The sequence below is a fragment of the Podarcis bocagei genome (assembly GCF_964188305.1).
Source record: "Podarcis bocagei genome assembly, chromosome: Z".
NCBI lineage: Eukaryota > Metazoa > Chordata > Lepidosauria > Squamata > Lacertidae > Podarcis > Podarcis bocagei.
The window spans coordinates 49,854,781-50,127,874 of record NC_138140.1 but is presented as its reverse complement, the minus strand read 5'-3'; the positions used below and the strand labels follow the sequence as shown (position 1 = coordinate 50,127,874).

The 273,094-nt window shown below is 46.4% G+C and overlaps 5 protein-coding genes and 1 long non-coding RNA gene across 23 annotated transcripts; 2 read left to right on the top strand and 4 right to left on the bottom strand.

Annotated features, from left to right (window-relative positions):
• The first annotated feature begins 3,980 nt into the window (after window positions 1-3,980).
• On the top strand, window positions 3,981-12,643 carry SNX12 (sorting nexin 12). The gene is made up of 4 exons (XM_081179996.1): window positions 3,981-4,269; window positions 9,312-9,407; window positions 9,598-9,722; window positions 10,875-12,643. The coding sequence occupies exons 1-4, from the start codon at window positions 4,105-4,107 to the stop codon at window positions 10,975-10,977; spliced, it is 489 nt and encodes a 162-aa protein (XP_081036122.1). The 5' UTR covers window positions 3,981-4,104; the 3' UTR covers window positions 10,978-12,643.
• Window positions 12,644-34,783: 22,140 nt separating this feature from the next.
• On the bottom strand, window positions 34,784-36,606 carry LOC308579440. Its single transcript, XR_014004479.1, has 2 exons — window positions 36,059-36,606; window positions 34,784-35,162 (listed from the first exon to the last, which is right to left on the bottom strand). It is a non-coding gene; the product is annotated as an uncharacterized lncRNA (long non-coding RNA).
• Window positions 36,607-46,247: 9,641 nt separating this feature from the next.
• Window positions 46,248-81,794, bottom strand: SLC7A3 (solute carrier family 7 member 3). Of its 2 annotated transcripts, XM_081180463.1 has the most exons (13): window positions 81,672-81,739; window positions 77,351-77,416; window positions 61,416-61,825; window positions 60,387-60,545; window positions 59,578-59,755; window positions 58,800-58,912; window positions 57,716-57,938; window positions 55,200-55,339; window positions 54,609-54,711; window positions 54,259-54,470; window positions 48,815-48,981; window positions 47,031-47,139; window positions 46,248-46,895 (listed from the first exon to the last, which is right to left on the bottom strand). In XM_081180463.1, the coding sequence occupies exons 3-13, from the start codon at window positions 61,783-61,785 to the stop codon at window positions 46,765-46,767; spliced, it is 1,905 nt and encodes a 634-aa protein (XP_081036589.1). In that variant the 5' UTR covers window positions 61,786-61,825; window positions 77,351-77,416; window positions 81,672-81,739; the 3' UTR covers window positions 46,248-46,764. The 2 variants fall into 2 exon arrangements, with proteins under 2 accessions (XP_081036589.1, XP_081036588.1); XM_081180462.1 differs by lacking the exon at window positions 77,351-77,416 and having other exon boundaries at window positions 81,672-81,794.
• Window positions 81,795-89,944: 8,150 nt separating this feature from the next.
• LOC308579432 (nuclear cap-binding protein subunit 2-like) lies at window positions 89,945-97,029 on the bottom strand. 2 transcript variants are annotated; one of them, XM_081180563.1, is made up of 4 exons: window positions 96,818-97,029; window positions 93,932-94,113; window positions 92,392-92,518; window positions 89,945-90,115 (listed from the first exon to the last, which is right to left on the bottom strand). In XM_081180563.1, exons 1-4 carry the CDS (start codon window positions 96,902-96,904, stop codon window positions 90,017-90,019), a joined length of 495 nt encoding a protein of 164 aa, XP_081036689.1. In that variant the 5' UTR covers window positions 96,905-97,029; the 3' UTR covers window positions 89,945-90,016. The 2 variants fall into 2 exon arrangements, with proteins under 2 accessions (XP_081036689.1, XP_081036688.1); XM_081180562.1 differs by having other exon boundaries at window positions 92,392-92,530; window positions 96,818-97,012.
• A 107-nt stretch (window positions 97,030-97,136) lies between these two features.
• TEX11 (testis expressed 11) lies at window positions 97,137-140,471 on the top strand. Of its 4 annotated transcripts, XM_081180405.1 has the most exons (30): window positions 97,152-97,258; window positions 99,718-99,772; window positions 100,564-100,673; window positions 103,417-103,501; window positions 104,547-104,626; window positions 108,430-108,510; window positions 108,615-108,734; window positions 108,996-109,076; window positions 109,236-109,321; window positions 111,081-111,138; window positions 111,259-111,354; window positions 113,097-113,178; window positions 113,675-113,753; window positions 114,260-114,411; window positions 115,269-115,354; window positions 116,491-116,628; window positions 119,258-119,360; window positions 121,355-121,470; window positions 125,422-125,507; window positions 129,771-129,824; window positions 131,352-131,392; window positions 131,564-131,650; window positions 132,417-132,487; window positions 135,723-135,833; window positions 136,344-136,416; window positions 137,623-137,772; window positions 138,299-138,404; window positions 139,028-139,148; window positions 139,580-139,753; window positions 140,124-140,471. In XM_081180405.1, the coding sequence occupies exons 1-30, from the start codon at window positions 97,241-97,243 to the stop codon at window positions 140,190-140,192; spliced, it is 2,769 nt and encodes a 922-aa protein (XP_081036531.1). In that variant the 5' UTR covers window positions 97,152-97,240; the 3' UTR covers window positions 140,193-140,471. The 4 variants fall into 4 exon arrangements, with proteins under 4 accessions (XP_081036532.1, XP_081036531.1, XP_081036533.1 ...); XM_081180406.1 differs by lacking the exon at window positions 108,430-108,510 and having other exon boundaries at window positions 97,137-97,259; window positions 99,716-99,772; XM_081180407.1 differs by lacking the exons at window positions 97,152-97,258; window positions 99,718-99,772; window positions 103,417-103,501.
• A 753-nt stretch (window positions 140,472-141,224) lies between these two features.
• On the bottom strand, window positions 141,225-265,282 carry DLG3 (discs large MAGUK scaffold protein 3). 13 transcript variants are annotated; one of them, XM_081180412.1, is made up of 24 exons: window positions 265,161-265,282; window positions 259,452-259,583; window positions 255,273-255,391; window positions 249,944-250,081; window positions 211,236-211,289; window positions 208,693-208,743; window positions 207,858-207,982; window positions 205,618-205,787; window positions 203,940-204,076; window positions 203,065-203,209; window positions 201,231-201,390; window positions 193,726-193,882; window positions 192,865-192,967; window positions 165,059-165,173; window positions 151,554-151,730; window positions 151,081-151,156; window positions 150,281-150,380; window positions 147,141-147,182; window positions 146,359-146,409; window positions 146,111-146,212; window positions 145,588-145,760; window positions 145,059-145,168; window positions 144,421-144,512; window positions 141,225-143,700 (listed from the first exon to the last, which is right to left on the bottom strand). In XM_081180412.1, the coding sequence occupies exons 1-24, from the start codon at window positions 265,174-265,176 to the stop codon at window positions 143,594-143,596; spliced, it is 2,652 nt and encodes an 883-aa protein (XP_081036538.1). In that variant the 5' UTR covers window positions 265,177-265,282; the 3' UTR covers window positions 141,225-143,593. The 13 variants fall into 13 exon arrangements, 12 of the variants coding, with proteins under 12 accessions (XP_081036538.1, XP_081036545.1, XP_081036548.1 ...); XM_081180419.1 differs by lacking the exon at window positions 150,281-150,380 and adding an exon at window positions 148,110-148,155; XM_081180422.1 differs by lacking the exon at window positions 145,059-145,168.
• Between the last annotated feature and the right edge of the window lie 7,812 nt (window positions 265,283-273,094).

Below are 273,094 nucleotides of genomic sequence, written 5' to 3'. Positions count from 1 at the left end.
AGGAGGCCCCTTTCCCCCTCACTGTGATACAATTCCTAGAGTGTTCTAAGATTCAGAATGTCCTAAAGACTGCTGATTCACCTGCTGAAAATACCTTTCTTGTGTTGGCACACACCACCTTTCCCTAGGGGGGGTACAAGGAGAAAGGCCTCTGATGATGAAAGTAGGGTCCAGGTGGGTTCATGTGGGGAGCTGCCCCAGAAATTACTCAAATGGGGCTTGAGCACAAGAGCATTCTCCCTGTTTGTGATTCCCAGCAACTGGTAATCAGAAGTATACTGCACAACACTGCTTCGATAGCTAATCTGTGTCCATTTTGTGTTTGCACAGATCTTTGTGGCTCAGGACCCCAATATCTCCTGGAATGTCTCTCCCAAAATGAAAGCTTCTGGCCACTTAGATCTTCATCTAAGCCCTTCTCCAGGTCCCTCCTTCGAGGGAGGCTCAGAAGATGGTGACAAAGGAGAAGGCCTTTCCACTGGCAACTTCTCATCTGTGGAGCCACATCTTCTGGCTGCAAATTTCGTACTTTTAACATTAAAGCTCTTTCACCTCCACCCCCCAGTTGTTGTGTCACTTGCAAATTATATAGAACACCACAGAAAGCCAAAACTATAGAAAGTTTGAAATCTAGTGTGCACACTAGCCAGTGTAATTATTTCATTCTAATTGTGAGCATCCATCTGCCTCGGGAGACAATGGAGGAGTGTGCTTTTGGGGCTGAAGTCAAATTGTTGGAAGGTTGCAGCGCCTGCTGTGGTTGTAGAGACTGGCATGGGAGAGACATGTTTTGTTGCAGCTGGGGCAGATGAAGGGATCCAATTGTGTTACTGCAGATGCATCATGGTGTTTCTGCACTTCTCCCAGAGGTCATTCATTCTTTGGTCACTGCTATGGTTACATAGCCTGTCTCCAAGCACTGTGGTCATCTGCAAGCGATTCCCACATAGCAGAGTTGATGTTGCCAGCCTTCATGTTTGCAGACATCTTTGTAACACAGAATTGGTCTACCAATGGGCCTGGTGCCTGAAGCCAGGTCACCGCAGAGCACCCCTTTGGGGATCCCGCAATCTTACAATTTTTGGATGGTGTGTGGGATCATGACCTTCTAATACAAATTATATTCTCATACAAATACAGGAAAAGCCCATTATGCATCCCTTATGAAAATAGCCCAACCTTGTTTACTGGGTACTGTCTACACATCTCTCCAGGGTATCTGGCTGGGGACATTCCCAACCTTACCTGGAGGTTTTGGGCATTGACTCTGGGGCCTTCTGCATGTGAAACAAGCACTTCACCACTGAGCTAATAACATAAGAAACTGCCACATACAGAGTCAGCCCACAGGCCCATCTGGCTCAACACTGTCTATATACTGACTAGTGCAAACTTTCCAGTGTTACAGTCAGGGGACATAAGCTACCTTCCCTGAAGATGTGGAGGACTGAACCTGGGGCCTTCTGCACAAATCACATGCTATACCAAGCTACAGCTACTGAATGCTTCTTGCACTGTGATATGCTGTTTTTATTGAAAAATATTTGGATAACAATGTATCACAAATATTTTTTTTTTGTTATTTAGTCATTTAGTTGTGTCTGACCCCATGAACCAGAGCACACCAGGCCTCCCGCAGTTTGGTCAGATTCATGTTTGTAGCTTCGAGAACACTGTCCAACCATTAAAACAAATCCAATATCCCCAAATCTTTCGTTAACTTGTTTCATCGACCTCCCCACACCTCCCTTTTTTGTATTCTACTTATTAATTATCTCAGCAAATCCTTTCCATCTTTCACTATATTCTGTCATTAAATTACCTTAATTTATTTTAACCTTATCTTACCATAAAAAGCCCTAAAGCTTAAAACTTATTTATACATAATTCCTTATAGCATTTCTACTAAAGCCAAATAGTTTCATTCCAGCATTTTTTCTAACACTCATTAATTTTACAATAATTCTCTAAATGAATTTTTAAACATCTTCTCATGTAGCTGTTCCAGTAAAGCGCTTGTATTGCAAAAAGCAAGCACTAAGGCTTCTTCTGGGCACATTCTTGTTCAAGGTCAATGTCTGGTTCCCACGATCTTTAATCTCTACAGCTGTAGAATTCCCCAGATCGACTCCAGCAACAGTTTCACAAGCTCCCTCTGGAGGAAACAATTTCTGTTTGTATCCGTCTTTTTGAAAGCAGATCCCGCAACAAAATTACTTTCGTTTTTCAGATATTTTGTTCCTTTTAAATGAAGGAAACATTGGAATCAATATGTTTCTCTTTTTTAACTATCTTTCAAAAAACGTTTTATTCACAATCAATGAACTTCCCCAAAGCGTCTGTCTCTGACACCCTGTTCCCAGGTTCAAGACGGTGGAAATTTATCTTTCCTTACTCTCTCTCCTGCAGGTTTAAACAATCTAAGATTTCCCCCCTCTTCTCCTGCTTCCTAGGGGGGGTTGGTAGTTTTAACTGATGGAAATTTAGTCCTTTACAAACGACTTTCCAGACTTTAGCTTGCAATGTCTATGCTTCAATCTATTTACAAAAGCGGAAGGCGGACTTCCTGTTTAGACCTTCCCACTTCGGTGCCAAATTAAGATGTTTCATAGTCCAATTTTCCATTCTACTCACGGGTACTTGTTTAGAGTCCAATTGTCCACAGGAAAAAGTCAGCGCTCTCCAGCAACAGCAATGCGGCTTCACTCTGTGAAAAGAGCAGTCGATTCGAAGCACCGCGCCGCTCACCCCACGTCACTCCGGATCCCTGAAACCGGGTTTCCACGCGAGTAGGGGAGGCACAAAAGGTGCCAGCCGAATCCCACGTCTGCAGGCTTCTCCCGCCTGTGGTTTTTAGTGGGTCTCCACCTCGCCGTGGCGGTCCAGACCCTAATTTCCACGAAGCGGATTCCTCCTGGTCAGAGGAAATCCGCCATTGCCGGAGGCGCTAACCCGGAAGTCCATCAGGGTCTTTTCCAGGGAGTCTTCTCTTCTCATGAGGTGGCCAAAGTATTGGAGCATCAGCTTCAGGACCTGTCCTTCCAGTGAGCACTCTGGGCTGATTTCCTTAAGAATGGATAGGTTTGATCTTCTTGCAGTCCATGGGACTCTCAAGAGTCTCCTCCAGCACTATAATTCAAAAGCATCAATTCTTCGGTGATCAGTCTTCTTTATGGTCCAGCTCTCACTTCCATACATCACTACTGGGAAAACCATAGCTTTTACTATACGGACCTTTGTTGGCAAGGTGATGTCTCTACTTTTTAATATGCTGTCTAGCTTTGTCATTGCTTTTCTCCCAAGAAGCAGGCGTGTTTTAATTTTGTGACTTCTGTCACCATCTGCAATAAATACTGTAAATCTAATGAAGAGCGGTGATAAAAACATAAGAAAGACCTGCTGCCACTGTAACCTGTTTTGTTTTATTCATATATGTGCTGCTGATACATTTGCAGTCGCGCAGCGTTTTGTAACGTTTGTTTGTGTTATGGATTTCGGACTGCGAGGCACTTTGAGTTCATCCGTAGCGGGTTTGGGGGCGTTAATACAAGTTAAAATGCATAATAATAATAACTGTGATCGAACCGGGGGCTAACAACAAAACGTTCCCCACCGGTTCCACCAGCAGCGCCAGCGCCGCATGCGCAGGGATGCAGCGCCCAGGAGCCTCCCCGCGCCATGGATGATTCTGCCAGTTATGCAAGGCACTTCACGGCGCAGAGCTCGGAGTAGGACACCTAGCGGCGGCCCCGCACCATAAACTGACCACTGCTGCGCCATACAGGTTCCAGGGCTCGGTAGCGCGCAGCCACGCGCCGAAGATAACTCATAAACTCCGCGGCTTAACTAATGTGCCCGTTATTGCTTATGCGCGTTGCGGGGCTGGCGCGGCTTGTCAGAGGGAGGAGGCGGGCCCCGGAACATGAATCCCCACCGGAGTTATGCAGGGCGGGCACGGCGCGGCGCCTCCCCACGCAGGTTCCGGGGCGGCGCCATGGTATTGCGGCGCCGCGGCTGTGAGGAGAAGCTGGCGGCAGCGGCGGCAGGGCGCGTTCCGCTGAGGCGGCTCTGACCACCAGAATCTCCCCTCCGTCCCTCTCCGCTATGTCCGAGGCGGCCGTGGCCGACACGCGGCGCCTCAACTCGAAGCCGCAGGACCTGACGGACGCCTACGGGCCGCCCAGCAACTTCCTGGAGATCGACATCTTCAACCCGCAGACCGTGGGCGTCGGGCGGGCCAGATACACCAGCTACGAGCTCCGCATGAGGGTGCGTAAGGGAGGGGGCGAGGGCGGGGTGAGGGAGGAGGGGGCGGGGCCTCGGGGGGGGTCTTCTAGTGGGCGGGGTGTCAGTGGGAGGGAACGGAATAGGGCGCCCTCGTGCCACGCCCAATACCTGCCTTATTTGAGGGGGGGGATTCCGACCCTCATTTCAATTCATGTAAAAAAATCATTTATATTTTTTTCTAATTACCCTGTTCCTGTAAGCAGGATAGGCAGGAATGTTATAGTTACATGGAGGCCATGGGGTAGGTGCAGTATAAAGGGGTGGTGCGGCATAGTGGTTAGATCGTTCTGTGGATAAAGAGGTGGCCCTGGGTTGGGAGAGGCTGCCCACTCTGTTACAAAGCACACATGGGCTTGCTCAAGCTGATCCCGCCTCACAGAATGTTGCAAGTAGTGAATGGGCTTGTAAGTCGGCGTGAATCTGCTAAGCCAGGGGTCGGCAACCTAAGGCCCATGGGCCGGTAGCAGCCCACAAGGCTTGTCTAACTGGCACATGGCGACCCCTGGCACCCCCCGCTCTTACCGGCGCACCGTGGGGATCGACATCCGGGTTGATGGCACCTGTGCGAATGTGCACAGGCACTCCTCCAACCCAGATGTGTGCCGAAAATAGTGTGTGCACATGCGTGCAGGATGAAGAAGTGCCTGTGCACGTGCACACACACTATTTCCGGCGCACTTCTGGATCAGAGGAGCGTTGAAAAATAGCGTGTGCGCACGGGCGCTCCTCTGACCCGGAAGAGCGCGCATGCACACATGCTCTGGCCCATCCTCTGACTGGCCCATCCTTTGATAAGGTTGCTGATCTCTCAGCTAAGCCTTTAGCACAGGCTTGGTTTCTTTTTTGATTTGGGGTAGTATCTGGTGCATCCTTGGTGCACACCTGCCTGATGTCACCATGGATCCCAATTGTGGCTGTGTGGGGCAGCCTTGGAGAAGAATCAACTTAAGCAGAGACTGAGCGGTGTGGGGGGTTAATGCTTTCCCCACCTTTCCCCTCCCTATGCCTTTATTTTATGTGCATTCCTAGATATGTGCTGAGAAGCCACACTGAGTTCAGGGAAACTTGCTCCCTGGTAATCAGGTAAAGCAGGGGCTCAAAAGCCAAGCCATTGACCTCCTGCCTTTGTAAATTTTGATACCTCTATGGTAGTTTTTAATATGTGAATGGTGCTACGTAACCCCTGGGTGGATCACACAGACCACCAGTTGGGAACCACTGATGTAATGGATTGCAACTATAACATTACATATGCAGAGAAAAGAAACACAAGGGTGCATCTGTAAGAGTGAAACCACATGCCCTCATCTGCCCCAGCTGCAACAAAACATGTCTCTCCCTTATCAGTCTCTGCAGCCACAGCAGGCGCTGTAACTCTCCCCGTGATTTACCCCCGATGATGCACTCTTCTATTGTCTCTCGAGACAGACAGAGGCCAACAACAATACAGTAGCCTACATCATGGTGTGGAACCTATGGACCCCCATATGTTGCTGCACTCCAACTTCTATCAATCCCAGCCAGCATGGCCATGGTCAGGGATAATGGGGTCCAACAAACACCTGGGAGGGCCACAGGTTCTTCATCCCTTTACAGTGAGATTAGCAAAGCATTTGTTGCTGCCCTTAGGATCTTACAATATAAAATACTAGTTGGATTGGAATAGGGGGGACCAGTCAACTCAGCATAACAAAAGTAATTTTAGTTACTGGTATGGAACAGATGACAATTCTGCAGAATGGGTATTTGTGACCTACATGTCCTTCTCAGGCAATTAGTTGCATTTTAAGTTCCTTCCCTAGAAAGGAGCTCTTGAAACACCCTCTTGACTAGTGGAAAGGATTTTTGAGTCTGCAAGGGGCAGGATTTTGCTGTATTGTAGAATAGCTAGAAGGGGTGAGTATCTAGAAGTGGTTGTCCTGGGCCTTGCCATTAAAGCAATTGTGCCACTGCACTATAATAGTGCCTGCTACCTAGCTGAAGCAGTTGCTTCTGAAGAGTAAAGGTAAAGGGACCCCTGACCATTAGGTCCAGTCACGGACAACTCTGGGGTTGCGGCGCTCATCTCGCTTTATTGGCCGAGGGAGCCGGTGTACAGCTTCCGGGTTATGTGGCCAGCATGACTAAGCCGCTTCTGGCAAACCAGAGCAGTGCACAGAAATGCCGTTTACCTTCCCACCGGAACGGTACCTATTTATCTACTTGCACTTTGTGCTTTTGAACTGCTACTGAAGAGTAGATTACTGCAATGTGCTCTACGTGGCGGTGCCCTTTAGGCCGAACTGAAAGCTGTAGCTTGTGCAGAATGCAGTGGCTTGACGCTCAGTGGGCCGAAATATTGCCATTTTATTATATTGTTGCTGAAATAATTGCAGTTAGACTGCAAGTTGGGCTAGTTTCGTGATGCTAGTTATAGTATAGAAAGTTCTACAGTTTGGGATCAAGATTACTAAAAGATTGTATCATCCCAACATACATACCCAACCAATCACTGTCCCATGTGAGAGAGCATCCTGCAGATATAGTTCTATCAGGAGGTCTATTCCACACAATGTTAGAATTGGGTCTAAGCTGTGGTAGTACCTACCCTTTTAAAACTCCCTCTAGTTGCATGTTGGACTGGTGTTTTCTCTGTTGCTTTTCACCTGCTAGAAGTATTCCTCTTGCAGCAAGCCTTCTAAGTAGCTTAGGGTTAGAGCTCAACCTTGAGCCTACCAAGTGGCGATGGCGACGGCGAAGAGGACCTTCTTCACCGCCTCTATTGCATCTGCAGAAAACAGCAACAGCAACAGGAGACTATTTCAGGTGCTTAGCAATCTATCGGAACCACCTTCATCACCGGGGCCGGGTAGGGACCCCAAGATCTCCTGCAATGCTTTTGCAAAGTTTTTGCAGATAAAGTCACTCAGATTCGGAAGAAGGTAGACTTCACTGTGGGAGCAGGGTTAGGGTGGAAGAGTGCTGGAGTCCTGTCTAGTCATGTTATATGGGATCAATTCCAATCTGTTACCTCCGAGGATGTGGACAGGCTGCTTGGACGAGTGAAACCAACCACCTGTCTCCTTGATCTTTGCCCATCCTGGCTAATAAAAGCAAGCCGGGAAGGACTAGGTGATGGGCTCTGCGGGGTGGTGAATGCTTCCCTCTCCAAGGGAGCCTTCCCTGGCCCCCTGAAAGAGGCGGTCATTAAACTGCTTCTTTAAAAAACACCTTTAGACCCAGCCAACATGGTCAACTATCGCCCAGTCTCAAATCTTCCATTCTTGGGCAAGGTGGTTGAGCGGGTGGTTGCTGAACAACTCCAAGCATGCCTGGAGGATTAAGACCATTTGGATCCCTTCCAATCGGGATTCAAGCCTCACCATGGGACTGAAACTGTCTTGGTCGTGCTGATCAATGATCTCTGGCGGGCTAGGAACAAAAGTGAGAGCTGTTTTCTAGTTCTGCTGGATCTCTCAGCGGCCTTTGATACCATCGACCATGACATCCTTCTGGACCGTCAGGAGGGGCTGGGAGCTGGGGGCACTGTTATACAGTGGTTCCGCTCCTTTCTCCTGGGCCGTATCCAGAAAGTGGTGTTGGGGGATGTGTTCAGACCCCTGGGCTCTCACTTGTGCCTCAGGGTTCCGTCCTCTCCTCCATGATTTTTAATATCTATATGAAGCCGCTGGGAAGGATTATCGGGGGTTTGGGCTGGGTGTTCATCAGTATGTAGATGATACCCAGCTCTACCTCTCTTTTAAATCAGAACCAGTGAAGGCGGTGAAGGTCCTGTGTGAGTGCCTGGAGGCAGTTGGAGGATGGATGGCAGCTAACAGATTGAGTTTGAATCCTGTCAAGACAGAAGTACTGTTTTGGGGGGATAGGGGGCAGGCAGGTGTGGGGGACTCCCTGTTCCTGAATGGGGTAACTGTGCCCCTGAAGGACCAGGTGTGCAGCCTGGGAGTCATTCTAGACTCACAGCTGTCCATGGAGGCGCAGGTCAATTCTGTATCCAGGTCTACCAGCCCCATCTGGTACACAGACTGTCTCGCCAGAGTGGTGCATGCTCTAGTTATCTCCCGCTTGGACTGCTGCAATGCGCTCTATGTGGGGCTACCTTTGAAGGTGACTTGGAAACTGCAATTAATCCAGAATGCGGGAGCTAGACTGATGACTGGGAGTGGCCGCCGGGACCATATAACACCAGTACTGAGAGACCTGCATTAGTTCCCGGTACGTTTCCGAGGATAATTCAAAGTGTTGGTGCTAAACGGCCTCGGTCCTGTACACCTGAAGGAGCGTCTCCACCCTGATCATTCAGCCCGGACACTAAGATCCAGCACTGAGGGCCTTCTGGTGGTTCCCTCACTGGAGAAGTAAGGTTACAGGGAACCAGGCAGAGGGCCTTCTCAGTAGTGACGTCTGCCCTGTGGAACGCCCTCCCATCCAGGAAATAAGCAACTATCCTACTTTTAAAAGATACCTGTTAATGCTGTATTGTGTTTTTAATATTCGATTGGGAGCCACCCAGAGTGGCTGGGTAAACCCAGCCAGATGGGCTGGGTATAAATAAATTATTATAAATTATTATTATAATGTCTATCTCAGTTGATACCTGTACAGTGGTACCTCTGGTTACATACGCTTCAGGTTACACACTCCGCTAACCCAGAAATAGTTCTTCAGGTTAAGAACTTTGCTTCAGGATAAGAACAGAAATTGTGTTCCGGTGGCACAGCAGCAGCAGGAGGCCCCATTAGCTAAAGTTTTGCTTCAGGTTAAGAACAGTTTCAGGTTAAGTACAGACCTCCAGAACGAATTAAGTACTTAACCCGAGGTACCACTGTATTTGATTTGAATTGATTTTATGTATCTGCAGTTGTTACATTAAACTGTTAGTTAAAACAATTGCACATTGTTTTGTGTTTTGCATAAGTTTTTGTTATATTGCAAATTGCTTTGGTATGCCTAATGGGGAATGATTCATAAATCAATAATAATAAAGCAGTTGTCAATTAGAATTTTATCTTGCCTCCTTTCAGACAAATCTGCCGATCTTCAAACTGAAAGAGTCCTGTGTGAGGCGACGGTATAGTGACTTTGAATGGCTGAAAAATGAGCTAGAGCGTGACAGTAAGGTGGGTACAGGAAATGAACATCCACTCTGTATGCATAATAAATAGATCAATAGATAACTTTCTTCTTCATTCCTGTGGCAGAGAGCTCTCCTACTCTTCCCTGTTGGATCTAGTGGTGACCCTAACAGATCAAGCAGCAGAAGGAGAGTGGTTCTGCTCCCCTCTTAAGTTATGCTCTCAATGTTTCTAGATTGTAGTGCCTCCACTGCCTGGCAAAGCCTTGAAGCGCCAGCTTCCTTTCCGAGGAGATGAGGGCATCTTTGAGGAGTCCTTCATAGAAGAAAGAAGACAGGGCTTAGAACAGTTCATAAACAAGTAAGAGTGACACCTGGGTCTTCAATACTTCGGGAAGTGAAAGACTCTGGGAGAGGAGGATGTGTCATTGCACAGTGTAGTGACTAGATTGCATATCGTGGTTGCCAGTAACTCTAGGCATCATCTTAAGCTTACCATTGGTCTTCTCTTCATGTGGTATCCTAAGAACTGTAGTTCTCTAAAGAGTGCTTTTATGATACTCTGCAGCAACTTAATGCTCTTCAGATGTTTTATACTACAATTTACCATCTGTCCCAGCCAGCAGGGCTGTAGGATGCTGGGCCTGCTGGGAGTGTGGCTGTGATGGCCAGGGCTGATGCAAGTTTTTGTCCAGAACATCTGGAGGGCACTGGGTTGGCAAAAGCTGCCTTAAGTGGTGAAGAGCCTGCAGTTATGCTGCCTCAAGTCTGTTAGAAATGCTAAAATGAGAAAGCTGGTTTATTGTTAAATTATTATTTTTTAAATTTATAGTCATGACAGAAACAGTTACTAGCCAGAGACTATCAACTTATATCTTCCCATTATCTGACTTTCTCCCAACCCCTTGTAATAAGGCTCCACCACTCTCCAGCTGCTTCTTTCAGGGAGGAAGTAGGGAGCCATGCCCACTTCCTAAACCACATACAGCCGTGATTCAGCAGCTGGGCCATTTCTGCCTGGTAAACTACTAGGATGAGCCCTATCACACAAACTTATCAGACTACAGTTCTGAAAATCTGCTTGTGGGGAAAGAGAGACATGATGGCTATTCTGATACAAAACCAAAATGTTTGTAGCACAGACAAAACTGAAGGGTCTACAATCCAGTTGTCAAGGAAACTACACTTCATACACAGAATCTGGCAGTTGTCTCTGGATGCTGAACTTTAGAAGCACAACCTTCTATATCCCTGTACAAATTCAGAGATGAAAAGCCCTCCTGGGCCTGTTTCTTGGGGAGGATGCATGCTGGGGGTGCTGAGTGCCTCCAAAGACTGGAGAGATGGGATTGGTGGCAAATGAAAATAACAGAGGCCAGCCAAAATAGATGGACAATGCTGCAAGTGTCCTGGGTGCTTGTGTGTGCTGCTGTTGCACAATATGATCTTTCCTTGCCTTGTACAGAATTGGGTAGCTGATTGCTAATCTAACACTTCTTCTTGTTCTTGGCAGAATTGCTGGACACCCGCTGGCACAGAACGAGCGCTGCTTACACATGTTCCTGCAGGAGGAGACTATCGATAGAAATTACATCCCAGGGAAAGTCCGTCAGTAGAGGAGTCTGGCATTCTCCATTTTCTCTCCCCATGCAAAAATGACATTTATTTTTACACTGCCCCTCTTCCGAACCAGCTTTTTTCTCTTTAAACCTCCTCACTTGTCTAGTGTGCCCACCACGCCATCCCACCCCATCCCACCCCTTGTTAGGCAGCAGCGTTGGGTTCTGTTGGTCTTTGGTCTCTGCATAAAAAGGTGAGAACCTGGGAAGAGCTTGTGCCTATTGGTGGATAGGTAAAGCTTGCTGAAAATGAACTGGAGACTAGTGTAAGGTATTGCAGCGTACATCAGAGCTGCTTTTCTTCCTTTGTGTAAGAATATGGAGGATTATCCAGCATGTGTAAGTGTGCTCCTTGCCACAGGTTTCCTAGGGAAGTCATGGTACTGAGGCTCCTTTTCTTGGCTACTGCAGAGATGTTTCAGGTTTTTTTTGTTAGCATCTGTGCCCATCACCCCAGAATGATTAAAAGTGGGAAGCAAAAAATGTTTTCCCCTTAGCTTGCTAGGAGGGTACTGTAGACCAAAAGCAGTTTGGAAGCTCCCTTTATTGAGCAGAAAGGCCTTCTGAGGGACTTCAAGTGACCCCTTCAGTATGCCTTGAGGTTTTAGCTGCTAATCCTACCCCAATAACCTTTGGGCTTTGTAGAGTTAGAGGCAGACTTGCAACCCAAAGAACAAGGCACCCTTTGGGAGCCACAACTTCTGGTAGCAGAATGGCTTCTTGAGAATGCATGGGCAAAGCAAACAGTGGCGTCTCAGAAGCAGGGTTCATGTTGAGGACTGGGCAGGAAAGGTTTGGTGGCTGGCTTTTGATGGTGAAACCTGTAGAGCAGTGTTTTCTCTGAGGATTGCACCTTGGCAAGTTTAAAGATGGAGCACGTGGAACCTAAACTAAGGGATGTTTCGCATGCCGCTTCTGTGTTCAGTGGATAGCTTCATCTGGCCTCTTGTCTGTGTCCATTTGGGGTTATGGTGCAAAGTTCCCTACTGTTTGTTTAATATTTAATCTGTTGGGAGGTCTTGACCATGGTATCTGTACAGCCTCTTTGTTTGACCTGAACAAGAAACTTTGTGATCCCTCCAAAACTCTGGCCTGCAAGAGGTGGGGGCAGGGAGAGAGTCGTATCAACCTAAGTAATAAAGTGACCGTAATCACAAAGTTCCCTGTTCTGAAGTTTGCACTATTTGGAGTGAGCAGTACAAGTGTGTCTTGGAGGGGAGAAAGAACTGGTATATACAATTCTGCATGTTTCAGGCAAGAGGTTGTGGATATACACCACCCACCTATGGGGTAACTGGATAGCAGAAAACTCTTCTCTGGGCTCCCAATGCAATGGCTATGCAGAAACTGTCACTGCACGGACCACTCTCATCTGCTGCTGGAGAGGTGCTAACATTCCTGTTGGAAGCGGCCTGCTGCTGCCTCGTGGATCTGCATTAGCTATGAGTTCTTCAAATTCCTTCCTTCATTTGGTGCACAAGTCTGGAGATCAGAGGCTCTTGCTGCTGTATGTGTGTGTTTTTGTGTGTGTGTCTATATTTATAGACACACACACATACATATCCATACTGATGTGGGGCTTGTAATTCAGCAAACTATGTCTTCAGTTTACTGTTTTATGTAATGTCCAAGACTTGTTCATATTAAACCACTGTGAAGCCAATATGTCTGTGTCCTCTATCAGTCACCGGCTTTTCTAAGTACTTTTGGGTAAAGCTTTGGAAAGGAGTCATTACTCTCTTACATGTCAAACGTGTCATTTGTGTGATGATTGAGTCTGAGGATTTATTGTTTATTTACACTTGGGTCTTCTCAGGCAGTAGTCTCTGGTGCCTCTTGGGACTCACAGCCAGCACAAGGCAGAGAGACCAGCAGGAGCAACAGGCAAAGGCAAGTGGTACTAGTTTGTCCCCCATCCTCCATGCTGAGTTCTACAAGGGCAACATTAAGCCGTGGTCTTCTGGGTTGTTGCCTCTGCACCACACTGGCTTTAAATGACATTCTTTTAGAATCATAGAATTGTAGAGTTGGAAGGGATCTTGAGGGTCATCTAGTCCAACCCCTTGCAGTGCAGAAATCTCAACATAGTATTCTGGGCACTGCATTTGGCTAGGTGTTGCTAGGAATTTTAACACTAAACTACAGTGCCTATAATTCTTTGGGGGAAAGAATTTGCTTTAAAGATATAGTGTGTATGTAACCTGAGAGTAAGATGAAGGGAGCTGACAGCAGCACCCCATGGGCTAGTGACAAGTAAAAAGGCTGGGTGGGTGGTGGACGGGGCACTGTCTGAAGTTGGTGGGGCAGTTACCCATTTGCCCAGCTGGGCTAGTCTCTGCTGCAGCCAAGCCTAGATCCATGGACACTGCAGCCATTTCCCCACATTTCTTCCAAGCTTTGCATAGATTTCCTAGCACTTTTCTCTCAGCTCCTTCAGCAGGCATTGCAACACACTTTGGCTTGCATGCACACTGTACCTTTAAAATACATTCAGAGTACACTTCCACCCTCAAAGAATTCTGGGCACTGCAGCTTGTTAAGGGTTGCTGGGAATTAATAATTCCAGCAGTGGTGAATTACAGTACCCAGAATTATTTGAGGGAGGGAATGTGTTTAAAATGTGCCTTAAAGGTATACTGTGTGCATGGCCTCTACTTTTTTGCATTCTGCCATTTGTCCAAGGAGCTTAAGGAGATGAACATGGTTCCCCCTGGTTGTATCCTCACAACTACCCTGTGAAGCAGGCTAAGCTGTTGGTAAGGTACTGGAGAGCAGCATCCCAGGAGCTGGCAGAGGCTGTGGAGGAGCAGTCAGCTAAGTTTGCAAAAAAGGCAGCTGAGACCTGTGCCAGCCTTGCCCTTGCTTTCTAATCGCCCCACCTGGAGAGCTGAGGTTTTGGAGGGCACACAGCCACTGTTTCTCTTCAGCAGGGCTCAAGGAAGTTGTAGAATGTCTACCCAACCATGGCTTCCTTGTGAACATGGAAGACTCGCACATGATGCCTTCTTAGAGGCTGCTGTATCTGGGGGCCATGCAAGACATGAGATTAGGCCTAGTCTCCCTGTCACAGGAGCGATTGCAAAAAATAAACAGAGGATCAAGCAGTCCTGAGGTCACCTTGTCCAGGTATTCAACATCTGACCCAACTGAAGGGGAGCATAGTCTCATGCATGGACATTGTACCATGGTCTCGTCATCACTCCTGCAGTGGCAGGTTCTTCTGTTCCAGGAAGAGATTACATATTGGTTGCATTGAAGAACAAGGCATTCTCCCATTACCAGGTAATCCCTCCAATGGTGGCTCTCTTCAGCCCTCCTACAGGGATGGCAGATGTGGGATCCATCCAGGGTCCTGATAACTGGGTGCCAGCCTACAGGGCATGGGAACCCACAAGGGGAGCTTCATGCCTTGGGGCTCTGGGCATAGGATGAAAGGATACAGAGTGTGAATCTGCTGGAACTGAGGGCAATCTGACTAGTTCTCTTGGCCTTCCACCATCACCTGGAAGGGATGGGTGTCCTGATACACGCAGGCAGTGTTTGTGCAAAAGCTCATATTTTTCATCAGGGCAGATCCCTGACACCACTGCAGGAGGCAACATGGTTGGAGAACCACCTCACATCTATCACTACAGAACACGTATTGGGTGTGTCCAGTATCAAGGTGGATTGGCTGAGTTGCCAGGACGTGTTCCAAGCAGAATGGAGTATTCTGCCCTTGGTGTTTGAACAGATAGTGGCACGCTTTGGTCAGCCCTGTGGGGACCTGTGTGCAACTGAGCAAAACAAGGTGAGCAGCTTCTTTTAAAGTTCCAGTGTCCAACAGCAAAAGGCATAGGCTCCCTCATGAGCACTTGTGACAAGGGTCTCTTGTATGCTTTCCCCTTAATGGTAGTGATTCAGCACACATTCCAGAAAGTAAGGCACTGGAGGGCAGAGATCATTCTCATAGCTTCCTTTTGGCCCAGGAAAGAGTGGTTATTGGGTTGCCTTGGGCTCTTCTAGGTTGGTCAGATATTCTCTTCCACTACAGCAAGTGGCTTACCAATGGGGTAGGGTCAGAAGCTATTCCCACACATCTGAATAGCTGACAAATCCCATCTGATGATCCCCTCTTCCCTACAGGAAAATGTGACATTGGACCTCCCGTGAAGGTCCCTTTTCTGCTGGGGATTGAGGGGATCCATCCTCCCTAGGCTAGTTTTGGCTATGGGGTGGGCAAATTGGTTCATATAATTTTTTTAAATTTATTTTTGGGTATTCTCTTTAATTGCATATATTCTTGTTCGGTGTTGAAATACTCCTAATTTCAGTTCAAATTTTTACTTTTATTTTTTACTGAACATTCCTCTTCCTCAAGGGTTGAAGTGCCCTGATCTACTGGCTCAAAGGATGGCTTTTGGGAGTGGTTGGGTGCAGGGATGCCAAAAAATGATGCCCCAAATGCCAAAATGAACAGTTCTAGTGCTTTATTAAAAGAAGGTGTAGATTTACAGCAAATCAGCCTGCCAGGATTCCCATCCTTTCCAGATGCAGGACATACAATGCAGCAAGGAGATGGCTTGTCTGTACCCACACAATTATACATATTTTAATCACAAAGCAGCATACATCAATATACCCTAAACCTCCCCTCACACCTGGCTGGTGAGGCCATAGGTGGCAACTGCCCAAAGTTTTTCCCCTCTCTGGGCCTAGAGCCCAGCATCCCAAGGTCCACAGATAAGCGCAGCATCAAAGCAAGCTTATTAGCATACATCAAACCAAAGAAACATATATGAGCTTAGTCACACCACAACTACCAATTAGTTTTGGGGTTATCTTGACCGCCAAGATAGCACCTGCAGACCTTCCAGGGAATATCTTCACCTTTGGCTCAACACATTAGGTTCTTGCATTTTTCTCATTTTTCTGGTGCTTTGTACCCATGGGATGCAATGCTTTCCCCTGAGATTAGCATTATTATTATTATATTTTATTCTGAGCTGGATTGCATTGTTAACTGGGGGTGCATTGCCCTCCCATTGTGAGGTTGTTGGCTGTTGGCAACTGCCTGTCTCAAGAGTGTGCCTCCAGGATTGAAGTCAGACCGCAGCATTTGCAGCACTGAAGTGACCTCCCTGGGGCTCAACTCTAAAGCAGTGAGCATGGAGGTCCTGGGCTGCCAGGCGACAAGACCTCCCTCTTGGCCTCACGGATGTGGTTCAAAGGAAAGCAGAGCAAGACATTTGGCACCGGCTTGGCTGCAGAAGTTGCTGGAAGGAGGTGTATAAGGTGCCACCCAATCATCTTAGGGTCTCCACTCCGGATTTGTGTAGGGTCCTGAAGCTTTTCTAACAAATGAGTATAGCCACAAGACAGTGAGGGCTTAGGATCTGAGTTTTCTTTCTCCTAGATGGGCTCTCTTGCCAGGTTGATGAGCCTCATCTGCCCTTCATTTCCCTCTGCAGCACATGCAGTTACCACCTTCTTAACCGTCAAACCCACAATTGGTCTTGTCTGCTCAATCCACTGGAGCCTGTCTTTGCATGCAACGGAAGTCCCTGAGGTACTGGACGGTAAGATCTGCCTAATTTGCATATTCCTGCCAATGGAGCAAGTGGGAACAACAACCCATCAAAGGGATCCCCTCCATCCTGTGCAGAAAATGAACCTTCACAGGAGATCCAATGTCACACTATCACCTCTCATTGATGGGCCTCTGACTGGGGAAAGCAGCCTACTACCTGAGACAGGAAGATGCCTACTGGTGGGAGCATGGACCAATCTGGAAGGGCATGTAGGGTCCAAAACCGAGGCTGCTGCAGAGGAACTTCCCCTAGAAATTGCCTCCATAGGAAGGAGTGGAAGAGTTCTCCCAAGATCTATGCAGAGACCATTACAGAGGCAAACCATCACCCAGTCTTGTAGGATGGAGAGGGTTAGTTTGCCATAGACCACAGCCTGATTCCTGCCCTGCAGTGCCATCTTAGCACCTGGCACTGTGATGCCCTGGACACGCCACCACCCTCCTCCACATCCACGTCCTATACCACAGCAACTTCACCGGGGAGTATGCAGCCATTGCATCCTTGCAGCCACCTCTCCATGTCAAGGGTGGGAGCCTGAAACCTTCTGGGCACTCCTCAGAAAGTCGCAGTGAGGGAGCCTTAGGAAAGCAGGCCTTCAGAAAGTATCCGCCATCTCCTGTTTGATTGTCTCTAACAGTTTCACCAGACTGTTGGGAAGAGTTTGGGGGCTCTGTGGAAGTGTTGCCAATACAGATTCAATAAACAGGTCTATTTGGTGCACTTTAGCTTCATATTCACTATTTTCCAGTTCTGTCCTTTTGTCCGCATCTGTTCCTGAAGTTCTTGGATTCATTATTCTTTCCTAATTTGGCTGCTTTGTGCAGGCTGAAGTACTGCATGTTTCTTAGAAGCTTCTGTTAAACTGCTTAGCTGCTCAGAAATACATTGTAGTTCTTCACAAATAAGCTCTTTCTCGATTTTCTCAACATCTTGTACTCTCTCCAAGGCCTCTCTCAACTTTTCAATTTGCCTCTCCTGACCTCCTATAATTGTTTTGCTTTCCTCTTTTGCAGCCAAAGCAAATTATACTTATATTATATGTCCTGCAGCTCACTTGTGAGCCCTTCTATGCACTCTGTTTTTTGGCTAGTTGACATCCTCATCCCCTGGATGTGGTTCATCAGGCCTGACACAACTTCCTTACCAGCAGCATTTGTTCAACTTAGTGAGCACATCTCCATTTCAATTTTTGCTCTCTCTTCATCTGTTTCCTCCAGTTTTGCTCTTGTGTCTTCTTGCTCATGGAATGCCTTCAAAGCTATTGTTCATTCTACCTCTTGAAGCATTTTCTGAAAGGCAGTCTCTTTGCTTCTATGGTCACTCAGGACTTTTTCTAACTCTTATTTAACTTTTAATAATAATAATAATAATAATAATAATAATAATAATAATAATAATAATAATTTTATTTATATCCCACCCTCCCCAGCCGAAGCCGGGCTCAGGGCGGCTAACAAGAATAAAACAGTACAAAAGTACAACACAAACAACACTCTAAAATCATTCATTATAAAATTAATTCAAATCAAGCCACTGGCAACCATTGGGCCAGAGCTCCACGAAGATTGCCGAGGACAGGAGTCAGGCTGTGCCCTGGCCAAAGGCCTGGTGGAACAGCTCTGTCTTGCAGGCCCTGCGGAAATATGTCAAGTCCCGCAGTATGTCTTCTTATGCTTTACCCATTGCAGCATGGATGAATTATATTGAAGTAATCACTTACAGTTTCTGGTGTTTGAAGGCTTTATTCAAGCAGGGATTTTAACAGGATGAGTAGAAATGAGAGAGAGAAAGTAGCCAGCATCTTGTCTGGAGAGAAGAGCGAACAGAATGGTTCAGCTTTTACAAACATTTATTTGCTTTTCTCCCAACAAGTTTTCATTCAGAATTTTCCTTCTCTTTCTCCTTTAACATCTGGATACTTTGTGGCACTGATATTTCTTCCTGTCTTTACTTGTCTTTACTTCTGTCTTTACTTCTTCAAGTTGGTTTTGTTGTTTTCCATTAATACCTGGATCTGGTTCATCATGTCTGATACAATTTCCTTATCAGCACAATTGTTTTCTGTAGAGAAGCAACAACTTCTTCAGAAGCGCTTAAATTTTGCTCCAGCTTCTTCTCACATCTTGATGCCATTTAAGAATACTGTTTCTCTAGGTCCACGATTTGAAGAATTTTCAGATGTTCCTTGGAATTATGCTCTTTATCTTCTTGCAATATCTGATTATGTTCTTTTTCACTTTCCAATATTCACAATACATCCCAAAGCTCAGTTTTTGGTGCTTCACATTCTTGCTTCTTATTGGTGAGCTGCTGTGTTAAGCTGATAAGTCTCAAATTTTAATATTTCCTTGAGAATGCCATAGTCATATTGCAGGTTTGTCTTTCTTTCAAGTATTTCATATTCAAACCTGACACCATCAAGTTGCAGTTGCACATTCATATGTCTGACAGAAAGTTCAGAAATTGCTTTTTCTTGGATTCTTCTGAAATTTTCTCCATTTTTACAGCAGACAGCTCTGTGTATGCAGGCTGAATAGCATGATGCCTTTATTAATGACCTCAGGAGAGCCACTTCTCTCTGTGGTGCAGAAGATTCAGGGTTACAACTCCAGGCTGCCTCCGCTCCTGGTGAATTTTCTTCCTTCCTTACTCACCTGACTTTTGAGGAAGAGCTTCGTGGGGATGTACTGATACCCTTAGTCAACTTTACCCCACAGTCTGAGGCTGAAAGTGAGAAGTCTTTCCAGCCAAGGGTGCTCCCTGAAATCATTTCAGGGGATTTCTTCCCTGTGGAGGGAGCTTTCTATTGCTGCTCCTACTGGGCTTCCCAACCAGGGTCTCCCTGTCAGAAGGAACCAGTCTGTAGGCAGAGCTGCTCAGGCTAAAGGCCAGGTACTGGCCAAGGTAAATGCAGAAAGAGAAGTGGGGAAAGGGCTTTGAGGCTGTAATGCCAGCCTTGAGTTTCACCAGCTGGTTGGACAACTGCTCCCACCCCCAAACCCTGGGCGTGCTGCCTGGGTCTGATGAGAATGGAGTCCAGGAACACCTGGAAAGTACCAGGTTGGGGAAGGATGTCATGAGGTGGAAGGCAGACAGCGAATCCCGGGGTCCGTCCTTCTCCTGTATGCCACATTTGCAGAAGGCAGCTTCTAGCTTAAGGCTCACCTGAGCCTCCATGCTTTAAACTGAGGAAGCAGCAGTGGCTCAACAGAACTCACAAGTTAAGAAGTTATAGTTATAGTCCCCATCCTATTCGGTTTGTGGGGAGAATAGTACAGTTTCCCTGTGGGTTGGCAGCCTGCAGCAGGGTGACATGTGGGCCCAGGAAAATGGCTTTGTTGGGGGAGCCTCAGAACTCGTCATATGCATGTTTGTTCCCTGCTACACCAAAGTGGGAACTGTTTTACAATTCAGGCTTGTGGCACACAGGTAGAGGTGAGTCCTTTGTGTCTTAAAATGCCTGGGAGAAGAGAGCAGTGGGTGGGGTCAGCTTCTCTTCCTTTTCAGTCTCCTCTGATATTTGGGCCATGTGACTTCCTGTCAAAGCAAAGGATTTGGCCAGGAGCAAAGAGTCTCCTAACCAACCCCTCATTAAATTTGGCAAAGTATTTTCAGGAATACGACTCACAGCTTTGGGCAGTGAATTGGCTTGGCTTATGGGTCCAAAGGTGACTACTGCATGGGATTGGTCTGCTTATGCTAATTTCTAATGGGTGCTTGTGCTAATTAGGTTGGGGTGTGCATCCTCTGGACCGCAAAATATCTGACTGGTCTTATATTCTTTTCCTGCAAGGCTGCAGTTAGGTTAGTGAGTGGCAGGCTATTGCCTCTCTGGTGTATCAGCAGTACTGTAGAGTTAGGTGCCTAAACTTGGTCAGATCGCAAATCCTGATAGTTGGGTCAGGATGCATATGGAATGGGTTGGGGAAAGAGGGAACTCATTTATAAACTCAAGAGCTGGTTGTATGTTGGGATAGGGGAGGAAGAGGGCTGGGTAGACTCTTACGGTTTGTGTAGCAGGCTGTGAGAGCTTTTGGCATTTTCCTCAACAGCTGTTACACTGCATGCTAGTATGAAGGTGGAAACCAGCAACTTTCCATTGTGTGTGGGGTGTTGACCACGACACTTTCATCAGGCTGTGGTCTGAATGGAGATACATTGCAGCCTTAGGACTCAACTTGATGCCTTTCCTAAATTGGTATTTGTGGTTTTTGCAGCTGGGAATAAGAAGAAAGCATTAGGTGAAAGATCCCACCAGAGGTCATCTCGGTCAGACAAAAGTAAGTGTGCAAGGAAAGCAGTCTCAGCAGTGGTAGTGGATCTTAACACTTCTCCTAGAAAGATAGGAAATAGGTGCTAGACTGAAGCTGTGTGCGTTTGGAAGAGGAACTATGTTGACCAGCCAGGGGAAACTGTAACTGCCTGGTGAGGCAGCTCTTTGGCTGCCTGGCCTTGTGTGGGATAGTTGAATTCGAGAGACAGGGCTTCCCCAAGCAGAATGCTGGCCATCCAGAGCCACAGCACAGATGCTCTTTTCCTGAGTTATAGCAGCTCTTTTGGCTGAGGTGTGGCATGCATGCTTGCCTAGAGAATTCAGGGATGGCCACTTCCAATCTACAGGAAGCCTTTTTTCTGCTGGAGAAACAGCTTGCACCAGCAGAGGGAGGCAGCACTCCACAGAAAAAAACTGTCATACAAGCCGTCCTCTACGGCTGAAAAACATGAGGTATCCTAGCACTGCATGACAGAGGGGGAAACTGCTTTGGCTGGGAGGGGACTGGAAGTGACCATATCATAGCTGTCAACTTTTCCCTTTTCTTGCGAGGAATCCTATTCAGAATAAGGAAATTTCCCTTTAAAAAAGGGAAACGTTGACAGCTATGGACCATATTCCAGATGAGGGGGAGAATAAAGCTCTAGGCTTTAGTTTTATGTTGGAATGGAGATGTAAAATAACTTGTTTTGTATTCATGTCAGGCCAAGACATCCACACTTGGAAGCTTGATGGTGGCTGAAGAGATCCCCAGTGGTTTTGGATCTGTTGCCAGCTGGGTGTGTGGAGGATTGATTTAATCAAGTCCACTTTAACTATTTAAATTGCCAAAAAAGAACCAATTTAAAACAGTGGCTTTTCTATTTCGCATAATCCAAAACTTTAGGTAGTGCAATTTATATAAGCAATTGCGAAACCCAGATTTCCATTTTGTGCTTCTATATTTGTTTGAGTGTTAGGTAAGACTGTTTACTTGAAAGCGACGTGTCCAGCAGTTCTCAGAATCAAGGCTGGTTACATTAACCGAGCAAAGCAGGGATTTGTCTCCATAACATGAAACTGAATGCCGTGTTGACAGTCTAAGTCAGGATGACTAACCCGGCAATACATACATATTTCATTAAATGGATTAATGAATAGTCATTGGTGGATGGGGTCAGGGCAACCTCTACTTTGCCTTGAAGCTCGCTCTGAGAGGCAGGGGGAATGGCTTCTCGCCAATGTCAGAAGCTTGTATGTTTCCTTTCTCTCCAGTCCTAGCAATTAGTTTAGACATTGTATTATGTTAAATTATATTTTCAAGAGTGGTTTTGTGGGAGGGAGAGATTTCAGTAAATGGAATTTGCAGAGCTATCTAAGTGAAAACTGAAGGACTCTGCTTTAGGCAACACATTTTACAGCCCTTGCCTGGACTGAGTCCAGCCCTGTGGCTCGTACAGGCAGGCACAATCCACTCTTTCGCAAGAGGCTATCGGTCAAGCTGACTTTTCCTGCTGTAATGGACATGTCACAATGTTTGTTACAGATATATTTCTATGTATTTTATTAGGTCATTTAAAAAGATTGGTAACATTCTGCGTATTTGTATTGAATAGAGATTACATTCTGTGAATGAGCACATTCCGTGAATAGGTCTCCTTAATCATTTGAATGAGACATAGCAGAAGGAACATCAGCAGGGCTTGACTTTAACTTGCTTCTAAGAATCCACTGTTTGCTTCCCCCCCATCATACTTCACCTTTTTATTGTAATCCTTGGCATAGCCACCCAGAGCAATATTCTTAGCATAAGTTTCTCTCTACCACCCCCACCACCCTGCACATGGAGGCACTTATCTTCCCAAGGTAAAATAGTATTTTACTACTGTGAAATTCAGTATAATTCTACAAAATTGTCCATAGGGATTCTTATGCCATCACATCAAGTGTTCCCATAGGTATGGACCTGCTTCTGTATGCTGGGTCTTCTACCTGTGAATTCTCTGCAGCTCTGAGAGAAAGATTTGAGTAAATTAAGCACAAGATGAGCACCAGGGCTGGGCGATATCTGGTTTTCAACTTCACGATATATCACGAGCTAAACATCATGATGTAATGACATATCATGAAGTCTGAAATAAGGATGGAGTTATGTAGAGGCATTGGCTAGCTTCACAGTTTTCCCCACATCATGGTTTTTGCAAACACACATATGGCCCCAAAAAAGTACTGTAGCAATTTTAAGATTCCACTGAGTAAAGTGAGGAAATTTTGTGCTAGCTGCTATCAAACTATTTGCTGCAAAACCTATGGCACAATTATTATATGGTGCACAACTAGTCCCCCTCTCTAATTTGGACCATTATGGAAAAATACAATCAGGATTCCTAAGGTCAATTCTCCAAATCCCTATAATGCAGCCCTGTGACTGGAGATGGGCTATATAGGACTGAAGCCAAGTGTGCCTATTTACTCTGTACACATGGCTAAGACTTAATAAGACCCCAACTGGGCTGCTCCCCTTGATACTGGTTGATAACTATCAAACAAAATGGTAGAAGAGCAGTTCAAGAAAACTGTTCTTTTACAGCCTTTCTCTTGAATATCTGGAAATGGGAAGGGCTAGAAATATAATCAAAGAACAAATATGGGACATAGAATTCCAAACTGAATTTACCCAATCTTCTAAAATCTATAAATCTCTACATGAACCCCAAAGATCCCATCCAGCAAATTACTTATGTGCGCTGGATAACTCTAAGCATCATTGGCCATTTTCTAGAGCCCGTTTTAATGCTCTCCCTTCAGCACTACTAGAGGACAGATATCATGACATCCCAGTTGAACAAAGATTATGTCCAGGCAACTCTAAAGAGATTTAATCCATTGGGCACATTCTTCTATATTGCCTGCTGTATCGTGATACCTAAAGAGAGCTAATTTTACCATTATTAAGAAAATTACCTGGCTGTTCAGAAGAAACATGTTAAATACCTTCTTGCCGATAAAGATCTGGATATCATCAAGCCTGTTGTGAAATTCTGTTTTATAGCAATGAGGACAAGATAGGATTGCTGGTGAATAAGTACTGATTTTAATCTCCGGAATAGAGATTTTAGCTGAATAAGTATTATTTTTAATGTAAATAAATTTATAGGAATTTTTAAATTATATCCACTTCTTTATACGGTTGTGGCATATTTTGTTTTTGTTAACTTTGCTGTCTGGTCTTTGACCTCAATAAAGATTGTTGATTGCAAACACATACACATCATGATTCGCAATATATTGCCAGGTCAAAAATTATGAAACCAATATCACAATATAGACTTCAAACTGGTGTTGGATTATATATTGATATATCGCCCAGCCCTAGTCAGGACTAGAGCTATTAACAGGTTTATGCAATACAATCTTTATATATCCCCTTCTACAGGCACATGCTGTGTTTGTGTATACACAAAAGAAAAGTGTAATTGTTGAGCTTTTGCTGGAATTCCAAGGATTATTTTTGCAGTCCAAAGAGGAGTAACCTGCTTCATATCAGAAGGCACCTGGCTTGTGCTTTAAATCATAGAATAATATAATTGTGAAGTTGGGCCACATGGGTCATCTAGTGCAGCCCCCTGAAATGCAGGACTTTTTTGGCCAAGGTGGTGCTTGAACCCACAACTCTGTGGTTAAGAGTCTCATGCTCAAGCAGGAGAAACCAGGCTGTCCCAGAAGATAAGGGAGCTGCTTCCATAGTTGTCAGTGTTGGTGTGCCTGCCTAATAATATAATATATATTTTGTTTTCAGTAACAAATCATCCATAGTTTGGTCTTCTGATAATTCTGCAGAAGGGCCAAAATGAAGTTGGAGAGCATCTGCCTCCCATAAGAAGGTCCCAACTTCAGGCCATGGTGCCCCAAGTTAGAGCTTTCATATCAGCTGCCAGTCATTATAGAAATATGTCCCTAGTACAGTATTTTTATTTGTGAGAGCTAGAAAGAGGAATGGGGCACAAACACAAGAGTACTGCCAATAGGGACTAAAATGAAACCTGAGCTTATTGCACCTTATGGGGGTAGGGGAAGAGGGTGAGCATGTGCCTTCCATTTGAAAAAAAAGAAATGCACCCCCAGCTTGGAGCCAGAGGCTCTTGATTAGCTTATTTTGCAGAGTGGGTTGACAGCAGATAAAGATCTGGCATCCATCTCACCAATGCCCTGGCCTTTTGCCAGCTGCTGGCATGAGCCTCTTGGCAGAAGCCAACTTCTAAGGGCCGTGGGGGAGCCAGGTCCCCCTAAAGTTGATGGGCATTCCCATTCAAATGGTGTGTGTGCACTGTGTCATGTGGGATGGGGCTTACGTAGGCCCTCGCAATATTTTATTCAAGGTGGCACCCCTGGGCTCCGGGCAACCACATCATATATGCTCAAGGGACCCTCTAAGCTGGGAGCTCTCTCTGGAGTTCGCCTCTTGCTTTCTTCCCAGCAGGATAAGGCTCCCTACTCTGGAAAGCAATACAGTGAAAGCTGAAGTTCACCAGGCGTCCTGAGTAGGGACCCCCTGTTGACAAGCTACCGCCTCCTTCTTCTTCTTCATCTGCCTGAGCCTTCCCTCTCCATCCTGATATCAGTCAAGAGCATGGTTGTGAGCTCCCAATTTATTTCTGGGGTAGTTCGCTAGCCAAACCCAGGTCCCGTCTTAATATCTGCCTTTGCTGCATTTGGTGATATGAGAGAACCTTCTGCACCCCCAAACAACCAGAGAGCTCCAGCAAGGCTTCTTAGGTTCTCGTAGGGAACTGGGTGCCCCTTTGCAGGGAAGAGGAGTGGAGAAAGAAAACAGCAGCAGATTTGCTGAAGATCTTCCTCCTCCCCAAAGCATCAGCAAATAAGGAAGGGAAGGGAAACTGCATCACTTTGCAAGTCTGTGTCACATTACAGTGGTGCCCCGCAAGACGAATGCCTCGCAAGACGAAAAACCTGCTAGACGAAAGGGTTTTCTGTTTTTGAGCTGCTTCGCAAGACGAATTTCCCTATGGGCTTGCTTCGCAAGACGAAAACGTCTTGCGAGTCTTGCGATTTTTTTCGCTCTCCCCCCCCTTTTCTACACCGCTAAGCCGCTAATAGCCTTTTAGCCGCTAAGCCTTTAATAGCCGCTAATCCGCTAAACTGCTAATAGCGCTAATCCGCTAAGCCGCTAATAGGGTTGCTTCGCAAGACGAAAAAACCGCTAGACGAAGAGACTCGCAGAACGGATTATTTTCGTCTTGCGAGGTACCACTGTATGCTCCTTTTCCCTGTCAAGATGGCCTTGGGGGCTTGAGCTCTGTTTGCTTTCACCCTGGCGAGAATTTCTATTAGCTTTCTGTTTTGCTGGTGGCAGCATAGGCTGAATTACTCCACAAGGCGTCACACTCTGCTCATCCAATAATCTCATTTAAACTAATTATCCCTGAAATAGGCCAAGTCATCTCCATGGGCTCCTGTGACAGACAGCAGTCTGGCAATGCAGTGCCTCAGAATTCCACCAGATGGCAGGAGCCTCTCTCTGATTGGCTACAACAAGCCGCGGGGGAGGGGGGAGAAGCCCTTTTGGAGGGAAAATAAAAGCCGTTTCTGAGGAGAATTTTTTGGACTGGACTAGGGAAGGGAAAGAGCTGGAGTGAGACAGGGTTTTGTTTGAGAGATAGAGCTAGATTTGAGGGGGGGGGGATAGGGATTAGGATAGGGTTTGTCTGAGAGAGTTGGTTCAAATTTGAGTTTAACACCTGCTCTGACTTGCAGGGTTTCCACCTGTCCTGTATGGCACAGAATTTGTTCATATTTCAATGTAAATTGCTCTATCTCGTATTGATACAGTTTTGTCCCATAACTTTAGGTCTTCTCTCTCTCTCTCTCTCTCTCTCTCTCTCTCTCTCTCTCTCTCTCTCTCTCTCTCTCTCTCTCTCTCTGTGTGTGTGTGTGTGAAGTCCTCTCCAAATTCATGTGTTTGAAAGGGTGTGTGAAAGGTCATGCATTTAAGCCAAGCACAGACAGATTTACAAACTCATGGAGTGTGTGTGTGTGTGTGTGTGTGTGTGTGTGTGTGTCACAACTTCCATAGGGGGCAGCCTGTGAAGCTGCAATAGATTGTAATGACTTGCTTTGAAGTCACTTCAGCAACAGATGAAAAAAGTAATCTTCCACCATCCGCACTGCACTATCCTGTATTGCCACAACAAAGGTGGCAACCCCACCTCTGAGGAGAATATCTATCGCTAGAGGAAGAAGCTTCATAGCTTAGATAGCATCTTGGGAGAGTATTCAGACAGGAATTGCCTGGAGGGCTGAGTCTGAGCCTGGGGAGGCAGGAGCTGGGGGAGCAGGGACTCCCTGGGGCTCATTGCAGTCAAGAGGGGGGGGTTCTTCTAGGAAAAGAAGCCTCCCAGGCCAGCAAAAAGGGTCTGTTATAGTAACTGGAATACCTCAGGAGTGGGAATGCTAAGAGGGGGTAACTGACAAAAGTGCCCTTCCCTCATGAAACAAAGAATTAAGCGGTGAAGGAAGCTGTGCTCTGCCAAAAGTATTAAACTATCTTAACTAAGTGAAGAAACAAGAGGGAAATAACAGAAACTGAGTCATGGGTGTAGCCAGGATTTTTTGGAGGGGCAGGACTTTTGTTGGGGGGGGGCAGAACTGAAGTGATTGGTCAGTTAGTTAAGTATTTCTACTGTTTTACTTGATCGGGGGCGGGGGGCAGCTGCCACGTTCCTCCCCTGGCTAGGCCCATGAACTGAGTTAAGCATTTTACCACCTATTCTAGAAACCTGAACACCTACTGTTATAAGAAAAATCTGCTCCTTTTCCCTTATGGGTACCCAAGAGCCCATATAGAGTCCTTATGTAGGTTTCCTATCGGTTGGAAAAAATAACAGAGGCCAACCAGATAATATTGAGAAGCAAAGCAGCTAGTAAGCCTGATCTTTATTCAACTGGGTGCTCACCCCCCCAAAAAAACATTGGTGTTCAAGCTATTATATAGATTTTGAGATTGCCACCCTGTAGCTCAAGACCACCCCCCAATACATTGTATCACTGAAGGGCAGTCTACAGCAGAAATCCTTTCTGCCAGATACCTGATAATGGTTGCTGATTGCATTTACATGGGCAGTCTGGTCATTCTTTTGTGATGGTAAATACTCAGTTCCTGAATCCAGGTCACAGGCTCACCCTGTTCATACACAGATACACCCTTAAGACAGGATTTGTGATCAAAGAGACAACAGGAGGTTTTCCCCTTTCCTTCCCCCTTGCAGAGAACTATTTGAGGTCAATTTGGGAGAGTAAAAATGGCTGCAGGATTGTTCTCCAGTTCTGTCTCAGGCACATGGTGTAGCAATCGCATGCGCTATCCGCCCCCCCCAACCAGTCCTCCAAGCTCCGGCACGACCTGGCAGAGAGGGGGGTAGGTGCACGAAGGGGTTGTGAGGCACAAGTCAAAACAGTAGTAAGCTGCCACCACCCCCTTATCCGGGTCAACCCCCGAAAGGAATCCAAGGAGGAGAACTCCCCTTCAATATTCACTGGGTTGCCCAACTCTGTGTCACTTTACCATGACGCAGACAGAAATCCAACAGGTAGTGTGTACCAAGTGGTCAGGCTCTGGTTTAGCTTCTCCGGAAAAAGGCACAAAATACAAAAGGCACAAGTCCTTTTCCAAATTTATTGAAAAAGCTACTCAAAGAATAAAAGCTTGCACATTTTTTAAAAGGTTACAAACAAGAAAATAAAAATGTTGCAAAATATCACTAACTAAAAACATACACACAAAGGATCAACAGTTCAAAACTTAGCAAAAAAAATCACAAAATCCGTTCTTCTGGTCAAACACCCACAGGTGAACACCAGGGCAAGGTGGTCTGCATGGCAAGATGACTTGCATGGCAAGATGGTCTGCAATTTGCATCTGAATTCTCCAAACCTTTATCCTTGAGAACCCCACGTGGAATACAGGTTTAGAAACCAATCATTTCTTTGGGTTAATTACCAATTTGCCAATGGCTGTATGATGAGACAATAACTCCTGATTGTCAGAAGACCCACACAACTGAACTTTGTTTGCAGGCACATACGCTAAACCCTATCTGTAGTACCTACCCCTTTACCCCAAATGATGAGACAAGAGACCAGAGTATGGGTTAAAATTGGCCACAACTTTATTGAGCTTCAGAAGTGGGAAACTTGGCATAGGCCTTGGCAGGTAACCCTCTCAGTCCGCCTGGCTGAGGATATGCAGGCAGATGAGGTCCAGTGAGAGGGGACTACAAAACGCAAACTTACACAGCATGCCCCTCTACCGACCTCATCCAGGGAGTCTGAACTACCGTATTTTTCGCTCTATAGGACGCACTGGACCATAGGACACACCTTGTTTTAGAGGGGGAGAACAAGAAAAGAAAACTTCTCCCCCTCTCTGCGCAGTGCCCCTTCGAAGCGGCAGGAGAAACGGAGCCCCTTCCATTTCTCCTGCCGCTTTGCTGAAGGGGCACTGCACAGAGAGGGGGAGAAGTTTTCTTTTCTTGTTCTCCCCCTCTAAAACAACAACAACAACAACAAGAGTTTGGACTTGATATCCCGCTTTATCACTACCCGAAGGAGTCTCAAAGCGGCTAACAATCTCCTTTCCCTTCCTCCCCCACAAGAAACACTCTGTGAGGTGAGTGGGGCTGAGAGACTTCACAGAAGTGTGACTGGCCCAAGGTCACCCAGCAGCTGCATGTGGAGGAGCGGGGACGCGAACCCGGTTTCCCAGATTACGAGTCTACCGCTCTTAACCACTGCACCACACTGGCTCTCAAGGTGTGCTCTGCACATTCAAGGAGCGTTCACCCGAAGCCTCCGGAGTGCACTGACCCCTCTCGCTCTCCAGGCTTCAGTGAAGGCAACCAGAAGCCTCAGGAGCGCGGCAGGAGTTCCTGCTGGGCTCCAGAGGCTTCGGGTTCCTTTCGACCTGTTCTTTGGGGCTGGTGGGGGGGGAGCGCTGCTCAAAGACCGCCAGCCTCAAAGACCAGGTCGGGGAGCAGCGCAAAGGCTGCGCACCACCTTCCCACTGCCCCCCGAGCTTGTGGGGCTGGCGGTGGGGGGAAGCACTGCTTTCTATGGTCATGAAGCAATGGGAGTGTTTAAATGATTACTTACAAAACCAGGGCTCGGCTACTAAAATCTGATTTTGTTTAGAGTAATCTGGTGAGTAATATAAAAAATACGAAGCGAGACATTAAGGAGACCCAAAGGAAAAATATGAAGAACAGAGGTTTTGACAAATGGACTACCAAAAACGTGTGAGGCAAACGGTGGAAGTCTTTTAAAAATATTTTAATTAAGATAGATAAGGATAAGATGAAAATACATAAATGAACATAAATATAGATTGGAAATGGCTGTGTATAGTGAATACCTATCTACTTTTAAAATTCTCATTCTTGATCTTAGAATCATAGAATCATAGAATCATAGAGTTGGAAGAGACCACAAGGGCCATCGAGTCCAACCCCCTGCCAAGCAGGAAACACCATCAGAGCACTCCTGACATATGGTTGTCAAGCCTCTGCTTAAAGACCTCCAAAGTAGGAGACTCCACCACACTCCTTGGCAGCAAATGCCACTGTCGAACAGCTCTTACTGTCAGGAAGTTCTTCCTAATGTTTAGGTGGAATCTTCTTTCTTGTAGTTTGGATCCATTGCTCCGTGTCCGCTTCTCTGGAGCAGCAGAAAACAACCTTTCTCCCTCCTCTATGTGACATCCTTTTATATATTTGAACATGGCTATCATATCACCCCTTAACCTCCTCTTCTCCAGGCTAAACATGCCCAGCTCCCTTAGCCGTTCCTCATAAGGCATCGTTTCCAGGCCTTTGACCATTTTGGTTGCCCTCCTCTGGACACGTTCCAGTTTGTCAGTGTCCTTCTTGAACTGTGGTGCCCAGAACTGGACACAGTACTCCAGGTGAGGTCTGACCAGAGCAGAATACAGTGGCACTATTACTTCCCTTGATTTAGATGCTATACTCCTATTGATGAGGCCCAGCATTGCATTGGCTTTTTTAGCTGCCGCGTCACACTGTTGGCTCATGTCAAGTTTGTGGTCAACCAAGACTCCTAGATACTTTTCACATGTACTGCTCTCAAACCAGGTGTCACCCATCTTGTATTTGTTCCTCTCATTTTTTTTGCCCAAGTGCAATACTTTACATTTCTCCCTGTTAAAATTCATCTTGTTTGTTTTTGCCCAGTTCTCTAATCTGTCAAGGTCGTTTTGAAGTGTGATCCTGTCCTCTGGGGTGTTAGCCACCCCTCCCAGTTTGGTGTCATCTGCAAATTTGATCAGGATGCCCTTGAGTCCATCATCCAAGTCGTTGATAAAGATGTTAAATAAGACCGGGCCCAAGACAGAACCCTGTGGCACCCCACTAGTCACTCTTCTCCAGGATGAAGAGGAACCATTGATGAGCACCCTTTGGGTTCGGTCAGTCAGCCAGTTACAAATCCACTGAGTGGTAGCATAGTCAAGACCACATTTTACCAGCTTCTTTACAAGAATATCATGGGGCACCTTGTCAAATGCCTTGCTGAAATCAAGGTAGTCTACATCCACTGTGTTCCCTTCATCTACCAAGCTTGTAATTCTGTCAAAAAACGAGATCAGGTTAGTCTGACATGACTTATTTTTCAGAAATCCATGCTGACTATTGGTGATCACAGCATTCCTTTCTAGGTGCTCACAGACTGTTTGCTTAATGATCTGCTCCAGAATCTTCCCTGCTATTGATGTCAGACTGACTGGGCGGTAATTATTTGGGTCCTCTCTTTTCCCCTTTTTGAAAATAGGGACAACATTTGCCCTCCTCCAGTCTGCCGGGACTTCGCCTGTTCTCCATGAATTCTCAAAGATGACTGCCAGTGATTCTGAGATCACATCTGCCAGTTCTTTTAATACTCTTGGATGCAGTTCATCTGGCCCTGGAGACTTGAATACATCTAACCTAGCCAGGTATTCTTGTACTATCTCCTTAGTTATTCTGGGCTGTGTTTCCTTTGCTGAATCATTTGCTCCAAATTCTTCAGGTCGGGCATTGTTTTCTTTATCGGAGAAGACTGAGGCACAGAAGGCATTGAGGAGTTCAGCCCTTTCTGTGTCCCCTGTTTGCATTTCACCATCTTCTCTTCTGAGTGACCCCACTGTTTCTTTGTTCTTCCTTTTGCTATGAACATACCCATAAAAGCCTTTTTTGTTGCTTTTAACCTCTCTAGCAAGCCTGAGTTCATTCTGTGCTTTAGCTTTTCTGACTTTGTGTCTACACATGCTGGCTATTTGTTTGAATTCCTCTTTGGTGGTTCCCCCCTTTTCCATTTTTTGTACACATCCTTTTTTAATCTTAACTCAGTTAAAAGTTCTTTAGATAGCCACCCTGGCTTCTTTAGGCACCTTCCATGTTTCCGTCTCATTGGTTTTGCCTGACGTTGTGCTTTTACTATCTCCCTCTTAACAAACTCCCAGCCATCATGAACTCCCTTTCCTTTTAGTATTACTGTCCATGGGATCTCACCCAGCACTTCCCTAAGTTTTATGAAGTCGGCTTTCTTAAAGTCAAGAAATTGAGTCCTAGTATGCTTGGCTGCTCCTTTCCGCTGTATAGTAAACTTCAGAAGAGCATGATCACTCGTGCCTAATGATCCTTCCACTTCTACCCCACTAACCAGGTCATCAGCATTGGTTGAGACCAGATCTAAAATGGCTGTTCCTCTTGTTGCTTCTCCCACTTTCTGGACAATGAAGTTGTCTGCAAGGCCAGTGAGGAATCTGTTTGACCTTATGCTCTTGGCTGAGTTTGACATCCAACAAATATCCGGGTAATTGAAGTCCCCCATTACTACTATCTCCCTTCCTTTTGCATGCTTGGCCATCTGTTCCAGGAAGGCATCATCTATGTCCTCCGTTTGGCTTGGGGATCTCTAGTAAACTCCCACAATGAGGTCTCTGTTATTCTTCTCTCCCTTAATTTTGACCCAAATGCTCTCACTTTGGTTTTGAGGTTCTAAATCTTGGATCTCTTCACAGGTATACACATCCCTGACATATAACGTCACTCCTCCTCCTTTCTTGTCTGGTCTGTTTCTCTGAAATAGATTGTATCCCCCCATTATTACATTCCAATCGTGGGACTTATCCCACCAGGTTTCAGTGATGCCTATTATGTCATATTTAGTTTGCTGTACCAAGAGCTCAAGCTCATCTTGTTTATTTCCCATGCTTTGCGCATTAGTGTACAGACATTGAAGTCCATTAATCATTCCCCCGTGTCTCTTATTTAAGGATTTTTTCCTCCCACCACTAGGTCTGCGTGCTGTTTGCTCCATTTGGTCTATGACATTTGGATGATCATCTTCATCAATTGATAGACTCCTACCTTCAGGAGCACTGTCTCCCTCCCCCACATTAGTCAGTTTAAAGCCCTCCTGATGAGGTTTCTGAGATTTTTGGCAAAAACATTTCTCCCAACCATTGTGAGGTGCAGCCCATCGCTTGCCAGAAGTCCATCTTCAAGAAACTGCAGTCCGTGATCTAAGAATCCAAACCGTTCCTGTTTACACCATTTGCGAAGCCAGCTGTTCACTTCCACTATTTTTCCCTCTCTCCCTGGGCCACGGCGTTCAACTGGGAGGACAGATGAGATGACAATTTGTGCATTTAAATTGCTTCAATTTCCTGCCCAGAACCTCGTAGTCTATTTTGATCTTCTGGAGGCTATTGCTTGCAGTGTCATTGGTTCCCACATGAACCAAGAGGAAGGGGTATTTGTCAGTGGGTTTTATGATTCCTTGCAGTCGTTCAGTTACATCTTGGATCTTAGCCCCGGGGAGACAGCACACTTCCCGAGACATCTTGTCAGGCCCACAAATCAGTGCTTCTGTTCCCCTCAGTAGGGAATCCCCTGTCACCACTACACGCCTCCTCTTAGGTTTGGTCGGGGGTTTTCCATGAGCTGTCCGTTCCAAGGTCGCCTGCACATTCCCTGAGGACTGACTTTGCTGCTCGTCTTCATATACCTGATCAACTGTAATGAGGGAGAGATCCTCAAATGGAGTCTGCTCTTCGTCTTCCATGCTAGGGGAGAGGACCTCAAAGCGATTGTGTATTTCTAAACAATCAGAGTGAACCCTGGGCCTCCTACTTCTTTGAGTCACGTTTCTCCATATATCTGGCTCCTGTGTTGGTGTACTAGCCTCCTTCTCAGGGGAGTCCCCTGTCTCCTCCTTGGTGGAGACGGTGTTCTCTGTTGCTTCCAAGAAGAGCTCCAGCTCTCTAATTCTTTGGAGCGTAGCTACACGTTCCTCCAGTTGCTGGACTTTGTCTTTTAAGAGGGCAATCAACATGCAATTGCTGCAGGTAAAGCTGCCTGCAACCTTTGGCAAGATGGCAAACATTGCACAGGAACCGCAGGCGACTGCAGCTGTTCCCTCCCCCTCCATCTTGAGAACGTGTTGTTGGGGGTGGCTACAGCGGTCCTCCATCATAAAAAGTGTGAAGACAGGACAAATAACTCCCCCCACAAAAAACCCTAGGTCTCCCCCAACAAACGTTTGAGACTAGCTCCCCTAAATCTAAAAGATGGATCTAACTGCGCGCGCTGCTAGGTGCGCGCCGCTGCCCTGCTACCTCTGATAAACTCCTCCCACAGCTAATCACCTTCCTCAACAGAAACCCTGCCCCTTCTGACCTTTGCACAGGGAGAACAGCTAATCAGCCACAAAGAAACACACACACACAAGAAAACCCTTTTTGCTCCTTCTTCAACTGCTGCCCTGCTAGCTCTCTTATTTCTTCCTTTTCTTTATCTTTATCTTCTTCTTGTTCTTTTCTTTTATATTTTACCTTTCATTTCTTTTCTTTATTGTGAATATTGCTTTGTAGAGATGTAAATACCGGTAATTGTAAATATGAGAAGAGGTAAAATGTTTTCTAATTTTTTATTGGTTACATGTATTTTCCTTTTTTTGTATATTTGTATTTTTTTCTAATTTGTCCTCAATAAAATAAATAAATAAATAAATAAAGCTCATCACGTGTCCATCTCCCCGTCCCACTTGGCGGCGTCAGGCAACTTCATGTTTTGTCACATGAAATCACGGAACATGGAGGCCTGCAGTAACCGGCCCAGCCTCTGGAAGTGCCGTGTATGGTAGGAGAGACTCCACAGCTGCTTTGATCCCTTCGTATTGCAAGAGGCTCTCTGGCGTCTCATGCTTGAGGAGGGTTTCCACCACTGCCTGAGCCTCGAGGTAGTTCCGCGAGTTTGTGTTCCACGTGATGGAAAACTTCAACACAGCCTCTGGAAGAAGGGGTTTGGGGAAGACACGTCAGGAAGGAGTGCAAGTTGCAGGCAGCGTGGCCACCTTGAACCAACACACCTCTCTTGCGAAGCGTGGCCAGGTCTGGGCACACATCTGACCTGTGCCTTTCTTCAAGGCAGGGAAGCAGATCCAACACCCCTCCCCACCTAGTAGAAACAATTAATGATGGGAGGGGTGACTGAGTTTATTCCAGACTACATGGCTTGCAGGAATGGGTTTTATAATATTTATAAAAGCACAACAACAACAACAATATGCATTATAATCTTTGCTCTAGTATTACAGAGCTGGTGGAGCTAATTTGAAGCTGTGTACACACTATACATTAAAAGCATTATCACTTCTCCCCTGTAAGAATCCTGGGAGCTGTAGATTACCCTTCTACCGCACAGGTACAATTTGTAGCACCCTTTACAAACTGCAATTTGTAACTCCCAGGAATTCTTTGGGAGAAATGTGCTTTTAATGCCTGTTTTTCCTGCAGCAGGCATGCTCAGCTACCCCTCTGGAAGCTCAATCCCACAGAAAGCTGTGACGGCCACCAACTTGGATGGTTTTATGCAGGAAAGGCTATCAATGGCCACTAGGCACGATGGCTATGCTCTACCTCCACAGTCAGCGGCAGTAACGTTTGTGAACAGTAGTTGCTGGAAGATGCAGGAAGGGAATACAGAATGCTCTTGTTTCCACAGGCCTCTGGTTGGCCACTGTGAGAACAGGATGCTGGACTAGACAGGCCAATGTGGCCTCATCCAGCAGGCACTTCTTATGTCCTTACGTGGTTCAAGGGTAGAGATTGTGAGAAGGCATCTTCCAAAGCCATCCCACCCCGCAAATAGCTTTGGAGCCTTCTTGCCTCTAGCCTAGCCCTCACCCCTTTTCCTGTTCCCGCTGGAGTCTTCTTTTGCTTGCCACGCCTGTGGGCTCTCTTCCGGCCAACGCTGCCAATGACAGATCTTAAAAACTTGGGGTCGGTGAGATTCGGCAATCGCAGCACCTTGCGTCTGCTGGACCTCCTGAGCAGAGCGGGTTGTGTCTTGCTCCTCGTGAAGTAGGGTGAAATGTGAGGAGTGTTGCAAGCCGGTGCAGAGGCAGAAGGTCTGGCCGAGATGGTGGAGCACGGCTTCTCTGTCAGGGGCTTCTTCCTAACCCAGTGGAACACCAGTATCATACGCCTCTTAGATGGGTTGGACATGCTGAAGAAGGTGCTGGTGGCCCAAAGTCCAGGGTGACTTCAAAGCGGAGGACGCAGCAGGCAGTTCCCTATCAATGGTGCCAAATCCAAGCAAATGTTAGCTCCAGTCCTGTTAAATCGATCCAGCAATTATGGACGTTAAATAAGGGATTAATTCCTCAGGCAGTAGGAAAAGACTTTCTGTGGCTTTTTAATAGATGGGAGCCCCCAACTACTGCCACTGTTGGCAGCCTGTTGCCCCTTGACTCTGTTTGAATGGGTTATGTCACAATGGTTCCTTCATCAGGTGTTTGTGAGCATGAAAATGCTGTTGGGAGTTTCAGCAGTGAAGGCTCAGGCATAACATACTGTTTGAAAGTCTGAACATTTCCTCTTCTTATACTTCTATCCCACCTTTCCTCCACAGAGCATACACACTTCAGCCTCCACCTTCTCCATTTTATCCTGACAGCAATATTGTGAGCTAGGGCCATAGCTCAGTGGTAGAACAACTGCTTAGCATGCAGAAGGCATCAGGTTCAGTCCCCAGCATCTCCTGGTGGGACTGGGAGCGCTCCCTCTGCGCTTCGGAGGCTTCGCGTTGCTATCGCTGAAGCCAAGGAGCCTGCATTCGCTCCATAGGACGCACACAAAATATGGTATATCCCAAACCCATGTAAGGGTGTTAAAGAATACAAGACTAGGACAGATAACATAGCATCCTGCCTAGAGTCAGGAGGCAATTTGATTTACACTTCTAAGACAGAGTGTTCTACAATTAAAGAGCCAGATACACATTCCCCAGGATTCCACAGTTTTTACTCTCCCACAATGCCTCACTCCTGCATGAACCAAAGTTTCAGCATACAAAGATTTCCCAACTTCACTACACATGGTTTATATACTTTTGTATCTGCTTGGTACATTTATGAACATTTATTTTATATCTTAGACTTTATAATTCTCATAACACCTACTGTACCTGAAGTGTACCAAGTGATTTTTTAGTAACTGAAGTGTAAGAAAACCTGTGCATATACAACTGTGTTTAAGCCTGTGATATCCTTTATAGAGTGGTTACATATGCTTCAGGTTACATCCACTTCAGGTTACAGACTCCACTAACCCAAAAATATTATCTCGGGTTAAGAACTTTGCTTCAGGATGAGAACAGAAATTGCGACGCCGCAGCGCAGCGGGAGGCCCCATTAGCTATAGTGGTGCTTCAGGTTAAAAACAGTTTCACGTTAAGAACGGACCTCCGGAACGAATTAAGTACTTAACCTGAGGTACCACTGTATTTAGTTTAGGTAATGTTAACTTCTTCCTGAAAGAACACATCTCCTGACCCAACTTTGTTTCACCAACCTCTTTTTTTGTGAATAAAACTTTTCTTGCTTGATCAACTCCTGTGCGAGACTTCTTGAGTAAGTTTCCCTCACCCCCACCCCCAAGATAGCCTATGGTAAATTGCAGAAATTCATTTAATTGGTGTACTGTGCGGTGGGTCCACTATATTTAATTGGGGGCAGTTAGCAGGGGTAAATCCACAACAGCTCCCTTTTAGCCTTGCAAGCTCACACCCCATCAACAACCCCACAAGGGGAATAGAGGCTCCTGTAAGAGAAGCAAGATCTCTGGCTCCCAATCTCCCTTTGACCCTACTTATGTTCCAGGTGCAGATACAGGCATCTGCCTGCAGATTAACGCGAGCCAGCCTGGGTCAGCCTATTAAGATGTTCCAGATGCCGTGGTGCCTTAGAGAACTCCAGTTTAGAGCTATACAGGCACGGAAATGGTGGATGAGAGCACTGCTAGGCCTTACAGAAGTTGAAGGAAGTTCCGTGTGAGGTGTTCCCAAAGTAAAGGAAGGATTGGACTCTGATAATAAAATACACACAGACTTCTTGAAAAAACAGCAATATCAAATTCAGTGTTAGGCAAATTAGAGTGCAGCCCCTCTAAAATCACTATTCTGTCAGCAGTGTCTGGGGGAAAATGGAGTTCTGTAGGTAAAATATGTATTAAGGAAAATCACGCGTACGAGTGCCCCAAAATTCTACTACTGCTGTAAAGTAAATTCATTAGGAATTTTAAGTTCAGGGAGGAAAGGAGAAGGAACAGTCTGCAATAAACGATGAAGAATGAGTCTCACTGTCTAAGGTGGAATCGGACCTGTATGCTATGTCTTAATTTTATAAACCACCATAGTGGCATGGTGCAGAGCTGCCACAGGAGACAGTGTGTTAAAAGCAACTGTCTTTGCTAATGTGGAAGACTGACAATCAGCTGGCACAACAGTCTTTGTTCTCCCATTTAACCCAGGCTGGAAGACCACCTGTCAGTGGCATTGCCTGTCTTTAGCAGGATGAACTGAAGGAGACAAAGCTGCTGCTAGAGGGGAGATTTGTGAGTCTCAGTGTCAATATTCTGGCAAGGCTTAATCATTTGAGCAATCTCTGTTTCTGGCTTCTGGTGCATCACTTTAAGAGCAGTCTTGCAATCAGCATTTTCATTTTCATAAGCCAATTGTTTCATTAAGACTTCAGAGGTTTCAAGGTTTGGAATTAAAGTACTGGCTCCTCTTAGCCCATCAAGAATGCAATGCAAGCCATTTTCTGTCACACTTCGCTTCAGTTATTTAAAAACTGCGAAGGGCAATGATTCATGGGCTCTCTGTTCCTGTGCATTCTGAACAACAGGACAGACTGCTAATAATGGTAAGGTATCAGCTATTTTTTCTTCACTGCTTCCTTCTGCCATATTTGGAATAATCAATGTTTGCACTGTGGTCTGAGCCCCTTGCGGAGGATTGCCCACTAAATAAGTAGGTGACATGCAATTTACATTCAACCCAGGCAATTTTTTGGCAAAGGAATGTGCCAATGGAATTACCTTTGGCATAACCTCAGAGGAGAGAGGCTGGAAATCTAGAGGCTGGGGGGGGGGGGGAAACAATATTATGGTATTTTTAAAGGCAGCTATGGGTTGCAACAATGTGGGAGCATTCACAGAGAGAGCTGGTGGTTGGAGCAAAGGGTTAGAGAGCTTTCCAACTGCATCTCTACACAAATGCCAGGTGTGCAAGACTTGTACAGATGCCTCAGAATGTCTATGGAGTGCATCTCCCAGCTCATTCCATTTCTTAAATGTCATAAGTACCCCCTCTGGAAACCGGAGGCACAGTCTAGCAATCTCTAACAACAAATTTTTCTACTAGGGATGCTAAATGCTTATCATGCCCAGCCTGAGCTAGCAAAAATAACAAATTATTCCTATGCTTTTCTTGCACATGTGAAAGCTTGCTTCCCATGATCTCACCTGAAGGGTAATAGACGCGTGTCTTTGGGGCTCATTCTGAGAGAATGAGATCCTAAGTTCGGGAATTGTTTTGCAGGAGATGATCCACCGCGACCGAGGGACAGCAGGTTGCTAGCTCCGAGGAGAGTCCAATCCTGGGGGCTTCCTTTTGCTGTGCCGCAGACGCTGAGGCTTTCTTTTAGCTTTGCCTCACATGCTGAGGTTTTCTTACAAGCCTCACACAGTTCCCTTTTAGATTTGCCTCACACACTGAAGTTTTCTTTTAGCTTTGCCTCACACGTGGCACCACTTGAGGCGTTCCCAAAGTAAAGGAAGGATTGGACTCTGATAATAAAATACACACAGAGGCTTGAACCAGCAAGACTCTGGGAAGAGTGCGTATAATAAAAATTCCTGTCCACCCTCCGGCCCAGGTCATTTTATTCACAAAAGAACTTTTTACCCAGTGTTCGTAAGAACCAATCAGATTTCCTCTGAGCATTTCAAAAAAACCCATGTGGGGACAAAGTTACACTACAAAACTAATTTAAGCATGCATACTTCTGGGGTAAATAAAACAGAACTAAAAAGGAAGAATGCATTCAGCAAACCCAGAGGTCATAAACAGCAATAAAGGAAGGAAGGATGGGTAGTATTTACCATCTCTTTGTGAACACTCTTCCTGGCCCTTAAGATCTATCTAAAAATTAACAAACTACATAACAAACTACATAAAAGAAGCTACCTTTGGCTACATTCGGCAGTACCGCATGCTGATAGAAACTGATAGAAACAGTGATTCTGGTAAAGCTAGGGATGGAGGAGTCTGTGTATTTACATACACAATGGTTGGTGCATTAACAGCAAAGTAGCTTCCATGTATTGCTCCACAGATCTAGAATTGATGGCAGTTACATGTCGGCCATTTTATCTGCCTAGAGAAGTGACTGTCATAATTATTATAGCTGTTTATATTCCACCTGATGCTAATGTCAGTGCGGCACTTTCTAAACTACCGTATTTTTCGCACCATAAGACGCACTTTTCCCCCTCCAAAAATGAAGGGGAAATCGGGGTGCGTCTTATGGGGCGAATGCCTACAAGCCTCGCGCGCCCGGCAGGAGGTCCCACCGGGTGCGCGAGGCTTGGGGCGGCAGCCTGTCGCCCGAAGCACGGGGAGCCCTCTGGAGGGCTCCCCCTGCTTCGGGCGAGTGTCTGCAAGCCTCGCGCACCCGGCAGGAGGTCCCGCCGGGTGCGCGAGGCTTGGGGCGGCAGCGGACTGCTTGCGCGCACCTAGAAGCTTGGGGCGGGCTGAGCTCAGCGCGCCCCAAGCTTCTGCATGCCGGCAAGCAGTCCGCTGCCGCCCCAAGCCTCCCGCACCCGGCGGGACCTCCTGCCGGGTGCGCGAGGCTTGCAGACACTCGCCCGAAGCAGGGGGAGCCCTCCAGAGGGCTCCCCGTGCTTCGGGCGACAGGCTGCCGCCCCAAGCCTCGCGCACCCGGTGGGACCTCCTGCCGGGTGCGCGAGGCTTGCAGACACTCGCCCGAAGCAGGGGGAGCCCTCCAGAGGGCTCCCCGTGCTTCGGGCGACAGGCTGCCGCCCCAAGCCTCGCGCACCCGGCGGGACCTCCTGCCGGGTGCGGGAGGCTTGGGGCGGCAGCGGACTGCTTGCTGGCATGCAGAAGCTTGGGGCGCGCTGAGCTCAGCCCGCCCCAAGCTTCTAGGTGCGCGCAAGCAGTCCGCTGCCGCCCCAAGCCTCCCGCACCCGGCGGGACCTCCTGCCGGGTGCGCGAGGCTTGCAGACACTCGCCCGAAGCAGGGGGAGCCCTCCAGAGGGCTCCCCCTGCTTCGGGCGACAGGCTGCCGCCCCAAGCCTCGCGCACCCGGCGGGACCTCCTGCCGGGTGCGCGAGGCTTGCAGACACTCGCCCGAAGCAGGGGGAGCCCTCCAGAGGGCTCCCCCTGCTTCGGGCGACAGGCTGCCGCCCCAAGCCTCGCGCACCCGGCGGGACCTCCTGCCGGGTGCGGGAAGCTTGGGGCGGCAGCGGACTGCTTGCCGGCATGCAGAAGCTTGGGGCGCGCTGAGCTCAGCCCGCCCCAAGCTTCTAGGTGCGCGCAAGCAGTCCGCTGCCGCCCCAAGCCTCCCGCACCCGGGGGGACCTCCTGCCGGGTGCGCGAGGCTTGCAGACACTCGCCCGAAGCAGGGGGAGCCCTCCAGAGGGCTCCCCGTGCTTCGGGCGACAGGCTGCCGCCCCAAGCCTCGCGCACTCGGTGGGACCTCCTGCCGGGTGCGCGAGGCTTGCAGACACTCGCCCGAAGCAGGGGGAGCCCTCCAGAGGGCTCCCCGTGCTTCGGGCGACAGGCTGCCGCCCCAAGCCTCGCGCACCCGGCGGGACCTCCTGCCGGGTGCGGGAGGCTTGGGGCGGCAGCGGACTGCTTGCCGGCATGCAGAAGCTTGGGGCGCGCTGAGCTCAGCCCGCCCCAAGCTTCTAGGTGCGCGCAAGCAGTCCGCTGCCGCCCCAAGCCTCGCGCACCCGGCGGGACCTCCTGCCGGGTGCGGGAGGCTTGGGGCGGCAGTGGACTGCTTGCCGGCATGCAGAAGCTTGGGGCGCGCTGACCTCAGCTTGCCCCAAGCTTCTGGATTAGCGCAGGGGTCCGCTAGCCCTGGGAGAGGCGCCCGGCTCTCCCACGCTAGCAGAGACCTTGCCGGCACGCAGAAGCTTGGGGCGCGCTGACCTCAGCTCGCCCCAAGCTTCTGGATTAGCGCAGGGGTCCGCTAGCCCTGGGAGAGGCGCCCGGCTCTCCCACGCTAGCAGAGACCTTGCCGGCACGCAGAAGCTTGGGGCGCGCTGAGCTCCGCACGCCCCAAGCTCCTGGTGTAGCGCAGCGCACCTGGGGGGGAAATAAAATTTTTTTCCTTTATTTCCCCCCCTAAAATCTAGGTGCGTCTTATGGGCCGGTGCGTCTTATGGTGCGAAAAATACGGTATATGACGTCATCTCCGAGCAGCAGCAAATCCACCCAGAGGGCGCCCTTGTTGTGGCAGGGGACTTCAGTCAAGCCTGCCTAAAGACGGTTTTTCCTAAGTTTGAACAGTTTGTGAAATTTCCCACTAGAGGACAGAATATTCTAGATCTCGCGTATTCCAGTTTGAAACAGGCATACAGGGCAATCCCCTTCCCCCACTTAGGCTCATCCAACCATTCTTCAGTTTTTCTATGTCCGAAGTACATCCCTCTCAGGAGAAGAATTCAGTCAGTTATAAAAACAGTTAGAATTTGGCCAGAGGGTGCTCTTAGTCAGCTCCAGGATTGTTTTGAGAGCACTGATTGGAGTGTGTTTGAACATCAAGATCTGCATAGATACACAGATGCCATACTCTCCTATATTAAAGTGTGCATCGATAATGTAACATCGCAGAGATGCATTCGACTCTATGGGAACAGGGTGCGGTTGGTTGGGTTTTATCTTCTAGGGATAATTTCCCTATCGAACTTTCACCTCTTCCCCATACCATTCTGACCCAAGAGTCCTGGCCCAGAGATGACTTGTTAGTGAGGAGATCTTGCCCCTCTATTGGGGAGGCTAGCATGGGATTCCCACTATTGAAGGGCTAGGGAAGAATGACGGTGGGGCTACATATCACTATCGGCGAAGGGTTTTGAGATGCAATGATGCTCGAACCCCTTCCAATCTACGCCCCATCCCAAGGGACGAGGGTAGGGCGAGCAGGGATTACCCACCTCCGTCATTGGTGTTGTGCAATTCCAGGTCCATAGGCAATAAAACCGCCACCATGTGTGACTTTTTTGTGTCGCAGGGGATTGACCTGGCTTGCGTGACAGAGACCTGGGGACGGGAAGGCGAAGTAATCTCCCTACATGAGATAACACCTCCAGGTTTCTCTGTCCTCCATCAATTGCGGACTGTGGGTCAGGGGGGAGGAGTAGCGTTGTTAATCGGGGAGGATTGCTTTTTCAGGTCTCTGCCACCACCGGCAATCTCCGGCATTGAATGTGTTGGTCTCGTGTGGGGCACCAAGGAGAACTTGGCTGTCTGGTTGGTGTACCGACCACCTAGCGCACCGGCAGCCACCCTGTCAGACCTGCTGGAGGTGGCGGCAGGCTGGGCCTTGGAGTTCCCAAACCTATTGGTTTTGGGAGACTTCAACGTCCATGCCGATGCCGCCCCCTCCTCACAGGCTCTGAACCTAGTGACTTTCATGGCAACACTGGGGCTCTCCCAGTTTGTTATGGGCCCGACCCATCAAGCAGGCCACACGCTGCATTTGATCTTTGGTGCTGGCATAGATGTGATCATACTCCCCCCTATCCAATTACCACCCAGTTTCAAATCTCCCATATCTGGGTAAGGTAATTGAGAGAGCAGTTGCTGAACAGCTTGGTAGGTTTCTGGAGGAAACATCGGCTTTAGAGCCATTTCAGTCTGGATTCCGTCCTGGTTTTGGGGCCAAGACGGCTCTGGTCGCCCTAACAGATGATCTCCGCAGAAAACTGGATCGAGGCGGGTCAGGACTGCTGATCCTTTTAGATTTGTCAGCAGCCTTTGACATGGTTGATCAAGATCTTTTGGACCACCGCCTCGCCGATGTGGGGATACAGGGCATAGCCCATGGCTGTGCTGTTTTGATCTCTGGTCGGGGACAGAGGGTGGCACTAGGGAGGGAGTTGTCGTCGCGCCATTCCTTGGTGTGTGGAGTGCCGCAGGGCGCAATCCTCTCCCCGATGCTTTTTAACATCTTTATGCGCCTCCTTGCCCAGATTATCCAGAGCTTTGGGCTGGGTTGTCATCAATATGCTGACGACACTCAGCTCTATCTGCTGATAGATGGCCATACCGACTCGATCCTGGACACACTGACCAGATGTTTGGAAGCTGTGGCTGGATGGTTTCGTGGGAACCAATTGAAACTAAATCCTTCAAAGACAGAGGTCCTCTGGCTGGGTTGGGATGGTATGGAGATGAAGGACTAACTCCCTTCTCTTGCGGGGGCCCGGTTAGTGCCATTGCCTTCCGTTAAGAGTTTGGGTGTAATCCTTGACACCTCCCTTTCCATGGAGGCGCAGGTTACAGCAACAGTCAAGGCAACATTTTTCCACCTTCACAGCATCAAGCAGTTGGTCCCTTACCTTTCCTGCCCCGACCTGGCCACAGTGATCCATGGAGGTCACCTCCAGGCTTGACTACTGTAATTCGCTCTACGTGGGGCTGCCCTTGAAGCTATCCCTGAAACTCCAGCAGGTACAGGATGCTGCAGCGAGGCTCCTCACAGGGTCTCTGCCATGGGAGCATATTCACCCAGTGCTTTTCCAGCTACACTGGCTCCCGGTGGAGTACAGGGTCAGATTTAAGGTGCTGGTTTTGACTTTTAAAGCCCTTCACGGCCTAGGACCCTCGTATTTACGGGACCGCCTCTCCCGGTATGCCCCACAGAGAGCCTCAAGGTCCATAAATAGCAACACTCTAGAGGGCCCTAAGTAAGTTAGATTAGCCTCAACCAGAGCCAGGACCTTTTCAACACTGACTCTGGCCTGGTGGAATGCTCTGTCTCTTGAGACCAGGGCCCTGTGGGATATGATCTCTTTCTGCAGGACCTGTAAGACAGAGTTGTTCCACCTGGCCTTTGGCTCAGAATCAGTTTGATTCCCTCCCCCTTTTTCTTTTTCCTTTCTCCTCCTATGAAGAGATTGCTCCCTAGTTGTTTTAATGTTGTATCTTAATCTTTTAACTTGTTTTTTTATCAACTTGCCCACAAAACGAAAGAGTCTACCTTGGTCCAGCTGACGGAGACGAAGGTACATGAAAGCAGGCCAAGCTACGCCACAGACCTGCACTAGTCTTCCATTCAGGCTCATCCTGAATCAGAGCACTTGCATCCTGATCCTTGCATTCGATTCAGCCTTTGAATCATTGGAATAGCTGGAGGGGGCAGGGGGAGCTGCTACCCCACAAAACAAGCTTGAAAGTGTTTGACAGTGCAAAGTGAGAGAGATTAGGAATCAGGCTTCATAAGGTGAACTTCAGTGCAGAAATGTTTCCCATCCTTATGACAAGTAGAATTATTCCAGCGCCCCCAATAAAATAGTAAATGCATATGGGTTGCAAAAATGTGAAAGTGCTGAGTGAAGAGCAGGGCCATTGCAGAAAAAGATTTCAATTATGCCTTGTTATTTGTAATCCCATGCAATGCACCATCATTTAAAAGTGCTATAGTATCAAGAAACAGGTCCTTGCCTCGTGCTGAAGAATGTTTGACTTGTGCTAGTGGAAGGGAGGGTGGTTTATTCTGCTTGTAAAGCAACACCAAGTTTGCTTTACCAGTGTGGCCTCTGGCTAAGAAGCAAGCCTGGGTAAAGCAGTTGGCAAAAGGAAAGATGTGCCTTTGCAGTGGAACAAAATCTATTCAAGTGCTTCTGTCGCACCATCACATTGGACTACTGAATGGCCCAAGACCAGATTGCCAGAAGCCCCAGAATAATTGTGTGTTTTATGGAGCCATGTATTTTAGCTTTTAGGTGTGTTGAAAGAGAGCTTAAGAAGAAAGTAAATTGACATGAAGTATGGCCAACATAACAAAAAAAACACATTTTAATTTCTTAAAAAATGGTCCTTTGGAGTTTTAATCGTACAAAACATCAATGTTTTGACGTTATACAAACAATGAACAGGACAGCAACAAATACTTATAGCTTCAGGGTCTAGAGACATGTTTTTGGACTGCAGACAAGCTGACACTTTCACAAACATCTACATGTGAGAAAGGCAACCTCTTGCCAACACGGCCCAAAGATAATAAACACAGACATGAAGGGAGGGGCAGCTTCTTTGCTTGAGGGTTGTCTTTCCCCCAAGAGCAGAAGAATCAGCTCTCCCTTGAGTCTGCCCCACTTCCTGCTGGTGCTTCCTCTCCCCACCTGCTCTATACAGGATGACACGGTTGACTTGGATATACTACAGCATGCTGGAGAGACCATTTGCCCCAGAGCTTGCCATCTGCTTGTCCTAGGGTGGCATAGGAGGCAGATAGAGCTCAAGGGGACCTGTGGTGGGTAGGAGGTGGGGACAAGGAAAGAACCAGATCCTCTTCTCAGATATCTCTATCTTGGCTCAGGTCGGAGGGTGCCCGCTGGAGAGGTTTGCTTGCCACTATCTGAGACTGTGGAGTGACTTGTCCTTGTACACTGTGGCGGATCCCATATCCAAAATAGATGGCAAAGCCTAGAAGAGAAATGGAGCCCAATGGTCACAAAGCATCCACAGCCAGCCTTCCCTAGCAACCAAGCAATGGACCACCAAGTGAGATTGGGACTGTTTCCTGTTATGGTAGCTTTCACAGACAGGGTGGCTCCTTACCTATTGCCATCCAGACAGCAAAACGGGCCCAGGTACCTGCATCCAGCTTCATCATGAGATAGATATTCACCAAGATACTGAAGAGGGGAAGCAGTGGCAGGCCAGGGACCTGTAAAAGACAAACAGGCCCAATGCAAGAGGATGCAAAACACCTTGCCTTTTGCGAAAAACTAGCTACCACCCACAATTTCCATTAGGATTAAAGCTTAGCCTGGTCTTCAATCGGGCCTTTCCAGGCAGTGGGGTGGGGGCCCTAAAAGCAGGGGCTGGTGAAGCACAGTCTTAGACCAACTCCTATATTGTGCCTCCAGTACAAATTTCCAGTCTCCAAGTAATTGTATTTAAGGGGAGGGGAGAAGCAGCATGGGGAAAGAATGGCTTTCTCAATATTTTCCAAAGATCCTTTTCCTGAAAATCCTTTCCTCCCATCAGTTCCATCATGTTCCTGAAATAGTGAGGCTGTGCAGAAGGGAGACTGTTGTCTTGCTCTTTTACAGAATGAAGCAGGAGGCTGGTGCTGCTTTTAAATTAACAGTGGCTGAGCACTCAACTGGAAGACTGCATCCAAGTAGATTGCATTGATGGGAGCTGTGGAAGTAGAAGAACGTTACTTGCAAAATTTCATTGGCATAGAGGGGGCAGGTTGTGATGCTAAGTCATGAGCGATATCATAGATACAGGTCAACAGGTACCTACAACAAGCAGCAGTTATCCCTAGGGATAGTTGCAGTTGCTGGGGTAGGTTGGGGAAATAATAGCTTTTTACACAATTGGAAGAAGAGGATTCTCATAACAGATGCTATTGCAGAAAGGGATGTCACTCAGTTCCCCTAGAGCAGATTGCCAATTCTTCATTTTCCCCTATACTACAGTACAATTGTGCCTTGTATGGGGTTTACGTTCTGGGGATGGCACATATCTGCAGAAACGCATACAGCTGAACTGCCCCTGCATGACCATCCTTATCTTCTAAACAAGACAGAGAGTTTTTAAAGCTCTGGGCTGCTCTCACAAGACCTCACTGGACCGTCCAAGTTCCCACGAGTTCTTTAAAGCATCCCAGAGCCTGGTGAGCAAGTCTGGGAGCTTAAAAGCTCTTTTTGCATCAGAAAGCCCAGTGCAAAGGAGCGTTTAAACTGTCCAACTTGTGTGAAATTAATTTGTGGACTTCAACCACACAAGGTTGAAATCACACAAGTTAATTGCATGTAAGATGCAAATGTACTGTACTTGGGAATCCCCCCCCACTTCCCCCCTCAGAGTTCAAGGTTTGAAGGGAACAAACAAAGGATCATCCAATGGATCTCTGGGACTGCCCTTCCATCTCCAGTAATTTAACAATGAACAGAAAGTCCTAGTCTATTCCTGCAGGCAGGAACATAACACTTCCTGAAGGAAGGGACATCTTGAGCCCTATCACCTTCCCCCTAACCCTAGCCAAAGGCCAGCAAGAACCAGAGGGGTCCTGTAAAGCAAGCTGAACTAAAGTCTTAAGTGCAGTGTAGTGGGCACAATACTCCCAAACCTTAGAGGGAGAGAGAGATGAACCATCAAGCAATCATGTCCAGGAGGGAAAGACGAAGTAAACACACACACACACACACACACACTACTTCTGAAATGGGAGAAAGATGTGATGGCTTATCTCTCCCCCAAAAGATCCAGCAATGGCAGAAGATTGTTTGGCAAGCGCTGATGTGCCAGCTTGAGGTAATCCAGCTCTGCCACATGCAAGTGCCCCAAAATCCCACAAGCAAAGGCAGCCCTTTGGCCAGAACTCTTACTTTGAAAGTGAGGCGTGTCTTGCTCTCTGGCTGTCTCCAGATGATGATGGTGCCAACGAGTGAAACAACCAGGAGAACCACACAGGCAACGACCCAGCCAATGCTGCATTGCATGAGAGCTGCCGACTGTTGTGCCAAGATGCCACAGAGAGTGGTGATCATCAGAGCTGCAAGACAAGAGCACCAAAAGCCAGATTTATAGAGCTGAAAACTGCCCCATCCTTCCACCTGAGAATCTTTTACCTCAAAGCAGAGACCTCTAGAAGCTGGACACCAACTCACATCAGCCCCAAATCGCATGGTTGGGGGCCAGAGAATATGGAAGGCTCATTCATTCATTCATTCAATTTGTAGCCCACCTTTCCTCCAAGGAGCTCAAGGTGGCACACATAGTTGTGCCCCCTCCATTTTACTCTCACCACAACCCAGGGCTGAGAGGCAGCGACTGGTCCCGGGTTACTGGGGAATCATAGAATCATAGAATCATAGAGTTGGAAGAGACCACAAGGGCCATCGAGTCCAACCCCCTGCCAAGCAGGAAACACCATCAGAGCACTCCTGATATATGGTTGTCAAGCCTCTGCTTAAAGACCTCCAAAGAAGGAGACTCCACCACACTCCTTGGCAGCAAATTCCACTGTCGAACAGCTCTTACTGTCAGGAAGTTCTTCCTAATGTTTAGGTGGAATCTTCTTTCTTGTAGTTTGGATCCATTGCTCCGTGTCCGCTTCTCTGGAGCAGCAGAAAACAACCTTTCTCCCTCCTCTATGTGACATCCTTTTATATATTTGAACATGGCTATCATATCACCCCTTAACCTCCTCTTCTCCAGGCTAAACATGCCCAGCTCCCTTAGCCGTTCCTCATAAGGCATCGTTTCCAGGCCTTTGACCATTTTGGTTGCCCTCCTCTGGACACGTTCCAGTTTGTCAGTGTCCTTCTTGAATTGTGGTGCCCAGAACTGGACACAGTACTCCAGGTGTGGTCTGACCAGAGCAGAATACAGTGGCACTATTACTTCGCTTGATCTAGATGCTATACGCCTATTGATGCAGCCCAGAATTGCATTGGCTTTTTTAGCTGCCGCGTCACACTGTTGGCTCATGTCAAGTTTGTGGTCAACCAAGACTCCTAGATCCTTTTCACATGTACTGCTCTCAAGCCAGGTGTCACCCATCTTGTATTTGTGCCTCTCATTTTTTTTGCCCAAGTGCAATACTTTACATTTCTCCCTGTTAAAATTCATCTTGTTTGTTTTGGCCCAGTTCTCTAATCTGTCAAGGTCGTTTTGAAGTGTGATCCTGTCCTCTGGGGTGTTAGCCACCCCTCCCAGTTTGGTGTCATCTGCAAATTTGATCAGGATGCCCTTGAGTCCATCATCCAAGTCGTTGATAAAGATGTTGAATAAGACCGGGCCCAAGACAGAACCCTGTGGCACCCCACTAGTCACTCTTCTCCAGAATGAAGAGGAACCATTGATGAGCACCCTTTGGGTTCGGTCAGTCAGCCAGTTACAAATCCACTGAGTGGTAGCATAGTCAAGACCGCATTTTACCAGCTTCTTTACAAGAATATCATGGGGCACCTTGTCAAATGCCTTGCTGAAATCAAGGTAGGCTATATCCACTGAGTTCCCTTCATCTACCAGGCTTGTAATTCTGTCAAAAAATGAGATCAGGTTAGTCTGACATGACTTATTTTTCAGAAATCCATGCTGACTATTGGTGATCACAGCATTCCTTTCTAGGTGCTCACAGACTGTTTGCTTAATGATCTGCTCCAGAATCTTCCCTGCTATTGATGTCAGACTGACTGGGCGGTAATTATTTGGGTCCTCTCTTTTCCCCTTTTTGAAAATAGGGACAACATTTGCCCTCCTCCAGTCTGCCGGGACTTTTCCTGTTCTCCAGGAATTCTCAAAGATGACTGCCAGTGGTTCTGAGATCACATCTGCCAGTTCTTTTAATACTCTTGGATGCCGTTCATCTGGCCCTGGAGACTTGAATACATCTAAACTAGCCAAATATTCTTGTACTGTCTCCTTAGTTATTCTGGGCTGTGTTTCCTCTGCTGAATCATTTGCTCCAAATTCTTCAGGTCGGGCATTGTTTTCTTTATCGGAGAAGACTGAGGCAAAGAAGGCATTGAGGAGTTCAGCCCTTTCTGTGTCCCCTGTTTGCATTTCACCATCTTCTCCTCTGAGTGACCCCACTGTTTCTTTGTTCTTCCTTTTGCTACGAACATACCCATAAAAGCCTTTTTTGTTGCTTTTAACCTCTCTAGCAAGCCTGAGTTCATTCTGTGCTTTAGCTTTTCTGACTTTGTGTCTACACGTGCTGGGTATTTGTTTGAATTCCTCTTTGGTGGTTTCCCCCCTTTTCCATTTTTTGTACACATCCTTTTTTAATCTTAATTCAGTTAAAAGTTCTTTAGATAGCCACCCTGGCTTCTTTAGGCACCTTCCATGTTTCCGTCTCATTGGTATTGCCTGATGTTGTGCTTTTACTATCTCCCTCTTAACAAACTCCCAGCCATCATTAACTCCCTTTCCTTTTAGTATTGCTGTCCATGGGATCTCACCCAGCACTTCCCTAAGTTTTATGAAGTCGGCTTTCTTAAAGTCAAGAAATTGAGTCCCAGTATGCTTGGGTGCTCCTTTCCGCTGTATAGTAAACTTCAGAAGAGCATGATCACTCGCGCCTGTCTGGTCTGTTTCTCTGAAATAAATTGTATCCCCCTATTATTACATTCCAATCGTGGGACTTATCCCACCAGGTTTCAGTGATGCCTATTATGTCATATTTAGTTTGCTGTACCAAGAGCTCAAGCTCATCTTGTTTATTTCCCATGCTTTGCGCATTAGTGTACAGACATTGAAGTCCATTAATCATTCCCCCGTGTCTCTTATTTAAGGATTTTTTCCTCCCACCACTAGGTCCGCGTGCTGTTTGCTCCATTTGGTCTATGACATTTGGATGATCATCTTCATTAATTGATAGACTCCTACCTTCAGGAGCACTGTCTCCCTCCCCCCCATTAGTCAGTTTAAAGCCCTCCTGATGAGGTTTCTGAGATTTTTGGCAAAAACATTTCTCCCAACCGTTGTGAGGTGCAGCCCATCACTTGCCAGAAGTCCATCTTCAAGAAACTGCAGTCCGTGATCTAAGAATCCAAACCGTTCCTGTTTACACCATTTGCGAAGCCAGCTGTTCACTTCCACTATTTTCCCCTCTCTCCCTGGGCCACATCGTTCAACTGGGAGGACAGACGAGATGACAATTTGTGCATTTAGTTGCTTCAATTTCCTGCCGAGAGCCTCGTAGTCTCTTTTGATCTTCTGGAGGCTATTGCTTGCAGTGTCATTGGTTCCCACATGAACCAAGAGGAAGGGGTATTTGTCAGTGGGTTTTATGATTCCTTGCAGTCGTTCAGTTACATCTTGGATCTTAGCCCCGGGGAGACAGCACACTTCCCGAGACATCTTGTCAGGCCCACAGATCACTGCTTCTGTTCCCCTCAGTAGGGAATCCCCTATCACCACTACACGCCTCCTCTTGGGTTTGGTCGGGGTTCTTCCGTGAGCTGTCTGTTCCAAGGTCGCCTGCACATTCCCTGAGGACTGACTTTGCTGCTCGTCTTCAAATACCTGATCGACTGTAATGAGGGAGAGATCCTCAAATGGAGTCTGCTCTTCGTCTTCCATGCTAGGGGAGAGGACCTCAAAGCGATTGTGTATTTCTAAACAATCAGAGTGAACCCTGGGCCTCCTACTTGAGTCACGTTTCTCCATATATCTGGCTCCTGTGTTGGTGAACTATCCTCCTTCTCAGGGGAGTCCCCTGTCTCCTCCTTGGTGGGGACGGTGTGCTCTGTTGCTTCCAAGAAGAGCTCCAGCTCTCTAATTCTTTGGAGCGTAGCTACACGTTCCTCCAGTTGCTGGACTTTGTCTTTTAAAAGGGCAATCAACATGCAATTGCTGCAGGTAAAGCTGCCTGCAACCTTTGGCAAGATGGCAAACATTGCGCAGGAATCGCAGGCGACTGCAGCTGTTCCCTCCCCTTCCATCTTGAGATCGTGTCGTTGGGGGTGGCTACAGAGGTCCTCCATCATAAAAAGCTTGAAGACTGGACAAATAACTTCCCCCACAAAAAAAAAAAACCACCTAGGTCTCCCCCAACAAACGTTTGAGACTAGTTCCCCTAAATCTAAAAGATGGGTATAACTGCGTGCGCTGCTAGGCGCGCGCCGCTGCCCTGAAAACTCTGATAAGCTCCTCCCACAGCTAATCCCCTGCCTCAACAGAAACCCTGCCCCCTCTGACCTTTACACAAGGAAAACAGCTAATCAGCCACAAGAAACACACACACACAAGAAAACCCTTTTTGCTCCTTCTTCAACTGCTGCCCTACAAACTCTGATAAGCTCCTCCCACAGCTAATCACCTTCCTCAACAGAAACCCTGCCCCCTCTGACCTTTGCACAGGGAAAACAGCTAATCAGCCACAAAGAACACACACACACAAGAAAACCCTTTTTGCTCCTTCTTCAACTGCTGCCCTGCACTCTGATAAGCTCCTCCCACAGCTAATCCCCTGCCTCAACAGAAACCCTGCCCCCTCTGACCTTTGCACAGGGAGAACAGCTAATCAGCCACAAAGAAACACACACACACACAAGAAAACCCTTTTTGCTCCTTCTTCAACTGCTGCCCTGCACTCTGATAAGCTCCTCCCACAGCTAATCACCTACCTCAACAGAAACCCTGCCCCCTCTGACCTTTGCACAGGGAGAACAGCTAATCAGCCACAAAGAAACACACACACACAAGAAAACCCTTTTTGCTCCTTCTTCAACTGCTGCCCTGGGATCTGGCCCCTGCTCTCCCTTGTCCTTGCCTAAACTCTAATCTACTGGTTCGCAAACCTTTTCCTCTGGGCCACAATTTCAGAATAAAAATTTGCTTGCATCACACTGAATTTTTTACTGATAAACTGGAAAACAAAAAGAAACAACTCCCAGCAGTACTTGATTTAGAACACAACTGCTTTATAATATGGGACATCCAGAAAGTAGAAAACAATTCAGCTACATAAGAACATATATCATTCCCAAAATATAATGTTGGTTGTCCTTGAATCTTCCCACCACACTTGCTATCCTCTCCTATCCCATCAGTGTGGCATACCACACCCTTTGAGAATCACGGCTCTAGCCACCAACAATAGGTGGGCCACAGGTTCCTCATTCCTCTTTTAACTGGAAATATCGGAGTCAGAACATGCAGCACTTACGCTTTGAGCTAACCCACCCACCCACATCCATCTCCACAGCCAAACCGGAGCTCTGCCTTGGGAAGCAGCAGGGGCTCAGCATCACCCCTGCGGTGCACTCCGGATTTGGCCATCCAGGTGCACAGTTTAGACCCCGCACATGCCAGCACTTACAGACAACTGTGCTGCTGATGTAGACAATGCGCCCTGAGATGGAAGTTGGAACATCTCCGGAAGGGCAGAAAAGGCGCCTCCAGGTGAACTTGTCTTTCAGGGCTACATGGCCATCACGGAGAGAGAGATTAATCACCACCTTCTCTTCTTCGCTTCCATTCATCTCAAGCATTTCCAAGTCTTTGGAGGGAGCGAACAGGTCAGGCTGGTATCTATCAGCAAAGGCAGAAGAGTTAAGTAAAAGGAAACTGTAATTCCCTGTCAGTCCTTCTGCAAAGGGGCATCCACCAGGCCTAGACATGGCTTGGAGAACTCTGTGTGGAGTGCTGCTCACTCCAAGAAGTACCCACCTGAGGATGAGAACACAAACAGCAACCAAGGAGTACGCCAGCAGAGTGCCAATGGACATGAGGTTAACCAGGTCCTTCAGCTCAAAGAGAAATGCCATTAGACCTGCAAGATAATAGCCCACATGACTCATGGGCTGGCTTACTTATTTATTTACTACATTTATATACCACCTTTATATTCCAAGGATCTCAAGGTGGTGTACATGGTTCATGCTTCCTCCCCATTTCATCCTCACAACAAACCTTTGAGGTAGATTAGGCTAAGAGATGTTGACTGGCTCAAGGTCACCCAGGGAGCTTCATGGCTGGATGGCGATTCTAACCCTGCTCTTCCAGGTCATAGTCCAACATTCTAAACATTACGCCACACTGGGTAGAATCATAGAGTTGTAAGGGACCCCAAGTGTCATGTAGTCCAATCCCCTGCACTGCAAGTATATCAACACTTAGTCCCCCATCCAACTTGAAACTATACTAGACTCTGCTTAGCTTTTCAAATTTGCTAGCAATTTATTGCTGCACCACTAGGAGTGGTAATGGTGATGGAAGTGTAGAGGGCGAATGGACAAAGACCCACTAAGATATCCATACCAGCAATGATGCCTGACACAACAGTAGCCACTAAGGGAGTCTTGGTTCGGCTGTGGACCCGGTACAGAAACCTGAAGAGTAGTCCATCTTCAGCCATGGCATAGATCACCCGTGGCATTGGGAATATGGAACCAAGCAAGCTGCATTGGGCAGGAAGAGACATAAAATCAAGACCTGGGCATATCTGAGAACTTCCATATGAAGAGAACGCAGATGGCCAACAGCTCATGAACGGAGCCTGTGGCCACCTTAGCACAAGTCACCCTCATGGTCTGCTTCTGGGTTCAAATCAAGTTGATGGCCTGACTTAAGGAGCCTGAAGCACAAGGTGTCCAAAACACTGTCTACTCCCACATCCACCATACCATCTTCCAGGATGGAGGCAGCTATGTCCCAAGCTTAGATAATGCATGGATTGGCTGGATGCAGAGTGGTGGGAGGCTCCAGCTGAGGTACACCCAACAGCGAGGCCAGAAACTGGTGGTGGGATGATGGTGCTGGCCAAAGGGAAAAGAGGGAGCAGACTGGCAGAAGGAGGTGTCAGAAGCTGAAGCGCTAACAGAGTTTAGTGAGCAGGAACAGGCAGGGGGCAGTTCAGACTCTGAGGTGGAAGTGGAAGCTAGAGGGAGCAGTCCTGCTGCGACCAGCTCCTCTACCCTCTGGTCTCCTAGAACACGCAATGAAATGAAGAGGGCAAAGCAGAGGAGGGGTGTGCACAGGTGCAGTTTCTGATTGCTTTGGAAAGAACCTGGAGAGGTGGAGCCTTAGGAAGTGTTGGAAGATGGTGGGGACCTTCAGTCCTTGCAACTGCCTTGTTGGAGCAAGACCTACCAAGACCTACCAGGATCACTAGGTCTGCACCGTTTTGGTTTCTTGAATAAAGAGTTCACTGACACTGTGTTTTGCTTTGATTGCTGACCTACGCTTGACAGGTAAGCAGCTACTGGGGCAAGGGCTTTCTCTGTAGTTGCGCCCATGCTCAGGGAACTCTATCCTGAGACACGTTTGCCTCACACTTTGGTACGACCCTTGAGGCTACTAGGCAAAGTGCGCCCACTTCACTTGAGTCTTTAATGGCATTTAATAGCCTTTTGACTCCTTGTGTTGCCTGCTTTAAAACCAGAGCTGGTCTTTTAAAGTATCACTGATGATTTGATTTATCTTATCTGCTCTTTTATTTGTTTTATAGATTACAGCTCTTTGGCATTTTCTCCACTGGGCAAGCTTTTGTTTGTTAGCTACTCTTCCAACAGTAGAATAGTAGGATTTAAATGCTGAAACCAACTAAACTAAGAGGAAAACTGTGGCAGATGAAGGGAATAGGGATGCCACAGAGTACACAATTTGCATGAAGAAGGTCCTGGGTTCAGTCTCTGGGCTCTTCAGGTAGGGCTAGCAAAGGCTATTATTTGCAGGTGAGGCAGTGGAAGTGCTGGACCATTGTCTTGCCTTGGTAACGGACTGGATGAGAGCCAATAAACTGAAGCTCAATCCAGATATGACTGAGATACTGTTAGTGGATAGTTCCCTAGACCAGATGGCTGGGATGCTGCCTGCTCTTGATGGGGTTACACTTCTTTTTAAGGAGTAGTTACACAGCTTGTGGGGTGCTTCTGGACCCATTGCTGTCCTTTGAGGCTCAGGTGGCCTTGGTGGTGTTGAGTGCCTTCCATCAGCTTCAGCTAGTGGCCCAGCTACACCCCTATCTGGACAAGGAGAGCCTAACTTCTGTTGTCTGTGCTCTGGTTACCTCTAAGTTAGATTACTGAAACGCATTGTATGCAGAGCTGAATCTGAAGATGGTTTGGAAATTCAGCTGGTGCAGAATTTGGTAGCCAGGATTGCTCACCAGGGAAAGATGATTTGAGTATATTATGCTGATCCTGGCCCAACTGCACTGGCTGCCAATTAACTTCTGGGCCCAATTCAAGTTTTGACCTGGAAAGTCTTAAATGACTCAGACTCGCAATACCTCAAGGACCGCCTCTCTTGTTACAAACCAAACCAGACCCTGAGAAGATCAGTTGATGCCTTTCCTCGTGTGCCTCTTCCACAAGAGGTCCAGAGGGTGGCAACTCAAGAATGGGCCTTTTCTGCAGTGGATCCCCACTTGTGGAATGCTCTCCCCAGGGAGGTTCAGCTGGCGCCTTCATTATACACCTTTAAGCGCCAGGCGAAAACGTTCCTCTTTAACCAGGGCTTTGGCTGATTGACATCTAATGCCCTTTTAAAATGTGTTGTGGGAGCGGGGATTCTTTGTTTGTTTGTTCTTATTTTTATTATGTATTTTTATGTCATGAACTGCCCTGAGATCTATGAATGAAGGGCAGTATACAAATTTAATTAATTCAATAATAATAATAATAATAATAATAATAATAATAATAATAATAATAATACTGGGTCCACATATGCAATACTATGAGGATCAGACACTGGAGCTAACACAGCTCTTCACGTTTCCTATGTAACAGCAGTAGAGAATTCAGTGCATGCTGCTTTTCCTTATCCCTTACCTGGTGGAGAGGGCACAGAGTGAGCCAATAGCTACGACGTAGCGGGCTGGCTCCCACCCCACAGCCTTGAAGGCATCAGGCAGGGGGCTCTCCTTGTTCACCAAGTAGTAAGGCACCATCAAGGTCAAGGAAGCAGAAACCCCAAAGTAAGCCACAAAGCAGATCAGGAGTGAGGCAATGATGCCGATGGGCATGGCGCGCTGAGGGTTCCGAGCTTCCTCACCTGGAGAAAGGGGTCGAGACAGAAGAAAACTATCAGCTTCAGTTTCTCTCACCTCTTAATCTTAAATTCAGTTTGTCCCATTTCCACATTATTTTGTGCTTGTTTCTTAAAGTCACCACGACATTTCTCATGCGCGTTCGTCCCCATATATATGTTTTTTGTGTGCACAGTTTTGCCCTGATGACTGCATCTCTGCAATTCCTCTTAATATGCACTCCCTCCCTTTTTTTTGCTGGAGAATTTTGCCACCAAAATTTAGAAAAGGCAGCTGTGTTTTGATTTATGTAACTTGTTTGAATGAGTTAGGCTCACATTAAAATGCAGACTGAACAGAACAACTCAGATGAGATTCCAGCAAATTCCTCTCTCATTTACTATACCCAAGACAGGCACAGCCTTGGACCCCCACCCTGCACACACAATTCACACCACACCACATTACTTAAAATATGTGTACAGTATCTGCACAGTGCAGGGGTTGTTTACTTGCCCTGCAAATCTACTACTCAGGCAAAGAACATCTCTAGGCAGGAGAACTATCTCATGTGAAGTGGGTCTTGGGAACTTCCAGGTAAGGCAGTGCACTGTTGCACGGAGTTGCATTGCTAATGACTTATTTCACCAGATCACAAGCAGAAACTTCCTGCTGAAAGCACAGTACGGAACAGCAGCTCAGCCTTGCCCTGGGAGAAGAGCAGAGATGCCAGAGGGCCCTGTTGATGCACGCAGCTCACCCCCAGTTGCTGAGCGTGACATTTCCCTCTCTCTTGATTGCACACCTGCCTGTGCTCCAGGGTATGTGGAAATACAGAAGGGAATTTCTCACCTATTCGCCACACCCCTCAAATGCAGATACTCTACCTGTGGTTGCAATGCAGTCAAATCCAACAAAGGCATAGAAGCACGTGGCAGCCCCAGAGAGGACCCCCTCGAAGCCAAAGGGAAAGAAGCCACCACTGCCAAAGCGCCCAATACTGCAAGAGAAAGAAAGATGTACTTCAGCAACATTCAAGGAAGCCAAAACGTAGGAGAACAACCTCCTGACGGGCCACTCAGGAATATGTATGCTTGATGAATTAAATCTCCCCCTAGAACAGCTGATCCATGAACCATGAGGGCCTCTCCAAACTGGCTCCTCTCTGCTGCTGCTTCCTTTCCTCTTCACCCCTGCTTTAGCCAGGGATGGACTTTGGTACTATGGTGCCCTGAGCTAGGCCAAAATTTGGTGCCCCCACTGTTGCACTGTTGGGTTTTAGGAAGAATGTGCAAGGGCTTTGACAGGATCCTAAAGCCTTCCTACCTCCTTCCCAAAGCTGGAAAAAGCACTAACTAGGCTAAGGGAAGGAGGAAGGAGGACTCTAGGACCCTGTCAGAGTCCTCAGGCCTCCTTCCTATAGTGGCACAAGTGCTTACTGGATGCCCTCTCCGCTTGGTGCCTGCTCAGTGCCCAGAGAGGTGAAACCATTCACATTGCCCTAAAACTATGTGCTGCACAGCACCATAATAAAAAACTGGGAGCCACCTGCACCCAGATACTATTCTCCACAGAGCAGGACAGGCTGTGCCTCCCATCCTAAACTTAACAGAAGCTTGGGGAGAAGGTCAGGCAGATGTTATGCAAGGGGAGAAGGGCCCTTACCTGCTTCCACCCTCGTGTTTCCATGTGTGGTTCTGATAATCTTCCTTGGATAAGGTCCAGTTCTTGACATCTCCCTTCACAAAGCCAGCAATGATGACAAAGCTCAGGACCAGTAAGTTGATAGCTGTGAAGATTTTGTTCACTAGGGCAGATTCACTCACACCAAACGACAGCAAACCTGAAAGAGAGTGACAGAAGAGGGCACAGATTTATGCCAAGTCTCTTGGGAGCAGGCCTCCAGGCTTGCTGGGTTAACGATTATGATCACCTTCACAACATGTTCTAGGGCAGTAGAACCTATTCATGGGGCTCCGAACTACAGCGCTCCATAAACAGTCTGTCATTGGTATATTTCAGGAGAACCCGGATTCCACCTCTGCATTGATTTAAGATCTGTTGAGGCTCTCTCCCTCTTTCATTCTTCTTTGGCGGTAAGACAAGTAAGCTACTTGAGGAGGGGGGCTGTAGCCTGGAAGATGGAGCAAGTTTGTTTTCTCCTGCTCTGGTGGATAGCACTTGAACCAATGGCTTCAAGTTACAAGAAAAGAGATTCTGACTAAACATCAGGAAGAACCTGACAGTGAGAGTTGTTCAACAGTGTAACAGACTCCCTTGGGAAGTGGTGAACTCTCCTTCCTTAGAAGTTTATAAGCAGTCGAGGTTGGATGGCCATCTGTCATGTGTGATCTAGTTGAGATTCCCACATTGCAGAGGGTTGAGCTAGATGGTCCCCATGCCCCCCCCCAACTCTACAATTCTATGATTATTGCCAGGGAAGAAGAGCCTTACTGCTGTAGAGATTGCCTCACCTGTAAGCAGCAAAACCAGAAAGAGAGCAAAGAAGTCAGGATATTTAGCCAGCACATTCTCCACATGCAGGGCAGTATGATTGTGGAAGAAATTAGAGATGTGGCCGCCAATGATGTTGTCAAAGGTTGAGCTCCAGGCACGAGCGACGCTTGCTGTCCCTGGAAACCAAAAGGAGAGCCCTTCATTAACAAACACAACCTCAGCCGCTTCCAGCCACATACAGAGTGAATGGGCACCACAGAGAGATGCCCGAGATGAATATGGGAGAACAACTCATATCATCAAGATGAGCCACTTGTTCCAGAAGAAAGCAAAATGCTACTTGTCCTCTCTGGATAGAAATCGTCTGGCCACTGTTATTCTTGTTTGGTAAACTTCAGATTAGACTACTACAATACACTGTATTGCAGGGCTGCCTTTGAAGAAAGTTAAGTTGGTTCAGGAGGCTGCTGATAGTAACTGTTGGCCAGGAAGCAATGCCAACTGAGAAGGTTCTCTACCAGGTGTCTCTATTAGGTAAGGTTAGATGGGTAGTGACCGGACAGTGGCTTTTTTTTAATTGACGCTTCATTTGAGAATCACCCTTCTCTGAGTAGTAAAGGAGCCACAACATCATTAAGGAGTCAAATTAAACCTCTGTTGTTTAGTAGTTTTAATTCTGTGCTGCTGTTTTGATATTAATTCCTTCTGAACTGTATCCCTCCTCTCTCTATTTTAGTAATTTTTAGTAAAATTCTTTTGGATATAGTTCAGTCGGGGGGAAACAGCCCCCAAAATATTTTAAATAAACTATGCATAAAATTATTTCTCAACCGTGACTGAACTGTTATGCTATTTGAATCTGTAAGTAATGAGTAATGTAAGTCTAGGTGGCCCCCTACTCCTGAGGGGTTTGGGCGCTGAGAAGGGTGCTTCTTTGATGCATTGCTGCAGGCAAACCTGTTTCTTTGCACCTGATCTCAGGGTGAAATCATTCTTGTCTACTCATTCAAAGCCACCTCCTTTACTCTGAGCCGAACGGCACATACCTATCATATAGGAGAGAATGAGGTTCCATCCTGTGGTGAAGGCCCAGATCTCCCCAACTGTGACATAGCTGTAGAGGTAGGCAGAGCCAGCCTTGGGCACTCGGGCTCCAAACTCTGCGTAGCACAGACCAGCTAACACTGATGAGACAGCCGCTATGAAGAAGCAGAGCACGATGGAAGGGCCTGCGTCATCCACGGCCACCTCCCCAGACAAAACGTAGACACCAGCCCCAAGGGTGCTGCCCACACCAAGAGCTATCAGGTCCAGGGTGGAGAGGCAACGAGCTAACTGGGACTCATCAGAGCTGAGGTCCACTGTGCGCTGCCGGATCAGCTTCTTCCCGAAGCTTGCCATGGTTTTCTCCAGCATTCTGGACAATTGTGTAAAATGTCCAATGCTTCCCAAGGATCTAAGAGAAGAGAATGTTGCAGTGTTAGAGCCAGCAATATGGGATGAACACCAGCAAGAATGTGGGTAAGGATTTTAAGATGTAACAGAACCATGCCAGTGATAATGCAAAAATGTGGCTGAGGAAGCTGGAGCCCTATACCACTTGGAATAAGGCAATTCCTTGTTCCCCAGCAGAACCCCATAATGGTGTTCCACTCCTCCTTCCCTTTGTGGCCAAGTTCAGCCATTCAGGGCCAGCACCTTGAGCATTTTTTAAAGCCAACCTATGTTTGTTTTAAGGCAGTGTTTATTTATTCATAAGCTGCAAGTAAGGCAGGAATTGTTACTGAAATAAAATAAAAATTGTTATGAGGGGCAGAAGCGAGCAATCAGGGAGTGCCAGTTCCAAAGCACAATTTTCATCCCGGATCCCCAGAATCTAAGTAACCTGTAACCCAAGGACAGTTGAGGAATTTTCACTGGCCCTTTTTCAAATCAAGTAGGTTAGACTGTGTGGGACACAGGTGGCACTGTGGGTTAAACCACAGAGCCTAGGACTTGCCAATCAGAAGGTTGGTGGTTTGAATCCCCACGACAGGGTGAGCTCCCGTTGCTTGGTCCCTGCTCCTGCTGACTTAGCAGTTCGAAAGGAGGTCAAAGTGCAAGTAGATAAATAGGTACCGCTCCGGCGGGAAGGTAAACGGCATTTCTGTGCGTTGCTCTGGTTCACCAGAAGCGGCATAGTCATGCTGGCCACATGACCCAGAAGCTGTACGCCAGCGCCCTCGGCCAATAAAGTGAGATGAGCGCTGCAACCCCAGAGTCATCCACCACTGGACCTAATGGTTAGATTAGACTGTAGCTTTCAAGTCTAGGGCAGCAGTGGCTAACTCTCAGTTCAGGGGCATGATCCAGCCCTCCAAGACCCTAGTGATTTTGGCATTAGCGTTAAACATGGGCCTTTAATTTATATGGGTCTACTCCAAGTAGGACTAACATTGGATGCAACCCCATTGGGTCTCAACCCAGAGTATTTAAGGTAAATGTTGCTGTTGGAAATGCCAGAGGCTAGCTTAGAAGCCAGAGGGATGGTGGTTACACATTAAATCCACATACCCTGCAGGTGTCCATGAAGGTTAGCAAAAGGCAGCTCTTGGGATTAATAGTGTTTACACAAGATAAAAAGGCAGGAAGATATCTTCAGCTATTAACCAAAGTTTAAACCAACTTTGGTTAACAGACAACATAACAAACTTTAGTCCAGAACATCCAGCTATGGGCCAGGCGGAATGAGACCTTGGGGTCAGTCTTAAGTCTGGCACATGATGCACAGAACAAAACTTGCACCCCACATTCCTGAATCTGCTGTTAAAAGTCCTGTGTAGATGCAAAAGACAGCATCTTTTTTTTAAAAAAAAAGAGCTCTCAAAATTTCACAAATAAATGAAGGCAACTTAACAAGTACTGAAATCACAAGGTGGTTTCAATCCCACCTAACCAAGCACAGAGGGGGAAATAGCTCCATGTCAATGGAGCTTGGGCTAAGACAGTGATCCCATGGAGGCAAGGAATGAAGTTGTAGATGATGCTTATGGATTGATTGATTGATTGATGGCAAATTTAGTAAGAGTGAAAAAGAAGAAAAGGTGTTGGCTGTCACTGACAAAAATAAATTCATTGATCCTGATGTAATTGAATAAATTAATGTAAGCAATATCAACGAAATAATAGTGACTTATATATACAGTACTTCTAACTTCGTATTAATTAATGTAACATTTTTATATCTACCTGTGCATTTTTGTAATATTTTGTTTAAGTTGTCTGTTGTTGCTTCAGTTTTCTGTACACCACTTAGAAATGTTTTTAACATATTAAGTGGGATAAGAAATTAAATAACCAATCAATCAGCCCATCTGTCCTATGTGGCACTTCTTGGTCTTCCCAGAATTGATGTAACCAAATCAGAAACAGTGTACGGAACTAAAAACACCAGCAGCATTCTGAACAGGGAGTTTCTGTATCAGATGCTTCTCTAGGACAGACAGACAGAGAACTTGAATTAAAGCTCTGGGGCACCCTCCATACTACAATTCCCACCACCCTCCATACTACAATTCCCATACTACAATGGGGCACCCTCCATACTGCAATTCCCCCCAGGAATCCAAAACAAAGAGACCCAGAAGAAATTGAAGGATACCAGCCAATCCTCTGCTTGCTCAACACAAACTAGGTTTTCCTTGTCTGTTTTTCAAAAGATAAAAAGGATTTCATCTGTGCTCTTTGTGAAAAGTTTGCACTAGGCTCAGACAAATCATAACAGTCTCATCGCAGGCAAACAGAAGAGTGGTTATTTTTACAAGGCTGGGCTAATGACATCCACACTGCCCGGTCTTAGTACCAGCACAAGTGAAACCCCCAATTCTCAACTCACTCCATTCCCACAAAGCATTTCCACTCCATTTCCCAGTGTTTCTGCCATGGAAATGCAGCACACCTAAGTTGATTTGCTGTAAAGATCCAAACTGTGCTCCTCTTCAAAGGCTTCCCTGCCTGCTTGCCCAACAGCAATTCTTACCTATCACAGGCTACCAAGCGAGGGGTGCACAGTCTTAACATTTGTAGGAACATCAAAGTATGAATATACACCAACTGCTTCAGTCCCAAATAACTACCTTTATAGCAAGGGAAACATCTTCCTGTAATCCTTCTAACAGCAAACTTGTGGGAGATTTGCAGTAAAAACAAAACCAAAAACTAACAATGCATATTCTTGTTCATGGGAGCCAGCTCCTAGGGTCCCTTAAGTACTCTCCCCAATAAAATATTGGAGGAGGCTGCCCCCCCTAAGTTGATGCACCACATCTTGTGATGGATTGTGTGGGGCGGGGCTTACCTCCCCCCCAATATTTTATTCAAGTTGGCACCCCTGTTCTTGTTAATTAGTAAGTCTAGGGGCTAATGACCACAGAGCTATAAATTTCTAGATAGGCAGACTCAAACCATAGGAATGCATTTAGTGGAGAGAGAGCTCTGTGTGGTGTCATTTCCCCTGCTTCCAGTGGCAGGAAGAAATGAGAAATAAAAAACCTTCTCCTTCCTGTCAGTAACTCTCTCTTTGATGGAAAGATGGATATCTCCTTCACCATGTCTTCGATGGAGGTGGATGTCTCCCTGAGTGTAGACTCTATTTTAGAATTCAACTATGCATTTTCTAACCTAGAATTATTTTTTCCTGCTGTTTGCTGAAAACAAGGGCAAGACCTTTAAAGAAATAAAAAATATCTTCAACTTACTTACTGTTTTGGTTCTTTGTTAAGCGGGAGAAGAAGGGGGAAGCCAGCTTACTGCGTTTGTTGGACTTGCTCAAAGCAAGGTTTTATAGCCTAATTCCTATGCTTTAAATTTTGCTGCCAATGGTGGGATTTCAAAACTCCATTCAACCCACACACGTGGGTACCTGGAGGGATAAATTGTAATTATGGTAATACCGTATTTTTCGCCCTATAAGACGCACTTTTTCCCCTCCAAAAATGAAGGGGAAATGTGGGTGCGTCTTATGGGGCGAATGCAGGCTTTCGCTGAAGCCTGGAGAGCGAGAGCGGTAGGTGCGCACCGACCCCTCTCGCTCTCCAGGCTTCGCGGACCTCTCCTCAAGCAGCGGGAACGTTCCCACTGCTTGGGGAGAGTTGCCGGCATCCCGAAGCCTGCAAGCGCTGATCCCAGCACGTGCAGGCTTCGCGGATCTCTCCCCAAGCAGCGGGAACGTTCCCACTGCTTGGGGAGAGTTGCAGGCATCCCGAAGCCTGCGCGCGCTGATCCCAGCACGCGCAGGCTTCACGGATCTCTCCCCAAGCAGCGGGAACGTTCCCACTGCTTGGGGAGAGTTGCAGGCATCCCGAAGCCTGCGCGCGCTGATCCCAGCACGCGCAGGCTTCGCGGATCTCTCCCCAAGCAGCGGGAACGTTCCCACTGCTTGGGGAGAGTTGCAGGCATCCCGAAGCCTGCGCGCGCTGATCCCAGCACGCGCAGGCTTCGCGGATCTCTCCCCAAGCAGCGGGAACGTTCCCACTGCTTGGGGAGAGTTGCAGGCATCCCGAAGCCTGCGCGCGCTGATCCCAGCACGCGCAGGCTTCGCGGATCTCTCCCCAAGCAGCGGGAACGTTCCCACTGCTTGGGGAGAGTTGCAGGCATCCCGAAGCCTGCGCGCGCTGATCCCAGCACGCGCAGGCTTCGCGGATCTCTCCCCAAGCAGCGGGAACGTTCCCACTGCTTGGGGAGAGTTGCAGGCATCCCGAAGCCTGCAAGCGCTGATCCCAGCACGTGCAGGCTTCGCGGATCTCTCCTCAAGCAGCAGGAACCACCGCTGGGCTCCCACGGCTTGCAGAGAGCTGCCTGTTTGGGGGCTGGGGTCGGGGGAAGCTCGGGCTGCCCCAGCCCCGCGCCTGGGGGGGAAATAATTTTTTCCCTTTATTTCCCCCCCCAAAAAACTAGGTGCGTCTTATGGGCCGGAGCGTCTTATGGGGCGCAAAATACGGTACATCCTCTCGTACCTATTAGAACCCATCCTGCAAAACTCAATAGGCTGAGTATAAACAGAAGAAAGAGGTAGGTCAGCAAGCCTCAAGGTATGTAGAGGTACAACACTTGGAAACAAAAGGGCCAACTCTCTACAACACCTGAAAGAGCCCAATGAGAATGAAGCATGTACAGTGTGGCTTCCAGGAGCAGTTAGAACACTGCGTATCAGTTGCAAATTAAGAATAGGAAAAGTAGGAGTGTGCAGGGGAGAAATGGAACTGGCTTGCTTGAACATAGTGCCAGCTCTGGATTTTGGAGACCCTTTAGGCAAGACACCCTTGACACCCCTCCCTCAATTGAGTTTACAACAATGCAGCAGGTCCAGGGTGCTCTTGCCAGTGGACCCCGTGCTGGGATGTGAGCCTCCAGTCTAGCAGATGCCTAACCATGCTGACATTTAACCAGCTCTGACCTAACGGCTTAGTGGGATGCAGCTCAGCAACATTTTGTTGCAGGTCCTGCTTGTTGTCTATAACCAGCCAACTGCAGAATTTCCATCATCTGTGCTGCCCCAAGGAATCAATAAAGATGCCATCTACCCAGCCTGTCTATCAAGCTGACTGATTACACTGTCGGGAGACAGAGCAAAGCAGAGGCCCTCTCGTTTCCTCTTTCTGCAGCATTGATCTATGAAGACTAATGACCATCTCCATCTGCTAGCAGACCATCTGCTTTGTTTGCTAACAGGGAAAAGCACTATTTATGAGCATCCTGGAGAACCCACAAGTGAAAGCATAGAAAAACCAGGATTTGGCAACATGTAACTAAAAGGAAAGTCCTGTGCCATTAACAGTTCTGTGGTTGGCAGAAGGAATCACAGGTGCAACACCAGCCAAAAACCAGCTATGAAAAAGATATTGGCAACAGTGAAGCCAGTACTAATATTTTTGGATCTATCTCTGGTTTATTTCCTTCCCATTCCTGCTCCTTTAGAGACACAGAAAATGTGCAAAATGTTTCCCAACCCAGAAATAGTTTTTTACATCAATGGAAGGAAACTGGCATGCAGAAGGTACAAAGAGAAGATCAACAAAGAGACGCCCTCTGCAGTTGGCCAGCTAACATCTCAGAACCCAGGAGCATCTTTTCAGAAGAAGAGGATTGGGGCCCCACAGAAAGCCCTAATACAGCTGTGGGTGTGAAGGAACCCACAACATGGTTGCTTCACTTCGGCCTCGTAGGAATCTCTCTGACCACATCCCAAGCCCTGCCTTGATGTGATTTGCCCCCCAGGCCTCAGGAGTAAAGGCTACAGTGGACTTGGTTGAAGGGCCTGGCTGCTGGATCTGCCCAGTGGGCCATCTAATCCAGCATCCGATTTTCAGAAAGGTCAACAAGATGCCTATGGGAAGCCCACAACTCCTTTATCCTCTGGAATGCTGGAGCCTCCATAGGAGCTGCCAGATGGCTCTGTCGCCAGAGGTCCCCTCATGAGGAATGGTCTACTCAGAAGAACAGAGGGGATCTAGCTGCAAACAAGACCCAACCCAAATCAAGACCTTGTTATACCAACCGCTCAATCTTCTCAGTGGAGTGGTTACGCTAAGTAATACGTTTGACTATTATTGAATTTGGAAGCTTATGTCTAAAGGCAATAGATAGAACAAACACCATTAGATGTACTGGTGGATAAGTGTTTAATGGTTCTAGTATTTATTTTAAAAACTAGTGAAAATTGTTTTAAACAAACAAACAAACAAACATTGACCCAGCAAATGAGCAGCAGGAAGAGGAGCTGGCTATGAGGATATATGTGTAACTGTCTGCTATGAACCCTTGGTGGGTTAACAATTCCCTGTTGAGTTCCTTAACATCCGGATCATGGCCACAGACAGCACCATTGGGGACTGCAGGGTTCTTCTGATGGAACCCAGAGTTTACCCTTTGAAGCCGAAATGTTAAGGAAGCATATTGTTAGCGTGGGAGTTGCAATAACATTGCTTTGGTCCTTTGTGTCACCCTCCTGGCTTCTGACAAACAGGAGGGGAAGTGTCACCTTGATGGATGTTCGCCATCAGCCAAAGGAACGCAAACTTCCATTTCCAGCAGAACGGAATAAAAATGGAAAAAGTTATGTGAGGAAACACATTTTTCAAGCCTGGGTCTGTTGTGGGAACAGTGCCCAGAAATGATCTCAGCAGGTGGAAGTATTAAGATTTTGCCCCCTGGCTACCAGCGACCGCTTCTTCCCACAAACCCAAGTGCCTGTTCAGCCAAGGCCAGAAATTACTGTGCATGGGGAGGGGACAAACACACACCAGGACAGCTTCGTCCTCCCATCCCCCTGCAACCAAGCCTAGCATAAACCTCCAGAATCACACACTCCAGTGCAACAGGAGACAGTCAAGTGCACACAGCTTACAAAAGCCAGCAGCTTTGGTTTGTTTTTCTTTACATAACCGTTTGACTTCACACACACTCAGCAGTTCCAGGCTGCCGTGATCATGGCACCATTTCTAGAAAGACAAAAGCAAACTTGCCTGCTGTGCTCTGGTCTAGGAATCCTACTACCCTAGAAACAGTCCAGTGCTGGTCAGCCAGGACCGGAGGCCACTACTTGCTGCTGTCATGAAGGATGGGAAGCTCTGCTTGACGGGGGGGGGGGGTCCAAGCAGGAGCTGACATGAGATGGCTGGACAACAACCAGACAAAACTGCCTAGCAGCATATTCCTCAATAGAGATGTGGGAACAGGCTGGCTAAGCTGCTTAGGAAGTCTTTTAGTGTTCCTACATAATTTTTAGGATTTGTTTTAATATTAAATAAACGTGGGGGTGGATTATTCTTTTTTTAAGGAAGCCTTTTAGTTTGATTGAGAAAAAGCAGTTGATAATGCAAAACTCACTGGCTAGGTATGGAGTTTGGTGGGCGTGGAAGGAGAGCAGAAGGCCACAGAAGACTGCTGAGGAGCAGCAAGCTACTGCCTCTGACAGCAAGATCTGTTCAACAGTGCAACAGACTCCCTCTGGAGGTTGTGGACTCTCCTTCCTTGGAGGCTTTTAAGCAGCTGGATGGCCCTCTGTCATGGGTGCTTTAGTGGAGATTCTTGCATTGCAGAGGGTTGGACTGGATGACCCTTGGAGGTATCTTGCAACTATTCAATCCTATTATTCTATTATTTTTATTTATTCAATTTATATACCACCCTTTATCAAAAGCTCCCAGGGTGCTGTACATCATTAAGAACACATTTTACAGAGCATAATAATTACATAATGCAAAGCATAATAATAAAATAGTCATACTAACAATCTCCTTCCCCGCCCCCCAACATTTAAGAGGCCATAAGTTATTTAATAGCCTAGGCTTGGGTAAAGAGGAACATTTTCACCTGCCATCTAAATACATGTAATGATGGTGCCAGGCAAGCCTCTCTGGGAAGAGCATTCCCCAGTCGGGGAGCCACTGCAGAAAAGGCCTGTTCTTGTGTTCTCTCCGAACCTCTCAGGGACATACAGAAGTGCCTCACATGACAAGTGCAAGGTTTGGGTCAGTTCATATGGAGAGACATCTCTAATTCATGGTGTTTCTAATTCAGTGGTTGTGCCTTGTGGATCCTTGGGGCAGGTGGAAGTGTGACAGAGAGCCCACTATGGATCGTTAGGGGGCCCTTCCCTACAAAGCAAAGGATTATAAACAACAAGCGTATTAAGAGTTAGCATCAAACCTTGGAGAGATGCAGCAGCCTGCTCACTTTAACCTGAATGGGCTTGCTACAGAAGACAGGGCGGGCTGCCATTTATCTCCCCACCTGCCCACAGCAAGCTGGGGTGGAAAGGACTCAACTGGAGGAGCATCTCAAGGGGCAAGTTCTCCAGGTTCAATCTGGTCCTTGTTGCAAAGCAGTAGCACAGAACTGGGCCAAGTCACCATCCAGAGAACGAGACCAAATGAAAATGAGGATGAAAGAAAGGGCTGTGAAGAAGAGAGTCGGAAAAGGGCAAAGATGGAAGAAAAGAGTCCTTAAGAAGTAGTGCCACTCATGAAAAGCAGCAACAGGAAATCATTCCATCTGCAGAATGCTCCACCTGCTTAGAAATTTCTGCCCGCAACACTTGGTTTCAAAGTGCAGCATCTTTAAGTCATATTTTGTGACCATATTGCAGCACCATCGTCTTCATTTCATTCACTGGTGAATTATTATTTTTTAATCACCACCTTTGCAAATTGCATTTCAATGCAAACTGCAATGGTGTGGGGGGAAACCAAATTATGTTTAATGGAGCAAAGTTAATAAGCTATCTTTCACAACATTTAACGTTTATACAAATAGCATACAGGCAGCCTATTGGCAAAACCTATTTGTTGTTTTGCAACTTTCCAACTAGTTGCAGGACCTTAGCAGAATACATGCAGAATCCACGGAAGCAATTGGTGACTTGGCTGCAGACAGAATAGACAAAGCAGGAACCAGGAACTTGTAGTTAGGTGTTTATTATATACAGTGGACTATTTACAGGAACAGAACATGGATCTTTTGCTAGCTCTCTCTGACACGACTCACAACTCCTACACTCACTGACACACTGAACCACTGAACTACCAGTTAGTAGGTCATTAATTATCACTCCCTTGAGAGAGCTTGACCAATCAGGGAGCGGTCTCCATGTCTCTGTTATCACCAGGCAGACTTACTCCTTCTGATTGCCTTCTGGCTGTCTGCCAAACCTTAATTGACTCTGTGTGAGTAGCTGCACGTACACAGTTTCCCAACACAGCCCCCAGTTTACGCGCATTCAATATGTGTGCGACTGTGTATATGTGCATCACACTGAACCCCAAAGTGACCTGTAGACATCATAAAAACATCACTGAAAAATCTCTAAAAAGGCAGAATGGGGGTGGAACAGGGTGTTTTCAGGCTTTTTCAATGGGTTTTGATTATATAAGATTTCATCGATGCATGCTGGATGTTGGATCCAAGACAACTCACAGTGCTCTCTCATCCAAAGGAGAAGTAAACCCAGGAGCTTTGCCTCATAACTTCCCACCACTTTGAAAACATTAAACTACCAGCCTCCTACCCAGAGAAGCCTTGCTCACGTCAAGGCACCACTGCAGCTTCTGTGATCATACAAGTTCTGGTTGAAGGGATGGAGTTGACAGAGCAGAACAAGAAAAGCTGCCAAAGCAAAATGCTGTCCCTCTGCAATCAGTGCCCAGAAGTGCCCTAGCTTATCTACGAGGATGGCAGTTGGGTTGGCAAAACACATAATTAAACGCTTCCTCCTCGGAAGAGCAACTGACCTCACATTTCACCGCCAGAGCAAGGAAGTTAATTGTGCCTTTCAATGCTCATCTGATCCTATTAATAGATAATAATTTTACTTGAGCAGAAGGAAGCACCAGAGAAGGTCATGGTTGCCTGGCCCCAGCTCCAGCTGAAAACTAGCGTAACCTAGGTTACTGCCGAAGAAAAGGAAGCCTGGGGTAAGAAAGCAAGAAAAGGCTGTGACTGGCAGGAGCCAGAAGCTGTGCCTCCCTTTCCCTGTTGGCATCAGATGCCCACTCTCTGGCTAATGTTAGGCTGCTCTGTTGGTCTAAATCTATTTCTGCGCTGTTATCACTTTAGATTGCTGGCAGATCCTCCCATATTTGAAGAAATCGCCTTATATCCTACTTTTCTATGTTCAGGGATTTTGATTTTTAATTTGGGTGGTGGTGACAGCACAGCACTCCACCCTGCAAGCCCATGCCCATGCACAGGGCAGCCTAGAAACAGGGTTGCCAAAATCTCCATACCAACTTAGATCTTTTCACTGGGCTACAAATAGGGAGCCATGCTCCAGAGAACAAGCTTGATTTAGTTCTGCAGCCAAAAAGCAAAGCTGCCAGCTACACAAACACAATATGCCATTCATATTCTGGGTTCTTCACAAAGCTATATGAAACATACAGATTGGATACCAGACCCATTCCTTAAGCAAAGCCTTTGCTGGCGGCTCTCTAGAATTACAGAAAGCTATTTGGAGGAAGTGGTCCTTGCATCATTACACACACACTAGATGACCACAACACATTCTATTCAAGTCTGCCTTGGACAGATGCTCTTTAAATCTACCTTGTGCAAAATACAGCTGCTCAGATGCTTGTTGGGCCACAACAGAACTAAAACTAGGACTATAACTCTCCTTGGCCCAGACTCTCCAAGTTTCCCTATTTTTCAGGGACAGTCCTGGATTTACAGAAGCTGCCCTGGTTTCTCATTGAATGTCTTGCTTTTCCTTAGGACGTCCCTATTTCAATTGGAGAAATGTTGGAGGGTATGGCTCAATTATGCACCTCCCAAGCCAAGGAGATAGATAAGTAACTATACAACTTTTAGAAGACATCTGAAGGCAGAGCTGTGTAGGGAAGGTTTTTTTAATGTTTAATGTTTTATGTTGTTATATGTGTTCGAAGCCTTCCAGAGTGGTTGGGGAAACCCAGCCAGATGGGCGAGGTATAACAATAACAATAACAACAACAACAACAACAACAACAACAACAACAGTTGTTGAATACAACAACAACAACAGTTGTTGAATAGGATGTCCTGATTTTCATCAGAGAAATGTTGGAGAGTATGTTAGCCCCAGCCACACCTGAAGTCCAAAACATCTGGAGGGCACCAGGCTGACAAAGACTGGACTAGCTATTCAAAGCACATAACACCTATTACACTGGCTTGCTGTTCATGTCCTGATTCTTGGCCCATTTTAAAGTGCTGGTGTTCACCTTTAAAGGCTTGAGTGGTTTGGGACCAGGTTATTTGGATACTCACACCAGTTCATGCCTTAAGGTTAACCTCAAAGGCCCTTCATGGGGGCCTGCCATGAAACTTGTGGCCACTAGACAGGTGCATATGGCTCTCCTTCACTAGCAAAGTATGCATGGCTTCTACGTTACAGTCAAACCTCGGTTGTTGAACGTAATCTGTTCCGGAAGAGTGTTCGACTTCCGAAATGTTCAACAACCGAGGCGTGGCTTCCAATTGGTTGCAAGAGCTTCTCACACTCAAGCGGAACTGTGTCGGACATTCAGGTTCCAAAAAACGTTTGAAAATCGGAAGATTTACTTCCAGGTTTTTGGCATTTGGGAGCCAAAACGCATGATAACGAAGGCGTTCAGAAACCAAGGTTTGACTCTAGTGACTTTTAAACAAGAGTCTGAACACTTCCTCCCTGCTAACACTGCTTTTTAATATGCAGTGTTCCTGTGTTGTTTTTAAGTGCTACTGTTTTACTGCCCCAATGCTTATACAATGTTTAATAATTATTTTTAATATTTCATAATTTTCTTGTTTCTACTTGTTAGTTGCTTTCAGACACCTTCGTGGAAAACCTGACAAATTATTAATAATGTAATAGCAATTATTTTTAGTTTTGGATTGTGGTTTTATTACAATCTATATGTCTTTGCTCTGCTATAAGCTGCATTGGGAGGATTTTGCCCAAATATTTTGAAATAAATGAAATATATAAAAATGTCCTCCCATTTCTTATTTTCCCTTTATATTGGTTGTTTCCCAGTATTTACATGTGGGATTTAAGGTTCGGGGAGCAAAAGCAGGCCAGAGGTAGGTAAGCCACCTGAGTGGCATGATGCTGTCAGAAAGACAGCATGGCAGGGGGTTGGACTCGATGGCCCTTGTGGTCTATTCCAACTCTATGATTCTATTCTATGATTCTACAAACCATCATTCCTTTAAAGAGAGACAGAGACAGAGGGAGAAATAGTTGGCAATTTTCACCTGAATGTGGGAGCTGCACTTTAATGAGCTATGGAGACAAAGACAATAATCTAGACTTTGGCAAGCAAACACGATTCATGGGTTATCGGTTAAGGGGTGTCTTGCGGGTACCAAGAATTAATGGTTTGTTTCAGAGTTTTCTTCCCAAATGCATTATCTTATAATCTCCTGAAGACAGGATGGGTTAAAATTAAAAGCTTAACTGAAAAGTTGGTTTATTGTGGAATTAGCATTTTCAGCTCTTAGATCTCCTTGTTTGTTCTACTGATCAGGAGGACTTTTGAGACCGTAACTCAGTCCTGTGCAATAAAAAGATGTGTTGATTAAAAAAAATAACACAGGTGCAATAATGAAAGTTGCAAAATACAAGAAACAGGTCTTGGTTGTTTGCTTGTTTTTCAGTCCCTCCCCCCCTTGCTCCTTTTCATTAAATCTGTTTGCTCCAGAGGGAAACGTAATTGCCAAGCCCAAGCAATGCCAGACCCCCTGAAGAGCTCCACCACCTGCTACTCCCATCGTGAGTCCCAACAGGGAGGCGCAGACACGGAGAGGTGGTCTCCTTATGATGGCTGCCGTTCATGAGGCGTAACTTATTAAGTAAACAACACACACCTTCAGAAGGACAAGCAGAGCTGGCTGTGGGAAGAGCAACACTGGAAATCGCCATGTTCAAGAGGAGCTGAGGCCTTGAAAGTGCCCTTGCTGCAGAGCTGGTGCCAGATCTCAGGGGCTCCTTGGCACAGTGCTGCCATTACAACTGCCACCCCAACATGGCCACCTCTATGCAATACCTCCCCCCACCCCACTGACTCTCCTGCCAGCCGCTCTCCACTGGGCAGCATTTCAGTGGCAATGCACTTTTGAATAAAAACCAAGCTTGGCTCCTCTCCATGGTGGTCACCATGCAATGCCAAAATCACCTAGCTATATAGGCAAAGGCATTGCATTTCAGGTCAGTAAAAGTGGTGGGCAGCCACTGCAGGGGAGAGCAGAGATTTGCTGCCATTGTCTATGGGCCACTGGAGGAAGGCTGAGAGAAGTGCGTGGGACCCTCCTGAACCCGTGGGGAGCTTGGCTTGCACCCACTGCAGCTGGCCACAGGTGTCAGGTCTGGCCCTCAATATGCCAATTGTCGCTTATTCCAGTCACCCTCCCAGGTTCCCACTCCTGGTGCCTTAGGCTTCCACCCTGCAAAGACTCTGAGAGAAGAGTATAGAACCTCAGGCCGATCTCTTCCCTGGAGAGCAGCAGTCTCTACCCTGCAGACAAGACCCTTCCTGCTGCTCTGGAAACTCTGTCGGAAACACCAGATAAAGAACAGCCCAGTAATAGCCTGTAGGATAGGCACAGCCACACTCCCCGTGACAGACTGGGGCATCACCCTGCCAATTCGCTGGTTCCCATTTTGGGCAGGAATGATTCACTGAGCAGTTACACTTTTACCGTGGCCTCTTTCTCAGTGAGAGATGGTCACAGAGGAAGAGTCATCAGAGCATGAACTGATGAGGGCAAAAGTCCTGGACAGTTACAAGGAGTTGCAGGAAGAGGCAGCCAACTGCATCAGCCAGTCACTGAAGATGAAAAGCAAGCCCTCTTCCTTCTGTTGCAGCTGCTCAACTCATTTAACTTTGCCTCGACAAGTCTGTGAAGGATTCTCTCTCTCTCTCTCTCTCTCTCTCTCTCTCTCTCTCACACACACACACACACACACGGCCCTCTGCATGGCTTATTAAGCTACAGGCTACACAACATTTGGAGGCAACTCAGGGCACGGAATGAAATGTGCGTTGGGTGGGTCCCAAGTCACGCAGGGCCACTGGCTGGTCCTAGCTGGTGTCATGTCTCTTGCAGAGAGATTAAGAGAGGTTGCTGGGTTTTCTTCTCCCACTCGCAGAACTTCCCTCCTTGGGAAAGGTCTGCAACTCAGAGGCAGAGCCATGTGTTTGGCATGGAAAAGGTCCTGGGATCAGCTGCCAGCATCACCAAGTGTGGCAAGGAGAAAATCCTCTGCCTGAAGCCTTGTAAAGACACTGCCAGTCAGTACAGACAACACCAAGTTAGGTGGAGCAATAACATAGGGCAGTTTCCCATGTTCGTAAAAGTGCATTCTCCTTGCCACTTGGCTTAGCAACCTAACTGATCCACACTCCAGCTCAGGAAGGCCATAAATGACACACAGTATGTTATAGACCCTAAGGAATGGATGAGAGAAAATCCTTGGCTCTCAAGCCTAACTAAAACCAAGTTTAAGCATGCACCACTGTGTTTCAAAAGATTGTAAATATGCCTCAATTTGACCAAACTGTGGGAGGCAGTGGAAAACAGGAGTGCCTGGCGTGCTCTGGTCCAGGGGGTCACAAAGAGTCGGACACGACTAAACAGCTAAACAAGAAGTGCCTCAAGGCAAAGAACTGCATTCACCCATTACCCCGCCCCTCAATTTGCTCTGTAGATCACAGATGTTGACTTTAACTTCCATAATTCCCAGCTCTTTGCTAGGTTAGCAGGGGGCTGATGGGAGCTGGAATTCAAGCCACCCATCATCCTCATGTTGAGGAAGGCAGAGAACATAGAGATGTTAAAAAACCCAAACCAGGAAGAGATTAGTCTACTAGCCTTCAAACTGGAGCAATTTCCAGAAGGGATTCCTTCCCACTAGGGCTCTATTTACTCAACCGCAGCTCTGAGGCATTTCAGAGCACTTTGCCCAACTCTCTGAAACCTCCAGGAGCTAATCTATAATGCGGTGCTAATGAGGTCTGCTTTAAAGTCAGCTGCTCCACAAGAAAGATCTGAAGCAGAGGACCAAAGAAAAGATCTAAACCACCCTTGTTCCCTTGCTAGAAGGAAGAAGAGTATCATCTGTACAACTGGCTCTTTCATCTCACAAGTTATTAAAAATCTGGGAGATGGTGCACTTAACACTCCAAGCACCCAAGACACAAACACACACCTGGCTGGGACTGCACACAATTTCCTGAAGTGTTCTTAGTGTCATTCAGAGGCTTACAAAAATTCCTGCTTGACTGAGTAGTAGGAGGGGTGTGTGTGTGTGTGTGTGTGTGTGTGTGTGTGTGTGTGTGTGTGAACACGGGCTCAGACTCCCCTCCTGCAACCAAGAAAGTGCTCAGCTCATCCCGATATTATCGGTGGAAGTCATGCAATAGGGATAAGAACAAACAGGAGAAACATTCGCAGAGCTGAATTGGGAGCAAAAGGAAGTACCCACCTGGCTGTTTTCAAAAGCTACTTGCTGCTCAGTTAATATCAAGCACTTCTTCCCCACAGATATATTCTAGGAAGAGAGGAAACAGCAAGGCAAGTCAGAAAGCAGCTGGGAGCAGGTCTGCTGTACTGTACTCTGATTCCTGGGCACAAATAGACTGAGGAATGCTGGGTACAGTTACAGTTCCTTTTCCCCTGCTTGCCAACTGACCCTCTTCTGCTCCCCACTACCACACTGCCGAGGAACATCGGAAGCTGCCTTATGTAGAGTCAGACCAACAGTCCATCTGGCTTGGAGCTATCTGCAGTGACAGCTCGCTGGGGTTTCAGAGCAGGCGCTCTCTCAGCTTTGCCTGGAGACTGGACCTTCTGCATGCGAGACAGATCCTTCGTCACCAAGCTATGGCAGGCACAGGCAGGAAGTAGCCCCCAGGGTGCAAACCTGAGCAGAAGTCATGCTCAAACACAGGGATGAAAGGGTTTTCCCCGCCCTTCCTTGATTTCAAAAGACCTAGGAGTTTTAAGTGCCACAGGTAACAATAGCAGGATAAACAGACGAGATGGGATCCTGTGGCTAGCACCACAAGCGCCCTTTAAACCTTCTCCAATGCCCCACTGAGCCACTCCTCATCCTGGAAGGCCCCTGACCTGTTCATGCATCCTGTTCTCAATATAGCCTCAGGATTGGGATCCGGCCTGCTACTTCCTAGCAAGGCCAAGTGTATCTAAGGAACACAGATATTAGCATTGCCTCCAGTAAGGGGGCAATTGTTTTTTGCAAAGGGATTTTGGAAGCTGCTACCCTCCAATGCAGAGACGGGAAAATGTGCTGCCCTTTGGATGGTGCTGGACCATGACTCCCACCATCCTTGAGCACTGGCCACACTGGCTGGGGCTGGCAGGAGCTGGAGTCCAGAAGTTGCTGGAGAGCATGCCTCTAGCACATTCAGTAAGCAGGATTTCACCAGAATCTAAGAGCAGCTTGCTGGATCAGGCTAACAGCTCTCTAAATCCAGCACTTTCCTCCTCTTGACTGACCAGATTACCCCAGGAAGCCCACAAACAGGACCTACATAAAAGCAATGGTGCTCGGAGGCATATTCCTTCAAGTGAGGAGTATTCTTAATGTTTTCCTCACAGTATAAAACTGCACCAGTTTTAAGAGGGCACGTTTCATACTGGGAGTTACCTGTGGATTAGAATAACAGGACTGTAGAATTGTAGAGCTGGAAGCAGGGCCGGATTTAGGTTTGATGAGGCCCTAAGCTACTGGAGGTAATGGGGCCCTTTATATGTCCAGCTGTCCTTTGTCAACAACAAATTGTCACTGTTTTTTGTGTTGAATAGTCATACCGCTTGTTATGTTTGCTTCAGGTTAAATATTTTCAGGTTGCGGAATGGATTACTTCTGGGTTTCGTCGCTCGCACATGCGCAGATGCTTAAAATGACGTCACGCACATGCACAGAAGTGGCAAATTGCGACCCGCAGACACAGGTTGCGTTCTGCTCAGGTTGCGAACAGGGCTCCTGTTCGCAACCAGAGGTACCACTGTATATGCTATATGGTAATTTATGGACCTAATAAGTATCTAAAGACATTTGCACATAACAAAATATGTATTTTATCAAAGTAATTGTTGACCTGAAATACAATTAAGAAGTATATTAATACAGTGGTACCTTGGTTTGCATACATTTTCGATTACAAACACGTCAAACCTGGAAGTGCATGTCCCAGTTTGCAACCTTTTTTAGGATTACAACCCTTTTTTTGGGGGGGGGATTGGCAAAAGTGTGCCTTGGGTTACAACCTGTTTTGGTTTACAAATGGACCTCCAAAATGGATTATGGTGGTAAACCAAAGTACCACTGTAGTGAAATACAATTAAGAAGGATGTTAATAGTGAAATAACTATTAAGCTCTAACTTAAAATTTTGTAAATGTACATCCAGTTTTTTTTCTTTTATTTTTTGGGGGGCCTCCAAGAGAGTGGGGCCCTAAGCTATTGCTTGTTTAGCTTATACATAAATCCGGCACTGGCTGGAAGGGACCCTGAAGAGCATCTAGTCCATGGGGAGGCAAACTAAGGCCCAATCGCCTTCTCAATCCGGCCTGCGGACAGTCGGGGAATCAGCGTGTTTTTACATGAGTAGAATGTGCCCTTTTATTTCAGATGCATCTCTGGGTTATTTGTGGGGCATAGGAATTTGTTCATTCCCCCCCCCCCAAAAAAAAATACAGTCCAGCCCCGCACAAGGTCTGAGGGACAGTGGACTGACCCCCTGCTGGAAAAGTTTGCTGATCTAGTCCAACCTTCTGCAATGCATTTGGGAACTGAACTTGCAACCTTGGCATTATCAGCACTGTGCTCTACCCACTGAGCTACAACAATCCAGAGGCAGTAAAGGGAGGCACTGTCTTCTCTTCTCTACGGAGACAGGACTCAGCCAAGCAACTGCTGCAGCCAGAAGCACCGAATAATGCCAGGGGCTGTTCCGGGCAGGGCTCAGTTCCCGCACCCACACTCTTTTTTAATTTAGCAGCTGAAAGTCAGAAATTGGACAAGGAATTTCCCACGGCCTGGACAGTCTGAATCAACACCCCACCCAAATCTGTAGTTTTTTGCTTTCTTGTTTTTCCTCAGCCGCCGCCCCCTCCTACTCTTTGCAATGAAGAGTTCTGGAGGATGTGACAGCCTGCCATTCTTTTATGACAACGTGGTTGGTTCCTCACAAAGGTGTTGTCCGGCTGTGCAGCCAGCAACGACTGAAGGGTCCATAGAGGCAAGCCAACGACCACTGGGCTTGCTTGCATTCTCTCCCCACCCCCGAGATCCACTAGGAGCTGTTCAACAGTGGAACGGTCTCCCTCAGGTAGGTTGTGGGCACTCCTTCTTTGGAGGTTTTAAGCAGAGGTTGGGTGGCCATCTGTCATGGATGCTGTAGCAGAGATTCTTGCATTGCACGGGGTTGGACTGGATGACCTTCAGGGTCCCTTCCAACTCTATGATTCTATCCTCTGGTCAACGGGCAGAGTCTTCCCAGTATTCTCTTTGTAGAGGCACAGAGGTAGAGTTTTAAGTGTAAAAGCAAGATATAGATAAGATAGCCAACAAGAAAATGTGCATGTATGAAATTAATGCAATGAAAAATGCATACATAACATTGTACCGGCAGCATCAGACTGATGGACAGGAAAGTTGGGTGACTGGTATATCAGCGTTCCATGATTATTTTGGGTTGGGGCGGACATTTCGGCAGGTTAGGAGAATCAGTTAAATCAGACCCTCACAAAAAAAGCAAACTAAGGCAGAGTAATCTGGAGTGAACACAATAGAAGGGGTTGGCAGTTGTTATGAAAATGCTACAGGAATGATACGATCTCTGTCTTGGCTACTGTTCTTCCCTTCTCCGAATTCCTGGCAAGTCTCCTTACAGCGGCTGCCTCTGCCCTCATGTTCAGGAATCTGATTTGATTTTTCATCCCAAAGCGCCCCAACCTGAACTTCACTCTTGCAGGGCGAGACACAAACATACATAGAAGATACGGGGACAGATACAGTCTGTCTACAACTGCCTTGCCCACCTTTCCAATGGGCAGGGGTTGCTTTGGGCAGGGCAGGGGTGGTGAATTAGGAGTGAGGACAGCAGCCCTGGTCGCCAATAAGGATGTCTGCTGCTTGGGGTAGGAACCAACATCAACAACAGCTCAGGGAAAACTCAAGCCAGGATGTCGGCAGGAAAAGGTGTGGAATGAGAGAGAAGCGTGCTCAGATCTTTCTCACAACCGGATCTTACTCCCTAAACTATAGGGAAAAGATGGATGATGCAACCTCCCGGAGCGAGCTCGATGCCGTCCCACTCCCCTCTGCTCTGCAGACAGATATTTACGGGGGCAGCCGCAAGCTAACCCAAACCGCCCTCCCACCTGCGGGGCACCAGGGCGCAGTTTGCTCCAGATGCGGAACCTTCTTTCAGGGAAGGGGGAAGGTCACGCGGCGCCTCTACGAAGCGGGGTTTTGTGTCTGTGTGTGTCTGAGCATGGACAGAGCGCGCTTCACCGCGCAAAGGAGGCGGCGGGAGGAAGCCCTAAAAAGTTATAGCGCCCGAATCTTCGCGGGAAACTGAAGCTACACCTGTTGAACTCCTGCCTGGCTGGTCGGCGCGCTCCCGGTAGGGAGGCGCTGACGCAACCCGGCACTCCGCTTGCAAAAGAGGCAGCTACTCGGCAGTCAGTGAGTGAGGAGAGGGGAAGAGAACGAGCCGCGGCCTCCCCGGCTTCCAGCAGCCCAGCGCGCCCCACTGCCCTGTCCCCGCCTCTCACCAGCCAAAGCAGCGCAGATCCGGCGCCTCCCGCAGCTCAGCAGCCAGCAAATCCCAGAAAGGAGAATCGAGGGCGGGCGGCCAGCAATATCAAGTGGCGCGGACCGGAGGGGGCGGGCCGATGGGGGGGGGGGGACAAAGCTGCGCCCGCCTCCTCGAGGCAAAAGGCGCTAGATGACAGAGGAGCGCGCTTGTGGCACCTCTGCCCAGCGAACAGCATCGTGTGAATGAAGCGGGCAGCGCTAGCACCACCGTGCAAAATGACACGTGTCCGAGACAGCCTGGCCCTTCCTTGGAACAGTCTGAATCATAGAATTGGAAGGGGATCCAGGGTCATCTAGCCCAACCCACTGCAATACAGGAATCTTTTGCCCAATGTGGGGCACGAACCCACGACCTTGAGAGTCTCAGGCTCTTCTGCTGACCGAGCCAAGTTCTGTCCACAGCTTCACTGGCTGCCTCTCCTTCCAGAAACACAAAGCAGCGCTCCACCTGACAAATAGCTCAGTTGGTAATGAGACTCTTAATCTCAAGGTCGTTGGTTCGAATCGAACCACACATAGCATTTCAATGGGTTGGACTACATGACCCTCATGGTCCCTTCCGACTCTATGATTCTATGACGGCTGTCTCTCTCCACTAAATCCCTCCATTAAAAAACCTTTCCCCAATGTTTCCTATTCCTACAGAATACTCGCAGCACAAATCCTACAGAGGCCTACTCAGAATATTGCCCTGTTCAGTGGGCCAAACTCTCAGCTAAGCTGGTATGGTGTTCCTTTATACAGTGTGTAAAATAATATTGTGCGGTTAGACTGTGCCCATTAAATTAATAATTGGGGGGGGGTTAAATTGTAAAAGGAAAGTTTGCTAAAGACCAGGAAAAAGGTTTGGAGCTTCAACCCTTTGACCATAATAAGCTTAAGTACACAGAAAAAGTTTTTCAGCAAATCCAAGAAAACTTGTTTTAGTTTTAATTTTTTAAAAAATAAGATGAAAAAGACATTTTCTTAGTAATTTTGCAAAATATACTTGTAAACTGCATGAAAGGCAGCCCCTGATATTAATTTTTTATTTAATTTCCTAGTTTTCAAATGAATGAAGATTTTGACAGATTTTTTTCTGAGCACTTGGGGTCAAAAGAAAACAACTGTTGTTTGAGACATTTCATTCCGATCTGCTAGGCAGAGCCTGACAGAGGATGATGACATCCTGCCCCCTCTTCTCCCCAGCAATATAAATCCTGGCTATGCCCATGCGTTTAGTCTATTTAACCCAGGAATGAGATGCCCACCAACTTGTCTTTAAATTCATGCAGGAAAAGGCTCTCAGTGGCTACTAAATCTGATGGCCGTGTTCCACCTTCACAGTCGGAGGCAGCGATGCTTCTGAATACCAGTTGCTGGAAACTTCAGGAGAGACAGGCCTGCCTATGGTCTTGTTGGATAATTATTGGGAGTTACAGGAATTATAGGAGGAAAATCGAAATGCATGTGAGAAGGGCTGAGCAGGGGAAGGTTGGAACATGAAGGCTGTGTGCACAAGAGAGCCATGAGACGAGGACGGAGTGACATGTGCAAAGCATCTATTGCTATAACTGTTGAGGACAAAGGAAGGAATGAAATATAAGAAAGTTGCTATGCTTTGTGATTAAGCCACAATAAGCTAGTAGAGTGGCTCGGGAAACCCAGCCAGATGGGCAGGGTATAAATAAATTATTACTATTACTATTACTATTACTATTACTATTACTATTACTATGATTATGATTATGATTATTAGGAAGTACTGCCATACTTCCTAATAATTTCAGGGACACGCCTGCCCCTTTGCTTGTAAGTGTATAAATGCCTGTACTGTACTGTTTTCGCAGTTGGTGTGCCATGCCTCACTACTTGCTCCCTGAGGTTGTGTCACACTGGCCTTGCAATGCCTAAATAAACGTCTGTCTATTTGGTTTCTGGATTCTGTGGTCTGTTCTGGGCTATCTAGAGTATTTTCCCAGCACTGAAGACACATCTATACAAGAACACCTTGCTTGCATGGTTTTTCTAGTAATCCTAGTTATTGGGGAGCAAATAATTCCCTACAGGTCTGAAAGTGGAGACTGGAGAGGTTTCAACTATGACACCACTGAGCATGTTTCCCTGGGGGTGAAACTAGGCTGCAGTAAAAAGGCCCTGTTGCTTATTACCTGAAGTTATTGCCATGGGAGGTTAAGACCCAGGGTGGCTTTGCTCAGCCTCCATGGTCAGAGGCAGCAACGCTTCTGAATGCAGGAGGAAGGAGGCTTGTGGGTTTCCCGCAGGCATCTGATTGGCTACTGTGAGAACAGGATGGCACATGAGATGGGTTGCTGGCCTGATCCAGCAGACTCTTATGAGTCTGATCATTTGCCTACTCTGACAGCTGTCAGCTGCCCAGGATTTCAGGCAGGGCATCACTCTTAACCCTACCTGGAACTGAACCCTTTTGAATAGGAAACAGATGTTCTGCCAGGAGCTACCATTCTCCAGAGATTAATGAGCCTGAGCTGCCTGGTGCCAATCCACACCTATTGACCCAGCTGGCCTTGCTTTATTTACTCCACCAGGCAATGGATCCAACACTTCTCCCTCTCCATCTCAGCCTCGCCTCACAAGATCCTTTAATAACTGGAGACACCAGGGGTTGAACCTGGGGCCTTCTGCGTGCAATTATAGAAATCCTGTGTTCCCCCCAACACCTCTGCCGTTTCATTCCAGACTGATTTATATATCACCCTTTAGCATTAGTTTGCAGGGCAGTTCCCAATACCTTTGAAATGAACAGTGAGTCTTAACTCCGAGGGAAGATGTGCAGGATTAGCCTTCAGCAGTAAAATGTCAAGAAGCAATGTGTTGTTCCCTGCACATAAGCCTCTTTAGATGGATGCTTCTGACCTCTGAGGCTGCTTCTTCCTCCTTGCCTTGCGTCAGCTGCTCCCCAGCATGAGGCAGGCCTGTTTCCTTCCCGCAATTCACTCTCCCTTTCTTGCTTTAGAGGGGATGCATTCATTCATTCATTCATTCATTCATTCATTCATTCATTCATTCATTCACTTCCAAGCTCTGGGGGAAATCAGAGCTGGGATCTTGCTGCTTCCAGATGGGGAAATGTGTAGAAGAGAGAGGTAGGTGCTTCTTTCCCTCTCTTGTCCTCATAGGCTTAGCTCAATCACATTAAAACACCTCACCACCACTCCAAGACCTGTTGTTTCAGGAGGATGTGGTGAGGGCAATTGTGTCTTCCAGTTAGTACGGCGGTGCTGAATTTCTTGTGGATTGTGCAGGCTCTGCTTCCTCTTCTGCTGAGAGAAGTGTTGCTGTTTTTCTCCTCTTGAGAGGAGTGGGAGACTCTTCCTTCTTGCTCCCAAGATCCGTTCTTGAACCAGCTATTGACCTCAGAGCTGCTGTCCATCTGCTACTTAGCAGTTAAGCACCAGGGACATCCAGGGAACCAAACCAGCTGGGCTGATGGGTGGCACAGTCCAACAAGCTCTGGAATGCCAAAGGATTCCTATCCCTGATCCAGATATTGTTGGGACTGCAACTCTCCATCAACCTCAGCCAATGTAGCCAATGGCAAGGGTTGATGGGTGTAACATCTGGAGGACCACAAAGTTACCCACCTCTGCTCTAGGCAGGGATGGGGGACTTCTGGCGCTCCAATTTCAGACTCTCAGCACCTCTGCCAGAAGAGCTTCAGGTCAGATGCAGTGCATAGCAGGGTGTCTAGCTAGCCTCACAAGATGCAGCATGATAATAGGCGTCAGTGCCCTAAGGGATGTACTCTGGAAGATGCCTCTGTTGGCAACTATTTTCTTAATCAGTGGGTGTGTCAGCCCTCCTTAAGCTTTCCCCAAGTGCCATCCATTTTACAAAGGGCTGGCAAGTGTGCATGCACATGAAAGCTTATACCAAGAACAAACTTAGTGGGTTTCTAAGGTGCTACTGGACAATTATATATATATATATATTTGGAGCTCAGAGGGGATTCAGCACTGTGAGTCACTGAAAGGTGCTTGGACCAAGCCAGGAGGAGATGGGAGAAGAAAATACTTCTTCAACAGGGTGCATGGTTAGGTTACAGTTAGTTGCCAGGCTAAAATGTTCTACTTCCACCAGGCCTTTGGCTGATTTAACATCCTTTTAAATATGTTTGTAGGAGGGGGTGTCGGTCAATGGTTTTTGTTCTTGTTCTTATAAATGTGTTTTTATGCCGTGAACTGCCCTGAGATATGCAGCTGAAGGGGGGGGGAATACAAATGAAACAAACAAACAAACAAACAGACTTGCTCCCACAAGAAACAGTGATAGCCACCACTTGGGATGCTTTAAAACAGAGCTTCATTAATGTGTAATCCAAAAATTTTGGATCTGCTCCAAGCTGAGGCTAAAGTTCTGCATTTGTTTCGCTGGATTTTTGGATGTTAACTTGTAACCCCAGTTTGCTGTGCCAATTACTCAGTTTTGGGGTGTGTGCGGTGACGTCACAAAGCGTGATTCACAGCACGAAACTTTGGCACCAGTTTGTAAGGAATCCAAAATTCAGGGGTTACATGTTAATGAAGCTTTAAAATAACTTCATGGGAGAGAAGGCCACCAATGTTGTTTTCTGTCTCCGAATACAGGTTGCTGAGAATCACAAGTGGAGGGAGCGCTGTTGTGCTCAGGCTTTGCGGAAGGCTTCCGACTGGGGATCTGGCTGGCCAGTGTGAGAGCAGGATGCTGCCCCAGACAGGCTGATCCAGCAGGTAGGCTCTTACGGGACTTCCGGAACAGTGTTGCCAACATTTTCAGCTGCTCCCTGCCCCTTTAACAGCAGTGCTGTCATGAATAAATTAATTTCAGATCACTTGGTCTCATTTAGGGGCATTGCTAGATTGCAAAAGTACACCTCAGAGCACAGACTCCTGAATGGACTGAGATGGCAGTTGCCTGTGCTCCCACAAACACCCTGCTTTGCAGGATCTCTAGCTGCTATGTAAAATAAAGTTGCCGTTGTTTTTGGGAAGTGGCAGAAAAGCCTTGGGACTCAAACCCCCTGAGCTGCTCCCCTAGCAATGGCCCCATGCATGTCAGTAAAAGTTTCACCAGGGTCATTTCAGCGCACCTAGTTACTGTAAAAAAATTAAATTAAAGGTGCTGGTGTAATGAGATCAGTAAAAAAACAAAATGTTGACCACACTGAGAGCATTAACAGGAGTGGCTGCTGCCTGACCCTCTGCCTCCAGCACAGAGAGAGAGAGCACCCCCATCTTCTGTGCCAGGATGCTACAGCTCTGGGCTCTAACCTTTGTGTGCTTATCCAGAGATGCAATTTGGGAGAACACAAGGGAACTCTCAGCTGCTCTGAAAAGTGTGAACACCAGACTATGTTAATTGGGATGCTTTGCAGCACCGCCAATGATGCAAGCTCTTGGCTGCTGTCATCAGCTGCCAGGCTCACGGGTGCCAGCAGACCCACCCTTTCCCCTTCCTGAGTCCAGGAGCGGTTGGGGAGGTTGGCTTAAGAGGGATTCAGCATCCTGGCATGCTCTTAGAGATCTCAAGACTTCTAAGACAGCAAACAATAACACTTTCCTAGTCTGGGGCAGAAGAAGATAGCCTGTAGAACCAGTCCTTTTCTCCTTGAAATGATCAAGGTGAGGGTACTGCAGCTAAAGGGAGCCACTCTTGAAAGACCAGCTGGAAAAAGCATTGGTGAGATGGGAACAAGGGCTAGGTTAGCGACAGCCCTACCATAGACTAGGCGCAATACATTTTGGCAGCAGAGTCTGAAAGTTAAGTGAAGTTTGCCAAAACAGCCAGTTTGCAGTGCCTCATAGTGGGGCCAAGCCTGGTCTTCTGCCCCCACCCAAATGAATCACAGCATGAAGGAAACATTTTTCATTATTTCATATTTATTTCATTTTATCATTTTATTTGTTTACCAAATTTCTATACTGCCCATTATCCTAGCATCACAGGGCAGCTTACTATATAAAAACACAAACATATATATCAATCATTACATACTGTATTTTTCACACTATAAGATGCACTTTTCCCATCCTAAAAAGTTAGGGGGAAAGTGTGTGCATCTTGTGAAGCAAATGCAGGTGGGAGGCTCTGCTCAGTGCTCCCTTTAAAGAGCCGCGTGGAGCGCGTGGCTCCCTTTAAAGAGCCGCACACACGCTCCATGTGCTCTTGAAAGGGAGCGTGGCTCTTGGGGGAGCCTTAGCCGCTCGCAGCCTCTCCCAGGCAGGGGGAGAATTTATGCCGCTGCCCGGGAGAGGCTGCACACAGCTATCCCATAAGCCAGGACAGCAAGCGGGATCGCTGAGCTGTGATCCTGCTTGCTGTCCTGGCTTCTGGGATTCAGAATATTTTTTTTCTTGTTTTCCTCCTCCAAAAACTAGGTGCGTTTTATGGTCTGGTGCGTCTTATACAGCGAAAAATACGGTATATAAAAACACCCACACCCACCATACCCTACCTCCCATTTAAAAGGCCATAGATTGCTTAATTAGCCAAAGGCTTGGGATGAGAGGAATGTAATAATAATAATAATAATAATAATAATAATAATAATAATAATAATAATAATAATAATATAATTTATATCCCATCCTCCCCAGCCGAAGCCGGGATCAGAGTGGCTAGCAACAGTAAAAATAACACCGTTTACATAAAATCATAATCAATTAATTGAAATACATTCTAAAATCAATTCAGAGTCAAATTAATGGCAACCATTGGGCTAGAGTTCTATGAGGATTACGGAAGGCCTGGTGGAACAGCTCTGTCTTGCAGGCCCTGTGGAAAGATGTCAAGTCCCGCAGGGCCCTAGTCTCTTGTGACAGAGTGTTCCACCAGATCAGGGCAACGGCCGAAAAAGGCCTAGCTCTGGTTGAGGCCAGCCTAACCTCCCTGTGGCCCGGGATCTCCAAGATGTTTTTATTTGAAGACCATAAGGTCCTCCATGGGACATACCAGGAGAGGCGGTCCCGTAGGTACGAGGGTCCTAGGCCATATAGGGTTTTAAAAGTTAAAACCAGCACCTTAAACCTGATCCTGTACTCCACCGGGAGCCAGTGCAGCTGGTATAGCACCGGTGAATGTGATCCTGTGGCGAGGACCCCGTAAGGAGTCTCACCGAGGCATTCTGCACCCGATGGAGTTGGGTCAGTCTCAAGGGCAGCCCCACATAGAGTGAGTTACAATAATCCAGTCTGGAGGTGACCGTCGCATGGATCACAGTGGCTAGGTCAGGGCGAGAGAGGTAAGTAGCCAACTGCTTAGCTTGGCGGAGATGAAAAAATGCTGCCTTTGTTATAGTTGCAATCTGCGCCTCTGTGGAAAGGGAGGTGTCGAAGATTACACCCAAACTCTTAACGGACGGTGCTGGCACTAATTGAGCTCCCGCAAGAGATGGGGGTTGCCTGTCCCAACCCCATATCGTCCCGACCCAGCCAAAGGACCTCTGTCTTCAAAGGAGTTAACTTCAACTGGCTCCCACGTAACCATCCAGCCACAGCTTCCAGACATCTGATCAGTGTGTCTGGGGCCGAGTCATTTCTAATGCATTTTGAACTGTTTTAATTTGCTTTAATTGTTTTTAAATTGTGTGGGATTTTTGTTGTCTGGGTCCCTCCTCCAAATAGGAAAAGCAAATCGAATGGAATTCAGGGTGAGGGTAAAAAAAATAATAAAGGGCTAAAAATTGAGTTACATCAATGAAACAAAATGGCAGCTAAGCAGAATGCTGCCTTCTTGGTGAAGATGTGCCAGGGATGAAAATTAGGTAGATGCATTTAAATTTATGGCATAAATTTATGACAACAGAAGAAGCTGGGCCATAATGTGCCACACTTTGGTCTCTCCCCCCCCCTTTTTTCCATAAATGGGAGGGAATTATTTTGTTCCCAGTAATTCAATGCATCTTATGAGGACAGCTGCCCAGTAGAACTCAGGAGCCTCAACAAACCTTGTACATCAACATCACCAGCAACTGAGGCCAAGTCCAGAGCAAGGAACTGGGTATGTGGAAGGGGCCTTTTATAGACCTGAGAATCATGGACCCGTGGATCTATGAATCATGGATCCATGATTCTCCAAAGTTACTCCAAAGACAAACCCAGACTCTCCCCGGCCCCTCTTAGCTGCCATGCATGTGCAGAAATGGCAATCCAGCGCATTATAAGGAGATGTGTCTTAAAAGCTAATTATGACAGGACCTCTGAAATTGCTCTTCCCTCTCCAGGCTACTGTAGATGTTATGAGATCAGGTTTATTTAATTCATTATTTAATTCATTATTATTATCTACCCAATCCAAGAAGCCATTAGTAGATCACTGTCTGCTGGTTCATCTTCTGCTGCTGAACAATCTTGCCAAAGCCACCTCTGCCCACATCGTAGTCTGTCCGGTACTCATCTCGTACCTGGAAGAGGAGAAAAATGAGGCAAACGTCTTACAGAGACAGATACAAGGACCAATATTCTGGGCATGTTGATGTCAGACATGGGGGTTGTGCGTGTTTTAAGTGGCCTCATATGACCAGAGCAGAGGCAAGGCCCACCAGATTGATGGTGGCCAGTATTCTAGGTGGAAAAGAACATTGGGATACTAGTGGGTTTTGCTTCATAGCCCAACACGGCTGGGTCGCCTAGAGATTCTCCCAAAGAGCACAGGGTTAACTATTTATCCTAGAAGACTCAGTTTGCTTTTCTCACCTTGTTTGCAGCCTCCAAGTCTTCTCTTAAGTCCATTCTGACAGGACTCTTTCTAACAATAATGGCCTGATAGCCTTTACTGAAACCTAGTGGGATGAGACTCATGACTGGAAGGTAGGAACTGAGGGGCATAATCTGTTCAAAAGGAATAGACCAAACAAGAAGGGAGGAGTAACAGCATTATATATAAAGGATGGGTACACTTGTGAAGAAATCCATGACCTGGAGCATGGAAAGCAGATTGGGAGTATATGGGTAAAAATTATAGGAGGGAGAAACAACAGTGACCTTACTCCGGGTGTCAAGCCAGACTGAAGACTTGGACGATGCCTTACTAGAGCAGATTGCCAAACATTCAAAAAGGAAAGAAAGAATAATCATGGAGGACTTCAACGTCACCGATATCTGTTGGGACTCAAGCTCTGCCAAGAGTGTAAGATCTGACAAATTCCTCCATTGCCTCGCTGACAATTTTATAAATGACTTGGACAAAGGAATTGAGGGGATGCTCATCAAATTTGCAGATGACACCAAACTGGGAGAGGTAGCTAATGCCGCAGAAGTCAGAATCAGAAATGAAAAGGACCTGAACAGATTGGAGAACTGGGTGCAAGCTAACAAAATGAATTTCTATAGGGACAACTGTAAGGTTCTGCACTTAGGCAGGAAGAACCAGATGCACAAATATAAGATGGGGGACACCTAGCTTACTAGCAGTACATGTGAAAAGGATCTAGGGGTCTTGGTGGACCACAACCTTAACATGAGTTAACAGAGTGATGGAGCAGCAAAAAAGCTAGGCTGCATCAACAGAAGTATAGTCCCCAGATCGAGGGAAGTAATAGTACCACTCTATTCTGCCTTAGTCAGACCACACTTGGAATACTGTGTCCAATTCTGGGCACCACAATTTAAGAAGAATGATGACAAGCTGGAAAGTGTGCTGAGGAGGGACAACAAGATGATCAAGGGTCTGGAAAGTAAGCCTTATGAGGACAGCTTGAAGGAGCTGGGTCTGTTTAGCCTGGAAAAGAGGAGACTGAGAGTAGATCTGATTGCATCTTCAAATATACTAAGGGCTGTCACATGGAGGAGGGAGTATGCTTGTTTTATCCTGCTCTGGATGGTAGGACTTGAACCAATGGCTTCAAGTTGCAAGAAAAGGGATTCTGACTAAACGTTCAGAAAAACCTTCTGACAGAAAGAGCTGTTTAGCAGTGGAACGGACTCCCACAAGAGGTGGTGGACTCTCCTTCTTTGGAGGTTCTGAAGCAGAGGTTGGATAGCCATCTGTCATGGATGCTTGAGCTGAGATGCATGCATTGCAGGGGGGTTGGACTAGATGACCCTTGGGTCCCTTCCAACTCTAAGATTTTATAATGAAATTTGACTTTGCTCTTGCAGGGCATTTAGCCAGCAAACCCCAGCCTGAGAATGTAGGGTGGGAACCCTGGGCAGAGCACATATCCAGATGAAATCAGGTCAAATACTAAATTCTCAGAGAAGCCTTTAAAGCTTGAGTAAGACCAGTTGTAGGCCAACTCAAATAAAACTCTGATAGGCCACTTTTTGATAGAGAACAGCAATATTCCAGCAGCACCATCAGTGCTAACTGAACATATGTAAAGCCAGAGCTATACAGAGCTCTGATGAAGCCTGCTTCTGCTCCCAACAAATGATTTGATCTTTATGATGCTAAAGGAATGCTGGTGGATACAATAAGAAATGAACTTGGAATGTTTCTGGAGAAAGCTATGGCAGTTTCGGTGAGTTGCAAGGGAATGGAAGTCCTGCACTAAGGTGGGGGAAAGTGTGTTTTTCACCTTTGTGCTCCAGGAATACAGAAGATAAAATCTTTGCCTTCCCATAAAATGAGACCCATAACTGTGTATTCCTGCAGCCCTTGTGTGGGGATGGGCTTTGGTGTGCAGCTGCCACTTCATTCCAGATTGGTAGAGCACTCTAACGGATGAGCAACCCTTACCTGGCCGCCTGTTTTCCCACGGCCATACTGCCGCCCTTCCTTAAACCCAGCATCCCAGTCTGTTCGAATGATGCGGTCGTCCAGACGGGTTCCATTGATGAACCGCATGGAATGCTCTGCTTCCGCTCTCGTGTAGTATCTGGAACGCTACTTTAAAGAAAATTCATATTGCTAGAGGGTTTATGCCAGCTGGTTATAGGCCGATGAAGGGGAGAACAGGCAAGCTGAAAATCAAACAGCTCATAACCTCCACAAGTTCAGTTAGCAGGTAAACATAATAACCATGCCATGCACTCTATGTGAAGTTGCCTAATGGAGTAGAATGCAGCAGCTAGACTGCTGACGGGGACAGACAGCCAACAGCCTGGATATGAGTCCGGAAGACCTCTTGCCTTCCTTGTCATTCCTCACTTAGCTTGGAAGCACAGGGCCCTGAATGATTCCAGCTACAAAGACAGTCTCTGAGATAGGGTATTGTTTAGAGTTTTGTTATTGCTATTAATATTTGTATCTTAAAATAAGAATTCAAAATAACCTTAACAGATTGGAGAACTGGGTACAAGCTAACAAAATAAATTTCAATAGGGACAAAGGATCTAGAAGTCTTGGTGGACCACAAGCTTAACATGAGTCAACAGGGTGATGCAGCAGCAACAAAAGCTAATACTATTCTAGGCTGCATCAACAGAAGTATAGTGCCCAGATCAAGGGCACTCTATTCTGCCTTAGTCAGACCACAGTTGGAATACTGTGTCCCATTCTGGGCACCACAGTTTAAGGATGCTGACAAGCTGGAACATGTGCAGAGGAGGGCAACCAAGATTATCAAGGGTCTGGAAACGAAGCCTTATGAGGAGCATGGTATGTTTAGCCTGGAAAAGAGAAGACTGAGAGGAGATACGACAGCCATCTTCTAATATCTCAAAGGCTGTCACATGGAAGAGAGAACATGCTTGTTTTGTCCTGCTCTGGAAGGTAGGACTCAAACCAATGCCTTCAAGTTACAAAGAAAGGAGATTCCAACTACAGTGGAACGGACTCCCACAAGAGGCGGTGGACTCTCCTTCTTTGGAGGTTTTTAAGCAAGAGGTTGGATGGTCCTGTGTCCTGGATGCTTTAGCTGAGATTTTGGCACTGCAGGGGGCTGGACTAGATGACCCTTGGGTCCCTTCCAACTCTATGATACTATGATTCTAATATCATAATTTATGTGGAAATTGCTCAAAATTGTTATTTTCCCATGTGTTTTTCTTAGTGTTTATAACAATTTTTGCTGTTGATAATTAGGTAAATCAATTCGTGTTGCAAGTATAGAACATGGTTTTAAGTATGGAAAAAGAGCACACAAATAAATGATGGTGATGATGATAAACATGCAGCACCTCCCATCTGCACTGGCTCCTAAATATGGCACCAAGTCATTAATATAGAAATCAAAAAGTGGGGGCCAGAACACAACGTTGCTTCATGCCCCGTGATGCTTAAAAAACATTAGTGAGACCACCCACAGTCTACTTCAATTAATAGAAGGTAAGGATACTCCACGAAACAGAAGCCACAGGGGGTTTTCTTCACTTTGTCTAGACCCATGACTATGCGCTTCACATCCCCACACTTGGAGAAGAGCTCATGAATTTGTTCCTCTGTGGTGTAGAAAGAGAGATTGCCCACATAAAGTGTGCAGGAGTTTTTCAGAGTTTTTTCTTGCAGGTAACAACTTCCCTGGGAAAGGAAAAGAAAAATGGAGAAGCATAGATAATGTCACCTAAAAACCCACATATTCCTTTTTACATTGTTTAGCACCATCAGGTTTTAAGAGTTGTGCAAAACCAAGATGCAGCACAGTGCATACACAATGGCTTAAACATTAAATGGGCAAGATAAAGCTGGAAGAAGGGATTTTGTTTACAGAGTATCTATTGTTATTTTTAAAAAGTACACATTCACTACTGTCTCTAAGGCAGTGTTTCCCAACCTTTTTTGGGCAAAGGCACACTTTTTTCATGAAAAAAATCTCGAGGCACACCACCATGCCAGATGGGGAAAGGTCACTTTTTACTTATGTAAAAAAAAAAAAAAATAGTAACAGCATAGAAGGTAATGGTTATCTCTTTGATGTCTGATGGGAGGGCATTCCACAGGGCGGGCGCCACTACCGAGAAGGCCCTCTGCCTGGTTCCCTGTAACCTCACTTTTCACAGTGAGGGAATTGCCAGAAGGCCCTTGGCACTGGATCTCAGTGTCTGGGCTGAACGATGGTGGCGGAGACGCTACTTCAGGTATACTGGACCGAAACCGCTTAGGGCTTTAAAGGTCAGCACCAACACTTTGAATTGTGCTCGGAAAGGTACTGGGAGCCGATGTAGGTCTTTCAAGACTGTCGTTACGTGGTCTCGGCGGCAGGTAGCAGCGCTCACAGCTTACGGACTGCATCGTGTAACAGGTGTCTGGCCCAGCAGCCTAAGGCGGACAAGCCACTGAAACAGGCATTCAGAATCCATTCATTTCATAAAACCTGCAGGGCTCAATCTCTGTGTTTGTGTATGTGTGTGTTTCTGTTTTGCCCAAGGGTCTGGGGGTGGGAGAGAGCTCTTTAGCATGATGCTTTTAAAACAATTAAATTATCAACAAACAAACCTGATGATACGAATAGCAACGTCAGGTGCTACCGGGGGGGGGGGGAGAGAAGGGGGCCTACTCGGAAGTAAATACTGCGTCCAGGCGCAATTAGCGCTGATTTAAGGTGCACCAAGACTGCCTAAAAACCTCACCAAAGATATGCAACAAAGCGCTTCGTTGCAGAGGGGAGAGTTTGTGCACCGTGGAGGCTGGAGGGCTTCTATTCTACATGCGGGGGTTGGGGGGGCGAGAAAAATGTGCTCCGTGGGGGGGGGCGGGGAAGGCAAGAAAAGGAGCTGAGCTCTAACTATAGGCTCCCACGCTTGAGCAGGCCCGACTCGGTGGGGCGGACCACCCTCTCTCCTGGAGGGGGAGGAGGAAGAGGAGGAGGAGATTCCCATCCACGGCGTGGCCTCCCGCGCTCCTGAACGGGAAATCTCTGCAGCCCAAGACACTCCGCGAGGCAGCTCCTCCCTTCCTGCCTTGAGCCGCCGCCAGCCGCGCCCCCCTCCCCAGTTATCTGCTGCCTGCCAAGCCCCGCCCCTCTTCATTGTCCTCCCCTTCTGTTTATACACAAAGACCCCCCATCTTCTTCCCCCTTCCCCTTCCTCCATCCCTCGCTTTTCCCCCCTCTCTTTCCTTTTTTTTAAAAAATATTTTCTCTTCCCCTTCTTTTTTTCCACCCTTTCTTTTTTCTCTTTCTCCCCCCCCTCCCCACCCTCCTGCCTTCCTGGGTTAAAGGATTTGAGCAATGGGTCTGGAGGTGGAGCTCGTTGGAGGATTAGCCCGACTCGCCCGCCTCCCTCCCACGGCACACCAGGCAACGTCTGGCGGCACACTAGTGTGCCGCGGAACACTAGTTGGGAAACACTGCTCTAAGGTGCCTGTTGGACAGCTTCCTTTTCCAACGAGCCTTTCAGGTGGAGATGCATATCAGCCTTTGTACCAGATCCGAAATGTGCTTTTTTTGTTGATTGTTTCAGGGTGCTTTGTGGGAACCATAAGCGGAATAAATACATACATACCCAGTGCTGGATTTACGTATAAGCTAAACAAGCTATAGCTCAGGGCCCCACTCTCTTGGAGCCTCCCAAAAAAATTAAAGGAGAAAAAACCCCTGGATGTACATTTCCAAAATGTAAGATAAAAAACAAATAAAATAAAACCTACATACAGCAACAGTGTTTTGTTGTGTAGGCTCCTATGCTGTAAGTAATAGGCTCCACCTGCTAGCCTGCTCCCTAAAATATCACGGGTTTGCTCATCTCTATATATAGGGGGCCTACATTCTGTATATTTTGTTATGTGCAAATGGCTTTAGATACCTGTTAGGTCCATCAATGACCATATAGCATATATTCAACACAAAAAAGCGATAAGGACAGCTGGACATATAAAGGGCCCCATTACCTTCAGTAGCTTAGGGCCTCATCAAATCTAAATCTGGCCCTGTACGTACCGTCGTCCCTCAGGGGATTTCAGAGGACAAAGAAAAAGGCACACGGGGTCCTGTTTGTTGTTGTTGTTTTTTAAGGAGGGGAAAAAGGGAAGAAACAACAACAACCCCTGAGAGAAATCCCAAGAGGATATTGGTGCTGTTGTCTATGGTGCTGAAAGGAGCGGGAGGAAAAGCTCCAGGAATGGCTGGAATAGCCCCGTCGGTTGGAGCCCGGCGCTCTGCGCCCACGGCAGGGGGAGCGGGGGAGGCTTGGAGGGGGTGCCCCCCCGCGCACCCTCGGGAGAAGGGACCCCCCCCCGCGGAGCAAGGGCGCCTCTGAGCGCGTGCAGAGCGAGCCCCGGGCGCTACCTTGAACTGCTGGTCGCGATAAGCGCTGAACTCGCAGTACGAGTCGCTGTTGAGGCCGCTCAGCGTGGCGCTCAGCAGCCCCGACATCCCTCCTCGCCCTTCCTCCGTCGCGCCCACAGACCCTTCCTTGTTTTCCGAGGAGCCCTCTGGCTCGCCTCGCCGCCCAGCAGAGAAGCCGGCCAATGGCAGAGAGGGGCGGGCCCGCCGTGCCGCAAGGGCTGCCGGGTGGTGTAGTTCTCTCTCCCTCTCCCCGCCGCCATCGGCAGAGGCCCTCCTTCTTCTTCCTCTTCTCTTCCGGTCCTCCGCCCCCGCCCCCGCCGGAAGCACGTGGCGTAGAAAGTATAAAATGAAGGCGGGAAGGGAGCGAGCGGGGAGGCGGGTCTTGCCGCGTGCTGGGCGCGTCGCTTGTCGGCGGAGTCAGACATGGAGTTCGACATGGAGGTACAGTAGCCCTCCCGCGGGGCCGCGCCCTTTCGTTCGCGTGCCCTTCGCTGCCGCCTCTGCTCTCGAAAAGCCCCTCAGGCGTCGCAGCCCTAATAAGAATAATTAAGAAGAATGTTAATAATAATAAAAATTAATTTGAGGGTGGGAGAAGAACTGCAAAGCCAACGCTTGCAAACTAGCTCCTCAGGCATAATAATAATAAAGTACATGGGCAGGAGAAGAATTGCCAAGCAACGTCTTGCAAACTGGCCCCTCAAACAGTAATAAAAATTAAAAATTATGGGTGAGCGGAAAATTGAAAAGCAAGGGCTTGAGAATGGCCCCTCAGACCATAATAAAAAAAATATATAAAATGCATGGGTGGGAGAAGAAATGCAAAGCAAGGTCTTGCAAACTGGCCCCTCAAACAATTAAAATTAAAAACTATGGGTGGGAGAAGAACTGCAAAGCAAGGGCTTGAAAATGGCCCCTCAGATATAGTAATGAAAAAATATAAAATGCATGGGTGGGAGAAAAACTGCCAAGCAAACGCTTGCAAACTAGCTCTTCAGGCATAATAAAAATAAAATAAAGTACATGTGCAGGAGAAGAAATGCAAAGCAAGGTCTTGCAAACTGGCCCCTCAAACAGTAATAAAAATTAAAAACTATGGGTGGGAGAAGAACTGCAAAGCAAGGGCTTGAAAATGGCCCCCAGAAATAGTAATAAAAAATAAAATAAAATGCACGGGTGGGAGAAGAACTGAAAAGCAAGGGCTTGAAAATGGCCCCTCAGAAATAGTAATGAAAAAATATAAAATGCATGGGTGGGAGAAGAAATGCAAAGCAATGTCTTGCAACCGAGCTCCTCAGGTGTAATAATAAATTTTAAACATGCATGGGTGGGAGAAAAACCACAAAGCAAAGTAAGCCATTGAAAACTGACCCCTCAGACAAAAACAACAAACTCAGTGCTACAGTAGTTTCAGTCAACAAACTAAAGTTTCAGTAATTTCATCCTGTGAAATTTAATGCATTTAAAAAATAATATAAATAAATAAATAATTTCGGTGCTGTTTTCCCCAGCTGTTCCTAAGGAGGAGGAGACTTAGTAAAGCCCTTGCAAAGAAGCTACTTCCTACCTTCCTGTTATAAAACCCACACTTCCTTAATGCTTTAGCATTTTTCTTCCCTCTACATGTGGAGAATTCCAGGCAACTCATAATGAAGATGAAAAAAACACTTTAAAACACTTTCCAGAAGGGAAATGTACACTGCACATGCTCTGAGGCATTTGTTAGATCCCCTCTCCAGAGAGTCAGCTTGGTGTGCTGTTTGCTGGTGCTGGGGTGAAAGTAAGGAGATAACAGTTAAAAACATCCCCATTCAGCTGTGATGCTCACTGGGTAGAGCACTGATGGCAAACACACATTAATAGTGGGTTATCCTGGGCGAGTCAACACTTTGCAGCCAAATCTGCCTTGCAGAGGTGTGGGAATACAGTGGTAAGGGGGGAGAACAACACGCAGTCTGTCATGTGATTCTTGGGAGCTCCTTGTGGAAAGCATGGTGTATTACAAGGAGGAAATAAGGACTCCCTAGTTACAGAGTATCTTCTAGGAATGCCTTCCGTGCTACACGCCTGATTATTCGCTGAGCACAAGCCTGATACTGCAGGGGCCAAATTCCTACGCACTTAAAATGATTGGACCCCACTCCTTGTGTATAGCATCAGTGCCCTAATATTTGTGCAGTGAATCTACTTTACATTACACTTAACGGCACACAGAAACTAATCAGCTTCACAGGGAACAAAGCTTTCAGAATGTTTTCAGAGCAGTTTAGGCGAGTGGACCGAGTTGCTTGCTTCTCTTGGGATTGAAACCTCATGTGGATCCTGCAGTCCTGGTTGTCTGGCACAGACTGGACCAGGAAGAAGTGCCAAGAAGCAAAAGTCGTTAAAGAGCCCAAAGGCAAAATAGCTAACAAAAGATGAGAGCCCATGTGATGCAATGGTTAAGAGGGCTGGACTATGACCTGGGAGAACGGGGTTTGAATCCCTACTTAGCCTTGAAGCTCAGTGGGTGGCCTTGGGCCAGGCACCATCTCATAGACAGGGTTATGGTGATAAAATGGGGAGCAGGAGGACCACACACGCCACCTTGAGTTCTTTGGAAGAAAAAGGTGGTGTGTAAATTAATAATAATGCTGAAAGGATGCAAAATAGGCTAGGGACTGAGAATCAGGAACCTGAGAGGTATAGGCAGAGAAGTAAGGTTTCAGGGGAAAGGAAGATGGAAACAGTCTGACTTGGAACTAACCAGCCATTTTTATTTATTTTGGGACTGCAGGTTTCTAGTCATATCTAGTAGTAGTTGTGAATGTGAATCACTGGAGGAAATAATGCAGTAGAATCTGTAGATGGGAATAACTGAGGAATATAAACTGAAATGCTTCTCTCCCCCCCTTTTTTTAAAGCCGTTTTTCTCCGTGGAAGAATTGGACATAATTGACCCAGTTATGGAAATAAAAGGTATATAAAATATTTGCATAAAACTAATATCTTAGGTCCAGGTAAAATACTCTGGGCAATAGCCATTGCTTCCCTTTCCTCCATGCTGTTTTATTTCGTTCCTGCTGTTCATTTCAGTAAAGCAGTCTGCCCCTCTGCAGATGATTTCCTTAGCAGATTGCATCTGCCACCCTGTTGCACTCTGTATTTTAGTCTAACCGCACCACTGCTTGGAAGGAGAGGGTAAGTTAAGTGAAGGCAGCTGTGCCTTCTCGTTGTTCTTGTCATAGTTTGGCATCATGGTTACTGTAACTTAATAACTGAAAGGGCAAAAGGGTGTAGTGCATGTTTTTAAAAGCATACGTGAATATGTCACAAGCACAAATGTCCTTAACAAGCATTGACTCACTAGGTTACCAAATACACAGGCTGGTCCTAGTGCTTATGTTTGTTGGGGTTGCCAGCTTACTAAAATATTTAAAGATGCAAGGCACATTTTTATCATGACAAGGGGAAGGCATATGGAGGCTGCCTATGCCTTCTTGTTTGCATGCTCAGAGGATGCAGGTAAACATGCAGGAACAGCAAGGATGGGGAGAACCAGGGGGCTCCCACACTGGGGTGTGGGCTTTGGCAGGTGCCAGACAATGTCAGCCTATGATGCCAACCCTGAATAGAAGTTCCATATAGGATATCTGTCTGTTCAGCTTCCCTTGGAAAGCCCTATTTGTTGCTGGAGTGATGTGGAGAAAAAATAAGCTAGCTGCCTTTAGTCTACTTTGTAATCTTATTTTACTTGTTATTTTTTTCAGAGCAAATTGAAGGACTGATGAAAAAAGAGATTGTAGTGGATGTAGACACTCTGCTCGGAAAGACAGAGACAGTGACTAAAGGATCCATTACCAATATTCAGAAGGTCAAGGTAGACACAGAGACTGTTTTGTTAAAAACAAGTTGGACTGGAAGTTGGGAAAAATTGTCTTCCTAGAAATCTGATTGGTATTTGGGTGTAGTCTGATGTTCACTGTTAGATAAATTTTTAATACCCGGCTTTTACTCAGTAATGAACAGTACAGTCTTTTAAAGGCCTGCTCAAAAATAAGTCCCACTGAATTTAATGGGACTTATTCACAGGTAATTGGGTTACTTAGGATTGCAGCCTGAAACAATGAGCAATACAGTGGTACCTCGTGTTGCGTTACCTCCAGGTTTCGGAATCTTCGGGTTACGGCTGTGGCAAACCCGGAAGCGGTCCTCCAGTTATGAAATTTTCAGGATACAGCCAGGCCTCTGGAACAGATCCCATTCGTAACTGGAGGTACCACTGTATTAGGAAATGCATCTGTGGTCAGAAACAGTCAGATAGCAGAAGAAACACCAACAACATTAAAACAGACCTAAAATACTGTTACATGCCACCCCAGTCTCCAGAGAGAAAGATTTCAGGGGTTCTGGCATTTCCCCAGCATTCAGTATCCTTGGAATGGAGGTCTGCAGAGACTGTGGTGTCTTTAGAATATCATATTTTTCGCCCTATAGGACGCACCTTTTCCCCTCCAAAAATGAAGGGGAAATGTGTGTGCTTCCTATGGGGCGAATGCAGGCTTCAGGAAGCTATCCACAAGCCTTGGGAGCCCGCGGGAGTACCCCCTGGGCTACCCCGTCTTGCGCAGAGCTGCCTCTTATCCCGAAGCCCCGGCGCGCTGAGCAGTCGTGCTGGGGCTTTGGGTAGCTCCGCAAGGCGCGGGAGTCCAGCGCCGAGCTCCCGCGGCTTGCGGAGAGTTGCGTGCATGCTGAAGCATGCTGGGCTCCCACGGCTTGCGGAGAGTTGCCTGTTCTGGGGGCTGGGGGGGGGGAATAATTCCCCCCCTTTATTTCCCCCCCAAAAAACTAGGTGCACCTTATGGGACGGTGCGTCCTATAGGGCGAAAAATACGGTATATGGTTTTATTCACATATGCAACCTCTACATAGGATGGGGGTCACAGTACGAACACTGCAAAAGACCTTTCTTCTCCATTAGTTGCAGCTTTGCGTCAAGCACAGATCAAGCATGTCTTTGTGTCTACAGCTTCCAGCTCAGTTCAGACTCACATCTCTGGCTATTGTTCTTTGGATATCAGGAAAGGCTTGGTTTTGTTTTCCTAGTAGCTAGGAAGGCTTGCCCATTTGTTCTGTGGGCACAGAGTGACTTCTTTGGTTATGCTAATCGTAGCTCTTAACTAGTCAGTCAAAACCATTTCCTTAGCAAAGGAATGGGTTTGGCAAGCTGGCTCTTAGGCATTCTAACCCTGCTCCCCAATGGGCACATGCGCACAAAACACCACAGGTTTGGAGGGGGAACCGGGAAGCATCTTTTTTGCATTTGAATTTTTATTAAAGCTTGAGAGAACAGCAAAAACAGTACTGTATACAGAAATAAATATCAAGCATATTTTAAACATGTGAACTTCCCTGAGACCTGTAGGCACAGGGCAGGCATGTCTAAAGTCTGTTTCGGGGGCCTGACAGTCAGTTTAATCTGGCCCCTGTGGCAGTTTATTTGCTAGAGTAAAATCCTTAAAAAAACAACTTTAGGGTAAAATCATAAAAAAGTTAAACAACTTTGGTTGGCCCTTCACTTCATCAAATCTGGCCCTCTTTGAAAAAAGTTTGGACACAACTGGTATAGGGTGATATACAAATTTAAATGATGATGGTGATAATAAAAAAGAGGAGAAAATTAAAGCTAAAAGAAAGCAATTAAAGATGATGAGAGAAGGCTCAGGGGGTATCATCCAGACTGACTCCCTTTCCAAACTCGTAACAATGTGTTGTTAAAATGCCTGGATAAATTTTAAAAATGTATTTGCCTGTGGTTGGAAGCTTTAGCAGAGGCTCATTCACTAGGGCAAACGAGGTACCACCCCACCAGCCACAGTCCACTCTCTGCCAGCCTCGACTTCCTACTTCCAACCAGTCCAAGGTCTGCCAGCTGTCGGCTTCCTCCTCCTCCGCCATCCCATTGATAACCTAGCAGAACTAAGTAGGGAGGAGGATGGGGACTAAATTGAAATAAGTTGTCTGTTCTGTCATTAGCTCTGGCTCCATCTGCTGTTTGTCTTCTGCCTGCAGCTCGTGTCCTAGTGGGCAACATCCACCACTGTAAGATAAAAGAGTTGTTTCCTAAAGGGTCTCTCTGAAGAAAGCATTCTGTAAATAGGGCACCAAAACCAAAAAGTTCCCATTCAAGTTACCTCAGAAGGGGCAGTCACCTGGTTGTGGGCTCTTGGGGATCTAAATGTCATTGAAAAGTTCGTTCCAACCTTATGCATGAGTCCATGTTATGCAATATTCTTTAGGGTAGAATGTGTTTGTGGCTGATAAAATATCTTGATGTGACACAGCTTGTATGTTCATGTGTGTGACAGAAGTGATAATCGAGAGCGATTATCGGAAGGGAGAACATATGGTGTCTTCTGTTTTTTTATTCACTTACATCGTCATCTCAAATCTTTGTATGGAAAAGGATACCATAATGTGCTTAACAGTGTGACAAGCTCCCATTCCTCCTTTTTCCAGTTTCAAGGAGGATTGTACAGCTCTGATAATTGGGATGCTTTTCCTATAAAACATTTCAAATGGCTTGTATGGATTTTGACAGGCTTCAATTTCCGCCCCCATAGGTTGAAGAAACTGCACTCAGTTTATGGAATTGGACCACGGCAAGAAATAAAAACTGTGATATGGCTGATGTGCAGAAAGTTCAGTGTATGTATGACATCTCTGCCATAAACACTCAGCATTTACTGAGAAGAGTAAAATATTTCCTGTTACTTTGAAATTTGTATACGTCTCAAAAGGGGGAAGGGGTACTGCAAATGACAAGAACTCCAGACTTGCTATGGGTACCACTGCCTGGTTTTGTATTTTTAAATGAAAGCACACTTTATGATTATTATTCTTTAATTGCCACCTAGAGACTGACCTAAATTAGGACAGGGTGACTGGTGTACTGAAAGAAGCATGTCTCACTGGCTAGTAAGGATGTGCAAATCTGACAGCCTCAGGTCTCTGTTTATTATTTTTCCAGTTTTAAGTTCAGCTCTGCTTATTTCCACATCAGTTCATGAATACCTTTTTTTTAAGCCTTCAAATCATCAGATTCTTAGGCTTAGAGCTGGCATGTCCAACAGGTAGATTGTGATCTACTGGTGTTCCTGGTAGATCCTGGTTGATCTCTGGCCCCTCAGCGATCTCCTTACAAAAAAGCCCCCAACTTTGCCTTTCCTAAAAAAGCTCCACAAATTTGGCTTCTTAAAGAAAGCTCAACAACTTTGGGTAGATCACTGCCAGTCTTTTTATGACAATGGGTATATCACTGCCAGTTTTTTATTCTGTGAGTAGATCACAGTCTCTTGGGAGTTGGGCGTCCCTAGCTTAGAGTTTCTCCTAATATAAACATTCTTGTATGCAATTTTGCCAGATGTTCACATTTTTGTGACACAATTTACCCCATATATGCATTTTTGTATCTTTTTTTTTTTGCCCCAGCATATGCATGCTTATGTGCATTTTACCCCAGTATATGCATTTTTGTTACACTTTACTTGGTTGCATAATTGCATTAGAAAGTTCAGAGAAGTGCAGATTTTGAAGTGTGGCTATGTTTAAGTGCAAACAGAATCAAATTTCTTCCCCATCCCCTACTTGCAAGGAAATATGCTGACCTCTTCCATGTTTAGTGTACTTAGTGGTGTTGACAGCAATAGATAACATATGCCTGGTGTTTAAGCATGTGCATATTGTTTTACAGTGCTCCACGTGGCCTGCAAACTGATGAAGTTCTCTGAAGGAGATGATCCTTCTGAGCAGAAAGTGCGGAGGCAGATTTGGGTAATTGCAACTAAATAACATACTGTTACTCTCTAAAGTTTGATTCAGCTTCCCAAAATGTTGAAAAACTAAATAGCCTATAAAGTTGCAACTGTTGCCTTTTCTTTTCTTATACTGATAGATTTCAGTTGGTGCTACATGGACCTTAAGAGGGTGCTAGACACAAAGAAATGGGTTTCAAAGTTTCTTTAAACTTGCCTGGGAAAATATCATATCCATTATTTAGAAAACGTTTGCAATGATTAAACAGTAATAATAATGAATGACTCAAATGACGTACCAAAATGTGTGGTTAGATGTTTTGTATTTCACTCCTGTTCTTTTATAATGTATACAATCATGGAGTACAAATCCCAGCCCCTTCCCCAACCATAAATGTTCAGTACATAGTTCTACTGTCTGTATTGTTCCATAACTATGGAACTATGGAACAATTGGTATCTGAATCTCCAGTCCGGTTGAATAGCTCTCTGGAGTCGAGTGGAGTTTTATTTCTTTAACATCTTATACCAAGGTATCCGTCCATAAGGAGCCATTAATTCCTGTCATTGAGATCCTTCCTCTTTGCTTACTAATATATGTAATTTAATCCAAAGCCCTGTGCTGCAAAAGTCATCTTCAAAATCGTTTCTGTTTATTCTTAATTGTTCAGTAAGTTTTTTCTGCCAGTGCCAGGATCCACACTTGTTTATACCTGGTTGTTTTGTTTCAAATATTTAAATGCAGGTACAGTGGTATCTCAGGGACATGGGTGGCACTGTAGGTTAAACCACAGAGCTTAGGGCTTGCCAGTCAGAAGGTTGGCGGCTCCAATCCCCGCAACGGGGTGAGCTCTTGTTGCTCGGTCCCAGCTCCTGCCAACCCAGCAGTTCAAAAGCACGTCAGAGTGCAAGTAGATAAATAGGTACTGCCCCGGAAGTAAACGGCGTTTCCGTGCACTGCTCTGGTTCACCAGAAGCGGCTTAGTCATGCTGACCACATGACCCGGAAGCTGTACGCCGGCTCCCTCGGCCAATAAAGTGAGATGAGTGCCGCAACCCCAGAGTCGGCCACGATTGGACCTAATGGTCAGGGGTCCCTTTACCTTTACCTTTACAGTGGTATCTCGGTTTACGAACAGCCTAGTATACGACCATTTTGGATTACAACCAATTATAACCTGGAAATGAGTGCTCCAGGTTGTGTGGTTTTTTTGGATTCTGAACAAACTGCGTTTGTGGCTGCACTTCTGTTTTGGGTGCCACACTTCCGTTGTCTGGCAGCGGAGAAGGGGGTCACCACGGTGTTTCCTGCAGCTGTGAGGGAGAGAGTTGTGAGCCTTCCAACCATATGGCTGGCAGGCATGCAGCTTCCCTCCCAAGCTTCTGCGGGGATTGCTCTCCTCCCTCAGTGACAGGGTTGGCGGGCTCACAACTCTCTCCCAAGCCTCTGCGGGAGGAGAGCAATCCCCACAGAGGCTTTGCCCACCAGCCATATGGTTGGAAGGCTCACAACTCTCTCCCTTGCAGCTGCAGGAGGAGAGAAAGCCCCACAGAAGCTTGGGAGGGAAGCGTCCCCTCAGCAATCTGCAGCTCAGCTGCTTTGACAAGAGGGAGATCTCAAAAGATCGTGCTGATTGGGGCATTGGGCAGAAGTGTCCCCTCAGTGAGTTAGCCGCCTCATTCCCCCCCCCAACCCATGCATGCTCCTCATCCCTTCAGTGTTTTTCCTTCCCTCCCCACTTAAGCCCCTCTTCTGCATCAAGTTAGCCACCTCCTTTCCCACAAGCACCCCATGCGCGCTCCTTGCTCCTCCAGTTTGAGTGTTTCCACACACCCTTTAAACTCCCCCCTCCCGTCTTGTCCCTCCAATGGCAATGGGTAGGTCACTGCCAGTTTTTGATACTGGATAGTAGATTGCAGTCTGGTTTATTGCTTTCATTTTATGGATCAGTTGTCTCATTAGATAGTAAAATTCATACAGTGGTACCTCAGGTTACATACGCTTCAGGTTACATTCGCTTCAGGTTACATACTCCGATAACCCAGAAATAGTGCTTCAGGTTAAGAACTTTGCTTCAGGTTGAGAACAGAAATCATGCTCCGGCGGCGCAGCAGCAGCAGGAGGCCCCATTAGCTAAAGTGGTGCTTCAGATTAAGAACAGTTTCAGGTTAAGTACGGACCTCCGGAACGAATTAAGTACTTAACCCAAGGTACCACTGTATTGAGTTGCTGTTTTAGGGGTTGCTTTTCATTGTCTGGAGAGGATTAAACCATTTTCCATTACTTTCTATGGAAAAGCACACCTTGGTTTAAGTCCACTTTGGTTTAAGACTGGACTTCCGGAACGGGTTAAAGTTGTAAACCAAGGTACCACTATATTTTATAATAATTCTAAAGTATTTGCTGTTTGCAGTTTTTTATGAAGCAGAATGTCAGGTAGGGTCTACCTCACATTTAACAATCAGTTTTATTAACATGGCTAATGAACTACTTTATTACCACAGTTAATAAATTATAGGTAATAAACCCGATGATAGACGTTGTGCTCACATGCTCCCCTGTTGCTCCTCCTTGCATGCACCTGCTTTTGACACTTCTGTTATGGCTTGTTTAAACCACAGCTCCCCATTACACCCAAAATGGGGAACTGGTTTATTCCTGGCTTACTTTCTAGGATATGAAACGGGTGTGACTTCATGTCCTGATTAGTAGACCAGTACTGCACCACTTCCCTAGTTTGGTATAAACAAATTGCAGTAGTCCTCCATCCAAATTGAAGTCCCAGGTCCTGAGCAGTGGGTAGGGTAGTTGCGTGCAACAAGATTAGCCACGGGCTGGGATCCAAAACAGCAGCACTTGTCAAGAGCCAGAGGAGCCTCCAAAACAGGAAGCCCAGGAGAAGCAAACGTCAAAAGGTCATAAACCAATGTCCATAACTGAGTGCAGTACAGAAGACTTGAGCCATCGCACATAGGTTTGGAGGTCTGTCAAGAGGTAGAGCAAAGAAGTCAGGTTAGATAAGTCTGGGAGCTGAAAGATGTGTGTTGCTTCAGCAGCTGCTAGTCATCAACTGAGAACTTGCATAGTCTGGCCTCTCAAACTCCATCCAGGACCAAGTGCATTTAATTCTGCTCTTGACCCCCTTGCTCATGAGCTGCTATGTTCCTCTGAGTTTCCACGTAGGGGGTCCTTTACTGAGTGGCCACCTGACCTTCCTAGCATGCTGTCTGGAGCTGGGAGGTGATTCAGACTCAGACTGAGAAGCATATGAGTCAGGGAACCTTCCTGTGGGTCCTTCCAGGACAGCTTTTGGAGGAAGGCCTGGTGAGGTGTCTCCATGGATATTGAGGCCTTTCAGACCAGTTCTGGAGGTGGACTGCTCTTTCCTCCTGGGAAGTCTGGGTCTTTTTAAGAGGTTGAATTGTCCTGAGTCAGGTTAGAGCCTGGCAAGATACCAGAAAAGTTGCCCTGCACTGCCAGACCAGTGGTCTAGCGCTGGATGGCAGCGATGCTCCATGATTTCAGAATGCAGTCCTTCCCACTCCCAGTAGTGCTGTCCGGGAAGGATGTGACAGTTGCACTTGAGCAGGTGCACAGAGGCATGAGGCTATGCATGATGGGTGAGCATGCAGGTTTGATTCTTGGTCTCAGCTTAAAAAGCCATAAGCCAGGATCACGATCTCTAATTTAAACCAGCCAAACTGTTGTAAAGGTCTCTCGATTCTGTTATTCTATTGAAAATATGTACTGGTTTTGTAGGATTCCATAGAGGCCAATGTCCATGTTTTGTTTTAAACTTACGAATTTATTTTATGATCCAGATGGCTACAAAGACTGGGAAAGGCTATGCGAATGTTGGAAAATCTGATCTTGCCAATGAATTTTTTGAGATTGCTTTGGATGTAAGTTTGTGCCTTCCTGTGCAATAATGTTTTTTTGGTGTGTTTTTAGCAAATATCATGGTTTGTTGGTTGTTTTTAAGCATATTACCTGCTTCATTTTGCAGAGTCTGAAACAACTGTACGCTCTGCTGAAAAAGAGGAGTCCTAGAGAGACTGATATTTGTGAACACAAATCTGATATAGAGAGGGGCATGTTCAAAATTATCTCTTTCCAGGCTGAATCGGTACGTTGGTGCAAAAAATAAATGCCAAGCTGCTGTGGTAGTGCTATGGCAATGTAATGAGTGTTGTCTTCATTTGTATTGTTCATATGATGTGCTTTCTGCAGTTCACTGGCTTCCAACATTTTTAATTCATAGAACTTGACACACTCTTTCTGTGAACGTGTTTCCAATACATAGTTTTCTAGAATTTTGAAACATCAATTTAAAATTGACCTGTGGCACAACCTAGCAGTTTACTGGCCTGTTCTTTTGCATTCTCAGGCAGTTGCTGAAGGAAATCATCAGAAAGCAGTCACATGTGTTCTTCAGTGCAAAAACTTCCTGATGAGCCTGCCACAAAAGGTGAGTATCCGTGAGACTGTCTTTATAATAGTTTTTAATGCATTTGTACTCTATTCTGTTGCAGTGGTGCTTCACTGAAAATTAGGGGAAATGTTTCAACTATTCCACACACATCTTGGCCTTTTAACACAGCAGTACATTTGTTTCGTATATTTGCAGACCTGTTACCTCTCCCGCCTGTGCTATAACTTTGGTGTGGAAGGATACACACAGAAGAGATATGAAGAGAGCTCCTTTTGGCTCTGGTAATTCCATGAGTAGTCTTTTGCTTATTCAGTATATATTTATAAAAAATATTTATGTACCACTATTGATTAAATAATTGGAACAATTTACAGTGGCACCTCAGGTTAAGAACTTAATTTGCTCTGGAGGTCTGTTCTTAAGCTGAATGGGGCCTCCCGTTGCTGCTGCCACGCGAATCCTGTTCTCATCCTGAAGCAAAGTTCTTAACCCGAGGTACTGTTTCTGGGTTAGCAGAGTCTGTAACCCTGAAGCGCCTGTAACCTGAAGCGTCTGTAACCTGAGGTACCACTTAAAAACCATTTAAATCTTAACATCATAAATTTTTATTGAATGATGCCTTCTGAACCACCTGCATAAGCCTGACTGAATAGAAATGGTTTCCGCAAGCATTAAAATGTTGCAACAGAAGGTACCTGCCGATAGCATATGCTGCCCTTTCCTCCCAAAAAAGGACAAGCAGGCATTTTTTTCTTATTTTTTTCTAGGCTATAGAGATAGAATGTCCTGTCTCGGATATACCAAAGGCAAACAAGTGCTGGTTTGAATTGTGTCGTTTGGCACCATCTAGTGGCTTAAAAAGTTGTTTGCAATTTCAGAAAATCTAGTCTTGTGAGAGCATTTTTCCAAGGGAAGTTAGCATGCATTTGGAAGGTGGAGACAGCAGCTTGGGTGGTTTGATGAAGAGAAGCAGTGACCCGAGAGGGTACAGCAACTCTTTCCTTCTGCTGCTGCACTCCAGATTGAACCCTCCCAAAGCTGCTTTTTTCTTAAAGGAAGCAGACATTAGACCAAAGTTGAGGAACGCATGACCTGTCATGGCCAGTGAACAGGGGATTACACCAGTACAGTCACACTTCATGTTGCATCTGCTTCAGGTTACGTGTTTTCATGTTGCTCCCCGCGGCAACCCTGAAGTACCAGAATGAGTTACTTCCAGGTTTTGTCGCTCATGCATGTACAGCAGCGCTAAATTGTGCCGCATGCGTGCGCAGACGCGGCATTTCGGCTTGCGTCAGTTCTGTGTGGAACCCGGAATGGATCCTGTCCGTAACATGAGGTTCCACTGTACATCTTTTAAAGTAAACAGTGTTCACAGAAAAGCTCCATCATGAATTTATTTCTGGTAGAGGAAGAGGTGAACAATCTTGAATCCCATCTTGTCCCAAAATATAATTCATGTTGGATTTTAAGCAGCTGACTAGGTTGCTTATTTGCTGGTACGTTTGCTGACATAGGCTCTAACTTGTCCCTTGAGATGGCAGGGACAGGCTAGGACACTTATTCCTGACAATATTCATTTATGAGTAGACAGCCAGCTTCAAATTTGCCATTTGAAATAAGACTTGAACACTTTCGTGTGAGCTGATTATTCATACATGGGCCCTGGATTTTTCTTTCAACTAAAATTTCATGGAGGACTTTTAAGATGGAGCAGATAACAAAATTGGGGAGATGGGTCTATGACTGAAGAGCCCTCCATGGAGAGGAGGACCACCTACCATTCAGAGCATTGGGGAATCTTCAGGTGATTAGTAAATGACACCCCATTGAATTCACCATCTTTGCAGTGGATAATCTACAGTATAATTTATTCAATGTGGAACATTTCATGTAAAACAATAAGAGAAAAATTGGTACCGTGGACTGGATATAGTTATTCTTACACAGTATGCTATTTCCTGTGAATATAGCCAAGTGGGTCTTTTCTATGCTATGAATAATCAGCTAGTCTGTTGTCGGTTTCCTCCTTTTCAACAGCCAGAGTTACGAAATTGGAAAGATGGATAGGAAATACTCCAATGGAAAAGCAATGCAGGTGAGAAATCTTTGTAAACCACATGTAGCCCAATAGAGGAATCTGTTTTCCTCTGGGGTTAGAACGGATTCATTTATGCCAGCCTTTTGAGCTTATATATTCATTTATTTTTAATTGTAGGCTAAAGTACTGCGGTTACTAAGTAATGTCTATCTGGATTCGGGGATAAGAGGTCATGAACATAAAGCTCTTGTGGCTGTCACCATGGCTAATGAGGTGAGGGAGCAAACAGCTGTTTGAAAGACATGGGACTGAGTGAGTTGCTTGTGCTCTAAGCATATGGATTGGATTTGTTTCTGCTGAGAGTTAAGTGCTGCAGTCAGTGGAGCTACTCCAGAAACAGTATCTTTCCCCCAAGCCTCTTTGCTTTTATCACTAAACTCTACATTTCAGTCTGAAACAAAATTTTGTTCTATCTTCACCTTATGACTCAAACAACCTGCCAACAAGGGTTCACCATTAAACTTACATTTGGAAGCATTCGTTTTTCCATTAACTCCCCTCCTGGGTAATCTTGAACTTTTGGTCTGCAGAAGAGTCCTCTGTGACTTGAAAGCTTGTATACTTCATTGTGAACATTGTTTGATCTTAATGACAATTTTGTCACCCTAAGAGTTATGTTATATTGAACCATTATGGCTGTATGATTTTAGCAGGAACATAGGGTTATGAAGTGATTTTGACACAATGCATCTGGTTTTCCATGAAGGTTGTGCACAGTTGCCAGACATTTAAGACTTCTTACACGGAATGGAGAATTCAGGGTTGCCTTACAAGGTGTGAGGCCTTTGCTGTTTCACATAGAGACATGAGAATTCAGGGCTGCTCTGTGCAGCAGCTTTATTAGCAGTGTAGTACCAATTCCTACTCTCAAAGCAATAGCTGCATAATGTGCTTGGAAGAGTAATTTACCTGCTATTATTGCCCTGTCCAGGGGCAAAGGAGTCTTTTCCTTTTATCCCCTCTTCCCCTTGTAGCGGCAGAGTGAGGGAGTGGCTTCCATCCTTCTTTGCTCCTTCTTAGTTCATCTATCTCAGGGGTCAGCAAACTTTTTCAGCAGGGGGCCAGTCCACTGTCCCTCAGACCTTGTGGGGGGGGCGGACTATATTTTTTGGGGGGAAATGAACAAATTCCTATGCCCCAGAAATCACCCAGAGATGCATTTTAAATAAAAGAACATTCTACTCATGTAAAAATGCAGTGATTTCCAGACCATCCACAGCCTGGATTGAGAAGGCGAATGGGCCAGATCCAGCCCCCGGGCCTTAGTTTGCCTACCCATGGTCTATCTGATTGTGGCTGATGCCAGCGTGGGAGTGGTGTGGGGAAGTATGGAGTTTATTTGTTTTGTTTACAAAAGAGCAGATGTGTCTGCACACCATACATTTAAAGCACATAACTTCCCCCAAAGGGTGCTGGGAACTATAACTTTGTAGGGGTAAACTTCAGTTCCCAGGAATTTTTTTGGGGAAGTCAGGTGTTTTTAATGTATGGTGTGAATGCAGAGAGCGAACAGCATCCTCCTTCACCCCTTTAAATGATCTTTGGTGTTACGGGCAGCTGACACTCCTGGGGTCTCTGCTATCTCAGAAGAAGACGGGATATTGGAGACAGTAAAGCAGCAATTTCTCCTCTCCCACTCTCCCATTTTCACTCCCTTCACTCCCTCTCCCATTTTTTCAGAATGAGAATTCTGAAAAAAATAAAGAATATAGTTTTGAGGCTCTGGGATGAGAAATTATAATCGCAGTGCTGGCTGACTTGTTGCTAAGGATGTTTAAAATTATTCTAGGAGATTATTTAGAATATATATTTTGGGGAGTGCTGATGAGAGGGCCTTGACATTCTTTCAGAGTTATGAATAAGCTAAGCTCTGACAGCAGCCAGTTAAAAATATCCTGAATATGGTGAAGAATAGTTTGGCTGTCAAAATAATGTCTTGATTTCTTGATTTACAGGAAGATTTGCATCCAGCTGGTTTGTTCTTGAAAATTAGGATTCTCCTGAAAGGTGATGTGCTAGAGGCAGAACTTGGCGCAGGTACCATCCTTGGTTCAAAATAAGTCACATGTGGCATCAAGCCTGTAAAGGAAGGTTGAGTTGTGAGGGAAAGTGCCAGGACTGTTTTATCTATGGCAACAGAGGCAACTTCATTTTATACTGCACGGTGTTTTAGTTGATGAGCCTCTTCTGTTTTTAACAAAGAGTATGAACTGCAAAGTAGAAAAATGGCTGTTTACAGTACATGTGCTTGCACTCTCAGTCCATATTCACCCAAGTGAATATTTTCCTTCTTCAGTGCCCTTAGCATAGATTTGGAGGGATATTTGTTTTTATACTATGCACATTCAGTATTTTCTGAGACCCCACCCAAGTTAATCAAATCAGCTACAATCCTGTCTATCTGGATTCTGTGATTAGCACTTGGAAATCAAAACCTGAACAGTATTGATGTTTCTGTTCGTCTGATTTTATCTTCCTCTCCACCCTTTGCTTTCAGTGACACACTAACCTTGCCACTTCCTTCCCTCTCCAGCTATTGATGAACTTCTGCGTCATGGGTTCACCCTAGATTTTTTTGTGGATGTAGCAAAACTGCTTCTGGAGCATGAGAGGTACAGCTATCTAAGGGATCCTGACCAGTAGTAGTTTTTCATCAAGCAGACTAGATGCTAAGGAAGACAAAGGAACTCAAATTATGACATGGCTTGTCATGGTAGAATTCCTTAAGAGAAAAATTACAGGAGTATTGGGAATGATGAGAAAATAAAGGGGCAATGGCTCTTTCATCTGGGCACATTTAGGTGCCCAAACCGTTTTGGAGAGATGTTTGGGTGAGCAGATTGAGGCCTGCAATTAGTATTATTGCAGGTGTACATACATTTGGTGTATGCAGTTCTAAACGGTCTGTTGTCAGGGTGTCAGTGTTTCATGAAGCTTTTGGTGTGAGAGCATCAGAGAGTGACTGAAATTTTCTCCCTTTAGAGGGCAATGTGGGTGGATAGGAATCTAGGTTCTTTTGCTATTGGAAACTCAATTCATGAATGCTACCTGCCTTTTTTGTTGCCAGTGACTGGCAGTCCATATGCCCAACCTGTTTGCATGTTCTTTGCATATCTAGGCAGACCATCGCGCTAGACTTTTTGGACTCACTTACTGAGAGATTTAAAGGATTCCCGGATTATGGCAAAATCAGTCTTCTTCAGATTGAACTCCTGATACAGACAATGAATGAGTCGCTTGCCCAAAATATAATTGAAGGTGTTATTGCAGGTCTGTGTCAGTTTTCTTTTGATGCTCCTTGGTGGTAACTCAGTAAAAAGAAAAAATCATATTGCTCAGGCCTGTCTAAAAGGGGCAGTTTTTAAGAGGTATCTGAGAGAAGGCAAGGGGTGGTTTCTGCCAAACATCTACTGGCAGGGAGTTTTACAGGGCAGGGCCTGCACACTAAACACTCAGTCCCTGATGAAGGCCAACCCCCAGAAGTGTCCCATCGGAGGATTTCAGTGACTGAAGGGGAGTATAAGGGATCAGGTGGTCCTTAAGGGGCTTCAGGCTCAGTAATGGTCCCCTTCCCCTTGTTGCAGCCCCCAGGCAGCTGCTTCCTTTTTGCCATCCCACATGCCATTCCAGTTCAAGATATAGGAACTTCGGGAACTGGGAGCCCACAATCAATTTCAGCAGCTCCATATGATAACAGTTAAGGCCAGTTAGTTTCTGTCTCTGCCCAGTTATTAACAATGACCTAGGCTTCTAGACAAATGTAAGCTGGTGGGTTTGTGGGAAAAGTGGGGCAGAGGAAGGTGGTTTTGAGTCCCTGACCCACTGCAAATGCTGTCGTCCTCCTCTTCCCTGGCTGTCCTGTCAGGAATGGGCCACACTGGTTCAGGATATATCGCCCTTAAGATTATCTTAAGCATATTTGCTTGGGTGAAAGTAACAGGTAGGACTTAACTTTGATTGAGCATTCTTAGAACCAGGCTTTATGTAAGATGCCAAGAGTCCAGCTTTAGATAAGGTCACATTTTAGTTTGGCTTTGAGGATTTTTAATAGAGTGCACTTTGCTCCTGTCCTTGCAAATATGTTTGATGCTCTAAAATTGGTGAAGTGCTGAACTTTGTCTCCTCAGACCACAACCAAGGAAAGTTTCTGCGTCCTGAAACACTGGATCACCTGCACCATGTTCTGTGGGACAGAGCTACCAAGTACTACAAGGTTTGGAGCCATGCAAAATTTTTCTTCTTGTTTTCTTCTTGCACTGGCTCCTAGTGGAATACAGGGTCAGGTTTAAGGTGCTGGTTCTAACCTTTAAAGCCCTATTCGATCTGGGACTCTTGTACCTATGGGACCGCCTCTCCTGGTATGCCCCGCGGAGGACCTTATGGTCCACAAACAATAACATCTTGGAGGTCCCGGGCCTCAAGGAGGTTAGACTGGCCTCTACCAGAGCCAGGGCCTTTTCTGGTGGAACGCTCTGTTGCAAAAGACCAGGGCCCTGCCGGACTTTCCGCAAGACAGAGCTGTTCTGCCAGGCCTTTGGTCAGGGCTCAGTCTGACCCCTCTCCTTTTACAAGACCTTGCATACAGGTGGCCTCTCTAACTCTTCTCACTGGCTCATACAAATAGCTGAGCCTGGTGAGTACTTAAGGTTCCCAACCCCTATAGTTATAGTTATAATTTGCGGGTAGCCATCTGATCTTATTTTGATTTTAATCCGATTTTAAGCTGTATTTCAGTCGATTGCTGAATTTTATGTCTTAATGTATTATATATTTTTGATGTTAGCTGCCCTGAGCCCAGTTCTGGCCAGGGAGGGCAGGATATAAATTAATTTTATTATTATTATTATTCGACTACCACATGTGGTTAACTCCTTTTGTATGGTGAATGCAAGCAGTCTGTGGGTTGAAACCTGAATGTAGCATTCCTTTGGAACACCTTCCCACTCACCTTGCACTTTGCCAATATTTTGGGTATCTGAGCTTTCAAAATAAACAGGTACAGGTATAAGTTTAGCAGACATGGACTGGTTATGAAATGAAATAAAATGCAGCCTCTTTCATTTTTTTCAACTCAAGGTTCCTAAGCCAGTATTTTCCAAGGGCTGTGATAGTGGTTTTCAGCAAGGATTGTTGTGCTGGATTGCAGTACATACCTTTCAAAATGCAGGTGGTTCCCCAACTCTGAGATCTAAATAATCAGTGTTATCCTAGCCCGCTTGGCTTTGAGAAGTCACCATGCTCTCCAACCTCCTATTGATGAAGAACAGAACAACTGCATACTTGTTCACAACCCATGAGCTTGGAACTCACAGAATACAATCAGTTTAAGACACAATGCTTATTTTCTAGGAAGAAAAGTATTATGAAGCCCTTGAGTGGTACACTTACTCATTCAAACTCTGCTCAGGAAGACAAATAGAGAAGAATATTGCAAGTTTGGAAAGGAATATAGCTGCTTGCTTTCTTCGCTTGAAAGAGCCTCTCAAGGTATTTCTCCAGCCTCAGGTGCTGATGTTTTTTCCAATTTAACCTTCTCCATGAGCTTATGGAAAGTCTTAAAATTTGCTTCTGTTTAATATTAGCAGGCCTGGGGTGTTTTGTGGGGTGGGGGTACGGGCAAATCTTCCTTTCGAAATGTGGGAGATGTAGCAGCCAAACCTAACATTGCTTATTCTTGCTACATAGTAAGATTAGGGTCTGACTGCCACAGAGCTGTGTGGCTGATTGGCAGGCACTCAGACCATAGAAATGCAATTAGTAGAGTGCGTGGCATCATTTCCCTTCCTCTCTTGAGTGGGAACAGTCAAAGATGTATTTCCCCACTCCCCCATCCCGCTCTTTGACCAGCTATGCAGGAGGACAGGTGTCCACTTGCTCCAGATCAGGCAGTATGCCTGAGACTGCTTTTACTGTAAATATATGTATTTTACTGCTGCTGTAGCTGAGAACCAGTGCAAGACTATGAGTAAGTATATCATATTTTAAGGCAGCTTTCAGTTGTCTGATTTCTTTTTTAAGGGGGGTAAACGAAAAGAGGAAGTCGGCTCGCTTCGCAGCTGGACTTATTTAAAAGAAGGCCTGACAGCCAATTCCTTTAATTTTGCGGCTAAGGGTGGGACTTTTAAACTCTCTTCATCCCACACACGTGGGTGCCCTGAGAGATAAATTGCAGTTAATATATCCTCTCCTATCTATTAAAACCCATCCCGCAAGAAGGATGTTTTTTCTTTATTAATTTAATGTTGGAGATGTATGTTATGCCAGCCCAACAAAAGGTTGTTAGGAGCAAGGGCTGCAATCAGGTTTTGCATGTCTTGTCATCACCACCCAGTGATGGAAATCATTTGCCTTCAGAGAGGGAAGGGTACTTGTCCAAATTCCTCCTTGTGTTTAGGTTATTAAAGTTTAACATTAATTCATCTGGAAAATGAGGTTTCTCCTTGCATATATTCGTTTGGTAGTTGATAGCTGAAGCTATGGTTCTATCACCCATGTGGTCTGTTGCAAAGGCACAGAAGGCTATACTGCAAACACCTAAAGGAACATCATTTGCAGCCCAGGCAACTGCTGCAGCCAGTTCTGCCTTGCTCATAGAAGCTCTTGGCATCCTCCGACCCTCACCTGTGGTCACAAACTTGCACTTGACTACTCAGGAAACAAGGCTGTGTGCATGGCCCTTCCTCACGTGGTTCCAATTCATCTCCCCACCTCAAAAGCCTCTAATAGGAAGCTCTCATGTCCTGCTTGTTCTTTTCACCTGCATAGTTGCAGCAGCTGAGTCAGCCCCTTTTGCTAGAAACCTACAGTGCACAGCACAGCATTGGATTGCGCTCTTGTTCTATTTATTTGCAAAAGTATTTACACGCCACCCTCTTGCCAAACATCAGGACAGTATATAGCAACATAGTAACAACACAAAGCAATCACTCAGGCAGCTGGCTTGGCTGCTCAAGAGATATTTTAGCATAGAACTTGCGAGACAAAATGCCCAACTTCTGAATGAGGCCAGCTGGGCCTCTGTAACATGGGAGACAACTTAACAGTGCTGCCCTAGATGACTTCAATGATCAGGCTGGAATATCAGGGCTCAGGTGGTTTTTAAGATATCCTGGACCCCAAGTTATTCAGAGCCTTGCCTATCAACACGAGACTTCAACCTGGACCAGTAACTGCAAGCCTGCAGTGACACATTTTAATAAATTCAATGGGATTTCGTACTGAGCAGGCATGCCCAATCTAAATATTATTAATTATTTCATACTACGTAACAGACTTTCGCCATATGTATGCATTCAAACTGTGCACAGTTAAAATTTATTTGTTATATTATTATTAACAACAACAAAAACTGGCTAAAGGTAACCCTAAATGAAGCAACAGAACAGTAAGTTTTTTGTCTTGCACGGTTAATCTAACCTCATGATGATAATAGTTTTTCCCTATGGTTTTTGAACCCCCAAGTCAAGGGTTGCCAACAACTTCAAATATATGGGCACATTTTGAATTTTGAGAGCGTACGGGGTGCCAGTCACAAAATGGCTACCACAAAGGAGGCGTGGCATAACACAAAATGACTGCTTTTGTCATATGATACAAAATTAGAGAGACAACCTTATGTTTACTATTGGACGTCAACCATGTCATGCTAGTCCTCATTATGTAGATGACACCCACCCTCCCGGATACTCGTGCTGCCTAATATAGGATCATACTTGTAGTGTTGGAAGAGACTCTGAGGGTAATCTAGTCCAATCCCCTGCAACAGGAAACATTTTCTCAGGGCCAGGAAAGATATACGAGGTAGCCACACACCATTTTCATTTCACAGAAATCACTTGGAAGAGACATGCACTTTTTGCTGCCTAACTTTCTTTTTAGGAGGGCTAGAGACTTAAAAAATAAAAATAAAATAAAAGAAAGCTCGAAACCTGGGGCACCTGCCCAGGGCCACCACTAGAAGACTTCCTGGATGCCAGGCTGGTGGCTCTTGCCCTAAGTTCTCTGTGAAATGATGTAAATAATATCAATGTGTTCCGTGCATCCTGTGTGTTTAATTGTTGTTAGTTGTCCTTGCTTTAATACTTAATAGCAATCCTGCTAATCCCTCTGTCTGCAGGCCAAGGAGGCATTGAAGGAAGCAGAGAGGCACCATCCCAACTGCATATTCACTTATTTTTATTTCTATAAAATTGCCATCTTGGAGAACGACGTGGCAGCAGGTAAAAACAGAAGGTGGTGGAATATTTAGTTATATTTTCTGCTTTGGGATTTCCTATCTTGCCAGGAGGACTTAGAGGTAAAAGTGGGTAGGGAACTTTGGGTTCTGTAGTTTTCTGTCCTTAAACTCATTAAACATTACAGCTTCTAACTTCAGCAAGCTGTCTCGTTGTCTTCTCTATCCTTGTCCACAGCTATATTTGTAACAATACCGCCTTCTACAGGAATAGATTTCTGTTGTTGAAAAGGGTATGCAAGTTACGCAGAGGAAACTCTGCTTTCTGCCTCCCTTCTATGTAGGACTGCCAAACAGGTGTAGTGAAGCCACAACCACCCACTTTTTACAGTGTGGATTTGAGCCTATGGAAATTGAAACCTAGAGCATCTTAAAGGGGAGAGAGACCGGCCCATGTCACATCCTAGCAATGAAGTAGTGAATGGTCAGTGTGAGTGGGATTGCCCAACATTATCTCATGGAATAATAGCATGCTTGAGCAACTTGGCTTGGCATTCTTGATGTTACAGAGGGACAGAATTCACTGGCAGTTGTAGTGACGAGATCTGAGGCTTTGGAATCTGTTACGTCAGAACATGTCATCTAGCAGAATGATAAGGGGGCTACAGAGGTTTCAAGATTGTGTGTTTTTATTACTCACTTACTGCATTTATATCCCCTTTATATCCTCTAAGGAGCTCAAGGTAGCCTACATGATTCTTCCTCTTCCCATTTTATAGGTCTCCCAGGTCCTATTACATCACTGTATGACTGCAGCACCATACTGGCTCTCTGTTTTGAGTGCCACGGTCAGTGACACTCATCTGGGAATGCCAGTAACTCTCTCTTACCTTAGAAAAGAGATACATAGTCATGATTAGATAAGGGTTTCCTATATTGATAGCATGCTTCTTTCCTGGTTGCAGTTATTGGGAGTATTTATATGAATGCTAACTGTAATTATTATCCCTATGTGTGTATACCATCGGTGGTTTTGACCACAGTTATTTGGTCACGTATTCGGAATCAGGATGGTATATTTTGGAATTTCAAATATACCACGTTAAATCCAAGTTTGTTTCTTTGTGTAAGGATGAGAGTTGCTTTTTTGAGAACTTTTACACTTGCTACAGTCTCCAAACTGATTCGACTAGCAAGCCACTCAGAGAAATTTTTTGGAGTGAGGAATATCCGAGCTCTTAACATGCTGGTTCATACAGTAGAATCACGTTACAAAAGCTAAGGCCATAATATCATCTTGAGAACCAGTGCTATTTTTCTAGAAAAGGAGATGTCAGAACTCACCATGAGTGCTTCCCTTGTTTTCCTATAATGGGCAACAGTGCCCACTTGAGAGGTGATGGAAGTGAGTTCCAGTGAGTTCCAGCTGAAAAAAGCCCTGCTGAGAACTGTGGTGTGTTAAAGGTGCCGAGAATTATACCCCATGAGAAGAAAGCTGCAGTTCCCAGAATTTTTGGGTTGAAGTCATGTGCTTCAAATGTGTGTTGAAGGTACTTGAAACATGTGGTGTGGATCTGCCTCTTTACCCCTGGACTTTGCTGAGCTCACCTCACTGTCCTCTGTGCTGTAGTGAGATGCATGATATCTCCAGTTACATTAGAGTTGTTATTTCTATGGGTTGCATCTATGCATATAGCTCAGCGTATGCAGATCTGTCCTGGTTTGTCCTTGCTTTTGGTTATACATATAGAGCTAAACACACTCCATCTGTGGATTATTTGGCAAAAAAATGGAAGGCCTGGCCTTTGAAGGGATCAGATTAGGGGTTTAGTAACCATAGTAATGAGCACAGTGGACAGACAAGCCATGTACTTTCACAACTATAGGAGCACTTTGTTGCCTCAGGATAGGACACCTGTATGCCTTGAACAATCAACTGCTGATCTGAGAAAGCGCAACCACTCTTGTATGAACTAGTACAGCCTATCATCAGTGTCTTCCCTGTTCCCTCACCTCCACCTTCTTCTTCATTTTTTAAAGCTTCCCATGCAATTGATGAAATGGAAAGGGCCGTAACGGACCCAGACTCAACGACCTGGATGTCAGAACAAAGTTTGGCTAACCTCCTGAAATTAGCTGCCCAGTTTGCTTTAGAGGTAAAAAAAAAAAAGTTGGGGGGCTTCTATCCTGATTTTCGTATAAGTGAAGCACCTGCATCTTGTCTTTCTTTATTAAACTTCCGCAGGTCTACTTTGCAGAGAAATGCATTGGGTCTAGAAAATTTGGTTTTCTTTCTCTGGCTTTGTTCTTAGTAGCCCTTGCTGGTGTGCATGCGCACATAAATCAGTGTGTGGCATTTGACCCCTTTCACTTCTGTGGGAGAGCTCACACTTACAAGATTAAATGGGTTTAATAAATACTTCCATGGTTGCTTGAGATTGGGTACACAAAACAGACTAACGTATCCTGGGGACGGCCATAGCTCAGAGTGTCTGCTTTGTATTCAGAAGGTCCCTGGCTCAATCTGCAATGGCACCTGAAGTTTGGGGCGCCTGAAATCCTGGAGAGCCACTGCCAACCTGCATAGGCAAGATTGAGGTCAATGGGCCAATAGTCTGACTCATAATAGGCAGCATCCTACATTCCCATGTCTCTCCCAGCGCTACCTAGATTGCAGAATTGTAGCATTGGAAGGGACCACAAGGGTCATCTAGTCCAATCCCCTGTAACGCGGGCATCTTTTTGTTTGTTTTATACACCTCCCACCATATGAAAATTTTGCAGTAGTGTACAAAGAGAGATAAGAAGATAAAACTAAAATACAGAGTTAAGGCAGAGTTAACTTGTGTCTGTGAGATCAGCATAGACAATTTCCAGCAATGCTATCCAGACAAAGCCTGTTGATTTTTTCTTTTCTTTTCTTTTAAGAAGTCTTAAGGAGGCTCCTGAAAGAGCAGGTTGTTGCCACCATCCTAGTTTCATGGGGGTAATGTATTTACAAAGTGTGGGTGCCACCACCTGTAAAGCTCTGCCCCAGGCAGTCATTTAAATGAACTTCCAGGGACCGTGGCCCTTATAAGAGGACCTTACTTGATGAACTTTTAATTGCTTTTGCTTACCAGAGACTGTGCCAAGACATTTCATTTCTGCTGTGTTTGAATTTATGGTACTCCAGTCTTGCACAGTGACAGCAAATTCATTTGATTGTATGTGAATGCCCAGCAAGTACCATATTTTTCTGTGTATAAGATGCTCCAGTGTATAAGATGCCCCCTATTTTGGGGGACTCAAATTTAAGAAAATGGGGGGGATGCCGAAAATCACTAATTCAACTGACAAATGCTGACAATCGCTCACATCGCTGAAGCCAACAGCAGTCAGCAATTGCACACCCAATTGACACAGCAGCAGCCAATCCAAAGCAGCCCTTGCAGCAGCAACCAATCACCCACCAAATCGCCACTGACAGGTTCTTGCTCTGCTCATGGCTGCAACCAATCACCAGTCCCCCCATGCACTATCCGTGTATAAGATGACCCCCATTTTTTAACATTATTTTAGAGTAAAAAAACCCCGTCTTATATACGGGAAAGTACGGTACTTGCATTCACTTACGACGTTGCATTGACACAAACTCAAACTATTGGCCAATCTAATTCAGTATTGTCTATCCTCACTGACCAGCAATGGCTTTCCAGAGTTTCCAGGTAGCCTTTACCTGCAGATGCTGAGAACTAAAGCTGAGCTCAGAGCAGTTGCTCCACCACTGAGCTGTGGCACTTCCTTCCACATCCTCAGTTAAAAATGGTGGCAAGCCATCTGTTCCTTTTTATGCCCTGAAAGGAGCTCTGGTAACACCCAGCAGTCTGCAGGTGCACTCCCTAACCTGGAAACTTTCCACCTGTTAGTTCAGAAACCAGCTGCTTCATTTCCAGTCTGCAATTGTGTGGTGCAGTTCAGCAGACGTGGGCTTTTGTTCCTTGCTACCAAATACATCTTTATGGGGAGGGGGGAAATGAAAGTTGGCTGTCCTTGGATCGGTGTTTGCTTGTGTGTTTTTTTCCTTCAACCAAAGCTGCTTTTGTATCCCGTTGCTTAGAAAAACTGTTTGCAGGAAAAAAGTGAAAATAAAACATGAGAAGAATTCACTTCTAAACCAGCATGTCTAATGCAGTCTTAAGAGTGGCATTCTCAGGTGCTTGTTGAGAAACAAGTCCCACCTGCGTTCAGTCTCCAGCAAGTGTATTTAAGGTGGCAGCCTTTGTCTAGCTATCCTGTCTCCTCCACCCAGGGCTCTTGCAGTTTCCAAAAGATGAGAGTTGTTGCATTGCGGCTACTTAAAGGCTTTTGTCATAGCCTACAGCTGCCCGGAACATAAATGTGTTTTTTATGAATATGGAGATACTTTTAACCTTTTAAAATGAATTCAGCCACCTACTGTTATTTTCTATCTCATTACTCCTCTTCCAGTTAAGAGGTGGTTCAATTAAAATATGTTCAATGAAGATGTTGTTTAAAAACATTTTTATCCTGATGTTCAGCCGAAAAGGCACCTAGAGTGGCTTATATAAGATGAATAATAATAAGAAAAAACAGTTCCTGCTCACAATCTGAAAGATATGACACAAAAAAGAAGAAGAGTAGGTTGGTTGGTTAGTTTTTTGTTCTTGTTTTTATTATATATTTTGTGCTTGTTGTGAACTGCCCTGAGATCCGCAGATGAAGGGCAGTGTACAGGTTTAATAAACAGAATAAAAATCCAGTTTTTAAAGTTATAATAAGCAGTTGGAACAGAAGCATCCCAGGAGGGCGGGGGGCAAATACAGCTGCATCATGTTTGCACCATATGTTTAAAGCACATGGCCTCCCTCAAGGAATCCTGGGAACGGTCGTTTGTCAGGGTCCTGGGAATTGTAGCGGTGTGAAGGGTAAAATTGCAGTTCCTGGAATTTATTGCAGTAAGTGGTAGGTAGTATGCAACTAAGTTTTGCTCAGAGAAGATCCACTGAAATTTACGGGCTTAACTTAGCTCTGCTCATTCATTTGAGTGGGTTACTCTGTGTGATAATCAGCTATATTTTATGCCGTGTGCTTTAAACTATGTGGCTGTGGCCAGGGTCCCTCAGCAGATTTGGCAGAGAACTCCCTGCTTCCCATCTCCCTTTCTGCTGCTTTCTGGCAGAAAGGCTGCCTGCCTGCCTGCCTGCCTTTGGATGGATGGAGGCCTCAAATGGAGCTGACCTCCAAAAGAATGAATGGAGTAGTCCAGTCTCCTGCCGTCTGATGTGATATATTGTAGTTTCTCACATTTCAGCTTGTATTAAATGAATTCTGGCTTCCTTTCTGTGTTTTATACCGTATTTTCGACCCTATAGGACACACTTCCCCCCCTCCTAAAATGAAGGGGGAATTGTGTGTGCGTCCTATGGGGCGAATGCAGGCTTTCGCTGAAGCTATCCGCAAGCCGTGGGAGCCTGGCGCGACTTCGCGCAGCTCTCCCATGGCTTGCCAAGAGCTGCCTGCAGGATTCGGGCTTCGGGCTTTGTGCAGCTCTCCGCAAGCCGTGGGAGAGCTGCGCGAAGTCGCGCCAGGCTCCCACGGCTTGCGGATAGCTTCAGCGAAAGCCTGCATTCGCCCCATAGGACGCACACACATTTCCCCCTTCATTTTAGGAGCGCAGCTCTCCCAAGGCTTGCGGAGAGCTGCCTGCATCCTGAAGCCTGGGGTGCGCTGAACTCAGCACGCCCCAGGCTTTGAGCTTCGCGCAGATATCCGCAAGCCTGGGGAGACTGGCGCGACTTCCCGCCGGGCTCCCTAGGCTTACGGATAGCAGCCTGTTCTGGGGTCGGGGGAAGCTCAGGCTTCCCCCGCCCCAGCCCCGCACCTGGGGGGGTTTCGCCCCATAGGACGAAAAATACGGTACTTTTGATTGAAATGTCCCCCATGATTTGGGGGCTCTTGTAACCTGACAGCTGTTTGACATGGCAAAACAGAAATAAAAAAAATATTTTTGTATTTAAGCTATGCGTAACACCAAACTAATGATACATGTTCTTTATCTTTATATGTTATATCACTGATTAACTAACGTCATTCTCCACCTGCAGAATAGGCAACATTGTGCAGCTATAAAGGCCTTGGAGTGTTTATCTCTGCACTTGGATGACTGTGGACTAATAGCTGCAGATTTTAAGTGAGTAACAAAATACAGAACTATACTAACTTCCTTTGTCATTAAAATGTTCTTAGTATTTGAAATGCAATAGATCCAGTGTTGTTGCCCGAGTGGAAAAACCCTCAGTCCTGATTCATAGCTAAAATTCCTTACTTGTGTCCCAGATAGGAATTCAATTCTTAAAAGATATCCCTGATTCTTGTTCCTCTGAATGTGTGCCTGTTGGTTCCTGGAGGCTTACTGCTGATGTTTGCCATTAGATGAACACTTCCACCAGTGGAGCTAGTCTGCTAGGGCCAGTGGGCCACGGCTCCATCCACTTCAGCCTGACCCCGGCCCTCACCGGCCTTCTTACAACTAAGGAAGGGGTGGCTTGGGCTGTCATTGCCTTGGGCTCCCTGCCTTGCACCCTAGGAGTCCCAATGGGCCCCACTGGAGTTGAACAGGGAAGGAATGCTCAGCCTCTTCTTACCAAGCAACCTCATATTTACATTACTCTGGGACCAGAGATAACCGCGATGCTACGTTGTCCAAAAGGCCACCAAATCCAATGCACGCTCTGCCTGGGCGAAAAGGGGAAAACACTATCAGAAAACGCAAATAACCACGTAAAAGCAACAGTTTAGAGGTACTGCTGCCTGCTAATGGGGGGGAGTGTCTGAACCATAGGCAAGTAGGGTAGAAACATATGGAATATGTGGAGGGGGGGAGAGATGAGGGGACAGTTGCAGAAGTTATGCCCTACAGGATGCATTCTGCCTTCCCTTATGTGCTTATGTAGGTGCTCTGCCCTGGCATTCCTCGTTGCTGAAACAGAGCCTGGTGTTGTGTTTCTGTGTTCTGGAGCCCTGAGGTGAAGTACCTCTTAGGAGTCTAGGCACATAATGGTTAGCAAAGTGCTCAAATTCCCCTGTGCGATGGGAGGCCAGGTTGTTTTCTCGCAAAGTGCTCCCTTTGTGTGTGAAGTACCCTTTCTCCATGCCTACCTATTACAGAATTGTTCCATGTGAGCACCTAAGTGTTTACAGCATGAGGCTAGAAAGATACAGCCCTGTGATATAAGCCCTCTCAGCTGAGTCACCTCAGTGGACCTCTTGAATTCTGGTCTCCCTGTCTGGGGTTTATATACTGGCAGTAGCATGCTGTGTGATTGAGTGGGCTTTTGTAGTAGTAGTAGTAGTAGTAGTAGTAGTAGTAGTAGTAGTAATAATAATAATTTGTTGGTTGGTTGGTACCCCGCCCATCTGACAGGGTTGAGCCAGCCACTATGAGCGGCTTGCAACATATATAAAAACATAATAAAACATTACACATTAAAAGGCTTCCCCTTGCAGGGCTGCCTTCAGATGTCTTCTAAAAGTTATATAGTTACTTTTCTCCTTGACATCTGGTGGGAGGACATTCAACAGGGAAGATGCCACCACCAAGAAGGCCCTCTGCCTGGTTCCCCGTAGCTTCAGTTCTTGCAGTGAGGGAACCGCCAGAAGGCCCTCAGTGCTGGACCTCAGCATCTGGGCTTAAAGTGGTGTTGGAGATGCTCCTTCAAGTTTACGGGCCAGAGGTGATTTAGGGCTTTAAAGGTTGTCCACCAATACTTTGAATTGTGCTCGGAAAAGTACTGGGAGCCAATATAGGTCTTTCAGGACCGGTGTTACATGGTCTCGGCAGCCACTCCCAGTCACCACTACAGCTTCCACATTCTGGATCAGCTGTAGTTTCCGGGTCACCTTCATAGGTAAGCTTCCCCCATATGCTAAACTCTGCCGTGGTTATTTTTAAACCCCTCCTTCTCATTTAGCTGATGGGATGGGCATTTACTGCAACGAGGGCTAAAAGGTTCCACTGTTGAATAGGGGTCATGGATAGAAAAGGTGCAGGCTATGGCATGGGTGTGCTCCTCCCTGCACTACCTTCTCCCACCCGCATTTCTTGACATGTTTCAGCCATTCCACCACTGGAACATTCTTCCAGTATATTGGGAAAGCTCTGCCAGCAGATCAGTTATGCTGGTAGCATATGTCAGATTCTGCCGATGTTAGCAGGTTAGCATCAAATCCTTTTTTAATATTTATACATTCTTTATTAGGTTTTCACATTTTTATATGCCTTATCTCTCACCAATTCAAACATCAAATTTCAAGGTTCTCTGAACCTTCAGACTTCATCCCCTCCCTCCCATGGGTTCATATATTAAAAGTTTAAGTTTTCTGCATCTTAAGCTTTATCCAACTATTGTATATCCCTAGTTATCACAATCAATTTCACATTACAAATGTCATTTCAATGCAACCAATGATTTTAACTGTTTACAATGGTTTTTTAAGTAAACTACAAATTTACTCCAGTCTTTGACAAATACTTGATCCTCTTGATTTCTGATCTTCCTTGTCAATTTCTCCATTTCTGCGTATTCCATCCATTTCATCTGCCATTCTTCCTTTGTAGGTAATTCTTCTTCTTTCCATTTTTGGGCTAGTAACATTCTCGCTGCCGCCGTTGCATACATAAAAAAGTCTTTTGTCTTCTCTTGGTATTTCTTCACCTATTAAACCTAAAAGGATGGCTTCTGGTTTCTTAACAAATGTATTTTTAAACATTTACCGTATTTTTCGCTCTATAAGACGCACCAGACCACAAGACGCACCTAGTTTTTGGAGGAGGAAAATAAGAAAAAAAAATATTCTGAATCCCAGAAGCCAGAACAGCAAGAGGGATCGCTGCGCAGCAAAAGCAACAATCCCTCTTGCTGTTCTGGCTTCTGGGATAGCTGTGCAGCCTACATTCGCTCCATAAGACGCACACACATTTTCCCTTACATTTTAGGAGGGAAAAAGTGAGTCTTATAGAGCAAAAAATACGGTAATTCATTATAAATCATTTCCGATAAGTCTTTTACCTTATGACATGACCACCACATATGGCAAAATGTACCTTCTCTCTCTGTACATTTCCAACACATATTTGATTTGGTTTTATACATTTTTGCAATCTTTCTTGGTTATGTACCAATAGTACATCATTTTCATACAGTGGTGCCCCGCAAGACGAATGCCTCGCAAGACGAAAAACTTGCTAGACGAAAGGGTTTTGCGTTTTTTGAGTCGTTCCGCAAGACGAATTTCCCTATGGGCTTGCTTCGCAAGATGAAACGTCTTGCGAGTTCTTGCGAGTTTGTTTCCTTTTTCTTAAAGCTGCTAAGCCGTTAATAGCCGCTAAGCCATTAATAGCCGCTAAGCCGCTAATAGCCGTGCTTCGCAAGACGAAAAAACCGCAAGACGAAGAGACTTGCGGAACGGATTAATTTCGTCTTGCGAGGCACCACTGTATAATTTTCTTACAACAAACATGAAGCATGAAGTAATTTTTATTTCTTCTTTCCATAACTATTCCCAAGATAAAAGCTGAATATTTATACCCAAAATCTCTAGCACAGTGTATCATCACTGCCTTAACTTCTTCATCTTTTGTATGCCATTCCAACAATAGTTTGTACATTTTTGATAATATTTTCACCTTATTTTCCAGCAGATCACTTTCAGATCTTGATCTTTCTGTAATAAATCCTCTTTTTAAAAATCTACTTTAAAAACATTGTTTAATTGGTAATACTGTAGCCAATCTGTTAATATTCCTCTTATTCAATTTTGATTGGCCATCTGCCTCTATCAGCAATTCTTTATGGGTGGCCCAGTACCCTTTCATGTTTACTTTTTTAACTGAAATTGCTTCCAGTGGGGAGAGCCACCATGGTGTTCTTCACTCTATTAAATTTTTGTATCTATCCCATACCTTGTGGATTGATTTCCTTATCACGTGGTTGAGGAATCCTTTGTGTACTTTCATTTTTAATATTTAATGCGGTATTGTTTTTAACACTCTATTGGAAGCCACCCAGAGGCTGGGGAAACTCAGTCAGATGGGCGGGGTATAAATAAATTATTATTATTATTATTATTATTATTATTATTATTATTATACCATAAATATGCATGCCACCCAAACCTATTATCATGACCTTCCAGATCTAATAAATCTGTATTTTTCAACAAAATCAAATCCCGCAACCAGCAAAGACAGGACACCTCATAATATAGTTTCAAACCTTCCACCAAATCCTAGAGCTCAGGCAGTGGATCTTCTGTATGATTGCACCCCAGAATTGCAGATTAAATGATAACGATGAGATGCATGGAGGTGGCATGGCCTTTCCAGAGGACAGGCTGATGCTTCGAGTCAATAGGATTACTAAGAATAATTTGCTGTAATTTATTTTGCCTACAGGTGTTTGGTTCCACTTATAATGTACAAAATCAATGGGAAGACTGGAGAAGAAATGTGAGTTGCACTTCATTCTTACCAGTTGTTGTTACTCACTTTGCACAATGCGTAGGTGAAGAAGGTTCGGTGACCAGCTTGAACTGATTTGCAAAGTAAAGATAGAATCCAGTAAAAGAGAATTAGCTCAAAGTTCTGCTGTTGCATTGCCTTTTGGACCTGGACTCAAAATTTCATCTCAGCCATGGACTCCGGATGAGGAGTGATAGTAGCAAAGGCACTGTTTGTCAGCCTTTGCTCTCCACCTGTGCAGTTACAGTAACAGCAGCGCTCCTCAAGGCTGTTGGGAAGATGCAGTAATATGAACTGTTAATGCATTTGCAGTTCTTCACCATTTTCCTAACAGTGAGAGGTGAATTTTGTGAGAAAGTACATTTTCCTGAAGGGAGGAGGGGATCCTCAAATGGGTTGTCCCTCCTGCCACTTGATCCATTAGGCCAGGACTGGGCTGCTTAGAGGATTAGATGAAGAACCCGCAAACCACAGGAGGATTTTGAACGAAGAGGCGACTTGGGGGGACCAGAAAGAAAAGAGCTTTTGGTTGAACTGGAGAAAGAGAAAGAGGCTGGGTCCTTATGTTTGTTAGATCTCTTTTCCTTGATTTGTAGGGCAACCTCATTCCAGTTCTTTCCTGCCTAACTCCCTATGCAGGTCGGATGACAGAAGGTTTCTGTCATTCTTGTTGGTTAAGGAGAAATAAAGTTTTCTGGATACTTTGTGAGAGCGTATCTACTGAGAAGGATGGCCCAGCCTGCTATGAGGCCTGGTAGCCTTCTATTTTCCAGCAGATTTCTCTGTTGGGGAGGCTGGGGGAGCTGTCTCCCTGACTGCAGACCCTGAGGGAGGTTATGGGAGTGTTGCTCCCAAGGTTCGGCAGTCAAGCCCCATTAAAAACTGGGTGCATGCATCTGCTGAGGCTTCCTTCAGCAGGCAAGTCCTACACTGTCTCAGTAGATGGGTGCCTGTCTGGTAAGTTTTTCAGTACCACATTCAAGAATCCACTCCTCCCTGCAGGAAGATGTGACATTGGACCTACTGTGAAAGTTTGTTTACTTCAGGGAATGGACGGGACCTTACCTGCCCTAGGAGTTTGTTGTTGTTCTAGGCTGCAGATTTGGCATCTCAAGGACTCTAGTCTGCACTGTTAAGACAGCACAGGGCTAAATTGTTTTCTGGCTTTTCTATTCTGAGGGAGCATTGTTCAAATTTTTATGTTTAGAGGTTTTTCCCTCTCCTCTATTTTGCCTTTTATTGGCTTTTGTTCCCCTCGTTAGGCCGCTCTTTCCTGGTATGTGCTTTTGCATTTTCAGTTTGCCTCTCTGAAACTAGAGTGAGCTTGTTCTCCCAGTTGAGGTCAAGATACTTAATTGTGTAAGGACCTGCTTAATGGAGCAAGTGGGAGAGAGAAGCACCTGACATTCCTTGTCGAAAACGAGCCTTCACATTAGGTCCAATATCACATTTTATCTCTTACATTGCACTGTTTAGAGCAAGTTTGGATAACTTCCTCCCCTACTTCATTTTTAGAACGTCTGATTTGGAGAACCTTCTAAAATACTTGACTGCAGGTATGTAGCTTGCTATGTTATAGCACTTCTCACTCACTTAGCAAGTGCAAAATAATTTGGGGTGCTGGTGGAAAAAGACATCTTGTTTAGTTCAATTCCATGACAGAAGCTTGCTTAGATTATTTTTTTAAAGTCCCAGTTCCTTTATCATTTTGCATATTCCTGCTCCAGCATACTATAGATATGATGAAGAATTCGGAAAGGACATGACGACATTTGAAACAAGAGTCAGTGAAGTTCAATGGTTCAGGAAGACTGGTAAGTGGTAGTCTTAGGGTTTCATGGAAGCAGCTCCTTCTGGGATGAATTGAAATTCCCCTCGCTTCTCTTAACAGTTTAGAGGCCAAATCCTAGACTTAGAGCAACAAGGTTATAAGCTAAGGAGAATAGGGTGGGAAGATTTTGCTGATGTGGACTTAGCAGTGTATCATTAACCAAAAGGCATCACAGTTCCCTCTGGGGACAGATACTTAAAATGAAAATAAAATACATTTAAAGGGGTCACAACTCTCCCTTTCAGTCACCAAAAAATAAGGAACAGCAATGACAGATTGCAGTAAATCTGTTGCTTACATACAATGAACGGTGTGGGTTTTCTTGCACATTTAAGGTGTGCACCCAGGTGATTTTGCTCAGCAGTTACTCATGGCAACTGATTTACATGACCTTTTTGCCACATGAACATTAATTCCACAGTAGAAGTGAGGGATTCAAAAAGACCAAAAAGGGGGAAAGGCAACATAGGTTGTATAGTAACAATATAGTTGAAGGGGTCTCTGTGGAGTTCTTTGCTTATAGTCAGAATCTTGTTTTGTGGCACAAACGTTTTAATTGACAAAATGATCACCTATTGAAATAAGATATTGATGCCAAACTATTAGTTGTTTCCAGTTGATCCTAAATGCATGTCATATCATATTTGAAGTTAATACTGAGCCTGCTTTACCTGTCAGAAGAGATATAGCAGAGTTGTTGATTTTTGTGGTGTGTTTTAAATCCTGTTCTTTCTTACTTGCTCTCTAAGCTTGGACCTTTGCTGCCATGTCGGGGGGCTGCCTGAGACTAACAAAGGATTTATTTCTAATTTCATTCAAGGTATGTGCTTCTGCCAACATTCTGTGTGCTGCAATGAATGGTTTTATTTTCAGCTCAGTGAGAGTCCGCAAACAAAATGCTCTTTGGAGCATGTCACTTGGTACTTCCCAGATTTGAGTGTGTCAGTCATGTATTGTGTGCCATGTTACTGAACCGGGTCACAGAAAGCTAACAGTTGATTACTGTGATTTGGCAAGTTTGCAATTGCTGCAAATCTGTTACTGATTTTACTGAACCATAATTAACTCTATCACATAGGGAGAAGGGGTCCTACCAGCTTTAAGTCCTACTGTACAGCTTTCACTAATACTCAGTATGTCAACCTGGAATTGTTAATAAGAAAATATTTTGTTGAGCCAACTGTGTTTAAACTTAGTGGCCTGGGGTGGAAATCTAAATCACTTCTGTTCCATTCTGAGGATTGCTTTAACCTCTTCGCCCTGGGTTTTGACACTTAGACGTTTATTTTTAGGACCTAGCTTATTTTTTGCAATTTTGTTTTAAACTGTTTTTAATATTGCTTAATATTGTGTTTTAATGCTCATGTTGTTGTTCCAATTGGTGCAACCTGCCAGGGACCTTAGGGTGAAGGGTGGGTAATAAATTGTAATAATAAATAACAATGATGATGATGATGATGATGACATATTGGTTAGCTGGGGATTCAGTAGATGTAGAAGCAGCCTTGTGATTTACTGCCAGCAGAGATCTATTTAAGGTAGAGAAGCTTTTGGAGAAGTCAGGTTGCTGTGTCCTGTTGAAGTGTAAAGGAACGTGTTGAGCTATAGCAGTGTGGGCAGCAGGCAGACAAGAGTATCCCAGCCATCTGGCAAATCCACTTGGAATCCAAATCCAAAAATCCTTTTTTCAGTTGTGGTCAGATGCAGTTCTGAACAGTTTGCTCACATTTTACATGGGTGTTCGGTTCCAAAGGGTCCACGCATACACAGTAACCCAGGTGGACCCAGCACTGAAAGAGCTCTTAAATTCTCCACCTTGCTTGCCAGGCAAGGTCATCTCAGCTCACCATCTCTGAAAGCCTTGGGATGTTTGCATGAGATCTAGCAGGAACTTGGATTGCCCTGCAAGATCTCGCAAGAGCATCCCAGAGCTGGTACACTGAGTGAGCCTTGCCCCCCCCCCGCCCCAGCAAAGCAGAGAGCTTGAAAGTTATTTTTGTGTTGGGTATCCCCAAGTATACCCAGGGTGAACTTTGAAGCTCTTGCTGGCTTGGTATATGGTTGAAATAGCACAGGTTAAATGCACATAAGTGCTGCCAAATAAGTTTAATGGTTTGTTCCAACAGCTTCCGAGTAGAGGACTGTGTGTATCGTCATAGATTTTGGTAGAATCAGTGAAAGCTAGAGTAAGTAAACTCTGCCAAACGTGGATATTTCTGGACTTAGCCCATGCTGGCAAGGCTGGTTGAGGGTAGCTATTAAGAAATAGTGGCTCATTAGTGAAACCACCACCAGGGCAAGATATTTTCTGCATTGGACAGAGGGGAGAGTTCCCAGGGTTACTGTGGCCAGAGAAAAATTTAGGATTTCAGCTTCTATGGCATAGGAAAAGAGGGGAGCAGGCAGGCTGTGCCCACAGGAAAAAGGTGTTGTTTTACACAAGGCTTCGGTTTTCTCTCTCGAAAGTGTATTTGGGAAGGAGAAGGGTGGAGCCAGAACTCTGGACAGAGGTCATGCAGGGCAGAACCACCTTGTTTAGGGAAGTTTTTAATGTTTGATGTTTTATTCTGTTTTTAATCTCTTGGGAGCCACCCAGAGTGGCTGGGGAAACCCAGCTGGATGGGCGGGGTATAATTATAATTATTATTTATTGATCCCCTCTTGAGATTAATGTCCTAAACTCTCCAGTGTAGACCGAGGTGTAAATACATGCCCAATAAACCATATTTCCTAAAGACACATAGGTTTCTCAATGAAAACACTGCCCTGCCTGAGCAGCTAGAACCCTCTGGAGCCTTGCTACCACTTGGCAGATTGTAACAGTATGTATTTCAGAAAGGTGGGTTGCTAGGCGTGATCTTCACTGCAACATTCAGAGTCTTTCAGGCTATAGTTGAGATGCTAGGATGGGCTGGTAAGTTTAGGGGAAACCACAAACATCCCAATTAATCATTGTCATGATGGTGGTAAATGTTGCAAATTTGAGAGAATTTGTTCAGATCAGTAGACCCTGTTTTGAAAGTGAGTTCAGAAGAAGGGGGTTTCCCAGGGAATAAGTGGATCATCCTGGCTTAACCTTTGAGAAACTGTTCCAGGTTAGTTCAGCCTCCCTAGGGCAGCATTCACTGACCATGTGACATTACCCCAGAGCCTGCTCCCCCACAGAATGTGGGAATATCACCAAGTTTCCTTTTACCAAGTTGCTTCAACATCCTATCTGTGCTTCAGTGGAACTCTGCCTACTGCCTGTGGCTAAGAGGTGGAAGATCTTTTCATGGCAGGAGCAGGACATGCTTCATAGAATTGTAGAGTCCAGCCCCCCTGCAATGCCGGAATCTCAGCTCAAGCCTCCAGGACAGAAGGCCATCCAGCCTCTGTTCAAAAGCCTCCCGTGAAGGAGAGCCCACCACCTCACCTCTTCCACTGCCAAACAGCTCTTACTGTCAGAAAGTTTTTCCTGAATTTTTTGTCAGAATCTCCTTTCTTGAAACTTGAAGCCATAGATTCGAGTCCTACCCTCCAGAGCAGGAGAAAACAAGCTTGCCCCTGTGGCAGCCCTTAAGATATTTGAAGATGGCTACCATATCTCCTCTCAGTCTCCTCTCTTGCAGGCTAAGCATACCCAGCTCCTTCAATCGCTCCTCATAAGGCTTGGTTTCCTGCCTTGATTTCCATGTTTAACATGAAAGATACTGTTAGAAGGCTTTCTTTGTCACCATGTAAACAAGGGCTAGCTGAACTATTTTCAGTTTTGCTCAGAACATCAACAGTTGGTTGTGAGCTTTGAAGATGAATGCTGCAGTAAATACCCGAAAGGGCTTGGGCATGCCCCTCAAGCACTTTGCGCTCCAGAGCTCCTATTGCTTCTGTCCAGGCCTTTCATAGGAACCTAGGAGGGTCAGATTTGGCGGGAGCAGAGAGGTAGAAGACTTGGGCTCTGCAATGTGGAGGGAGAGAGGGAGGGAAAGTTGGAGTGTGTTTGTGGAGAGAAAACCCTCTGGCATCCAAAGAAAAGGGACAACAATCACATTTCTATTAAATGTTTCCTGTTGCAGTTCGCTCGGCTTTGTCCTGCTGAGAAAACCATTCTGGTTGACCAGAGATTATGCCTGCTTATGGCTGTTGCCATTGGTCTTGAAATGGGACGGAACAGCTCTACTGGCCAGGTAGAGTTTGGATGGAGTAAGAATTCTACACCCCTCCCTTTTGTGACAAAAGCTTTATGCAAGCTCGAAGGTACAGCTGAGTTTCTGTTTGATGTGGTTTGATTCGATGCTGAGAGGACAGTCGCCCACTTCCTCTTTGGAAATCATACCACTTTTCATATAGCAGCATAAGCAGGGCTCCAACCCCTCCCTCCAATAAGTTATGCAATTTCAAACATCAATTAGAAACATTAGAATCAAATTTGGAGGACTCTGGGTAAACTGGACTTCACCATGGGATATCCAGGCCATCTTCCTTGCCCTTCCCACTTCACAAACTTGCACACTTCCTCCCCTCTGGAATTTATCTGGAGAGTTTTGCAGCTGCATTTGAGCAAGTCAAGGAGCTAAAATCCTATGTACGGAACGCAACACCCCACCCCAACTGCCTTACCCAGAGAATAGTGCAACTGTTATAGTTCAAAAGTGGAGTCCCCCCCCCCCACAATTATATATTTGTTTTCAAATCAGAATGAACTACTGGTGGAGGCCCTTGGACACATAGAGACTTGTTGGGATATCGGGACGTATCTGAAAGAAACTGGTGAGTTGGAGATTATGCAATACAAAGTGCTGCTGTTGACACAATATGTATCTGCCCAAAGAAGTGGGTGGGACTCTCGTCTTGCTTTGGTAGATGCTGGTACAGTGACTTCTCTTGGGATGCAGGAAACACATGCAGCCCAGGAGAATGAAGAACAAAAGCATGATGCTGGAGAGCTGGGTGGGAAGGTATGAATTATTGCTGCACAAGTTTTTTGGAACCTAGGCATATTTGCTCAGAAGTCAGTTCCACTGAACTGAATACAATTTATGCCCAAGTCAGTGTCGATTGCAAGCATAGTGTTGTAAGTATACTACTTATAGTTGCTGCTTACAAATGTTAAGCCATATGTGGTGGTTGGTGGAAGAGCTGGAAGGAATAAAAAAAAGCTTGACCCTGAGACATACGGTGAGAGGAGACCAAAAATGCCCCTGCAGCTGAGATCTTTTCAGAGGTTCAGGCCTGCTTCAGATGGTAGTCACCATCTTTGAGGACTACCTGTACCCCTGGACATCCAGTGCTCTCTTTAAAATTCCTGGGGCAGACTGCGGATGAAATTCCTGGTTTAAGACAGCAGATGAAACTATTCGTGATGGAAACTTGCAAGCAAACACCTTGATGCTAAGGACCTTGTTAGCCTTAGAACTGAAATAAGCTCCTAGCCTTTGTCTTCACTACCCTTCACAGAAGACATGTCAAACTCAAAATAATATTTTGGTGTGTAGTCTTGGCTTCCAAATTTCAGATATTTGTGTAAATATCAGGCTGCTTATTGGGCTTAATGACAAATCATCTGCCTGAAGCAGTCACCTTTTGCCACTACGTAGCAGGGCCAAGTTTGTATCCCGGGTTTGTATCTTACCCACAGAAACTAGTACAGTGGTACCTCTGGTTGTGTACGGGATCCGTTCCGGAGCCCCGTTCGCAACCTGAGCAGAACGCAACCTGCGCATGCTTGTGATGCCATTTTGAGTGTCTGGCGAAACCTGGAAGTAACCCTTTCCGGTACTTCCGGGTTGCCGTGGGACGCTACCTGAAAACATTTTAACCCGAAGCATCTTTAACCCGGGGTATGACTGTATAGCAAAGGCAAAGGATCTATATTCCCCTTCAGCTAAGTGTCTTATTGATTTAGGGGTCTGCCAGCCTCAGTACACAAGCTGATTTAGCGACCAGCTAACATGTGACTCTCCTTCTACTCAAAAGGCAACTTTTCTGAAGACCCATCAGATACGTTACTTCTGCTGTACGAGTTTGAGGCAAGAGTAAAACTCGGTGACCCGAAAGTAACCAGTCTTCTGGATACAATTTTGGAAAGGCCCAATATCGATACTAAGATGCTGGAATCAATTGCCTGTAAGAGCCATGTTTGCATTTCATTTGCTTGGTGGGACCATGTGTGCTCCACAGCCCAGTGAATTACTAATCTTTTGGATCTCTGTGGGGCAAACTATTGCATTCACGGGCCTCATATTGCCACAACCATTTCTTTTGCTTTCCTGTTAGTAGTTCAGCTGCAGCCTGCCTTGTAGAAGTTTTGGACCAGAGTTAGTGGTAGTGGAAGAAAGACAGGCTTCTGCCACTCAGACAGTTCGCTTTCCAGTATCTGGCATTCCGCTCCCCGCAACCCGATTGGCAGTCTTTTGTCCATGGCAGTATTATTGCTACAGTGGCCACCAGCTGATCAAAAGAGGTGGTTGAATTTGTTTGATACCAGCTCAGGTAAACGGCAACATTTGAAGCAGGAAAGATTTTCAGCTTCCCCTGTGCTTTTGACTGGTGCAGTCAGCATTTTCCTCACCGGGCAGACTGATGTAACATAGCATAGCAACAGAGCTTCGCACTTCTGAAAGTGACTCTTGTCTTGCCTTCCTTTCTCCAGTGCTGGCCATGGCTCCACCGGCTTACTACCCTTCACTCGCCAAGAAGGCCCTCAGAAAGCTTTTGACTATTAGCAAATGTGAACCCTTCGATGGACTCACTTTCAGGTAAGGATGAGCTACACTAAGGGCTATGAATCCTGGCCAGCGGAATCTCAGTGCGATCTGCTTTGCAACCTTGTTTACAAGTCCAGGGAGGGGAACTGACTGCCAGCATTCTATTACTTAACCCGTGTTGCTCAAATAGAACTCAGCAGGGAAGATGATGCAGACAAAACTAGAGTTAGTTGCCTCTGCCTGTCATTTGTTTTGGCCGCACCAACTGTTAAGTCTCCCTGCCTTCCTGCCCTTTAAGTCCCAATGGGTACCTGCTACCACTTATCGCAGCTGTTTTCTTAATGAGATGGGGTACGTGTTGTAAGTGAAGTCCTTGATGAGGCCTCTTTCCTTACATTCTTCCCAGCAAAAGGAACCCACCTACATTCCTTCCTCCATCTGAGTGACCCAATTGATACCACTGGGTAGTGAAGGGCTCTGCCCGGGTATTTATACTTCACCCTTTGAAGAGGTTGGAAGTTTGGAAAGGAATCTACTGTCCCCTTGGAGAAACTTTGCTGTGTGCTTCTTTGGGGAGGAGTGTCAAACTGACAACTGCTTTGCAGATGAGTCAGAAGGGCATTCTACACATGCTTGCATTGATTTCTCTTTCCCTTTTCTTTGCTGATATTCAGCAAATGTATACATAGCTTGATTCAGCTTACTCTGCCATCTGATGGGCCTGGAGCAGATCCATATGCACTGGTGGAGTCACAGGGCTACTTTGAAGAAGCTCTGAAGATTTTGGATAGCATGGTGAGGAGGAAGTGCCATCAAAATTATTTCCACATGCTTCTTTCCTGGTAATGGCAGTTGGGCTGGGAATTCATAGCTGTCAGGGTTTACTTTCTTCCGGAGTCACTAGAAATGGCCACCTGTGCACTATAGACCTTGCCAGGTCTAAGTAATGATATATGGCCTCAATATCTAAAAGGTTTCGGGTGACTGACATGCACTGCTGCATGTGGTTGGGTAGGGGCTTGTGAGCTGAGCTGTTCTGAGCTGTAGCCCAGGTTCTTCTGAACCACAATTTGTCTGTAGCCAACATAAGTGCTCAAGAAATCCTCCAAGATTTCCTCAAAAGCTATTGTGCTGCATCAAACTCTCATATTCTTTCAGTTTCTACTAGAACTACAGCCTCAACGTGAAAACCCTGATCAGTGCTGTTTTCTCCTGGTTACTGGCAGGTGCTGCGGTCCAGTTATCCAGATGAAGAAATATTCTGGCTCATGGTTAGAGCTTGGAACATAGGAGTATACTACAACACTTTGGCCAGATATGTTACAGCTGAGCAATGGTGTCGCGTAGCAATGTTCTTCTTGAATCACCTGAGAGATATATGTACCAGCTACAGGAGAAAGGTATGGAAGGATGAACGAAACAGCTTAACTGTGGTTCTAGAATACGCAGGGAGATGGCCTGTATGAGCAGGTGCAAACACCATAGCATGCAGTGGATGCAATATGCTAAATGGTAGGTAGTCTCTTTTACATCCTGGAATCACTAACTGAGATCAGCCATGTTAATCATGAAGGGACCTTGGGTTAAGGAATTTGCCAATGGTGGATGGGGGGGAATAGGCAGATAGACACAATATCTGGGGTCAAGTTTTTCCCAAAGTTTTCCTAGAAAGCTGCTTGACCTAAATACAAGGGGCTCAAACTGCATTAGACCCCCAGCATTCAATGCATGACACTAATTTGGCTTTTTTTGTGTGATTTCTGCCCACAGATGACCGCCTTTTACCAAGTATTGATGGACAGACTTCCAGGAGCAAAGGGACCCTCTCCAAATAAGTGACAGAAATCAAGTCCACAGCAAAGGCAGCTGGTGCTGTACTCAACTTACCATTTTGTTGCCCAAATCAGATAAATATTTTGGCTCATGGTTAGAGCTTGGAACATAGGAGTATACTACAACTCTTTGGGCAGATAGAATACTGAGCAATGGTGTCGCGTATAATACAGCTGAGCAATGGTGTCATGTTAGGTGAGATAAACTACCACCTTCTAGTTTGTTACAGATGTTTGTCTGGAGTGGGGTTGTACAATGAATAAAATAGTTTAGCACTTGCAATGACATTTGTGTTTTCCTATTTATTGGTTTAACTTTCCATCCACCTGGTAGAAGCATGAAGTTTCTACACCAGGGTACTTAGCAATTTCCTTCAGCCCCCACCACCCCGGAGCACTGCCATGCTAGCTGGGGTTGAGGGTAGTGAGAGGTATGTCATGTTGGCCATCCCATTCCTACACTCAAAAGGCACAAACTAGAAAGCAGTAGCAGCTGTGCAAAACGTAGGGGAAAGTAACAATTGTGTTTTTGCCTCATCCCTTCAGTAAGCTGGCAACTATTCATTTTGTCACTGGCCTGTGCTAGCCAGGACAAGAACCATGCAGGATCTGTATAGGGCATAGTAGGAACTACTGTTGTCATTGCTTGAGGTGTGTCCCTCTGCTACCAGCCTACAGAGATTTATACAAGTATTGAACAACCCTTTTCCTATGAGTGGGTGGGTGGTTCCATTCACACCACTAGGCAGGACTGCAAATCAAGCCACCCTTGGAAGGGGGTCTCCTCCAGTTCCTCTAGCTGCCAGTGTAGGCCATCTGCTAGACTGCCTTCTTGTGGGTCAACATGCAGACTAACACACAGCAACTTTTATTTACCATTGAACCTGCAACACAACGGGAGCAGTGCATGAGAAAGAAAAGTATGTGTTCCTGGATTTGAGGTGAGAAGTATACTACCCTAGACTAGGCCCCCAGAGCCAGTGGCAGCCAATACATTGATGACAAGCCATAGCCCCAGAATAAATCCTCAGCAGACAAGTTCATTGCAACGTTCTGTTTATTAAAAATATATGTCTCCTTGGAAGAAACACTGGTAAACCAACTAGTGTCATGATTGATACTTTCAGCTATGCCATGGGTACATAGGCCTTTTCTCCATGGGCCTAGAAGACAAGGCGACAGGCTATTAGAAAAGAAAAGGAGTTAGAACCTAGAGACTGGCCACCTCAGAAGCTGCTGCTTTTGTGTACAGGCCAGTTCTCAAGAATGTGCCTTGCAGTGCCGGCTGAGTAGAAGTCGCATGTGGCAGCCCCTTGTCCAAACTCCCTCCACCAGGAACTTGTAAATGACAGTTCCCTCATCTTTATTCTTCATAGTCCTGCCAGCAAACAGCAGCTCCAGTGCTACCAAAGTTCCACTTGGTTTCTTGCAACACAGCCGGTGGAAACAGCTTCTTGCTTACCAGAATGAATCTCCACAGGATGAGTTTTCACCCATATTTAACAATGAGGCCCGTGCACAAATATCACAATGAATGACAGAGCTACCTACCAGCTATGGAGTGGGCAGCATCGCCCTGCTGCAATCTGAGGCCGAGTCCTACTCACTCCCTTAGGACCAGTAACACTGGGGTCTCCTCCCATAACATCCATTGCTGTCATTCCATGGAAAACGGATGCCTATGAGTGCCTGATTCGAGAGCTGGATGGGGCAAGACTGGGAAAACGAGCAAATCTCCTTTTGAATAACAGGCATGGGCTTGTACCAAACTAGGGAGTGCTTGAAAACTTCTCTCAATAATGATCCAGCTTATTTTCTTGCTCAGCGGGCAAACAAGAAACTTTTTTACCCACACAGCTTACACATTGACGGACATGATTAGGATGAGCATATATTCAAGGCTTCCTGGAAGCAACTGCCTCAGTACATGTAAAACTAACAGTCTGTGCCTCACAACAGCGTGCATTCTGAATTCCACCTACCCTTTCCTGTCTTGAAGAACTGCAAGCTGAGGTTGGCCATGTGGGGTAATGGGGGCTCATCTCGGAACAGAAATTATACAGAAATGCAAAATAAGAGGGATGGTGTTCTTCACTGAGCCCCTGGTGATGCACTTGTCAGGAAGGGCTTCCAAGTGTTATAACCAGAATTTGACAAAATTCTGCTAGAATAAGGATTTCCAGAGAAGTCTGTTCTGAATGCAGTTGGGATATTGTATCCATCTAGGATGCAGATTCTCTTCCCATTTTCATCTGCTGCTTTCAGCTTCGCTGTATGGATCTCAAAATGTTATTCCACCAGAAAAAAAGTCAGTGGGATGGAGTTCAGTCTCCCTACAGGGAAGTGACCCATCACAACAAAGAACAGCTGGTGTGCTCATTCCACATGGTCTGTAGGTTGGGTCTGAGTCTGGAATCTATTTACAACGGAACAATCTTAAAAAATAACTTAAAAAAACTGGATTGTATACCCGTTAAGTTCATTATTAAAATCAAAAGCTGGGAATAATGAAAAGCCAACACACCAACACAAACATGATTTTGGTTTAACGCCAGCTTTAAAAAAAACCAAAAAACCCAGAAGAAACCTCTCATGCAAACACATCAGGTGACATAAAACAATGTGCAATAGGTAGCATTTTCAATTTGCTTTATGGTGCTCAAATCAACTGCTGAAGCTTCACATGTGGTCCTGGGCTCTCTGCACACATCACAACCACAGCGCCAGTTGCAGTTCTTTCCAAACACAGCCTTCCCTACAAAATTGGATTTCCAAAAAAAACACTCAGCAGCACCCAAAGAAACCAAACACTTGGTACCTTTAAATCCACCCTCAGCCACAAAAGGGTTTCTAGGCCACATGGCTGAGATATGACAGTAATATAATTCTTGCACTAACAAAGTACCACTTAAGCAGCCCCCCTCATGTTTTTAATTTTATATGCATTCTGTTGCCTTCCCTTCCATCACAGTGCTGGGTGAACACTGCACTCTTGGAAAAGCTGCCCCAGGTTGCCAGTCCTCAGCATGTTTACAGGGGCAGACGGTGTCCTTATCTGTTGCCTTGGTGGCTCTTTTAAGCTAGTCCTCATCTGCTACCTCCCATCTTGCTTCTTTATTTTAACTCTTGATAGTAATTTTTTAATTAAAAAAACACACAAAACTCTCAAATGGGGTTTGCCTCCATTTCTAAAGGAGCAACAGGAAGGTCCATGCAGGAACGGGTGGGGACAGTCACTTGATGAAGGAGATTGGTCCATCCCAAGAAAAAGAAAACAGGACTAGAAAACTCAATTGTCAACCATCTAAAAAAGGGACAGGGATGGTCTTCATGCTCCCCGCCCCCAAGGGCAGGGGGCTGGGGGAGGGGTCTCTGATCTTCTCACAAGTTGATTGGAAAGTGGAGACTTCACAGTTTCTCAGGGGATGGGACCCAAATATAATGCCCAGATTGGTCTTCTATTATCTGTTTGATTTTACTGTAAATCTCTTCCAGAGAGTCTCCTTGTACAATGGCTGGAAAACACAAACCAAAAACAGTTATTTACTAGTGTAGAAGAGACATCAAACTTGGCAAGCTCCTTTCTATCTACCTGAGGAGGGAATTGTACTGCCTCCTCAAGTTCAAATTCTAACATCCAACTTAAGTTGTGGCATCAAGCAAAAGATTGCTGGAAGCCAATAATATCTCTATCCCTGTGCTTCTGAATTGTGCCTGAGAACAGGTTTCAGGAGCAACTAACTGCAGCAGAACCAACTTGCACTACTTGTTCAGCACTGGAAACAGCTTTCTGAGCCAGCCTACTTTAAAAGACACCAACACATGTGAATTTCATCTTGCATTACCTTTTCTAAATCACACCATGTAACATCTGCTGTAACCTCCTAGAGACACCCTGTACCCTGCTAGAAACCTGATGGAGATGGCAGGAGATTGCTGCAACCTTTTCAAAGGATTGCCAGCCCTGACACTTTTCCAGCCTAGCCTAGCCTGTGCCTTAAAGTCTCCTCCTTTTAAAATCCTTGGTGAGCACAGGTACAGGTGTTGACCATTTCACATGGGGGTTCTGCTCCCAGGCCTCACATGCCCTGCCTTGCCCCCATTCTGCCCTCTTCCAGGTCCAGAAGGACCTGCACACCAATTGGACAAACCTAAAATGGTTGCTGCCTGTACACTTTTCTTCACAAAAAATGTGAGTGTGAATGTCATCATTCAGGAACAGTCTAGATTCTCACCTGTAAAATACTCTCCAAATTCCTGCTCCAGTTTCATGGCTTTGTCAAATACCTTGTTGGCTTGTTCGTATGTCTGCCTCCGGTTCATCTCCCTGCCAGCCCAAATGGAAGAGACTCAGTACAAATACATGAGACCTGGCACAAGCCCAGGCACATTTCTGGCCACTGTGTAAGAGTGCAAAATCCAAAAATAGGCTTGTGTACAGCTCCACTGGCAATGCTGCAATTGAAACGGTCGCTTGAAGCTGTAAGTCTTCAGTTCAGGGATAGGTAGCCTGAACAGAAGGTGATGTTGGTCTACAATTCCCATTAGCCCTTGCAGGAAACACCCAGTGATCAGGAATTATAGTTGTCTGTGGAAAGCTTTCCTTTCTAAGGTGGGCCGATCGGTGGCTGGTACAGGAGATTCTGGAATCCCAACAGGCAAGCACTGTGTTGATAGAGCATGCAGTGCCCCCTAAGCTGACCCAAGTGCAGAAGAGGCAGCCACTTTCTCTTCATGGCATCCCCGCATCCCCAAGGCCTTTTCCCCACTGCGTGTACACACACACACACACACACACACACACACACACACACACACACACCTTCCAACAGCAGGCAGGATAACAAATATTCACAGCTGCCATACTACTCACATGAGTGCTTCGATGGATTTTGGCTTGATGAAAATGGCGATTGGATACAGTTGTGCTTGCTGCAACCTCTTGATGGCATTGCCAGACACATCAAGGATACAGTGCTTCCCCTGCAGTACCGAGGGTGCCAGTTATTACCAAGCCTTTGCTAAGCAGTTTCAACAAGCCCCCACAAACAAAAATCCCACTCTAAGATCACAACACACGCCCTGGTCAGTAGGTGAGTATAGTTACATCAAAAATCAGATCATGTCTGGGTCACTCTAGGGCTGGCACTCTCTTGCATGCAATAACCTCCTGAACCTGCAACATCAGTCCCAAAAGGGCCTCAGTGTTTTATTCCCAATTAAAAGTGATGCTTTCAAGTGTCCCAAGCCCACAATAATTTAACTTGAATGTATTGCACTTTGTGCTAGCGGCTCAGTCACAGGGCAGAGAGAACTCATGAATAGTACCTGGGAAGCTATGACAGAAATCCGAAGCAGGTTGCAACCACAGCTATCGCGTTGTCCTGGACACAGTTACTTACCCGTTCTGCTACAGCCCGCACAGACTGAATACTGGTCCCATAGAGATTGTCATTGAACTGCCCAGCCTCAATAAACTTGCTGTCTTGAATGTCCTTCTCCATCTGCTCCCGGGATGCCACAAAGTGGTAATCCTGCCCATCTACCTCATTCTCACGCCTAGGCCTGGTAGTGTCTGGAATAGAACATAGCAAATCTGGAATGCATCAGCCCTTTCTGTTGCTCAGAGAGCAATGTCCACAACTATGGGCTCAGAGTCCCCATCTTCTCAGGCAAATTAACAGGTATGGCTAACTTCCGCTGTACAACCCAGCATCTGCAGTATGTTGAAAAAAAGAAGGACCAACTAACAGCAGAATCCTGGCTGCCATGTTGAGCCCTCTCTATCCCTTCTCATTCAAGTATTCAAACAGGGTGCAGGGCTTACAGCCATTGCTCAGGTGCAAGTTTCTCCATTTCACTTTGAATTAACCCATGCTAGGCTATCCCAGAACACTCTTCTCCCTGCAGGGGACCAGCACTTACGTGGCACACAGGAGCCAAATTTGTGTGGGAACTCTGAGATGAGATCATCATTGACTCGGTCTTTCGTGGGTCCCAGAACGATCACTGGTCTCGCATAGTGAACTGTAAACATAGCAACAAAGATATGAGGGAGCCTTAAAGTGTAGCCTCGAGTCAATTCTGAAAAAACTACCCAGGAAAAGCAGAGCAGTGGAACATGAGAGCTTCCACTCATTGTAGTGCAGCAAGCTCTTCTTTTGCCAACTTACTTTCTTGCCGGGTCACAGGTTCATATGACAGAATTGTGTCTTCTTGCCCTTCTGAAAGAAATGGAGAGGAAACAGTCAGCCTGTGCTGCAGATGTCTTTGCAGCAACAACCTCCCTCCCACCCACCCACCCAAAAGTGGCAGGAGCAGAGTGGCAAAACACACACAATTCTCAGGTACAAAGCTGCATTTCTCTACAACGATTAGTGAGAAGAACTGCCTTCCCTACAGTATGTGCTTCTCACCCTGCTCCAACTTCAGAGGGAAGAACCTCTGAGAGAAGCCATCTTCCAAAGGATGCTATCCCCAGCACTGAAGGGCAAGTGCCCTAGAGGCACACATTCCAAAGCCTGCAAAATAAATGCAGGCAGCAGCTTCTGTACCAAGGGAAATGGGCATAATCTTTGCATCCAGTTCAGGATTACCCAGTTATCAGACTGAACTTTTAGCAACATTAGATTCCACCAATATTTGCAAGATGGTATCATAACTCCATAGGGACAGTATCTGAATGGGAACTACTTAGCATTCAGGCCCTAGAACTAAAATGAAAATGCAGAGTTTGTGGCTTTGTGGAACCTATCCATCTTACATCCACACACACAAACACATGGTTGAAGATTTATTCTAAGTTCTGCCCCAACACATGTTTTGAGACCTAGCTCTAAAACAGCCCTGAAAGGGGTGGGAAAACAAGTCTTGTCCTCCAACACAGAGTGAAGCAAGCAGAGGATCTTGAGGGTTTGCATGCAGAAAGTATGGGACAAAGGGGAGGGACACTTACTGGAACTACTCTCGCTGTCACTGGTGTTTGATGTCACGCTCTCTGCAACCAAGAAAGAGACCCTGATTCAGTACAAACAGATGCAACAAGAGAAGACAAACACCAACTGATGATGACAAGAACAGGGGTGGGGTGGGGTGGGAGAGAGAAGAACAGTGCAAGGGCAAGCTGAACAGATAGTTAGTACATGCTCTAAGTCCCCAGCTTATGGTAACTTGGTGCATTCTTTGAAGAAATGTTGTCTCCCCTCCCCTACTCTCTAGAAGCAAAGAGATTCATGGATCTCTTGCCAAGACAAAAGTGCAACACCACATATATCCTGCCACCCCCAGCAGGTGTACACAGGGGACCCCAAGCTCAGGCAGGAGAAGCTCAGACATACAATCCTGTTTCTAGTCTGCTTCCTTTTCCTAGTCATTAAGGCACAATCTTATCACTGAGAGTTACAAGAGGGGGTTGGGAAAAGGAACGGTAGGTGCTGGCAGAGCAGGCAGGTGAAGACAAGACAAAAAACTACAGGGCTGCCCTAATATACTGCTGGCTGAGGGATTCCCATTTCTATGGCATGGGTGAAAAGGGGCTCTCAGACAATGCCAACAGGGCAGAAAGCAAGGCTTCATCCACTTCTTTCCTAACACCAGGACCTCCTTTCTGCCTTGCCAACATCCTTCCCTAGAACTTGCTTGCAAGTAATCAGGAAGTCCTGGCCCGTTTACTGTACTCCTCACTGCACTCTGGTGGTGAGCTGTATTTTAGGGACAGGTTCACAAAGCCTATTCACTGGCCACAGGCTAGAAGTGGGCTCAGTTCTCTTGCTCCATAGCAGGCTACAGCCCACATGATGTTCAGAAGTGGCCATGGTCTGACTGGGCTCAGGGATGGTGTGACTGCTCCAAGCGCAGAAGCTTGTTTCCAGTCACACACATGCTAGCAATGAAAAGTGATCATGTGCAGTGAAATTTCACTTACTCAGGTTCTTTGCGCCATAATAATCGTCACTTAACCCAGGGAAGTCCTGATTCACAGCCAGCCAGAAGTGGGAGAGGGGAGAGAAGAGAAGAGAAGAGAAGAGAAGAGAAGAGAAGAGAAGAGAAGAGAAGAGAAGAGAAGAGAAGAGAAGAGAAGAGAGGAGGAGAGGAGAAAAGAAAAGAAAAGAGGAGAGGAGAGACAGAGCCAGGACAGCATTAGTGACAGGAGTGCAGAATGGCAGAGAGCTGCAATAGCAAGTGAAGTTAAAGCTCCTGACCAACACTTTCAAAGATCCTCTCTGCCCCAAACCCTCTGGGCATTCAGAATTTCCTGCCCAAAGCTCTAGCTCAGCCACCTCCCGAAGGCCAAGAGTATTCAGTTTCCCAACACATTTTAGCACCAATGTCTCTGGGTATTTCTGAGCCCTACTTAATACTGCTTAATACTAGATGATCTAGTCCAGAGATGGGCAACTTGTGACTTTTCAGGCGCTGCTGAACTCCCAACTGTCATCATCTCTGACCACTAGCTATGCCAGTTACAGTTGACGGGAGTTCAGAGTTCAACAACACCTGGAGAGCCACAGGTTTCCTACCCTTGATTTAGTGAATGACCCAGACAAAGGAGTGCTTCAGGAGAATCACTGACAGAGAACTGCAAAGAGCAGCCACCTCTCTGTGGAAGAAGCAGAGTATAAGACCCTGTGTTTTTGAGCCACCAGACTAACCAGGTCAGTGTCACCAAATTGAGTCCCTTGTTCTTCCAAAATTCTCCTGGGCAACTGGTACCAAGAGGCATGGACTCCAGCAACAAGCCCAAGAAAAACACTGACAAACAGATGGCTTTGTCCATTTCATTCATTTCCCCCATCAATCCACACTTGCCACTCTTAATTCTACAGCTGACTGCAGGTATCAGCATGAAACTGTTTGTAGATGAACAATACAAGAGGAAGGGAGCTAGCCCCAGATATCAGCCCTCTTCCACAAAGCACAGACTGTGAAGACCTCTTGCAGAACTGGAAGCTTTTCCAGGCATTTCAATACACTCTCTGGCTCCCACAAGCCCAGCATTTGCAACCAAGCTTTTTGATTGTTGCTTTTCTTGCAGTGTCAATGACAAGAGAAGGCCCGCTGGCCCGTGCCAGTATGTATGTTTTACATGCAGAAGGTCCCAGTTCAAGTCCTCATTTAAAGAAAAAGGATGCAGGTGAAAGGAAAGTCACTGGAAAAGCACTGCCAGTCAGAGTAGACAATACTGGGCTAGATGACAAATCATCTGTCCTGATATAATTCTGCCTCGTATGAAGGCATTAAGGTAGATTAATATTAGAGCCCATGACACAGGGGCAGCCAAGCCATACTGTGCCACACATGAGCCTGTCAGCAAACACAGGGCAGTTCTTTCATCAGTGACCTGTTCCCATATATATGGCATTAAGAGAGTGTTCTCCATTAAGTCACATGTACTTTACAAGGCTATTGCTGTTTTAGAGAGTGCCTCAGTAGCCCGAATTATGCAACCTTTATGTATTACACTGGTGCACATCTTTTTGCCTGTTGGCTCAATCTATTTTGCATCACAGGGCGGAGAAGGGAGGTATGCTGGCAACCAAAGCCCTGCATTTTCACCAGCAACTTCTGTGATACCCACAGGACCGGTTGGGGCAAGCTGCATTACTGTATCCCTATACAGGCTTTTTGGCCTATGACAGTAGAGAAGGGAGAATGTTGGTCAGTCACCAGAAAGTTAGGAAAAGGTGGCATACTCAAGAGGCTGGCAGATCCCCTATCAAAGGACACAAGTTTCAAGGGTGGTCTGGAAGCATAACTAGTGCAGATAAGGTAAGGGAGAGCAAGCAACAGTGACTGGGGATACCAGGAGCAACTGGCAACCTCTCCTACACCAGTGCTTGTTTCAACTTGACGACCTCTTGGACTTGCATCATCTCTCAACACAGGCAGGTGAACAGCAATGCTCACTCCAAGGGGCTGTTCATGGCCTTGGGGAAGCTGAGGCCTTTCTGGATAGTGCAGCCCCCATTGCAGTGCCGAATCCAGCAAGGCCTCACTGCCACAGGTGCTGGAACAGTATTTCTTGTGAGCAGCATGCTGCTCCTTGGCCACAGGAACCTCCCAAGCCAGAATTTGAGCAGGGCAGCTGCTACTTACGGTCCTGTACGCTGCTCTCCTGAGCCATGTTCTCTTTGCTCTTGTAAAATGGGAACTTTCGAGAGAGGCGGAAACTCTTTTTACGTTTCGTTTTGATCGACTGTGAAGAAGATGGAGATGGAAGGAGGGGGAAGAAAGAAAAAAACAACAAAAAGAACAAAAAGAACAAACAATGGAGTTTAAAGCATGCAAGAAAAAATAAAATGAAAAGGCAATGATGATCAGTGTCAGGGAAGCTACCCCCTCAAATGAAATAATGGAAATTACATGTAAACGGGAATAAGAGAAAAATTACGTGCAGAGAAAAATGGGGTTTAGGGATGGTGGAAGATGACTAACCATTCAGCATTTCCACAGCAACAAAGATGTGTCCCTTATGGCCCAACCCTTTCATCACCAGAAGGGTCACTAACACTTCCCTGTCTGTGGCTTCCCCACCACTCAATATATTCATAGTTCCTGTATTCCGTCAACAACATTAAGCCAGTTCTAGTGCATCTGCCGTTGGCATTCAGTAATGTAACCTGTGCCATGGGGAACAAAAGCAGGATGCTGCAAGACTAATGGGGCAGGGCTTTAGGCTTTATCTTCATGTCCGAGGACAAATCAAGTCTGAGGAGTTCCAGTCCACAAGTTTTTCTTAAGGATGCTCCAGCTACCAAATTTAGGCTCAAATAATTCCACCAACCCCTGATCTAGATTAACTGTTGTACCACCTTGGACAGTGCATGATTACATTTATTAAGTTACCTCGTCAACCATTCCTGCGTGCCAACCCTCCCCCCTTGAACAGCACTTACCCGATTGGACTCTATCATTCCAGTTCGGGCATGGAACTTCACAGTTTTCAACCGTGCTCTTTCCTTCTTTTCCACTCTGATTACATCAAGAGAAAAAGATATTATTACATTCAAGTGTGGCTCCCCGCACACCACTGATCCGTGTTCCCTCCCCAGGACCCATTTCTTTCTCAGACATACCACAATAAGTGGTTAGCCATTCTTCCTACCAGGTCTGCGGTTCTACATTATATGGGGCAAAGTTTACAGCCGCAGCCATTCTCTGTGATGGGTAGCACCTTCCCTGCCCAGCGGGACATGAAGAAATGTTCACTTTGCTTGCCATAAATCAGTGAAGAGCCCCCAAAAAGGCCACCCCTCCCTGACTAGCTACCTTTAGCAGGCTATTTCAGGCACACCTGAAAGATAGCAGGCTGGCCACGGGTGGGCAATATCAGCTGGAAACTAGCTCTTATTACAGAATGAACACTCACCTTTTCTTGCTGGGAATGACGCCAATTTGCTCGCTCTCTCCATGAGGGGTCACGAGCCTCGCCTGCCACCACTCATCATCTGAAGCATTGATCACATGCAAGATGTCCCCGTAAGAAAAACTCAGTCCTTGACTGGGCAAGCAGCTGTCCCGAGTTCGGTCATAGTCAAAAAGGGCTCTGTACAGGAATGAAGAACATTAGGAGTATAGGATGACGCCTTTGGCAAGTCAGATCACTGATTCACCTAGTTCAGTACTGTCTACACAAGGAACCTGAGAACTGGGGGCCAAATGTAGCCCCTCTCCATATTGTTCTCAGGATTCTTTCTTGGTCATGCTTCATGTCCTGCTTGAGTGCCGTTGCCTGGCTGGAATGCATCTTGTGTGGCTGAAATGTAGCCTACTGTATTAGACTAGGAGACACTGAGCTACTTTTCTCTCTTTTTTTATAAAATATTTATTAAAGTTTCACAAATTATACAGACAAACACAACAATACAAACAAATACAAACAAAAAAAAGAACAAGTATAATTTCAAACCCTTATTTTCTTATAACTTACTTCTCCGACCTCCTCATACCTCCCCTTTCTGCATTCCAATTTCAAATTTTAATCCAGCAAATCCTCACCCTTAAATTTATCTAATTTTTAACCTTTCTTTTCTTTTAACTTAATCCTTACAACTGTAATCCACTTAATTTCTAAACCAGCATCATTCTAACATTCATTAATTTTACAATGTTTCTTAAGATAGTTCTTAAATTTCTTCCAATCTTCTTCCGCCGTCTCTTTCCCCTGGTCTCGGATTCTGCCGGTCATTTCTGCCAGTCCCAAATAGTCTATCACCTTCATCTGCCATTCTTCCAAGGTGGGTAGATCTTGTGTCTTCCATTACTTTGTGATGAGTATTCTTGCTGCTGTTGTAGCATACATAAAAAATGTTCTGTCCTTCTTTGACACCAATTGGCCGGCCATGCCCAGGAGAAAGGCCTCTGGTTTCTTAAGAAAGGTATATTTAAATACCTTTTTCATTTCATTATAGATCATCTCCCAGAAAGCCTTAATCTTTGGGCACGTCCACCAAAGGTGAAAGAATGTACCTTCCGTTTCTTTACATTTCCAACATTTGTTATCGGGCCAATGATAGATTTTTGCAAGCTTGACTGGGGTCATGTACCACCTATAAATCATTTTCATAATATTTTCTTTTAAGGCATTACATGCTGTAAATTTCATACCGGTGGTCCACAACTGTTCCCAGTCAGCAAACATAATGTTATGACCAATATCTTGTGCCCACTTAATCATAGCTGATTTGACTGTTTCATCCTGCGTATTCCATTTCAACAGCAAGTTATACATCTTTGACAAATTCTTAGTTTTGGATTCCAACAACTCTGTTTCTAATTTTGACTTTTCCACCTGGAAGCCAATTGTCCTGTCCAATTTATAAACCTCCATTATCTGATAATAATGAAGCCAATCTCTCACTTTGTCTTTCAATTTTTCAAAACTCTGCAATTTCAATTTGTCTCCTTCTTGTTCCAGAATTTCCCAATATTTCGGCCATTTGGCCTCCATATTAAGCTTTTTCAAAGCTTTCGCTTCCATCGGTGATAACCACCTTGGGTTTTTGTTTTTCAATAAATCCTTATATCTTATCCAAACATTAAACAATGCTTTCCTTACAATGTGATTTTTAAATGATTTATGTGCTTTGACCTTATCATACCATAAATATGTTAAAACCTTCTAAATCCAAAATGTCTGCATTTTCAAGAAGTAGCCACTCTTTCAACCAGCAGAAAGCTGCTGATTCATAGTAAAGTTTTAAGTCTGGCAGGGCAAATCCACCTCTTTCCTTTGCATCAGTTAATATCTTAAATTTTATTCTGGGTTTCTTGCCCTGCCAGACAAATCTGGAAATGTCTCTCTGCCACTTCTTGAAACAATCCATCTTGTCCACAATTTGCAATGTTTGAAATAGAAACAACATTCTAGGCAATACATTCATTTTAATCACAGCAATACGGCCCAACAATGAAAGTTTCAAGTTTGACCATATTTCTAAGTCTTTTTTTACTTCTGCCCAGCATTTCTCATAATTATCTTTAAATAGATTCACATTTTTAGCTGTCATGTTAATCCCCAAGTATTTCACTTTCTTGACCACAGTTAAGCCTGTTTCATTCTGGAACCTCTCCCTTTCAATAGCTGTTAAATTTTTCTCTAATACCTTAGTTTTTAGTTTATTCAATTTAAATCCTGCGACTTGACCAAACTCTTGACTGAGCTACTTTTCTCTGGCCCTGCCCACTACTGGCATGTGGCTCCCATCCTTATGAGGGAACATGGCTCTGGGGCTTTAAAAGGTTCCCAAGCCCTGGGAACCAAGCTGCAGCACTACAGGGTTTCAGGCAGGAGTCTTTCTGAATCCAACCTGGAGATGCTGGGAAGAAAACTTGGGGCCATCTCCATACAAAATGTGGGCTCTGCCACTGAGCTAAGGCCTTCCCTTCAGTAAGATCTCCATTGCGCTCAGGTCTTTGTTTCTGATAAGCTCTCATTCACACAAGATTCTTGTAACTGGACACCTTATCCATATACCAAGTAAAACTATTTATGCCCCAGAATTATTCAGGTTTTCTTGTGCAGCAGCTGAGTAGCTGGCTGGAGAAAACAAGTAGGCAGCAGTGGGTTAACTCCTCCAATTCAGAAGGGCAGTATAGCTGAATGGGCCAACTTTCTGGAATGGAATTGTGGCCCAATGTCTGTTCCTAGAACAGTACTTCATGCCTGCTCTCAGTGTTAAAATTAAGTTTTTACTTTAATTATCTTGAAAAACCATAATATTCAGCAGTCAGAGTGTTAGCTAGTCCACTTGGAAGAAGGAAGTGCCATAGCCAAGCAACAATTTGCAAAGTGCCTCCATTGAGCACTACACATAGCATTCAAGCAAAGCGCTGTCAGAGGGCTTTCCACAGAAGCACATGGCTGAAACTGTTTAGCAAGTCCATCAAATAGGCTCCAGCTATTGACACTGAATTATGTATATATTTAATTATTCTGTATCTTAAGAATGTTGTATAATTGCTTTTTATGTTTTGTAAACTGCTGAGAAACAATCTGTGCATTAACAGTTTGTTGACTCTGCCATGGGCAATACAGCTCCAATTCAAAGAAGCTGCTCTGAAACACTGGATTTCAAGTACAGTGGTACCTTGGGCTACATATGCTTCAGGTTACATACGCTTCAGGTTACAGACTCCGCTAACCCAGAAATATTACCTCGGGTTAAGAACTTTGCTTCAGGATGAGAACAGAAATCGTGCAGCAGCGGTGAAGTGGCAGCAAGACGCCCCATTAGCTAAAGTGGTGCTTCAGGTTAAGAACAGTTTCAGGTTAAGTACGGACCTCCGGAACAAATTAAGTACCGTATTTTTCGCCCTATAAGACGCACTTTTTCCCCTCCAAAAATGAAGGGGAAATCTGGGTGCGTCCTATGGGGCGAATGCAGGCTTTCGCTGAAGCCTGGAGAGAGGGGTCCGTGCGCACCGACCCCTCTCGCTCTCCAGGCTTCAGGAAGCTATCCCAAGTCTTGCAAGCCCGGCGGGATGTCCCGCGGGCTCGCAAGGCTTGCGGGCAGCAGCCTGCACCCAAAAGCTGGGGACAGCGGGGAGGCGCAGAACCGCCACCCCGCTATTCCCCGACCTGATCTGGAGGCTGGCGGGGGGAGAAGCAAGCCTGCTTCTCCCCCCCCCGCCAGCCCCACAACCTCCAGGATCAGGTCGGGGAATAGCGGGATGGCGGCGCTCCGCCATCCCGCTATTCCCCGACCTGATCTGGAGGCTGGGGGTGGGAGAAGCAAGCCTGCTTCTCCCCCCCGCCAGCCCCACAAGCTCGGGGGATAGCGGGCCAAGCTGTCCCTGAAGGCAGAAGAGGGAGACGGAGCACTCCATCTCCCTCTTCTAGCTTGGGATGGTTGCGCAAAGCCTCTGCTGGGCAGCGCAGTGCGCTGCCCCACAGAGGCTTGGGAGGCTGTCCCTGAAGGCAGAAGAGGACTTCCGGTCGGCGCCAGCGTTAATGGCGGTCCTCTTTCCGAAGCTCCGGAGGAGGACTGCCCTGCGAGTTCGGGTCTGACCCGCTACGGCAAGCGGGGGACCCCTAAAATCACAGGCGCTGAAGCCTGTGAACACGGAGACTCGGTGGGCACCAGAAGCGCCCCCCCTTTACCGCAGAAAGAGCCTTTTTAAAGGCTACGGAACGGCATCGGGAGAGCGCGGTGCTGAGAGTCGCTACCCAGCCCGCAGGGTGAAGCCGCGTCGCCATTGACGGAGAGCGCCGATTACTTCCTGTAAATTTGGACTGGAAAAAACCTGTAAGATTGAACGCTATTTGGAACCCTTTAAAAGAAAATTTGGCTGAAAACGGGGAAGGTAAAAAATTAAGGAAGTCTGCCTTCCCCTGACTGCATGACAGCTAAAGCAACGGAACTTTAAAGCTGCATCCGCAAGAGACCTTTCTTTTTTCTTTGACTATTTAAACCTGACATTGAACCTAGACCTCCCCTCTAGCAAGCAGGGCAGGGGGGGGGAAGGATATTAAGAACTGCATGATCTATTTAATAAAGAAAAAACCCTTCTGCTGCCTCACTGCCCTGAAGCAGACTGCCAAACAAGATAGTGAAGCACTGAACTGTCTTTAACTCCGGGGAAAGTTACATAGTTGAAGTTTCTGCTGACACAAAGTTTTTGGACTCTGTTGTTACAGTTTACTGGAGTATGTTGGAACTGTATCTACTGGAAAAAGTGTTCTAAAAGACTTTTACAAGCCTCCTGATATACTTGTTTATACTTGTTTTTAAACTTCTTCGTCTCTTTACTTATTTTTTTGGTCTGCTCCCCCTAGAGGGCTAAAGTAACAGTTGTAAAGCCTAGGACTGTGGAATTTTCCATTAGGGGATTGCTTCCCTGGGAACGACCTTGGGACATGAGTGGCTCAGCGGAAGAGATAACCACAAGAGCTAAGGCCAAGCAACAACAATATCAGCAACAACAACAAAAAAAAGAGGCTCAATTACTGGTGCAACTCCTACAGGAACAACAGGACAAGAAAAAGTGACAGCTGCTTCCATGGAGTCAGTGACACAAGTGCTTCTCAAGATAAATCAGTCTTTGGAGAACTTGACGAAGCAGAGTACAGAAAATACACAGAAATTAACAGAGCTAACAGCAAGATTAGACTTAAATACAGAATCTATAAACAAGCTCGTTCAAGAAAATTCCGCGACACGTAAGATTGCAGAGGAAGCCAGAACCATTGCTGGAGAGACTCAACAGAATCTGCAACCGATTGCTAAAAAAGTTTATGAACATGATACAACTCTGGCTTTGTGGGACTTACAGAGAAAGGAAAGAAATCTGAAATTAAGACTGATTCCCGAGAGCGAAGGAGAAAATCTAGTGGAGTTTTTAACACAAGAGTTTGCTGATTTCTGGGAAGACTTGGAGGACGAAGAAATTAAAATAATAACAGCAATCAGACTGGGCAGAAGACAGAACAGAAAGACCCCAAGGGACTGTTTGATCACCCTTAGATCGAGGGAAGAAAGAGACAAAATACTAAAATTACACTACGGAAGGGCCTTGCAAATTGAAAACTCATCTATACAGATTTTTAAAGATATCCCTAAACACATCTTGGAGCTGAGAACCTTTTACAAGGATTTGGTCTATCTGCTGAAGAAGAACACCATCCCTTTCAGGTGGGAGTTCCCACAAGGGCTGTCTTTTGACTATAAGGGAAAGAAGGTGAAAATAAAGACCATACAAGACAAAGAAAGATTCCTGGAAAGAAATCAAGAGGATTTACAGAAGGGAACGGTGGACCCACTTGCAGAACAAAGGAGAGCAATAGATATTCTTAATTTATCCTATGGACTTGACTCAGCACCATCAGAGGAAGAGCAAAAACTTGGAGCGGTTGGAGGAGTAACAGAAAAATAACAAGATGGCCCTGCAATTCCTTAGTTGGAATTGTAATGGGCTGAACATGCCTTTGAGGAGACGCCAAGTATTTCATATTTTGAAAAGAGAACAACTGGATTTGATTTGTTTACAAGAAACCCATATAACCAGAGCACACAGGAAACTACTTACAAATAAAAGATTAGGACAAGAATTCATCTCATCGGATAAAGTTAAGAAAAGAGGAGTCGTGATCTACGTAAAGGAGAAATGGGCCCCAAAAATGATGTTTAAAGACGAACAAGGAAGATATCTTGCAGTGGAAATACAAGTACAAGGAGAAAAATACTTAATAGTTGGAATTTATGCACCAAATGAGGGCAAAGCGGAATTCTTCAAGAAACTCCATGAAACTTTGACGGACTATCTGGACTACAATATGATAATCATGGGAGACATGAATGGTGTAGTCTCTACAAATATGGACAAGGCACAAAGACTGACAATCTCCAATGAAGGGAGACTTCCGAAGACTTTTTTTGAGATGACGGAAAATATGGACCTAATAGACATATGGAGAACAAGGAACCCTCTGGAGAGAGAGGGAACCTTCTTCTCCCAAGCAATGATGACCTGGACCAGAATCGACCAAATTTGGATCACTAGTGGGATGGCTCCAAAGATCAAGAAAATAGAGATCTGCCCAAAAACTTGCTCCGACCATAACGCCTTGAAGATGGAAATGAAACTTACAACAACTGGTCAATTCAGATGGAGGATGAATGACACCCTGTTTCGAGATAAAGAGATCCACATGAAGGCCCAAAAAACTCTAAAGGACTACTTTGAGATAAACCTAAAGGCTGATGTGGAAAAAAGAGTGATCTGGGACGCAAGTAAAGCTGTGATGCGAGGATTTTTGATTCAACAAAACTCAATTAAAAAGAGAAAGCAGAATGAGAAGAAGGAAAAGATTTTGGAAAAGATAAAAGAAGGAGAGAAAAAATTAAGATCAAAACCGAAGTCCCAGGAGATTTTGAGAGAGATTAAGTTATATCAAACACAGTATATGGAATTGATGAATCAAGAGATTGAATGGAAGATAAAGCAAATGAAACAAAAGACATTCGAATCGGCAGATAAATGTGGCAAACTTCTGGCATGGCAATTGAAGAAAAGGCAGAAACTAAATACAGTTACAAGCCTAGAAGTGGACGGAAAGAACATATCTAAACCCAACGAGATCAGAAACTGCTTTTTGAGTTATTTTAAAAAACTTTATTCTCAAGGACCACAAAATGAAGAGGACATAGATAAATTCCTTAATAAATATGGATTACAAAAAATCTCTCATCAAAGCAAGGTGGATCTAAATCAGATAATAACAGAACAAGAGATAGAGGGTGCCATTCAAGACATGCAATTGGGCAAATCTCCAGGGCCGGATGGATTGACTTCCAGATACTACAAATCTTTGAAGGAGTGGTTGGTTTATCCGTTAAAGGACGTCTGCAATGAGATCTTAGAGGGGAAAAGGGCACCAGAATCGTGGAAAGAAGCGTATATCTCACTCATACCAAAGACAGAGACTGAAAAGACTCAACTTAAGAACTACCGCCCAATATCATTACTTAATGTGGATTACAAAATTTTTGCAGACATTTTAGCAAAAAGATTTAAAAGAGTGTTGATGGAGAAGATTCATAAGGACCAAGCAGGCTTTCTCCCAAAAAGACACCTATCAGACAATGTAAGGAATATAATAGATATTTTGGAATTGCTAGAGGTGAAAATTAACACTAAAGCAGTGCTGAGTTTTGTGGACACGGAGAAAGCCTTTGATAACATTTCTTGGAGTTTTATGAAAAAGAATCTTCACGGGATGGGGGTAGGCCAAGGATTTGAGAATGGTTTGGGTGCGATATACTCTGAACAAAAAGCTAAGCTAATTGTAAATAATGTGGTAACTGAGGAACTCAGGATAGAAAAAGGAACACGACAGGGATGCCCAATCTCCCCATTGCTTTTTATCTCGGTTCTGGAGGTGTTGCTGAATATGATTAGAAATGACCAGCAGGTTAAAGGTGTACAGGTCGGAGATAAACATTATAAGTTAAGGGCATTTGCAGATGACTTAGTATTGACCCTACAAGAGCCTGACACTAGTACAAAAAGGGTGTTGGAGATAATCCAACAATTTGGCCAGGTAGCTGGATTTAAATTGAACAAACAAAAAACTAAAGTCTTAGAAAAAAATTTAACAGCCACGGAGAAGGAGAAATTTCAAGAAGAGACAGGATTGACACTGGTTAAGAAGGTGAAATACCTAGGGGTTTATTTGACATCAAAAAAACTTGAATTTGTATAAGGACAACTATGAAAAATGCTGGTCAGAAATTAAAAAAGATCTAGAAATATGGTCAAATTTGAAATTGTCAATGTTAGGCCGAATTGCAGTGATTAAGATGAATGTATTGCCTAGAATGTTATTTTTGTTTCAAACCTTGCAGATTCTTGACAAGATGGATTGTTTCAAGAGGTGGCAGAAAGATATTTCGAAATTTGTCTGGCAGGGCAAAAAGCCCAGAATTAAATTTAAAATACTGACAGATGCTAAAGAAAGAGGGGGATTTGCCCTGCTGGACTTAAAATTGTACTATGAAGCAGCAGCGTTTTGCTGGCTGAAAGAGTGGATGCTCCTCGAGAACACAGATATTTTGGATTTGGAAGGTTTTAATAATGCATTTGGTTGGCATGCATATCTATGGTATGATAAAATCAAGGTGCATAGGGCCTTTAAAAACCATATTGTCAGAAAAGCATTGTTTAATGTCTGGATAAGATATAAAGATCTGTTGGAAAACAAAACCCCTAGATGGGTGTCACCCGTGGAGGCTAAGGCATTGAAGAAACTCAATATGGAGGTCGGATGGCCGAAGTATTGGGAAATCGTGGAACAGGAGGGAGATAAACTGAAATTACAAAGTCATGAGAAAATGAAATCTAAAGTACAAGATTGGCTTCAATATTACCAAATATTGGAGACCTTTAAACAGGACAGGAAAATTGGCTTTCAGGTGGAAAAATCAAAATTAGAGACTGAACTGTTAGAACCCAATACTAAAAACTTGTCAAGAATGTATAATTTGCTGCTGAAATGGAATACACAAGATGAAACAGTCAAATCGGCTATGATTAAGTGGGCACAGGACATTGGGCATAACATTATGTTTGCTGACTGGGAATGGTTGTGGAACACCGGTATCAAATTCACGGCATGTAATGCCTTAAAGGAAAACATTATGAAAATGATTTACAGGTGGTACATGACCCCAGTCAAGCTAGCAAAAATCTATCATTTGCCTGATAATAAGTGTTGGAAATGTAAAGAAACTGAAGGCACTTTCTATCACCTTTGGTGGACATGCCCGAAGATTAAGGCTTTCTGGGAAATGATATACAATGAAATGAAAAAGATACTTAAATGTACTTTCCCTAAAAAACCAGAGGCCTTTCTCTTGGGCATTGTTGGCCAATTGGTGTCAAAGAGGGACAGAACTTTCTTTATGTATGCCACAACAGCAGCAAGAATACTCATCGCAAAGTATTGGAAGACACAAGATCTACCCACCCTGGAAGAATGGCAGATGAAAGTGATGGACTATATGACATTAGCCGAGATGACTGGCAGAATTCGCGACCAGGGAAAGGAGACGGCGGAAGAAGATTGGAAGAAATTTAAAATTTACCTTAAGGACTACTATAAACTTGTTGAATGTTAGAATGTCAAGGTTTTGAGTAAGAAAGGGTTACAGCGATACAAGATTAGATTGAAGGAAAGATTGAGAGGACAGAGGATTGACAGATGTATTTAGAGTTGCTAAAAACTTTTGGACATTGGGATGCAGAAAGGGGAGGTATGGGGAAGTCTGAGAAACACGGTTTATGAAAAAAGGCTATGAAATTATACGTGTTTGTATGTCTTTTTATATGTTTGTATTGTCTTAAAAAATTTGTAAAACCAATAAAAATTTTATTAAAAAAAAAATGAAGGCAGAAGAGGGAGACGAAGTGCTCCGTCTCCCTCTTCTAGCTTGGAGATGGCTGCGCAAACCTGGGGGGAAATCAATTTTTTTCCTTTGATTTCCCCCCTCAAAAAATAGGTGCGTCCTATGGGCCGGTGCGTCTTATAGGGCGAAAAATACGGTACTTAACCTGAGGTACCACTGTATCAGTGAGTTTCTCTAACAGCTACAAATCTGTGGCTTTCAAAGTCTGCAACTTTCTATTTGTGTTCTCCAAAAGTGGTGGAACTGACTATTTATTCTGCCAAACAGGATGCTCCAAAGTTCTTTGCCACCCTGTCCTAGGACTTCAGTGGTTATACCTTGCCCAACAGCTTAACAATCTTTAGGGTGTTGTCATTTCCAGAATTCCACTTTCTCCCCACTAAAGGGGCCACTTTCTGCTAAACTGTATTCTTTGAAAGGCAGACTCCTACCTGCTGTGGTCTCCTGCAAGTACCTTTAGCATTCTCCCGGAAGGTATTTGCTGCAGTGGGTAAGGCACCTAGGCAGTACCTCAGCCAGGGTCCGTATGTGCACTATGAGACTGTCTTGCAACCCAACACAATTTTTCAACAAGCCTAGTAATTACCACTACCTGCAGCATGACAGACCATTCCAACAGTTTCAGTTAAAACCTGCTCGAAACTACCCCACCCGGAAGGGTTGGGCAGGTTAGCCGAAGTGCAAAAGGACTTGCAGAATGCTGTCTCAATCACAGAAGCAATCAAGAATGTTACACAAGCTAGCTTAACAGTTAACAAGAAGCCCTTACAGCACAGGCAATCTATCTTTAAAAAGGCAAACTATGTGAGCTGAAAGTGTCTATGAAGGTGGGGAGCTCCAGAAGACATATCCACCAGCAGCAATGAGCAACAAACCAGTTGAAACCATCCATGTACTTCAATGAGCCAACAACTCTCAGCTACAAAACTGGCTTGTGCTTTACGTAACTGGATCAGATTGCTTAAGTTTGGTATCTCCCCCAAAGTTAGGGAAGACCCAAGTCTCTGAAATCCTTGTGCCCACAACTCTTCCTGAGGCAACAGATTTGTTAGCCTCTTACAGGCATAGTGTCAGCAAGCAAAGAGAAAAGAAACAAAGGAATAGCTCTGCTGCTACAGGCTCATCTTGTCCCTCCCTACCTAGCTGTTCTGTCCAATTAGCTGCTCAAAGCAGTTATCCTGTGACAAACAGAGAAGTGGCAGCGGACAAGTCACAGAAGACTACACACATAGGGTAAATCATAGGTAGCCTGCTGACCTCAGCAACTTTGTATTTTATTTAACAAGATTTACACATCACTTAATCAACAAAAAGCCTGTTCACATATAATATTCATTATAAATATAAAAAAGTTAAAAACAAGCTGACCTATTACAAAAAACCCACAAAATATAAGTAAAACAAGCAGTTTTAAAACAAACATACAAAATAAATTATGTGTTAAAATTACCTGCCTGTTTTTTTAAGCAGGTGCCAAAATACAGCAAAGCTGCCTGCCTAATAGTACAGTGGTGCCTCACAAGACGAAATTAATTCGTTCCGCAAGTCTCTTCGTCTTGTGGTTTTTTCGTCTTGCGATGCACGGCTTCCCATAGGAATGCATTGAAAATCAATTAATGCGTTCCTAGGGAAACCGCCTTCAGACCAGGTCTGGGGACAGTCTGTCCCCGGACCTCCTCTGAAGGCTGGGGGGGGGGGCGGACAAGGGCTTTTCTTCTCACCCCGCTGGCGGGCGGCATTTTAAAATCGCCCCGGACAGCGGAGGACTTCTCCGCTGTCCGGGCCGATTTAAAAGCCCCTGGGAAGGCAGGCAGGGGGGGACAAAGACTTTCGCCCCCCGCCCGCCTTCAGAAGGTGTTCCCACCCCCCCGCCCGGCTTCGCAGCAGCGCTACGCTGCTCCGAAGCGGGGGGGGCAGGTGTTCCCACCCCCCGCCCGGCTTCGGAGCAGCGCTACGAAGCCCGGCGGCTGGGGCAGGTGCTCCCGCCCCCCCCACCCCGCTTCGGAGCAGCGTTCCGAAGCGGGGTGGCTGCGGCAGGTGTTCCCAACCCCCACCCGGCTTCGCAGCAGCGTTCCGAAGCGGGGTGGCTGGGGCAGGTGTTCCCACCCCCCGCCCGGCTTCGCAGCAGCGCTACGAAGCCCGGCGGCTGGGGCAGGTCTCCCGCCCCCCCCCCCGCTTCGGAGCAGCGTTCCGAAGCGGGGTGGCTGGGGCAGGTGTTCCCACCCCCCGCCCGGCTTCGCAGCAGCGCTACGAAGCCCGGCGGCTGGGGCAGGTGCTCCCGCCCCCCCCACCCCGCTTCGGAGCAGCGTTCCGAAGCGGGGTGGCTGGGGCAGGTGTTCCCACCCCCCGCCCGGCTTCGCAGCAGCGCTACGAAGCCCGGCGGCTGGGGCAGGTGCTCCCGCCCCCCCACCCCGCTTCGGAGCAGCGTTCCGAAGCGGGGTGGCTGGGGCAGGTGTTCCCACCCCCCCCGCCCGGCTTCGGAGCACGGGGAGATCGCTTCTCCCCACCGCCCCTTGCTTCAAAAGAGGTCCGGGGGCAGCGGGAAGCGCTCCCGCTGCCCCCGGACCTCTTTTGAAGCAAGCGGCTGCGGGGAGAAGCGCAGCCGCTTCCTGCTGCCCCCGGACCTCTTTTGAAGCAAGGGGCGGTGGGGAGAAGCGATCTCCCGGCCGCCCCTTGCTTCAAAAGAGAAGGCCCGCTGTCCCCGGGGCAAGCTTCGTTTTGCGAAGCAAGCCCATAGGGAAATTCGTCTTGCGAGGCAACTCGAAAACGAAAAAACCTTTCGTTTTGCGAGTTTTTCGTCTCGCGAGGCGTTCGTCTTGCGGGGTACCACTGTAATACTTTTCTCATCTAAAAATGGCTTCCCTTCCAGAAGGCAATAGCAATCCAACTCCTTTTCCTTCTACAGATAGCAAGATACAGAGGCAGATTTAGGGGAGTGGTTTGTTCGCACTAGGCACTGAGCCAAGATGGCACCATAACAATGACAACAACAGAGGGTGAGAAGCGGAGAGGTGGCACCAAATTTTGGTGTCACACAGGGCACCATTGAAATTTAAATCCCAAGATCCACCACTGCAACACACACAGGACATACACATGGGAAATACAGACTAATATAGCATGGTGTCACAGAGAGGTGACAAAGGCTATATTCAATTTAGCTACACAGTGTCTTGGCCTAAAGGATGACACTCTAGGCATGTAGCAAACTCTCCCAGCACAGCCAAGCTACTGCTGAATGTGCTTGAGCCGTGAAAGGTACTGCTACCAATGAAAAGGCAACATGTGCCAGTAAAATATTTGATGTCTAAAAGAACAAAGCTAAGCATCACAAGGTACCTCCTTTTCCTGGAAAAAGGAGACTTCCAAAAAAATCAGACAGACCTTCTACTAGTACAGCACACTCAAAGAAATGTCCAGGAGGACCAATATGTAGTCATCTATGAGAAAGAGTGGCAACTTTACTTACCGGACATAGAGAGACCGCTTTTCACTTGTCCGAAGAGAGCCAGATCCTGAACTCATGCTGCTGTTCATCATCTGTTCTCTGAGGTCATGGATCTTAGACTCAAAACGGCTGTACTCTGCAAGAAAAATGATGCTGGTGAGTTCATGGAGGAAACAGGCATACAACACCTTTGCTCACCTCGTGTCCCCATTCAATTAAGCACAATATATATTTTATCTGCAAGGGACCAGAAAGAAGCTCCAAAATGCACATTGTGAAGACAGTTCACATTAGCTATCCATGGCCAACTGAGATCTGGGCCTAGAAAGCTGCAGATTGTATAAGTCGGATCATGGCATTCCTGCTCAATAGTGCAAAATACATATAGATGTGCTAGAGAGACAGCTCACAGTGACCAACCTTCGTGATGAATGTTGAGCAACTGAGTATCAGATTCATGGTACAATTGTATCTGTGCACTCAAAAACTACACAAAAGGGCAACTAAAGTGATTGAGGGGATGGAACACCAAATGAAGAAAGGATAACGGATTTGGAGCTTTACAAGTAAGGCGGCGCATGACAGTTTAAAACATTGTGGGTGGTATGAAGAGAACATTGAGTTTTTTCTTCCTCTCACAATACTAGAACTCAGTCACCCAATAAAAAATGACTGACAGCAAGTTCAGTACAGACTGTAGAAAGTACTGTTTTCATACAATACATAATTAACTTATGGAATTCACAGCTACAGAAAGTGCTGATGGCCAAAGATTAGCTGGTTCATAACACCTCCCTTTTCAGAGGCAGCAAGTGTCTGAACACCAGTAGAAGAAGGGCAGCAGAACTCATGCTCTGGTAAAGAGCTTTCTCAGAAACACCTGGCGACTGCTGAAAACAGTCTGGATGAAACCTTGTGCCAGAAGGCTCTTCATATGTTCTTAATCATCAATATGCACCTAGGTACTCAATATGCACGCAGTACATAGGTGATGCTATCAATATTAAATAGATTTAATGTACCCTGTTCACCCTTTTTATTTAGACCACCCTAAAAAACAGGCTATAGCAACATATTACAGTTAAGCAAGGTATTCAAGGGAGGTGGGCCTTTGGCTTTGCGCTCTGAATTCAACGCTGCATCCTCTTTTTCTAGGAAAAATAATTATGTTCTATATAAGTACCTAGGATATATAGTTGCTAAATAAAAGTTAAGTAGTAGTAGCAGCAGCAGCAGGTACACACTCAGTGTACAGGGAACTTTGGTAAGGGGCTGAATAGAGATTGTGAGGGGTTTTCTTCAGAGTGGGCTAATTTAGCAGAATAAATACCCCTTTAGAAGATGTGCAGAACCTGAAAGCTGTATATATTCCAATTTTATACAGCTTACCCTGCCTGCAGTAGGAGACAGCTTCCCACTGCTCCTGGGAGGCACAGTCATTCTCCAACAGCATATAGGCGCTAGACCATTCAGCTTCCAAGATTCTTGTGCATGGAACTTCACAGAATTGGCTATCTGGCACAGGCAAAAGCCTAAGAATCTTGACTATTTTTTAAAAAAATAAAAGCTTTCTAACTCTGGCAGTGGTTCTAGGGATTATCTAAACCAGGGGTTCCCCAACTCCCCCCTCCCAGACCAACTGATAATTGTTGGTGGCCTTAGCAGAAAATGTAGATTTTTCTGCCTGTTGTAACAATTCTAATGTGCTGTGTGCTGTATGATTTTTTTTACAGCATTTTTACTGCTGCTTTTGTTTCTTAAATTGTATTTTATTATATTACAGTATACATTCCACAGAATTCAAACTGCAATACTGTTGACACACATCTTGTGCTTAGGTCACGTTCCAGGGATAGCGCATAAAGTCAAAATTGCATATAGTTAATAAACAAACATACATACATCTTGGAACCACCCTGAGTAAGCAATCTTACTTTCTTGAACTGGCATGTCAAATGGGTCTTATCCCCCAAGCAACAGAGAGAATTCTGAGTTGTTCACCCTGTTTACCGGGCTCTGGAAGGCTCTCACAAGATCTTGCGGGGCTGTCTGAGATCTCAGGAGAACTTGAAAGCCTCCCAAAGCCCAGTAAGTCAAGACTCTTTCTGCACCAGGAAAACCCTGTGGAAAAAGGGCTTTGAAGCTCTATGCCTTCAGTGCATTTAATTTGTGCAATTTCAATCGGCCAGCCTCCAACTGCATAGTTGAAAGTGTATATGTTAAACACACATAAGTTGCAAGTTGACTATACAATACAAAAATGAAAGCATAAATAAAATACAGATAAAAATCAACATGAATCACTTAAAAGTTCTCTTCTAAATATTGCTTCAAATGTACCATTAGCATTTTCTTCAAAACCTTAAATATGAAGGTCAAAAGATGCAAACAGCAACTGTATACAAAATCAAAAGCAGATTATCATCTTATTTGTGCTTCACACCAAAAAAACCCCCCAAATTATTCTGATTACAGGAGAAGTGCATCTTTCCAAGCAGTTTACAAGCAACCTAGAAGTAGCTGCATCCACATACAGTGATACCTCGGGTTATGCACTTAATTCGTTCCGGAGGTCCGTTCTTAACCTGAAACTGTTCTTAACCTAAAGCACCACTTTAGCTAATGGGGCCTCCCGCTGCGGCTGTGCCGCAGCAGTGCAATTTCTATTCTCATCCTGAAACAAAGTTCTTAACCCGAGGTATTATTTCTGGTTTAGTGGAGTAACCTGAAGCGTATGTAACCCGAGGTACCACTGTACAAAGAAACCTCCACTTCCTGCTTTCAAAACATCAAAGTAGCTTTGAGAAAACATATGGTGTGTACAGGCCAAACAAGAAAAAGTCACTCCTAAGAGTGGTGATGCCACTTGCATCCTCCAGGAATAGTACGGATTGTAGGAGAACTCCCAAACCTCAAAATTGGTTGCATACCTCTGACCAATCTAGATCAGCTGTTTCCTAATCCATCTCTCTGTCCTATGTTGTTATCTGGCTAAAACATTGTATCTACAGTTATGCTAGCTCCAGAATAGGAACTTCTGGCTGTTTGCTGGGACATTCCATGGAACTCACAGAAATCACCACCAACTGTGAATATTTGTCAACCATAAGCATTTCTGTGGAGACAATACAACTTGCAACTGAAACTTCCACATATGCTTAAAGTATGTGCTATACAGTATTAGAAACTCAGATACAAGCTAGGTGCCAAATGTGGTTACAGTTGCCATAACACAATACCTAGTTGCCATTTTTGAGCCAGGTGGCTCAAAAGTCCTATTTTTCAACAAGACTTTTTGGTTCCTGAAACTCATTCTAATTGTACATAAAATTCTATTCCACAGGTTGTGCTGCTAGAGTGCAAAACAGTCAAGATCCAAGGATTCCCCAGGCATGCACCTCCAGATGGTGGAGACGTCAGGCACCATCCTGGTGCTTGGGCAGCTTCACTTGGTTGCAAGTGACCGACAGCCAAGTGCAAAATGTGCCTGGAAAAATGTTGAACGCTGGTGCTATGTGTAGAAAAAAGAGTCTATAACCATCTGAGTGGTCAAATAATGGAGCTGCTCAAATGACTAGTCAAATATTGCCAAATATTTTTAAATCATAAAGAAGTTTGATAGGTATGCATGTTGTTTCAAAACAATAAATTATTTTATAATATTTCTATTTCATCTTTCCCCCAAGCAGCTCAGGGCAGCATATCCATTTAGAATGCCAACCACAGCGCGAGGTGCAATACTGACCCAACACTGCCTAATCAGATGCATGACTGATTTGAACCTGGTCCCTCTGATCTTAGTCCAACACTATTAGGTAGCAGCCTTTGCCACTGATGACTACTTGCACTAGTGTTTGGAGATACCTGCTGCTATAGAAGGTGGCCAAAGACAGAAACTTTGATATGGTGACAGATTTGCCACCTACCGATGCAAGGCTAGGGGGCAAGCAGTCCTTGCTACAAAATGAAACTATAATAAGCTGGCACAGTGGTATTCTTGGAATGTTTGACTGCAGTCAAGTAACAGGCAGTCAGGTGACAGGAAGAAAAACCCTAATATCCATTTCAAACCATTACAGCTTTAGCAAGTACACAGTGTGGGTCTGCAGGATATACCCACTAAAATTTAGCCTGTAAAGCAGCCCTAAGGGGAAGAAGGGATAGCAAATGCAGAGCAAGTGAGCCACACTCTGCATAAGGTATCAAATAGCACCTGTTGACATACACTTTTTCTAGTCTGAATGGTGCTACTGGTCCATAGATTTACAGAACAAGTGGTACTGCTGGGTGCATAGTGGATCAGGTCCCAAAATCTTTTAAGTGTCACAGGTAAGATATTATGTCAAGATGACTACCTAGAAGGGAAGGGACTCAATCCTGATGACAAGAAGGATCTATTGGGAAATGAATTAGGGGTAAAGGAACTGAACAGGAACTAAGTTGTGATGATCTGAGATAGGGTGCAAAATAAATTAATCCATTTATCTGGAAGATCTGGATGGGAAATTTGTTGGCTTGAATTCTAAAATCTGAATTCGAATATATATACATACAGTAGATGTAGGAAAACTTTATGCGAATTCGTATCTATGGACCATGCAACAAATCTTTTAAGTACCTTGCAACACTCATGCTACAGAGACCCCGGCAAGTTTTCCTGGAAAGCAAATATTGACAAAGCACACCAGAACAGTCAATGTAATGCTTGCAGTCTCATGGACAACAGCCCCTAAACCTCTACAAACAAGAGGAATGGGAACAAAACCAAATGGACAGTACTATTTGGGAACAAACTCTGATCAGAGCTGTGCAAATGCGATTAATGAGATTAATGTGTTTGAAAATAGCAAGGTTCACTGACCCCACCACCACCACCACCACACCCAGAATCTTACCCTACCATTGGTTTCATTGTTAAAATGGAGGGGTTTTCTTCAACAGGGAAGAGGTAGCATGGATATCCTTGGCACACCAAAACTATGGCTAATAATGGCTTAGCATGGATGCATGATCACGCTGGTTCCCAAGAAGGCAACTGCGGCCACTTTGCTCTTCTCTGGGCTTTTTAAGTCAGTGCAGGATGGCAGCAGTCAAGGTTTGGTCTGGCATGACATCTGAACCCAGGATCGTGGGTAAGGTCTCTCCTCCTTAACCACAATCTGCAGTCGTAGGACAGACCTTGGCTACAGTAAGTGTGAGGTCCTAATGAAAAGCCACCACATTTGCGTGGTCATGTTAAGTCATATTTTGGCTTACTGAGATGTAAAGCAGGCAAGGCCTGGGTTTCACTAGGACAGCCCCTTTCCCTCACTATAACTTTGGGCTCTACCTTTCTCTCCAGAATTCTACCACATTCCTCCTTTCATTGCATTTGCTTCTTCCTCAGTAGTTATTCATCCAGGCATAAAGTTGCTGCCACGTACAACTGATGCTAACTCTTATTTAAAGCCTGGTCATATTTAATATTTACATTAAACCAGGGGTCAGCAAACTAAGGTCCACGGGCCGGATCAGGCCCAATTGCCTTCAGGATCTGGTTCGCGGACTGTCCGTGGATTGGTGTGGGGATTCTGTTCATTTGGGCTGCGCCATTTTCCCCCTGTGCCATTCCATCCCCCCGCCTTCCTCACACAAACCATGGCGGTGCTTCCACCCTCCCTCCTCCTGACTTCTCCCCGCCCTGCCTGGAGGAGGAAAGGGGTCTGGGCTGAGCTGGCTGAGTGCTATTTTAAGGAGCCCCTCTCCGGAGCCAGCCCTTTCGCGCCTCTCATCTTCCCTCCGCTGCCGCCACCCTGGTGCTCCTGTGGGCCAGAGAGCAGAGCGGATGAGCTCACTCTGCCTACCCAACAAGAAGCAGCAGCAGCGGTGGTGGTGGCAGCAGCCCCAGGGAAGGTAAGCGCAGGGGCTGGGGCTGGGGAGGAGGACTACTTGCCCACCTTGCCTCTTCTTCCAGCTTCCCCCCACTGGTGCCGCTTCTCCAGCGTGCCACAAGGTCTGAGAGACAGTAGACCAGCCTGCAGCTAATTTTTTTTTTGCCAACCCCTGCTTTAAACCATCAATTCCTGTGCTTCTGGCATCCATAGATATACAGCAATTTAAGCAGACCTTAATCTAAATGAATATCTTATTTTATTTAAAGAAATTGTAACCTGCTCTTCAGCAAAAACAAAATAAAACAAAACTCCTCCCAGAGCAGTCTATAGATCACTACAGTCCTTGCCCTCAGGCTAACAATCTAGTACAGTGGTACCTCGGGTTACATATGGTTCAGGTTACATAATACACTTCAGGTTACAGACTCTGCGAACCCAGAAATAGTACCTTGGGTTAAGAACTTTGCTTCAGGATGGGAACAGAAATCATGCTCCAGCAGCGCGGCGGCATCAGGAGGCCCCATTAGATAAAGTGGTGCTTCATGTTAAGAACACATTCAGGTTAAAAACGGACCTGCAGAACGAATTAAGTACTTAACCCGAGGTACCACTGTTTGCAAAAGCAAGAACCGTAAGTATCATATTGGCATTTCTTTTTGCAGCTCATTGAAAAACAGAAATCCTGTCTATGTAGCGTACAGGCAACATAGAAACTGAAAACTACTCTTTTCATTGAGTAAAGAAGAAGCTACTAAAAAGCAGTTTTTTCTCATATATCCTCCTGTACCATGTGCATGCATGAAAACATGCCATAAGCAGTCACATGCACGCATGCGCATGCACACACTTGCACTGCCACAAATTTGGTGAACAGCCTTATTCTCATCTGGGTACCCAGTCAAGCACCCGTTTTAACCATGTCAAGAATAAGTAGGAGTATTTCTTCTCAAAATTATAACCTAAACTCTGCAAAGTCAATTCCAGCTTCTAATGACCTCTATAGATTATGCGCTAAAATTATTTGGCAAAAACTTGTAAACTAAAACAATTCCAACTCAGCACTAACTTAGTCAGTAGGCTTGTGCTGCATATAATAAAAGTTCTGATGCAAAATATATAAAAATCTAGACCGAAAATGTTTTTGCTGTGGCTCACGACTGCAAAGAAATAGATGCAAAGTTTAGCATTTATGCTACTTATTTCTAATGCAGAATGTGACTAGGTAGGTTCCCTTGACCTTATGTAACTATCCACTTCTATTGTGCAATTTTTAAAAATTCCTTGGCTTTTATTCACATACTCCCAGCTGATCTTTCCTAAGAGTTTTATTTATTATATTTATATCCAGTACTTAATACAAAGATCTCAAGGCAGTATACATTGTTCCTCACATCTAACATTTAATCCTTACAACAACCAGTAAAGTGTGATTTACTGGACGAAAGTCACCAACAGAGCTTCATGGCTGAGTGCAATTTTAAGTCAGTGTCTCCTGAATCCTAGTCCCACACTTTAACCCCAACAATACACTAGGAAATAATAAAGTTTGGCTAAATTACCATCTAGTTATATTTACTTGGATAGAAAAAGAGTAACAAGAGTAACATTTGCTGCCAAGGAGTGTGGTGGAGTCTCCTACTTTGGAGGTCTTTAAGCAGAGGCTTGACAACCATATGTCAGGAGTGCTCTGATGGTGTTTCCTGCTTGGCAGGGGGTTGGACTTGATGGCCCTTGTGGTCTCTTCCAACTCTATGATTCTATGATTCTATGATTCTAACAAATGTTTGAAAAAAGTAAACATGTCAGCTCAAGTTTGCCAAGAATTATTGAAAAGGCATTGATCAAAGTTTGGAAATATACTAAACCTCTTTAGGTAATATAGTCTCTGTACCATTAGCTGTGTTAATCCCCATTAGACTGCTGTAGTAGACCATGCAGGATTTTCCCCCCATGGTTGGAACACACCATTTATTTTTTATTTGCATTTTCAAAAACAGGAATAGAGCATATTTAACCCCCTCCCCTCCCCTCCCCCACTTACAACTTCGTACCAAATACAGCATGTATACATATACCATATGACTTCCCTTCCACCCTTTTCCTAGTTCCTTTGCTTTTCTACTACTCTGCATAATCCAACTCTTTTTAATCATTGTTTGTTATCTATCAAATATTTCAACTCTGCTGGTTTTACTCAAGACCTGCTAAGCTATGTATTTGTCTATACTGGTTCTTGAAATAGTCAATAAACATTGTCTATTCCTCATCTACATTTTCTTTCATCCCGTTAGTCAGACCAGCCAGATCAGCATATTCAAACACCTTACAATGCCATTCTTCCTTAGTGGGTACTAGACTTGTTCTCCACCTTTGTGCCAATAAGATTCTAGCTGTGGCAGTGGCATATACAGTGGTGCCCCGCAAGACGAACACCTCGGAAGACGAAAAACTCGCTAGACGAAGGAGTTTTTCGTTTTCTGAGCCGCTTCGCAAGACACATTTCCCTATGGGCTTGCTTCGCAAAACAAAGCTTGCCCCGCAAGCTCCGGGGATAGCGGGGAAACGCAGCGCGTCTTCCCCGCTGTCCCCGGACCTCTTTTGAAGCAAGGGGCGGCGGGGAGAAGATCGCTTCTCCCCGTTGCCAGCCCCGCAATCTCCGGGGACAGAGGGGAAGGCGCGCGCGCCTTCCCCTCTCTCCCTGGACCCCTTTTGAACCAAGGGGTGGCAACGGGGAGAAGCGATTCTCCCCGCTGCCCCTTCCCTTGCTTTAAAACAGGTCCGGGGACAGAGGGGAAGGCACGCGCGCCTTCCCCTCTGTCCCCGGAGATTGCGGGGCAGGCAACGGGGAGAAGCAATCTTCTCCCCGCCGCCCCTTGCTTTAAACAGGTCCGGGGACAGAGGGGAAGGCGCGTGGCGCTTCCCCTCTGTCCCCAGACAGTCTCCATAGGAACGCATTGATTGATTTTCAATGCATTCCTATGGGAAACCGTGCTTCGCAAGACGAAAAACTCGCAAGAAGAAAAAACTTGCGGAACGAATTAATTTCGTCTTGTGAGGCACCACTGTAGTAGTACACTCTTTTCTTTTTGGGGGACCTCCGTTGTTACCATCTCCAAGAGTTTTTTTAAGTATCTTTTAAAATCCATCATATATAATTTCCTAATACGCCTTAATGATTTTACAGGACCACTACATGTGAATAAAAGATCCCTCAATTTCATTACACTTTCAACATATACCTTTTTCTTTTTTTAGACATTTTCGCCAATCTGGTCAGTGTCAAATACCATCTGTGGGTCATTTTCATCATATTTTCTTTTATTGCATAACAAGGTGTAAAATTAATATTTATTTTCCACAACTTTCCCCATAATTCATAATCAATATTGTGACCCACATCTTGTGCCCACTTAATCATGCTCGATTTCACAAATTCCTGTTTAGTTTCCCACTCCAACAGCAGTTTGTACATTTTTTATAATACTTTTATATTTGTATCTTTTATACCTTTTATAATGGTTTCTATAAACCCCATCCTTTCTAACAGTTTTATCATAAACAGGCAGGAGATGTTATCAAAGGCCTTTTCAGCAGACCATGTAGGATTCTAAAGCTGCACTATAGATTGTAATAGAACTGGTTAGTGGACCTTTCAATAAGTGAAGAGAAAATGTTAATGGCTGTACACTAGAGAAGTGGCACGTGTATTATCCCAACTTGATTACCCGCTTCAGGCTAATGTTACCCTAGCTAAGATGCAGAGCCTCCAGATACGGATGGACTCCCAGCATGCCAGTGAGCATGCTCAATGGTCAGGAATGACAGGATTTTTAATCCAATATCTAGACAGCCATAGGTTCCACTCCTGCTCTAGCACCTGTGGAATACAGCTGGGTCTGAAGCAAGCAGAACAGTAAATGAAGTTTTGAAAATCCTCTTAACCTGAGCTAAGATGGGACAGAATTTCCACTTGGTGCTACCCTGATATCTAGCAGAGCCTAGAACAGGCAAATGAGTTCAACAGAGATGAAAATATGCTACCTTGTTCATGTTCAGAAAAACAGTCCCTGAATGACTCCATTGCTACCTAGTTTATCTATTCATAAACCCAAACTAAGACTGATCACTCTCCTTCCGAACTGGCACATGAGTAATTCCTGCTACAGAAAATACCACCTGTACTCAGCAGAAATAGCCAAGAGAAGGGTGGGGGAGGAAGTAGGTTTAACATTAACCACAGGCAAGTTTAGCATAAGCCTCTTACTGGTAACACAGCAGCTCCCAGAGATTCTTTCTACCAAACACGTCACTACTAGTAGTAGGTCCAATTCAGGTGTCAAGCAATATCCTTAAAAGTGCCACATAAAATTGGGCAGACATGGCTATTAACCTTCAGGTACAGTAGTAAGAGTGTATGAGCCAGGAGGGACTCTTGGGCCCATTAATACATGCTAGCAACTGACAACTAAGCTTTTTAGAGTCACAGCAACTTAAAAGCAGCTTCCACAAAGACTCAGCAAGGGCTCCAAGGTCTTTATTCCATTCAGAATGGTTAAACAGAAATCTGGAGCTAAATAACCAGTCTTCAGGCTCTGCAGTTTGGCAGGTGCTTTACTTCCCGGCCCTGAGGCACAGAACAGTGCCTGTTCTCAAAGCTTCACAGAATCTAGTGGCAGGAAACAGGGCAAGCAGGAAAAAGGGGCAAAACCAACTCAATCCTACTGGATCCAAGAGCAAGGATTAGACAACACAGTGAAATGAAAGACATAAACAAAGAAGACAGGTCAGCCTCAAAAGCCAGAAAGGAATCAATCTCTAGGTAAAAGGAGCTGTCAGCTACACAGGTAAGTAATAATAATAATAATAATAATAAATTTTATTTATACCCCGCCCTCCCCAGCCATGGCGGGGATCAGGGCAGCTAACAAACAATAATAAAAACTAGTTGAATGAATACAACTTAAAAACAAGATTAAAATACAACATTAAAACAATTAAAATGCAGCCTCATCACAGGAGGAGAAAGGAAAAAGAAAGAAAGAGGGGGAGGGAATAAAACTAACTCCAAGCCAAAGGCCAGGCGGAACTACTCTGTCTTACAGTACTGTAGTGAGAGCCTTGTTTCCATTGGGATGACGGTGGCGGATGAAGCTTGATATATGGTGAGTAGCCTGCACTTATCTATACCTTTGGCTGTAGTATGTTAGGCAACAGGTAATACTATCAAGGATTATTTTGATTTGGTAATTGTTAACGGTTTAAAGATTAGGAATTTTGCAGTGTGAGTATAGACTCACATCCACACACCCCTACATTATACCTGCTGATAGTTACAATTCCCTTTTTGTAATAATAATAATTTATTATTTATACCCCGCCCACCTGGCAGGGTTTCCCCAGCCACTCTGGGTGGCTCCCAACAGAATATTTAAAACATGATAAAACATCAAACATTAAAAACTTCCCTAAACAGGGTTGCCTTCAGATGTCTTCTAAAAATTTGATAGTTGTGACTTATACCACTGCAAAGCTATAAGGTAGAGGGCAGCAACCTAAGGCCCATGGGCTGGAAGCAGCCCATGAGGGTCGCTTAACCGGCCCATGAGCCACCCCCGAACCAAGCCTCCAGTTCAGTGAGTCCCTGCACACTGCGCTAAACCGGCGCAGCATGGCGCAGGGGCTCTCTTCCATGGCTCCAGAAATCGCTTCTGCGCATGCCCAGATGCCGGAAATCGCGTCTGTGCATGTCCGTGGCCCCAGAAATCGCTTCTGTGCATGCCCAGACACCAAAAATCGTTTTTTGCGCAGGTGCAATTTTTGGCGTCTGGGCATGTGCAGAAGCGATTTCTGGTACCGTGGACATGCGCAGATGCGATTTCTGAAGTCGCGCTGTGCTGGTCCGGCCCACGGAGGATCTCCGCGGGAGTGATCCAGCCCATGCCCAGTAATCCTTGCCAACCCCTGCTTTAAGGTATATATATATGTTTCCTACAAACATTCCCAATCTTAATACTCCAATATAATAATAATTTATTATTTATACCCCGCACATCTGGCTGGGCTTCCCCAGCCACTCTGGGCGGCTTCCAGCAAAATATTAAAATACAATAGTCCGTCAAACATTAAAAACTTCCCTAAACAGGGCTGCCTTCAGAGCAAAGAAGTCAGCACTGTGGGAAAAAAGTTGTTTATTGCTTTTGTGATGTACAGTCATGGGGAAAAGAAAGTGCACCCTCTTTGAATTCTGTGGTTTTACATATCAGGACATAATAGCAATCATTTGTTCTTTAGCAGGTCTTAAAATTAGGTAAATACAACCTCAGATGAACAACAGCACATGACATACACTGTGTCATGATTTATTCAACGGAAATAAAGCCAAGATGAAGAAAACATGTGTGAAAAACTAAGTACACCCTTACTGTTTCCAAAGGAATTAAGAAGCTAAGCAGCAGACAGGGGCTGCTAATCAAATGCCCTTGCTTAATTGATCATCAGCAGATATGCCCACCTCTATAAAAGCTGGAGTTTTATCAGTTTGCTGGTCTGGAGCATTCAGGTGTGTTTTAACACAATGCCAAGGAGGAAAGTTGACACAAGGCTCTTAGAGAAACAATTGCTGTTGCCCATGAAACTCAGAATGCTTCTAAGGCCATCTCCACCCTATTTTAAGTCCATGATTCTACACTGAGAAAGATTATTCAAAAATGGAAAACATTCAAGACAGTTGCCGATCTTCTCAGAAGTGGATGTCCCAGAAAATTCAACACAAGGTCAGGTCATGCAATGCTCAGAGAAATTGCAAAAAAGAGTTATATCTCAGGCTCTACAGGCCTCAGTTATCATGTTAGGTGTTAAAGTTCATGACAGTACAATTGGATAAAGACTGAACAAGTATGGTTTGCTTGGAAGGGTTTCCAGGAGAAAGCCTCATCTCCCTAAAAAGAACATGGCTGCATGGATTTGGTTTGCAAAGTTGCATCTGAACAAACCACAAGACTTCTGGAACAATGTCCTTTGGACAGATGAGACCAAAGTGGAGATGTTTGGCCATAATGAACAGTGCCACGTTTAGCAAAAACCAAACACAGCATGTCAGCACAAGAGCCTCATACCAACTGTCAAGCACGGTGGTGGTGGAGTGATGATTTGGGCTTGTTTTGCAGCCACAGGACCTGGGAACTTTGCAACCATTGACTTGACCACGAACTTATCTGTATACCAAAGTATTCTACAGTCAGTTGTGTGGCCATCTGCCCAGCAGCTGAAGCTTAGCTGAAATTGGGTCATGCAACAGGACAAGGATCCCAAGCGCACCAGCAAATCTACAACAGAAGGACTGAAAAAGAACAGAATCAATGTGTTGCAATGGCCCAGTCAAAATCCAGACTTCAACCCAACTGAAATGCTGTGCGGGACCTTAAGAGAGCTGTGCATAAACAAATGCCAGCAAACCTCAATGAACTGAAGCAACATTGTAAAGAAGAATGGTCCAAAATTCCTCCATAACTATGTGAGAGACGGATAAAGGCCTACAGACAACAATTACTTCATGTTATTGCTGCTAAAGCTATTGAATCATAAGCAAATGAATCATAAGGTGTACTTTGTTTTTCACATGTGGCTTTTCCATTTTGGCCTTATGTGTTAAAAAAAAAATCATGACACAGTGTATGTTGTTCATCTGAGGTTGTATTTGCCTAATTTTAAGACCTGCTAAGGAACAGATGATTGTTATTATGTCTTCATATGTAAAACCACAGAATTCAAAGAAGGTGCACCTTCATTTCCCCCATGGAAACCTATTGCCTCAACAGCTATAAAATTAAGTCCACATTCTGAACTACTGCACAAGCTGCTAAAATCCTATGGCACCTTGAGGACTGGAATGAAGCTTGTATTTTTTTTAAAATGATACTTATTCAAAATTTCATCAAAACAAGACACGCAGGAAAAAAAATATACAGCAAGAAATAAAACAAAAAGAAAAAACCCCAAAAAAGAAAGAAGAAAAATACAAATCTCAAATTGCAACTTTTCATTTGCTTAATTCTTGAACCTCCTCGCACCTCCCTTTTCGTATTCTAGTTTAATTCGTTATTTCAGCAAATTCTTCCCATGTTTCTCAATTTTAATTTAAATGATTAATCTTCACAATCTCTTTTATTAATCAAGATAACCTTTCCATCTTTTAATATAATCTGTTATTCAATTTACCTTAATCTCTTTACCCTTATCTTACCTTAAAAATCTTAAAATTTCAAAGTTTACATCATATTCATACATATCTCCTTAAAATCATTTCTACTAAAGCCAATTTAGTTCCTTTCCAGCATATTCCCTCAAATTTCATTGATGTTGCACTACTTCCAAAATTAGCAAAAGAATTTCCCTTGTTATCTCTAATTTTTATCCAACGTCCCCTCTTCCTAGTTTCGGGTCATGTCAGTCCTTTCTGTCCATTACATCCAGTCCATCAATCTGGTGTTCTAATGTCCGAGGCCCTTAAATCTCTTCTGCAAATTTTTTTGTTCTTGTTTGTGCTTGGAATGAGGCTTGTAAACACTTTTACTTCCCTGCAGCCTCTTGCATCTGCCATAAACTATGAGAGATAGCAGCAGCATGGTGTGAAAGACTTGGTCTGTGAGGAGCTAACAACTGACTGAGTATGCAGTAATTTCTGCACTGGGATTATTTCTTCAGAGAGATACTGAAATCCAGAGATTCAGCAGGCAAGGAGAAACTTGTATACACCTTTAATTATCCTTAGCAACTCTTGTCTGTTTTACTGTATTGTATTTAAAACATTTTGTAAGTTGCCTCAATAACTTTGGGCTGTGAACAAGGTAGAAGCCTCTCAAATGAGCAAAATGCAGGTGCTGGAACTTCAGTAAAAGAGATCATAAACCTTCCAAACAGCAGTGAGCCTTGGGGAAGAGAGGGCAGAAAACTTGCATTGCACCCTTTTTCAACAAAAGGCAAATTTAACTCTTATCAAATGCTTTCAGGGAAATAAAAAGTAGCCCAGTGCTGGTATCTTCTATCCATGGCCAAAAGCATGCTAAATGCTTCTGAAAGTTCAAAATGAGTTCAAGAACCTGGGTGTCATTACCCCAACCCAGTCAGGAGAAATCTGTTTGTTCCAAGGTCTTCAAAGCCTCAGGTTCCCCAGTGCTATTGGACTTGGAATCAATGGGGCTACTGTCCACATATCAACCCCCACACTTGCACAATGAGCCTTAGTTTTTGACACGATGGTTTTGTTTGCTGTAAACCCAACCCCCACTCTCCTACAGGATTTGTTTCTATGGTAAACCCAGCTAGTAAGGGAAGCAGTTGCTATATTAACCTCTAACTGGCTGCAAAGCTTCAGTATTAGGCTGAGCATCAAGCTGCATGAAGGTTTTAGTGAGAGCCAGGAATACATCATCCCACACTAACCACAGTAGTTTACTCACTCAGCTCAAGTTGACAGTGAGGTGCATTTTGACTGGGAGGGTTAATCTCTTCCTTTCTGCAGTTGACAGCATTTTAGCTGCAGGTTGCACACAGCAGAATTGCCACAAATGCAAGCCTGAGAAGCGAGCAGATTGAAAACCTCCTACCTCCAGTATACCATTTCATCATCAATGCTTGAAATGAATTGCCCACTGCGATAAAATTATACAGACTGCTTTTTATAAAGGCAAAACTGTTAGCCTATCAGGCTCACATTGTATTGTAAGACAGCAGCAAAGAATAAATGAATCTTTTCCCTGAAATAACTGCAAGTTTAAATACAATTAAAAGATTAAGAAAATACTATCCTTATGACAAGGGACGCGGGTGGCACTGTGGGTAAAACCTCAGCGCCTAGGACTTGCAGATCGCATGGTCGGCGGCGGTTCGAATCCCCGCAGCGGGGTGAGCTCCCGTCTTTCGGTCCCAGCTCCTGCCCACCTAGCAGTTCGAAAGCACCCCTAAGTGCAAGTAGATAAATAGGTACCGCTTTATAGCGGGAAGGTAAACGGCGTTTCCGTGTGCTGCGCTAGTGCTGGCTCGCCAGAGCAGCTTTGTCACGCTGGCCACGTGACCCGGAAGTGTCTCCGGACAGCGCTGGCCCCCGGCCTCTTAAGCGAGATGAGCACGCAACCCCAGAGTCGGACATGACTGGCCCGTATGGGCAGGGGTACCTTTACCTTTTTATCCTTATGACAGCTTTAGCCATACAGTACAAGATCCAGAAAGACAGAGATCATGTTGACTATCTACAGTGTCTATTCCTGATCAGTAAGCCTCAAAGTAGCACTTGGTGCCATATCTTATGTGCAGTGCCATTAGAATCACTACACCCTGAGGGAGGGATTTTAATTCCAAGGTAATGCCGGCTTCTTATGTTAGAACACATATTTGTATCCTGCCCATCTTCTTTGAGAAGTTTAGACTAAAAACTATCGACTTAAAATTATTTTTGCTTGGGATTTGCTAGCCATATCTAGCAGAACAGATAGTCCCACAGAGGTATCAGGATGTTCCTTCTACACTAATTTCTCTGGTTATATGCTTAGGGTACTGGGAGCAAGTGAGAACTGTTGTTTTGCTTTTCACAGTAATTACAGATGAAACTCGAAAAATTAGAATACCGTGGAAAAGTTCACTTATTTCAGTAATCCCTTAAAAGGTGAAACTAATACATGAGATAGACTCATGACATGCAAAGCGAGATATGCCAAGCCTTTACAGTGGTGCCTTGCAAGACAAAATTAATTCGTTCCGCAAGTTTTTTCGTCTAGCGAAATTTTCGTCTTGCGAAGCACGGTGTCGGAAAAGTTTTGGAAAAGCTTCAAAAATCGCCAAAAACCTCAAAAAAGGCTACCACACCGCATTCTATGAGTTGCTCCTCGAAGTCAAGTCGCAACTGTATTAACGGTGTTAAGAAAAAGGAAACAAACTTGCAAAAAACGCAAGACGTTTTCGTCTTGCGAAGCAAGCCCATAGGGAAATTCGTCTTGCGAAGCAGCTCAAAAACCGCAAAACCCTTTCATCTAGCGAGTTTTTCGTCTTGTGAGGCATTCGTCTTGCGGGGCACCACTGTATTTGTTATAATTGTGATGATCTTGGCGTACAGCTGATGAAAACCCCAAATTAACAATCTCAGAAAATTTGAATATTAAATGAAATCAGCAAAACAAGGATTGCAAATAGAGCAATTTTGGACCTCTGAGAAGTAGAAGCATGCATATGTACTCAGTACTTGGTTTGGGCCCCTTTTGCATCAATTACTGCCTCACTGCGGCGTGGCATGGATGCTATCAGCCTGTGGCACTGCTGAGGTTTTATGGAAGACCAGGATGCTTCAATAGTAGCCTTCAGCTCTACTGCATTGCTCGGTCTCATGTCTCTCATCTTTCTCTTGGCAATGCTCCATAGAGTTTGCTGGCCAATCAAGCACAGTAATCCCATGGGCACTGAACCAGGTTTTGGTACTTTTGGTAGTGTGGGCAGGTGCCAAGTCCTGCTGGAAAATGAAGTCAGGATCCCCATAAAGCTCGTCTGTGGAAGGAAGCATGAAGTGCTCCAAAATCTCCTGGTAGACGTCTGCATTGACCCTGGACTTAATGAAGCACAGTGGACCAACACCAGCTGATGACAGGGCTCCCCAAATCAACACAGACTGTGGAAACTTCACAATGGACTTCAAGCATCTGGCATTGTGTGCCTCCCCATTCCTCCAGACTCTGGGTCCTTGGTTTTCAAATGAGATGCAACAGTTGCTCTCATCAGAAAAGAGGACTTGAGATCACAGAGCAACAGACCAGTTCTTTTTTTTTTTTTAGCCCAGGTAAGACGCTTCTGATGTTGTTTCTTGTTCAGGAGGAATATGACATTTGAAGCCCATCTCCAGGATCCGTCTGTGTGTGGTGGCTCTTGATGCACTAACTCCAGCCTCAGTCCACTCCTTGTGAAAGTCCCCAACATGTTTGAATGGTCTTTTCCTGACAATCCTCTCCAGGCTGCGGTCATCCCTGCTGCTTGTGCACCTTTTTCTTCCACACTTTTCCCTTCCACATAACTTTCCATTAATGTGCTTCAATACATCACTTTGGGAACATCCAATTTCTTCTGCAATTGCCTTTTGAGGCTTTCCCTCCTTATGGAGAGTCTCAATGATGGCTTTCTGCACAACTGTCAGGTCAGCAGCCTTCCTCATGATTGTGCTTCCTACTAAACCAGACTGAGAGACGATTTAAAGGCTCAGGAACCCACTGCAGGTGCTATGGATTGAATAACTACTGCACCTTTTCACAATATTTAATTTCTGAGATTGTTAATTTGGGGTTTTCATCAGCTACACGCCATGATCATCACAATTATAACAAATAAAGGCTTGACATATCTCGTTTTGCATGTCACGAGTCTGCCTCATGTATTAGTTTCACCTTATAAGTTGAATTACTGAAATAAATGAACTTTTCCACGATATTCTAATTTTTTGAGTTTCACCTGTATACCATCATTGCCAAGCTCAGACCACTCTTTGATCCCTTTCCTGAGACTGAAAGGCACGGCTTCACTCAGTCTTGTAGCAGGGAAAAGAAACCAGAACAAGAAAAACTACAAGTTCTGACAGTAAGGGGTTTGTTTTCTTTTACTGCATGATCACATCCTTCAAAGGCTAAGAAATACGGGCATCGGTATTTTAAAGGCTGAACACAGCTTATGGGTCAGTTCATATCTCCACTACTTCAATGTGTTCAACTGCATTCCAAATATTCCATTGCCCAGTCTTCACACACTGCCAATGTACATGAAGTTCCACTGCTATCTTATAATCCCATTATTTTCTGTTCTACCCACAGTAATGCCAATCCCTGCTTGAGGGCTCCTCTTATTTATATGTTGAGTGTTAACACAAGTGCATGTTAAACTGCCTTAGAAATGCAGCATCATGTAATTGCAGGAAGGAGACATTCAGATCTGTGCTAAAATTGGGGGTTTTTTTAAGTTGCCACCTTAGAACTTTTGATTTAACCACCCAGTTGGTCCTCAGCTACAAAGCCCATCTGCCCTAAAGTAATGAAGAATTCCACAAGCTCAGAAGTCTGTCTCTTACATTCATGGCCACCACAGAGTCTTTTTGGTTTTAGACAGGTTCCCACTAGCCCAAAAGTTCAATGCTGGGAGCAACATAGCTTAAGAAGGCCCTGAACAGCAAAATGTTTGCATACCTAAAAGCCCTTCAGATGCTGCTGGCTTTTCTCAGAGGTCTCTGGTGCTACGCTCTTCAGCATGACATTAAAAATAACAAAGCTCCTTTACACACTGACTCTGGATACTAATGGAGCTGTCATTTAAACATATTATACAGTTCAGTAAGGCCAAACACTTCAAAGCCAAATGGCATTTCTAACATTTAGCTAGCAGCTGCTGTAAATCTCCAGCTCCATTTTTGCTGAACACAAGCACCCAACCCACATTGTGGCTCAGGTTACTTTACTAAATCTCACTTTGCAAATGAAACCTGAAATACAAGTGTACAAACCAACTTCCCTTTCTGCACTAACAGGCAACACGTATCATGGACTAGTCACTATACAGAAGCAAGGGATGGCTGTAATTGGCAGCTCTTCCCTGTTCAGTTTTTCTATCTCCCTTACCTGGTATTCCTGCTGCACTTGTAGAATTTCTTCCACACCCTTTTTAAGGAGGAATGTAGTAGAATAGAACAGGATCAGAAAATATCCATGACCAAGTTACAATGTACAGACAACCTTCCTAGAGAAAATAATGCACAAAACAGGAAGACACCTGTGACAAAATAAGTGAGGCCATGTCAGGCAACACCTTTTGCTGTGCACTATTTAAGTTCCTGAACTAAGTGCAGCTAGGGGTCAGCAACATGCAAAGCTAGGAAACAGCAAATCCCAGTTGTTCAGGTTTTTCTCTGGAGAATCTCTGGATTACTCACCTTAGCAGCTGCTACTCAGTCTAATACAGCTAGCTCTGATTGCTCTCACCCCACCCGCTACTACTTTGTGAGGGGATTAAATACACAACATCCTACTTTTAAAATGTTGCATTCAGTGTGAGGTTTATCCTTCTCAAGCACAAGTTCAGTGTTCATATGGCCATCTCTCTCTTTGTGATCAGCAACTCCTTCTCCCTAACCACTTACTCCAATCTGAAAGTGGCTGGCTTCGGTCAGTGAAATACTATATAACTAGTGATATTGCCACCAGCCTTTGCATCCCTCAATCTTTCAGCAAGGATCTAATTAAAGACAGGTAACCAACAACCACAGCTCTGCCCAAAATACTGTAAATGGGTTCCTACTCCTAGACAGTTCTTGAGCTTCAAAACCAAATATTTATCACAGGCATTGAATAGCCACTGGTTTTGGAAGGGAAAGACTGTGTACTGTGTAACAATTATCTTTGGGAATAGCACAACTACCATTCAAACACTACCAAGTCAAACAACTCACATCAAATTTGCACCAAGCACGACCACTGGCTACACCACCCACACACTTGGACGCAGGCCACACACTAATCCCAATTGCAAGGACACAGCTTTCCAAGAAAAGGAGACACCTGTTGCCTTTATGTGCACTACACAGCTTGAGCCTGGCACAAGACAAAGGAGGCACTGCTCCTGACAATGCAAAGGCTATTCATGGGCGCAGTGATCCCCTAAGAAGCTCCTTCAGCTCATTGCCATTGGGTGCTACTTCCAAACACAGGAAACCTGTAGAACCATCCGTCATCCCTACTGGCTGCCACTGGCCTCTCTTACAGAGAAGCTCTTTTAAGTCCAGCCTCAGTTAGCCACCTATAATCCTTTGCAGCCTGCCCTCCCTCCAGCTTGCCATGCTTGCAGGCAACCTATTCTGCCATGGGGTTTTTAGAACAGATTGAAAGGGGACTTGCAGAAAGGCGAGACTGCCTCTCAGGCCCAAGCAAGCCAGTTTGTTTCCTCCCTCTCAACTTGTCCCTTCCCTGGGAGGAAAAGAACATAGCTCAGTGACCAGCAGCTGCCACTCAGTGCCAAGCAGGCATTTGGCTGATTAACGTCCTGTGGCCTTTTAAATGCGTTTGTGGGAGGGGGGGGCATTGGCTTGTTTTTATCTTATTATGTTTTCTGGTGCTCTCATTTTGTATTTCTGTGTTGTGAATTGCCCTAGGATTTTCGGATGAAGGGCAGCATACAAATTGAATTAATAACAATAAGCAAAACTGAGCAAGATAGACCAATGGTCTGACTCGCCACAAGGTAGATTTCTATTCTCCTTTAGGGGCACCAGCTGGCAGAGGGCGAGTAACCATATTCACAACAGCCATGCTTTTTATTTTAGATATATATATATTAACTACCCATCAGTGCAGTGCTGCAGCTAAGCATCCCCAATGAGGACTTCAGGGTCCAAATCACTCGCCTTATTTGCTGGGGCTACTCGCGCCACGGGTGAGAGAGCCCTTTATTTCAGCTCAGCCCACCTCGCAGGGCTGCTGTTAGGGCAGCATTTCGAGAGCCGCGCGGGGTGGGAGAGAGAGAGAGGCAGAGATAAAAGGAGAGATACACCGCCTCAACCTTCCCGAGGAGTAAGAAAGGCAGGGTCCGCCGCAAAATGACTAAGTAATTAAATCCACCTTGGCGGAGCAGGGGGAGGGGCGCTCGAATCCCTCGCCAGCATGTGCCGCCCGCCCCCTTCCCGCAAACGCCCGGCTTAACAGGAACAGCATTATTATTATTATTATTATTATTATTATTATTATTATTATTATTATTATTATTATTATACACACACACACCCTTGAGAATGAGGGAGCTCGCCGGCGCATCGCCTCAAGGAGACTTAAGGGAATAAACGAGCCACCGCCGGGGCCATCTGGCCACAGTCCGGGAGGAGCGGTCAGTTTCAACGCTAACACTACCCCCCCGCCGCCGCCGCCGCCGACAGGGATGGGGCCAGCCGGTCACTCGCCTCCCAGGCTACCCTGTGGGGCGCGCACTCCCCCCCCCCCCGCCGTCTACTTTTTCACTTACAACAGGAGCGAGGCTTCTTTTTTCAAAAAGGGATCCTCCTTTACCTGCCGCGGCGCCTTCCCGCATCAGCGGCAGCTCCTCCCACGCGCCGCCCAGCCCACCCTACCCTGGCCCCTTATCGCACAAAGCGAAGGGCGGGAACGCCGAAGCCCCGCCTCCGCAGCCGGCTTCGTCCAACTGGAGGCCCAGCCCTCCCCGCTCTGTCCAGTCGCGGAAGGCCCTCCCTCAATGCAGGCACCGCCCTCCCGTGTGCCGAGCCTTCGCCCAATCGCCGCGCGAGCTCCCTCTGAGGCCTGCCCCCCCGGCCCAATCGCAAGCCCGCGCTCCCCTCACACCTGTCCCGCCCGCCGGTCCCGAGATCCTCCAGGAACCAATCCCAACCCCGCCGCAAAGCCGCCCCGCCCTCCTCCTCCAAGTCCCACTTCCGATACTCCGCTTAGCGCTAAGGTCACCGTCCCTGCTTCTTCACCTCAACCTCTGTCTACTGACCCACCGATTGGCACCGCCCCTGCCACGTCAATCAATATTTTTCCTCCAATGACCGCCTGCGCCTCTGCAATTGCTAGCGCCTATCGTCCAATAACCCTGTTGCATGCTGTGTCCGCAGACCGTTTCCCCCCACATTGGATGCGTATTAATGCAAAAAAAGGGGGGAGGTAAAGTACCCCCTGACAGTTAAGTCCAGTCGTGGCCGACTCTGGGGTTGTGGCGCTCATCTTGCTTTATTGGCTGAGGGAGCCGGCGTACAGCTTCCAGGTCATGTGGCCAGCATGACTAAGCCGCTTCTGGCGAACCAGAGCAGCGCACGAAAACGCAGTTTACCTTCCCGCCAGAAGGTAAACTATACCTATTTATCTACTTGCACTCTGATGTGCTTTCGAACTGCTAGGTGGGCAGGAGCAGGGACCGAGCAACGGGAGCTCACCCCATCATGGGGATTTGAACCGCCGACCTTCTGATCAACAAGCCCTAGGCGTACACACAAGCTAATGGGAGATGGTTGCCACCTTTTTTTTTTTTGCACAGCTCCTGTGCAACTGTTAGGCAGCAAGCAAATAAAGTGAGAGATGCAGTTTCCCCCAGGATTCATTTGCAAGCCTCTGGAAAGCGTGACCTGTGGAACTTCTTCCTGCTATACAGCTGTTTGAGGCACTGAAATCCCCATCAAGGTGGGGCATTTCAACTCCAACCCCCCCCCCATCCCCTGAATCATTAAAACAGGCCTTGCTGCCTCCTGTGCAATATGACTCCAAAGTCCAATTATTGGTGCTGTTAATAAAGTTTCAACGTAAAGCACTACTTATTCATAGTGTCACCCCTTCCACCGCACATGTTTATCAAAAGCATTTTTATCCCATTTATTCATACCAAAACACAAATTCCATAACATAGTTGTCAACTTACAGATTTGAAAGTAAGGGACCAGCAGCCAAAATAAGGGATTTTGGCTTAGCTTATACAGAAATCCGGCACTCATGGAGCCGTGCTGCTTTGGCTGCGACTGACTGTGTTTTGCAGGGGGTGGGATAGATGATCCTAAGGGTCTACAACTCCCACCAAAGAATAGTGGCAGACAAAACTGACGTAGAGGTGGCAAAGCTTACAGGCAGAATTAGAAACCAGGAAGAGGACCTCTTTAATAAGGAATGGGGAAAGTTTATAATTTATTTGAAACGCTATTGGAAAGAGTTACATACATTGGTAGGATTGACAGAAAACTTGTAGTAAAAATTTGAACTATGTATGGACAAATGATTTATAAAAATAGAGTTATGAAAGGGATGCAGAGGGGGAAATCACTACATTAAGATGCTGCACTGGTTGGAGGGGATGCTAAGCAGCACATCGGGGCTGCCGTTGTCCTGGCGTGAGGAGTTCCATCGGCCCTTCCCTGCCTGAGAGAGAGGGAGAGAGACACTCGCCCAGGCTGCCCCAACCTGGCATGAGGCGGTTGCGGTGCCGCGGCGGCCGCTGAAGCGCCACCCTTGTGTCCCTCCCCATCCCCTCCTCTTCCTCCTCCCTCAGGCTGCCTCCTCAGCCGCCGCCACTGCAGCCCCCGCTGCCACCTACGGCTTCCCCTGGCAGCACGGCGGAAGTCTCTCAAGAGCGGGGCTGCCCGCCCTCTGCCACCCATCTCCTCACGACGCGCCCCTGAGGGGGAAAAGGAAGAGACGGAGACGCGGCAGCTTGTGAGTGCGCTCTCTCGAGGTGGAGGACTCCGAGCCGCTGCTTCCCTCCCGAGCTGGGCGAGCATGAAACCCAGGAAATTTAAGGGACACCATCAATCTCGGACAGCAGCGGGAAATGGTGCTGGGATAAGGGAGTTTCCTGCCAAATAAGGGACGGTTGACAGCTATGTTCCAAAACAGGGGTGTGTGTGTGTGTGTGTGTGCGCGGATACTCAACTCTAAGCAAGAGCAAAGGATCAGGCACAACATCTGCAAAACACATGGCTCAGGGCTGGTACAAGACATTTTGGCACCTGAGGTGAACCACAAAATAGCACACACCTCCCTCCAAGGAATAAGGGACGAGTGAAGGTCTACACTGGGAACAAGGGGAGAATAAAGACCAAGATCTGCTGCCCCTGTGGATCCTGCCACCTGAGGCGGTTGCCTCACCTTGCTTAATGGGTGGCCCGGCCTCTATATGGCTGAATTGTAAAGACCCTGAGGGACCAAGTACATTCTCCAGACAGGGGTCACAGAGACAGGAATGAACAATTCCATGAACGATAAAGCTATCTGGGGCTATTAACTGAGATCTTTGTGTTTCACTCCATCGTTGGAGGCAGTATGCCCCTCAGTACTGGAATCACAAGTCATCATAGCCCTCTGGCCCTGTCTGCAGTCTTCCAACAGGGATCTGTTTGTCCACTTGAAACTAGGGTGCATAACTAGAAAGGCCTTTGGCCTCAACCAGCAGCCAGGCTTTCCTTAAGTTATTTAACCTGCAGCCCCACACCTTGCAGGGCTCATGCAGTGGTGGGCCATACACCACTTTTTAATTTTCATTTCTGTTTTTGGATCAGGTCTTCTGCTTTTCAGATCTCACTCCTAAACACACAGACACTTCCTGCTGAAGAGGAAGGGCAGATGTGCTTCCCAAAGCAACCACTGCAGAACGCCTGATAGGGAACTAGAGTTGCAGAAGGAAGCCTCTCAAGTTCCTGACTCAAAGAAGGTGGCAGGAAAAGATTAAAAAGCAAGCCAGAGCAGGTTTACACAGTCCACGTTTAAAGCATGGAGGGGAAAAACAGGCATACTGTCCCCATCCCCACTAACCCCCCTGGCCTATCACCCACTATTCCAACACACGGCACAAAACCTCCAGATGAAAATATGACAAGCCAAAGTCCTACACTGTCTAAAGACTTCTACAAAAACACAAGAAATAGAAGACAAGCTAGGGGACACGCGAGTACCTTGGCTAGCACACCATCAACTACATGCCAAGTTAAACAATCCAGCAGTAAAACCAGCAGCCACTGGACCCTTGATCAGCTGCGAAAACATTCTCCTGACAGCAGGGGGTCATGGCAAAGGGATTGTTTCCACAATATACAAAATGCTGCTCCAAAATCCCACAAACCCCCTTGACACAATCAAACAACAACGGGAGCATGACACAGGATATGAAATTAGCCCCACTCAATGGACCAGAATGTGGTCTAAACCTTCCTTTGTCCATATCAGCCAAAAGAAGGAAACTCACTCTGAAACTCACAGGTGGTACTTAACACCACAGAAACTGGCATTGATATGCTCAAGAATCTCACTAAGATGTTGGAGAGGCTGCACCTCTACATGTGGTGGCAATGTCCTAAAATCCAACCCTTCTGGATAGCAGTCCTTCAAGAGATATGCAAAATAACTAAACAGGTATTAGAAGTCACCCCAGAACTGGCCCCATGCAACATCATCCAAGTTAATAATGCCCACTCACATTATAAAGAGCTCATAACCCACCTACTCTCAGCAGCCAGAAGCCTCATAGCCAGACACTGGAGAGATCTGTCAGGAGTAAACATGAGCCAATGGTATCAAATTGTATGGGAAACAGCCTTACAGTGGTACCTTGGTTTTCGAACATAATCTGTTCCGGAAGACCGTTCGAGTTCCAAAACATTTGAAAACTGAAAACTCAATACGGAAACCTCAAAATGGAAAACCCAAACAGGAAGTCACCTCAGAAGTTCGACTTCCAAGGTGCGTTCGAAAACGGAAGCATTCTGGGTTTATGGTGTTCCGAGTTCAGAAACGTTAGTCAACAGAGACGTTAAAAAACCGAGGTACCACTGTACTAGAAAAACTAACCAATAAACTGAAACTGACATGGGGACAAATAGAAGAGGACGCCTTCAACCCAGTATGGCTCCCCTTTATCACATACACAGCACAACAAGACGACAATAATCATACGAATCAATCTGGCTTACCTGACTCAACAAGCCCCGCCCCCGTCACAAATGCAAGCAAACTCCCCTGCAGCCAACCACAGACAACCAACCACCATTGGTGGAGCTTCATGCGCCAGCACCAGGGGGGCAGAGAACAGGTGGGGGCGTGGCTGGTGTGCGTCCTGGGGGTGGGGGTGCGCCGCCCTGGGGGTGTGGCACGCCACCTGCAGGGGCGTGGTGCCCAGCGCGGGTGGGGGGCAGCCGCGATGGCACCCTACCGGGATCACGCCGCTGTGGGTGATGCGCTCCCCCCGCACTCCCCTTCCTCCGCCAGTGCCAACCACACCCTGGGCCCCCAACCTCTTACACTACCAAGGAAATGTAATAAATGAATAGAAAGAGAACCTACCCAGCTGACGCCGACACAAAATGTCACATGTATACGATACAAAAGAATACGAGCCTCACCACCCCATCCCACCCGTCGTCTCCCCACTCTTCTTCCCCAACATTATATGGTCCTCAGCAGTAAGGTCTCACAGCAAATGTAACTGATTTATAAGAAAGAATGTGCAACCTGAAAAAGACATGTACTTTTGTCAACCAAGAAAATATTTAATAAAAATAAATTTAATAATAATAATAATAATGCAAGCCAGAAGTGATGTTCAGTAACACCAACCTTGTGGTGCGGTTACAGCTAGTGATCTCTGCAGAAACTGTGTGGAAGAAGTCCCCACCCATGAACTGATGGGCAAGGGAGTTCAAGGCTGCTGGTTAAGCTCTGCACCATCGACTTCCCTGTGGAGAAATCCTTGCAGGAAGCAGTCGAGGCAAAGTTGTAGAGAAGTGACTTCAACTCTGCTTTCTTCGGGGACTGGCAACCTGGCTGAGCTTGCGGGGGGGGGGGGCCCTCGGATAAGCAGTCGAGGCAGCAGTGCCTCTACCTGCTCTTTTTCAGTATCACAAATGGAGAAAATGGTTATGAAGGATTAATTGGGACCTGTGCCAATAGTTCCCCATCCTGAGCTACAGAGATCCAACCTTATTTTTCCAGCCTAGGAACAAGCCGTGTGATTACCAAGGCCAACGTCCACATCCCCGCTGCCAATCTTGCCAGTTCCTCCTTTCAACAAATCTCAGGCACTGCAGAGACTCCATGTTAAAGAGCCCAGGGTTAAAATCCCCACTCAGTCATGAAACTCACTGGGTGACCTTGGGCTATTCCCTGCCTCTCAGCTTAACCTTCCTCACAGACTTCTTGTGAGGAAATGTTGGGAAGGATAGAGTTCTGTGACCACCTTGAGCTCCTCGGAAGGAAGGTGGGGTAGGAATGAAATAAACCAGTGAATCCTGACTTTGAGGCATTCTCACCCAGCGTCTGCCAGCCCAGAAGCCTGGCTGTCCTCTCAGAACTTTGGCCGAATATGACTTGGCACCAGGGCACACAACTCAAAGGGAGATCCTGGTTCTCGTGAAAGGTTCAAGGGAAGCAGGTTGGAGCGGGTCCCCCCCTGGGAGTTTCCTACCTTCAGGCCTGTACTGGGCTACAATGGTGACCGTCTGCCCGGCCCTCTTCAAGGCAGCCGCCGCTTGTTCATGGGTCGCGTTCCGGAGATTGACGCCATTCACCTGGACAAACAGACCCCGCCTCTGTCAACTCACCTTGAAAAGGGGAAGCTGGTGCCACCTGCTCCTCCTATGATGGCACTGCACACTTATTTCCCACCATGCAACATTCCACCCCTCCCCCCGCCCTGCGACAGCCACAGCCCCACACCAACCCTCTCAATCCCCCATAGCTGCACATCCCAGGCCCCTCCTGCACCAAAAATGCTGGGAGCAACTTGTCTCAGGTGCTCAGCTGCATGACAAACGCCACAGCTTCTCAGGAAGTGAAAACCAGACCTGGCCGAGCTTGGTTGTTTCTTCCTGGAGGTGGCCTCCCTGGCCTCTGCACACTTTCGGTGCATTTAAGGGGCAAGCGTTACGCTGCAGGGCCCCACACGCAGGCTCCATTGAAGCTCAAGCTGGGAGGTTCGGATGCGTGTTGGTTTTTTCCCTCCCTCTTCTCAGAGTGAAGAGGAAGCAAGCTTCCACAACGCTGGGCTGGGCTAAGCCAGACCGGTCTGGTGAGCTGCTCTGTGTGGGCAAAGCCGCTCTGTGTGGGTTAACACCTTAGTGCCTGGGGCAGAATCTCTCCAGTCCTGGAGAAGGGCTGGAGGATAGGTTGGGGGGTGGGGGAGGCAGGTGCTCCCACCTGCTTGCTTCCCAGTTCAGAGGTCAGCAGCAACTGTGTACCAGAGCCCAGAGAACTCTCCAAATCCACCTCCTCGCATTAAATAAGACCTCAGAGCAACACCAGTAAAGGGGCCTCATGTTCCACTCACCGAGAGGATGCGGTCTCCACGCCGCAGCTCCCCACTCAGGTCCGCTGGGCCCCCTGCCAGGATGAAGGAGACGAAGATGCCCTCGCCATCTTCACCCCCCACAATGTTGAAGCCCAGGCCTGTGGAGCCTTTATGTAAGGTGATCTTTCGGGGCTCCCTGTAAAGGACAGAAGGCAAACATGAAGAGGATACATGGCCGGGGGCAGAGTCAGGGCCCACCTGAACATTATTCAACATCCCACGTGCAACACACAGTTGGCACCCAACAACTGGTACCCTCTCTGAACAATTGGTAGAGCTGCAACCATAACCTAAAATCTCAAAAACGTAGGGCAACACCTTCAATAGGGCAATAAGAGTAGTGTGTGTGTGTGTGTGTGTGTGTGTGTGTGTGTGTGTGTGTGGGCCAACGGAGTTACATTTTACTTTTCAGAGCAGAAACAAATTGCCAATATGGAGAATGAACTGGAAAGAGTGCAATACCAGGAATCTTCCTACCTTTCCATCTCATGGGACGCCGATACCATTTCTCTGCCTTGACTGGCTGGTCTTATGCATGATCCTATATCCTGGGGCAGTTATGATATGTGCACTCTATAAGTCAGAAAGATTAGTCCCCACTTCTGCACCAAGAAAAGGTGAATTCTGTGTCTGGGGTAAATGATGCAAAGACGTATATTTTGCAGAATATATTCTGCTGCTGCTGCTGCTGCTGCTGCTGCTGCTGCTGCTGCTGCTGGTCTCAGAAGGAAACAAAGTAAAGACACTACCTGTGTCTTAAGGAGAAGGTTCAGGAAGGTTGGTGGAGGAATAGCTGGTGAGTGGCTATTGTGAGGCAGGATTCCTTTAGGTGCCAGAGATAAAGGAGGGAAGGTGTGGCTTTTCTTCGCAGTCCCTCCAGTGACAGCCTAAAAGGGAGCTGGAAAAACACCCCACCCCTTTCTGAGACCTTCCAGTGCCCTTGTAGGAAATATATAGAAAGCAGAATGCAAGCAACAAGATTCCATCCACCCCTTTGGCATGTAAATCAACAAAGACCAACTCTGAAGTGCCCCCTTTGCTGGCACACGGCCCATTCCTCCCTCCCCCTGATGCATGCAGACTTCCAGCCCAACCCCTTTCACTTTGCAGCCCTCAAAGCTGGAAGCCCCCCATACAACCCCATTGCTCATTAGCTCTGCCTCTTCCTTTCTCTGGACAAATGAAGGTGCAATATTAGGGCTCTGTTACCTTGACCTTCTGTGCAGGTGCCAAGTCCTGGGCTGGAAGAGGCAGGTGTACCCCAGGAGGATTTCTGGAAGCAGCACTGTGTCCAACTGACCCAAGGGCTTGTGACCAAGGCTTGGACCATGCCCCTGCTTGCCCACCCAGCAAGGGGCCTCACAGACCCCTCCCCAAAAGAAGTACAGAACAGAGAGCCCTGGTACCTGGTCCTTCTTTTGTGCCTGGCAATGGGTTGCTGCTGGAAAGGGTGTTTCCCATAAGACATGGAGGAAGAGACATTGACGGTGATCATAGTGGCAGCTTCTCTGAGTGTGCAGACTGGGGAGCGCAGCAGCAGCAGCCTGCATTTTATCTGAGCTTCTCCCAGCCCTCCCTCCTCTGCCCTGCTTTGGGGGGGGGGCTACAAGAGCCATCATGAAAAGGTTGAGATGAACCAGACTCCAGCAAGCCCATGGTGTTGGGAGAAGGCACGCCAGGCGCCATTAACCCCTGCTTCCCTAGCGGTCTTTGTGAGACACAAATGGAAAAGGTGGAAAATGGAGTTTTATGGGGATTGTTCTGCAAGCTCCTGCCCTTTCTGAGTGTTATGTACTAAGCTTGGATCCTAGAACAATAGCCAGGTAGGATCCTAGAATGCAACAACTGATTGGCCTGCAGGAAAAGACCAGTCAGGCTCCAGGAGGGAAGCAAATGTAGCATAAACAAGGCCCTTATGGCTCATGCATACCCAGTGCCAGTGGTTAGCCATGTTCTCGCCACCCTGGCAGGGTCTAAGATTTTTGGCAAGCTGGACCTGGCCCAAGCCTATCAGCAATTGCCGGTGGACGGGGCCACCGCCGAGGCAGACGATTGTAACGCACAGGGGCTCGTTCCGTGTCAAGTGACTGCAATTTGGCGGCAGTGTGGCACCAGGCATATTCCAAAATCTAATGGACTCTCTCCTCAAAGGAATTCCCAGTGTCACTCCTTCTTTGATGATGTGTTGATCGCTGGGGGAGTTCAGGGACAGACTCCGCACCGTCCTGCACCGTTTCCAGATGGCCGACCTCAAGGTGAAGTGGGAAAACTGTCTGCTAGGAGTGCAACAGGTGAATTTTCTAGCATTTACGGTGGACACAGACAGAGTCCACCCGACCGGGGACAAGGTGCGGGCTATTTTGACGCCCCAGCACCTAAGGATAAGGCGGAACTCCAGGCCTTCTCGGGACTACAGTGGTGCCTTGCAAGACGAAAAGAATCTGTTCCGCAAGTCTCTACGTCTTGTGGTTTTTTCGTCTTGCAAAGCAAGCCCATTAGCAACTTAGTGGATTAGCGCTATTAGCAGCTTAGCGGGCTTAGCGGATCAGCTGTTAAGCGGCTTAGCGGCTTAGGATCAGCTGATAAGCGGCTTAGCGGCTTGGGGGAAAGGGGGGGAGGAAAAAAACCCCGCAGGAACTCGCAAGACATTTTCGTCTTGCGAAGCAAGCCCATAGGAAATTCGTTTTGCGAAGCACCTCCAAAACGGAAAACCCTTTCGTCTAGTGGGTTTTCCATCTTGCGAGGCATTCGTCTTGCGGGGCACCACTGTATTGAACTTTTACCTTCATACCCCACCAAGGCAGTGGTAGCGGAGCCCCTACACAGACTGTTAGACAAGTGGGCCCCATGGGTGTGGGGGCAGCACCAGGAGACCGCGTTCCAAGCAGTCAAAGACCTGCTCGTCTCGAACTCAGTCCTAGCGTACTTTGATGAGAGGTTGCCGGTGGTGCTGGCATGCAACGCCTCGCCCTATGGTGTCGGTGCCGTCCTAGGTCACCAACTTCAGAATGGAAGAGAGGTGCCGGTGGCTTACTTTCCCCAGACCCTCTCCACAGCTGAGAGGAACTATTCGCAAATAGACAAAGAGGGCCTGGCAATCGTGAAGGGAGTAAAGAAATTCCACAATTTCTTGTATGGGTGCCCCTTTACAGTGGTGACCAACCGCAAGCCACTGTTTGGCCTATTTGCCCCCGAGAAGCAGACCCCTCAAGTACTGTCACCCCGCGTCCTCAGCTGGTTGATTTTCCTCACCAGCTACCAGTATACACTGGCCCACCGGCCCGGGAAGGTGATGGGCCACGTGGATGTCCTCAGCAGACTGCTACTACCTGAGACTGGCCCCAACCCAGCACCCGCACATGAGGTCATGAGCGTGGAACAGCTTCCCGACCGACCCATTCAGACGCCGGAAGTAGCACTCCACTCCATGAAGGACAGGGTCATCTCCCGGGTCCTGGACTGGGTGTAGCGGGGATGGCCCAGTAGCAACCCCGAACTGGAATTTGCAGGCTATACGGCCCGCAAACATGAACTGTCAGCCCACAAGGGGTGTCTGTTATGGGGAAGCAGGGTGGTCGTTCCCCAGCCTCTTCGCTAAAAGGTCCTCACGAAAGCCCTACATGAAACACACCCAGGGGTAGTGAGAATGAAGGACCTTGCAAGGAGCTATGTGTGTTGGCCAGGAATCGACGGGGAGATGGAGGCCTGGGTTAAATACTGCCAGACCTGCCAGAGGTCCTGCCCAGATCTCCCAAGGGCCCCCTTCCAACTCTGGGAGTCTGCCCGAGCGCCATGGTCCCGACTGCTAGTGGACTTCGCTGGCCCCATCCAGGGATGGACATCCTTCGTTGTGGTGGACTCATACTCCAAATGGCTGGAGGTTGCCCTGGTACCGTCCACTTCCACGGCTGCAGCCATCTGAGTACTACGTAGGCTGTTCATGACCCACGGGTTCCCCGACACCGTCGTCTCGGACAACGGAACAGCATTCATGCCAGAGGAGTTCCAGACCTTCACAACACAAAGTGCCATCCGCCACGCACAATCGGCACCGTTCCACCCCGCCACCAACGGCCAAGCAGAGCACATGGTGCAGACCACCAAGGAAGCCCTCCGCCACATGACGCAAGGGGACTGGAAGTACCACCTCGCTGATTTTCTCCTAGCCCAGCATAGCACCCCCAGCACAACGACCAGCCAGAGCCCAGCAGAAGTACTCATGGGCCGGCACATCACAACAAGACTGGACCGTCTTCAACCTGATAGAGCCCAGGACGAGGCAGCAGTGGGGGAAGGTAGGAACCCCCGGACCTTCCAGCCCCGCAACCCAGTGTACGCAAAGAATTCGGGGGAGGCCCAGCATGGGTACCCGCCACAGTCCCCAGGGCGACCGGCCCTATGTCATATGAGGTGATAACGCAGGTTGGGTAAGCCTAGTGCTGCCACTGCTATCAACTACAGTGACGATTCCCGGGGGGGGGACTACGAGGAGGGCTGGACAGAGGAATCCCAAGGGTGTCCCCTTGGGATTCCTCTGTCCAGCCCTCCTCGCAGTCCCCCCCCCCCAGGAAGCAGAGGGGTGAGGCCCATAGAGCAGGAGGAGCGGGTAAGGGAGGCAGAACTAGGAAGTCCAGAAGCAACCCCTGAGGCCGAGCAGCCACAGGAACCAGAGCCATGAGCAAGTGGACCAGCGGCACCCGGCCCAATGGCCCCATCACAGCCAGCAGCCCCAGAACAAGAGCCAGAACCAGGAACCCTTACCAAGACACCTGAGACCACAATGCATACGTAGGTGACCGGCATACCTCAATGACTACCAATGCTAACCTTCCGGGCGCAACAGGGAGGGGTGTTATGTACTAAGCTTGGATCCTAAAACATTAGGCAGGTAGGATCCTAGAATGCAACAACTGATTGGCTTGCAGGAAAAGACCAATCAGGCTCCAGGAGGGAAGCAGAATCAGCCAATCAGATGGGACTCATTGTATAAATAATGTATATAAAAGCCTGAGGTTTGGGGGACAATTCAATCACTGTTTTACAAGCTGCAATAAAGAGCATGAAATCACTGCAGGATTCCGAGTATATTTCACTGAGTCTACTCCTAATGCCATGAAGGGTTGTAGCTGAGTGACAGAGCACACACTTTGCTTGCAAAAGGTCCCATGTTCATTCCCCTCGCATCTCCAGGTGCGGTCGGGTGAGACTGCACCTGAAATCCAGGAGACTGACTCCTGCTTCATGTACACCAGACATGGAGGTGGGGGGCGCAAACCTTTGGTCCTGCAGATATTGCTGAATTGCAGCTCCCATCAGCCCCAGCAAGCATGGCCAATGGGCACGGATGGCAGTAGTTGTAGTTCAGCAACATCTGGAAGGTCAAAAGTTCCCCATACCTGCTATAGATAATATTGAGCTGGATGGCCCAATATGGCTCCAGCCAGTGTCATTAATGCACAATAATACTGAAGGGATAGAATTCTCTAGTGCTAGACAGATAACCACACTGCCTTCTAATCTGGGTGGTTGAATGCAAGGTGGTCTTGTCAGAAATGAAGCCTGCTCAGGGTCTAGGGTGTGTGTGTATGTGTGCGTGTGCATGTACACACAGAATTGTTGGTCCACCAAGCAAAAGGGTCATTTTGGGGGCCAGCCCCCCTCCATTCTCACATTCTTGGGTTTGGGAATCTTTTGTTTCTCCCACCTCTAAGCTGTAAACAACCCACTTGCTTCCTGGTCAGGATCCCTGACCCAAACCAAGGCTCCTGAGGGTCACTAAAAGGCACAGACCCCTTTTCTTCCTAGCCAGGAAGTTCCACGGTGCCCTCGTGTGGCCAATAGCAATCTGTACAGTCATGTGGCTTTGGAATAAAATAATGGATCTGGAGTCACGGAGGTCATGCCCTCCAACATTCAGGGCTTTTCCCTGTCATGGAATAAGCAGCAATGGCTGATGCCCATCGCAGGGCAGAAAACAACAGAGGCAGAAGCAGTGACAAGCAGAGCCCAGAGCCAACAAATTTGTTTTTGTTTCCATCTTCCGCCCTGCTGAGTTGTACAAGGAGAGCGCTAAGACTGAGGAGAAAGTCCTCACTTTACTGAACCACGCTTCATAGTGAGTCCCCACCTGCTTATCTTCACAGTCATTCATGGCCTTGCCCATCCCCTCTAGAGGACTGTTAGCCCTCAGAAGAAGAGCCTCTGTCCCTTCTGGGTACAAAGCAGTGTCTGGAACACAGCGGGGTGCAATAAAATGTTGGCCGGTGTACCTTTGTTACTGTAAAACTGCTTGGAGCTTTTTGGGGAAAGCAGCATGTAAATACTTTAGCAAACCAACAGTTTTGCCCTTATCATAAGCAGATAAGAAAAGATCAGTGGCTCAGCATCCAGTTCTCACAGTGGCCACCAGATGACTATGGAAAACCCCGAGCAGGATCCGAGCAAAGCAGCACTCTTCCCTGCTGTGGGAACTGATATTCAGAAGCAATACTGGCCCTGACCATGGAGGAAGGGCTTAGCTACCATGGCTAGTATCACCACTATCATTCTGTTTAGCAGTTAAAAAGTGCCTTCTCAACTGTGTAAAGTGTTTTCAAATACATCACCTCTGTAATCTGCATAATCCAACTGTGGGAAACCTAATACGACCCACAAATACTCCCCACCTGTGCTGCAAGGCCATTTCGGCCAAGTCACACCTACCTGCCTTAGACCTGATGACATAAATGAGCCAAACAGAGGTTTGCAGGCACCTGCAAAAGCCCCACACGGGGCTTTGGAAACCCCAGCAACCAGCCATTCATCAGCACTTTCAAAGTACCGGTACAGGCCTTTGCCCCAACAATTTGATTTCCAACAATGCTGGGGGGAAAGCAGGTTACAGGGCTGCCCTGACTTGCAAGGTTTTTGGGAGGGATGCTGCAGCAATGTGCATTAAGTACTGGGAGCATGAAAAATAGTTGTTTTCCTCATCCACATCCCCATTTTTCAAACATGATGATGAAGCAGTTGAAGAAGACTTCCAGCACTTTGGGGCTGGACCTTTGATGCCTTGTCTGTCCTCCATGACAATTACGCAGCAGAAGATCACGCAGCTTTGCTCAATTTGCATAATACACCCAGTCCACAGAATCCACCTTTTCTGGTGCAGGATTCTGATTTTTCTTTTCTCAGTTGTAAAGGATACTGAGCCTCACCCCACACTCTCCATTTTGGAGACCCACATTTCTGGAAGCCATACAGCCACCCCACATCCCCAGTCATGTCCCACAGCTGCCTGAACTCATGGGAGAAGCAACAAGAAAAAGGAGGTTAGCAAATGGGGCAGGACTCTGCATGCCTCGTTTGCTGCCAAATCAGCTGGAATGGAACTGGCCCTACAAATGTCTATCAGAAAGGAAGTTATACCCATGTTCTTCAGAGATGAACTACCAGGTTCTTCCAAGGGAGAGGCAGAGGAGGTGGGGAAGGGGGTTCTTGCTCACCTGGTGAAGTCCTCATCCCCAATCATATGGCGTGGCACAGGGGAGTAGCGGGCAGGCGCGACCTGGGGTGGAGCAGGGTAAGCTGGCTTGCTCTCCATTCCTCCAAGGTAGCCCAGGCCAGGGTTATGGCTTATGTGATTGTCAGCCAAGGCAGAGAAAGCTAAGGAGACACAAAGAAGAGGCATCAGTGAGGCAGAACAAAGGGGGCTGGGGAGGGCTGTGGTAGGGCTGAGGTGTGGGGTGGGGACCCTTGTTTAGAGCCAAGGCCATGGCCCCAGGTGGGGAGCCTTCTGAGGCCCACATGGCAGCCATGGACCAGAAGGGAAAAGTTGGCAGAATGACCTTTGTGCAGTAGGTTACATGGCAGTCACCAGAAAAGTGAAAGGCTTCCATGCACTCATATCTCTATTGCCATCCAGGCAAGGAAGAGACATTCCCCCAACTCTACAATCCTATGATTCTGTATTTCCACAGTTCATGGGTAAGTTCCAGGCAGGCAAAGGCATTCAAGCTGGCTGCTGAGCCGATCTGGTGAGAGGTATGTCCTGAAGAGCAGTTGTGTGGCTTAGCTAGAATCCCACAGTCCAGATGGAGAGGTCTAGATGTTCTCCACCTCTAGGCTAAGGGATACTCCAGAGAGCACCCCATCTTTCTCTCCCTCAGTGCCCCAGGAGTATAAATTCCCCCTGGTGCCTGTGAGGTCAAGAGTGGGATGAAATCTGCCCCCCTCACCTTTTTCCTTGCCTTCTCCTCTTGGGTCTGGGGGGGGGGTGGGAAGCAGTAACTCAGCGCCTGACATGTTCTCTGGTGCAAGAACTGACCCAATACATTTTGGCAGCTGAGGCCGGATCTGTTGTCCCCGTGGCTCCTGCTGCTCGAGGCGATGACTCAACTTGCCTCATGGGTGGGCTGGTCCTGTCCAGCACCTCCTCTAAGGTTTGCTGATAGGAGGAGGGGCCAGAGACAATCCCAGCGCAGGAGGGGCCTTACTGGAAGTGTCTGACAGCACAGAAGCAAAACCTCCCCTTGTGTCACAGACTAGTTGCACACAGAGGAATGGTGGGAGGCACCAGTTGAGGAACCTCCAAAGGATGAAGGCTCAGGTAGGACAAGGATGAGTGGTCAAAGAGAGAAGAGGGAGAAGACTGGGAAGAGGGGATGTCAGTAGCTGAAGAGGTAACAGGGCTTAGTGAGCTGGGAGAGTGTGGCAGAAGCAGAGGCTGGAGAGGAGGAGGGCCAAGAGGCAAAGATGAATCAGGCTGGCGAAGAAGCCAGGGTGTCTCCCCCTCCTGCTGTGACTACCTCCCCTCCCACCTGGCCTCCCAGAACCCACAGAGGTATGAAGAGGGTGGAGCAAAGAGAGACAAGGCATTGGGAGTCTCAGATTGCTTGGGAAGGGGGAGACGTAGGCAGCTGTGGGAAAGCAGGGCAAGACCTACCAAGAAGAGTTGTTGTGCTCATTAGGCCTGAGCAGATCTTGTTACTAATAAAGAGTTCACTTACTCTGTGTGATTTATTACTGACTTGCTCCTGACACTTTGACATCCCGCTGGGACTCTCCATGGGAACTGATCCCACACTTTCTGGTTCCACAACCACCTCCTCCTTCTCCTCCAGCTCCGGGGCTTCCTGATGCCCTGACAGAACCTGTCCCAACCCACTGGGACCATGCACAGGACCACCAGTTCCCAGCTCCCCCCTTCTTTCTGATCCAAACACCCACTTCAGAACACCTCCACAGGGCTCATGACATCCTACATGCAAAATAGCTTCTCTTCCACTGAGCTCTGACTCCCACCCCAGGAGCAGGAGGCAGGGGAGGGCAGGTACGTACTGCTGGCGTAGTCAGGTGGCGCATACATGTCGTTGAGGTGGGAGCTGCCTGGCTTGGCCACCTTCAGGTACACCATGTCCGAAGTGTTCTTCAGTGCAGCCACGGCCTCCTCATGCCGGACGTCTTGCAGGTTGGTGTTGTTCACCTGGAGAGAGTGGGTATGGCAGGGCAGGAGAGAGAAAACAGCCAGAGGCTTGTCTATAGGCCAGAAGTGTTGCAGATCTGACAGACTGAGCCAACTGAGATGGGCCAATGAGAAGAACCTTGCTAAATCAGATGCATCCCACAGTGCCCAACTGCAGTAGTGTCTGACTGCCTCTGAGCATGGGTGCTCCATCCCTATCATGGCCAATGACAAACATAACAAAATGACTCCAGTATCCTACTTCCCATGGGCGTAGCCAGGGTTTATGTTGTGGGGGATAGGCTTTATGTTGGGTGAGGGCAGAACTGAGTTATCTGTGATGCAATTGGTTAAGTGTTTTTATTTATTTACTTGACTAGGAGGGGCATCTGCCCCCCCCAGGCTATGCCCATGCTGCTTCCTGCAGCCGGCAATTGGATGGGCCTGAAGGGCCGCAGGTCTCCCAAGTTTTACATTCCCAGTTCAGCAGAGATAGACTGCCTCTGAGCATGAGTGTTCCATTGTGAATGAAAAACCTAAACAGAGGCCTGCCGGGATCAGATCATCTAGCTGCCCTCCCACAGTAAACGAACGGATGCTTCTAAGAAGCCATGCCAAGCCGCAAAATGTTTTGGGGTGGCCACACAATTGGCAGGCACTGCCCAGCACCCAGCTCCCTTGCACCGAGAGTTGACACCATCCATGCTGTCACCCATCCCAACGCTTTGAAGAAAACAAGTTGGGTGCTCACTGCTAGCAGTCGGTCGCCAATCTGCAGCCGCCCATCTTTCTGAGCCGCACCACCTTCTATGATCTTGGTGATGTAAATGCTGTTGTCTCCAGGGATGTGCTGGTTCCCGAGACCCCCGGCGATGCTGAAGCCCAACCCTGGGGAGAAGGAGGTGGGGTTAGGGAGCTCTGCGATGGCTGCGCTGGGATGTGGAGAGATCTGCCTGCCATGGGCCACGTAAGAACGTTAGGAGAGCCTGGATGTGGGCTTAGGCCAGGGGCCCATCAAGTCCAGGATCCTGTTCTCACAGTGGGAACCCAGATGCCTGTGGGAACATGAAAGCAGGATCTGGGTGCAGCAGCAATCTCTCCTCTTGCAGGTTCCAGCAACTGGTATTCAGAAGCACTAACACCTCCAACTGTGGAGGAAGAGCACAGTCACCCTGGCTAGTAGCCATTGATAGCTTGATGCTCCATTAATTTGTTTAATCCATTTTTATAGTCTGGTATGTAATCTGGTATAAAATCTCTGGGGTGTTGTTTTTTCCCTCCCAGGCTACTGCCTCTAGGCCCATTATCCCTCCCCAGTTTTTCACATTTCTATCCTTTCCTTTAAAAAAAAAAAGACTAGTAAGCAATAGGTGGGCGAGAGCGCAAAAAGTGAGTTTCTGGGTCACTGAATTCTAGACTCTTAGAGGAGCAGGTTGCAGGCATTGGGTTGGAGGGTTTGCTGAGGAGGAGCAAGGGACAGGGGTGTTGGGACCTGTGTCCCTGGCCCCTCCTCTCCGGTGGGCTCTGTCACCTACTAAAAGCCACAGAACCCTGCTACACCAAAAGGAAGTTTGCCAATATCCAACCCTAAGGAGCTGAGTCAGGGCCATGACCTTCTGGAGGCCCAAGAGATGGTCTGTGCCTCTGTTGACAGCCTGCTGGAGACCTCCTTCTCAGCAGCAGAATCTGGCTCTTGATTGCACAGGTAAGATGGAACCTGCCCCTGGACTGCTGCTCCTTCACCACAGAAGGAGCACCAACTTCCGCACGATCCCTGCCAGTGTCTTTGAGCAATCTCTAGTTTTTCCCTGGACCAGCCTCACTCTCTGAGTATAAGGAGGTTGCCTTATACTGAGTCAGGCCCTCTTGTACAGCACTCTCTCTACATCAACCAGCAGCAGGCAGGCAGGGAGTCTCTCCCCAGTGCTACCTGGAGATGTTGGGGATTGAACCTGGGACCTTCTGCACAGACCATGGACTCCAGCAGTGAGCCATGGGCCTTTCCACAGGAAGCTGCCTTACACCGGGTTGGACCATGGGTCCCTCTTGCCCGGTATTGTCACTATGCTACCTGGCAGGATCTCACCAGGGTTTGAGCCAGAAAATGTCTCCCAACCCAACTTGGGCTTGAGACCAGGACCTTGTGTATGCAAAGCTGATGCTTCACTACTGAGCCACGGCCCTTTGCCTTCAACCTCAGCAGCTCTTGCTCCAACCACCCCACTTTGCCCTGGACAACTGGGACAAACCCACCTGGGTGTTTGGATCCACCCAGCACTGACCCCTGCTTGGCTCCTGGCCGCAGCCCAACTTCACGGCAGGGGCCTAGAGACCACTGGCCTCCAGGTTTATCCACCAGCCGGGAAGCAACAGCCCCAGATCCATGCTAGCACATGACTGCCAGCAGGGCCCACACCCAGGGCAGTCACCTTTGGGTCCTTTCATCAGGTTGACCTCCATGATGGTCTCTGGTGGGGGCTGCCTTCTCCGCACCAGGAGCCTCACCACAGGCCCCGCTTCCTTCAGGGCCTCCACGGCCTTGCTGTGCACGACCTCGGAAACATCGACCTCGTTCACTCTCAGGACACAGTCGTTCACCCTGCGCCACAGGGGCAGAACAGCCAAAGAGGAGATGGTGAGGGAGGGGAGAACTCCGGAGGGCTAGCATAAGTATGTATATAAATATTTTAAAGAAAACGGCCCTCAATCGCTCCTTAGTGGTTCCCCAGCAGAATGCCCTAAGATGGGCAGGTGCAGGGCCCAAGGTGAGCAACCACCCCAAACCCTCCACCCTTACCTCCTGCTGTGTCCTCATTTTACTTTGTAAAATTCAATCAATTTTCTGGGAGAAATCCTGTTTTTAAAATTGGTGTGGTGGGGGTGGAAAATATGGCAATATGGAAAAGCTGGATGGGGGTATGGGCATTGACCTTGGGCCAACTGATAGATGAAGAAATCAAACGTTATACTTATGGTGCATTAAGAGAAAATATCATCTGCCAGTTGTGGCCCAATGGCAATACCTGCAATTGTAACTCCTTTTAATAACTTTTGTTTGGTCCGGGAGCCTTCTCAGCTTAAGAGAACCCTGAAATATTGGAGCAGTTGGATAATTCACTTGAAGGTAAAAAGCCAGGATTACTTTTTATGGATATTTATTATGAATAAATAAATTCTGATGTGCAGAGTTTTAAAAAAGACTAGAATAAAGAATTCAAATGTTGACTATGAACCAGAAAATGGGAAATTGTTTTAGCTTTGGGAGCAGATGTATCGATTATATTAAGACTTATGTAGCAGAAAATATTATTCGGAATTTATTGGACTCCCTTATGCCTGTAGAAGAAAGGGCTATCTAATGTAGGCCTTTGCTAGAGATGTAATATGGATAATGATTCTTGAAAACAAACGTTTTTAGAATGCCACATACTTACTAAGTTTTAGGAAAGAGTGCTGGACTGTATAAATAAGATGCTATGGAGAAATTTAAGACTTTCAGAAGTGAATATTATTTTGAACTATATACCTACTGTATGGAAAGTGACAATGTGACAGCAAAAATGGGCTCTACGTGCCCTAATGGTTGCTAAGAGACTAATACTGATGAACTGGAAGAATAGAAATATGATTCCCCTTAATCAATGACTTGACAACATGACAATATTAGAAACATATGAATGGACCGCTTATAGACACAGACTTTCTTTGCATAAATAAAATGATATCTAGAACGACTTTACACTGAATATATGCAGTTACTAATAAAATTAGTATTTCAATAATAATAATAATACTATAAACATTTGTATATTAATGTATGGAAATGTAATTGAGTATTTTTCTTTTATTTTTATTTCCATTCATGTTTTCCTTTTTTTTAATCACTTTTTTATAAGTGAAATTCTAATAAAATATCGAAAGAAAGAACGAAAAAGCATCTCAAAGTGGTTAAATCAACATGTTAAAATGGGGCCCATGGGCACTTTTGGACTTTTGAGCAGCTGCAGTGGGTGCCACCCCACTTCTGATCACTTCTCTACGGCTTCCCTAGATGAGGACCATCTCTGAGAAAGAGAGAGGACATGCATGGAAACACTTCCCTTTTCCAAGGGATCTGGGCAAAAGTCAGATCCAGTAGAATTAACTTGAACCTTGAAAAGCACATAGAGCTGAAAGAGGAAGTTGGGAAGAGCGTCACCCTTCCAAATTCCTCCTTCAGCTGTATGTGCTTCTCAGGAGAGAAAAAGGCAGCCATCCTCACTACCTCATGACCAAGGATGAGGTGAGTGAGGAGGCTCAGAGGTGTCACGGGCGCCAGAGGAAGACCTCATGGGCGCCCTTGAGCCCACAGGTGCCATGTTGGAAACTTTGTGTTAAGCGTACACTGAAACAAAACATGCATATACAAAAAACACAATCTAAAAATAGTCTGAGTGGTACGACCGTGCATTAACAGTCAGGAAATGGCTGAATGAATAGCTGTGAGTATCTACAGAGAGTCTAAAACACACTTTTTAATTTGTTTTGTTTTTACGGCACGCGCGCACGCACTCACACACAGTTCATCAACAAACATCTCATTTTAGGTTGCTTATCTGTACCTGCTTCCCTCCGCCCGCGCCCCCCCCCCCCACAAGGCTCAAGATCCACCCTATGGCAGGACACTCACCCCAGACGCCCATCCATGGCAGCTGCTCCACCTGGGATGATCTTGGTTATGAAAATGCCAGGATCATCAGGAATGTGTGGATTATCGATCCCTCCAGCAATGCTAAATCCAAGGCCAGAATTTCCCTGACAAGTGTTAAAAAAAAAAAGGAATAAATAAATGGGATGAATCATAGAGTTGGAAGGGATCCTGATAATCATCTAGTCCAACCGCTTGCAATGCAGGGATCCAACCTGAAACTTTGGTGTTATCAGCACCATGCTCTAACCAACTGAGCTACCCAGGCTGAGCTTATATGCTAACGATAATTAGAACAATACAGCAATTCAAGGGCACTGAAAACATTCAACAGAAAATAACAATGGACATGAATGTAAAACTTGAAGTCTGCCAGGTATCCTGATGTGGAAAATGAAAAAATCTCCTAGCCTCTGTTGAAAAGCACAGTCCTACCACATATAGCTGGGTCAGTTCTCAATACCATAAGCTCTGGTTTCCAAGACCACAACAGTGGAAAGAGGAAAGAGGGAACACGCATGTTAGATCCCCTTGCCCAGCCATCCCCAACGTGGTGTTGTCCAAATGTTTTGAACTACAACTTCAATCAACCATAGTCAGCCATCCAATCTAATGGGAATTGCAGTCCAAAATATCTGGAGAGCACCAGGTTGAGGAAAGGCTGCCCTTTTCTCTCTGTGCTCCCCATGCTTGTACCTACAGAGCCAGGATGCATGGGCCTGCGTGGGAGGACTAACAAAGCCCAATACAGTCCAGAGACAAGTAGCGCTAGCCCTGGCACCACATCCATGGCAAGAGTCCACTGGCTCTCACTCACCCTTTCCAGGACAATCTCCTCATACTTGAACATCCCGTCACTGCCATTCACCTGGGGAAACAAACAGGAAAAGTTTAACAAACAGATGCTGAAATATGAGATGCCCCAAATCAGTATTGGCGTTCCACTCACCCTTGCAGACACATCTGTTTGCAGAAGCATTTCCCTAGACTTGGACTTCCTGACCTAATTTTTTTAATTGCCTTTTTAATTGTTGTGCTTTTTAAAAGCTTTTTTTGCTGCAAGTTTTAATTATGGATGTTTTTGATATTTTTTATGGAATTGTTTTTTGTGATCTTTAATTATGTGTGGATAGCTTATCATTGATTTTATACTTGTAAACCATATAGAAGCTATCTTGGCATGTAAGTAGTATCTGGGATTAGACACAATTTCTGGGACACAGGATTTTCTGGCACAAGGCTCCCTGCCTTCACAAATATACAGTGGTACCTTGGTTTACGAACTTAATCTGTTCAGGAAGTCCGTTCTTAAACCAAAGTGTTCTTAAACCAAGGTGTGCTTTCCCATACATAGCAGTGCGGGACTCAATTTACACTCAACAGGAAGCAAAACATGTTCTGCTTCGAAGGCAAAGTTCACAAACCAAAACACCTACTTTTGAGTTTGCAGCATTCTTAATCCAAGTTGTTCATAAACTAAGCTGTCATTAAACCAAGGTAGCACTGTACGTCCTAATTGTAAGGGCTCATCCACACTTACCTTTTGCCTAACACTTTCTAGACACGGGTCTATGCTTTGAAGTGCTGCATCTGAGCACTCCCCCACACACATTACTTTCCCCAGGAAAAACCCCCATTTAACACTGAATCAGAATAAACAACAATTCAGATTTTCCACAGATTTGTTGTTTGCTCAGATTCAGTGGTAAAGAGCAGGTGCACTGGGGCGAAAAAACAAAAAACCAAAATCCCGGTGCTCAGACCCACTTGTATTTTAAAGTGGAACTCTGGGTGAGCCCTTAATATATCACATCAGAGGCAGGCTAAGCAGATGCAAGGAGGGGGAGAGATCTGAAGAATATCCTAACAGCCTCAGCAAGAAGCTAGGAAGTGGATGGGACATATTCAAATGCACTGGAAGCTAAGGGGGAAAAACAAAAGAGATATTTATTAATCCAACACATTAGAAGAGACAGCACATTTAAATGTTTTGTTTTGATTTATCTGAATTTCCCTAAAGAAGGGCCATTAGGGTTGAAACAAGTTGGATTATTAAATCCCTCCTTTGACAACCCCATTCCAATTCACTCCCACTTCAAGTTCCTTTTTGGGGTGCCCATTTTGTTGCATCATTACATCCTCAAAGGACTACTGATTGTGGTGACTAAATGGCCATGAAAAGTCCAATTCTGAATTTTGCAGGCTCTGCACAAATATACCTCCCCTGCCAGGGAAAGGAGCACGAAGCAGCTTCTGCATTAACTAAACAAAAATTCTGCACATAACCACAACTTGCACCGCTTATTCTGCTTTCTAGATCAGCAGAGAAGGGCCGGGACAGATGGGATGGGGAGGAAAGAGACCAGGGACCAGCAGAAGCAGGTGGGGGAAAGCAGCAATTTTGAAGGGCACTGAAATGCAGAGTGTACCTGGGAGAAATTAGATTCAGTTCACGTTTAAAGGCAAACCTTACAAATTTGTACTTTTTGGAAAAAAATATGTATCCTGAAACACAGGCATCCACTTTCCCAAATTTTGCAGCACAGTACTCTAGCCAAGTAAGGTGCACCCAAAAATGCATACACTGGGGCAAAGCGTGCATAAAAATGCATATATTGGTGAAGATAATGTACAAAAATGCATTGTGTCAGGGGAAACCGCTATACAAAAAAATGTGTACATTAGGCAAAACTACATACAATTTTTTTGGAAAAATGCTTACTAAAATGTGTTAATAATTTCCTTTTAAAAATGTTTCTAAACTGATGTGGAATGCGGAGAACTGAACTCAAGATTGGAAAAATGAGAATGAGAGAAACTAAAATGCCCATCCCTAATCTCACTCACCAAAACCAGAGAAAAAGCTGGGAGTTTTATGTCCCAAAGGCAACAGATTTCTGTGGCCAGCAAACAGAATATTCTAGAATTTCCAGGCGGAATTTGTCAGGAATGCCCAGTCCCGTTTTTATTTTCTTTTAACACATGCATAACGCAGATTTTTGACACACTGTGGTCACTCCATATCTAGGAGTGATATGGGAGGACACACCCAGGAATGCTAAGTTCTCCATGCCTTGGAGTTGTGAGACAGGTTTTGTGCAATGAGCTGTGCCTTAGCCACGGGGAAGGGGGGACTAGCCTGGTTTTTGCCCTGAGTGCAGCCTGTGTGGGTGTAGGCAAATGTGTCGGGTGTGTGTGCCGAAGTGGGTGTTTGACCTGGGTGAAATAAAGCCTAATTTCACCTTCGGCAATGAGCCCCATGCCACTGTTGGCAAGAAAGAGAAACTTCCTTCCCTTCACAGGACATTGTAGGACCCTGTGGACAAGGCACAAACCGCACAGGAAAAAACGCAGACTTACAGAGAGGGCAGGCTCCAGGGTTTCTGTGTTCACAATAATGGGCGAGGGGCTGGCCTGAAAGAGAGACAAAAAGAAAAAGCCACGGTTGTTCATTTAAATTCCCATGATAAGAAGACAGGAAGCGCTGCCTTATACTGAGCCCGGCTGCAGGTCCATCTAGCCCATGGTTGTCTGCACCGGCAGGCAGCAGCTCTCCAGAGTTTCAGGGAGGGTTCTCTCCCAGCCATACCAGGAATTGCCAGGGGTTGAATATGAGAACTTTTGAAGGCAGGTGATCCACCACTAAGCTACATCCCTTCAACCAAATCGACCCAGGCCCTCCCTTCCCAGAATGGCTTCCTGCAACCACTCAATCTGCCCCCACCAGAAAAGCCACATTCCCATCTACGGTTCTCCCCAGGAAGCAAATTCCCCCAGCTTCTCTATTGTGCAACAGCAGGAAATCAATCCACCTTTTTTCCCCAGTCCAGCAATTACCCTGCCTCTTAGGAACCAACCGAAAGCTTTCCGGATATGGATTCTAAGGAACCGCATTACCCCAGGTTCTTCAACCGAGGGCCTTCAGATATTTGTCTGACTACAACTCCCATCATCCCCAACCAGCTTGGCCATTTTGGACTACCACACCCATCAGTCATGCTGGCTGGGGATGATGGGAATTGTAGTCCAAAAAGCTGGAGGGCACCAGGTTGAAGAAGGCAGGTTTACTCTGACTGCTAGTTCTCCAGCCCCAGGCAGTGATTCTCGTTGGACTTGTTACCAAAGGTCCTTGTAACCCAGAGCAGGGCTGCAAACATGCCCCCGTTCTATGGAACAGTGTTCCTGCATTTCCCAGAAACAACTGAATATATTTTTGTTCCAACAAGCCACCTTGGCTAGATGAAAAGATCTCTGCTCTGTGTTTTTTAACTGCTTTATATGCTGCTTTCTACTGCATTTTGTACATTGTCTTGAGACATGGGGTGTGAAAGGCAATCAATTATTGCATCAATCATAATAATGATAACTGCAACAAGCACTGCTGGTGCAGGTAGCTGGATATAACACCTTTCACATGCAATGCATGTGCTGAGCCAATTTACCCTCCTCCCCTTCTAAAGCAAATGTAAGGTATCTCCTGGAAAAGAGAGAGACACACACACAGAGAGAGAGTTGAATCCTGTACTGTAGGGTAATGTTTTTGCAACAACAACAACAAAATTAAAAAATGATTTGGCATTTATTTCTGAATTTCTAGCCCTGCTTTCCGGTCATTCCAAGCAACTGTAATTTTTTTTAAAAAAAAACAGCTCAAAGAGCAATTTAAAAGCACATTTAAACATGCATTATTGAAATACTAAACGTATATAATAAATAGGACACGCGCCAGTTTTTACTAGTAACTCTAAAAAACGAAAAGAAAATTTCCAGCTCTCCACACCTGGTGGATCAAAAATCTGGCAAATATTAAAACACATTCATGGTCTTCTTAAAACCAGAGGCAGTTGAGTACAATGCAAGTCTGATCTCCGCCCGCCCACCAAAAACCCCCTTGGGATTGTAAACCCCTGTTCACAAAATCCCTGCCCCAACCCAGGGCTACATCTCTCTTCTGATTAAGCAATTGGGAGCTGTTCAGCACAAGAACCTGCTGAAGGTAAGTGAGGAGGAGGGAGGCTTGCTCAGTGGTTAAGAGCATACACTTTGCAAGCAGAAGATCAAGCCTCCAGGACCAGCTGGGAAGGGATGAAGAAGACCTTTCTCTAACTGTGAGAGCCACTGCCTGTCAAAGCCATTATTATTATTATTATTATTATTATTATTATTATTATTATTATTATTATTATTAACAACCTGCCTTTCACCTTAAAGTGTATGGGTTACAATAATTACATGTTACACATTATTAAAAACACTTCACAATATTAAAATATTGCAGAAACACCTTACAACCACAGAGAAAGGTAGATCCTAAAGATATAAATCTCAAAAGCCAGGGGAAATAGGTGAGTCTTCAGCACCCACCCAAGATGCCTAGCGAAGGTGCCAAGCGCATTGGAGACCCATATCTTAGGGGCTGCCGCAGGACATTCCCTCTCCTAGGCAGCCCGCCCCCCAAGATTATGAGAGAAGTCGAACAACTAAGAGGGGGCTGCCCAAATGGTATATGCATAAACATGGAAAGAAAAAGCAGTTCCAACGAAAGACAATCAACAATTAAAACTGATGGAATACGCAGAGATGGCGAAACTTACCAGAAGAATAAGAGATCAAGATGAGAGACTTTTTTTTAGCAGAATGGGGGGAAATTGTTGAATATATGAAGACAAATGGTAAACAATTTTAGAACGTTAGCAGGATTGACATAAACCCGAGCAGTAAGAAATAACGTAAATTTGTAAATAGGTTTGAATTGGTTATGCAGTAAGATTATGATATAAAGTAAGGAATTGCGGGGGGGAGTCGAAGAAAGTGCAGGTTACATTTGTTTCGTTTTAATTTTTGTTGTTGAAATGTTGTAAAATGCAGAAATGGAAAAATATTTTTGAAAAGGAACAATTAAGAGAGATGCCTCTACTTGCATTAGTACCTAATAGGGTATTAAGGAAGGAGATTGTGGTTTCTATTGTCTGCACCTTGAATTGGGCTCCATATAAAGCAGCTTCGTGGGGTACCAAGAGCATTCCCGAGAACAAAATAAGCTGCCCCTGATCTTGGCATGATTGACATTGCCAAAAGCCAGGGCAATGGAGTTTTAACATGCACAGAAGGGGAGTGGGTGGAAGAGGCCCAAGGCACCTCCAGAGAACACAGCCAGGATGTACGCATGCCTGCTGGGTGTGTGAGAGAGTAATACGGCCACTGCCATTCAGATGGCAAGAGGCTGGCTGATGAATACTGCCCTGGATTCTTCCAGCTATCGGAAGAGATTTTCCCTGCCCAAGGGTGAACAGGTTGGTCCCCGAGGACTGAGCCGCGTGCTGCTGAAAGGCCTTGTCACATCCCTTCCATCCAGGCCACTGCCTCCCATTCTTGTTGCTCATTCAATCTCCCTGAGATGCTCAAGGCAGCACTCAGGACCCTGAAGAGCTCCCCATCCCAGCCTGGTTTCCAGCCGAATGGGCAGATTGTCCCTGGTGCGGCTGTGAAGAAGTTGCAGACCGGGGAAAGCTTCTAGGGGATTCTGAGCTCACATAAAAAATGTGGAGGGATGCTTCAGAGGGCAACGGGCCATGAGAGAAGGGGCAAGAAAAACACAATAGGGGAAGGATAAGCAGAGGAATCAGGAAGGGGAAGCAGTAAGCAATGTGGCCAAGCCATCCGTCCCCAGCATCTCTGAACAGTTGGCCTGTATTGGGCTGGTGAATTGGAAGCTGGCCACTGAGAGACCATTAAGCATATAGGGGGACACTGGTCTGATGGCACAGAGGGAGGACCTTAGTTTATTTCTTTAATTGACACATTGCATAACCACCTTTCTTTCTCAAAGAAACTTCAAGGGCCATTGCTTTGTGGCGGAACCCTTGCTTGGAATGCGAAGGTCCCAGGTTCAATCCCCACCATTTCCAGATTTAAGATGACAATGGCAATAATATCAGTTGCAGATGGACAAATAAGCTGACCTGCCATAAGGTAGCTTCTTATGTTTCCCAGGTGGCAAATGTAAAAAAGGAAAGAAAAAAAAAAACAGGAACAGAAAGAAACCTGGAACCAGATATAACAAGAAGAGAAGTGGGTATCTAGCATTAAAACTAGAGTTAGGATAAGACCAGATTTTTAAAAGGCCCAGATGCCTTAAAAAACATCAGAGTACATGCTAGGCAGGTCTCCCTGGGAGAGCTTTCCAAAGATATGGTGCCATAACCAAAAAGGCTCTGTCAAGTCACCACCCACCCACCTAAATTATTTATTTACTATATTTGTATCCTGACTTTCCTTCGAGGAGCTCAAGGGTGGTGTTTACAGCTGCACCCCTACCCTCAACTCCAATTTATCCCTAAGATGTTGGTTAGGTAATTGCTATTGCCATGGTTTATTTCATGTATGAATTGCAGCAACTCAAAACACTTTTAAAACACAATAAAGTCGTATGTAAAGCAATTGCATACATTCTTGGAGGACACAAGATTATTTAGATCAGTTCCAATCTGGGTTCAGAACTAAGTCCACCTTGGTTGCCTTGATGGATGACCTTGGCAGAGAGTGGGACCTGGGAGTGTGACCTTGTTCCTGCTTCTTGATCTCTCGTCAGCATTTGATACCATCAACCATGGTTTTCTCCTGGACCAGTTCCAGGGAATGAGAACTTGGGGGCACCGTACTACAGCGATTCCAATCATACAGTGTTGAGAGAGTGCCTTTCTGCCCCCTGGTGGCTATGCTATGGGGTGCCACAGGATAATAATAATATTAATAATAATAATAATAATAATAATAATAATAATAATAATAATAATAATAATAATAATTTATTATTTATTATTTATACCCTGCCCATCTGGCTGGGCCTCCCAACCACTCTGGGCGGCTTCCATAGAAACCAAAAATACAGTAAAATATCACACGTTAAAAACTTCCCTGAACAGGGCTGCCTTAAGATGTCTTCTGAATGTCAGGTAGTTGTTTATCGCTTTGACATCTGCTGGAAGGGCGTTCCACAGGGCGGGCGCCACTACCGAGAAGGCCCTCTGCCTGGTTCCCTGTAGCTTTGCTTCTCGCAGTGAGGGAACCGCCAGAAGGCCCTTGGAGCTGGACCTCAGTGTCCGGGTAGAACGATGGGGGTGGAGACGCTATCTTAACTCCAGTGCTATTTAATATCTGTTGTGAGTAATCATTAGGGGCTTGGGGGAAATGCAGGTGGCATGCAGCTCTATTTCTCCATAACAACCGAATCAGGATGGGCCATGCAGCCTGGATGCAATGGGGAAATGGATGAAGAAAAACAAGCTGAGCTTGGATCCTGGCAAGGTGGAGGCACTGTGGGATGAGTAGCTCCTCTGTCTGAGAAACTGGTCAGTTATCCACCCTGGATGAGGTTGCTCTGCCCCTGACAGAACAGGCTCGTAGTTTGGGGCACTTCTGGATCCAGCTCAGTCACTGGGGGCTCAGGTAGCATCAATGGCTAGTACAGTCATACCTCTGGTTAAAGACACTTCAGGTTGAGTGTTTTCAGGTTGCGTTCCACAGCGACCTGGAAGTAACGGAAGGGGCTACTTCTGGGTTTTGCCGCTCGCACATGTGCAGACGCTCAAAATGACGTCACACACATGCATAGAAGCGGCAAATTGCGATCCGGACACGTGCAGATGTGGGTCGCATTCTGCTCAGGATGCGAATGGGGCTCCGGAACGGATCCCGTTCGCATCCAGAGGTACCACAGTACTGCCTTTTACCAACTACAGCGGGTTTGGCAGCCACAAACATACCTACAGTACTTCATACATTGGTTACCTCAAGACTAGATTACTGCAGTGCATTCTACATGGGGCTTCCCTCATGCTTGATCCAGAAGCTGGAGTTAGTGCAGAATGCTGCAGCATGATTGCTGACAGAAGTCAGGCCTTGTCACCTGTGCTCAGAGATCTGCACTGGTTGCCGTTTTGCTACTGGGCCAAGTTCAAGGTGTTACTGTTAGTGTTTTAAGTCCTTAACAACTTGGGACCAGTTTACCTACAAGATCGCCTTGACTCACACATACCCACTCAATGGTTTCAGTCAGCGGAGTTGCCACTACTTCAAGTGCTACATAAAGCCCATTCTACATTTGCAGGAACTCAATTGTTTGGTGTGGCAGCACCTACACACTGGAACTCCCCACCTCTTGAGACCAAGCAGGTGCCTTCACTGTATTCTTTCCTTCTTCCTGGGGAAAACCAAGTTTAGTCAAGCCTACCCAGAAAAGCTGGTGTAAATTTTAATCTGTTTTAGTATTTTAAACTTGTATGTTTCAAGGTTGTTGTTGTTTTGTTTGCATATAAATTTTATGAAGCAAATGCATACGTACGTATATAAAATCAGTTCAATAGTGCACCTAAAATCATTATACTCCCACCCAAGGCCACCCACAGAGTTAAAAGAGTGACCCATATAAAAACAACTTCAAATCCAAGACAGATACTAATTGAGGTAACTGCCACAATAGCAAGCACCACTTGGAAGACTTGTTGAAAGAGGGACTATGAAAAGGCAATGGAGGCAGTTCCAAAATGTGGAGGAAGTTACAATGGAAAGCCCAATTCATATACTGCAAGGAATAGACCTCCTGATAAGCTGGTATCTGTAGGACACCGTCTCCTGCAGAGCACAGTGATAAAGGTATGAGACAATTTTTTGGGTTGTCAAACAATGAATGGTGCAAGGTCACCTGTGAGCTTCATGGTTCATGGAGGGGATTGGAACCCAGGCCACCCTGGTCCAAGTCCAATACTCTAACCACTGCCTCACACTGGCTCCCTTCGGAAGGTGGGGAGAGGGGAGATATATATGAGAAAGGTGACAGAACAAAGGCCGAGGGTCTGTTTATATATCAGTAAGATGCACCAGACTGGTTCTCTGCTGTCACCTGACGTCCAAAGCCAGGAGGCAGAAACAGAAACACGGTTCCAGCCCCAGTTGCACAAAGAAGAGTTGTGTCACACCAACAGCAGACTGGGGGAGTTGAGCAAAGGTATGGGGGGGGGGGGGAAGGAATGATCAAAGGTGAATCTGGCAGGACAGCAGCAGAGGGCAGAAGCTCTTGGAGTAAATGCATCTCTCCACAGCTTTTTGCCACAATAGTGGAACAAGCAGAAGCTTCATGCTGAGAAGCAATTGTAGCCCTGACTGCCAAATGCTGGCAGCCAGGAAGAGAAGAAGGTCATCACCTCCTTACCCTGCTGGGGAATTTCCAGAGGCATCTGGCTGTAGGACACTGGACAGATGGACGCTGGCCTGATCCAGCAAGTCTGCTCTTTAAGATCCTGTCACGGTTCCACACTGTTTTCTTCTCTCTCTCTCTCTCTCTCTCTCTCTCTCTCTCTTGGAAGCACATCTCTATGGGATTCAGTAGGGTTTACTGTTGACAGGATTAGGCTAGAAAGTGGCCATGAATATCCTTAGTGTAATAGGAAAAGATGGCTGGGTCTGTATCAAGGCCAGTTTTAACAAAAGGGGATGGAGCCATGAAAACATGGATTTGCAAATGACACTAAACCTGGGAAATGGGGGAAGGGTGGGGAACACTATCTAAACGAAAGAATAGGATTAAGGTTTTGGAATGACCCTTCGCAGCCTGAGGCACTTGAGGGAAAGCAGCATAGGGGGCAGGTGCCTAAGACCCAGGGGCAAAATGCAGCCCCTAATATCTCTTTATCTGATGCTTGTAACTCTCCTCAGGCCACACCCTTCACAGGTCCTGGTTTGCAGCCGGAGCATTTTCCCTTGGCTAGAATGTGGCCCCCATCTCTGATATTGCTTTGAGATGCAAGACTAATGCGTAAAGGTGAAATAAGCATTCATTGCTCCTCCCACTTTTGATTCTGGCCCTCCCTACTACAGACAAATGGCCCTCAGAAGATTGACAAGGAGGAAATGTGGCCCTCGGGATGAAAAATGTCCCCCCCCACCCCTGATGTAGCGCACATAATAGAATCCTAGAATTGTAGAGTTGGAAGGGACCATAAGGATCATCTAGTCCAGCCCCCTGCAATACAGACCCTCCAGGTGTCCCTATTTTCCAGGGACAGTCCTGGATTTACAGAAGCCATCCCAGTTTCTGATTTGATCCCAGAATGTCCTGCTTTTCCTTAGGACGTCCCTAAGGAGAGATGTTGGAGGGTATGGAGTTATCGGACCCCCAAGCCATCTGAAAGCAGCCCTGTATAAGGAAGTTTTTTAATGTTTAATGTTTTCTTATGTTTTTAAATATGTTGGAAGCTGCCCAGAGTGGCTGGGACAACCCAGTGAGATGGGTGGGGGATAAATATTATTGATGTTGTTAAGGAATAGGACACCCTTATTTTCATCAGAAGAATATTGGAGGGTATCACAATGCAGGAATCTTTTGCCCAATGTGGGGCTCAAACTCACAACCCTGAGATTAAGAGCCTCATGCTCGACCGACTAAACCATCCCAGCTAGGAACCATACAGCTCCCTGAGAAGGCTGCCAAATGTACAAAATGGTACAGCAAAGATAGAGTGCCTGGTGAGCTCCAGATGTTGCTGGACTCCAAACTCCCATCAGCCCCCAGCCCTCACAGTCAATGGTCAGGGGTGCGCGCTTTAAATGCATGGTGTGTTTGCTGCCTAAAACTCATTCTTGACCAGTGGCCATGCTGGCTGGGCAATGATGGGAGAGTTGGCCCCACACCCAGTACATACAGTCCTGAGTTCGTTGGAAGAAGAGTGGGATAAACATGAAAATGAAAAATAATGGGCATTAGCGCAAACAAGGTTCAAGAAGACACAGGGCAGACTAATTGCTGGTTAGGGTGCTGAGGGTGGAGGGCACTGTGTTTTTACCAGGATATAGAGATGCCGAAGAAGATTCTGAGAAAGGAAATTGTGCTGGGAACACATGACCTCCAAAAGCACTAAAAGGAATAAAAATGTATTATGCTGTGCTCTATGGCAGCTTTCAAAAACCATGCATGGAGGAAAAAGAACTACAGAGCCTCAGCAGAAAAATAAAAGAGAAAGCCAGGGTCAACTCCAAAAGGATATGTCAAATAACCAGCTGGTCTCTCGGGCTTTCCTAGAATGCTCCATTTGCTGCTCTCACCCACGCCAAAGTGCCTAATTGTGCCACCTGGAGACCATGGCATGTTTCTGGGAAAGCAAACGCAGGAAGGAAGGTCAAGGAACACTCTGCCTGTGACCAATGCCTATTTTGGGTTCAGAAACATTTACCTAGTTCAAAATTCCAACATCAAAACAACCATCGATTATAAAGAAGTAGCTTTAATGGCAGACACTCTCAGCGAAAAACATTTTACCCAGAAAAACAGGACTATTGACCAGTAATTGTAGCAAAGATTGCAGAACAGCCTACACAAATACATTATTTATCAGACTTCATCAAGACAGCACTTGATGGGGGCTATGGGAGCTGCAGTCCAAAAGATCAGAGGGCAACAGATTGGCAAAGGCTGAGTTAACTAATGAGTTTGCGCTGAGAAACACATGGTAAAGGTGCCTGCCTAATATCAACAGGCAGGGAGTTCCAGAGAGAAGGATCAATCTTTGCTAGCACAGAACAAACGTTGTGTGACACTTGTATGGTGAGGTCTGTGCATGGACATAGTTTTGGAAATTGAAGATTTGGGTTCAGTCCTGGCCCTGACACGATCAACTTCCCTTAGGTTACCAACTGTCACAAGAGAGTGCTGGTCAGTAATCATACAGTTCAAAGATGGAGATAGCTCTTTATTAGCAAAAACATGATCTCCACAGACTTGGTTAATGAGCAGAGCAGCTCATTCCTGGTGATCTTCCTCTAGGAAAATCAGTTGCTGAGACTGAAAGTCCCTGCTTCCTAAATCCTTTCCAGCTGTCTAAATCCTCTCCTCTTCAGGGCTTTCCCTAAGCAATCAGAAATGGCACCTGTGTGCGTGAAGCCAACCTCTCCCGCCACTCTTTTCCTGTCTCTTCTGATTCTGGAAAACAAGATGGAGCTCATCATCGTAGGAGGGGGAGACACCTGTGTGTCTTCACCAGCTTAACTCATCTCTGCTTCTTGGTCCCCCTCCTCTTCAGCCTCCACTTCTGCCTCTGATTCTGGACTTCTCTCTGGCACAGACTCTCCCTGCTCACTAAACCCTGTTACCTCTTCAGCTTCCAACACCTCATCTTCCCTGTCTTCTTCCTCTTACCACTTATTGTCTTCCCAACGCCACTCCCTGGGCTCTGAGCCTACTTGCCTTTGTTGTTCCCCAGCTGGTTCCTCCCACTATTCCTCTGCATCCAACCAGCCCATGACACCAACTCAAACAACAGCCTCAAGTCCCCCCTCAGCTGTTAAAAATCAACAATTTGCCATTGCTCTGCCTCTTGTGGATCTCGTGAATATTACAATTGCAATATAAACTTTTCTAGAACACACCACAAGTGTGATTTAAAAAAACAACAAAAAAACCATATCTTTTCAAAGCCCCAACCCTGTCCAGGTATTCTGAAGCCTGATTCTTGAGGTTTTGAAGAGCTGTCAATAAGAAGAGATCTGCCAGACCAAATGAACACTGTCCAGCAGGTGCCAATGGGAAGCTCACAAGCAGGACCGGAGTGCAGCAAAGTTCTTCCCAGATGTGATTCCTAGCAATTGGTGTTCACAGGCATAATGCCTCTGACAGTGGTGGCAGAAATAGCCATTGTGTTTAGTACCTGTGATAGCCTCCTCCTTCACCTGCATGAATTTGTCTAATTCTCTTTTAAAGCTACCCAAACTGCTGGCCATCACTACCTCCTGCAAGACGCTCTCCAAGGATGAGGCGGCTATGGCCCACGGAGAGGAAGAGGAACCTGGGTGATATGAGCCGTAGCAACACTGCCAGTGGGTTTTTGACAGTCCATGGAATGGACTTGCCTCATTCCAAGGTGTGTTTGTTTCTAGAGCGTTGGATCCAGAGATGGCCCAAGACGTTTTGCTGTCTGAAGCAAAAGACAAGATGCAGTCCTGCCCAAGAGTTCTGAAACAATGTTGGAATGCTCTGGCCTGAAGTAATAAAAGCCAACTGACAGAGATTTTATTGACATCTGATATATATATGTGTGTGTGTGTGTGTGTGTGTGTGTGTGTGTGTGTGTGTGTATATATATATATATATATATATATATATATATATGCTTTCGTAGATTTTCACGGGTACAGGAATGCAGGTTTTGGTGTCTTCGGGTGTCTTCCCGTGTAAGAGTTGGGGTGTCTAGGCGACGTTTCGACGAGGTCTCACTCGTCATCTTCAGGCTGGTGCTTTCGGCTTCTTGTTACTGGAACAGAGCAGGATCTCAGTGTTTGAGTTCCTATAAATACTGTTGAGGGGGTGTGGTGTATAGCCTCCAACGTTCTGGGCAGAGAGGAAGTTCCCAGGTTAGTGTGTCTTTTCTTCTTTTGTTCATTAATTACTTGAGGGATATCTTGAGTGATTTCTTGAGTGATATTCTGAGTACCACTTAGGAGGGTCATTAGGTGTGGATTAGTTGCTAAAGCTTTCGTGTCTTGACCAAGCCAGAGCACAACTAAGTGCAGTACAGCCATCTTCTCAGAAAAACTCTTCACAAGCTCAAGAGGTCAAGACACGAAAGCTTTAGCAACTAATCCACACCTAATGACCCTCCTAAGTGGTACTCAGAATATCACTCAAGAAATCACTCAAGATATCCCTCAAGTAATTAATGAACAAAAGAAGAAAAGACACACTAACCTGGGAACTTCCTCTCTGCCCAGAACGTTGGAGGCTATACACCACACCCCCTCAACAGTATTTATAGGAACTCAAACACTGAGATCCTGCTCTGTTCCAGTAACAAGAAGCCGAAAGCACCAGCCTGAAGATGACGAGTGAGACCTCGTCGAAACGTCGCCTAGACACCCCAACTCTTACACGGGAAGACACCCGAAGACACCAAAACCTGCATATATATATATATATATATATATATATATATTTGCTTTATATATATCGACCAGTTGTAGAAAAGCGAAAATCATTCGAGTGTGGGATAAAGCAGACATAAAACAACAAAACTATGTACAATAGCTTTACTGAAATAATAGACCCTGTCAGTGCTATTTTCTAGAAAAATAGATGCTGGAGCTCACCATGATCTTTTCCCTTGTTCTCTTAGAACGGCAATGCCGCCTGCCTGAGAGGTGCTGGAGCTGAGCTCCAGTGAGTTCCAGCTGGAAAAGAAGAAGTCCTGGACCCTCTTTATCCAATTCTGGCATAATAAGTGTCTCCTTATAATTAATTAAGCTCAGTTTAATTCTCTACAAAATGTATTGTTCTGACCTGTTCTATCCCTTTCTGCTCCTCACCATTTATTTATTTTTTAATTCTGTTTGGTTAATTAGTATTTGGTTTTCTTTTATTATTCTATCAATGCTAACCTTAAAATCAATTTTGTGTGTGTGTGTGATAACTACGGCACCCTGTCTCATTCCACATACAGGATGCTTGCAGTTGAGCCTTTGTTCAGCAATGGTGATGATGGGGCAGCATCCTCCACTGTACCTGAAAGCAGCGTGTAAGCTTTGGGGAGGGGGTCTAGGTACAAACAGCTCTGTCCCCAAACACCTTGTGCCACCTCCCCAACATCTGCTGCTTGAGGCAGTTGCTTAATGGCTCTTTCAGGAGAGGGCAGCCGGAAGATAGCATCCCATTAGGAAATCAATTTTGGAGGCTTCCGATCTGCTTCGCGGAGGAAATGGCAACACCTGGGGCTTCGTCCGAGTAAGATATGGCCAACACATAGAGATTTGTTAGTAGAAGAAGAGAAAGGTTTGAAATTAAAAAGTTATGAAAACTTGAAAAATACTTTACAAAGTTGGTTGCATCACAGACAAATTAATGAGCAGTTTTAAGAAGATAACAAAAGAGGGTTTAGTTATACTATTTCAAACTTCCAAAAGGAAATTGTGGAGGGAAACACCAAGTTATTGAAGAAAGCATATACTGTAATATTTTGCTATATGGAGAGACTTTAGATGAGATGGTAAAATTGGCACAAATAAAATGAGCTCAGGATGTTGGGCATAATACACAGTTGGAGGAATGGGAAAGATTATGGAAAACAAATTTAAAGTTTACAGATTGTATATTATTAAGAGAAAATTATTTGAAAATGATATATAGATGGTATATCACACCGGAAAAAATTGCAAAAATGTACAAAACAGGATCTAAGATATGTTGGAGATGCAAAAAGAAAGATGGTACTTTTTCATGTATGGTGGGAATGCAAGAAGGTTAAAGAATATTGGGAAATGATATATAATGAATTGAAAAAAATGTTTTAAAAAACCTTTGTTCAAAAACCAGACTCTTTCCTGCTTGGAATTTTAGATCATGATATAAGACAATGCAGCAAGAATTTTACTAGCACAAGTATGGAAAACAGAGAAAATGCCAACAAAGGAAGAATGGCAAGCCAAGCTTATGGACTACGCGGAATTGGCTAAGCTGACAGAGCGGATACATGAGAGAGACAACATCAATTTCAAAAAGGAGTCAGAACCATTTCTAAACTATATAAAAAGACAGTATAAAGATTTGGACTCATTGGGAGGTTTTGACTAAACTTTCACAACTATATAAGAGGTAAAACCAGCAGGGTGTAGAATTTGTTTAATAAATCAATATGGAAATACAGGGGAAGCCAAAGAGGGGGGGGGAGGGGAGAAATATGGATATATAAATTGTTCAATTAAGATTTGGGGAAAATTTGTTGTTACAATTTGAAAATTTAATAAAAAATATTTTAAAAAAAAGGAAATCAATTTTGCACAGTGTCAGAATCAGGTCTTTAGGGTGGTGACACATACCTTTTGGAACTCCCTGCTGCTGCATGTTAGACAGGCGCCACCATCTCTTTTGTCTTTTTGGCTAAATATGCCTCTCTTTCAACAAGCATTCAAAAATCTTTATCCTAGTTGCCAGCATCTGCTTTGAGTTCAAATTGATTTTACGTCTGTATGTCCTGTTGTTGTTTTAAATTTTTTAAAAAATTGCTATTATGCAAGTAATTGCTTTAACTGTTTTTATCGATGACTGTTTTATCTATGTTATTATACTGCAAATCGCTATGAGATCTCTCATGGGAAGTGATTCATGAATGAAATAACAATATGAACAGCATCTGCTTTTTTAGTGTTTTAAACTCTCTCTTTTTGCTACATTTACTGTACATCTTAAGACGGTTGTGTAGAAAGCGATTAATGATTTTATGAGTTCAAAACCGACAGGTACCTTTAAAAGCAAAACAAGACGGAAACAAAACAGAGACCCATGGCAGAGACCCATTCATCCAGATGGGAAATCCCACTGAAACAAACACATATTTGGTTGTTTCCTGTTTAAAAGATAAGAGCCTGCTGGATCAGTTTAGTAGTTGTTTTCAGTCTAGCACAGGGGTAGGCAAACTAAGGCCCAGGGGCCGGATGTGGCCCAATAGCCTTCTCAATCTGGCCCACAGACGGTCCGGGAATCAGCATGTTTTTACATGAGTGGAATGTGAGTTTTTATTTAAAATGCATCTCTGGGTTATTTGTGGGGCATAGGAATTCGTTCACGCCCCCCCCCCCAATATAGTCCGGTTCACCACATGGTCTGACGGACAGTGGACCGGCCCACGACTGAAAAAGGTTGCTGACCCCTGGTCTAGCATCATCTTACAGTGGCCAACCAGATGTCTGTGGGAAGCCCACAAGCTGGACCTGAACACAAGATCACACTACTATTCCACAAAACAAGGGCAGACATTATTATTGATGTTCATGAAGATGATGATGGTGGTGACTGGGCTGGCCTTGGTCAATTCCCACAGCTAAGGCTGGAACGGGCTAAAGTGAGGATTCAGGGGAAGGGTGTAGTGAGAACTTGCCCATGTAAGAATCTGGGCAAGTTATATTTTATGTGATCACAGAAATGGAACAGCAGGTGTGTCATGGAGAGAAGAGGTGGAGCTACAGAGCCACACCTGCTGCTGTCAGGCAGGTGGGGAGTGTCCGTTCACTCTGTGTGTGCTAGGGAACAGGCTCTTAGCCTGGCTAGGAAACCTGTATCTCTCCAGAAACTGCTGGATTTCCACTTTCCTTCCTGACCCTTGGCCATTCTTGCTTATGGGACTTATGGTAGTTCATCTCCAGGAGCACGTGGAGAGCTACAGACGTTTGCCATCTCTGTCTCAGGTAGAGAAGAGAATGGTTGAAGCAGGGGGTGCAAAGGCTGCAAGAAGCACCCCCCCAAAAAAATACTCCTCCTGTGCTCTGCCGACTTAGCACAAGTAACTGTGCAGTGGCACCCTACAGGTAGGAAGTGCCCCATAGCTTGCCAATACACCTCTGATGCTAGGGAGAAGAAGCCTGCAAACAGGGCCTGAGAGCAAGAGCAAACTCTCCTGTTTTGGGGTTTCGAGCAACTGGTATTCAGAAGCATTTTCTGCCTCCACCCCTGAAAGGAGAACACAGAAGCCCAGGTTGGTGGCCATCCTTTCCCCTTCTCCAAAAGTCATCCAAGCTGGTGACCACCACTGCCTCTTATGGGGAGCAAAGCAGACGACCTAGACAGCAAGGGGCCCGTGGCCGAGGCACGATCAGGAGTTCGAAGATGACACAACGCGCGCGCTTAAAAGCCTGCGAGGAGGGGCGGCCCAGGGCCGACATTCCTTTGTCACTGCTCAACGAACCACCATCGCTAAAAATAGCTTGCCGGGAGAGGCTGTGGGGGCTTTTCCACCCTCCGTCACGGTGACTGCCAGAACCAACTCATCGTGGCAGACGCCCTGCCTGGCACAAGGCACGCTGGACGCACCAGAGAAAGAGGTCTCGCTCCCACTCCCCCAGGCTGCCGCGGGGCTTCTTGCTCCGCCCCCTGCCCCCGCGCCGTGCCGCCGCCAAAGCAGCCTGGCGTCCCGCACCGCTCCCTGCCCAACGCGTGGCTTTCGCTCATGCCAGCCGGGAAACTCGGGCTTCGTCCCACCACCTCTCGCCACCTCCAGTCTCTGCTGCTTTCTCCATTCGCCTTCCCGCCCCGCGCTCCCTCCTTCCCACATCCTCCTCTGAGAACTCCCTTCCCTCCTCCGCCTCCGCCTCCCAGAGCCAGGATGAAACTCAATTCCTCTCCCGAATAGAACAGGAGTAGCCATAGCAACCTCCCCCTGCCAACCTCCCCACCTCCAGCGCTTCTCCGTCCCCATAATTTCACATTCTCCCACCCCGCCCACCTCCCCACAGTTACTTTCCTATGGAAATGAGCTCCGCCGCCCCTGGCTGCCCATTGCTGCCCCCCCCCCACTGGCGCATCCGTCTCTAATACCCCAGGAACCCCCTTGCCACCTCTCCTATCCCCCAATGCCGCCTCCACCCGCCCCAATTTTCTTTTCTTTTTTGAAGTCACATTCCTAACTTCGCCACCCACTCCTTTTGCCTCAGGCAACCTCAGAGGCCGGTCGCTTTCAGGTGTCCTGAGACACCCCCAACCCAAGGCTCTCTTTGCTCTCTTGCCCCTGAAGAACTTCGCAGCTGGAGCACCAGCTAAACAACTGGAACCAGAAGAATGGGGGGGGACAGCTCTTCTCCACCCCACCCCACCCCACCCCACCCACCCACTCCTGGGAAATCAAACTTTATAACCTAGATATTGCCTACACACACACACACACACACACGGAGGGCTGCTGCTCAGTGGCAGAGCATTTGCTCTGCATGCAGAAAATCCCAGGTTAATTTCTTGGCATCCCCAGGCTGGGCTGGGATGTTCCTCCCCCCCCCCCCAAAAAAAAACCCCTGGAGAGCCACTGCCAATCAAGCATAGACAATAGCTGGTCTAGGAGGACCAAATGTCTGACAGCACAAGGCAGCTTCCCTATGTTCCTGTCAGATGCCCTGGGCCATAGCTCAGCAGCAGAGCACCTGCTTGGTATGCAGAAGGCCCCAGGTTCAATCCCCAGCCTCTCCAGTCAGAGCTGGGAATATCCCTTGCTTGAAACTTTGGAGGGCTGCTGCCAGTCTAGCATAGAGAATGCTGAGCTGGCTGGCCGGCAGTCTGGCTCTGTATAAGACAGCTGCCTATGTTCCTCCTCTATACATAGATGCAAATTCATAAAAAACCCAAAATAAATAAATGTGCCTTGTCACAATGGGGAGAACAGCAACCAGGTCTCCTGTTTAGATGCTAGTTGTTGATGGGCATCTTCAAGGCTCCTGGTGTCCCTTCTGGAAATCTTGCCTGTCTGAAACCCTGGAGAGTTGCTGCCAGTCAGTGTAGAAAACACTGGGCTAGGTATGGCTTGATTCAGTTTAAGGCAGTGTCCTGTGCTCCATGTCCACAAGTCGAGGTCAAGGTGTGCCCCCTCCAGAGTCTTAAGGATCAGCTACTAGCCAGTTCAGCTTTTTTACATTTTGGCTGCCTGTTTTTGATACAAGGACATGAGACTATTTCATTCACAGTAGAAAAAAATCAGTATGTGTTAAAATTAGTGCAGGCATAGTCTAACTTCCACCATAAGAAGAGCCCCACTAGATTACACCAGTCCAGACCAACATAGTGTCAGAGCACCTGCTTTTCATGCAGAAGGCCCCATTTTCAATCCCTGGCATTTCCAGGTAGGGCTGAAAGGAAACCCTTGCCTGAAACCCTGGAGAGCCACTGCCAGTCCGTGTAGACAATATGGAGCTAGATGGATCAAGGGTCTGGCTCAGTAGCAGCTTCCTATGCCCCTGTTTAAATCAACCCTTTTTTCAGAACCATGCAGAGTGGAATCTTGCTTTGTTTTTCAGGGGAAGAGTCCTAGCTCAGTGACAGAGCACCTGCTTTGCATGCAGAAGGTCCCAGGTTCAACCCCCAGGTAGAACTGGTGTCAGTCACTGTAGACAAAGCTGCCATCCTCATCACCACCATCGCCATTACTTACCCACCCTTCACCCCAAATTCCCAAGGTGGGTCACAACAATTTAAAATGCAACATTGAAAACCATTCAAAACAAAATGCAATCGCAAGAATAAATTGTGTGAATCATAGAGTTGGAAGGGGCCCCATGGATCATCAATCCGCTGCAATGCAGAAATATGCACCCATACGGGGCTCAAACCTGTGACCTTGGCGTTATCAGCACCACAATCTAACCAACTGAGCTAACCGAGATGGGTGACAACGATTTAAAATGCAACATTAAAAATCATTCAGAACAATCACAAGAATAAAATGGGATTCTAAAAATATGCGCCTTAGGTGTTAAAGGGCTGAGCAAGAGGGACTTGTCCCTACTGAGGTGCTTAAGGGTGGGAAGCCCACAAGTAGGGCAATAGCTTTCTACTGCTGTTGCTCCCCAGGAAAATGGTATTCATAAGGTATACTGCTTCTGTGGATGGAGGTACAATATACTGTAGCATCATGAACATATTTGAGTTGTCTCCTTAGGTGGGTAAAAATGTCAGAACCTCTGGGCCAACATCTGGCTGAAAGCAGCATTTCAGAAAGAGACCCACGTTGGAGGAGGTGGGAGGCAAAAGCAGTTCCATCTCCACCTGGTGCTCTGACACCCCACCCCACCTCCTGGGATCCAAGCAGCAGGCAGGGATCCTAACAGTTGTCATTCACTGCCAACCTTCTCTGGTTGCCCCATATTTAGGACCCCATGCACAAACCTATGCACACACATTAAGGGGGGGGGAGCTAATTGATATCAAGCACAGATACCTAATTAAGCTATTACAAATGCCTTGGACTCGCATACATTCCAGGACAAACATAGATGCGCACACACAAGCAGCTTTCTTTTGGGTCTGCTTCCCCTTTCTGTCACATCACCTGTGCCCCCCTCCAGGTTGGCTTGCCAACAGTGGCAAAGTGCCTGTCCACTCCCTAGCAGCAGCAACCTGCCCCCCTCCTCCCACAGAGCTGGATGGGGCTGAAAGTGCAGTGGCGACAGCTCTGTGATAAGGCCATGCTCTCTTCCCATTGGAATCACTTCTGTAAATAGCTCAGTGGTAGAGCATCTGCTCTGCATGCAGAATGCCCCCCCCCCGGGTTCAATCCCCAGTCTCCAGGTAGTGCTTCTTATGTCCCCAGCCTGAAACCTTGGAGAGTCACTGCCAGTCAGAGCAGACAATCCTGAACTGGATGAACTAATGGTCTAACTCCGCATAAGGCAGCTTTTTACGTAACTTAATTCTGCTTGCAGAACCTGGCATGCCCGACTGCAGAATTTCCCTAAGGATAAGGGAGGGAGGGAATATTCCTATGGATAGAGAAGGGAGGGCATGTTTAAAAGTAACACTGCAGAAGATGAAATACCTCTTCTTCCCTGCCCGACCCCACATTACAGGGTTGATAGATGAATAAGGCTTGCTGACATCAACTCCAGTGGGGCACAGGAGCCGCCCGAGAGGTGGGCCTCAGGACCGCCACGCTGCGCTTTCAGAGCTCGGCATATGCGAGAGATTTCGCTCACATGCCTCTGCTGCTCCGCTGCAAACCACAGGCCAGAAAAGGGGAGCCCTGGGTGATAACCGGGTCCACGAGGGGAGTCGGTGCTCAGAGGGGTGTTGTCCACCCCACCCCCCTTCTGAGAGCGGGTGGGAAGGCTGCATCGCTGCAGAGGAGGAGGAGGCGGTGTTTGGGAGCATCGCATACGCTTGACTTTTGAGCGGGGCAGAAAGGAACTTGTGGAGGTTCTGGCTCTGTGTCAGAGGCTCCTAGCAGGCGGGGGGTAAGCACATATCATCATCATCACCACCATCATCATAGCCTGGAAATAGCCTTCTGCCCGCGCATGCACGCCTGCGCACGCGCGCGCGCACACACACACGCTTCTGAGCACGTGTGGCAGAAAGGGGGCAGTGAGGGGCACTTTTGCCTAAGAGGGAGCGACACCCCTTCCCCAAACACGCGCGCACATTCTCTCTCTCTCTCTGATGCTTGGCAAGCAATTACAGGTAATACCAACCAGCAGCCGCCCCCGGGCTCTGCTCCCCACTGACTGTCAGCCTGGCGCGGCAGAGGAGGAGAAAGAGGGAGAGAGATGCTTGGCGCTCGCTCCTTCCTTGTCTGAGGCAGCTTAGCAGAGCGCACTGCCTACACGCACTACACCCCAGTGAGCAATTCTGCCTGCTCCGGTCCAGCACATGCTCAGGCGCAGCGCACATCCTCGCGTCGCGTACTGTGCATGCAGCGTGCACGACCAGGGCCAGCCCTCGCTCTGCCTGATGGCTGGCTGGGGGGGGGGGGCACGTTTCTTTAGGCAATCAGATCTGGCTCTTTCTTTCTTTCTTTCTTTCTTTCTTTCTTTCTTTCTTTCTTTCTTTCTTTCTTTCCTGGCAGCGTTCTTTGACCAGCACTGCTCGGTTGGACAGCAATATCAGCAGAAGAGCTGTTCTCATTCTCTCTCTATCCCCCCCACCCCACCCGCGCGCATCTTATCACTGCCATCTTGGGAGGGATGCTTGCACTTCCTGAAATCCATCTGACAGCCAAACGGGAGAGGGGGAGGCAGAAGGCACCCCCCCCGACACACACACACACCACATTCCCCCAGTGTGGTCCTCCAGGCACTTAGACCTATGGCAATGGGGCACATTGAGGGTACAAACGCCAGGAGAAAACATGGAGAAATGGGATTAGGCAAAGCAGGGGTCTCCGTTGCCAAGGTGGATGCGTGGGTTTGGGATGAAGAATACAGCGGGGGCGGATGGGTCATCGGAGTGCATCTGCCTGGCCCACCTGCTCACCCGCCCTGGCACATTCTGACCCCCGCTCGGAGGCTGGCAGAAGCCAGACGACCTCGAGTGGGAGGTGGTGATGACAGCCCGGAGACCGTGGCAGGCTCAGGAAAGGTGGTGGACAAACCCAGCCTCCATTTTATTGCCTCGCAAAGCATGCGGGCTCCATCCATTTTCTCAGCTGGCTGGGGTGTGCGCGGGGTGGGGGTGGCTGCCGGTGCAGGAGGCAAATAAGGGAGGGGGTGTCTTCCAGGTTCTTGGAGAAGGAGCCGGGAGATGGGAAAGGGGCAAGAGCCTCAGCTGGATTATATAAGAAGGAGATAGACATGGAGCACTGGGGCAAAGAGGTGCCCGCAGCTGATTGGGTGTGCGGGTGCCCTCCCGGGCACGCTAGTAAGGGTAGCACAAACCGTGGCGCCGTGGGTAAGCCATGTGCCCAAAAGAAAAGCCCCCTTCCGCCCGGCAGGGATGCCATTCTCCGGACTAGCGCCTTGCCCTGCCTTTTTCTCCTCTTCCGAAGAGTCACCCACCTGTTCATACCAGTCGCGGTTCGAGCAGGTACACTCGGGCCACCAGCCGGGGCTGCCTCCGTTCATCTTGGGGGTCCCACCTCCACCTCCTCCGCAGCTCTTGGTCGGGCCCTGCTTCGGGGGCGCAGGGGGCGCGTTGTCGCAGCGGGAGGTGGGGATGAGCTTGCCCTTGCCGCGGGCTGTGGGGGTGGCGCCCCCTGCCTGCGAGGGCAGGGTCTGCGAGCCGTAGCCCCCATACCCGCCCGCGTACTGCTGCTCCTGCTGCTGCCACTCGCCGTAGCTGGGGGGCTCCATGCGCCGGAGAGCCGCCATCCTCGTCACCTCGTAGCATTCCGGGCACCGGCAGCAGTGGTGGTGCTTGTGCATCTTGGCGTCGCCGTCCAGCCGAGCCTGCCTACGCGCAGCAACCCAGAAACAATGGGGAGGATGGGGGGAGAGCCCCCCACCACCACCGCCACCACCGTCTCCCCTCCGCCTCCTCTTCCTCCTCGCGGCGCGGAGGCAGGGCAAGCAGCGAGCGCGCACACCCCGGTTAGTTCCGAAGGCGCAGCGTCGTCAGCGCATCATCGCGGCGGCATCGCCGCATCGCCCAGCCCTTCAGCCCCTGCCAAGCCGGAGGAATAAAAAGGAGAGGTTTCACTGAAGCGGCAGCGGCAGCCTCCCCTTGCGTGTCGTCTGCCGCTGCTGCATGGATCGGTCGCCCAGGCAAAGCAAGCCCCGTTCCTGCCCAGGCGAGGTCAGGCGCCAAGGCAGGCGCTGCTGCGAGGCAGCGGCGGCTTCACCCGGGCCGTAGGATGGCGAGGATGCTGAGGACGGTGCTGATGCTGCGTTCGGTCCCTAGACAGGAAAGGAAGGAGGCGAGCGCATCCCTGGCTCGCCAGCCTCCCCGTTCTGCGCGCCGCAGCCAATGAGAGCACGGGACCGCGGCAGCGCCGAGAATGTTAATGGGGGGGGGGGGTCCTTAAAGGCACAGAGGCAGCCCGCCGAGGTTTCCCTTAGCTTGACATTTCTCGCTTCTCCAACCAACCCCCGCACGCGTTTTATCTTCACTACAGCCTTGTGAGGTACGTCAGCCTGAGATAAGGCTACTGCCTCAAGGCCACCCAGCCAGCTCTGCCGTCACTGCCCCGGGGGAGGGAATTTGACTTCTCAGGTCTTCATAGGGAATTCTAACCCCCTGCACCAAGCTGGGTTCTTAAGCATATTAGGACCTCGGGTTCCAAGTGGGTTTACGGGACTGCAATGCAAGGTAGGGATCAGTCAGACCAGAAGCCCAGGGACAGCTCGCTGGGTGAATCTGGACCAGTCTGACCTGCCTTCCAGGGTTGTTGTGGGACAAAATGGAGGAAGGGAACTATTACTTTGCCTTGGGCTCCTTGCAGGAAAGGTGGGATACATAGAATCACAGCGTTGGATGGGAACCTGAGGATCATTTTTAGTCCAGCCCCCTGCAATGCAGGAATATGCAGCTGTCCCGTACAATGATCGAACCTGTGCCCTTGATGTTATCAGCACCATGCTCTAACATCTATCCAGTGGTCACATATAGAATATTTAATGGAACAAACAAATCTGTGCAGAGAACTAGTCCTGGGACTAAGACTAGTCCACCCTCCCCCACCCCCTTCAACAATCTAAAGCTTCCACATCCCTAGGCCTGCCCTATTGCATTCTGATCTCCTATGCCAGGACACAGTGTTCATTCCTCCATTCCGACTTGCAAGCCTTAACTACCCTTTTGCCCAGGGTTAGCAACACGGTTCCCTCCAGAGGTTGCATCTATGGGCTTAGTTGCCCCCCCCCAAAAAAACTAGGCCTGCTAGTAGTCAAAAAGGTGGCATTTCTTCACCCAGCACAGACCTCCCTGCATATTCTTCCCCCACCTACCAGAAAAACACCACCCATTTTCAGCCCACCTGCTTGCATTTCTTCTCCAATCCTCTTCTCGCTTAGTAGGTGTGAGTGGGAAAGAAGCAAATCACCATTCCATAATGTCGGAAGCTGGCCCCACAAAAGCTGAGATCTGCGTGATTAACTTTTAAGACTGTAAGAAGAGCCAGCTGGATCCATGGGCGTAGCCAGGGGGGCAGCTGTCTCTCCTAAATTAAGTAAATAAATACTTAACTAACAGAACAATTGCATTGCAGATAACTTGGTTTTGCCCACCCAGCATATAAAGCTTGCCCCCCTAAAACAAATCCTGGCTACACCCATGGCTGGATCAGACCAATGGCCCATCTAGCCCAACATCCTGTGCTCACAGAGGCCTATGGGAAGCGCACAAGCAGGACCTGGCTGCAACAACATTCTCTGCAACAACTGGAATTCAGAAGCATTGCTGCCTCTGAGAGCGCAGGTAGAACCAATTTCTCTCATCCTCTTATAAAAACCACCCAAATTGGTGGCCATCACTGCCTCCCATGGGAGAGAGTTCCATAGTTTAACTATGAACTGTGTAAAGAAGGATTTCCTTTCATCTATCTTCAAACTTCCAACATTCTACTTCACTGGATAGCCCCAAGTTCTAATAATAATAATAAAAACAACAACAGATTCCTTATAGCCTGTTCACCTGATTGGGTTGCCCCAGACACTCTGGGGAGCTTCCAACAGAATAAACACACACACACACACAATGTCAAACATTAAAAACTTCCCAATACAGGGCTACCTTCAGATGTTTTCTAAAGGTTACACAGTTATTTATCACCTTGACATTTGTCAGGGCCTGGTGAGGGAACCGCCAGAAAACCCTCAAAGGTGGACCTCAGTGTCCGGGCTAAATGATGGGGATGGAGATGCTTTTCTCTATTCCACCTTCTCAACGCCATGCACAATTTTACACATTTCTATCATGTTGCCTCTCACTTGCCTTTTGTTTAAACTAAAAAGCCCCAAAACATCTAAGCTAAAGTTCTGCAAGCCCCTGATTTAAGGTGTGATTTATTGATGTTTCTACTTTGCAAACTGGGTGACACTGCATCTCACTAGGTTGGCTGTGCATGGCCATAAACCTGTTTGGGTTTTGGATAGAATAGCTGTGCTCTTAAGCCATGAAGACTTTGAAAAGGCACCATTAAATTATGGAAGGATGGGTTAAAGTTTACAGCTTGTACAACGATTAAGGAAAATGTTATGAAGATGTTATATAGATGGTATATAACACCAGTAAAACTGGGTAAAATGTATAAAGTGTGTAATAAATGTTGGAAGTGTAAGGAGACAGAAGGAACATTTTACCATATGTGGTGGGAATGTAAGAAGGTAAAAAGCTTCTGGGAGATGATCTATAATGAGTTAAAGAAAATGCTGAAATATACTTTTGTTAAAAAACCAGAAGCTCTCTTGTTGGGAATACTGGATAATGAAATTAGTAAAAAAGATGTGAAATTAGTTTTGTATGCAGTAACAGCAGCCAGAATTTTGCTGGCACAGAAATGGAAACAGGAAGAGATGCCCACGAAAGAAGAATGGAGGATGAAACTGATGGAATATGCAGAAATGGACAGATTGACGGGGAGAATTAGGAACCAACGTGACCAGAGATTCTCCGAGGACTGGAAGAAATTTACAGAGTATATCAAAAATTTCTGTGATGAGCAAATAACGTTCGTTGGCTTTCAAGAAGCTCTGTGAAATTACTGTTAGAAATATTGTTTAAAAATATGATGTGATTAAGAGTATTTGAGTGCAATATAATATTGGGAAATGTGAGATGAGGATAAAAAATAAACGGAAAATTATCAGACAAGCTGAGGGAAGTCCTGGAAAAAAGGGTTTAAGTTAAAAATGGATGTATAATTTTGTAAAAATGTTTTTTTTAATGGAAAATTTAATAAAAAAATATTTATTAAAAAATAATAGTGAAAAGGCACCATTTTTGGACATTAGCTAGGACCAACTCCAAGGCTTTTATTCCAACTGCCTCTTCCATCCAGCTCAGGCATAGGCAAACTCGGCCCTCCAGATGTTTTGGGACTACAACTCTCATAAACCCTAGCTAACAGGACCAGTGGTCAGGAATGATGGGAGTTGTAGTCCCAAAACATCTGGAGGGCCGAGTCTGCCTATGCCTGATCCAGCTCAACCTAGACCCACATTTAGAATATGGAAAGGGTGGTGGTGGAGGTGGGGGGGTGGGGTGAACTGGTGGTGTCAGATCAGGAATGTGGGGCACAAGCCCAGGGCCCCACTCAGCAGAATCAGTTCCCTGCCTGGAGATGCTGGGAACCGAACCTGGGACCTTCTGCATGCAAAGCAGATGCTCCACCACAGAGCTAACCCTCTTCTGTAGCAGTTTCCTCCTCTTGTGCATAAGCTACTGCTTCCATATCATGCTTCAAGGGAAAGAGCTACCAGCTTCCGTACTGTTGGGGGAGGGGGGGTTGCTTGACCTTCCCTGCTGGATTGTTGGGCAATACATCACATTCCTAAGGTGCTTGGAAACAGGGGCCAAATCACAAAGGGTGGAAAGAATGAAACCTGGAAAAAGAGGACAGAAAGGAGGTGAGTTGTCTCAGCTCACAATCTTACCCCCAAAGAAGGGTCTGATACCAGAGGTGTACCTAAGGGTAGCCTAGGTTGGCCCCCACCAAGGGTGCAGGCCTGCAGCAGATGTGCAAAATTCATACCTCTCCACTGTGGCTCATAGTGGCTAGGAGCCCCCCCCACCTGCATGCTCCCCAGGCCATTCTTCCACTGCTCTAGGTGGCCAGGCAAGATGCCCAAGCTCCTTTGGGTGCCTTGGCAGAGCTCCTTCCTTCTCAAGGGCACAAGGGAGGAGGAGGCTGATATAGCACCTCACCAAGGGTGCAAGGGAGCCTAAGTTTGCCTTTGCCTGTTACCTTCCTGTGCCCTCCCAAAACTGACACACATGGCTGCAAGAGAGATGCTTTGAGTAGAAAGCGATACTGTAAAACTTCCTGGGTTTCAACTTAGAGGGAAAGCGAAATACTACTGCAAATCCTCAATGTTCATATAATGCAACAGACACCTCACAGGCTTAGCCAGCCAGAGGCTTCCAATGTGATGGGCTGAGGCTTTAAGGTGCCACCTGTCTTAAGAAGAGAAAGTAAGAAAAGAAAAGAAAAAAGAAAAGAAAAGAAAAGCCCTTCTGGATCAGGCTAAGCGGGTGGGCACCTAGTCTAACACCCTGTGCTCACAGTGGTCAACCATCTAGATGCCTGTGGAAAGCTAACAAGGAGGAATCTGAGTGCAACAGCAACTCTCCCTCCCTGTGGTTCCCAGCTGCTGGTGCTGAGAGGCAGTATGCCTCTAACGGTGGGTGTCTCTGGAGGATGTGCTCATCCACCACTCAGAATTTTAGGGAAAATTGGCCCTTCCCCCGGGCAGTCCCAGAGCAGCCCTACAGCCCCAGAACATTCCCCAGCAAGCTGTTGTCTGTATTCTGGGATGATAAAACTGGTGTGGCAATGTCACACAGACCTTTGGGAATGCAGCCAGGCCAACAGTGAATGGGAGGGGAGCAGAGTAGCAATGGAGAGCTAGGCTGTTCCTTCAGCCACCCCCTGCTCTTTCTCCTTTAAATAAGGGACGTAATGCAGCAGATTTCTGAATGGCTGCTCCCTCCTCTTCCCTGCCCACTCACCCGCTAGCCAATCAGCAGGAGAACTGGAATTGCAGCAGCCAACAGTTCTTAAAGGCACCCAGGCCCTAGAAACCATTTTTAGGTTTTCTGTTGCTTGCAGAAGAAATATTCTGCCACTGTTACCTTGGAAAAGGAGGTTTGGCTAAATCTTTCCCCAGCTATGCCATGTGTGCAGCTTAGCCTCTAATAAGTCTGCTATGAAGGGTACATTTCTCATCAGAAGCAATAGCTGTGCATTTGACAGCCGCCTCGCAGTCCAGCCCAGGGACCAACACACATTCCTGAATGTGCCATGTGGATACATGGAGGAAGAAGCTGCATAAAACAGCAGTGGGGATTTTTATGATGTCGCTAATTATACAATTTTATGAGAATTACTTTAACGTTTCTGTTTATTTTGTATTAGTGCCAGCCTCAAAGCCAGCGTTGCTTGGGAATTATAAGAAACGCCCCCCCCCAAAAAAAAATCCCAGTGCAGTTTTGCAATCAGTGCTTAAGATCAGTGCAACTTTGGGAGGTTTAGCTAGCCATTTTGATTCAAGCTGGCATCCAATTGCATCCAAACTAAGCCAAAAACCTCCGCCTTGATCTCAGGAGCCATCATGCAAAATTTGACTATTGCAAGTGTCCCAATGCACAGCAAGGAGGCAAACAAACAGTATTCCAAAATATACTGTAGATTATTATGTTTCCGTAGCACTTTAAAAATAAAACCCACCACCCTGTGATCATTTTTGCTGAAGGATAGCACGTAATTTTTTAAATAAATAATAAAATGAATTGCAACAGCATTTTCACCTGATATCACAGGTGTGAATAAAACAACAAAGAGTACTGTGGCACACCTTAAAGATGACACAGATTTACTATTTCGTGATTACAGTCCTGCAAAACTGTGTATGCTGGAAGCTGCCACAAGACCATTTGCTGTTTTTGCTGTGACAGGCTGAGTTACCCCTCCAGCAGACATGGATATGTATATCAAAGGGAGCAGCAGAGCACAATTCAAACTCTAAGCTCTGCTGCTGCAAGGAGGCCCCAGAAAGACAACCTCTTGGTTTCCCATGGGATGGAAAGGAATTCAGAAATCTCCAGGAAGGGGGCCTAGGCTCACAAATAATGCCACTCTTTTGCCAGACACCAAGCACCATATAGATTAGGTATGGGGAAAATTCCAGCCCTCCAGATGTGGCTAAGCTGCAACTCCCATCATCCCTGGCACCTGCTGGAGAGCTGAAAAGTTCCCCCACACCTGAGATAGATATTCAGGTGCAGGGTAGGGGAAGTGCTCCTCGCTCACTGAGTCTACCTCCTCACTGTAGAAAACCCAGGAGGCTCCTGTGAATGAATGGGGGAGCACCCTCAGCTAAAGCCTACTGTGCCACTTCTGAGTGTGCCACCCCTGGGGAGGTTACCACTGTTTCTCTCTCTACTTTGGAGTTAATTACACTGGCCTTCCATTTCCTTTGTGGTGATCCACAAAAGGAAAATCCCTTTTAGCCTAGCCTGCGGTTGCTTTTGCGTTATTTCGAGAGTCCTGGTACAGGTATCAGTCGTGGGTTGTTGTTGTTTTGGGGAGTGGGGAGGAAATCCTCAGCCCACAGAGGATGCGAAGGCTGTGATGGTGAGGAGGAGGGTGAGGCTAGATGAGGATGCCAGAGAGATGCAGGGAGGGTGCGCAGAGGGAGGTGAGGGCGTTGGGCCAAGCTGCTAATCTACACAAGTTTAATTTTAACTCAGCAGCTGCAAACTCCCTGCTCATCCTGAGGAACGTGGTGGGGAGTGGGGGTGGGGAGGAAGATGGGAGGAATGTGATTGAGGAAGAATTAAAGGACTCGGGTCACAAAACTGTCAATTTGGGCTTCTAACTTCTCCAGTCCTATTCGTTTCCCAACATTCCCACATCGGATTATGAAGAGGGTTCCACACCCCACGGCTAAGTGGAGGTTTGCACCTAAGTCTCCTAGGTGCAGCACTTTAACCACTGACCCGCATTGCTCTCTCAGCTTTCTCATACAAATTCGACAAGGTGTGATAGCCTGGATGCAGAAGCTGTGAGGCACATGAAGCACCCCACACGTAGGCAACTATCACATGCAGAAATGAAATAACCATATTTTGAGTTTGATGTTTTCGTACTGCTCACTATTTTTAAGATTCCTTTGTAGCTACTCCTCTCAAACTGCATACAAAGTTGACACCAGCAGGGCTTGCCTGCTCCATCTTAGTGGTGTGGAAGAACATCTCTCGTTGGTTTGCATATGTTCACATGTGTTCAGCTTCCAGCTGCAGTGGACAACATCTGCACAGAAGCCCTGCACTACACGGGGGTTTCCTCCTAGCAATTAAGCCCCAAAGTGTATTTTTAGTTGTGGCATCACTTTTCATACTTCTTAGCACCACAGCAAATTTAGTCCAGGGCAAAACCAATGTTGCAAGGCTACTTCAGATTCTCACAAAACAACCTGCTTTTGTAGGCTACACACATGTCTCTGGAGCTCTGCTCCCCATGGCTGGTAGCATTAGGATAAAACAGCAAGAGCTGCAGTTAATTTGTCACCCAATAACTGCCTGCCAAAATACAATGCAAATCTGTGTTAGTTGTGAATATAAGCAGCTGCCTTATAGCCATTCAAGTCATTGATCCATCTAGCCCAGTACTGCCTGCCCTGACTGGCAGCAGCACTTCAGGTTTATAGACAAGGGTTTTCTCCCAGCCACACCTGGAGCTGCCAGGGATTGAATCTGAGCCTTTCTGCATGCAAAGGAGATGCTCTACCATTGAAGCACCCAACCATTATGTGCTGTTATTTCCAGAAAAGCAGTGTAAAGAGGACCTGCTCTTACATCTCCCCATTTCTTGGCATAAATGCACGTAAGGAGTGGTCGTTATCATCACCTACCACTGAGATGAGGCTCCTCAGGTGTAAGGGAGGCAGCAAGGGAGGCCTGGACCGGTTCATTGCTGACACTGACCAGGGCCCTCTGATAACATGGATGCAGCTGGGTATTTTTTTACTCTGGATTCACTAGGTGATGCATTGCATGGGTTGATAATGTGGGGCATATGAGCCTTCCATGGCACCCATAGAGTGCTGTCCTCACTGCTCTTCAATCTTGTTGAAGTTAGGCTTGTAAGAAATATTAATATTATTGATATCATTAGTATTAGACTTGTTGGTCACTCAATCCCATAGATTTCCAGGCGACTTGCAACAGAATAGAATAGCAGCAGTGATGGCAATCAACACCACTGCATCCCATGCCAAATCTGATCAATGCCCAAAATGATCACTGGATCCTAGTGAGGTTCAATTTTTACTCATCCAAGAGTTGGTGGAATGGAGAGTAAGAAAAGCCACAGATCTTTGTTTAGGCTACAGGGCTGTTTTCTGCAACTCGGATTGGAACGTCAAGGTCTCCTGGAACCTTATCGGAAGCAGGAAATATGTGCACAACCGTAAGATGTTGGATCAGCCCAATGACCCACCGCATCCAGCATTCCTCCTCTCAGAGGCCACCCGGGTGCTTCAAAGGAAAGCTGGCAAGCAGGAACTGAGCACAGAGCATTCTGCCCTTCTGCAGACCCAGGAGCTGGTATTAGAAAACATTCCTGCCTCCAACTATGGAGGCAGGGCATAACCATAATGGCCAGTAGCCATTGATAGCCCTCTAATCCTCCATGAATTTGCCTATTTCTGTTTTGAAGCTGTCCAGGTTAGCGGCCATCACTGTTTCTTGGGGGAAACGAGTTCATGGCTTAACTTTGTACTGCATGAAGGAGGACTTTCTTTGATCAGTCCTGAATCTGCCAATATTCAGCTTCACTGGATGTCTGTGAGTTCTAGTGTTATGAAAGAGGGAGGGAAACTCTTCTCTGTCTGTCTGCTTTCTCCATGCCATGCTTTGTTTTTATGAACTTCTATCATGTTGCCTCTTACTTGCCTTTTATCTACACTAAAAAGTCCCAAGTGCTACAGCCACAAAGGACCAAACAAGCTTGTACAAGAGAGACATAGACATGCTGCAGTGTCATCCATCTTGATCCATCATGGCTGCTCTGCTGAGCGCACAGAACATACCGTAACTGCTGGATGTGATATAGTTGAAGCCCCGGCATGATGGCCCAGAATAACAGAGGCCTGCTGTAGCCAACAGAAGGCTTTCCCCAAACCTATCTACAGTGGTAAAGAGCTGACTTTTGGTGTGTGTGTGGGGTGGGATTTAGAAGGAGAGAGATAACTGCCTCTTCTCTAGCTGCCACCCTCCCCCAAATCTCCCCCCACCAAAAAACAACTTTGGCTTGAAAACCCCCAAAGCACTCCCCCTCCCCATGTAATTGCTGGCATGGGGGGCAGCAGGGATGGTGCCCATGTCTTTCTCCAACTTGCAATTTGGCCCAGGGGTCCCCAAAGCTTGATGATATATTGTGCGTTACTTGACACGCTTGGAAATGTAATAAGCCAGAAATGCTGTGAGGTTTTGGGGGTGGGGCCTATTCTCCTTAGCCACTATCTGAGACTTCTGCCCCATGCCACTGGGTGGAACTGACAAGAAAGCTCAAAGAGGGGCAGTAGACAGCAAAAATACCCCAGCAGGGGTTAGACAACCATGGCTTCAAGCCTCATTTTCATGGCGGGGTCAACAGATTTGGGAATAAAGGTATTTTCTTCCCTCCTCTATGCACACAAGTCAGAGATGTGGGAGGAGCCCTTTCCCAGCCTCACAAACATGCTCACTGAAATGTCTGTTGGACAGAACACCTCCTATCTTGTGCCCTTTGTGACCACCATTTGGATACTAGACCAACTCAGCTGAAGGCAGAGAGATAGCCAACCAGCCACTGGCACAGTGTGGGTTGGGTGGACAGTCCCCTGCAGATTCCCACTTTTCCCCCAGGATGATGAGGAACTCTTCGGGTTCAGTCAACCAACCAGTTACAAATTCACCTAAGAGATACCTTATCCAGCCCACATTTGACCAGCTTCTCCACAAGGATCTCATGAGGGACTTCGCCAAATGCCTTACTGAAATCAAGATGCCCTACATCCAAAGTATTCCCCTGATCCACCAAGCTTGTAACTCTATTAAAAGAAAAAAGAATGAGATTTGTCTGGCATGACTTGTTTTTGAGAAACCCAGGGTTTTTATTATTATTATTTGTAGGGCTGCAGGCACAGTCCTCAAGGTCTTACGATATTCTCACTTGAAGCAGAGAAGTTACTAAGAGTTCCAAACGGGAACATATTTCCCTGGAGGCATTTAAACATTGCTGTATCTTGGTCCTACGTGCGCCATTAGACAGCACTCTGGGTCCCCACCTCAAACTCCCTCACTAAATGCCCTTGCAAATACCCCTGTTTACAAGTTCATATGATAATATCATAAATCACATAAATAATGCAGTCATATCATACGATCATAATATTACACAGTCATTTGCAGTATCATAATGTCATACGATCACACACTCACAACGTCACAATTTCACACAATCACAATATCACATACACAATCATATCATAATAGCATCACTGAATATCATAGCCTTCATCAACGCACCCTACACACCAAGGCTGGTCAAGGCAGAGGCAGAGGCAAAGGAAGCATCTCCCATTTTATGCTGGTCACCAGCAACATTTGTTGGAGTAGCTGGATATAGGAAGGGGTTAGTTTCCTTCACTAATGCTCATATTACATGATATGACTGTGTGATGATTTTATGTATGATATCATTGTGTGATATCGTATTATGATAGTGTGATATTATGACTTTATATTAAGATTATGTGATAATATTTATATGTGTGTGTATGATATTATATATATAAATATTCAGCAGGAGCATGTGGTTCAGACTTTGCTCCACTCTTAAATCATTCTGCGCATGGCAGAATGCTTTCCTAAATGCCTCCAGGGGGAGCTCTCACGTCTGGTCACTTCCAGACTGTGGTGATCTTGGGATTCAGTCACATCCAGGCAAATTTAGATGAAGCAATCAATGCTCATTCAATGGCCCTGTGCAACAAAATCTATTTCCCCTTGGAAAACTGGACCTTTTGCAGGAAGGAAAGTGATGAGGAAAATGCAGTAGAGGAAAATGCACTTGAATAGTTGCTTGATGCATTGTCATCAAACCTCTTCCCCACAAACAAATCGGACTGAATGCTCAGTAAATAGTTGGAAACATCTAACCTCCATGCAAGCTTTGTGCAAGCAAATCCAGACAAACGCTCAATATACATGTCGCCTGGAGGAACCCAATATTAGCATATAGAAGTGGAAGCCGCAACAAAATGTTGCAGTAGAGAGTCTCCCACTCTGGTAATGCCATTCCATGATGCCTCCCCTCCTGTTTCCCCTAACAGTCAGCATTCAGAGCCCTCTGAACATGCACCACCTCCACTGAGATGTTTTGGGGGTTCTCTTGGTGGCTCCCCACCCCTGAAGCTTTTTGGTACATATAAAATAAAGAAATAAAGATTTATATATAAAATTCATTTTATATATAAATGACGACAGCAATAATCAAATGCCTCTGCTTCAAGTGAGAATATTGCAAGACCTTGAGGACTGTGCCTGCAGTCTTACCCATAATAATAAGAAAAACCCTGTGGCTAATAGGAGTAATAATTCTAATTAATAGCACCGTGTGATCACGGGGACTTGATGAGCTTACCACAGCATGGTAATTCTTTGTGAGCTGAGGGCTTTCGTCTCCTTCCAAAGCCTTAAGAGAGAGCAGCCCCAGATTCCAAATCTACCCTTTCTCCTCTCCCCACCCCCTCCCCAAAAGAAAGAAATCCGGGCCAGGCACACAGATTGGGCCCAGCCGCAGTCTGTCTCCTGGCTTGATGCAGACAGCAGCTGGGTTGCTAGGCAGCAGCAGGAACATGTCAGGAGGGGAGAGAAGCCCACGTGAATCAGCAACGCTTTGGGGATCCACTTGTGGCCTAGCATAGCCCCTCTGCCCCCGCCCCCAAGGACGCCTGGGCCAATTCACATGCCCATCTCCCCCTGATCTGATCGGCCCTTTTCCTCTTTGCAGGTGAACACAGGAAGCTGGGTTTTATCCACCCATCTAGGCTGGCACTGCCTAAACCGGCCGGCGGGAAGGAAGGGTCTTCCTCGTCATTAGCTACCTGAAACTTTGCTTAACTGGAGAATGCAGAGATTGAACCAGAAGAGCCATTGCGCTCCTTCTGCCCCTGCCCTAAAGCCAAACCAACCTGGCAGAGAAACAGGGATTTCCAACCCAATTGGAAACACAGACCGTCAGCCTTATGCTGACTTAAGGTCATTGGGCCCATCTAGCTCAGTAGGGTCTACACTGATTGGAAGTGGCTCCCCCAGGGTTTCAGACAGGGGTCTCTGCCTGCCCACCTTGGAGATGCCAGAGACTGAACCAGGGGCTTTCTGCATTCTAAGCAGGTGGTCTAACACTTGAGCCATGACCCTTCCCTTGGAACTATGGCATTTTGAAATGATTCTTGCCTTGTGCACCCCCAAAATTCTGGTCCCTGGATGAAAAACCTCGCTTAGGGTGGGCTTATCCCTCAGGATCCATCCAGCTCGACCCTACCTTCAAGACAAGTGCAACCACAGAACTGCTAGCAGAGAAAGCATTACTTTGTGAAATGCATGGTTAATGAATGGAACTCCAGAAGAGGCAGTAAAAGCGTTAAGAGTTTTTTTCTTCAAGGATTAAGTAAATACATGCAGGGAGGAGTGATCTACTGCTGACCATTAGCCACAGCAGATAAATCCACAAAACGGCCTTTAAGACTCCAACAATGGCTTTGCATGGTCACTAACTAGTGAATTTGACCTTCTGGAGAAAACCTTTTTCATGCTTGAAGTGCACTGGGATGATTTGATGCATTGGCACATGAAACAAAAAAACGACAGCCTCTTCGGCTGGGCTGTGAGTTACAGAATGCTTGGGATTCCTAGCTGTTGGGCGATAGCATGGGAAAAGCTGTTCAGCCCACTATCCGAAGTGGGTTTAGGGAGCACATGGGTGCACAAGGCACATAAGCGCTGAAAACTCACTCCTTGGAGGGAGGGTCAGAGGGGATCCTCAGGCCAACAAGATGCCAGTGGGAAAGTCAGAAGCAGGACTTGAGCAAAACAGTACTCTCCCAGCAAGTGCTATTCTGCCACTTACTCAGGAGGCAGAGCATAGCCATCATGGCTAATAGCCATTGATAAGTCAAATCTCCACCAAACATATTTAAAGTACATGGCTCCCCCCAAAAAAAATATATATATCCTGGGAACTGTAGTTTGCCTGTCACAGAGCTACAATTCCCAGTGCCCTTGACAAACTACAGTGCTTTAAATGACTTGGTGTAGATGGGACTCCGTGGAGTTTGATGGTTCTTGGACCAACATCCAAGTCTGCTTTTGTTGTCACTTGGAGCTATCCATGGTGCTACCCACCTCGTCTGTTTGCCTTGGGGCTGTGCCTGACTTTGTTTACCTGGACTTACACTCTTGCTTTTGATCTTGCCTAGCTGCACTCTGACCTATGCTTGTGCTGACTCTGCTTCTTAAAACTGGAACTTGTGCTAGTGATATGTGACCTGGTGTTCTTGGTGTTCCTGGTGTTCTGTGACTAGGCCCCACTTGACTAGACCAGTGCTCCCCAGCTGGGACAAAACATGGGCTGATCTAGATGGCTCCTCAGTTTTTATGCACTAGTTAGACACAGAGGAATGATGGAAGAAACCAGCTGGGCAACCCCCAAGGAAAGAAGGCTCAGAGCCCAGGGATTGGTGGTGGGGTGAAGATAAGTGGTCAGAGAGAGAAGACTGGGAAGAGGATGTGTCAGAAGCGGAAGAGCCAGCAGGTCTTAGTGCGCTGGGAAAGTCTGTGGCAGAGAGAAGTCCGGAATCAGAGGCAGAAGCTGAAGCAGGAGAGTGGGCTGAGGGAAGCCAAGAGGCAGGGATGAGGCAGGCTGGTGAAGAGGCAAGGGTGTCTCCCTCTCCTGCTGCGACAAGCTCCCCCTCCCCACTTGTCTCCCAGAACCAGGAGATGCATGAAAAGGGAAGAGGAGAGGTTGGCTGCATGCAGGCACAGTCTCGGATTGCTTGGGGAAAACCCTGGAAAGGAGGAGACATAGCCGGCTGTAGGGGGGGCGGGGACTTTTAGTCCCAGCAACTGCTTCATGGGGACAAGACCTTAGTTGCTGTACTCATTAGGCCTGACACTCCTGTGCAGATCCTGTTTTGCTAATGAATAGTTAAATCTAGTTTGCTTAGTGTGAGTTACTGCTGGCTTGCTCTTGTCATCCATCTAAACTGGCATGTTGTTCTTCCTCTAAGCAAGGAGCGGGGAACTTCTTCTTTTTTTAGCCACATTCCCTTCTGACAGGCCTACCTCCCAGTGGTGGGCAGAGCCAGATGCAAAAACGGGCGCAGCAACGCATATAAAATTTACCTTTGTACAGTAGGCTAATTTCTTCACACAGCCCTGACTATTCTCCATTGAGGCAAGCAAGAGGCATTATCAGAATTCAACGATGCATTCCAGTCAGGCAAATATCCTCAAAGCAAGGCCATTGAGAGGCATGGCTGAGGGGGTGTTTGTGGCAGGAAAGGGCATGTGGCCTGGGGAGAGTCCCAAGGGCCACCTAGAGAGGACTGGAGAGTCACATTCTCCCCAAGTTTCACTACCCCTGTTGTAAGCAAACACCAGAAACTTTGCAGAGGTCTGTGATATGGTACCACCTGCTCAGTTACAACAACCTTTTCGTGACATGGAGACACTGCACATGATGGCACTGGTCCAACACACACAGGTGCACTTTATTCCGTGGTGTTCCAGTGGGAGGTCAAAGTATGTTCTTCTTAAGGTGGGTCCTTTGCACTGTCACAGCAAAGGCCCGTTTCCAGACACTAACAATCCAACAGTGAGAGTAACCCCTAGCTCCTGCCATTGACCCCAGAAACAAAGGAACTTCAAAGCTCTTTCCACTAGGCACCCCCAGCTCCAGAACGCACACTGTATGTTACAGAGGCACTATTATATCAGCATGCTTCCACCTTCTAACAGCTCGCGAAGCTCTGCCATGAGAGAAGCAGGAAATGGTTATCCCAAAGTCTGGTCTAGGAGGAGGAGGCTTGGGCGCAATTGTCTCTGTGGGAAAACAGAGTTCACACACGAACACACACACGCACCCCCTCTCTCTCCACTATGCCCCAGAAATAACGGCTGCCTGGAAAACTCAGAGAAGCCACAGTAGTAGCCGTCAAGGTCATCTCTTGCGCAAGCCTTGGATATGACAGCCTACATCTCCTGCCCCCCTGGTTCTCTCCCATTTGTGTTGCAAAAAAAAAGGATGTTCCATGGATTTTTCTGCTAGGAAACTGAATCACCACAAAGATGCCAGTGCAAAACATTTGTTCTCCTCTCAGGGGTTCATTGGTCCAACACAGAGAGATCTAAAAGTGAGGACACAAGCCTTAGTAAGCCTGCTGGTGCTTCCATGATATATCTGGCACAAGGAGTCTGTATTGTCCTACATGATACCCCCCCCCCCAAGATGAAGCGCTTCCATCTTACACTTCCCTCTAAGGCACAGAAAACTGCCTTACACCAGGTCAGGCTATTTGTCTATCTAGACTAGGGATGTCAGATAATTCTGTCAGATCTGGAAATAGGAAAGGGAAATGCACCAATTTGCACATTTGTCCAAGGCCAGGAACAGGAATCATGCAAGTGAACACGAGTTGTAAGAGATAAATATCATCTATCATATGAAGCCCAATGGCAATATCTGCCATTATAACATCCTCTACCAGCCATGTTTGGACTAGCAGCTTTCTCAGCTTCTGAAACACTGGAGATATTGGAACAATTGGATAAATCTTTTGAAACTAAAAAAAAACCACTGATCACTTTCTACAGATATTTATTATCAATAAATTTGATATACAGATTTTACGAAATGATTGGAATAAAGAACTGGATTGTCCAATACCACCTAATCAGTGGGAAAACGTTTTAGCTTCTGTAGCAATGGTATCAATGGATCTTAAATTGTGACTTACACAACAGAAAATAATATTTAGAATTTATTGGCTCCATTATGTTTGTATAAAAAAGACTTGTCTAAGACTTGCAGTTGTTAGGTGGAGATGTAATAAGGATAATGCCTCTTTGAAACACATGTTTTTACAGTGCTCCATACTCACTTAGTTTGCGGAGAAAATTGTCAACTATATAAATATGACTGTGGGGGCAATTTTGAAATTTTTGGAGGAAGATATTCTTTTCAATTATATACCTATTGTATAGAAGCTGACAATTGGACAACAAAAATGGATTCTACACACCCTAACAGTGGCCAAGAGACTGGAATTGATGAACTGGGAGAATAAAGATATGATCCCAATGGATTGATAACATGAGAACATATGAACGGGTTGCTTACAGACAAAGTCTTTGTTTGGACAAATATACTGAAATCAGGAACAAGTTTATACAGGATATAGTGGGTTATTAATTATCATATATGTATTAGAACAATCATATTATCTATTTATTTACATAATAATGTATGGAAATGTAACTGAGTATATTTAGTGTATTATACTCTTTCTTAATGTATTTTTTGCACTTTCCCCCTTTCTTTTTTCTTCTTCTTCTTTCATTACTTTATTTTCTATAACTGATTTTTTAAAAATAATAATAGCAACAATTTTTTTAAAACCCTCAGTGAGTTAGGGACTTCATCTGCATGCAAAAAACAGGGTCTGGTGGATGAGACTGATAATGGGTCCAATGGTCAAGAAGGCGGTTTCTGCAGGAGCTCTAGAGGGATACTTTATGCACTGCATAAAGGAGGACTTTCGCTTATCTGCCTGTATCTTCCAACATTCAGCTTCACTGGATAGTCACAAGTCTAGTGTTATGAGAGCGGGAGACAAACTTTTCTCTATTCATTCTCTCCCTGCCATGCAAAACTCTATCATGCCCGCCCTGGCAATGGTAGCTCTGTGTAAGGGGACGGGGTCTCCTAACAACTTACAGCACCCTTAGCAGACTACAGCAACCAGAATTCATTGGGGGAAGCCATGACTGATTTAAAGTGATACGATACAGCATTAAATATATGGACGAAATGTGGCCCAAGACTTTGGGCCCTGCCCTGCCCCAGCATGACAAGGAACCTCACCTTGGGCAAGGTGCTGCAGACACCCACCACCAGGCTGCAGACTTGAGCCAGCAACTCGGTCCTGCTCTCTTTCACTTTCACCAGCCGCAGTACCTGCCCTGAGCCCTGGCCCCAGGCTTCTCCTCCTTGCAGCTTCCCCTGAAATGTAAAACAGGAAAAGAGAGAGACACAATGATGGCACAGGCAGCAGCCCAGAAACCATGGTGAGGGAAGCAGCTTCCGCTGCATTAAAAAGAGAAACATGTTATCGTGACGCACCAGTGACTTTGCGCTGGCTGCCCTCATGTTACACCAGCAGCTGTCACAGATTTGGGGGGAAGCCAGGCTCTTCAAGGACGCAAGCCATGGGAATGGCTGCGGGGCTGAGCTGTGGGCTCCTCACGGGCAAGCCGTCTTCACTCACGCTGTTAAATGCAACAGGAGACCCCTACGCCCACTGCATTGATGAAGTTGTAATAGGCACAACCAGTTTCATATTCCTTCCATACCTGTATAAGGCCACTGGGAGAGCCCTTCTGGATCAGGCCAATGGCCCAGTTAGTGCATCATCCTGTTCTCACAATGGCCAACCAGATGCCCCAATGGGAAACCCACAAGCAGGACCTGAGCACAGAGCCCTCTGCCCTTCTGTGGTTTCAGTGACCGGCATTCAGAAATATTACTGCCTCTGACCATGAAGGCAGAGCATAGGAATTGTGGCTAGGAACTATTAATAGCATTCTCCTCCATCAATCTGTCCAGTCCTCTTTAAAAGCCATCCTAGCTGGTGGCTATTACTGCCTCCTTTGGGAGGGAGTTCCATAGTTTACCTACATGCTGCGTGAAGTAGTCCTTTCTGATCCATCCTGAAGATCCATCCTGAATCTTCCAAGATTCCGCTTCATAGGTGTCCATGAGGTCTAGTGTCATGATAGGGAGAAAAAGGTTTCTCTATCCTCTTTCTTCATGCCATGCGTAATCTTATACATTTCTATAAAGTCACCTCTTACTTGCTTTTTTTCTTAACTGAAGATTGGTTGTCCTGAAGGAAATGGAAGGGGAATTCAACCTTTTTGGAAGAAAAGCTAGATTCTGCAACCTAAGGTTACAACCTTATGCACACTTCACCTGGCAGACATAATTTCAGCAGGAAAAGGCAGAAAGTAGTTTGGGATCTGCTGGAAAGTCTATGGGTAATTTATAGTAGATATGCAAGCTAAGGTAAAGGACCCCGGGATGCTTAAGTCCAGCTGAATTCAACTATGGGGTGCGGCGCTCATCTCCACTTTCAGGCTGAGTTGAGCTGGCATTTGTCTGCACACAGCTTTTCTGAGTCATGTGCCCAGCATGACTACATTGCTTCTGGTGCACAGAATACCATGACGAGTGGAAGAGCTCATGGAAACACCGTATACCTTCCCACCTCAGCGAGAAGTAGATACTAATTTGTCTACTTGCACTGGTATGCTTTTGAACTGCTAGTTTGGCAGGAGCTGGGACACAGCAACGGGAGCTCACCCCATTTGCAAGTTCAGGAGGTTCAGAGCCATAGCAAGAAAAAAGCTGTTTATCCTACCTTAGTTCAGGTCTGGTACTGAAAACAAATTCCTAGGCACAGAATTTGCTCAGAGGCAACCTGTTCTATAATTCTAATGGCATGCCTTTGAACCTGGCTTTGGGTGGGAGATCATACCTTGTTGGCATCTGTTTGTCTTGAGAGATAATAAAGTGCACCTTGATGGAGAGGAGAAGTCAAATTGCTGTGTTAGCAGCACCAAAGTGATCTCCCTGGGGTGCAGGCCTGGGCAGTGGGTATGGAAGTCCTGGGCTGCCCAGACAAGAAGACCTCCCTCTCTGCCTTTCTGATGTGGTCCAAAGGAAAGCAGAGCAAGAGGTTTGGCACCAGCATGGCTGCCTCATGTGGTTCTAAGAAAAAATGTGGCAAATTGTGCAAGCCCTAAGGCTGCCAACCACTGATTTACAGCACAGTCCTGTGTGGTATCTACTCAGAATAGTAATGGTAATAGTTATAATAAATTATTTATATGCTGCCTATCTGACTGAGTTGCCCCACCTAGCACAGGAGAGCAGCTAAGATTGTTTGGGCATATATATGTTCACTGTCAAGGGTGGCAGCAGGCTCCCAATTCCAATAGTGAGACAAAGGAGGATGGAAAGGGTACATCTTGAGAACAGAGACAAGCAACTCCTAGGTTGTTGGCTTGCGCTATCATTAATGGCCAAGGTCCCAAAACGAAGTCAGGGGCTAATCTGGTCCACAGTCTGGACCTTTGGGGCAGCATTCTTGCCTCTGGAGAGAAAGGAGGCATGAGCCTGAGCATCATCAAGGCAGAGAGAGACAAAACACAGGGTTTCCTTTAGCGCCCTCCTGTGACTGTTTTGCCAATTGCTCTCAGGCTGGAAAGACAGATAGCAAAGTTCCCAAGTGGACTGGTGCACACAGCCCGGTCAACCTGACTGCATGCACTCACTGCTTTTATTCAGTACTGGCGTCTCATCAAAGGTGTTCTGCAGGCTTTTGAGATACAACAAATCTGCAAAACCTATGAGGATGATGATACCATGCCTGTCTATAGGCAAAAGTCTCCCCAGGAGTTGGGGGCTGGGTAGCAGCGAAAGGGCTACTTCTTTACTCTTGGGAGAAGAGTAAAGAGAAACCATAAAGCAAGGGTGGGGAGTCTCAAGCCTGGGCCAAATGTGACCCTCCAGACCTTTCCATCTGGCCCTTGGGAGTCTTCCCCAAGCTGCACTGCATCCCCAGGCGCACACACCCCTTGGCTGTTTTTGCCCGGCTGGAATGTGTGCTTGGAACTCTGATGATGCCTCTTGCACATCTGGATGAAGGACAGAGAGGAAAACACGGTGAAATAGAGGATGTGGTGGAGGACAAAGAGGAGGATGGGGGGGGGCCTGTCTTGCCAGTAGTACATGTGAAAGGGATCTAGGGGTCTTAGTAGATCACAAGCTTCACATGAGTCAACAGTGTGAAGAAGCACCAAAAAACAAAAAAACAACAAAAAACAACTAATGCTAATCTAAGCTGCATCAACAGAAATACAGAGTCCAGGTCTAGGCAAGACATAGTCCCACTCTATTCTGCCTTTGTCAGACCACACTGGAATACAGTGTCCAGTTTTGGGCAGTACAATTTCAGAAGGATGTTGACAAGCTGGAATATGTGCAGAGGAGGGTGACCCATGGAAGATGGAGCAAGGTTGTTTTTTCCTGTTGTGGAGGGTAGGACCTGAACCAACGGATTTAAACTATATGAAAGGAGATTCCAACTAAACATCAGGAAGAACTTCCTGACAGCAAGAGCTGTTTGACAGTGGAACAGACTCTCTCGGGAGGCTGTGGGCTCTCTTCATTTGAGGTTTTTAAGCAGAGGTTGGGTGGCCATCTTTCATGAATGCTTGAGCTGAGATTCCTGCATTGCAGGGGGTTGGACTAGATGACCCTTGGGTCCCTTCCAACTCTAAGATTCTATAATGCTGTGAAATCAGCTACTGTACAAAGGTAAGGTTTACATTCCTTCCTCCCCCCGCCCCCACTTTTGCCCCTGGCCCCACATACTTCCGGCATGTGGCCCCTGGAAGGTTACTCAGAAGAGAATGTGGTCATTTGATTAAAAATGGTTCCCACCCCTGCAATAAAGGCTCTGGGGATTCTCCAACCTTTACACCATAGGCCACCTGACATCCTGAAAACAAAATATTTAAACTTTGTTAGAGGAAGAGGGCTCAGCTGGCAGCAAGCACCTTCTGTTCCCAGCTTACAGGAAAGGAAAACAGCCAGAAGGAAGGGGAAGAGAGTTCACTTCTGAGACAGAACTGCAACCTGCCTGGCTCAGATCCTCATACTTGTAAGAAGGTGAAATGAGCCCTGCTAGGTCAGGTCAGTGGCCCAAATAGAGCAGCATCCTGTTCTCACAGTGACCCACCAGGTGCCTGTGGGAAACCTGCAAGCAGGATCCAAACACCAGAGCTCTCTCCCCTAGCGTGGTTTCCTGCAGCTGGCATTCAGAAGCATTGCTGCCTCCAGCCGTGGAGGCAGGGCACAGCCATTGTGGCAGAAGCCGTTGATAAGTCTTATTCTCCATGAATTTGTCTCATCCTCTTTTAAAGCCACCCACATTGGTGGCTGTCACTGACGCATGTGGGACCAAAGTTCAACTATGCACTTCACAAAGTTGTACTTCCTTTTGCCTGTCCTGAACCTTCCAATCTTCAGTTTCTTTCGATATCCACAATTCCTAATGCTATGAGAAAGGGATGTGAGAATGCACAAAAGTGAAACCCAGTGGAACACCAAGCTACCGATGGTGGCTACTGTCTCCCTCTACAGTTGGAGGCCTTATGCCTCTGAATACCAGTTGCTGATAAATGCAGCTGGAGAGAGTGCTATCACCATCTGCTTGCGGGCTTCCCATTAAGGCATCTGGTTGACCACCATGCTGGTCTGGGGGGGGCCTTTGGCCTAATCCAGGAGGGCACTTAAGTTCACCCAGCCCACCTCTAGAACACCTCTCCTGCATCATTTAACAGTGATTGTACAGAAACAAATGAAGCCATCTAATGCAGTGTTAGATGGCTGGTCCATCTAGTAGTCAGGAGCAAGCAGGCAGTAAACAATACCATGCAAGATGGAGTGAACACTTCGTTTGCAAAAAAATGCGATCTGCACAGACTTATTGGAGTGTCAGGCCTAATGAGCATGAGCACAGCAGCTCATCTCAGTAGGTCTGCCCCCATGAAGCAGTCGCTGAGACTGAAGGTTGGCATAGGAAGTTGCTTTATCCCAGGCTGGGCAGTCCCAGGCTGGTTTTCGGGTGGAATTGAAGAAGGCACCCGAGGGTTCAGATTGCACCATTAAAGTTGGTTTGGTGCTCTGTGAACCTGCTTCTCCTCCCCCCACTGGACTTTTTTATTTTTTTGCAGTAAGGAAAGTGACAGGAAAGTGTGGGATAACAATCCCTTGATGCAATATAGTCTAACCTCTGTGCAAACACATCAAAATTATTAAATAGCTGACACTGTCTAACCAACCCACAAACATTTATTCAAGTTTATCAGGATGAATGCTCTTTAAACAGCACACCTAGGAGAAGGCGATGCCAGACCATCAAGCTCAGTATTGTCAACATTGATTGGCAGAGGCTCTCTGGGGTCTCTCCCAGTGCTACCTGAAGATAGCAGGAGTTGAACCTGAGAAGACAGATTCTCTATGATGAAACCACAGTCTTTCCACAAAGGGTTCCCTAACTCTTGGACTTGGAGGATGGAGGTGGGGGGAACTTGAAGGTGGCCTTAGCAGAAGCCCACACTCTCACCTGTAGGCCATATCTGTTACGGTCATGATTCTTGCTGGCATCGCCCACATTCTCCAGATCCATGGCCCCATCCTGCTTGCAAGCAGAGAGCAAGTTCAGCTCATAACACTCTTGGATATCTGAAAAACAGGCCGAGAGAGATGTAGATGCAAAAGGAAACAGAATTGCTCCAGCTGCCTTGGGAGATTCTTAACACTCAAGGCCTGGGCAGGGTGAATGAGTCAGGGGTGTCAGCATAGCCAGCAAGGTGAGCAACAGCAAGCTCAGTGAGATTTGCCCACAAGGCAGGAAGCTCAGCAGCAACACAACCGACTCCATGGTTACAGCTATGCATTGCTAACTTCTCTTTTCCAATCCCAGCTCTTGCACATCTGGAAGACCTGGGGCTCTGCTCAGAGCCAGAGGAAGGCAGAATCATTCCTGCCCTACAGGAAGGAGTTGCCAGCAAAAGAGGTCACTTTCAGTTGCCCTTTAAGTTGTTGCTGGCATCCATCTGTCTCAAGAGACAATGGAGTGCACCTCTGGTGGTGAAGTCAAGCTGCTGCATTAGCAGCACCAAAGTGACCTCTCCAGGGCACAAGCCTGGGTGGTGAGTCTGGAGGTCCTGGGCTGCAAAGAGGACAAGACTCCCCTCTCGGCCTCACTGATGTGGTTCAAAGGAAAGCAGCGCAAGACATTTGGCACCAGCTTGGCTGCAGGAGTTGCCGGAAGTAGGCGACCATCTTAGGGACTCCTCTCTGGATTTATGTAGAGTTTGCTTCTTAACTTTTTCTTCTCCTGAAGATATTCCACAAGGCAGTGGAGGTTTAGGACCAGAGTAGTCCTCCTTCTGGATTTTCTACCTTCCCAAGTGGATGAGCCCCACCTGCCCCAAGTTTCCCTCCACAGCACGTGCAGAAACCGCCTTTCCACATTTGCCTTTGATAATCTTCTTGGAGCAGCAGAGTCCACGTGGAAACGCCACCTAGGCAGCAAGCAGGGGCTTCCCAGAGAACCTGACATGTGCCCTCACTTATAACGGTTGGCTGGTGTGTCGCTGTCACCACCACTACTGTGCCTATTGAAGGGGAATGGGAGCAACTTGGCAGCTACCCAAGCTCAGCCAGGAAAAGCTGAGAGGAGGAGGAGGCAGTGGGGAGGTGGAGGCCCAGGCATTTCCTCTGTGCGCAGGGCCGGGGTCTCACATTCCTGAGTGGAAGCAGCAACAGCAGCAGCTGGCGGCTTTGCTACGACCAGACATGCCCTGCTCTCTTGTGCTGGTTGCTCCCACTGAGCTGGGCAGGGCTGAATCCCTCCTTCAGTTGGCTCCCACCTGGAAACGCCATCAGAGCAAGCCTTGGCCTGATAATTAACTGGATAGGAACCCACATACAGTATCCCATTTAGTATCCCCCAAAATTCCCCCTCATGTATCCTGCCCAGGGGGCATAGGCTCTGGACAGCTCTTATTGCTATGCCAACTGGTGCTCCTAGAGCAGCATTGCAAACTAGGGGAGTAGGGTGTGCCTCTTTCTGGGAAGGGTCAGCCCCTTTTCTCCCCAGAATGTTAGGCCAACAATTGGGGAGTGGTGCAGGTCCATCCCCCTGCTCTAGGGCCACATTCACACAAAACATTTGAAGCATGGCAATACCACTTTAAACAACCATGGCTTCCCCTAAAATACCCTGGGAGCTGTAGTTTGTTAAGGGTGCAGATTGGTTTTAGGCGGTCCCCTATTCCCCTTGCAAAGCTACAGTTCCCAAGTCCCTCGTGAAGAGGGATTGATGGTCCAACCACACATAGTGGAATTGTAGCTTTGAGGGGAATAGGGGAATACTCTGGAAAACTCCCAGCACCCTTAACAAACTACAGCTCCCATAATCCTTTGGGGGAAGCCTTGAGTTTTTAAAGTGCTTTAAATGTATGGTGTAAATGTGGCTCAGGTCCACCAAAACCTTCTTCAAAATCTCCTCCCACCACCTCCCCAATTTTTAAAGTCAACAACTGAAACAGAGCCTATTGCTATCCTTGTTTTTAGGAAACTCTATAAAGCATGGGTTCCAGGCATATATATATCCATGGCTCAGTTTCCTAGGAATGAGGTTCAGCGGAGACCGTGGTATCTTTATGACATATGGCTTATTCACACATATACACAACCTGAGCCTACGCTGGAGGGGCTCACAGCATTAACAACCAAGAAAGTCTTTGTTGTCCCAATCACAGCCTTGGATTCCAGGAGAAATCAAGCATGGCTCTCCCTCTCTGGCTTACACCTGCTTCTAACTTCCAGCGCTCTCTCTCACACAACTCTCCACTCTGGCTTTTGTCTTTCTAACTTAACACCACCCATCTGCTCTCTGGCACAGAGCCATTTTCTTTGTTATACTAATGACCAACTGTACTTAAGGTACTTAGATGACAACTATGACCCTTGCCTGACTAGCCCAACAATTGAATCCTCCATTAGATTGTAACCCTTGATAGATCCAGGACCCCAGGAATTAAGAGGAGATTTGGGCATCATGCAGACCAATCCCCATGAATTCACAACCATACAGACATGCTACAGGGCTGCTGATAGTACTACCAGTAGCTAAAATTGTGTAAAGCACTTGAAAATGAAAGATAACAAACACTATTATTAGCATGAATGGCACCTTACCTATTTCCCTACCTCTTAGGACACTCCCCTTGGTTACTGTTTTTTAAGAAGACTGGGGTGGGGAGGAGGATATGGCTAAAAAAGGGGAGTCAAGGAGGAAGTGGGGCTTGAGGGTTGCATCAATAATTTCCCAGGTAATTCAAGCATTTGTTACCAGAGGGCAGGAGAGGGACATAGACCAACAATGTTCTGTGTCCTACATAGAGCAGCTGCCATTTGATGCTACAGAGTAGTGGCTCCCAAAGTGGGAGGTACTGCCCCCTGGAGGCAGAATACAAAGTGGGGTGCTAAAAGGAAAGTGGGGAGCAGGGTCTAATTGACTGTCAGAAATTGCAAAGCTGGCACCACTGAATCAATTAAACTCAACTGCTTTAATTGGATTTTGAATAAACATGCAATTAATTCTCTTTTTTAAAAAATATTATTGTGCTATTATTTTCCTTAAGGAGTAAACCCTACACAAATCCAGAGTGGTGTCCCTAAGATGGTTGGATGGTGCCTTGTAGGCCTCCTTCTGGCAACTCCTGCAGCCAAGTGGGTGTCAAACACCTTGCTCTGCTTTCCTTTGAACCAGATTGACAAGGTTGAGAGGGGTCTTGTCATCTGAGCAGCCCAGGGCCTCCAGACACACCGCCCAGGCTTGCCCCCCAAAGAGATCCCTTTGGTGTTGCTAATGCAGCAGTTTGACTTCACCCCCAGAGGCACACCCCACTGTCTCTCAGGCCATAGGGATGCCAACAGCAGTGGGTCATGCAAGCTGCTATCATGAATAATGATTCTTAGAGGGATGGGTGAGGGCATTGGGGATAAGTTTATTGAACTGAGGGCGTGGGGGAACCATGGAAAGCGCCAACCAGGGTCCCTCCAGATGTGTTGGACTACAACTCCCATCACTGGGGCTGATGGAGCGAGTGGTGGTACAGTGGTCAGAGCATTGGACCAGGTACTTGGAAACCACTGTGCAAATCCCCACACTTGGCCATGAAGCTTTCACTGGATGACCTTAGGCCAGTCACTGCCTCTCATGCTAACCCAGCCTCACAGGATTGTTGTGGAGATTAAATGAAGGGCAGGAGAACCCCTTGGAGGGAGAGAGACGGAAGGTGTATATGGAGCAATAAATAAACAAATAAGTTGCAGTTCAGCACAGCTGGAGGACCTCAGGTCAGCAAAGGCTGCTCTATAGTCCAGCTGGGGGGAGGGGAGGAACCAATGTTTCCCCTGCCAATCAAATTTGATTTGGGTCATGGCTATGGCCAGGTAAATCATCAACAGCTGTATAGGAAGCTCTGCTCAGACAGCACAGCCCGCTCTAGTTCCTGCCAGCTTGACAGAAGGTAGCAGAACCCCATGATCATGTGTACAAATCGCTGAAGCCGCTCATCCGAGCACCTGTATAACGAACAGCTCTGGCACGGGGAGACCTGCAAGAGGTGCAGAAACAGCTACTGCTCTCCGCCCTCCACCCCCTGCCCATCTGCCCACAAAGCATGCCCAGGTGCTTTGGCTCTGTACAGCTGCAAGGCGCCCTTACCTAGCAGCGCCTGGAAGAGCTCGCTCTGGAAGACGTGAACCACTTTCTCGATGGAGACTTGCAGAGGCCGCTCCGCCGGGGACTGCAGACTCCCCTGGTACCTTGCCAGGATCTCCACAGCCCGCTGGGTGTCTGCCAAGACAGGATCAGAGCTATAAAGCACAATGCCTGCACACAGGCAGGTGCTGCCAGCCCTAACTAGGCAGCAGGCCACGCCCCCTCATGCCCCACTGCTGACATCGTTTGCCCCTGTTATGTGGGCAGAGGTAGACAGCCTTTGGAAAGGAAGGTTCCATCTCACTGTCACAGCCGACAGCTGCCCTTCTCCACAAATTCACCTAACCCTGTTTTATATCCACCTTACAACGAACCACGATTGCAACTTGGTTCCAGTGTGTGCTTGTTTGTTTGTTTGTTTAAAAACAAACAAACAAACAAACAAACAAACAAACAAACAAACAAACCGGATTTCCTTAGACCAAGTCTTATACTGCTGGTCTATTTGGTTTATCTGCCTTATACAGAATCAGACCATGGATCCACATTGCATCCACATTGTACATTCAATGCACATTTAAAGAACACAGCTCCCCCCCCCCAAGAATCATGGGAAATGTAGTTTAACTGCTCACCAAACTACAGCCCCCATCACTCTTAACAAGCTACACCTCCCAGGCTTCCTTGAGGGAAAGCCACACGCTTTAAGTGCCCTTTAAAAGTGCTTTAAATGCATGGTGTGGTTGTGACAGCACTTACTGGATTTCAGGCAGGGTTCTCTCCCTGTAGATGCCATCAGGAATCAAACCTGGACCTTCTGCATGCCAAGCAGAGGCTCTACCACTTAGTTATGGCCTTTCCCCCTTTGGAAGTCATTCAAAACACAATGCTTTGGCCCACAGAGCTACAGCCCTAACCAGATTGTGGAAGGGAGTCCCCCTGTGGATGGGGGCTCAGACTGACTCCCATCCAAAAGCAACACTGCCTCTCAAAAGCGTGGGGAGGGTGGTGAACAGCAGTGCAACTGGGTCAGTGCACTGGATGAAGCAAAGATCACCTCTGTTGAAGCAATGATTCTTTAACATCAGCTTCGTTGGACTGGTCATGTTGTGCGGATGCCTGATCATCGTCTTCCAAAGCAACTACTCTATTCCGAACTTTAAAAATGGAAAGCGTAATGCTGGTGGTGAACAAAAGAGGTTTAAAGACTCTCTCAAGGCAAATCTTTAAAAATGTAGTATAAACACCAACAACTGGGAAACACTGACCTGTGAGTGCTCCAGTTGGAGAACAGCCTTGACCAAAGGTGCCATGGGCTTTGGAGACACTCAAACTCCACTGTGCCCCCACTGTGGAAGGACATGTGGGTCCAGAACTGGCCTCCACAGTCACTTACCGACTCATTGTTAAAACCGTGTTTAGGGAAGACAATCTTACTCGGCTATTAGGGATTGCCAAAGAAGAAGCAGCAGCTGGGTCAGGCTGGTGGAGGGCCCTTCTGAGCCCCTCGGACCACCAGCCAGTGCCTAAGCTGTCTGGCTACAGGAAGGCTGGAGTTCTCTCCCTATTTACTCTCATTCTGATATACTTGGCATTTTTAATTTGAAACACTCACTCACTTTTATTTTGTCCCCCTAAAAAAATCAAGAGAGCTTCTTAAAACTCTAGAAAAGGGCTCTCAGAGATCCTGATCAACCAAGCGGCTAAGTTCAGATGCCTCCCTAGTCTCCTGTGGGTTCTGCTGCCCTCAAGAAGCATCTCTCCCCCAGACCAGCGCATGGAGGGGGGCTTCCCTTTGTGAGGGACAGCCCTAAAACAAAGGGCGTCTGTACCAGCTCCTGGGAGGAGTCAAACAAGAGGGCAGCTGAGCCCATCCTCTGACCTTGTAGCTCTTTTGCTCCCAGCAGGGGGTACAGATCCCAGAACAAGAGGGCTGTGTCTGCAAGTGCTCAGGACCCTGAGACAATCACTTCTCACAACATGCCACCACACCTCAGGAAGAAAGCTGGAGATGTTGGGAGATTTCCTTCTTCCAGTACAGGAGTTTGCAAACCTTTCTGTTTCAAAGCCAGCCACATAAGCATTGATTTGTCTGCTATGGAATCTCAAGTGGGCTATGGATCGTGCTTTACTTGCGTGGAGGACAATGAACACAGCTAAGCTCTGCCTTCACGGTTGGAGGCAGCATGCTTCACTGTGTTAGAAACTCAGATATATAAGTTAGGTGCCAAATGGCTCCTTAAACCAATGTTGTAGTCGTCAAAATGGAATATCTAGTTGCCATCTTGGGGGCAGCTGGCTCTAAAGTCTTATTTTTCAAATGATGGACTGACTGTGATTATGACTAGTGAGCTTTGAGCTTTGAGCACTTACAGAAGAAGAATCACTTGATCCAGGCACAGTCCACATATATACTGGCTTTTTCCGATCTCTGTTTCTTAATGGCGACTGCTCTTGCTCAGGCTGCACAGAAATAGGCATTTTGGTTCCAGGAATTCATCCCAATTGTGCAAATAAAATATAACTGACAGAACTCTATGGGATGGAGGTATTAGTGTGTGAAAGCAGTCCAGATCCGATGATCCCCAGATGGTGGAGATATCAGGTGCCATCCTGGCACCTAGGCATCTTCGCTTGGTCACAAGTGGTTGAAAGGCAGGTGCACAATGTGACTGGCTAATTTTGAACAGTGCAAATACCAGTTGCCAGGAATCACAAGCAGGGAGAGCGCTGCTGTTGCACTCAGGTCCTGCTTGCAGATTTCCTATCGGGGCATCCTTCTGGCTACTGGGAGAACAGGATACTTGACTAAATGTGCCTTTGGCAGGTCTAGTTGCAGGGCTCTTCTGATATTCTTAGGCTGGGACCCACATTGTGTCCCCTGCCATAAATGGACAGTGCATCCTAGGAAAGCACTTATTACTCACCTGCAGCTATCTGCTGTTTGCTGTAGGGGTGGACAACCTCTCTGCCCAGAACCCTTGCAGAAGGGTTCACCCTCTTCCTGTGCCACCCTCAGAATTAAAAAGACACTAGTTCACACTGTTGGAAGGCTTCATGAGATCAGAGCAATATAAGGGGTTTTCCAAGTGCAGAAACACACGTCCTTACCTTAAGTCACCCAGACCCTGCTTCTCTGTTCCATGCAGGCACTGGGTGGGCATTCTATTTTAAGAAAAATCGCCTGACCCTACCAAATGCCCACTCAACTGCACCGATCTGGGGAACTAGGACTGTTGCAGGTGCCACATAATACTCATTCTGCACAACAGCACCTGCAGGTTGGAACTCCCTGCCTATTGACATCAAGCAGGTGCCTTCGCTGTACTTTTTTTGGCACCTGCTAAAAAACATTTTTCTTTAGTCAAGCTTAGCCAGACATGTTAACATGTGTTTTAAGCTGCTCATTAGCTTGCTGTTGATCTCAATTATTTTTTGAATGTTTTAAACACTTATTTTCAACTGTTTTTCTTTCTTTCTTTACTGATAATCCTATGGTTTTCTTCTTTTTGTAAATCACTCTAAGGTTTTATCACAGCTGAGCGGTATGTACCGTATTTTTCGCTCTATAACACGCACCCGACCATAACACGCACGTAGTTTTTAGAGGAGGAAAATCCGTAGGCATGCCACCCGTAGGCATTCCCTCCATAACACGCACAGACATTTCCCCTTACTTTTTAGGAGGAAAAAAGTGAGTGTTATGGTGCAAAAAATACGGTAAGTTTTGTGAAATAAATAAAGGGCATCTAAGCCGCCCATTACATATTTTTTTTGACAAGAGACCAAGGCTGCTCGGAGAATGGACTGAGTCAGATCATTGCTCCTCCTTGCCCAGGGATAGAGAAGCACTGCAAGAAGTTGTTAATTACCGTATTTTTCGCTCTATAAGACGCACCACACCACAAGGCGCACCTAGTTTTTGGAGGAGGAAAACAAGAAAAAAAATATTCTGAATCTCAGAAGCCAGAACAGCAAGAGGGATCGCTGTGCAGCGAAAGCAGCAATCCCTCTTGCTGTTCTGGCTTCTGTGATAGCTGCGCAGCCTGCATTTGCTCCATAAGATGCGCACACATTTCCCCTTACTTTTTAGGAGAGAAAAAGTGAATCTTATAGAGCAAAAAATACGGTATATTACAGTGGTGCCCCGCAAGACGAACGCCTCGCAAGACAAAAAACTCGCTAGACGAAAGGTTTTTCCGATTTCGATTTGCCTCGCAAGACGAATTTCCCTATGGGTTTGCTTCGCAAGACGAAAACGTCTCGCGACTTTGTTAAACCGTTAAAACCGTGCTTCACAAGACGAAAAATTCGCTAGACGGCAAAACTTGCGGAACGAATTAATTTCGTCTTGCGAGGCACCACTGTATTTACCCCACTCTTTAAGCAGCCTCCCTTTTATATCCTCACAACAGCCTTGCAAGGCAGGTCAGCTGAGAGGCAGTGGCAGGTAAAAGGTTTATTCCTTTGGGACTGAGCAGGGATTTGAATCTCACCACCTACAATCCAGGACTCTATCCCAGGAGTAACCAATGTGTTGCCCTCTAAACATTTTGGACTACAACGCCTATTTGCCCCAGACAGCATGGCCAATGGTCAGGGATTATGGGAGCTGTAGTCCACAAATCTGATGGGCACTGCAGTGGCAGTGACAATCCCAGACCTGGATGCGTGTGCACAGTTCCTGATTTACGTATGAGCTGAGCAGGCTAGAGCCCACAGCCTCATAAACTAGAGGGCATCAGCCTCTTGCAAAAAAGGGGGGGGGTTAATAATAAACTGCAAAAGAAACAGCTATAGAAAATTATTCAAAACATTATTCAAAATTCCACCTTGTGTAAACCAATTATTTTATTCAACCCTCAAACAGAGATATTGTAAGTTTACTGGTAAGTTTAGTTACTGATTTTAATAGTATAATTGAGAAGTTTGCATCCAAAAGAGCTTGATAGAAACTGTTCTGACTTTGCATATACTGTAGTACAATGATTCCTCTATGAATGTGGTGAATGTCTCCATTAATTCCATACTTTTGTAAACTTGAAAAATGTTATAAACTTATTATAAACTTGAAAAATGTTATAAACTTATAAGCAGTCTTTTTATCAATGCCAAGATTTCAGCAATGTTCTACTTTCACTGAATAGATATAGGGAAGAATTGGGTTTTGCTTCTCATGATGCTATTGAGTCTGAGCCTCCCCAGGTCTCTTAGCCAAGGCCTTCAATGGCTGTAATCGTGGCTGGGTGTGCAAATCACATTACTGTGCAGTAGCAGGTAGCAAAGTTAGAGAGCGGCTTCTGGGCCTTTGACTCCAGCACTTTGTCCCTGCTGGAAAATGCTTCTCCCTGAGGTGCAGCTGTTAACATGCACAGAAACCCTGTCAATGAAATTCTGGAGGCAACCCCATACAGGATGCCAGGCGGGTGCCCCCAGAAGGGCTTCCCACAACTTTGTCTCCGGGAAACGCTTCACACCAGCCCTGCCAGGAAGATCAAAAGGTGGCCTCTCAGGTGGCAGCAGGAAATTACTGCCTTGCAATAAGTTTGGGAAAGACACGGCCCCATTCATGGGCATTCACTCTCTAGCCGCGGAAGGGGTCCAGAGGCCTTGGGGGGGGGGGAGAGCACAGAGAACAGTGCGCACCACAGCCGCCCCCTTCCGCCTCAGGGCCCGGGCACGACAACTCGCCGCCCCCCGGCACCTTCTTACCTCTCCGGCTGGTCATGGCCCGGGCGGGGGCGCCCCCGCCGTTATCTCCACTACGCTCTCCGAGATAAGAGGGGAGGAGGCTGGGTGGGTGGCGTTGCCTTGAGGGGCCGCCCTGTCCGGACGGAGGGACGGAGGGCGGGGAAGAGGCGGAGGAGGGCAAAGGGGCCGGGCTCCGACTTTCTGGGCGGGCCAGTCGGCCGGCCGGCGGGGTTCACGCGCCCAAAGAGCGATGGAGGTGTTCCCTGCCCACCCTTTCTCCAAGAAGGCTGGAAATGTCACTCTTCCAAACGCACCCCAAAAGGGCAGCCACGTTCGCTTTTGCGATTCGTTTCCCAAAGAGACTCACGGACGCTGGATACCACGCACACCAAACCTACGGGACGAGACGGGGAAACACCCCTCGATCCCGGGGCTTTGCAGAGGATGCGAGAGCTGCAAATGCTTTGCCAGGGGAGACAGAGGCTCTGAAGCCAGGAAACGTGGCCCCGGCCACACGCACCCCATGCCGTGTCCAGTTTCGTCCCACCTCCAGGATGCTGCCAGCACCCTTTGATAACTAAAAGTGACCACCCAAAACTTTCCCCCTTCAGTGCCCAAGCTTAGCGAGTACCTGCCATGTGTTTCCCTCACTATTCGATCAACAGATGCTTGCCTAAGCGCCGCCCAGGCCTTGCCACGCGTGCATGGACACGGTCCAATGGCAATGCGCGCGTCCCAAGGTGAAGGCAGGGGGTGGGGCGAAGAGGAAGTAGACGCGCGTTTCTCATCATTACTCTGGACCTTTAATGGGAGCGGGAAGGTTGAGCGACTGTGTCCTGGGGCGAAAAAACAAGCATCATATTTATTTTTCAGGTCTTATTGTAAGGCTTGATTGTCACAAAACCTTACAAAAAGAATACAACAATAAAAATTATCAGTAAAAACATTTAAGAACAACTATTTTAAATATACGGGTGTTTTGTTCTTTTAAATCAGTGAGCTAAAAACCAGATTGAAACGTGTCAACATTCAGCGTATCTGGATAGGATTGCCTAACGGAAAATGTTTTAGCACAAGGCGGAAAGAGTACAACGAAGGTGGCTCGCCGCCTGATGTCACTACTGCCACGGGGATGTTTCACTCGGCCTGGAGTTCCAAAGTGTGGGTGCTGCCACACTTATTGCTGGCATCTGCCTGCCTTCAGATACAATGAAAGAGTGTACCATCGGGGGTAAAGTCAAACATTTTAGAGAGTTGCTTGTAGCACTTACCAGGGGTGCCAACTTCAATAAAATAGACCCAGGTACGCCCCGCCCCACGTAATAGATCACATGACGCTGCACATTCACACCCTTTGAATGGCAGTGCCCATCAACTGGGGGACCAAGCAGCCCCTAAAATATTTTATTGGGGGGCACAAAGGGACCTTAGCCAACTCCTAGGGTGTTTAAATAGGATTTAATGTAGGGCTACCACATTAAAAGATTGATTTCTTACAAATGCCAAATGAGTATCATGGGGCACCTGTAATTTTACCATGGAAACGGTTGCCAAAATAACTTTTAAAAGCATTTGAGTGTTCTAAAGGTGGTTTTGTTTGTTAGTTTGGGGATAGGAATCAATTTACCCATATATCTTGAATGGAGATTAGTCAGGAAACTTAAAATAAAGGCTAGTGAGGCATTGGGGTGTATCCAGTTTACTCAGAATTATTGTGGTGTAAAGGTAAAAGGGCCAGATTACAACAGAAGCGGGGGGGGGGGGAAGCTGGGTTCAAATCTGCACCCTGTCCCCATCTCTCTTATTCACACCAGTGGGTCTGTTGTGGTACAACAACAAGCATCATTGGACAACATTGCCATACCCTCCAACGTTTCTCTGATGAATATAGGGACATCCTATTCTATTATTATTATTATTATTATTATTATTATTATTATTATTATTATTATTATTATTATTATTATTTTACTATTGATACTCCACCCATCTGACTGGGTTTCCCCAGCCACTCTGGGTGGCTTCCAAATCAGATCCCCATGATAAGAGCAGGAAACAACAGTATGTTGGTATACTGTTACTTTGTTGCTTTATTCCCAAAGTTTTCTGGGTTAAGGGGGCTGAAAGCAGATTTACTCCCCAGAATCTAGCAATATGGAAATGAGTGCTAAACATACACTGATGTTATGAGTTTTGGGGGGAGGATTAGGATGAATGCCTGAGTCCTCTTCAGATTCCTGGAACAGCCAAGTTGGCTTCTGGTGAGGTGATAGACCACTAAAAGGAACAAAGGAAAAGGTTCTGTGCAAGAAGGTGGAGCGGAGTCCCCTCCATCAACTCATGGGAAGATTATGACAAAGTTGAGAGCTGAGAGTGAAGTGATGTGAGCTAGAAGCAAAGCTGCAAGCTGGGGACCAAGAGAAACAGAGCAATGTGTGATTTCTATTTGAATCCAAGGCAGTAGCAAGACCACCCTTTTGGGTATCAATGCTGTGAAGCTCTCCATTGCAGGCTCAGGTTGCAAAGATGTGCAGCAGCATAGTGTTGGTTGCTGGTGGTCCTGCGCATATGGGCACACACTGTGTGTGTGTGTGTAAGAGCCTGCCGCACCAGCCCATACCCTCGCCACCAATGCTGCCAGAGCGAATCCACCCCCATAAAAGCAAAGCAGGGCTATGCTGAGCTGATTGCCTGCCTGCCCGCTCAGGGGGAAGCCCAGCCAGCTGGCACAACCCTTTATGGACAACCCCCCCCCCCATCCAATGCAGTGGAGCCCATGGAGAGGAGCACTGGGCCATGCTGCACTGGAGGTGCCTGCGTAGGGGCTCCTGGTTCGTGCTCCCCCCACCCCCGCCCCACTATGCCCCTGTATTTGTGTAAACAAACCATATATTAGAAAGACAACATAGTCCCCACTGCATCTGATTCCAAAAGAAAACAGGAATGCTGGGTAAGCTTCTGGAACCCCTGAAATCTTGCACCACGTGGAGATTAGGGGTGGCAAGCAGCACTAGATTCCATGAATTTTTTCAGAAGTGGCTTTTACATCATATCATATCTCAAATATAATGTGGGAATTTAGCGAGGAAACTACCAGGGAAGTGGAATTAACTGCCTTGTGAACGCAGCCAATGTTCAAAATGGGACCTTGGCAGACTAAAACTGAGTAGACACAGGTTTCCTTCCCACTCGCTCACAAAGGTGTCTGGGTGACCTTCGGCAGGTCAATCTCTCTTAGCCCAACTCAGGGGTTCCCAAAGTGGGTGGTGGGATTAATTGGGGGAGGGATGTGTGCTATGAGGCAAGGGGGTAGCAGGAAAAGCTAATATCACTGGTGTAGTTCATCAGTTTTGTTGACTTAATTAAACTAAACAGTTTTAATTAGATTTTTAATAAACAAACAGTTGTTACGGTTCTGATTTTTATTGCGTTATTAACTTCCTTACTGGGTTGTGCAATATGCTATTCTGAATAATGCTTCTTATGAGGTATGGTATGGGGCATTGGGGGTGAGTTTATGGAACCAAAGGGGGGTGAGACTGAAAAGGTTTGGGAACTAGTCTAATTTATCTTACAGGGTTCCTGTGAAGGTTTTGTGGGATAAATCAGCCTCATACATATAACCAACATGCTGAAGTCTAATTAATGCATGAAGGGGTTAAGACCATAGAGTAAGCTGTCCTACCAGGTTTAAGGAGGTCATTCTCCCCACCTTGGGAGAAAGGGAAACCAAACTCTTCAATCCCCCATATTCCATCATGTGACCCCAGCCAGTAGGGCTTATTTTCAGCACGAACCCACCAGAACTCAGTTCCGGCACCTCTCAGGTGGGTGCCATTGCCATTCTAAGAGAACAAGGGAGGTGTTCATGGTAAGTTCTGGCACCTCTTTTTTATATTTAAAAATATAGCAGAGTCTACCAGGTGCTTGGATTCTCCAAGCTTAGACTGCATGGTGTAAGCAATCCATCTTTGTGTTATTACACAAATGATTTAAAAACATTTACCATTTTTGGAACCTAAGTTATGCTGCCTGTCTTGCTGCTGTATGGAAAAGCACATGAATCTGACCATTCAAAAGTTTGTAAGTAAGCCATTTTTAACTTACCAAACATGTGGTCTCTTTCTATGCTAAAGGAGGTGGGGAAATTTGGAAGTAACCTAGAAGGGGATATTTTAAAGGTCTAACAGGCTATATTTTACTTTGCTGCATGTTTTGTGATATTATATCTCTACTATGGCTCTCTCGCTGAAGAGGACTTGGACCAAAAAAGTACTTAGGCATCCAGATAATTCCTTTTTATTTTATCTTATGTTTTTCCTTTACCCAACCCAATCAACCAACAATTTTTATTTTTCTTAGGGACATCCTGCCCCCCATTCATGAAATACTTCTTGTCTTTCCGTGGACATCTTGGTGGCAATTATAATAAGAGGCTGCAGGCCAAGTTTGATCATTGGTCTGATGCAGAAGTGTTGTTCTTTTTTTTAAAAAAAAAAACCATTTCTGACAGCAGAAGCAGAAGCAGAATCAATATTTGGCATTCAGTGGAAATCACGGAGATGCTGGGTGCTGAATCAACATTTTTGAAGCAAAATATACACCACCCACACACCTTTTCCTTCCTGCTTTAAGGAAATCATTTTGCTTTCAGGCCCTCTTTTTGTTAAAGATTTACCGAAACCTTCCCATTGAGTGGCTTTATCTCCAGCCTAGCTATGTAACAAACTCACATTAATACTCAACAGTGTTATTTTCTGCCCCTTAGAAAATAGGGAACTGCTGCATGAAACATGCAGGCCTTCTCCATTAGGAGCTTTTAGTCATCATCACAGACAAATGCAAAGTAGTTGAAGGAAGCAATCATGACCCTGTGGGACAGGGCAGATTATCACTCCCAGGAATTTAGGAGATGCAGCATGGGTTGTTCTCAGCCTCAGGGCAGGTGGTTGGCTTGAGAAACTTCCAAAAATAGCACTTTTATTTTGTCACCAACCTTGCTTTGGTTGTTAGTGGGGAGATCTGTCAACATAATTATAGGGGGCAGGGATGAAGAGAACATTGGTAGCCCAAACTTAGCCCACCTACAAAGCCTTTTCCTAACAGGAGGGAGAGAAGTCAGCTGGTTCAGCTAAGCAGACTAATGCTTATCCTTCAGCATGGTAGTGAATACTTTGGAACCCCCTGCCCATTGAAACTTCACAGTTCTGTTTTTGGCAGCTGCTAAACATGGTTTTGGATGTGGGTGGCGCTGTGGTCTAAACCACTGAGCCTAGGGCTTGCTGATCAGGAGGTCAGCGGTTCGAAACCCCGCGACGGGGTGAGCTCCTGTTGCTCGGTCCCTGCTCCTGCAGTTCGAAAGCACATCAAGCGCAAGTAGATAAATAGGTACCACTCCAGCGGGAAGGTAAACAGTGTTTCCATGCGCTGCTCTGCTTTGCCAGAAGCGGCTTAGTCATGCTGGCCGCATGACCTGGAAAAACTGTCTGTGGACAAATATCGGCTCCCTCGGCCAGTAAAGTAAGATGAGCACCGCAACCCCAGAGTCATTCACAACTGGAATTAACTGTCAGGGGTCCTTTATCTTTTTTTAAAAATGGTTTTGGTTAAGTAAGCACACCAAAATTTGGCATATATATGTTTATTTTAGAACTGATTTATGCCTGGAAAAAGAGCTTCTTCCCATGCCAGTTTACCCATCTTCCAAGGCCTTCTGGAAAGACCCTATCCCAAGAACATCCTTTTGGTAGTGGTAGGCTATCCCAGCATTGGAATGACCTTCACAAAGAGGCATACATTGGGATTAGAAGCACTGGCCCAGGTGAAGATCCTTCTGTTTTCCTAGGCATTTTAGATAGTGGATGATTTTTGAATTGAGTTCCATTCTGTTTTGCCTTGATGTATTTCATTTCTATGCTCACTTATGATACACAGATTAATTTCATTCATATATATATATATATTACCCTAGAATCCTTTTGATGAAGAGAGGGCCTAGAAAAATTTGTATGAATAAAAATGTTACAGGAAAATGTATTCTTCCTTTTTTATTTGTAATAAGCTAGCAAACGGTCTACCATGTGGAACAGACACAGAGATGGAATGCCATGGGAGGCAGGTCTTCTCTATCCCCAACATGGATTATAATCTCCAGATTCCCTGTCTTCATTTAGAGAGAGAGGGAGAGAGAGAGGAAGAAAGAGGAAGAGGAGAGAATGGGCACATTCATACCATACATTGAAAACTTGATGGTACTACTTTAAACAGCCATGGCCTCTGCCAGAGAATCCTGGGAGCTCTAGTTTGTTAAGGGTGCCAATAGTTGTTTGGAAACCCCCTAGTCCTCACACAGAGGTACAGTTCCCAGAGTTCACTGGGAAGAGGCATTGATTTGTTAAACTGCTCTGGGAATTGTAGCTCCCTGAGGGGCCTTGGTGTTCTCCTACCAACACTCAGCATCTTAATGAACTACAATTCTCAGAATACTTGGGGGAGGATCCATGGCTGTTTAAAGTGGAAATGTAGTGCTTCCACTGTACGTTGCCCAGCTGTGAGTGCTGAAGACCACTCCCTTGCAAGGCCCTTTTCCACCTGGCCTAGGGGGTGGGGACCAGATTCACTCTGCTCTGCTCCAAAGACTCCTGGGAGACCAGAGGGACATTGCCGTGCTGTGAGTGCTGAAGAGCTCAGACTCACCGGAACAAACTCTGTGGTTGGGGCAAATGCCAAAAATACTTCATGTTTTTAAATGTTTTAAAATAGTTTCAAATTTTTGGTTTCTTGTTTTGTTTTGGTCCTGAATGGGGCAACTGTGCCCCTGAAGGACCAGGTGCGCAGCCTGGGAGTCATTCTGGACTCACAGCTATCTATGGAGGCACAGGTCAATTCTGTGTCCAGGGCAGCTGTCTACCAGCTCCAACTGGTAGACAGGCTGAGACCCAACCTGCCCAGAGAGTGTCTCGCAAGAGTGGTGCATGCTCTGGTTATCTCCCACTTCGACTACTGCAATGCCCTCTATGTGGGGCTACCTTTGAAGGTGACCCGGAAACTACAACTAATTCAGAATGTGGCAGCTAGACTGGTGACTGGGAGTAGCCACCGAGACAATATAACACCGGTCCTGAAAGACCTACATTGGCTCCCAGTTCGTTTCCAAGCACAATTCAAAGTGTTGGTGCTGACCTTTAAAGTCCTAAATGGCCTCAGCCCAGTATACCAGAAGGAGTGTCTCCACCCCCATCGTTCACCTTTGAGGGCCTCCTGGTGGTTCCCTCACTGGAAGAAGTGAGGTTACAAGGAGCCAGGCAGAGGGCCTTCTTGGCAGTGGTGCCTGCCCTGTGGAATGCCCTCCCGTCAGATGTCAAGGAAATAAACAACTATCTGCCTTTCAGTGGACATCTGAAGGCAACCCTGAAGGAAACAATTTTCTATTTGCTGTAAGCTGCCTAGAGTGGCTGGGGAAACCCAGCTAGATGGGCGGGGTATAAATATTGTTTTCCAAATGTTGCCTAACACCTGCACAACTTGAGACATGAGGGAAGGAAATGGACAAGGGCCATTCTTTTGAATTTTTTGGAGAGTAACTAGCCAATATGTCAGTATTTTACTTCCCACCGAGAAGAATCCTTGCAGATGCCCATGAATTACATCCCAAAGTGCTGAAGCCTTCTTCAGGAAAAGGGGACATGCTATGTTACCTGGCAGAAATCTACCACCACCATTCAGGAGTCAACAATCAATCCTTCTAGTGATGCACCCCCCACTTCTACATTGTTTCTTAAAAATGGCCAAAGATAAGGGTGAACTGGCCTAGGGACAAAAAGTATTTATTACGAGGAACAACAAAAACACTTTACTCAAAGTTCTTCCGTGGCTGTCAGCCCCAGTTAAGAAGCTAATTTCCCATCCAGGTATTGACGAGGCTGAGACCCACTCAACTTTCAAGAGTGGCAGCA

Bases quoted from the DNA above. Each gene is read 5' to 3' on its own strand.
- SLC7A3 (XM_081180462.1), bottom strand. From the start codon at position 61,785: ATGCTGGAGAAAACCATGGCAAGCTTCGGGAAGAAGCTGATCCGGCAG. The intron at 58,913-59,577 runs GTAAGGGCCCTT...TTTCTCTTGCAG, and splicing joins AAACACGAGGGTGGAAGCAG to TATTGGGCGCTTTGGCAGTG. The intron at 46,896-47,030 runs GTAAGGAGCCAC...TTTCTCTTCTAG, and splicing joins TGCTGTCTGGATGGCAATAG to GCTTTGCCATCTATTTTGGA.
- LOC308579432 (XM_081180562.1), bottom strand. From the start codon at position 96,904: ATGTCGGGGCTGCTGAGCGCCACGCTGAGCGGCCTCAACAGCGACTCG. The intron at 94,114-96,817 runs GTAGCGCCCGGG...TTCCTTTCCCAG, and splicing joins ATCGCGACCAGCAGTTCAAG to GGAAGTTGTTACCTGCAAGA. The intron at 90,116-92,391 runs GTAAGGGTTGCT...CTCCTCTTCCAG, and splicing joins GTGGGAAAACAGGCGGCCAG to GTACGAGATGAGTACCGGAC.
- DLG3 (XM_081180412.1), bottom strand. The intron at 250,082-255,272 runs GTGAGAGTGTGG...TTTACATTTCAG, and splicing joins GTAACAGATATGGCCTACAG to GGGAAGCTGCAAGGAGGAGA. The intron at 150,381-151,080 runs GTAAGTGCTGTT...TCTTCTTCACAG, and splicing joins GAATGATAGAGTCCAATCGG to TCGATCAAAACGAAACGTAA.
- SNX12 (XM_081179996.1), top strand. From the start codon at position 4,105: ATGTCCGAGGCGGCCGTGGCCGACACGCGGCGCCTCAACTCGAAGCCG. The intron at 4,270-9,311 runs GTGCGTAAGGGA...GCCTCCTTTCAG, and splicing joins GCTACGAGCTCCGCATGAGG to ACAAATCTGCCGATCTTCAA. The intron at 9,723-10,874 runs GTAAGAGTGACA...TGTTCTTGGCAG, and splicing joins TTAGAACAGTTCATAAACAA to AATTGCTGGACACCCGCTGG.
- TEX11 (XM_081180405.1), top strand. The intron at 114,412-115,268 runs GTCTGTGTCAGT...TTGTCTCCTCAG, and splicing joins AATTGAAGGTGTTATTGCAG to ACCACAACCAAGGAAAGTTT. The intron at 121,471-125,421 runs GTAAAAAAAAAA...CTCCACCTGCAG, and splicing joins CTGCCCAGTTTGCTTTAGAG to AATAGGCAACATTGTGCAGC.